The following is a 288,358-nucleotide window of genomic DNA, read 5'->3' as shown; positions in this document are numbered from 1 at the left end:
ATATATAAATAAAATAAAATAAATTTTTAAAAAGGTGAAACATATGGCCAGCCAACCCATTAGTTTTATCTATGTGATGCCAAACAATGCTTCAGTTATCCAGCAGTCATCTTGGTTTTAGAAATTGAGAGTCTCAACTTCCATCCCAGCTCTTCCACTTACTAGCTGTCAGATTTGGGAAATACCAATCACCCATCTCCCTGGCTTCAGTTAGTTTCTATACCTCTAAAATAAGTGTTAGATGGCTTGAAATTCTAACAGCTGTAGCAAAACCAATTCTATAAAATATACAATTTGTTTTGTTGTCATGGAGACAGCCTGCTGCTCAATTAACCTTATCAACCTCCCCAAAGGCCTTATAACCTAAGGGCCAATTCCCCTTCTTCAGATGTTCTGGGGAGGGAATCTGTGTGGGAAATCACAATGCAGCCCATGGGTTTCAGGGCATCTTTAGGTTGGGTCATTCTTGGAACTAGAAGTGCATGTTCTGTAAGTTTGGAGGAGAGATGGATGAATTGCAAATAAGAGTTGTTTTTAAATTGATATTCTTTGAACAAGGATACATGAAAAGGTTTCCAGGGACAATTCGGGCATTGACAGTCTTAAGGAAATTAATTTTCAAATTCTCAAGTTACAGATGAATACAGATGTATTCTTTCTGCCTACAAATATACCTTCTATAATTCCCATTTCTCAACTCTTTATTTTTCCCAGCCACCCTTTTCATGCTTTATAGCTTACTAGGGTGTCTTGCTTTCTAGGTGTGAAAACCTTCTGGGCACTACACAGAGAGAGAGTTCTAGAACACAACTCTCCTAAAGGAGAGTCCCCCAAGTCATATATAAAGGAAATGTCCTCAGAAAACCCTGAAGGTGGAGGTACCTTACTTCGCCTAGGCGACAATTTTCAGACAAAAGCTATTATGCCTAGGTAAGAATCAGGACTCAAGAGAGATGATGATTACACTGTTGCAAGGAAACTTATTTGAGTTTGAAAATGAAGTCAGAGTTTTTCTGACTGGAATAGTCTGATTTGGCTCTTGGTCTAAGGAGGGACAAGGAGCTAAAGCTTCAAGATAGAAAACATATATTAAAGCACATGATAAAATAATAACCTACATTTTTAAAATATTGTATTTGCAAAGCTGTGTTGACATGAATAGTATTTCCTCTTTCCAGTCCTTTCCAGAACATATCTGAGTAAACAAGAAGTCAAAGGGAAAGAGGAACATGAATAAATAATTGACATCCTAAATAGCCTTGATAAAAACCTTTCTGGTATTGTTCCCCCAAATTAAGAGGACTTTAACACTGAGAAACAAATCCTCTGGAAAGGCAATCAGCTTCTACTGTGTTTCTTTCATTAACATAACAGCAAGACCTTTGATTACAGATCAACATTATTTTGGCAAACAACTCAGATAGAATTCAAAGAATTGAGTAACACTGATACCCAAAACTCTTTCCATTCCCATCTATGCATTTATATGAACAAGATTTCTCAAAACCTACATCTATAAAAATGAAAAATAGCAATGCATAATTCCAGAGTACTTCTTTTAAAAGATAGAAACAGGAATATCTATCATGTTAAATGATCCATTTCCATCAACATTTTACTGTAGTATATAATACTTGTAAAAATTTATAGTATGTTTAGGTGTTTTGCTCAATGAAGTACCGCCACTACTGCTAACTATATTATTCAGAAGAAAAATTCTAGACATTGAGTCTTACAGTCTCAAAAAACTTTAGAAACAAATTTTCAAGTCATATACTTATTTTTGTTGCAGAGATATATGATAGGATGATTATAAAAGACTTAAAAGACTTTAGGCCCAAAAGTATATTTTATTAAAACTACATTGAGAAGTGGAGTAGAAACACAAGTTCAAGGAGAAAATGGAGGTTTGTAGAATTCTCAACTGGTAAAGTTTGTTTGTAGCATCATGAAAAATTTTAAATGTGGACTTAAAAATGTGTGTGATATTTAAAATTTTTAAAGATTAGGAATGACCTTTTTTAAAAAAAATAATGTTAAGAGGTATATGAACCGAAATATTTGAAGATCACTCTATTGCTCACTTATTATTGAGTGTTGGCCAGCTTGAGCATATAGACAAGTTATACAAACTTTTACGTTCTAGATAGGACAGCTGAATCCTAGAGAGACTACATGACTTGCCTAAGGACACACAGCAACATAGCAACACAGGCAGGATCCATCAGAGGATCCTTCAGACATACCCTGTCTCTCACCCCAGGGTCTTGAAACATGCAATTTCTCCTTAGACTCTTACCATTGCATTTCCATCCCCCCCCCACCCAAGATTGTGTTAAATGCTTGAAGCGCTTAAAATAGTTGTTGACTGAATGAATGGATAGATGAATAAATGAATGAACCAAGCAAATTACGGATTTTTTTTTTAATTTTTTAAATTTTTATTTATTTATATATATATTTTTTTGGTCAAACGAAAGATCTTATTTAAGGTAAGTGCCTGAGCTTCTTATGGAGAACAATTGTCTTGGGACTTGCAAGACATTTCCATTATCCAGAGAGGGTATCCTGTGAGGCTTCAGACCCTTTTGTGAGTGCTTCATTTTGGACCTGAAGAGACCAAGAATGATGTGCAGAGGTATTCAGGAGGCAACCCATCGCCTCTCCCAGCAGCCCAGACATGTCTCAGCTTTGTCTTCAGCTGGCCAGACCCTGAGGGCTCTCCTTCCACAGGGAGCCCATGCCAGAGCTCTGGGCCTTCTGGAAGCAATGCACACATGTTCAAATGGTCATACTTGTAAACTGTCTTTCCTGACAACAGTTGGGGACCCTGAAACTCTTTCAGGTAAAAGCTCCCAACAAGTTTTAAGCCTATTTCTTCTGAGACTTCCTGGGCTTAAGGCCTAAGGACAATCAGTAAGAATCTGAAAAGGAGGCTGAAAACTCTAGAATTGGAAAAAAAAAAAATCAATGTCCTTAATTATTTGTTTTGCTTTCATTTTCATTCCACTCTTTTATTAATTAATTTTCCTTCCACACAGGTTCCTAGCTTAAATATCTTCACCCAAGTCACCTCATTAGTGATTTGGCTACATCCTAGAACCCAGGCCTCTTTGGGTGTAATTAGCTAGTACCAGAGACCCTGGAAATTGGATCACATCAGAGAAAAGTGTACACTTAGGAATACTGAAATCTGAGAGAGACAGAATCTGCTCCCTTGGCCTGCTGCAGGGCCTTTGCACATACGAATTACTCTGTTCTGAGTGCTCTTCACAACCCATAACTTATTCTGGTCTCATCTTGGAGAATTCAACTCAACGTTACTTATTCTGGACTCACAGACCAAGTCAGGCCCCCATTACTTTCTCTCAGAACAGACTTTACTTCTTCCTCACATCTATCAGGATTGCAATTAAATAGTTAACTAGGTATTTGTTCTTGAGGATCTGCCTCCCTCTTTGGAATATACATTCCAGAAAAACAGACACTATCAATTCTATAGGCTGACCATTGAATTTCAAGCATATTACCCCATTCTACACAGAGTAGATGCTCAATAAATATTTATGGCATAAATGCAATTTACTTCCTTTTCACTTCACCTTTAAAAATATTTTCAAGATCTTATTCTCCCTGTAAGGCCCAAATCAAATATCATCTCCTCACTAAAGCCTTTTTGACAACGATCCAATATTTAAATTAATCACTCACACCTTTATATTTCTGTAGTAGGTTGTATTTAAGCATAATAGCATCTAATTGAGGGATCCCTGGGTGGCGCAGCGGTTTGGCGCCTGCCTTTGGCCCAGGGCTCGATCCTGGAGACCCGGGATCGAATCCCATATCGGGCTCCCGGTGCATGGAGCCTGCTTCTCCCTCTGCCTGTGTCTCTGCCTCTCTCTCTCTCTGTGACTATCATAAATAAAAAAAAAATAGCATCTAATTGAGCAATATGAAATCGCTGTTTTTTTAATAGACCAAAACTGTTGAATATCTGCAATTTCATGTGATTAAGTCTAACAGTTTGTGCTGTCATATCTCTTGCTAATATGTGAATTCCTTGAAAACAAGAGCTATAATTGCTCACCTCCAAAATCTAAAACATCTAACATAGGGCCCAGTACACAGCAGATGCTTAATAAATGTTGGTTATAAGAATGCCTGAGTGATTGACTAATCATTCCTCTGGTTCCATGCTGATTTCCAAAGTGACCTTTATCCCCTGGACTCTTCCAAATATTGGGCACTCCCTGATGACAAAATATCTTTATGAACTTTTATTAATTTTTATGAAAAAATTCTTTTTTTTTTTAATGTTTCCAATTGGACACCTTCACTCAGAGTCAAGGAATTCATTCCCAGCTTACAGAAACCACAGCCATGGAAAGCTGAGATTATTACTTGTTGAGAGAAATAACATCAAGATGGATGAGATCAGTGTAATGACTCAGGTTGTGCCTGCCAAGGGGACTGTGAAATTCCATGAAACACCCCCACCTTCCTCCACCCACCCAGACAGCCAGACCCCTCTAGTGTCCATCCATCCCTTCCATGGACATGTGTTCAAAGGGGAGCTGGAATAATTACACACACTAATGATTTTGCACTGCCTAATTGGTCTTGCCCACCTACCTGTGATGACAGTTAAGGCCTCAACACCTGTTGCTGGCACAGGCTCACTGCAAACAGCTCTAAATCACAGAAGAGATGACAGGTGTTGCTGAACTAGCCCTAGTGTTTTAGTTCTTCAAGAACTTAAAACTAGTTGTCTGGCAACTAAACTTGCCCTAAGGCACTTAACATATTAACCACTCGCTGTTGCTCCAAAGCCTCAGGAGCCTCTTCCATTCAGCTTCAACTTTAGGAAAATTTATTCTTAAAGTTAAGTAATTGCAAAAAAAATTGCAGATAAGGCAGCCCGGGTGGCTCAGGGGTTTAGCGCCGCCTTCAGCCCAGGGCGGGATCCTGGAGACCCGGGATCGAGTCCCACGTCGGGCTCCCTGCATGGAGCCTGCTTCTCCCTGTGCCTGTGTCTTTGCCTCTCTCTCTCTCTATGTCTATTATGAATAAATAAATCTTTTTTAAAAAATTTGCAGATAGATGAGAACCCACAGAAATAAGGAACTGAAATTGTTCTCTTTGTCATTCCTTTAGGCTGAGAAGACGAATAGCTCACAACACAACCAACAATAAAAAGAAGGAAAGTCTGATTGATTCCCTAAGAACCAGAAGAGATTGAAGGCATTTAAGTTCAACCCTTGATTTTTTTCAGCTGGGTACAATAAAAATCACACATTATGTTAGTTGGAGGGTGAAAACTAGGACACTGATCTCTTTGTTGTCACTTTGTCTCCTCTGCAGCTTGGCTGTGATGTTTGAAGATGATTCCATTTGTGTTCCTCTCAGAATTAGTTGCAGTAGTCCTCGGTCTTGGTCTGCTTGAACTGCTACCACAAAATACCACAGATTGGGTGGCTTAAGCAAACAACTTCTCACAGTTTTGGAGGCTTAAGGTTCAAGATCACGGAGCTGGCTGACTCAGGTCCTGGCAAGAGGTCTATTCTTGGCTTGCAGATGACTGCCATCTTGCTGTGTCTTCAAATGGCAGAGAGACAAAGCTCTCTGTGTCTCTTCTTACAAGGGCACTAATCCCATTATAAGGGCCCCACCCTAACGACCCAACCACCCCCAAAATGTTCCATCTCTAATAACATCACATTGAGAATCAAGGCTCCAATATATGAATTTGGAGACAGGGAACACAAATATCTATATATGTGTTACAGTTGAGCTATTGAGATATTTTGTCCATGTTGTCCCAATGTGAGCAATTTCATCCTGGGTCTTTGGAATCACCGATGGTGGGTAAGCATTCATAATCTGAGTGATAATTACCTTATGATCTCAGTCTCCACAGAATTTTCTTCCTAAGATATCATTTAGCATTTTCAGGGAAATTCCAAGGAACATTGAATCTCCCCTCTACCCTCCCACTCTATCTCCATCATCACACGTGGCAGAAACCATCTCTGATTCAGCGTATACTTAGAGTGAATTTCCCCAACTGGTCCAAACTCCTATACTGACAGTGATGAATCACTAAGTAGGAGAAAATGAGAATGAGACCCACAACCGACCCTTCCTGAGTCAGCCTCATCTATCAAGGCTTTGGGCCTTGAGGTTGTTATATCTCTGCCCACTTCTCCCCAGCCCTACCAGAATTATGCATTCGTATGCTAAATTATCATTTAGAATCATTGAGAGCATAACCTGGTTCCTTCCTTCCTTCTTTCCTTCCTTCCTTCTTTCCTTTCTTCTTTCCTTCTTTCCATCTCTTTATCATCCCCATCCTTTTATCCTTTCTTTCATTTTGATCCATTTTTGCTGACTCTCCCCCTGTCTATTTGACTGATGGACAGCAGCCCTTGACAAATGCATATACTCACAAGATAAAGTTTAGCTCCTTAGGTTGACATGCAAGGCTCTGCTTCTGTCCCCAAGCCCATTTATGTTCCTTTCCTTCCTCACACTTTGCTCTCCCCTATACTAAGCCCTATATGAAAATGGTTAAGGACTCAAAGTTCCAGTTAGAGAGGTTACAGCAAATTATTTAACCTTTCTAATCTCACTTTCCTCTTCTATAAAAAGGAGATAATAATACCATCTCTGTGTTAAAAGAAATGCCAGATACTCAGGCCACTGCCTGACACACAGTAAGGACTTTATAAATACTAGTGATTATTATCTCACTAAACAGTGAACACCATGAAGGTATGATCTGTGTCTGCTTTATTTTATTGTTGTTTGGGGGGCATTTACAGCTTTATTGAGGTATAATTGATAAACTGTACATGTTTAAATTATACAACTTGATGATTTTGGGGATATTTGACACCATTGCTGCAGTCAAGATGATAAATGTATTCATCACTTCTAAAAGTTTTCTCATGTTCTTTTGGAACCTCAATCCCCACAGCTATCTCCAGGCAACCACTGAACTGCTTTCTGATCCTATAGATAAGGTTACATCTTCTAGAATGCTTTATAAAAGAAATTATGCAATAAAATATTCTTTTTTATTGGCTTTCTTCATTCAGTATATTTGAGATTCTTCATTTTGCTGTATATGTCAATAGTTCTTCCTTCTTATTGTTAAATACGACTTCATTATATGGATATACTGTTGGACCCTGGCTCACAGGTGCCAACGTGGCCCGGTGGACGCCCCAGAGACTCAGACCCCAGACAGGCAGATGCAATTAGCAAGAGGGTTTATTGAACGTTTGCGCAAACGGGCTCTCCGCCTCCGAGGAGGAAAAGAGCCCCGATTAGCAATTACAGGTATCTTTTAAAAGGCAAAAGGAAAGAAACTGCCTAAAGACAAAAGAACCGCGGGAGTCACATGGCATCCAGGTTGATTTCAGGGAGGGTCAACATGAACCTATTCAGGGACATTCCAATCAGGGTGTGTGTGGGGGGAATGGTTTTCTTATTGTAAACAGAATACTTTTAGTTGCTAAAATTTCAGGAAGACGCCTGGATGGGCTGCCTCTGGATTAGGGCTGGCCCTACTTACAAGGGGGGAGGTTTCTTCAATACCACAATTTATCAATGTCTCTATTAATGAGTATTTTGGGAGTGTTTACATTTTGGAACCATTAGAAATAAAGATGCTATAAGCATCCACATATAAATCCTTGTGTGGACTTATGCTTTCTTATTCTTAGGTAAATGGAATGGCTAGGACATGTGAAAGGTAGATATTTAATTTTTTAAGAAATCACCAAACTATTTCCCAAAATGAATGCATTAGTCAGACTTTTCCAGAGAAACAGAATCAATAGGATGTGGATAGAGAGAGAGATTTATTTTAAGGAGTAGGCTCACATGATTTTAAAGGCTAGCAAGTCTAAAATCTTCAGGGTGGGAGAGCAAGCTAAACACCCAAACAAGAATCAATGTTGTGGTTCAAGTCTGGAGGGCATCTTCTGGCAGAATTTATTCTTGCTCAGGGGAGGTAAGTGTTTTGTTGCAGTCAGATAGCTTAGATACCAGTCAGGTATCTTGAAAAAAGAAACATTTATTTCTCACAGTTCTGGAAGCCAGAAAGTCTGAGATCAGGGTACTATCATGGTCGGGTTCTGGTAAAGACCCTCTTGCAGATGGCCATTTTCTTGCTATATCCCCACTTGTGTGAGACACAAAGTTTTAGGATCTCTTTTACCTCCTATAAAGGCAATAACCCCTTCGTGGATTATTTAAACCTAATTACCTCCCAAAAGCCTCACCTCCTAATGCCATCACAGCAGGGGCTAAAGCTTCAACATAAGCATTTTGGGGGGCTACAAGCATTCAGTCCATAACATCAGGTCTTCATCTAATTGGATGAGGCCCACTCACATTATGGAGGGCAATCTAGTTTAGTCAAAGTTTATGAATGTTCATTTCATCCAGAAACACACAGAAACATCCATGTTTGACCAAATATTTAGGTGCTATGACCCAGCCAAGTTTACACATAACACTACCCATCACAAGTTGTCAACTTGACACTACACATCTCTTGAAGCATAATTAATGTCCAAATGAAGGCAATAGCAAGGCCATACTTCCATCTAACATGATATAAGTAACCTGCAAACAACTGAAAATACACTAACGCTTTCCCCAAAAATGGGATGCAAGATCCTTGGGTGATGTTTACTTTTCTTATTGATACCTCATAGCTTAAATACTAGGATGTAATTTTAATAATACTTAAACATGATCATATAAAGTCAATATGTTTTACCATTACATGATAAGAGGACACAAAAACACACATGCACACATTCACAACAAAATAAGGAAGAAATATTCACAACTCAGTTTCTGCTATTCCCACTGTGAGGTCTGGCCCACAAAGAAGAGTGATCACAGAGCCTTTCACAGATGTCAGGGCTCCCCTCACAAATTTATTTCTCACAGTAGTGGTGAAAGGTGTGTTTTCTGTATCTTCCCAGTGTGGATGAGTAGGTTTTAAATGACAAGTCTACTCTAATATTCCCATCTCCCTAAGCCATTGAATCTCTTTCTCTGCATTAAACCAAGGCAGCTATAGCCTTTCCAATTCATTCACTGTGGGCCACCTTTTGATCCATTTTCAGCCAATCAATCAAACAAATTTAGAGTTTTTCCTAACTCCTTAAGCTGTAACATCAAATGCAGAATCTTGGCTTTGTGAGCCCGCTCCAATGGGAATAATTGAATCCAATTTCCACCATTACTCTACATCCTTAATATCCATTCCCATATGTGTTCTATGAATTTCTATCTGTATAAATTAGAAACCCAAGTAGTTCTTTTGGAGTATAATGTACCTCCTCATAGGTCAAATGTACCTTCACCCTAGGGGCTTGCTGGGACTAGTCTAGTTATAGGTCTAGAAGCAAAGGTTTGGGAAGGGTGGGCCCTGAGAATAATCAACATTGTCTTCCATGGCAACTGCCTCAGGGGAGACCACTACAGTTTCCTCAGACAATGCAAGGTTAATCCCCTCAATGAGTATAATAGAGGCTATTATCATTGGTAAGGAAACTACAACCACTACTAGTGGAAAAACCACTTCCACTGGGGGTGGGCAACCACTTCTACTGTGGATGAAGAGACCTCTACTTACCAGCAAAGAAGACTCATCAGAATTTAGGGGTTCGGATTGCCTGGGTGACTCAGCGATTGAGCATCTGTCTTTGGCCTTGGGAGCCTGCTTCTCCCTCTGCCTGTGTCTCTCATGAATAAATAAATAAAATCTTAAAAAAAAAAAAATAGGGGCTTAATACCCTCACCTTTATCTGCATCTTCCTACATATCCCCATGCTAATTTATAGGATTCCATTTTTTTCCTAATCAATTCTCTAATAGTAGCTCTGAGAGGCTGTGCATTTTACTTGTGTTGAGGGAAAGAAAGAGAGATTTTTTTTTTTAAATAAAAAATTGTCTCACATGATTATGGAGCCTGAGAAGTCCCATGATCTGTAGTCCAAAGCTCAAGAACCAACAGAGACAGTGGTGTTAAGTTCCAGTCCAGGTCCAAAGGCAAGAAAAGACCAATGTCCCAGTTCAAGACAGTCAGGCAGAAAAAGGGAATTCTGTGCTCAGTTTTTTTTTTTTTTCTATCAAGCCTTCAGTGGATTGCATAAAACCTACCCCCACTGGGGAGGACAATAAGCTTTATTCAATCGATAAATTCAACTTTATTCAAAAGTTAATCTCATCCATAAACACTCATCACAGACACATCCAAAATAATGTTTAACCAAATATCTGGGCACCTCATAACCCAGTCAAGTTGACACATAAAATTAACCATCACACCAGAGAAGAGCTGATGTTGCATTTCAAGTCTGAAGTCCATGAGCCTAGAGACCAAGGAAGACACAACGTTGCAGTTCAATTTGGAAAATCATCAGGCTGGAGACTCTGGGAAGAGCTAATGTTGTAGTTCAAGTCCAAAGCCCATCCATCCGGCTGAAAGAATTCCTTCTTGCTCAGGGGAGGTCAGTCTTTTGTTCTAGTCAGGCCTTCTACCAATTGGCAAACCACACATTATGGAGGCCAGTCTTTAAACCCACTGATTTAAATGTCAACTTCATCCAAAATATTCTCACAGAAACATCCAGAATAATATTTAAACAAATATCTGAGAACCATAGCCCAGCAAAGTTAACACATGATATTAACCACTATACTATCATTTGAATTTCCACCAGAAATGTGCGTCAGTTCCAACTGCTCCGTATCTTCACCAGGGTTTGGTGTGATCAATCTTTTGACTCTTAACCATGTCTAGAGGACATAATGTATCTCATTATGATTATACTTGTATTTCTCTCATGTCTCATAATACTGAGTAAATTTTCATTTGCCTATTTATTTTCTTGGTGAAGTGTCTCTTCAAATTTTTGCCCATATGCTATTGGGTTCTTTGCTCTATTATTATGTTGTAACAAATAAGCAAATGTAACAAATATTTACATGCTCTTGATACACTGGATATATATTTTGCAAATATTCCCTCCCTATATATGGCTTGTTTTTACTTTTTCACATAATGACAGTATGTTTCAAAGAGCAAAAGGTAATTCTCATGAAATCTAATTTTGATTAAAATGTATGGTTACTATGTCTTAGTTAAGAAATCTTTGTTAACCCCAAAGTCAACTTGGTGTTTTTTTCTTTAGCTTAAGTTTAAAATTCTTAGCTTTTCCATTCAAGTCTATGATCCATTTTGAGTTAGTGTTTGTACACAGTATGAGGTTAAGATCAAGGATCAATTTTTTCCCACAGATGATGTATCAGTTTTACTGCTGCCATAACAAAATACTATAAACTTCAACCTTATTTATTATCTCACAATTTCCATGGGTCAGAGCCCAGGCATAGCTTGGATTAGTTGGTTCTCTGTTTAGAGGCTCACAACACCAGAATCAAGGACAAGGTTCAAGGGAAGAATCTATCTCCATAATCATTCAGATTGTTGAAAGAATTTAGTTCTAGTAATTGTAGGACTTCAGTCTCTGGGCTTTCTTCTGTTTTGTATTGTTTTGCTGTCCTTGGTTTCCAGAGGTCACCTGAATGTCCTGAGCAATGGTGGCCTTGAAAGCTGGCAGAAGTGGATAAATTTCTTCTTACACTTTGAACCTCTCTGGCCTCCCATTTCTGCCTTCTTCTTCCACCACATCTCTCTTACTCCAGCCAGAGAAATTTCTCTGCTTTTAAGGACTCAACTGACTAGATTGGGCCCATGTGGGCAGTCCTAGATAATCTTAAAGTCTGTAACCTTAATTACTTCTGCAAAATCCCTTTAGCAGTAGTACCTACACTATTGTTTGAATAATAAGAATACAGAAATTGGAAGAGAGATTTTTTTTTGCCTACCACACATGATCATTCCTTCCAGCCCTACCTGTTAAAAATATTAACCTGACTCCATTGAATTACCCTGGCTGGTTGCTTAAATATTACTTAACAACACACATATGGGACCATTTCTGAATCCTCATTTCTGTTCCATTAATCTAATTATCTACCTTTATTCCAGTACTCCGTTATATTGATCACTGGGTTTTATAATGAGTCTTGATTTCACGCAGTGTAAGTCATAAACTTTGGTGTTTCTTCTTTAAAGATGTAGCTATTCTAGGTCTTTGGCATTCCCATAAATTTTAGAATCAGCTTGTTAATTTCCAAATAAGACGACTAGGATTTTCAATGGGATTATATTGAACCTATAGATCAAAATAAGAAGAATTGACATCTTAAAAAGATTGAGTTCTTAAGTTTTGAGTTTTTTGGTTCTCTTTTAATTTCCCATAGTGATGTTTTATTGTTTCAATGTGCAGGCCTTGGACATCTTTGACTATTTTAAAGAATTTTATATTTTTGATGCTATTGTAAATGCTATTGTTTCTTTAACGTCAGTGTCTGATTGTTTGTTGCCAGCATGTGAATATAGATTTAACTTTGCATGTTAACCTAGTATTCTGTCTTACTTAACTCTATTAGTCCTAATAGAATTTTGTAAATTCTTTAGGACTTGCCATGTGTATGATCATGTCATCTATACAGGTTGGCTTCTTCCCACCTTCCCAATATGAATGCCTTTTCATTTTTTTTTCTTATGTTATTGCACTGGCTAGAACCTTCAGTACAATGTTGAATAGTGAGATCAGATATCCTTTCCTATTGTTGATCTTAGAAGGAAAGCATAGAGTCTCTAAGCTATAAGAATTATTTTGGCTTCAGGCTTTTTGTAGATACTCTTTCTCAGATTGAGGAAGTTCTCTTCTATTCCTAGTTTGTTATTTCTATTTCTATTTTTAAATATATTTTTAATTTATTTTTTTAATTTAAATTCAATTTGCCAACATATAGTATAACACTCGGTGCTCATCCTATCAAGTACCCTCCTTAATACCCTTCATCCAATTACCCCATCTCCTCCCAACCTCCCTTCTGCAACCCTTTGTTTGTTTCTCAGAGTTAGGAGTCTCTCATGGTTTGTCTCCCTCTCTAATTTTTGAATTTCTAGCTGAAATTTATATTTAAAAAATCAGGAATAAACATTGGATTTTTCATGATTTTCTGTGTATCATATGGAGATTATCATATGGAGTTTTTTCTGCTTGTTAATATGGTGAATTACATTGTTATTTTCAGAAATAAGGAGCAAACCATATTGATACATGCAATAACTAAAATAAATCTCAAAGGCATTGCATTGAATGAAAGAAGCCAATTTCAAAAGGTTGCATATTGTATAATTCCATTTGCATGACATTCTAAATATTTTTAACAGCTTCTGGTAGAACACTCTGATATCACCAACAGAATAAAATTTGGTGAAAGGGTTTGCCCCTGATTCTGAGTGTTGGAGTAGGGAGGTTGAGTTTTTTGTTTGTGATTTTTTCCCCTTTTTCATTGTTCCTTTTGTTTGTTTCTATATGTTTGCTTTAAATTTTTTCCCATTTCTGTATATATAGTGGTGACTGGTTCTGTAACATTTTCAAAATAGTCCCACTGCAGAAGATCCAAGGAGAGTGTGAAAGTGTCATTCTTCTAATGCCTTGGATTCTGGCCCCGGTTCTGCCTTGGTAATCGGGGGTACCCATTCCACATGTTACTAGCAGCTGCAAGGGGAACGCCAATTGAAGAAAACTTGGCATTAGGAGATGGAAGGCTGGGCATTATCTCTCTGTGCCACCTAGAAAGCTTTACTCATAGGTAAGGAATGTGGCAGCCTGCACTCTGAGGAAATGTACCGCCCAAACATTTTTATGCAGATCATTCAATATATTGCATGGGATTTTCTGAGTATGTCTAAGAAAAACATCTACATTTTCCTGGAAGGCATTAAAATTCTCGCATTTGAAATGTAATCATTTGAGAATCTTGAGGGACTCTGATGATGTGTTATAAAACAGGTTACAGCATCCAGCGCACAAATTGTAGTAAAAAGCCTAATCTGGACTCTGGGAAAGGTTTTATGTGAAGACTTTGATAGTGCTGAACATCACAAAGAGAGCCACATTGGATCTGAAACAGACTTGAGCAATGATGTCAGCAGCAGCAAAATAGATTCTTCAGTGATAGATTTTAGTGAATAGATTTTAGTGCAGCCTGCCAGTCAGTATTGCTGACAATTAAAAAATAAATAAAAGCTTGGTGGAGCACCTGGATGGCTCAGTCAGTTAAACATCTTGGTTTCAGCTCAGGTCATGATCTCAGGGTTGTGGGATCAAGTGCTGCATGGGCTCTGCACTCAGCGCACAGTCCATGGGAGATTCTTTCCTCCTCCCTTTCCCCTTCCTCCTTCATACACACTCATGCATGCACACATTCCCTCTCTCAAATAGATTAATTAATTAAATCTTTTTTGAAAAAATTAAAAGCTTGGTAATCCTTAAGCTTGACAGAAACTCATACTGAGTGTTTCAGCAAATTGCCTTACATTCCCATTTTCTCCTCTTTATCTCGACGCATGGCTGATATGGGCTGCTACTCAGCTGCGATGCTTTGAGAGTTCGGAAATACACAGCCCCAGTGCTACCAGGGGGTTGGAGTTAAGCCTGGAGTGATTTTGGAAGAAGCTGTCCTCTGTCCCTGGATTCAATGACAGGTGTCTCCCTCTCATGTAAAAATGTCAAAAAGTGAAAAGTGGGCTGGTACAACCTGTGAGGAGAAGACAAAGGGATGGGATTGTTGAGAGAGCAAGTTGCACTTCCACCAAATAGTGAGGAAATAGGACTAAGTTTTCTCTTTGGCTGAGAGGTAAGCAGTGAGATATCAGGGCTCAAGGCAAAGGAGGGCTGCTTGCAGGGTGAGGCAGCCCCAGTGGAAAGGAGGTGTAGGTTGCCTGCCACCTCAGAAGAGGCTCAGCATTGGATAACTCCCCACTCAGAAGGCACCAACCCCAAGTATGGACCGCACCAACCATGTGTGCCTCATCATTCTTTCCTCCTGCCCCTTCACCCAAACTCGGGAGGAGCCATCGGCAGCAGGATGTAAGAGAGGAAAAGGTGGAACTAGAAGAGAAAGATAGCTCGATGCCTCCTGCCACAGGTTTCTGAACCAACTGTGGGGAAGGAGAGAAGCTTTGAAATAGATAACAAATTACATTTTGATTTAAGTTGCATGGAAAATCAGACTAAATGGAAGAAACAAAGAGATTTTCCAAGACTTCCTCCAGACTTAGAGAAGGAAAATTGGATAGAGAAGATTTAATGGACAGTGGTGTAGATATAAAATTAAGTTATTCCTGCTGGGAACCTCATGCTGTTCTTCTGCACTCTTGGGCCTGAGCAGGATTTATGAAGGATGTGCTGAGATGATAATTCCCTCAGCTCTCAAGACGACCTTGTGGGGCCTGGAGGAGGCAGAGCTTCAGGGGCTAACATATCTGGATGTCTTTGGCCATTATACAGTTATTACTTTCCACATATGCCATCACCTGAACAGTATTGGAAGCCTTGCCTATTGCTCTTGCAGCAAACTTGTTACAACTGGCAGCAAGTAATTGATTGGCATGACCTAACACAAAGACATTTCCTATCCATCGCCTCGGCAACCATAGAAGGAGTAAATAAATCACTTCTCTTGTTTAACCAAGTGCTTGACCAAGCCACAAGGAATGAGCCTCATATCCTTTAGGTGGAAATGATGTCTTTTTCCACTTGCTATATGTGAAAAATACAGTATGTGCATAATATATTTGATTCTGTAAACTGATGTCAGAATTCTGGAAGATTCTTAAGGCCTCCAGAGGAATGAGTCAAGAAAGGGAATTTGAGGAAGGGGGTCGTGCTAAAAAAAACTGAAGCAGAAGTGATTTGATCAGTCATTGAGCAAAGAGGCTGTCAATCATTTCTGTTCAGCAAATCTGGTCCCAGAATATTAGCTCACAACAAATTAGATACAGGGAAGGAGAACTCAATGGGTGGTCCTAAAGGGAACTCAGGGCTTGAAAGGAGGTGACTGATGCAAGGCAGGCTGACCCCAGACAAAGATGTGACTGTCATAGAGGCCAGACCCAACTGCCATGTTAGGATGATGAACAAAGATCAGAAACTTAAGTTAGAGAAGGGTAGAACCAGCGTTAATTTCTGGCTGGTGTAGATGTCCCAGGCAAACAAAAACTGCACAGAGATAGAACAGGCAGAGAGGAAAAAAATCGAAAGCAAAAGTAGGATCTGGAACCACGGAAGACTCCAAGAGAGAGGTAAAGGGAGAAGCGAGCTTAAAGCCCAGAGGTAGACACAGAGTGTCCCACTCACTTGAGGGACCAGAACAAAGTTGGTCTGTGTGACAGGGTCCTGAAGAGATGCATGCAGCCCTCAGGTGGAAAAGCTCTGCAGAGAAGTTTCCAGGAGGAAGAGAATCATTACCCGTCTTGGCAGCTGGACCAACCCAAACCTGTCATGGGTTAGAAGTTTTTGACTGTCATTAATCCAGGTTATATCAAAGACAGCAAGGTAAGGATGGAGTACATTTAAGCCCTGGCAACCAATAACTAACTGGTAAGTATACTCTATGACATTTGAACTACTTTTGCTCAGTTATTTCTCTGTGTGAATGTGAGTGTGTGTGTGTGTGTGTATGTGTGTGCTTTCCTTTTGAAATGTTAATGGAGGTCTTGCCTAAATTAGGAAGCATCAAAAGAAAAATTTCTCTCTATATATTGATATGGATGAGAGAAGGAATCTCATAAGATTTCTTTAAGAAGCGCTATGAGCACTTTGATATGAAAAGCAATATTCTCAACATACCTGCCTGGCCCCTTTCCACGCATACAAAATTGAAATTGCAACTGATTAAAAAAGTTTGTAGGATTGTTCCTAACAATTTGAAATCCAGAGAAGAGCCAAAGTTCTTAAATATAAGAATGAATCAGATTATTGGCAAAAACTTAATACCCTCATTCTTTCTATTTTTCAGTTTAATAGTCACTGCAATGATAGGTAGCATCTACTCAGTGACACATATTCTTCTAAAACCCCCTTAAATAAATTGTCTCATTTAATTTTCATTTACCTTTCATCACCCTTGAGGGAGGCTCTATTTTGACCCTATTTTGCAGATGAGGAAACTAAAGCCTAAAGAAGGTAATTTGCTCATAGTTGAGAGCTGTCTGAGTTCAGAGGCAACCTTCTTCACCATCTGTGTGGAAGACCCAGATGTGATCTTCACATGCTGCTGAAATAGATCAGCTTCTGGAGAGCAGGGTGATAGTCCAGTTGCTTGAGAGGAGTCTATAGTAAACAGCCAATAACTAACATGATTTTGTACTTTTCAGCCTATGGGTTTTTGTTTGTTCGTTTAGAGAGAGAGCATGCATGCAAGCACAAGGTGGGGAGGGCAGAGGGAGAGTGAGAGAAAGAATTTTAAGCAGGCTTCACACTCAGGGTGGAGCCCAATGGGGGGGGGCTCTATCTCACAACCCAGGAGATCATGACCTGAGTTGACCAAATCAAGAGTTGGACATTCAGCCAACTGAGCCACCCATCAGTCTGTGGTTTTGTCATCATATGGACAGAAGGAATGAGGAGTAATGGGAGGGCAATGTGCTCACAGAGGAAGAGAGTGGGTAGTTTCAGACTTGGTGTAGCCAGTGGACAATTCACCTCCATAGGAAATCGTAGTGGCTTATATTTTTTAAATTTTTTTAAAGATTTTATTTATTTATTTATGAGAGACACAGAGAGAGAGACAGGCAGAGACACAGGCAGAGGGAGAAGCAGGCTCCATGGAGGGAGCCCGACATGGGACTCAATCCTGAGTCTCCAGGATCACGTCCTGGGCCAAAGGCGGTGCTAAACCGCTGAGCTACCTGGGCTGCCTGGCTTATATTTTCTAATCTAAAAATTTGCAAGGTTGAGTTAACGGAACTTGGGTAACTTTGCTATGGACCAATGAACCTGACAGATTGTGACAGATTGCCAAAAATAGGGACTCTTTTTCATGTCCTTCCCAATGGAACCCTAAAATAACGTGTTTCCAGTTCAAGGAAAGGACGAGGTAGGGAGGTAGGATCATACAATGAATGGAGCACTGAGCTAGAAGGCAGGAGAATGGGTTCAGGTCTGTCTTAAAGGAATAATTTTGAACTCCCTGCCTCAATTTCCCTTCTGTAAAAGAAGTCTGTTGGATGATCTCTAAAGTTCTTTTGGCAGCAAAATTCTAAGGCTCTCTAGTACATTTATTGCAATGAACTAGTAAAATAAGTATTTTCTAAGTAGTGAAAGCTTACAGAAAATGACATTTTTCAAGTTCATCTTTTTCCTGCCTATGGGCTCTGGCGCCGCATCTTGCCAGCTGCCGAGGCCGCCTACAAAAAGCTCCAAGCAGAATCCTACCTCCCCAATTAAACAGTAAATGGAACAGCTCCCCTCGGAGGGAGGCGATGGGTAGCTGTCTCCTGGGAGGGAGGGGTTCCCTCCTATGCTTGGAAGAACATTGGGAAAGTGAGCACTTTGATAAGAAAGGGACATTTTGGAGGAATATTTATTGGGAAGCAAATCTCCCTCCGTGCACGAAGTCTTGGCCTCTGCACAAGAGTGTACAGGAATCTGCATATTCTTGCAAATGGGAAATGCAGCCCAAATTTTTCTGTTTCTTGTGTTTGTTTCATCCACAGGCCAGTTACCAGATCTGAAGCCCTCACGATTCCGTTCCATGCAGGCCTGCCTGTCATTTCTATAACCTATTACTCTTCTGTGGAGCTAAGTCCAGCTTGACCCGCTTATGCACAAGTCCTGAAGTTTACAATATGTTGCTTAGCTTTTTGGGCAAAATGAGGCTCTTTATTTTTCTCCCACGTCAGTTGCTCCCAGGATTGAATGTTTTGTATCTGCCTTTTCTCTGCAGCTTCCCTATTCCCTGCTGTTATCTTTGGCTCTGTTGCTATGGGCGGGAGTATTTTTTTGTCCTTGCTTAATAACTGCCTGGCTGCCAGAGGAGCTCATTTCTCATTGTATTGGTGGAGGATTAGCTGAGATGTTTGGGAGATATTTCCTGTATTAAGCAGCAGGGGAGAGCTTGCTGGGCCTAGGCCTTCTTTTGACATAGCGTCATACTTTTTTTTTTTTTTTTTTTTTTACTTTCTCCCTTGGAATGTGCTGAGGCAGTTATTTGCATCCACAGCAAGAACTCCTCCCTGACACTTTGCAAATCTGCATCCCTTTTCCAGGTGCCCTTGTATAAATACTTCTTGGGGAGGCTGCAGTGAACCACAGGCAATCACCACTGTTGAGTTTTTGATATTTGGGGCTAAAGAGTACCCTGCATCATCAACCTACTTTTCAGGCTTAATAACCTTTAAATCTATTTCATACTTCAGATTCTTTGACAATTAACTCAGTGACCATCTACTGGAGCTACTGCCTCACTGACAATTAATTTGAACCAGGTATTCGGTGTTGCCTAGAAGCAATAGGATGTGCAGTTAACAGCTCTGTCTGGACCTCTAAATCTGCCTGCCTGTAGATCATTGGTATTCATGCGCCTGCTTGTGACAATTTCAAAAGACTGAGAAAAACTATCCAGTAAAGTTTCCAAAGGAGGACAAAAGCCTATGAATTTTGGGTTCTAGATTATACTGAGGTAAAGAATAAATGCTCAAAATCTGAACAGAAGTCCATACTAGAAGTTCGTTGGTGTCGGTCGCAGTGGAATTGGTACGGGCTGGCCTCAGAGTAGGAGGCTCTGGGTTTGAAGTCTGAGGTCACCCCTGTAAAGCTCTGGGAACTGGGTGAGTCACTGCATCACTCTTTCCCACAATTTTCTCATCTGTAATATGGGGATAATGGTGACTCACAAAGTTGTTGAGAATTGTGTTTGAATGCCTTGTACACTAAACACATAAGATTCTTAGAAATACATGGTAATGAATGTGAAAACATTTGCAAAGAACTGCATGAGTGCTAATAGCTCTAGAGACCACCATGGAACTCGATAAATCGAGAGACAACAGTGGGACCCAAAAAAGATTAAACTCTTCCAAGTGTTGGGAGAACATTTTCTCCTTGCAGTGAATATTTATCTTTCTTTTTAAATGTAATCTGGATCCCCTTCCTGAATTGGAGGGATCCCTCATTGTAGGAGGCACAGCCCACTTCCCACCAGAGAAGTGCAGCCACTAGGGCAGGGACCTAGGTCCTGGTGATGACACGTTCCTCCTGCCCTACACTTTGCCCTTAAATCCAGTAATCTGAAGACAATCCATTCTGGCGACAGGAGGATGGAGGTAACCGCTACAGCTGATTTCTGGACACAGTCATGGTAAGGAATCCAGAGGTGGCATCTGTTGTTCCCCCAGGTGACTTTTAAGCCCTCAGTAATAATGATGACTTGACTTCTCTGGTGGGCTTTGTCACCTTCGGCTGCCTTACCTCCCAGCCAGATTTTGGAGACAACTCAGAATTTCTTTTAAGCTACCCAATATCCCTTTATGTAAAACTTTATTATAGAAAATTTCAAACATACAGAAAATTGAAGGGAATAGCATAATGAACTCCTGTGTGCCCATCACCTAACTCCACAATTATCAAGATTCTGACAGTCATTTCCTCTGTTCCTGCTCCTCTCCTCACCTCTTTTGTTTTTGAGTTTTGGCTGAAGTGTTTTAAAGTAGATCCAAGATCTATTCTTTTATTCATAAATAGCTCAGTGTGTATTTCTAACTGAGAAGAACTACTTCTTAAATGTAGCCATAATGTCATTTTTCCACTCAACAGGATTAATAGTAATGCTCATTAATAGTAATGCTCATTTAAAAGTAATGCTTTTAAAAGTAATGCTCAGGACACCCCAATATCGATTTCTGCTCAGGTAAGCAAAAAATGCTTTGTTTTTGTCTTTCCCATAAGATATACACTCCCTCCCACCCCCCGCCACTCAGTTCTACCATCTTGGCCCGTGGAAGGGAAGATTCACCATCTGAAGCTACTGAGAAGAATAACTTGCACTCCCCTCCCCACTCGCTCACTCTGTGCAGGAACGTCTTACCTGATGGGCTAGTTTTGAAGAAGGTGCAATCAGGGGCTCAGGTCCTCCTGAACAGCTCTCTGGAGACCCGTCGGCCGGGGGAACCACTGTATTTTGCCCAGCTCTAGCATGCACGGGCTGAGCACGTGTGGCCAGGGCCCAGGCACGCTGCGCAGTGTGCGTCTGAAGGTTTGTCTCTTCCTTGAGGGGAGTGAGGCAGTGACTCTGGGTAAACAGACCTTCTTCCCAACCTGTGGTCTTGGAACCAAGCTCTAGGAACCTGGCTTGACTCGCTCATCGACGTTGCACTCTCTAACTTTATCAGCAATAAAACTGATAGTTTGATTGCCTCCTAAGTTTGATTTTAGCATTGGTCTCTGGTGTTCCCAATTTAGTGGAGAAGAAGAAAAAGATGATATTATTTATAAGCCGTCAACCCTAACATACTTAAATTAATTCAAAAGTCATTACTATCAACCAACCCCAGCACTAAGGACCAGGGACACAAAGATGAAGAGAAGAACATTCCTGTTGCACAGAGCCCACTGACCACAAAGGTGATGATAGGAAATCCATGGGATTCTGGGGCACGGATTCTGAGAAGGGCTCCGCAGACACGGGGACAGCTGGATAAGCAACATTTCATCAGAGAGAGCAGGGGAACACAGGCATCCAGACAGAAGAGCTATGTGCAAAGGCCAAGAGAAAGGAAAAGCACAAAGCACACGTGACAGGAAGAGGTTTGGTGAGTGTCGGAGCACCTGAAGCTAGTGGGGGAGAGGCCAGGGTCAGGTGCTTAAGAGACATATGTGTGCACCCAAGAAACTGGGCTGCCATTTTCAAAGCAAGGGGGTGACATTGAAGTTTTATAAACGGAAGCAATTTTTATTTTTTTTTTTTTTCGGAAGCAATTTTTAAGAGATCTTTTTAGCAGATTTGCAGAGAATGAATGCACGCAAATGAGACACAACTCTGGAAAACACTTAGAAGCCTATTAACAACAATCCAAAAGAAATCCCACAAGACTTGAGTAAAGGGGACAGCAGGCAGATTCAAGAGATGTCAAGGAAGACTGATTTCTATCTTTTTGTTCCAAGAAAGAACTTTTATGTGAATATATAGAGAATACAACAAGATTTCTTTTTAAAGTAGCAGACAACAAAGAGAAAATAATGGTAAGGTAAGAATGTAAAATGAAGGCAGGCATGAGAGTAGCACCGTAAGTGTGTGTGTATATAAAGAGAGGGGAATGGCAAGGGATGGATCACAAATTTGGGTCCAGCTATTTAGGAGTGAAACCAGCAGAGAAGAGTCCTTTACACACACTGCAGTGCTTGTAAGATAAAAGTAGACCAGTTGTTCAGAAGAAAAGCTATTCCTGAATGTAAAGCCAAAGTACATTTCTCCCAAGAGTCCTCAGTATAATGTTAATTAATACTGTCCCCAACAGTATTCTTTAAAAAAAAAAAAAGATTTTATTTATTTATCCATGAGAGACACTCAGAGACAGACAGAGACACAGGCAGAGGGAGAAGCAGGCTCCATGCAGGGAGCCCAATGCGGGACTCGATCCCAGGTCTCCAGGACAATGCTCTGGGCCGAAGGCGGCGCTAAACCTCTGAGCCACCCAGGGATCCCCCCCAACAGTATTCTTATTGTTGAAAGAATATTTCTGATAATATTAAAGATTTTTAAATATCCAACCAAAAGCAATAAACTGAACATGTGTGTTTTTAATGACTGGCTTCTTTCACTTAACGGTTTCAAGGTCGTTTGTGCTGTAGCCTGTATCCGTTCTTCATTCCTTTTTATTGCCAAATAGTATTCCATTGTATTTAAGAGTATTTGGTCTCCTCTGGTCCCAAAAGTCTCCCTGGGGTAGTTCAGTCTTTCAGGGATAGGTTCAATCTTTCAGGTTTCCTCTTCGTGGCTTTGCCTCTCCCAAGGCAGTGTCTAGGTGTATGAGACGCCTAGGACCTCAAGACGTCCATGGATTGGCCCCCCACTGCTCTCACTCTGGGCCCTGGGCCCTCTGGGGGGGGGCAGTAACCAGTAGCATTACTTACCTCCCTAAGCGCTGGGCCCCCTGCTGCCTCTCACTGTGCTGTCCTGCCTGCATCTGTTCTGCTCACTTGACTCAGAGAGAACTGGAGATGTCTGTACGTAACCAACCTTGCGGCCACAGGTGCCCACTCAGAGTCCCCGCCACACCTTCCATCTTTCCACTCTGCTGACCCTGTACTCGCCTGGCACTCAGGCATTTATGGATCTCTCCATGTAATCCAGAAGTATGGGAAGCTCCAGAGCCATACCCCAGCCATGCCACTATGTTCCAGGGCCACTTTTATTCTGCTGCAGCTTCCCCATGCTGGGGTCAGACTAGGACCCTGTCTCTCCTTAGAGCTCAAAGTGAGGCATGGACACAACCTCTACGTTTTACATGTTTTTCTCCACTTCTCTACCACCGCCCCCCTCTGGGGCTTCAGCTTGCCAAGGAAAAGTCAGGATACAGGTCACCAGACTATGTCTGAGACCCTCTTCCCCTTCTCACCCCTCATTAGACCACAAGGGTTGGGCTTTCTTTCTGCTCGTAGAACGAGGGGACTTCCTGGAGGCTATGGATCCTGAAGCCTCTCCAACCTTGACTTACAGTAAATTCAATACTTAGCCCTTAACGGCTGGTTCTTGGTAAGCTATTGGTATTGTAAGGAATTTTTTTTAAAAAAATTTTTCCCCTGGAAAGTCCTACTTTGAAGACTAATTAGGAACTCATAAATCCTGCCTCAATGGTCAAATACTGAATATTGACCTCCTTTTCTCCATTTTCCTATTATAATAGAACTTCCCTCCCCACTACCACTTTAGAGACAGATGCCTGTAGCTGGCTGAATTGGAAGAAATCTTGCAAATGGAGATGTAAAAAAGAAAAGGAAAAATTATTATTTTTATTGCAAACTTCCCTGGGATAGGAGAGGGACCATAGATGAGAATTGAAATCCCCAAGACTCTTTGTTCAATAGGTGGGTTGGTGAATACCCTAAACCAGATAGGAAATATAAGAAGAGGGTTAGGGGAAAACACTGGATCTATCCTGGAGAATTTCGGAGGTAGGGTTCTCAGGCAGCACCTGGAATCATAAGCTCCAGAGAGGCTGGGCTGGGGATAAAGATTTGAGATCCGGTGCCAGGCAGGAGGTAATCAATATGGTGATTAGCGAATGCCTAAGGAGATGTATGCAGGTTACAGTTTAGGCAACGTCAGGCTTTCCTTGTTTGGAGTTTATACAAAAGCTTCCCAAATTGCTTTGCTCCAGGAAGAAGGTGATTTAGCAGTGGAAACAAATCCCATGGGACATTGCGTTAGCCTACCTTGTACCCCAGACACATGTAGACATGGATTTCAACATCTCCCCATTTTGGGAATTGTCCAAATTCAAGGTCCTCAACCCCATGGTTTTACCACATTTTTGTAATCCTCTCTCTCAATTCTTCCAGTTACATACTCTATGATCAAATAACAGGAATTCCTCCAATCCCTGGAAAAGCCCATATCCATGCCCTTACTTTTAATAATTCTCTCTTCTGGGAGGTCGTCTACCCAAAACCTAGTCTGCTAGTCCTGTTCATATAAAACTGCCCTCTCCAGCTGCCACTTCTATGAATATTTCCGACTTTCTACCAATGTTTGTTTAGAACATAACTATGAGCAAAGCATTGTGCTGGGCACTGGGAAGGATGCTATGCTGCTATGGATGGGACACAGTTTCTACCCTCTAAAAGATCCAATCCAGGGGCAGCCCTGGTGGCGCAGCGGTTTAGCGCTGCCTGCAGCCCAGGGCCTGATCCTAGAGACAGGGGATCGAGTCCCACGTCGGGTTCCCTGCATGGAACTTGATTCTCCCTCTGCCTGTGTCTCTGCCTCTCTCTCTCTCTCTGTATCTCTCATGAGTAAATAAAATAAAAATCTTTAAAAAAAAAAAAATCCAATCCAGCAATCTGGGTAACTCACCAGCTCTTTTACTAAGTAATCTGCATTTCTCTAAGACTAACCTACCCATACCCTGCACTCTGTTAAAATTCAGATTCCAAGGCCATTCCCCAAATCCAGTGAACGAAAATGTCCACTGTGAAACTCAGAAACCTGCATTTTTAAACAAGTCCCTCAGTGACTATATGTCATGGGTAGAATGTTTGCCTTCCTTCCTGACAAGGGTAATTTTAAAGATAAAGTTAAGACATATGTGCCCATGCTTTGAAAGTGGCAGGGCGTCATTTCAACGGATTGTGGTAAGTCTTCTTTAACCAAAGTGCATTTCTCATTCCTGTTCAAAAATCGTTTCCCTCTGTCCTTGACTCTAAGCGCATCTCTGTCCCACCCTAGATATGGCATATGTGATTTTAGGGGATTCATGCTGTCTGGGGGATGGAGACCCACATACAAGTGTCAGGTATTACTCATATCTTTACTGTAAACTCCACCCAGAATCTGAAAGCCTGGTTTTACTCCAGGTTCTTACATCACCACCAACTTTGATTAGGAGCCATAAAAAATAGGAAGCATCTGGAGGTCAAAATCAGAGCTGGCCCCGACCATCACTTCACAAGATGGTGAAGTTAGCAAGTTTTATCTCTAGTATCAACGGCCTTTCCTTCTCTGCTTGCTCCTACTCTTCGTTCCCACGTTGACCTTTCTAACCAAGGCACCTTCCCTATTCTGAGCAAGAGCTGATGATCTAATTTTTACTAAGATGTTAGGGACTTAATAGTCCACCTTTACGGGATTTTTTTTTTTTTAAGGGAGATGGACTCTGTGGTAGTGCTCAATCCAAAGAATGAATAACTGATGGTGGACTTGTAGTCAACAATGCTAAGTAAGGGATATTTTTAGTTAGAGGAATATTCTATAGCCCCTCCTATGATGATGCCACACAGGTGACCTACCACGACTTTGGGGGTTTTCCTAGGACCAACCGTGGTAGCTAGGAACATCAGTCATTCACTGTTGGCACTAGGAGGGTATCACCTGATGGGCCAACTACCAGAACTCACTAAAATCCAGAGAAGAGAAAGACCATAACACAGTTACTATGAGCACATCTCAGGCTGTGGCTAATCCGGGCTTGGGAAACTTTCTGGGCTGGCTTAGATCCAAGGCCACAGAGCACTGCAGTTAATCCTCCAGGACTCGGATGGTGTCCAGAATCCTCTCCGGTATGGGCTGATCGCCTGTTTCTAGGCCCAGCCAGCCTCCACCCATATCCTGATGGGACACAGTAGGAGAAAGGCCATGTGGAAAAGGGAGATAGTTTAGTAAAATAGAAGGAATTTTTAGCTGATACTCAGGGAAACCTGGGGTCTAGACCCAGCACTGCTGCTATTAAAGTGGGTCACTGCAGGCAGATGACATCCCAGTGACAGGCCCCATTTCCTCATTGGAAAAGGGAATGTCTTAGATTAGGTGTCTTAGAATTAAGAACCGTGCCAGTTCCAAGAAGTAATTATCCTATGCACCAAAATAAACAGCAGAATTTTACACATTATCCATCATGAATGGGTATAGATGTTATATGGCCAGAAAGTTAACATTTATGCAGCACTTTGTGCCTTTGCTACTCAAAGTTTAGTCCCCGGAATCAGCAGCATGGGCCCCCCTTGAAGCTGGTGTGGGATCCCAGGCTCAACCTGCTGAATCAATCTGCATACTAACAAGATGCCCAAGGGGTTCAGTTGCATCTGAGAGTTTGAGAAGTACACTAACATGTGCAGCACCTGTCGGAGCAACACGGTACCTCAAAGCTCTGATTGGTTCCTCATAACCCCATACTAGCCTGAAGTCATAAGGGCTTCAAGGGCCACCACAAACTGGTCTCTGCCTCCAAGTCCAGCTTCAACTTCACTTTCTCCAGTGCAGCTCTGAGGACCTCTTCTGCTCTGCTGAGCCGGTGACGTGGCAATCAGATGTGAAATTCCCTCTCTCTCAAATATTCTCCATAGAACCATTTCCCTTTGGTTAACTCCTGTTATTCCTTCAACAAATATTTAGGGGGCATTTCCTACGTCAGGCTTCTTCTGGAGACTGTCCTCATGGAGCTTACATTGCAAGCACGCCCAATTCCAGTTTAGGTCATCTCCCCGAGGATGCTTTCCCTGACCCCCAGACAAGGCTAAATCCCTGTGCTCTATTCTCATCATCACCTGCAAACCCCTTTTGTAACAGACTATATTTTCCTCTAGTTGGAGGTTCAAGTCTTCTGTACCTATTGGACTCTAGCCCCAGGAGGGCAGGTCCTAGGCATCCCATTCGCTGCCTGCACCCTCTAATTCCTAACCCACTAACTGACAAGAGAGGGGCTCCACAAATATTCACTGAATAGGGGGAAGTGTTCCAAAGGCAGGGAGGGACCTGGCTGAGATATGAAGAATTAGTGCTGTGACAAAGGGATTCTGATGGTTCTCATCACAGACATGAAAGAACAACCATTATCTGTGGCCCTTATTTCTTTGATCTGAACTTCCAAAGAGATTATCTGTGCCCACAGTATGTACCATTTGGAGGAAGGAAATCTAAATTGGCATCCACAGTGCAGTTGCTATCTGCCCAGATCTGCCTGGGATCCAGGCCTCACTCTCCCTTCCAATGAGCAAAGTGTGGAGACTGTGGGGCGGAATCTGGGCTGTGTGCTGCTGTCTTCAAGCTTGGTGACAAGTATTTCAACTTGTTTCCAGGTGACGGGAGGGCAAAGATGGCCTCAAATGTGTTTGAGACAGGCTATTCCCTGCAAGAGGGAAACAGGCTAAGACAGGAGCAGATGTGCAAAGACAGAAGTTCAGAGATTTTTAAAATCAAATTTTATTTGAAGATAGTGGAATATAAAAGTTTATTCTAAATTGGGTCAGTCAACCAAAAAAAGAGAATGTCCCTTTTCTGCCTCCTATTATGGGCAGCTGCCATGCAAAGAGCCACGGGAACCTAAGGAAATTTGGCCTCGTCATCAGAGACCACAGGGGTTGACTTTCAGAGCCTCTTGGTTTTATTGCTTAGCAGCAAAAGGTAACTGTCAAATAATAGGCCAGTGCTTTTTTCCACATCTTTCTACCCTCCGCTTACCTTTTTTCATGAATTTTCAAGGCAGGTGAGGCAGATGGTGTTGATCCCAGGTTGGCCAAAGAATAGTCTAAGCTCTGAGAGCTTAACTGACCTTCCCCAGGTCACACGAGCTCTCCTGCCTGCCAGTTTACTGTGGTTTCCATTAGCTATTCAGGCCATGGCATGAAATCCGCAATGAGGTCAGTCAGATAGCTCGGTGAGCTTGAGCTCGGAGCAAAATTGGTTACAACTGCAGCTGACATCCAGAGCCTGACATGGCACAGCAGTGACGGCCAGCAAAAGGTCACACGGAGGAAGGGCAGACACGGTGCCTCTTTTGTGTTCAGGAAACCTTCCGATACATTCCTTTTTCAGTAACAACTTCCCTTATGTAAAGAAAGCAAACCCAAGTGTCTGCACATTTGAGTTGTTTTGTATTATTTTAGCTGGTCTTAAGAGTGTTCGTGAGTCAGAAGCAATTTCAGGAAATACTGCCCATATCACCAGCTGGAATCCAGGTTCCTGTTCTCCAGAGCCCTCAGACACAAGTACATGTGTTTGTGCACACACACACACACACACACACACGTGCTCTCACACATGCCTACACGCACTAACAACCTGGCACATTCACACACACTCATTCACATACACTTACACACAAAACTCAAATACACACATACCTTCCCACACACACAAATTCGCACGACTCATACAGTCACAGTCAGACACCCCCAAACACACATATACATGCGCACGCATGATCACGTACACCCACTCACACAAATGTACACTCTCACGTACACACACCACACACATGCAAACATGCACACTTGGCTCTTGCCAAGTCTCCTTGATGCTAACACAAGCATGGCGTTCTCCATTCCAAAAGCACTTGTTGCATGAGAATTAAGACAAGATAATGTCCACGGATTATTTAGGTATTTCCAAATATCCACACACTCTGCTTTGTGGACACCAAAATGTTTGGCTGAGGCAAACTTTTCCCTGCGATTCCCTCTCTCTGGGGATACACAGTTAGTCATTCCTACTCATCTCTTCCCACCAAGGCAGAGCAGTGGGAATGTGAGGGCAATTAACCGTCTCCATGACAGAAGACAGACGTTGGAAAGCCAACCCAATAGACCTGGGTGCTGAAGGGACTTTGCAAAGTGACAACTCAGAAGGAATCGTCCCTCCAGAAAGAGGAATTGTCGTGCTCCCTACCCCCACCCCACTTATCTGCCCTCTTTCTCATACTTTTACAACAAAGGTCCGAAAACCCTTCATACCTTCCAACTGGTCCAGAATGGTACACTGCAGGTCACAACACATTTCCTCAGGGACTTTTAATCCCTGTGGAATCCAGGAAGGCTGGGACACAATGGTGGCTCTCTGTGGGAACAAGGTTCTCTTCTGTAAAATGTGAGAGAATGCACTACTCTTTTGGCTTTTATACAAAGCCAATATTTACTCTTATCTATTTGTGTTTGTCCACTGTTTGTTAATTAGTTGTGTCTACTTCCTTTTGGCATCTATCTGCTCAGTGTGTCTCCCTCAGTAGAAAAGGTGGACATTCTCTGAGCGATGGTGAGTATAAAATTCCCAGAAATTAAGCCTTCACTTAGTGCTTTTTGATGACGGTGGTAATGATGGAAGATTGTAACAATGGGCTTCTATGGTTTATATACATATAAAGGTGATTTTATTTCAGAACAAGGTGTCGTTGATTTGCTTTTGTGCACTTTGTCTCTCAGTGCTAACTCCAACATGAGTAACAAGGTAACACATCAGTGTGAATAGCACAAGAGCTTTTCTTATGATACTTTATACCAAATTTAGCACTAAGATGGCTCACTGGCTAAGTGGGAAGAAAAATTACACCCAGTTCTGTTAAAAGATCACTATCTTCCAAGCATGTGTGAGTACTAGAAGCAGATGCAAAGTTTTCTGATACTCAATGGGAGGAGGTAACCTCACCTGAGGGCAAGGCAATAGGACTGAATAACTGAAAGATGGTTCAATTTGATTTTCATTCAGCACTTTGTAGACCACTTAGCACATATCATGTCATCAATAAACATGTGCAATTAATGAATTAATCCATCTTTCTCTCTGTTGTTGCATATGGGTTTAGTCCTTAAATGTGTCTCTGTGACTTGCCTGTACATGGTAGCCATGTCTTCCCAGGGATAAGTTCCTTAAATAAGTACCATACCCTCACATCTGCTATGATCTCCTTATAATGCTGTTTTTGAGAACATGTGATGAAAATCCCCTCAGAAAAGAAAGGACTTCTTTTTTACCCCTAAACACCATTCTGCTGACCCCAGCTTTCTATCACAGAGAGTTCCAGAGCTATTTTCATTCCCTCCACAATAGTAACTGAGCTCTTTATATGCACTCTAGAGTCTAGACTGTGAGCTACTTAAGACAGAGACCACTTCTTATTTATCTCCTGGCTTTAGTGTTTGAGGACATTTTGAGGACATTCGATGAACAATTGATTAGGAACATATTGTTAAGGAAATCAAGTAGGATGGGAAAGGACTGAACTCGTGTTTCATCAATCTAGTGACATCTATTATAAAACCTCAGGAACTCTGAGGAATAAGCTGCCTTTCCTGGAAATAGGCAGGACAGAAAGATTGCCACTAGCAATGGATCCAGCAGTTATAGGGAAGATGGTTCTCCAATGTTCAATAGAGACAATGTGAGATAGTGGTTAGGAGTATGGACTTTAGGGCCAAACACCTGAGTTTGTATGCTGGCTCCACTCTCATTAGTTTTATAACCTTAGAGAGGCTATGTAATCTCAGTGCGCCTCAATTTTTTTATCTGTTAAGGGAGGTAATAATCATTGGGAAGAATATGTGAGTTCAAGTGAGTTCTTACAGGTAAAGTGCTTAGACCATTATGTGACACACATTGAGTCTGCAAGATAATCACTAGTGTTTTTTTCACTAGGAGTGGGGCAGCAACCACCATGGAGAGAATATTTTCTTAAACCTTTGTAACCAAATCCCATTTCTGGCTCTTTTCAGTTTTCTATCAGGTCTCTCTTCCTCCAGCCGTGGTCTCCCCAGTACATGCTTCACAGCGTTTCCAGGACCACCTTTATAAATACAAATCTGACATATTTTCTTCAAGGACTCTTTATGGATCTTCTCCACAAGAATGTCTTTCAGCTCATAGCACATCACTCAACACCCTGCCTAGTTTAATCTCTGTCATGGCTCCACCTTTATCCTCCATCAATCCTCATCTCTCTCTCATAACAGGCTCAGGGACACTTGGCTTTTTGTGCTTCCCCATACTTGGTGCTGTCTCATGCCTCACACCTACACTGCTCCTACTGTCCCTAGTGTCTTCTTCTCCACTCCTACTTTGCCTTCATCCTACTCGTGTGACTGGCAAGCTCCTATTATTCCTTCAGAGCCCAGTTGAGGTGTCACCTCATTGGTGAATCTGCCTTATACACTGTCAGGAGCTAAATTTTGTTCCCAAACTTCATATGCTGAAATACTAACTCTTAGTACCTCAAAATGTGACTCTGTTTAGACATAGGGCCTCTAAAAAGTTAAAATTTTAACTCAAGTTTTGATTAAGTCAAAATGGAGTCATTAAGATCAGACCTAATCCAATCTGGTGTTCTTATAAGAGAAGAAATTTGGACGTACAGAGAGACACCATGCATGTGTGCACACACAGAGGAAAGACCACGTGAAGATACAGAGTTGTGGCTGTCTGCAAGCCAAGGAAAAAAATCTCAGGAAAAACTTAACCTGCCAACATCTTAATCTCAGACTTCTAGCCCTCAGAACTCAGAGAAAATGAGTTTTCGTTGTCTAAGCCACAGTCTATGGCATTTTGTTATGGCCACATGAGCAAACTAATAGGTTTAGTTTCAGTTTGGTTTTTTAATATATGTGCCATCCATTACACAGGCAGCTCTTGATAGGAGCTAAGGGACAGGGCTCAGAGACACTCTTTATTCTTCACTCCAAATCCCATGTGTCTACTGTAAACATGTGTTAATAGATATTATAGTCAAGAACTTCTCAGTGTTTTTCACCAAAAGACCTGCCAGATGCACGTGAGCATGCATTTATCATTGGTGCCTGGGGATATATTCTCCTCCAAAACTATATTATTTTTATATGTATATAAATGGTACCTTCTACTCTATTGAATGATTTGCTATAAAAATGCTTTAAATTTTAAATCACTGGTCAAAATTCTCTAACTCAAGTCAAACTAGTTCTCTAAGGACATGTGTGTGCCACGGTATCAACTTAGTGCCTCCTGTTTGAGGACATGCTTTTGAGATTTTATGGACAAGTAGTTCCAGTGGGCAGGAAGAATGGAGGGGGTATATGCCAGGAACTGTTTTGGTTTTTTGGTTTTTTGGTGTTTGGGTTTTTTTGTTTTTGTTTTTGTTTCCTTGAGCCAGGAACTGTTTATGCACAACATAAAGTGGAAGGAGTCTAAAAACACCTGGAGACCAAGACTGATGTACAGGACAATACTGAGAGGTTGGGAAACCCGTGATTGGCAAGTACTGTGCTTGGGCATGGTTGCCAGAAAATGAAACATAATCTTTTACAAATGGTGTCATGATACCTATGGATCTGAGGTACATATAAGCAATCTGTGACCAGGCAAAACTACATGTTGACCACTTAGAGTGAATGGCATTGCTAATCTGTAAAATGAATAAATTAATACTCATAGGATTCTCTTAGAGTTAAGTGAAATGCATGTAAAAGGGCTTAGCACATACTAACTATGAAATAAGTAGAAATGATTAATATAAACATCATCATTATTACTCCATGAATATTCATCATTATTAACCCCACAAATACTCAGCAGGGAATTGCCCTACTTGAACTTACTGTGTCCACATATAAAGAAAAGAGAACTTACTATCTTTTAGTATCTTAGATCTTTTAAGATCTTTGGGAAAAAGAGCTTAGTATACTGATCCCTGAATAACATGAACAGTAAATTTCCATCTTGAGCAGAAATGATTTGGGAAAGAGTGAAAGGGAAGAAAAATGGTGAAGACTGCCATCTGTGAAATGGCTTGAAAATTTCCAACACTTAGTTTCACAAATGAAATAAAAAATCCAGGTAATAACCATGGTTTTATGGGCACTTAGTATTTGTCAGGCACTTTGTAAACATTTTCTTGTTCAATCACAAAACCCTATGAGGTAGGCATTACTATCCAAGAACTGTTCAGACCACATCAGAATCACTTCCTTTATCAGCCCTCAGTAATTCACTCAGACTCCACCTTAGCAGCTGGACCTGGGACCCAAGCCCAACAATGGGACCCAAATCCAATAACAACCCAATAATTTCTGCCCCAATTTGGAGCAAAGAACCTCAGGTGGCCCACTTCCTGCATCCTACTTTCTGTCACAATCCATAGAGTAATTTAGCAGAGGATGACTTAAATGACTAGGCTTTGGGTGAGACTCAGCCTGGGGTCCAGTGGCACTCTGCAATTTTGAAATAGATGGGCTACTTCATCTCTGGAAGCCTCAGTTTCCTCACAGCTAAATAAGGATGATAATAAGAGTAACTTCCACAGTTTACTTTTCTGTAGTGACATCAGACTATATAGTTGGCATATAATATGCACTAAGAATCTTTAAGGGTAACTGTTATTATAATCTATGTGTATCCAGAATCACTTCTTCAGCATCGAGCTCTGCAATGAGCTCTCAGATCCAACGAGACAGCATTGCCAAACATCTCTGTGACTGCATGACGGTCACCACAAAGTGAGTCAGAGCTCATTTCCAGGTGGCTCCAGCTAACACCTATTTTAATTGCCTTTAGAGTAGATACCTCCCAGGTTAAAAGAGTTGCCTGAGATCCTACAGAGTCCAGGGCCAGATATTGTTATGAAAGCCAGGTGGTGGATTACACAATTATTTTAAAATCTTGCTCACACTCTCTTTGCCCGTGGCAATATTGAAGCTAGAAATATCACACAAGAGAACAGAAGATATTAACAAGAAGGTGTGAACCTCATGGTGACATTTCCTGTTTGTTTCTAAATTAGGGATTAAAAGCCATGCATCCATTATAGGCTTTCAGAAATTGAGAAATCCCCCTGGATATCCCTGGCACCATTACACAGCTCACTTCGCCCTGTTCCATCATTTACCATGTTATTTCTGGGCGCCTTTCTGTGTTTGTTTCCCCAGGTGCCATCTATCCAGTCAGCACACATGAGGGATCTTCAGAGGAAAGCAGGGCAAACAAAGGAAGAGAGGATGGATCCATGGAACAAATTGACCTGTGCAGAAAGAAAGCCAAACAGAGACATATGGAGTTCATCATGGAAGAAGCAAAACTCCCCAAGCTATATAAGTGTGTGTGAGTGCTGAGGGCATATCTGAAGCAACTGCGTTTCTGTGTGCCTTGCAAATTATTTTGTGGTTTCCACAGACTTCCTTTTGGGTAATGGTGTTTAAGCACCACCTAAGCCCATCCCAGTTTAGCTCTTGGAAAGTGACATGGAGAGACATTTCTGCACACTGGAAGACCATCACTTTATATCAGTTTCACCCAAGAAATGAACACAGGGACAATTCTCATACGCAGATGAATCCCTGCACACTTGGATTGTCTCCACCGCATGGATCAGCCAGAAATTTCAGGGGGAAAAAGCCAAGCTAATAATTGGCAGTATGTAGACAAAACAGTTGATGGAGTTACTGTTTCTCTTTTTAACATTGTGTAAATCAAGTATAGTCTAAAGGCTTTTATTAAGTTGGTTCAAGTCCATTAATACTGTGCCATTGTGCCCTCAAAGAACAGGCTGCAACGAAGGAGCCCCAAGTCAAGCACACGTTCACCTCACGAAGAGGGAGCAGTGGCCCTGTAATTACAAGCATGTGTTGAGGGTGACTGGGAGTGACTGCCGGGCACCTTCCGTCTCCTTCCGTATATACGAATCCATCAAAAGTAATAAGAGAGGGAACACTGGCCAGCGAATGCACCAACACTCAACATTTTTCCTTTGAAGCCAGAACTCCTCTGACCTCAGGAGTCATTGATTTGCTGTCAAGCCACATAGGTGTCACACAAGGGTCAGCAGAGACGACTCCAGGGGAATGTTTTCTTACTTGGTAAATTTATCAAGACCGGGAAACTGAAGCAATCCGAGAGCTCCACGTGGCCTTATGCATTCCCCTTTCACCTGCTTCCCCTTTGAAAGTAAATCTATAGCAGACATTAAATAGGTCTGTGGGTAGGGGGAGGGTTAACCTGGGTTTCATCTCTTGGAACAGGTTTTAAGGACTCCTTAGCTAATAAAAAGGCTAAATTAGGAACCATTTTCCAGTGTAATTACAAAAAGTTCTATCAGGGTTTTGAAGCTAGGTTAGAGGCTCAGGCTGGGATACAGGTAAATATAACACAGCAAAATCTGCCCAGGAAACACACACACACACACACACACACACACACACACACACAGAACAAGTTGAAAGTGATCACATCATGGATTATCAAAGGAATCGCAGGTGAGGCAAGAGCACCAAGATGCAAGCTAGCAGGAACTGCGTCACAGGAAAATGTGTGAGCAGTTGAGTAGGAAATCTCTGTGAATCCAGAACTGAAGCGCCTGAAGAAAATCCGTGGAAGGTTTGGCACTCTAAGTGTTTCCAAACCTCAGATCGTAAATTGTTGTACATAGAAAACTTAAGACATGAAAAATAAGTCAGGAATGACCCAGACTAAGAACTACACACTCACTCTGCTCCCAGACCATATATAAAATTAAGCCCTATGGATTCCATTTAGTAAATCTAGAATCAAGTGCCCAGCACATGCACAAACCTATGTTACTATGGGGAACAATGGAAGAGGAGGTCTCTGACTCTCAGCTGTTTAAAATCATATCTCCATCAGACTACCTAAGTGGCCATCTCAGAATAACAGATGCTGATGGAAAAGTGTTGAACAGGATTAACCTTCTAGTCTCAGAGCATCATTAAATTATTTCTGTAGCCTGAAGGTTTTAACCTTCAATATGAGAAAGTTACTCTTTAAAGGTAATAGTTCTTCCCCACCATCCTACTTGAGGATGTAACATCAAATTTCTGGTGTATGGGAGAGACCTGCCAACCCAGCTCTGAACTGGCATGGACTGCTCATCTGTTTAACGAAGGGGAGGCCCTGATTCCCAAGGAATGTCAATCTCTCAGCTTGAAGGGGGGGATGCTGCAAATTGGAGGAGTCATGTAACATCCTCCAGTAAAGCAACTCTTCCCAAATCATGCTCCACGGATATTTCGAAAAATCAGAATTCCATTATCAAATTTGGGAAACATGGGGTTAAATCAAGTTAAAAGTCTCTCAAGCATATGTTCTGAGTCCTTAATGGACAATTGTTAATCTCCAAGCAGAGAAAGTAACATTTTTCAATCTTATTTAACCATGGAACTTTCTCCTCATAAAAATGATTTCCAAGGACAAGTGCTCCATGGAACACATTTGGGGGAATAGTGTGTTAGGGGCGCATATCCCAGCATATGCTCTCCTGCAGACTTTTTGCATACATACTAAGGGTGGGCTTCAAAATGATTCCAGATGAGCCAGGCCCCTGGCAACCCTGTGCTACCATGAGTTTTCCTTATTATGAAAATGTCCGTGACTAATATTCATTATGTTTCCTCCAAATACTGTTTCTTGCAGTCACAAGATTTACTTTCTACCCAGACCTCTTGTTTGGGTGTGATGAGGAAACAGAGTTTGGTCTCCTGGGATCTGTCCCCAGTTCCATGTCGGCATGTTACTTTATGTCACGTTTAGCTGAGCTGGGAACAGTTGTTGTTTTTTTTTTCCTCTGAGGGGATGATGTGGTCTGGGATGCAGATTCAGTCCTTTGAAGGGCCACTATGCACAGAGAAAAGCATGGCCCCAAGCCCCAGACTTCTGAACCCCCAGTTTTAAAGAGGAGGATGAGTTCCAAGGGAAAGACCACTGGTGACTCAGCCCCTCCTATCGCCACTCCTGGAGCAACTCCAAGGGCATATTCCAGACAGTGGTTCAGCATCTTCTGCGTAGGAGACAGCACATGAGGCTTAGTCAGCCTCCATCCCAAGTCTTCCTGCTGAAATGACAATGGCAATGGGAGGCAGGCACGCTTCTGGCAGAGATCTGTGGCTCCTTCCCAGTTGGCAGCTGTGGTACTTCCATCTTCAGCAAGGTCTTTGCCAATATAAGAAATGCAGAATCAGGTCCCAAAGAGTCAGATGGGTTGACTCCTGGTTTCTATCATGCTCTTGGAAATGTGAAGGCTGGAAACCACAACCCATCTGTTTTTAAGTTTTCTTGTTTAAAACAATACCTTTTCCAAACATTAAGTGAGAAGAAAAGACAGCAACATGAATATTCTATAAGCCAGATATCTGCGAGTGGCTTGAGCTCCTATCCACCTGGAGGCCAGAAAGGGTGATCCACAGGTAAGAGAGGCCATTCCCACTGGAGCCGGGGCAGCTGCATAAACACCCTGAGTTTCTCCACAGAAACTGGTGAAAGGAAATGCATGAAGTCATGCTGGCAAGCCATGTGTCACCCTCAAGTAATTAGGACCCTTGCCCAGCCACCTCCCAGACCCAGCCTAGCACATCCACAGGTGTGTTGTCCTTCTCCAGCTGGCATAACAAGGCCATGCCAGCATTGAGGCCAAAACAGCCCAGGGCCATCCAAGAGTAATATGGCCAGGCCATAGAAGCCAAGCCAGGAAGAGGAGGGAAGGCTCTCCTCTGCAAAATGAAAATAAATTGCAAAATGGCATTGTGTGTGTGGTTGCCCTGGAGAAGAAGGATCTGAAGAGAAGTAAAATTAGAAAGCTGTCAGAGCTCTTCAGTGAGGTTTCTTTCCACAAAGCCAGGTGGTCCCAAGGCACGGGACTAGTGTTAATTGCCACTGGGCTGGGATAAACAGGAGAGCGAACCAGCTGCAAAGCTTGCCCAGGACCCAGACTCTTCTGTGAACTTCCAGGATGCCAGGGAGATGCTTAATGCTTTTTCCTTTTATATTATTATCTTCTTGATGAGGTAGGTCGAAGTTATTAACTCCACTTTATAGATGAAGAAACTCAAGACTGAGAAAAGTATGGAACTTCGTGTTTGCTCCATCCATCACTGGGGGAGCCAGGATTCAAGTCCCTGCTTTTCCAACCACATCATTTGTGTTTTGTTCCTCTCTCAATGGCCTAAACCACAAATGCCTTCAGCTGAGCAACTTGACCTTTCCTGTTTGCAGGGGTCAGTTGGAGGAGGACAGGAATATTTTTCCCAAAAGCTGCTTAGAAGGTAGCATCTTTTGACTCATTCTGTACTTACCACAACTTTTCATCAGTTTAGGCTCAGGGAGGACAAGGAGTATTTAATGGTACAGGAGGCCTGAGGGGGGAGAGGGGAGGTGTGCAATAGGATAGGTGGGAGCAAATGGAATTATTTCATCCCCGCGTGTTTCTGTCCCACCCTCCCCTTCATACCCTGCCCCAGTGACTCTCCAAGTCATATTCCTCCAAACTCCTGAGAAAGGGTTTGTGGGTACACTGTGATAAGGCCAGCCAGAACCTAAACTATATCTACATAGTCAAACCTCTGTATTCAGATCATTTTGGATGGCCAAATGGCCTGGTGCTAATCATTACATGCTTGGAATATTTTTGGTGACTTTTTTGCAAGAGAAAAGCTGTAATTGTTTCTACATCCCATCTTATGTCCTTGGTGGCACCTAGCTGAGATATTGCAGAGCTTGCCAACGTTGCAAATATATCCACAGTCAATCGGCATTTGGTGATATTGAGAGCTGCTGAGGGACAGCGCATGATTACCTTCTATCCCCTTGGAACACGGCTCCAGTTTGTGTTCTATGTGGTTGATGTGCCTCATTTCATGAATTGAAATCCATGGCTCCCTGCTGTAACTCCTTTGTAACTAGCTCTTTATCTCCCAAACCCCTCTCCTTTGCCCTTATCCTTTTGAATCCTTTTTTTTCTGTCTTGTCGTTTCCATCCAGCCCTACTTCTGTCATGTTTACTTTCATTTAGGTACAAATGCTGTTCCTTTATTACTATTGACAGCTAATCGCAGTTAGTTTCACACTACATGGAAAACAGACCAATCATGGTGCACTAATAGAAAGTGGTAGGGTCCTTAGCTTTCAATAGCAAACAACTCAATTCAGTAAAAGTTTATTGGGTGCTCACCAGTCGCCAAGTGCTGGTGGAGGAAACAAGATAAATAAGATACAAATCCTAGCTACAAAGCATTTGAGCATCTATTGGGAGAGAGGCATCCAGTATCTCATTAGAGCTTCCCCATCCCAAGAAGGCTTAATCTTTGCATGACTTATAGACAGTAGGCGTGCAATACATGCTTGGATGAAATATTCTGCCTCCAATTATATTAATTTTAGACCCTGAAAATTTCCTGAAAGATGAGGTGATTAAAAGACATGATTGATTGAACATAGAGAATGAGACAAAGGCCCTTAAATGAAAATAGTTATAAACTTTGGACAAAAATGTTAGACTGACATCTTCAGTATTCCACTTGCTCCAATCCCTCAGACTCAGTCTGTCTGGCTGAGGCTGGAGAGGGAGACATCTTCCCTGGAGAGAAGCAAGGTTGCCTCTGGAGCTAAACCCTAGCCAGGCCATCAGAAGTCCTTTCACCACCCAATACCTGGATGGGATGGACTCGTGTGTGGGGGATTAGAGAGAGGCAAAGCTCATTCAGTTCCTTAAGCCACATACTCCATCCCGTAAGACATACCACATGCCAGGTAAAGGGTAAAGGACACACTGCAGCCCACAAATGATTCATAACCTGGGGTTGAATCTTATTCTGCTCTGCCTCTGACCACTTGACTATTGACCTTGCTGTTTGTTCACCTGTTGCCGTCCTTGACTCCCCACGCATTTGACGCATGGAGCCAATACCACTCCAGCCCCATAATAACTTTGCATCATTCAAGGTGATATTTGGTATTTGATATTTCACACTCTCTTTGATTAATATTCTTCACAATTCAACTCTGTTTCCTAAAACCCACTTACTTTGGTGCTCTCTGCAAATAATAGCCTTTCTTTCCCCCTGAATGACCCAAATAAAACCACCCAAAGACATTCAAGTGAGCATGGGCAAGGCATGTTTACAGACAGCCTCCCACACTTTAGTCAGAGGGAGTTATGGTACAATGTAAACTGCCCAGGCTCTTATATTGGAATTGATAAGTGAATTATCTGAGAGGAAACAGCTCCTTCCTTTGTCTATCTGCTCATTCTTTCCTTGCATCCAGGCTATCTGGGATCGCATTCAGACAACCATACATCTCTCCTTGCATTTTGGTTAAGTCCTGGACAACCTGAGACCATTGGAGGTCAGTTGTGTAAAAGAAAGATGATCAGGAATGCAGAGAAAGATACCCAAAGGTGAGAAAGGAGAGAAAATAAATAGACTGGGAGGAGATAAGCCATAGAAATGCAAAGTAGTCAAGCCTTGGGTGTAGTCAAGGACAGCCAGCTGGGAGAATAAGAAGAAAGAATAATATGGAGCAATTAAGGGAATTAAGAGATAGCTATTGGGGATATGATATCCCCTACTTCTACTGCCTCTCTTAGGTATCTATTTCAGGAACAGGCACACTTAGAAAAGTGGTTATTTTAAAAAGAAATTTAAAAGGGAAACCAGGGACCCAGGGGACTGGAGAGAAGAGCTATTCAGAGATCTTTCTTTCAGGTCACCTGGCACAGGAGAAAGAGAAAGGATTCCTTGAGTCACAATAAAGAACCTGGCGTTTGGTGCAACTTTGTTCATGTTTAGTCCTCAGATATTTAAAAGTCCCAAATGGAAAAAAAAAAAAAAAAACAGTATAGCCATGGTAACCAAAGGCCTCGTTGGACCCTAGAAAAAATTCTATTCCTATGATAGATACATACATCTATTTATGTGAAGCTCAAAGTATAGAAATGAGGACCAGCCTGAGCAACCTGAAACTTGGGTTTTCATTCTAGGCCTGAATGGTCCCCCTTGTGCCTCCTGAGGTACCTCTTAGGGGCTAGTTCTGATGCTAGATGCAGGAGATTCAAGGATGAACAAAATACTCTATTTCTACCTTTGAGAGACTTATCTCTTTTTAGGCTTCCATTTTATCCTGAAGATAAGAGAAGTGGAGAGAAGATATCCAACTCTTTACAAATTCCATTTTTCTAGCCAAGGAAGAACAGCCTAGGTAAAAAATATGGAAGCAGTTTTGCTCTAGTTTCTATTTTCACTTATTAAAAAAAGACTTTCAATTCATGGTCCATGGCTTCAGTTACTTGACATATAGTCATTCTTACCAAATGATGGCTTTTATCTTAAAAAAATAATACATACTAGCCATTGGAAGTTGTATGTGACTTCCAAGCATTCCATAAATCTGAAAGAAAGTCTTATTTTTATTGTATTGTCCTAACTAACATTAATCAGGATGCTTCCTGACCTCCCAAATTTTTGTGGCTGCTCGTTACTATTTATACTCAGTCTTACTCAGTCTAAGTTAGAATACTTCCACTGTTCTCCAAACTAATGTGAACCTTTATTTCAGACAGAGCTTGGTGGTTAAGTTCATATCTCAGGTGTACTGATTTGGAGACCTAGAAAGGACTTACAAAGATTTAAACAGAAGGAGTAAACAAGAGATATATTCAAGGGCAAGATATTTGGAGTGTGGGCAAACAATCCATCTTAACAGTAACCAAAGTAAACCAATATCATTCACATTGAGGAATTGAACTGGTGAGACTCACATCAATTTTCAAACCCATATCGAAGTCTGCAAAGGAGAGAAATAGAGATTTCTAATCTTAGTCTTCATGGCTATAGAACATGTAAAATGTAGAGGACTGAGAATAAAGGGGAAAACAAAAATCACTGATCCAGAAAGGGAGGTGGTTGGAACAGAAGTTAAGAGCATTGGCTTTGTCTTCCAAGAGGCTTGGGTTTGAATACTGCTCTGCCGCGTATTTGACATGTTAATGTTTATGTAGGCAACTTAAAAACTTTTGGAGCCCTATTTTCCTTAATATTTCATGGGATTGTTGTGACTATTAAATGAGACTATGTATATAAAATGCTTGCCCAGTGCCTCACAAGTAGATAGAACCTCAACACATGGTGGTGATTATCTACAAGACCTTTGCTTGATAAAGCATTTTATAATATATTATATGCATTTATATACATGTATATATATGAAATGCATTTAACTGTATTTAAAGTTTTAAAAACCTTTGACACAAAGGTACCAACACTGAACCAATAAAGTCTAGGATCTGTTCTAATTTATAATCTGTTTCTAATTTATAGCAATGGCTTTTCTAAACAGTGAATACAATTTTTAATATACATGTTTAAAGCTGTAACTTTCTCTTTAAGCACTTATTTAGCTGTATCACATAAATTTTTATATGTTGTCTTTTCACTTTCATTCACTTCAAAACATTTTTTAATTTCCCTTGTGATTTCTTCTTTGATCTAGGTTACTTAAAAATGTGTTATTTAATTTTCAGATATCTGGGGATTTCTCAAATTTATGTTGTTGCTTTCTAATTTAGTTTTATTGTGGTTGGAGAACATACTTTGAGTAACTTCAATCCTTTTATAGTTATGGATATTTATTTTAAGGCCTATCATATGGTCTAGTCTAGAAAATGTTTCACATGCACTTGAAAGAATATATTTGCTATTGCTGGATAAAGTATTCTATAAATGTCAGTTAGGTCATGTTGGTTAACAGTGTTTTTCAAATCTTCTATATCTTTACTAATTTTACATAAATTTGCTCTATCAGAATCAAGGGACTTGAAATTTTGAACTATAATTACTAAATAGTCTACATCTCCTTTCAATTTTTCTCAGTTTTTTGCTTTTTGTATTTTAGGGTCCCATTGTTAGGTGCATACACATTTAAAAATCATTATGTCTTCCTAGTGTATTAATCCTTTTATCATTATGAAATTTCCCTGTTTATCTCTACTAATATGTGTTTTCTAAAAGTCTATTTTGTTTGATACTAAATAAGCATAGCCACTTCAGCTCTCTTTGGTTTCCTGTTTGTATAGTATGTCTTTCTTATTCTTTTACTCTTAATCTGGTTGTATATTTAAACTTGAAGTGTGTCTCTTGTAGTTAACACATAGTGGAATTTTTCTTTGTATCAAATCTGATAATTTTAATGTTTTCATTGAAGTATTTAGTCTATTTAATGAACTACTTAATGTCATTAATGATATGATTGTATTATGTCTGTCATTTTGCAATTTATTGTCAATATGGCCCATGTTTTTTTGTTACTCTGTACTTCCTTTACTGTGGTATTTTGGATTAATTCTTCTTAGTATATCATTTAATTCCTCTGTTGATATTGGGAATTTATAGTTATTTTCTTAGCATTTGCTCTAGAGATTAAAATATAAATCTTAATTTATCAATTTAACTCATGTTAATGTAATACTAAATTTCAGCAAGATATAGAACCTCTGTTCCTATATAGCTCTATTTTCTCTCCTCTTTTTTTGCTATTACTGTTACATATATTATATCTATATTAATGTTATAAACTCAACAATATAGTGTTATAATTATTACTTTATACAATCTGATGATTTTTTTAATGGAGAGAAGAAAAAAGAAAATATATATTGATACATTCTTTTATACTTATGCACACATTACCTTTTCTAGTGCTCTTTATTTCTTCCTCCCCCCCCCCCCCAAGTGCTCTTCATTTCTTCCCATGGACTTGCCTCATAGTGTTTTCTTTCATTTCCTATTTCTTATAAGACTGGTTTGCTAAGAATAAGTTCTCTTAGTCTTTTTTTATCTGGGAAATGTTCTTTTTCTTGTAGGTTGCTATTAGTCAGAAAAAATATATATTAATGAACAAAAGTGTCTGTAAAAATTTTAAATCTTATCAAATGCTTTAAATACATACACACAGGGCAGCCCCGGTGGTGCAGCAGTTTAGCGCCGCCTGCAGTCCAGGGTGTGATCCTGGAGAACCGGGATTGAGTCCCACATCCAGCTCTTTGCATGGAGCCTGCTTCTCCCTCTGCCTCTGCCTGTGTCTCTGTCTCCATCTGGGTCTCTCATGAATAAATAAATAAAATCTTTAAAAAAAATACATACATACATACATACACACACACATCTCTTTACAGAATCTCTTTACACTCATAATTCTTTACAGAATCTTTGAACAGTATCTTTTTTTTTTACCTCAACGTAATGTGTAAAGATGTTTCTAGATAAAGCTTTACATGTGAAAAAAGAAAATCCATTGTCTTATACATATACACACACATAAAGACAAACACACTTATTATTTAAGAAGAACAAAAATACATGGTAAGAGTGTGAATTGGATTGGACTGAATTTCTTATAAAGCTTATATAAAAGAACACTACATGAATCTTTGTGTTACCTTAACTTTTAAAGAATAGTTTACTGGAGATAGAATTAGTGATTGACTGCTTTGTTTCATCACTCTGCCTTCTGGTCTCCATTGTTTCAGGTAAGAATTTAGCCATTAATTGGATTATTGCTCCCTCGTTTGGGATGGGTTTTTTATTTCTTGCTGCATTCAAGATTTTCTATTTGTCCTTAGTGTTCAGTAATTTTACAATTTGTGTAGATGGAGATTTTTGTGTTATCTTACTTAGGGTTTTTTGAGCTTTATGGATGTGTAGATTTATGTTTTATATTAATTTTGTGAAATCTTCATTCATTATTTCTTCAAGTATTTTTCCTGCCTCTCTTCTAGATTCTCACTACATATTAGTACATTTTATCTTGTCTCATAGGTTTCTAAGGTTCTGTTTTTATTTCTTCAATATCTTTTCTTCTTTATTCTTTAGGTTGGCTAGTTCCTTTGATCTATCTTCAAGTTCACTGATTCTTTCTTCTGCCATCTTAAATCTACCCATTTAGTTAAGTTTTTATTTCAGCTACTGTGCTTTTAAATTCTAGAATTTTCATTGGTTCCTTTTCTACTTTTCTGTTTCAATACTGAGAATTCTTATTTGAGGATAATTATCATACTTAAACTTTTTAAGTATGTCATAAGCTCCACTTCGGAGTCTTTGTGAGTAAACATAACATTTGGGTTTCCTCAGAGTCAACTTCTATGGATCTTTTTCTCTTGGGTATAAGTCACATTTTCCTATTTCTTTGAATATCCCACAATATTTTTTGAAAACTGATATTTTATATCATATATTGTAACACCTCCGGGTTTTTTCCCCATAAGGTAACTATTGGTTATAGAAATTTACCTAGACTTAATTTGCAGAATCTGTCTCCATGAAATTTGCAGCCCCTGATATCTCTGCTGTTTTTTATTTTTAAATTATTTTATTTTTCTGTCTGACTTCCTATAAGTGCCCTGAGTCTGCATGGCTTACTAGCAAGTCAATGATTCACAAGAGGTTGTGCTCAAGAACTTTGAGCCTATAAGGCTAACACCCTCTACTGATAGATCTGTGTGTGTGTTGAGGTAAGCATTTAAAGTTCAGGCAGCTTTCAAGTCTCCCTGAGCTTTTGCTTTACTCTGGACCTTCCTGGGTGTCCTGTAACCATGAGCATAGCTTCCCATTAGGCCAGAGAGGTAAGGAGAGCTTATCTCACCCGTCCGTCTATGATTCTCTCATTTCTATCATCTCTTCGTTAAGGTTTTGGCTAGTCTTTCACTTGCCATAACTGGGGCTCAAACTCAGTTTAACGAAGCTATGGGAATTCCCCATTCACTTCCTATCACATATGCTACTTTTACTGTTAATGCTGCCAACAATGGGTTTTGACTCTCCAGCCCAAATCAAGTCAGCTTGTTTTAACAGTGAAGCTTCAGGCTTTCTGGTTTTCATAAGGTATCATGCCCTGGTAAGGCTACTTTACTAACCAAGTTTTTGGAGGGGGTATGCAGGAGGAACAGTTACAAGCAAGAAGGCTGAGGATTGTCTGCAGACTTCCACTTTTCTCATCCAAATTTCTAGCAGTTTTTCATGAATAAACACTCTCAATTTCTTGTTTTTTTCTCTGGTGATTTGCAGAGCACTGAAACAGTTGTTTTTGATCAGTTTTTTTTTTTTCCCATTTTATACTGTTTTTTTCAGAAAAAGATTTGTTGGACTCCCCATTTTGCTATAATGGAGTCCTGCCTCTGAATAAAATATTTAAGTCAATTGTTTCAACATGTATCAACAGTGTTGTTGTTTTTTTCCCCCTATTCACCCTGTTTACTTTTCCTCAACAGATTTTTAACATTTTTTTGCCAAAAAAAATAATTTTATGCTTATTTTGCTTTTTCATGGCTTTACTCTAATGATGGGAATAGTCTCTTAAAGATGATTATGAAAGTATTATGACTTATGTTTCCTTTGTCTGTTTCTGACACTTTTCCTTATATCTTTATATTCACATAAAATATACAATGGTGCTGGGATGTCTGGAACTCAGAGGTATTAACCATTTGTTGTTTACTTCTTTTGTCTAAGAAAATCATGAACATAAATGATTATTGTATGCCAAATTTAAGCTGCACACTTTGACATGTGATTTCTTCAGTATTATAGTCTATTAATTAAAGCCCTGTGTATACTGAAATAAATTTCACATGATTTGAAAACAACCTCCACCAAAAATAAAGACATGAAAATTTCTACAACATTATTAACCACTAGAGAAATATAAATACCATAGTGAAATACTACTGAATATCTGCTGGAGTACAAATCTGTGAAGCAACTGGAATTCTCACACATATCTAGTAGGAATTTAAAATGATATGACATGACCACTTTGGAAAATGGTTTGGCAGTATCTTATGGTTAAACATATTATTATCATGTCACCCACTCTTAGGTATATGCCCATAAGAAGTAAAAGCTATGTCCATACAAAAACTACTACAGCAATGTTTATAACATGTTTATTCATAATAATTTCAAACTGATAACAATCCAAAAATTTGTGACTTTTCATTAAGTAGTATTCCATTGTGTGTGTGTGTGTGTGTGTGTGTATCACAATTTGTTTATTCTCTTATTGGCAAACCATTGTACAATTATATGAAGGAGTCTGAAAAACACAATGCAGAGCAAAAAAAAAGCCAGATACAAAAGACTATATACTATGGGATTCTAATTATATGAAATTCTAGAATAATAATTTAAAAAAACCCTATAGTGACAGAATGGATAGCAAGTGTACCTGGGCATGAGGAGAGGAGGATTATCTGCAAAGGAGCATAAAGGAAATTTGAGGGATGAAGAAAATGGAAATGTTGTATATCTTGATTACGGTAGTGGTTATCAGGTCTATATATTTATCAGTAATCATCGAACTATCCCCTTTAATATGGTTGCATTTTAGTATATGTAAACTGTATCTCAATAATTAGGTGCATAAAGTACTCAGTGTAGATGCTAGCACCTGGTAAGCACTTCACAAATGTACTGATGTTTGTGGTGAAATAACATTAGGATGTCAGAGACTCATTCTTCTTCTTGCTTGAAGAACTGGAATTGCAAATTCTCCAGTGTTTTCCCCGTCCGTTGAATATGAAGAACCAGGCTATAGGGGTACTGATTCCACAAGGAAATGGCAGGCAGGTAGAAACTTAACAAGGATTACATTATGGCATATTTTTGTTGTTGCTGCTGCTTTTGCATTTAAAAAAAAATTTGTATTTAAATGTAATTTAGTTAACATACAGTGTATTATTAGTTTCAGGGGTAGAATTTAGTGATTCAATGGTTGCATATAATCCAGTGCCTTCCTTAATGTCCATCACCCAATTACCCAATCCCCCCCCCACCTCCCCTGAAGCAAGCCTCAGTTTGCTCCCTATAGTTAAGTCTCTTACAGTTTGCCTCCCTCCCTGGTTTTATCTTATTTTATTTTTCTTCCCTTCTCGTATGTTCATCCGTTATTTTCTTAAATTCCACGTGTGAGTGAAATCATACGGTATTTGTCTTTCCCTGACTGACTTATTTCACTTAGCATAATACCCTCTAGTTCCAACCACATCATTGCAAATTGCAAGACTTCATTCTTTTTGATGGCTGAGTATTCTTCTTTAACCATTCATCTGTTGATGGATGGACACCTGGGCTTTTTCCATAGTTTGGCTATTGTGGACATTGCTGCTATAAACATTGGGGTGCAGGTATCCTTCCGAATCACTATGTTTGTATCCCTTGGATAAATACATAATAGTACAATTACTGGGCCACAGAGTAGTTCTACTTTAAGCTTTTTGAGGAATCTTCATACTATTTTCCAGAGTAGCTGTACCAGTTTTCATTCCCACCAACAGGTTAAGAGGATTCCCCTTTCTCTGCATCCTCACCAATATCTATCATTTCCTGAGTTGTTAATTTTAGCCATTCTGGTTGGTGTGAGTTGGTAGCTCATTGTGGTTTTGATTTGTATTTCCCTGATACCAAAAAATGTTGAATATTTTTTCATGTATTTTGTTTGTTTAGTTTTGCCCTTGTGTTTTTGCTAAATTGGTGATGTTTCTTAGACATATCTTCAGAAAGAAGATATTATGGTCAGTGGAAAGTATGATAGCTTGGGCTCTAGTCTGTCTCTAGAATCCTGCCCAAATTCATGAACTCTGAGTTTCATTTTTGAAAAAAGTGGATTGAGTTTTATGATCCCTAAGATCTCTTCCAATTTAAAACTTCCAAGTTTCTATGAACACACACATTTGTTGCAAATAATATCTGCAAAAGTAATTCAACTTTCACATTTCTGAATCTCTCTCTTTTAGTGCATTGTATTTCTGGACTCTCTCTGCTATACTCCTTTTTTCTACAATTAAAATTTTAATTATGTCCCACTTCCTCAGAGTGTTGCTAGGCAATAGGAAAGAATTTATTGATCTATTACTACCTAAAAAATCACTTCAAAACTTAGTGGCTTAAAACAACAACATTTATTTTGCTCATGAATCTGCAGCTTTAGGGCTCAGCAGGGACAGCTCATCTCTGTCTCACTTGGCAGCAGCTGGGGCAGCTTAAAGGCTGGAATTCTCTGAAGGATCTTCATTCACATGCCTGGTGCCTAGACTAGGAAGTCTCAGACAGCTGAAGGCTGAAACAGCTAGAGCCCAAGCATCTTTACGTCCATGTTTTTTTTCTCCACATGGCCTTTCCAGCATGGTAGCTTCAGAGTACCTGAATTTCTTACATGTTGGCTCAGGATTCCAAATATGCATACAGAGAGAGAGAGAGAGACAATGAGTTTTAGGCAAAAGCTGTGTTGCCTTCCCTACCCGTTTGAAAAGCCACACAGTGTCAGTTCTGCCTAATTGTGCTCATTTAAAGTGAGTCACTAAGGCTGCCCTATATTCAAGGAAAGGAGAATTAAATTCCACTGTTTGATGGTAAGAGTATTAAAGAATTTAAGGACAAGTTTTAAAATTATGGCCAACTAGTTTGAATTAAGACGTTTATGAGTGATAAATAGCTGAGGAGATTTCCCTTTCATCTTCCATTGGCACATCAAGATCACTACTGTCCTCAGAGGGATGGTGCTTTAGGCATTATGATGGCCCATGGTGGAAGGGAGAACACTTGGAACCCCTAAGTCACAACAAAAAACTATTCCTAGTGCACCCTTCAGAAGTCAACTGGGAGGAATGGTTTGGTAATCTCAGTTCTGCTTGCAGCTGGAAAGGCAAGGCAAGCTGTCGACTATGTTTTACCTCAGTAGAGGGTCAAAGAAACACATATTTCATGCAAACTCTATCAACAAAAAAATATACTGAGTAGCAGATGAAGAGTTTTAAGTGTAGCACCTCATAGAGGGTAAAAACTGCTCATTCTGTGACTAAAACCAAATAAATAGAGGAGATGTCTGGGTAAATACAGCATATTTATGGCATAGATCCAATAGTGACGGTAGATCTTAAAGAAAGAATAGGATTTTTAACTCCTCACCCCATGCCCAGTGAATTTGCAGAACTCCTCAGACTTCTGTGCCAGAGTACTGGAGGGGAGAAAGTCTTCATCCCCCAGCATCTGACACAGTTGCTGTTTTGTTTATCACCAAGGAAAATATTTTTAATTTTAATTTCTAATTAGAAATATTCATGTGATATTTGCATTCTATGACATAGTTATCAGTTTATTTAAAAATAAAATAAATATGATTTTACCCAAAATTTCATAGGTGAAATTGATGCCTGAGAAGTTGATCCATGGTCTAGTCTGAGAGTATTTCTTAAGCCACTTTCAGGTACTGTAAGCTCCATCTGGAAATAAAATTTTAAAGTTTGAGAGAATACGTTTTTATACATTCCAGCCTCACATTGACTATTTAAATTGTAAATCCTTAAGCTTTGTTTACATTCACCAAATAGAAATCAAATACTACATTAAATTATAAGGTTATTAGAATTGTAGACTTCAAAGATCTAAAGAATTCATTACATCATCTCATGTAACCTTTTGTCAGATAAAAATCTGAGTCTGAACATATATAGCAGGTTGCTTAAATTATGCAGCTATCAAATCAAGATAAATAATAAATTATAAATAATAATAATTTAAATAATAAATTATTCTTGGCCATATGTAATTTCCTATGTAAATCCTTGTTTTTGTTTTTATTTGCTGCTTCTATTTTATATACCACTGTTTAAGGTTACCTTTATTTTTCCCCATTTTAAATATTTTAAGAATATATTTTATATATTATATAAATATGTGGGGGGGGTGTTCTAGTTCCAACAATGGTGGAGCAGATTATACTGGACTTATCTCCTTGCCAAAAGCAATGATAAACTGTAAACAATTTATAAAAACCAGTCGTTTGCAGGCTGTAGAGAACAATTGAAGCAGAGAAATGGATCTGATATTACCTTGAAAGTAAGAGAAACTCATTAGGTGAGATTCACACTTAACTTTCATTTAAGAGCTTCATTTTCTGGAAAGATGGGAGGGTAGAGAGCAAGAAATGAAACTTTTGAAAGACAGGAGTAGGTGGGCGGGGAACTGAGTATACTTTTAATATGAGATGAAGAGATATAATCCCTGGACTATGGCAGATTAAATATGATCCCATCCTTCATCAAGAGGCAGAGTCTCCCTTCCGTTTGGGTGAGCTCTGTGCTGTTTTGACCAATAGCATACAAAGGAGTGATGATAATCCAATTTCCAAGTTAAAACGCTTCTCCTCTCTTTCACTTTTCTTCTTTTAGACACTTGCTTCGAGAACCCAGTCACTCAACCATAGGGACAAATTCACATGAAAAGGAACCAAGGCCCCAGGCTGATAGCCTCAGCTGATAACTCCAATTTGCTAAGCCTGTAGCTGATGCATCTTCAAGTGAATAATATAGCCCCAGTCAAGCTGCCCCAACTGATGCCACATGGAGCAGAAATTAGGTATTCAAACTGAGTTTGGCTCAAATTGAAGATTTTTAAACAGAATTTAAAATCTGTTGTTCAAGCCACTAAGTTATAGAGTTATTTTTCTTATACTGCAATAGATAACAGAACAATGGAGAGAACTTAAGCAGATATTTCACACACAGAAAAGATATAAAAATGGCCAATAAGCATAAGAAAAGACTAACAGAATTAGTCATCAGGAAAATAAACAGAAGGGACATCTGAGTGGCTCAGCGGTTGAGCATCTGCCTTTGGCTCAGGGCATGATCCTGGAGTCCTGGGATCGAGTCCTGCATCAGGCTTCCTGCATGGAGCTGCCTCTCCCTATGTCTCTGTCTCTCTCTGTATGTCTCATGAATAAATAAATAAAATCTTTTTGTAAAAAAAGGAAAAGGAAATAAACAGAAAACCACAAAATATATTACTACATACGCATTCATATGTCTAAAATTTAAAATACTGATTCATACCAGCTGCTGAGGATGTGGAAGAACTGGGACTCTCATACTTTGATGAAAGCAAATGGTACAACCAATTTCAAAAATACTTAGGCAAGCTTTTTATATATAGACTTAAACATGTCCTATGACCCAGCAAATTCACTCCTAAATATTTACCCAAGAAAAATGAAAAGATATGTTTACCAAAAATTTGCACAAAAATATTCTTAGCAGCTTTTATCATGATAGCCCAAATGGATATAACCCAACTATCTATGAACTGGAGAATGGACCAACAAAATGTGGTATTATAGAATGGTAAATAAAATTGAATATAATACAAAAGAATAAACTGTTGATAAAAATAATAACATCAATGAACCTTAAAAATATGACATTGGGGGAAAGAGGTCAGACACATAGGGATGCTTACTCTTTTTAAAATACACATACAAGATGTTCAAGGCTAGGCAAAACAAATTCAATAAATACTTGAGCCATAACTCTGTCCCAAGCAGGCTGGTTTCTAGAGCTTGTGACCTAAACCATGATGCTGTATCTATGAATTCATAAAGTTTTTGAAGGAGATATAGAAAATGGTTTAATTGCTTACATTAATGATGAGATCCTGAAGAAGAGATAATAATTAAGAGACAACCGAGGAAGGATAAAACAGGACTCTTAGTTTTGCTCTTTATAAATTTCTATTGTATATAGAGAGAATAAGTATAAAGAAAATCATGTTAAAGCACATCATAACAAAATTGCTAAAACACAAAACTAAAAAAATTAAAGCACAAGAGATAAAATGGTATGTTATGTACAGAGTAATAAAGTCAGGCATGACAGCAGACTTCTTATGGTAAAGTGTGCAAACCAAAAGAAAATGAAGCAACATTTTAAACTACTGAAAGAAGCAACCTATTATCATAGAATTGTATTCCCAAGAAAATTCTCTTTCAGAAGTGAGGGCAAAAGAGAGAGTAAATTAAAAATAGAGAATAAAAGCACAGGGATCCATTAACAGACCTATACCACAAGAAATATTAAGGAGAACTTTTTACACTCTCATTAAAAATCAGAGCTTGTCAGATTGGATTTTTAAAAAGCAACACATAGGGTAGCCTGGGTGGCTCAGCAGTTTTGTGTCTGCCTTCAGCTCAGGGTGTGATCCCAAGGTCCCTGGATCGAGTCCCACATCAGGCTCCCCACAGGGAGCCTGCTTCTCCCTCTGCCAATGTCTCTGCCTCTCTCTCTGTGTGTCTCTCATGAATAAATAAATAAAATCTTTTAAAAAAAAGCAACACATACCTACATTCTGCCTATAAGAAACTCTCTTTGTATAAAGATGTAGAAAAAATAGAGCTAAGAAGATGGAAAAAGAATATCATGCAAAAATAATCAAAGAAATCTGTAGTGGCTATAATTAATATCAGACTTTGTACACTTTAGAACAAGGACTATTATCTAGGATAAAGAAAGACATTACATAATAGTAAAGGGGTCAATTTATCACAAGGGCATAACAATCCTAAATGTACATACACATATACCTAACAACTTTAAGATAAATGAAACAAAAACAATTAGACAACTAGAAAACAGAAGGACAGATCATTCACAGCAATATTAGAAGTTTTAAAATCTTTTTTCTTAGTAATTGATGTACAAATAGACAGAAAATAAACATGTGAACAAAACTATTAACCAGCTTTGACGTAACTGACAGTTATAGAAGACGTCATCCAGCAACAGCAGGATAGAAATTCTTTTCAAATGCACACACAGTATTCGCAAAGAAAGACTGTGTTCTGGGTCTCGGTATATTTAAGGTGATTTAAATCATACAAAGTATATTTTCTAATCATAACAGAATTAAAGTAGAAATCAATACCAGAGCAACTTCTGGAAAATTCCCAAACATTTAGAAAACAACATATGAATTTAAACTTAATCACTAAGAAAATTAGAAAATATTTTTAATCAAAACAAAAACATATAAACATAGGCAAAAAAAAAAACCTATAAAAATGTCTGCAATGTAGCCAAAGCAGTACTTAGAGTAAATTTATAACTTTAAATCCATATGTTTGAAAAAGAAAGGTCTCAAATCACTGAATTTTGTACTTAAATTACAAAAGAAAGGGTAAATAAATATGAAAATTATCAGTAAATCTGATAACAAATTATATGACCCTTTGTCTATTTTGGTCTAATAGTTTATCTTATATTGTTGTTTTCTGCTGCTTTTCTTTTATCATAGCTATAGATTTTTGTTATAAATCATAGCCTTGTTGAAGAAAGCATACTACCATACACAAGAATATATTCAGAAAATTTTTTGAATTTTTATGGTAGAAATTGTGTCAATGAATGACCATATATTAAGCCCCTACCATCTGCCAGCCCTTGCACATATGTTGTTTCATTTAATACCAAGGCTACAGTGGATCCTTAGGGAATTTTGATGATTTAATTTATGATCATCAGAAGCTGCCATTTAAACATCCACATCCTGCAGAATTGGTGGATTTAGTTTATTTTTTCTGTAATGTGTGAATATTAGTTTCCATCACACAAGCACCATGGTGAAAAAAGCCTCTAATAACACTTGGGTTGTATGAGATCAACTTGCTTTCATGAATTATGACATCAAGCAGAATTGGTTTAGAAAACAGCAAACACATTTAGAGAAGTGGTAAGATACAGAGCGCGGATGGAATTTATTTCAATCTATTACTTCCCACAAAACTCAAAGTCAGCCATTACATGATATCACAATAAGTGAAAAGGGGGGACAAAAGTTGTGAAAAGCAAAAGCAAGAGATTATTGCTCCCCTGTTGTCAGCAGTCAGCATTTCTTCTTATCAGTCCCAAGATAATGCATCTCCTTACCTGATGCTTATTTATGTTCATCTGTGGTGAACTTTCTTACTGTTGGACTCCAATTTCCCTTTCTTTGGTTCTGTTTGGGGCACTGTCGCCTGGTTGCAACAGTAACCTCTTGGGGAACAGGTACAGTGTTCATGTAACATTAATAAATGTCACAGATTAACATAGAGGAATTATTTGTTTACTGATAAACTGGCAGAAGATGTCATATAGCCTGAGCTCTTCCCTAAATTAAAGCTAGGTTTAAGAATTATTTTTTCAAAGGTCTATTTTGAATTGTGGGGCTTAATTCCATCTTGAAGGCTATTTGTGGGTCACGCTTCACTTCTTGTGGTTTATGACTTCAACCCAGGCCCTCGATGGGATTATAACCCAACAGTCACAGAGGCTGCTATATATCATCTGTTTATTTTACAACCAAGCACCTACTATACTTTGGTTTTATGTTCAACAAGAACATAAGAGGAAAGGACATGATGGGAGAAGAGGAGCAGGAGAAAAAAATAATTGAACCCAAGCAACAGCTATGTCTACCTGACTTTAAAAATTTGAGATAAAAACTGAAAATCAGGGGCAGTTCAAGATGGCAGCATAAGGAAGATACTGAACTCACATCCTCACACCAAATCTACAGCTACCTCTGAACCAATTCCCTCTGAAAATAACCTGAAAACTAACTAAACAGCTCATCCATAACAAAGGGTAAAAGGGATCCTGGTAAAAGAAGCAGAGATGTTTTCTCACCAAAAATACCACCCCTGGCAGGGCAACCCACAGTCAGGAGGAAACTCACAAATATGGAGCTCTTCTCTGAAGAGAAGGAGGTTTGTGCTCCATGTCAGGCATGTCAAACCTTGAGACCTGCACCAAAGAGATAAGCTCCTGAAACATCCAGGTTTGAAAACCAACAAGGCTGATAACCAGGAGATTCAAAGTGCTAGAGTGAATGAGACTTTTCTTACTCTATGCTCACACACAGACTTGCTCACCCCAGGCTCAGTACAAAAGGAGCAGTCTGAAAAGTGCCTAGACCATGTGTGAAAGAGATTCATTTGCTAATCTTAAACTATCTGACAGAGAGGCAGGAGGCTGTTGGGACCCTCCAGAGATGGAGGCATTGGTGGGAACCAATTTTGGCTCCCTAGCCAGTGCTAGAAAGTGCACACAGTCACAGAGCTCTCTCACTGCCCCACTAAACCCAGTGAGTGCCCCTCCCACCCCATGCTCTGTCACTCCCTCACTGAAACCAGTGGCTGTATCCTGGCCCTGTGCTCTCCTACTGCCTCCCTAAAACTGGCTGGCACAGGCAGCCAAACAGGAGTCAGAGCTGAAGAATACAATAACTGGACTGAACTGAAAAATACACTAGTGTTTCACAGTGGATTAGATGAGGTAGAAGAAAGGATTAGTGATCAGGAAGATGAAGAAATGGAGCTCACCCAAACAGAGTAGCAAAAAGAAAGTATTTTTAAAATTAAAAAAGATATTTCATGCAAATGGAAACCAAAAGAAAACTGGGGTAGCTATACTTCTACTAGATAAAATAGATTTTATTATTTTTTTATAAAATAGATTTTAAATAAAGACTATAATAAAAGACAAAAAAGTTCACTATATACTGATAACAGGATCAATTTAAGAAGATACAGTAGACCATGTTTATCCATGGTTTTGATTTCTATGGTTTAAGTTACCCATGGTCAATCACAGTCTAGAAGCAGATGATCTGCCTTCTGTCATCAATAGTAACCTAATGCTACATCACAATGCCCATGTCAGTCACCTCACTTCATCTATCATACAGGTATTTTATCATCACATCATAAGGGTGAGGTACAGTGCAATAAGGTATTTTGAGAGAGAAACCACATTCACATAACTTTTATTACAGTATATTGTTATAATTGTTTTGTTTAGTATTAGCTATTGTTGTTAATCTCTTACTGTGCCTAATTTATGAATCAAACTGTATTATTGTTAAGTATGTATAGGAAAAAGAAAGGTATATGTAGGGCTTGGTTCTATCCACAGTTTCAGGCACTCATTGGGGGTCTTGGAATATATTTTCCACAGATAAGAGGGGACTACTCTATAATATTTGCAAATATTTATATGCCCAATGTAGGAACACTCAAATATATAGGGCAAATATTAAACCTAGAGGGATAAATTGAGAGCAGTACAATAATAGGGGGGATTTTAATACACATATCAATGGATAGATCATCCACACACACAAAAAAACAAAACAAAAAGGAAACATTGGCCTTATGTGGCACATTAAAACAGGTTGACTTAATAGATACAGACCAAACATTTTATCCAAATTCAGTGGAAAAGGCATTCTTGTTAAGTGTGTATGAAACATTCTCCAGGATATATAACATGTTAGGCTACAAGCAAGTTTCAATAAATTCAAGAAGACTGAAATAAGATCAAGCATCTATTTTGACTATAATGTTATAAAACTAGAAATGAATTACAAGAATAAAACTGAAAAAGTCACAAATATGTGGAAATTAAACAACATGCTACTGAACAACTAAATGGGTCAACAAAGAAATCAAAGAAGAAACCAAAAAATACCTGGAGACAAACAAAAATGGAAGTAAATCACACTAAAATCTATGGGATGCAGCAAAAGTAGTTCTAAGAGGGAAGTTTATAGCAATACTGCCTACCTCAAGAAATTAGAAGAATCTCAAATAATTCAACTCTATACCTAAAGGAACTAGAAGAAAACAAACAAAACACAAAATTAGTATAAGGAAGGAAATAATATAGATCAGAGCAGAAATGAATGAAATAGAGGCTAAATCAATAATAGAAAAATCAATGAAACTAAGAGCTGGATCTTTGAAAAGATAAAAAAAAAAATTGACAAGCCTTAAACTAGAGGGCTCAAATGAATAAAATTACAAAAGAGAGAGGAGAAGTTATAACTGATACCAAAGAAATATGAAGAATCATAAGAAACTACTATGAATAATTACATGCCAACAAATTGGACAACCTAGAAGAAATGTATAAATTCCTAGAAACATACTACCTTCCAAGACTGAATCACAGAGGAATAGAAAATATAAATAGACTGATTATTAGTAAGGACATTGAATCAGTAATTAAAAACCTCCCAACAAATAATAGTTCAGGACCAGACATATTCATTGGTGAATTCTGCCAAACATTCAAAGACTTAATATCTATTTTTTCAAACTGTCCCAAAAAATTAAAGAGGGTTTGCTTCCAAACTCATTTTACAAGGCCAGTGTTATCCTGATACCAAACCAGACAAAGATACCACAGGATAAGAAAATTACAGGCTAATATCCCTGATGAACATAGATGTAAAATTCTTCAACAAAATTTTAGCAAACCAAATTCAGCAATATATTAAGAGGGGGATGCCTGGGTGGCTCAGTGGTTGAGTGTCTGCCTTCTGCTCAGGGCATGACCCCAGGGTTCCAGGATCGAGTCCCACATCAGACTCCCTGCGAGGAGCCTGCCTGCGTCTCTGACTCTGTGTGTCTCTTGTGAATAAATAAATAAAATCTTTTTAAAAACCCAATATTTTAAGAGGATTGCACATCGTTATCATGTGAAATTTATTTCAGGGATGCAAGGATTGATCAGTATCAGCATATCAATCAATATAATATACCACATTAACAAAATTAAAGATAAAAATCACATGATCAGCTCAAATGATGCATCTGACAAAAATTCAGCATTCATATATGATAAAAACACTCAACAACACAAATATAGATGAAATGTACTTCAACATATTATAAAGACCATATATAATAAGCTAACATCATATTCCACAGTAAAAAGCTAAAAGCTTTTCCTCTGAGATCAGAACAAAACAAGGATGTTCACTCTCGCCAGTTTTATTTAATGCTGTGTTGGAAGCATTAGCCAGAGTAATTAGGCAAGATAAAGAAAGAAAAGGCATCTAAATTTGAAAGGAAGTAATCTTTGTTACTATTGCCAGATGACAGGATTTTATATATAGAAAACCCTAAAGAATCCATCAGAAATTGTTAGAACTAATTAACAAATTCAGTAAAATTGCAGAGCACAAAATTCAGTAAAATTGCAGAGTACAAAGTCAATGTGAAAATCCGTTGTGTTTCTATACACTAACAATTAAGTGTCAGAAAGTAAAAATATTCCCATTTACTATTGCATCAAAAATAATGAAATACCTAGGAATAAACCTAACCAAGGAAGGTAAAGAACTGGGCACTGAAAACTGTAAAACATTGATGAAAGAAATTGAAGAAGATACAAATAAATGGAAAGACATTGGAAATACATGAATTAAAAGAATAAATATTGTTGAAATATCCGTATTACCCAAAGTAATCTATAAATTGAGTGCAATCCTTATAAAAAAATGCAATGACATTTCTCAAATAGAACAAATAATCCTAAATTTTGTACAGAAGCACAAAAGATCCTGAGTAGCCAAAGCAATCTTGAAAAAGAAACACAGGGCAGCCCAGGTGGCTCAGCGGTTTGGCGCTGCCTTCAGCCCAGGGTGTGATCCTGGAGACCCGGGATTGAGTCCCATGTCGGCCTCCCTGCATGGAGCCTGCTTCTCCCTCTGCCTGTGTCTCTGCCTCTCTCTCTCTCTCTCTCTCTCTCCTCTCTGTGTATTCTCATGAATAAATAAATAAAATCTTTAAAAAAAGAAAAGAAAAGAAGCACAAAGCTGAAGGCATCATACTCCCTGACTTCAAATTATATTATAAAGCTGGATAATCAAAACAGTATGATATTGGCATAAAAACAGACCTATAAATCAAGGGAACAGGCTAGAGAGCCCGGAAATAGCCCCATGTATATATATGGTCATTAATTTACAAGGGAAGCAAGATTATATTGTGGAGAAACAGTCTTTTCAATAAATGATGCTTAGAAAATTAGACAGCCACAAGTAAAATAAGGAAAGTAAATTATTGTGTTACCCACTACACAAAAGTTATCTCAAAATGGATCGAGGACTTGAATATAAGACCTGAAACCATAAAAACTTATAAGAAAACATAGGGAGTGAGCTCCTTGACATTGGTCTTGACAGATGACTTTTTGAAAGGACTCCAATTTTCTTTTGGAAATCAACAAAATCAAAAATAAACTGGTGGGATTAGGTCAAACTAAAAAGCTTTTGCACAGCAAAGGAAACCATCAACAAAATGAAGTCAGCCTACTGAATGTGAGAAAATATTCACAAATCATATATCTGATAAGGCATTAATATCTAAAATATATAAAGAATTCATGCAACTCAATAACAAACAGTCCAATTTAAAAATGGGTGGAGAAGCTGAATAAATATTTTTTCCAAGAAAGATATACAGATGGCCAAAGGTGCATGAAGAGATGCTCAGCCTCTCTAATCATCCGGGAAATGCAAATCAAAAATACGATGAGATATCATCTCAACCCATCAAAATGCCTAGTATCAAAAAGATAAGAAATAACAAATTTGATAAGCATGAAGAAAAAGGGAACCCTATGAAGAGTTGGTTGATGGGAATATAAACTGGTGCAGCCACTACGGAAAACACTATGGAGGTTTCTCAAAAAATTAAAAATGGAAGTACCACAGGATCCACCAATTCCACTTCTGGGTATTTAGCTGAAGAAAATAAAAAGACTAATTCAAAAAGATATATGCACCCCTATGTTTATCGCAGCATCATTTTTAACAGTCAAGGTATGGAAATAACCTATTTATTGATGGATGAATGGGTGAAGAAGATGGAGTTTATATATATACAACGGAATACCACTCAGCCATAAAAAATTAAATCTTGTCATTTATAACAACATGGATGGACCTTAAGATACTACTACACTCGATCTTAGCCAAAAGCCCGAAATGCAATTGGATGGGCCTTGAGAATATTATGCTAAGTGAGGTCAGTCAGAGAGAGAAAGACAAATATTGTGTGATTGTACTAATATGTGGAATCTGAAAAACATGACAAACAAAGAAAACTCATAGATACAGAGAATAGATTAGTGGTTGCCTGAGGGAAAGGGAATCGGGGAGTGGGCAAAATGGGTGAAGGGGTACAAACTTCCCGTTATAAAATAAATAACTCACGGGAATGTAATGACCAGCATGGTGACTATTGTCAATAATGTTGCATTGCATATTTGAAAGTTGCTAAGAGTAATTCTTAAAAGTTCTCGTCACAAGAAAAAAACTTTTCTAACTGTATGGAGATGATACATATGGTAACTAGACTGATTGCAATGATTTCACAGCATATACAAATATCAAATCATTATGTTGTACACCTGAAATTAATATTATGTCATATGTCAAATATACCTCAATTTAAAAAAAAATCTGTCAGACAGCAGTCCAGACATGTTATCTCCATGTTAATAAACACCTGGAAATATCTATTTTTTTTAAATGTGGAAATAAAATGTTCAGTTGATTGTTTTCTGTCTTTTCAAAAACGAACATGACTGAAACAGAAATCAGAGGGTCCAGCTGAGGGGCAGCCATCCGTCTCTTCCTCTCCTTCTTTTGTCGACTCTGTACCAATAATAAGCTCTCTGGCAGGAGGACGCAAACCGCTGGGTCAGAGATCAGGCGGGGTCATTGCACACCCAGGCCTTGGGTTTCACCCTCTAGTCTCCACAGTGCACTGGGAGGGACACTCCTTGATCCCTCCATGCCGTCACCCGGTTCTGCAGCACAGTTGGCACCGAGCCTTTGCAAACATTCTAATTTGATGCATAATTAATATAACAGTGATTCAAGGCATAGAAGCTTCTGGGACTAATTAGTGACCTGAATCTCCATGGTAGCCTGCATTCCATTCTTATCAGTGCCGGGAAGAGCTGCACTCTTAGAAATAATCAGTCTCCCACTTATTACTATGACACAGCCAAAAGGCAAAGATCATTTTTCCATCCAGTGTGCAAAAATTCCATCGGTGTGTAATCATCTCCCATAGGGACTAAACTTCCCCTGGAAGAGTCTCATGAAATTAGTCCCTCATGAACCTTTAGGTTTCCATATGGGCCTGGGGAGATCTTATTGCAGGTGAAGAAATAAAAATAGTCAGCAAGGGCTCACTGACCATCCACAGAATGGACAGTATTGTTCTGGGTTTTGGAGCTGGTTTGAAGGAAAATAAAAGCCTCGGCTCTCTTTCCAAAGACTTTGCAATGCAATAATGGAACACAGAGCGATGAGAATGAATGACTTGTGTACTGCTATTCCTAATATGCATCTGTGGATGGTTCTGAGTATTCCAGTAAGACACAGAGGACCTGTTCAAAGTCAGAAAGAGTTCACCCAAGGAAGAGAGGTGGGATTATAGTGACCATCAAAACCCGGTCTATCTCCAGCCCACTTGCCCAGGCCCAGCATGATCTAGACCAGGATATGTATCATATGTCAAATCTGCCTGACACTCATTAAATTCATGCATATATGGCCCATGGATGCATTCATGCTGTAATGGCAAAGTTGAATTGCTGTGACAAAGATCCTATGACCCACACATTCTAAAATAGTTGCCATTTTGGGGCACCTCGGTGGCTCGTTGGTTAAGTTTCCAACTCTTGATTTTGACTGAGTTTATAATCTCAGGGTCCTGGGATCCAGCCTGGGCTCCACACTTATCAGGGAGTTTGCTTGTCTCTCTATCCCTCTCCCCACTCATGCTCTCTCTCTCTCTCTCTTTCAAATAAATAAATGAAATCTTAAAAAAAAATATTTAACATCTTGCCCTTTGCCAAAAAGGTGTGCTGACCCCTGGTCTAGACCATCAAAAACTATCCAGCAAGTAGGTGACCTTGGCTTTAGTCTTAATTTTTTAGAATTCTTTATGGGAGAGTAGGTTATGGACAACCGCCCCATGAGCAATCTCTTCAACGTGTATGACTTCCAACTTCTGTTCATGATCATGGAGACGAAGTGCTTATTATTTACCTTCCTGTGTAGGGGCCTTCATATTTCTCAAACTTTTATTTATTTAATCAGCTCTTAAGTGGTACTTACTGTATGTCAAGCACTACTCTAAGTACCTAAATCATCTCATTTCATCTTTACAATCACTCCATAAAGTAGGTATTACTATTACTCCATTTCAAAGATGAGGAAACTAAGGAGCAGAGAGGTTGAATTGCCTCAGGTTATATAACTAGCAAGTAACACAGCCAGGATTTGAATTCAGGCAGCCTTGCTCTTCAGTCTCCCCTTAACTATGGAAATACAAACTTTTGTACCCAGTATCCATGAGAATATAGTGGGATCACCCTTATTAGCTACTTACTACTTGCTAATTTCCCATAAATTCTTTTCAAGCTTTCAATTTAAAATACATATGAATATTGCACTATATTTATCCTATGACTTCCAGTACCCACTAGCACAGTACCTGTATTCCCTGGAATATGGGCACTCTCATTTTGAAAGGTATAGCCTAGTTTATTTTTGGAATAGACATTTGGTTTTGCCATTCCTACACTTATTTATTTGACCAAGTCTACTGGTTTGAACACTTTTTGTTTTCAATCAATAGGCACTTTTTAAAAGAAAATCGTATACAGAATATATCACAGATAGAGGTAATTCAGACAGAAAGCTTCTTTTTTAAATTTTTTTTTATTTATTTATGATAGTCACAGAGAGAGAGAGAGAGAGGCGCAGAGACATAGGCAGAGGGAGAAGCAGGCTCCATGCACCGGGAGCCCGATGTGGGATTCGATCCTAGGTCTCCAGGATCACGCCCTGGGCCAAAGGCAGGTGCCAAACTGCTGCGCCACCCAGGGATCCCGAGAAAGCTTCTAAATATCTTCACTGAGATACTCAAGTTCTTTGAAAAACTCTGTACTCATTCATCCTTCTGGAGCAACCCAGACCAAGTCTGTTCCCTTTCTTACATGACCTTCCTTCAGATGTGCTAAGATGGTGATCGTATATCCTCTAATATCTCATATCTGAGAAAAACAAAGCCAGTTCCCAAGATCATTCCTCATAGGATGAGCTTTCAAAGTCTCCCATGCACCTCAACTGAAATGGGTGCCCAGTACTGGATATAACACTTCAGGATTGGGACTATTACAGAGACTATTATTTATAGAGAATTTAGTGTAAAGCGTTTATTTATCAGATCTGAATATTCTATAAAGGAATTTGTGACAGATGGTATTTTCCAAAGATGGAGGCAACAGTAAGTCTCATACCATTTTCTCTTCTAGAACTTTGCCACCCTCCCAGTAAATGGTAGAGTCTAATTTTCCTTCCCTGGAATCTGGGTGGTTTTATGCCTCACTTGTAGCCAATAGAATGCTGAGGAGATGACTTTGGATAACTTCAGAGGCTAAGTCCTAGATGGCAAAGAGCAGCTTCTACCTTGTGAGTTGGAACACTGTACTAGAACACTGAGCCACCATGCAAGTGATCTGACTGCCCTGAGGCCACCATGCTGTGAGGAAGCACAAACTAGCCATGTAGAAAAACCACATGGAGAGGCCCTAAACCTATATGCAGAGAGAGAAATGCCTGGCCAGACTCCAGCTGTTCTAGTCACACCCCCTCCACTGTTCCAGTTTCAACTACCATCTGATTAAAACCATATGAGTGACCCAAAGCAAGAATCACCCAGCCAACTCCTTCCCAAATTCCTGAGCCACAGAAACCATGACAGATAATAAAATTATTGTTGTTGTTTTCAACCACTAAATTTTGACATGATTTGTTATGCATCGGTAGAGAACCGTAACAGGGTCTTAGTACTGATCTTTAATCTGAAGGGGATGAGGTTTGAAGTCAACTCCTCAGAGAATTCTGGCACTGTTTATCTCTTTTTCTTTAGAGTTAGAATCCTATCTCACCTAATAACCTACAGAGAGATTTTACAAGAGGTGATAGACTGCCGAGACAAAGCTCGAGACTTAAAGTCAATTCGATGGCTTATATCTTTTAAAACATCTATTTTAGTATTGCTCAAATGTTATATCAATAACACCTGCTTATTAGAGATACATATTGCTATACATTGAGTTGTTCTGCCCAAAATTCATATGTTGAAGCCCTAACCCCCGATGTGACTTTATCTGGAAGTAGAGTCTTTAAGATGAAATCAAGTTTAAATGAGGTCAAGAGTGTGGGCCATAATCCAATAGGGACTTATAAGATCTCTCTATTTCTTTCTCTCTCTGTCTCACTTTCAGTGAGGACACAGTGAGAAGATGACCCTCTGTAAGTCAGGAAGAGAGGTCTTACCAGAATTTGACCATGTTGCTACCCTGACCTCAAACTCTCAGTCTCCAGAATTGTGAGAAATAAGTGTAGGTTGTTTAAGCCACCCAGGCTAAGACATTTTGTTCTGGCGGTCTGAGCTGGCTAACATACAAGAGTAATCTATATATTACTTATATATAATGAGATAGGTATATAGACATATACAACTAAACAATAACGATAACTTAAATCCTAAGGGAATTAATTTGCAAAAACCCTGAAAAACAAACAATTTTACCCATATCTGTCATATAAAGTAGTTGTGCCATCTAAACTTTTCATATATGGTAGCCTCCACTCATTTGCGGTTTCAGTCACCTGCAGCCAATCACAATGCAGAAGCAGATAACCCTCCTTCTGAAGTACCACCAGAAGGTCAAAAGTGGCCTAACACAACGTGACAATGCCCATGTCATTCACCTCACTTCATCTCATCATGTGGATATTTTATCATATCACACCATCACATGAAGACGGGCAACTACAGTACAAGATATTTTGAAAGAAGTGAGAGAGAGAGACCACATTCAGATAACTTGTATTACAGCATATGTTCTATTTCATTATTAAGTATTGTTAATTTCTTACTGTGCCTGATTTATAAATTAAATTTTATCATAAAAGTGTATGTGTAGGAAAAAAACATACTATACCTAGGATTCAGTACTATCACAGTTTCAGGAATCTACTGAGGGTCTTGGAACATATCCCCCCTGAAGAAGGGGGGTACTGCTGTATATTTTGGACATGCTTATTGTAAAACCAGTCATGGTATAACTAGCCCTATCATAATTAAAATGGATTGTAAATATAATCCCAGAAGTTTAGGTGGAAACGTAAAGTTTATTCATCTTTGCCTACTAATTAGACCCTCTTTTATCAGAGCCTCCATAGTTAGTATGGTAACAGCCAACCTGGATCCTCCTAGACTACCCAAATCTTTAGTGTTCAATATGCTACTATCACTCAAAGTGGATTAAGGTGCACTGAAATGGGCACTCTGATACATTTTTACAGGCTTGTAAATTGATACAAACTCTTTGGAGGATTTTATTATGTTGCTTGGTATTAAAAAGATTTATATTCCTCAAACTGTGCTTAAGTAATAACCTGACATGCAGAGAAAGGTTCCCGTGCTATGGTGTTCATTGTGGAAATATTTGTCATATGGAAAAATTAGAAACACCATAATTGTGCAACACCATAAATAATAGTAGGGACATGGTTAACTAAATTATTATTCTACAAAGCATAACTATGTAGATGTGTAAAACAAGGCTGGCAGAAACTACATAAATGCCTGTCTGTTTAATGAGTTGAATAATAACAGCAAACTCCTGAATGTTCTACTCTCTCTGGTTATCAGATTTTTACTTGGAAAAAAAAATGACCCAAAGTCAGTTTGGAAAATATGGTCATTGGAGAGTCATGTGGTCATGAAGTCATGAAATCTGGAAGCAAGAACCAGTTTTATTGTTACACAGCTCTAATGGTTAAAGGAATCTGCCTTCTTGTAATTTCCACCCATGCTTACCAGGTCTGACAAGTGAGGCGACCAAAACAAAAACTTTATAAACCATGTCACATGTGTAAGATATTATGATTTTAACAGTTCCCAGATAAAAAAAGGCAGTCATCATATACAAATCACTGTCATGGCTAATATCACAGATATATAAAATTATTTTTTTAAATATTTTCTACATGGGAACTTTAGGGAAGAGATTTCTAGTTGCTCCTCTCCAACCTGCCTTTTTCATCTGGAACATGGAGTTGTGGTTTAGAATTTGAAATACTGTCCAGTATTTCTCACAACTTGAGTCTAAAATATCCTTCCTCATAATTTAAGGCAAATGATTGTGTTTTCTCTCTTTTTTTTTTTTTTTTTTTGCTGAGTGTTTTTCTGGATTTTGTTTTTCACTGTTGACTGATGCTTGTCTTTGAGTTATGACAGGTGAAAGCCAAGTGTACATATTGCCAAATGAAGTGTAGTCAGGAACAGCCAGTCTACTGGCGAGTAGAAAAGGCTTGTTCCTTGGGACCACATGATGTCATGGGACTATTAGCAGAGTGATTCACATGTATTTAGTGTGGGAGCTGGAGCTAAAGGAAGACTGGAAGGATGGAATATGAGGCTGCTTGTCCATACTGGAAACTATAGACTTAGTGTGTGCTTCAGTTTTGTGATGCTTTTTTACATGATTCAATGATGGTATATGCTTTGGACACTAAAGCTTTCAGGCTTTTATGGTACATCTACTCTCAAAGTTATATATTATAATGAAAATGCCTTAGTATTTATCCTGGTGAGTATAAAATGGAACCAATACAAAGGCACACATTTAGGGTGCAATGATCAATTAGAGTCAACTATAATGAAGGTGTCTGGTTGAGTGACAGTTCATGAGAAGAAAAGTTGAAAGTTTTAGTTGGCCAAACTTTGAGAAAAATTTCTGTGGAAAATGCATTCTTTATATCCTGATAGGATCACACAGATGTATGAATTTGCCAAAACTCAGCAAACGTACAATTAAGACTGAGAACTCACTCTACATAAAAAAAAAAAATACTGTTAACAAATATTAGACTCCCGTTAATATGCATGCTGAAGTACTTAGGAGGAATTATACTTACATCTTAAATTTGCAAAAAATAAAATGGATTGATGGTGGACACAGGAATGGATACACATCTGATAAAACAAATTCATAAAATGTTGGTGGTAGGATCTGGATGATGGTTTTGTGAGTGGTATTCCTGAGCTGGCTCAGAGGGGCTCACAAGAGCTGATTTTGCACATACCTTCCCCAACTCATGTTGGAAGCTTGATATTGGCCATGGTGGAATGTCTATGCCACAGAAATCAGCAAACCATACAAATTAGAGCTTTTTAATTTTTTTTTTCACCAAGAGAGAGAGCTTACCAACACACCACTGAATGTGTGGGTTGTTCATAATAAACTTCCTTCAACTTTGCTGTAGGCTTGAAAATTTTCGTAATAAAATATTGGCAAAACAATATGACTCAGTGTGCTTTTCATTGATGAAAAAATAGATTAATAGTTTTTAGACTTTTGCTTCCAAGAAGAATTTAGTAGGCCTTCTTCCACTGCAACAGCTAGGGAAAATAAAGACTTATTACAAAATCATATTTTTAAAAACAGTGTGGAGAACCATAGAGGCAAAGACGACCAGAAGAAGGAAATTCCAGAGGGGAAGAGCACACAGAAAATGAGCTGAAGTTACCTACAGTTTTCTTCCTGTGGGGGCCCTGGGGTGGGGCATTTGCTGAGGCCCTGCCTGAGGATTGGGCTTAGTATGCTGAGGGGAAGATACATCAGGAGAGTTCCCACCCGACTGCCCCCCACCCCTGTAGCCTGGTAAACCAGAACAGAATTTAAAGGAGTCCCAGTCCCATGGCTGAGTTTTCCCCACAGAACAATTTCTGCATTTGGGCTGGCACAGGAGCCTGGGGGGTTGAATCATCAAGGAAGAGTGAACTCTCTCCCAGCCTCAAAGTTTATTAGTGGGAAGAGCTTACAACCATACCCAATGTTTGACAGATTTTGAATCTCGATGATGTGGAGGCTAAAGACTTCAACTTTCAGGTCAGAGATGACAGAGACACAACAGGATCTCAATCCAAAGCCAAAAAGGACTTTGCCCAGAAAGGGCTAAGTCCAGGAATACAGTGTAATCTCCCTCAGTCTTACATTTTGTAGGAGACAAAACCCCACTGGAGGCAGTAAACAGCAACAAACATGCACCCTGAGACATATGCAATTAGGTTGAACAAAGTCTAACTGCAAACAGCCATGGCCCACTTTACTTTCTCAAGGCATTGAGGTGATCAGCCCTTTATGCTGTCTGTCCAGCTGAGGAAGAGCAAACCCTTTCTGAGGGAAAATAATATTATCAGTCTGCATGGTTCTTTTATATGTTATGTCTGGCAAACAACCATAAGCAATGAGAGAAGTAGGAGAATGAGACCAATAATCAAGAAAAGAAAATTGACACTAAAGCAGATCCACAAAATATGAATATCCAGAGTTTAGAGATAGCAGAGAAGGACCTTAAAAATAACTACTGTAATTTTTTAAATAGAGAAACTAGTAGACAGAAAGATAGATGAAAGATGAAGAATTTCCACACATGATAGGGATCTATTTAAAAATAGAAGTGGACCTTCTATTTTTTTAAACTACAGACTTTTTTTTTAAAGATTTTATTTACTTATTAGAGACACACAGAGAGAGACAGGCAGAGGGAGAAGCAGACTCCACGCAGGGTGCCCGATGTGGGACTCGGTCCTGGATCTCCAGGATCATGCCCTGGGCTGAAGGTGGCGCTAAACTGCTGAGCCACCTGGGCTGCCCCACAGAAGTAGACATTCTAGAACTGCAGTATCTGAAAGCAAGAACCCATTAGATGTATTTAACAGTAGATAAGATATAGCTGAAGTTAAGCTAGTAAACTAGAAGACATGTGAATAGAAAAAAACAAACAAACAAACTGAAGGGGCAGATGGAAGAAAGGATAAACAGAGTATCAGAGACTTGCAGAATGAAAAGAGTCTAACATATGTGCAATTGGTATCCCAGAAGGCAAGTGAAGAATTAGGAAGAAATATTTAAAGTCCAAGTCCTTACAGATTCCAGTGGAAGATGTATTATACTTGGATATTCATATCCCGGGCATCACATTTACTGATTATCTGTGACACTGAGTGAATCTCATATCTTCTCTAATCTTCCTTTTCCCTCATCGATAAAACTGAATCAACATTATTAATTACAATATTATTAATTCATAGTATTATCTATAGATGATAAAACTATATAAGGTAATGTGAAAAAAAAACTTTAAATTATTGTTATTGTCTTCATTACTCCTTCCTCACTCAGTGGGCTGGTGTGTAATCTCTAGTGCTAGCACACACCAGACTAACACTGGCAATTGACTAAAACGAAATTGGATTTCACTTAGGTTGTATCTCTCTTCATTCTAAAATATTTCTACTTTTATCACATACATCCTCATATTTTTCCAATTTATGTAACAAGCAGTATCTATTCCAGAGATCACTGAAATAGGACTTCCCTTCTGAGATTATTTCCTGGGACTGAAGTTCTTGGGTGGAGGGAGAACATGAGAGGCAGAATGGGAAATACGCCTCTAATTTGAATTAGGGAGGGTTGAATTCATCTAAATTCTTTAGTTACTTAGTCTCTAGTCACATTAGAACTGGAGTGAAAGCCCAGAATCATATCAGGAAGGGTGGACCCTTAAGACTCACCAAAATAACATGTAATTGTGAGCATATATATATATTTATAGGCACATATATTTTTTAAAAGCTCTAATGGAACACAAGCTTAGGAAACATGATTTCAGATGGAAGGTTTGCTACCATGGAAACCCAAACTTCCAGTTTTCTGATTCTGAGCTACTCGATAGAATTCTAAGCCACAGTCTCCAAATTAGTTTATGGTCTTCTGTCACTTTTGTTGCAGTTTTTACAAAGAAGTAAAGAAAATAAGATAATGGAAGCTGAAAATCGAGCAGAGGGAAATATAAGAATAGGGAAAAGAAAAGAGTGTAGAAAAATATGAAAGCAGCAGGGTATTAGTCAGCTCAGGCTGCCATAACAAATACCACAGACTGGTGGCTAAAACAACAGAAATGTATTCTCTCACAGTTCTGGTGGATGGAAGTCCAAGATCAAGGTGCCAGCAGGGTTGGTTTCTTCTAACATCTCTCTCCTGGGCTTGTAGATGACTGTCTACTTGTTGTGTCCTCTCGTGGCTTCTCTCTGTGCACCCGCATACCTGGTGTCTCTTAGTCTTCTAATGACACCAGTTCTGTTGAATTGGGGCCCCAAATACAGTTATATTTGGGATGAGGGCTTCAACATATGGATATTTAGGGGACACAATTCCATTCATAACAAGCAGGGGAAAAAAAAGGATCAGTATTAACTAATGGCTTCATAACTAAAAAATGCTTTGCCTTGTCCACACCAGCACCAGCAGATCAAAAAGCTATAGACTTTTATTTCTTTTCTTTATTGAGGGTTTGGGGATGGGGTGACAGTCTACTTCATTTGTTAGCTTAGATGTGTCAGTTTGGAGTTCTGAGTCTTTCCTATCATCACCTCTCTGATGATATGCTCTCTGTTGTTTTCTTCAAACATCCTATCTTCTAAGAAATTGAGGCTTCTTAGTCATTCCGGGTATGTCTCCAAGATTAAGCTACCCAACTTCCAGTGACCCAAATTGTTGGAGAGGAGCCACAGAGCACCTACCTTGGAAAATCAAGTTCCCAAAGGGGTGGGATGCTGTGTGCCTCTGGCTTGACTTCTCTACCCAAGACAAACCTCACCCTTTCCTGCCAATGTATATGAAATAGTACATTGATCCAAGTCAATTCAGAAAATATTTATTGTATGGGAGGCTGTGGATACTGGGATAAAAACATCTCATGTGCTGTCCTCAGGGGCTCACAGTCAAATAAAGACAAACAATGAGGCGGAATTAAACATATCTCAATAGTCCAAGGAGCAGCACCAGTGAAAAACTCACAGATGAAAGTGATTCATTCTGCCTGGGAGAATCAGGGAATATTTCATGGAGAAGTAAGGTTTGGGAAGGACCTGGAATAATGCACAGGAATTTGGCAGGTGGAAAAATCATGGAGCGTAGGATGTAGGGGATGGAGTGTGAAGAAGGCAGGTCATTCCACTCAGATAAAAAAGCATTAGCAAAGTCATGAGGGCACAAAAATAATTTTAATTTAGAAAAATGCTAAATCTGGTGCCGCTAGAGTGGTGGTTCTCAAACTCAGAGTTCATCAGATCACCCGGGGTTTGTGTGTGTGTGGGGGGCTGGTTAAAATATTGATTGCTGCCCTGTCCCCTCCCTCAGGAGTTTCTGACTCAGTAGGTCTGGGGTGGAGCCCAAGAATTTGTGTTTCTAACAGGTTTCCAGGTGATGTTGACATACAGTTGATCCAGGGGCTGTGCTTTGAGAACAACTGGACTAAGAATAGTGAAGGAGGCAGTGGCAGATTAAGGTAGATGGTGGGTTCTATTCTTTAGACAATGGAGGGTCATTATGTTACTCAGACAACCATTTGAAGGATGAATTGTAAGCCTAGGGGGAAACTTGACAGCTGCCTAGGGATGGAGGCAAGTTCTGAAGCTGTTTCATGTTTTTATTTTTGTTTTTTAAGATTTATCTAAGAGAGAGAGCATGTGGGGGTTGGAGGTGGAGGAAGAGGGAGAGAGAGAGAGAGAGAGAGAGAGAGAATCTTTTTCTTTCTTTTTTCTTTCTTTTTTTTTTTTTTTTGGAGAAAAGGTGGGAGAGAGAGAATCTCAAGCAGACTCTACGCTGAGCATGGAATCTAATGCAGGGCTCAGTCATACAACACTGGGATCATGACCTGAGATGAAATCAAGAGTCAGACGTCCAACTGACTGAGCCACCCAGATGCCCCTGAAGCTGTTTTAATTGTCCAGCTGAGAAATAATAAATAATGAGGGCCTACCTTGGAATTTTCTCATCAGAATGGATAGAAAATTAAAGATGCAAATGACATTCCAAAGCAGAATCGAATATGGAAGGAGAAGAGGAGAAGGCAAAGAACAAAAATTACCGTTTCTTTTTAGGAGAATGGACAGATTTTAAAACATTCCAAAGAAAAAGCACAGGAAGAGGAGCAGGAGGGAAAAAATAGTTCTGGTCCTTAAGATGGGTTTCAGGTAGCCAAGCTGGGGAGTTGGAAACAGGCTGGAGCTCTACAGAGACACAGGGCTGAAGACAAAAGTTAGCACAAAAGAAAATATGCCTAAAGCAGAACCCACAAAGTGCCTACTAAGAGGCCAGAAGAGGAAGGGGAACCACTGAAGAGGACTAAGGGGGAGCCAAGGGCGAAAGCTTCTGAGAAGCTCGGTGGAGACAGAAGAGGAAGCAAGTCAGCAGAAGAGGCGGTGGAGCTAGTTAGAGAGGGGTTGAGAAGCACTTTGGCAGCCGGTGCCTTGGAAGCTCTGTTTACTCGTTCTTTGAAAAATATTTGTTGAATGCCAAAAATATACCATATGTTGTGCTGAACGCTGGGAGCACAGTGGGGAGCAAGACAGCAGTCTGCCACCGTGGAGCTTGCTTGATGGGGTTGGAGCCAAGGTGTTTTTACAAGTAGAAGCATCCTGGAATCTATCACTACATGTGCAAAAGGAAAAGTTCAGGAGGGAGTAGGGGGTGAGATGGCCACACTGTGGAAACGGCACTTAAGCTTGGGCTAGACAGATGAGCTGGGCAAAAAGAGGCAAGAAAATAATGTGTATGAAGCCCTGAGACAGGAGATACGCATTGTGTCCCAAGAAACTGAACGGAAACCAGGTGACAGGGACATAGAGAGTGAGTGGGAAAGCAGTTTGAGATGAGGCTGCACAAGGTGGGCAGGACCTAAAAGTGCCAGGCTTTGCTCAAAACCTTGTTAGGATTCCCCTACTGCAGAAATGTCTTCAGCATGGGTTTGGAGCTCTTCAATACCACTACCTTGCTGCTTTACACTAACGCCAGCTTGCTTTTAAACAAAACCGAAAATTCGAGATTGATAATTCACCTCCTTCACCGAATTTGGCTCTGGATTGCCTTTGGATTTCTCTAGCATTCATAGCTAGCCTCACAGGACTAAGGCTTGCCATGATTGAAGATATATATAAAAATATATTTATGTGCCTGAGGCTCAGAAAGCAATTTCCAAAGAGAATTTCTAAAGCTGTTTTGAGCATTATATAGCCTCTTGAGATGATGGATTCTTTCCAAACACATAACAGAGCTCTATACATCCTAATGAAAGTTCACAGCAATAATATTGCTTTTTGTCCTCTGCTTGCATGCCTAGCACTTCTGGGGTCTGAGGGCACATAAAGCCATGTCAGGCCGGAGCTTTTGCTCTCATTAAGCTCGAGGTCTCCCTGAAAAATCAATCTTGCCAGAGGGAAGAGCTTGGCAGTTCCTCTATCCTATTATTAACATTTTTCTGCAACTGGATTCACAGTCTTACCTGGAGGGACAAGTGTAACGTAGTAATAAGGTGCTTGGGAGCCAAACAGACCAGGGTTTGAGTCCCATCTCTGCCCCTGGACAGCTGTGTGACCTTGGGCAAACTGCTTTACCTCTCTGAAGCTCGCTGTTCCCTTCTGCAATGGTAATAATACCTACTTCATCATGAGGCTGTGAAGACTAAGTAAGCTATGTCTATGAAGCACTTAATATTTTACCTGGAACAAAAAAGTGGAGCTGTCATTACTACCCTGACAGACCAAATTAGGCAGAGGACACTGGTGATGGGCTCAGGCCCAGCCTGCTCCCTGCCCCCAACCAGAAGAAGAGTATGGCTCCTGCCCCTTCCATACCCACCCCCTGCCCCCTCTCTGCTCATGGCTCTGCCAGATGTGGGATGACTCTTGTTCCCCTGCCACCTGCCACTTTCATAGACACTGCTTCTCTGTGCCATTTTACGAGGCAATCAGGCATTCACAGGCTGCCCCCAGGTCAGTCAACTACTCATACAGAATTCCACTCTTGCTCCTTTCCTCACAAACCACAGACTTTTACTGCTTCACCTCAACCTGCCTGCCCCCTCAGACCTTTTCACACCCCAGGAGTGTCAGAATTTAAGGCCGCTCCTGGGTCTTCCATAGTCACGTTTGCCTTCCTTCCATCCCACCTGGCAACTTGGCAAGGTCTGAGCGGGTAATGTTTCAGGAAACCTTTAGAGAGGTAAACTCCAGGTTCCCACTGATACATCAAAAGAGGCCAAAAGAACGTGCTGAGTTGGGGGGTCCCTGCAGCCCCGTCAGGGGTGGAGAGGAGCTGCGAGGTACTATACAAGTGTTTCCATTCAGAATGAATCACCTGCTCCTAAGTTGGCAACCCTTGGCCCCGGGAACAGCTTGCCAAATGGAAAACCAAGGGGAATGTTCATGATGTATGTTTGTATCCCCAGCACTGTGACTTAAATACCACCTCCCTCCATACTCCTCCTTTTCCATACTGTGAACAGATGCGTGCACTGTCCCAACACCCAGCCTACCTGGGAATCTGACCATGAGGCAGGGGGATCCCTAGGGACACCAGCCCCCTGAGCTACTCTGGGCCCTTGGGGAAAGGGTACTTGGGAGAAGGTGGGGAATTACACGGTTTCAGAAAAAGAGATGACACACAGGCCATTCCCAAAGAGGTAGACCCATGACTGTCATGCAAATATAGAATGAATACACGTCATAGAGTTTATCCAATTCATTAATTAATGAGGGAAAGACATTAAAACTGCTACAAATGGGGATCCCTGGGTGGCTCAGTGGTTTAGTGCCTGCCTTCAGCCCAGGGCGTGGTCCTGGAGTCCCGGGATCAAGTCCCACATCAGGCTCCCTGCATGGAGTCTGCTTCTCCCTCTGCCTATGTCTCTGCCTCTCTATCTCTCTCTCTCTCTCACGAATAAATAAATAAAATCTTTTAAAAAAACTGCTACAAATGACAATTTGAAAATTTTAAATTTTATAGGCAATTTAAAATAGAAGTTAATGTAAGATCACTATGTTAAAATCAACTGGTTAATGTCTCACAAGGTCAAAAACCACAACCTTTGGGGTCCTTCTCCTCCCTCCTCTAGGAAAGAAATTATTTTTTGCCCATTGCCAAATTTTGAGTGATTTTTCTCCAGCATGCTCCAACCTACCCTCCAACCTACCGTCTCTTGTCCTTTCACGTGGCCCAGATCTCTGTTCTGTCCAAACAGTTTGAGACCCAGTTTAATCCTTTACTCTTTCCAGTCCAAGCTGGACTAATAGCTAATTCAGCAACTCCATATGGATTCATCTCTTTATTTATGGGAGGCCTGCATGGCAGGAACTGGGAGATACTGCAACGTCCACTGTGGACGTGATGTCTCTTAACAGCAAGCACCAGAGGGGCTCCAACTGCCCCACGTCATGGGTTGATCTACTGACTAGGATTTTGTTGAAGCCCAATCCACCAAGACTTGAGAGGCCATGTTTTAGTCTGGGTTCTGGGCATAAAGGAGAAACAGCCTGAAATATCAAGGCAGAACTAGGAAAAATGGCCATAGAAAACCACAGAGAAATTCATCAAAATGGGACACATAAGTTATGTGTATTTCATTTCATGCTAATAATCGTGTTACTTTGATCTCATTTTTAAAAATTAACTTAAAAAAGGAGATCACATGGAACATCATTCGTCTTATTTACACATTCAGCTGTTTACCATGCATCTATCTATGAGCCTGTACTGTACACAGTGGTGCATACAACAGAGTACCTGCCCTTCTAAAGCTTATGGTGAAGTGACTCCAGAAAATACTAATCTTCCCTTACATATTTCTTACCTTCTCAAAGGGTTTTCATGTAAAAAGCCTTCAAGCTTAAAATCCTTTCAGCCATTCCTCTGGAATACATCCTGCCTATAACCAACTCCTCCTGCACCCTGCCTGGGCCTAAGCCCTTCTCAATGGCGTTCCTGCATTTCTTATCATCTCTCCATGTCTATTCTTTTCAATATAGGCAGAGCATCTTTTAAAAACATGAGTCATATCAAGTGTCTCCATAGCTTAAAACCTCATCCACCACCTGCAAGGCCCTTGTCATCTGGTGCCTACCTTCTTCCTCATACTCACCTCTCTGTTCCTGGAATGGCACCAAACTTGCTTCTGGCTCAGGGCCTTTGCACATGCTGTTCTCTATCCTAATTCTTCTCTGACAGGCTACCTTTATCCTTCAAACCTTGGTTCAAATATAACCCTTAGAGAAATCTCTCTTCACCTCCAGTCTCGGTAATGCACCCCCGCCCCAGGTCGCTCTATCGTATCTCCCAAGGAGTCATTACAGTAATTACCTTATTCTTTATTTATTGATTACCTGTCTCTCTACCCTCAATTGCAAGGTCCTTGAAAGAGGGGTTGTGTCTGTCTTGTTTACTGTTGAATACCCAGCACCTAAAGTAACACTTGGCCCACAGGGTGCACTGAATGCCTGAGATCATATGGTTTCCTATGAATATTTGGAATAAAAAAATGAAGATGTGATGTTCTTTTTTTTTTAATCAAAAATCCAAGTGTCAAAGTTTTTACTCAAGGAAAAACTGGACCATTAAAAACACAGAAACAGAGTTTAGTAAGTTTAGAATTAGACAGTAAGCTTTGTGAAAGGAGCTCCCATTGCTCCTGCTAACGATACACACCAGGGCTTAGAGTAGAGCTTGGCACAGAGCTGGTCCTCAGTATTTATGGAGGTTGGTGCATTTCTGGGTGGTAGGACCAGTCCAAGCAGAGTGGGGCCAGGCAAGCTATTCTCTCCAAGCTGACAGGGAAGCCTGGGCTGGACGGGAACTTGCCTGGCACACATCCCTTCTAGAAAGGATTCTTGGGAAACCGGAGGTCATCCCTGCTCAGTCAACAGCTGAATTTGAGAATGATTTTGATTGCTCTCCTCCTAAGTCCCTCTCATTGTGAAGCTCCTTGAGTGTAGATTCAGGAGTTTATCATCCTAGCATTTTTCTTTGTCTGTTTCTAACCTATAATTCCTCATTTAGAAAAATGGGGGCTCTGGAATAGATCTTTAAATTCCCTTCAGAGCCAACATTTGATGGTTTTAAGTGAAAATGTGTTCCACCTGGATCCAAGGGGTATTCAGGTCAAGCCTTTAAAGAAAACAATCCAAGCTTAACTGGAAGGACATCCAGAGTTGGTTATAGAAGCTCCTTCACAGCAGGTGTCCCAGGTAATGAGGCCCTCACTCACCTGACCCCAATGTAGTACAGAACAGCATGAGATGATTATGAAGCCCATATCCTGTCCCCTCCAGGGCTTGGCATTTAGGTTCCTGGAACTTCTCCACTCTAAGCAGAGATACTATTAAAGAATGTTTTAAATTGAGGAATGAGAAACATTCTCCACATGAGTTTTTAAAGTCCACATGTGAGACTGGTGTTCTTAAGCTCAGAGTCACCTGGGGGTGCTTGTTAACAGTATAGTCTCCGGCTCACTTCCAGCACTCTGACTTGGTGAATCTGCACTTACAGAGTTTCCAGTTGATTCTGGTGCAGATTTGTAGTGGTAAACTACCCACATCCAGCGTGACCTGGTGTGAAGGACACGGCCTTACACGGGCTCGGGGCCCTTCCCTGCCCAGCTTCCTGTGGCTGCGTGAGATGCATAGGGTCCCAGCAGCCTCTTCACAGGCCAGCCCCAGGCCAGCAGGCTCATCACTCCCTTCAGTCACCTGAAGGGCCTGTTTGCACAATGCCAAAGAGCTGGATACTTCAAGAAGAAAAGGCTACTGATGTCCAGACATACAGGCTAAGTAAACCCAACCTCTGATAGAAACAAGTTCTTTGTAGATCAGTGAACACTTGAGTAGATTATCTTAAGGTTATCAAAATTCTAGAAAATAACATGTGATTTTCTTTTCTTTTGGCCATCTCTTGCTCCCCTGTTAAGGTGACTAGAGGAACTTGAATAGCAAGCTTGATTCTGCATGAATGGTATTTTCTTCAGTCTGAAAATGCTCTGTTCCTCTACTCCTGCTTTCTAGATATGATGGCAGGGAACATCAAGCTCTTTTTACAAAGTCTCTCATCCATCATCACATACAGACCTATAAAACTAAGATTCATAGGGCATTTGTCCCCAAAGTTGGAGCATTTGACAAATATAGAGTCATTGGAGTCACATTTCCCAATGGCAGTCATCCTCTTTCACACTGTGCAGATAACCAACAACCTATAGTAATATTGAAACCCTCTACTCTGAGTAGGAGCCTGGGGGAAGGGAAGCAGCTGGGACTCACACAGGATTATTCACTATGGGTCAGAGAAATGGACCCACCCACAGAAACAACCAAGTGGTCCCTCCCAGACCTCAACCCCATGCCCCTCCCAGAACTCTACCCACACCCAGACCCAGCACCCTACCCACAGGGATCTGTCTGGGGCAGATAGGAGAAAGCAGCTCTCACAGAACTTCTGTGCAGTTTTGAGTCCACTACAGAGCCCATGAAGAAAAGAATCAAAGACTCCGGGCTGTTATCTTCATTCTGTGCCTTCACCTCCTCTCTGCTGTTGTGGTTTCACCTCCAGCCCATAAAAAATAAAAAGCTGGAGAATGAGAGAGAGAGCAAGGAGGCTCCTTCCTGTCGTCATCCTTCCCACACAGGCACCACAGAGTACTTCTGGGTAGCAGCCAGCAGCAGCATCTAGCATTGAGATTGAATTGACTCAAGGAGACTTGGAAAAACAAAGATCCAACCAAAAAGTACTGAGGCTCGTTACTCTTATGTCCAGACATCAGTGCCTACCCAAACTGCAAACCCGAGGTCGTGCCCATTTCAGACTTTGGAGAAAGAGCAAGGAAGACATGATACCACTATAACCAGTGGCCAGTGGCAGGCAAGGGAGACTCCAGAGCCAGCAAGTTCTGACCTCAGGGGTATTTCTGAGAGCAATAAAGGCAACGGCTCTGTTGGATCACAAAGAAGAGGCTAGCAAACTTCTCCCATGTAAGCAGTAGAAGCATTATTGGCAAGGTAATCCTTTACTTGCTGAGTTCCAGAAGCCTTTACTACACATCATCGAGCCAAAATAACTAGAATTCTAAAGTCAGAAAGGACCCAACAGGTGTGAGGACCCAAAGGGGATATGCTCCCCGGGAAGAGAGAACACAAAAGCAAGAATGGGGGCGATGGCACCCTGGAAGTGTAGACCCCCCTGGAAAGTCGCCAGCTCCTACTCAGCCTTGCAGCTAGCCGCCTGTTACCATGCAAGAAACTGGTGCCAGGTTTGTCAGAGCTAATGATTTTTCAACATAAGCCCCAAATTCCGATTTTTATGTGAAATTTCCCAATTTTAAGATGTTGGCAACCAAGTCAATGTTATTTAAAATGCAACACAATATCTGCCAAACAAAACCCATGTGGATCTGGGGGAAGGGCAGGTTCAGGCTGTGGGCCTCCAGCTAATAACTTCTGAGATTATATATATATATATATATATATATATATATATATATATAAATTATTTCATAGCCAATAATGGTAATAGCTAAGAAAAAAATTGGGTGCTTCACACGCATTATTCCATTTAGTCTTCACAGTTGAGAAAGTTAAGTTTATGGAGAACAGGTAACTTCTCCGAGGTTGTATAGCTACGTGCTTACCTACATACGTAGGGGAGCCAGGATTCAAATCCAGGTCGGTCTGACATCAAGTGCTAAACTCTTCACCATTAAGTGATACTGCAATTCCAGAAGCAAATAATAGTTGCCCTTAAACCCACTTATCCCAAGGCTTCTTTTGAATGGGCCACTGAACAAGACAAGCAGCTGGGTTTTGTGCACATGGAGGCTTGAGGAGCCTTCAGCGGGCCCCACTGGCCCCTCTCAGAGCTGTTCTCCAGTTCACCTGGGCCTCCCATAGTTCTTACCATACTCTACATCGGACGGCCAACTTCCTAAAAGTAGAGGCTTCATCTTCCCTTTCTTTTTTGCCTCTTCCTGGGCGTGGTATGCAGTCAGCTGGGCCCCATCAACCCAACCGTAGGTAAGGGAGGTGGGGTGGTTCCTACAGCACACAGCAGAAGAGCTCCTTCCCTAGAAACACAACCCTGCAAATTAGCTCAGGTACCAGCTCAGGTACCAGGCAAGCCGCTCAGAAAGCGAGAGAAATGGGTCTCACACTTGGGGTTCCCCAGGTAGTAGCCTGGTGCTCTAGGGATATCAGTGGTAGCTGCCCCAAGGAAGTGAATGTCCTCTATAGGCACATTCTCGACATTGTCTGCCATGAAAGAAAACCAAGATTCCAGGTGTGATCGGATGCTAGGGGGCATAGAGGTGAACCCAGGACTGGGGTGCTGGTGCTCACCTGCAGGTTCTGACCGTGGCGGGCATGTCACGCAGCAGGACGCCTGGACCTCTATTCTCTGTACTGACCGCAGACCCTCTTTGCTCCACGGCCCGTGAGTCCTTTCCAGAAAACAGGACAAACCCCTGTCCTGACTCTTCTGCCATTGCAGCTAAATTTTCAACTGTCCTTATGGGCTGCTTAGCCGCCGAAGAGACGCCTCATGGGAGCACAGAAGACAGGCAGGCCTGTCAGCTCACAAGCCTGCTCATACCAACATGCCTTTCCCCGCTTGCCCAAGACACAAGGCCTCCCCAGTGACTGTGCCTTGCAGGAAAATTCTCACTGTCCCTAAGGCAGCCCAAATTCTTTAAGCATGTATGTCACCTCCAACTCCTTCTACAGCCCTCACCTGCCTCAGAGGCCATAATCATTCAAGGAAAAATAAAGTAAAATTTCCCAACACCCTCCTCCTCCTCCCCACGGACCCGCTTTGTGCACACGTGCAGCTGGAAAGCAGCTCCTGGCTCTCAACCACCAAGGCTTTCCATTCCAGTTAAACTGTGATGTTGCCATGGAAACAACCAGTGAGGTGTTTCTCTGGCTGTGACCCAGGCTGAGGACCCAAGGCCCATATTGCAGACACCCTCATGGGCTGGCATCCCAGGAGCCCTATGCCACCCCCCTGCAATCCAGGGCAACCCCCAGACCTCTGTGGGGCTGTTGGTGTGTGTGTGTTGGTGTGTGTAGGTGCACGGGCTCACATGTTTGTTTTCTTTTCAGCCCAGCCCCTCTCAGCACACAAAAGGCACATTCTTGGGGGGGGGGGAAGAAAGAAAGAAAAAAAGAAAGAAAGAAAAGAAAAAGAAAAAATGTATTTTTTTTTCTGCATTCCAGCTGCCTGAGCTAAGCGGAGGAATGAATGGTTTGGGAAAAATCTCACACAGGAATAAATTTACAAGGGACAGCTGAGCGGATAAATTCAGTCCCCAAAGAGGGGCATTACGAGGCCTTTTGGCAGGAGACGTGCCCCTTGTGCAAAGCTGTCTAAAAAGAAAAACAGAGCAAGAGAGGGGAGCTTTCAAACCCACCCCAAAATAAACTTTTCAGAAATCCTTTTAACTCCCTCTAGCTGTTAGCATTTCAAGACAGGAGGAGGCCCATTAACAAAGGCCAATCAGTCCGTTCTTGGTGGCCCCCCTCTGTCCCTGGGCTTGTCTGGGATGCGGCTCTCGCTCCTCCCTGGCCCAGGTAAAGGGTTCAGGCTTACCCCAGTTTTCTGGCTCGACTTGTCCACGTTCAATGACAAAAGTGGAGTTTGACCTAGTAAGAGTCTGGCAAGCAGCTAGGGATGTCTCCTGAGGCAGCCCCCTCGGCTGAAAAGTGGGCCAGACAGAATGGGGCAGACTGGACGGGCTGGGGCTGGGAGCTGGATGTAGGCCCCGCCGAGCGGGAAGAGGGGAGCGCTAGGAGAGGATGGCTCAGTGATGGGGGGAGGGCGGCTGCCCCCAGGGCTGGAAGATGCTGTGTCCAAACGTGATGCTTGTTCCTTGAGTGACCGTAGTTGTTTTCTCCAAAGATTGGGTAAGAGGCCAGAATCATTTTTTGGACATTTCCCCCAAAAAAGGGTGTCGAATACTTGCCTCTCCCGTGCTTCTTTATCACTTCCTTGACTCAGCACAGCTAGCGGCTGGTTACTAGAGTCAGGAAATCCCCCTTGGTTACTCTGAGATCTGAAAACTCAGCAAACCCATGTCCTCTCCCTTTTCTCTGGAAACCAAATCCTAGAACTTTTACAGCTGGCAATGAGCTTCTTGTTCCTTGTCGTAGCTTTTCCCAGGCTCCTTCACCCGCAGGAGAGCCTGAGACTCGGAACCGGGCCTTACGGGCTCCTCTGGGAAAGCCGAGCTGCTGGCCGTCCCCAAACATGTCCACGTGCCTGCCTCGAGCGGAGCAGAGCTCAAGGTACGTTGCCCCTTCTCCATGGTGTCCTCACTCCTGAAGTCATCGTGGGGCAGGGCCTGGGAAGCATTTACAGTACTGTCCTGCTCTGTGTGTGCACCCGGAGATGTAGAAAGATGTATCTACACACGCAGTGATTATCCCTGCCCCCAGTGGGCCCCGAATCCTGATTAGACAATAATCACCAGTTGCTGTGTGCTGGCTATGTGCCAGGCCCTGAGCTCTTTACTAAGTTTTTACTGTGATGACTACTTTATTTGCATTCAGTACCCAGGCTGTCCCCGCTGGCCCCAAGTGGAGTTCCTATGAAACCTTTCATGAGCTGAAATGGCCTCCAGTGAAGAAGCAATACTGTCCCGTAAAAGTGAAAATGCTCTTCAGATTCCTTTCAGTTTGCAAAAAACAGGTACCTGTGCAGGTTTTCTGTAAAAAGCGAAGCGGCATGGGATGAGCTTTTGGGTAGCAGGGAGATGGATGGTGTTCGAATGCTCTGAAGAATCCAACTGGAAGTGAATCCTGGTTTGGCCTCTTAGCTCTACGTCTTTGTGCGTTAACCTCCGAATCCATTCACAAAGGTTTCCTCATTTGTGAAGCAGATAAGAGTATCTATTTTGCACGACGATTGTAAGAATTCAGCGAAACCATGTTTGCAAAGTTCTCAGCTCAGCGACAAGCATGCAGTGCTCGAAATGCTATTGATCAAACAGTGCTCAAAGGGCCTGACTGAGATTCTGGGTTGGTGAACACATAGTGAACATTTCAGGGCATAGAAGCCCTGGCTCCTCCCCCATATCTTGTCTCATGCATCCCTTCCACCTGGATATTCGTGAATTCCAGAAACACTTCCTTTATCCTCAATGGGGGAAACCAGCTACCCTTCATGTGAAAATCCTGCCAGGTTCTCAGCCAAAACAGCAACAGTCCATGGTCATTGCTTAATCCTCGCATGTTAAACAAGGACCAGAATGTGTCCTACTACAAGAGGGAAATGACGAGAGGCGCTGCACATGGCCCTGCACCTCTTCAAAGGAAGAATGCTTCACCAGTATCTTACTTTTGTCCATGTCTTTTGAATCATATGTAAATAGAAACTGGGTGAGGTCTACAGGAAAACAAAAGCTGGGAGTCGGAATTCAAAATCCACTATCCCCAAGGGCACGAATGGTGCTGCTTCTCCAGCCAAGAAAGAAAACCGTGTCCCTAAAGAAGTCGTTGCCCATGTGGCCAAGGAGGGACCTAAAGCCAAGGCTGCTGCTCCTCCGAATGGTGGCAGGTCTAAGACGCTGCCTGAACACCTGGCCAGGAAGACTGAGGCCCCCAGGGGCCCTAGGAAGGCTGGCATACCCACCAAGTCCTCCTCATCCAAACTGGCCAGTAGGAAGGCAGGGACTGAGAGCTAGAGCTGGGGTGGAGACACTGAGGTTCTGCCTGAGTTTTTATTCCCCAACAAACCGTCACTCTATTTCATTGTAAACTATTTATCAATAAAGCCTTTTTTTTTTCCCCTCACAAATTGGTGTGGGTGGAGGCTGAGAAAAAAAAAATTCAGTCTTTTTTAGCAATTAAATATTTTGCCTTAATAAGGAAAGAAAAAGAGGCACCAGAAGAAAAAGTGGCTCAGTGGGTTAAGCATCTGCCTTCAGCTCAGGTCATGATCCTAGAGTCCTGTGATAGAGCCCCCGTATCAGGCTCCCTGCTCGGTGGAGAGTCTGCTTCTTCCTTTCCATCTGCTTCTCTCCGCACCCACTTATGCTCTCTCTCTCTCTCTTTCTTGCTCTATCTCCCTCTATCTCAAATAAAAAAAATAAAATCTTTAAAAAAATAAGGAAAGAAAAAAACAAGAATATTTTAATGAGTAAAAACATACTTATATACATACTCATACTAATATTTGCAAAAGTAAATTGGAAGAAGAGTCCAGACACTGATGAAAATGGTTACCTAAAGAAAGTGGGTTGAAGAAGTTATGGATAAGAGTGAAATCTTCTGAGTGTATGTTTTGCAATATTTTATATTTCAATTAAGCAGATGTTTTACATATAAAAACCACAGTTAAAGCAAACAGGAAAAGAAAACAAGTCATAAAATCAGACATAGAAAGTATAAAATAATCCAACTGCATAGCATATTAAATGATCAAAGAAATGAACAATTAGTAGTTTTATGTTACTACAATATTGACAATGCAATTCAAAGATGTTTTATAAAAATTGTAGGAAAAAGTACTAATGCTTGAGAAATAAAGTTCTCACTGAAGAGATACAACTATAGAATGAAAGAGGCCAAGAGAAAACTAACATTAAATATGAAAAGGAAAAAGTGGCATTAATATTTTGAGTAATAATGGAGGGTCCAAACGGCCGCCCCTGATGTGACCATCAGCGCCTGCCAATGGTGTCGGCTAGGACTGCCGTGTGAGAAGATAACATCTCTGCGTCGCCAGCCCTTCCCAGCTAGTAACCTTCAAAAATAGCTGCCCTCTTCCCCCAGCTGGAAAGGAATTTGGGAGAAGCCAAGAAAATGAGTGACTTCTTGGCTGCTTAAAACCTGTAGCTTTGTCCTGCAGGGACCAGCTGTGGTTCTGAGATGTTTCCTTCTGGTGGCATTTATATGACCCATGTGCGTCCCCTTTTTCTATCTTCTACTGGCTCCCTTAAGAGGCAAGAAATTATAGTGAAACCAAGAAAACACATACGAAACCCAACTTTGCCTCTTTTGAAAGTTGCCTCTTTTGAGCTTGTGTCTTTGGTTAAGTCATCCCTGCTTTCTTTCTGAGCCTCAGTTTCCTAATCTGTAAAACTGGTATACAATAATGTCCATCTTGCTAGATAGTAAAATTTAGAGATGATGTGTATAACACACTTAGTATATATAGTCAATAAAGGGTTAGTATTGTCAGTATTTTTATTAACATACGAAAATGCCTCATGAGTTGCAAAATTTCATATAAATGTCAAGTATCATTAGTTATGCTTCAGTTTTATCAGAGATCATACATGACGCCTCCGGTACTGTGTAAAGAAATCACACAGAACTTAGCTCCGCCTCAGTGTGACAGCAAGTACGACACGCGGGCAGGATCCACAGCCTGCAGAAGAAAGCCAGCCAGCGGATATCTGAGTTCACCGTATGCCTTGTCCTTTAGGGGCATAGGCTGGGGTATAGTTATCTTTGGGATGGAGATGCAGGAATAGTCTTAAGTGTGTTCCCTTCTTGCAATGAATAGCAGTTACTAAAACCTTTTGGAGGAGCACAAACACAGGCCATTCAGTGTTAGGTAGAAAAGGTAGAGGTGGAGGCCGGGATTGTTTTTGGTGTTCTGTGACCACACCACAGGCTACAATATGTTTTTAATAAACAATCACTAATAAATGGACAAGAACTGCCTTATGAAGCCTAAATCAAATGCATGTTTGAGAGAATGAAGCACTATTGAAGAGGGAATTCACTGATATGTTCTTGTTGTAAGCTCTTACTTTTGAAATGTCAGGGATCCATTCTGTCCAGGAGATCTTGGCTTTCAGAGGAACTCAAAAATCCAAGCAAGAGATTCATCTATCTAAAGTGAAAATGATGGCCTTTCTGAAGGGTGTGGGCAATGGTCACAAGAACGATGACAGCCAGCTAGAAATCTCATTTTCACTAGGGCCAAAGGAAAAGGACATCCTGGGGAGGTTCTGCATCCAAACCAAACATTGTAATCATTAAGGTCTATCATAAGCTTCCAGTCATTTGCCAGGACAACCCTGTGCAATTTACAAACATCACCTTGTTTAATTTTGGTGACAATTCTCAGAAGGAGTTAGTATTAGTGTCACTTACTAATGGTGCTGAGAGAGATTCAGAAACATGCTTAACAGTGCACAGCTAGCATGTGGTAGAATGAGGATTCCAACCAGGTCTGGCTGCCTGGCCCCAGAGCTGACACCCCCGGCTGACTGGCTATTCCTAGGACATCACCCTATAGTGTCCATTCTTATTTTTAGGGTGTGTCCTCCAACACCTGTCTCAACTTCTTCCTCAGTAACAGAACCCCACAAAAATTAGGTGGGCGTGTTGCTACTCAGAGCAAAGACACATTTCCCAGTCTCTCAGCAGCTACATGGGGCCATATGACTAAGTATTGGGCAGCAGGATAGAAGTTTGAAGCAATGTGTTCAATTTCTGGGAAGTGTCCTTAAAAGGAAGGGATGTGGGCCCTTCCCCTCCCCTTTGCTCTCTTTCCTTTTCCAGCTGCTTAGAATGCAGATGTGATGACAAAAGTTGGAGCCATCATCTTGGGCCACAAAATGGAAACTGTTCATTGAAGATGGCAGAGGAGTAGCATAGGAGTGTGGTCACTGACAATTAAGGAGCCATAGTAACAACCCTGGTGTGGCTCTCTAGCAGTCAGTGTGTGGGTCGGATAAACCTTAATATACTGATTTTGGATTTTCTGCCTCTCAACTGGATAGAATCCTATCTATGACACTGGGAAACCCCCAGTCTTCCCCCATCTCTTCCTACTTAAAATCATTGTTCTTCTCCAAATTATCTTCTTTTCCTCCCATACATTTCCTCCAAATGGATTCCAATTACTCATGTATCCTATCAAACAGATCACCAAAAGCGACAGAAAGACAGCCTGGGATCTCTGGAGAAGGCAGGTGTGAGCTGGAGCCAAGGACCGGGCACTTAGAGGCAATGTTCTTGGGTTCGGTCAGCAGAGAGAGAGTAGTTCAAACTCAGTTATTCCTGCTCACTTAGCCTCCCTGCCCATTTATGAGGCAAAGCATGAATCTTGCCAACAAAATCTTTCCAAGAAAATAAATTCAAGTCATCCTGCTTCTCTGATTTCTCTCCTGCCATCATTTCCAGGAAGATGTACATGATGTGGTTGTCATGAAACATCTGTCTATAATCTCACCCTCAAGTGCCAGGTTCCAGGCAGGACAAGGCCAGACTAGACTGGACTTTCCCCTTCTGTGTGTGTCATTCTTGTTTATCTTCCAGGACAAGTCTGTCTGAGTATGGCTCCAAAGACAAAAGATTCTTACATCTCCCATGGGAGTGGTTCAAAGAGTTCCAGCATGGATGAGACCTAAAAGTTCCCTAAATCACTGAATCTTAAAGCTACAGAAACTATAGTGGTTACTTGGTTGAAAAAAGATGACGATCTTACAGTTGAAGGAAGCCACCTTGTCCAGGCCAAATAGTTTGTTATTAGAGAATTGAGACCACTAATAATAATAACAACAACAACGAGAAACATTTAATCAGCTCTTGCTATGTGCCAAACTCTTTGCCAAGCATTTAACATGGACTATATAATTTAATTCTCACAATAACCCAGTGAAATAGTTACCCAAACCAGAAGCTCAGAAAAACTAAATAAGTTGCCTGATTTTATAAGATGATAGGACTTTGAGTTAGGATTCAAACCCAAGTGTGTTTATTGCTTGAGCCTGAACTCTGCTCTTTTTATAGCCTCATTCTATCAATTCATTACTTGTTAGAGCGAGACAATGTCACCATCTCCTTCTTCACAATTAAGCCAATCCAGACACCATGTAGTCTCACCGATTGTTGTCATCAAGATTATTCACACACGGTACTGTCCTTGGGACACCCAAAGACCTTGACACAATCCCTCTGTGGAAGTCGAAATCTACATCTGAAGGAAGAGTGGGCTTCACATCTATTCACAGGCACCAACCTAAGCAACCATTTTCAAGGTTCAGTCAAAAGCCTAATGCCAGGATCTTCCCATCCTTTCGCCCCTCACTGGTTTATTCAGTCCTTCGAGAGGTAGTTATTCTGTCAAATAAGACTGTGTTCAGCATTAGGGATAAAGAATCAAACTAAACAGATCTCGTGCCTGACTTTACGGGACATTTCCGTGGGAAAGATAAACAATAAATGAATAATTTCATAAACACTTAGTGGCAATTGTGATAAGTGCCACAAAGGAAAAGTCCACGAGTGTATAAAAACAGCATACTTGGCAAGGAAATGGAATGTGAGAAGGTTCTGAGATGGACAGAAACTTGGTAAATTACAGAACCTGGAAGAAGCCAGGGTGCTGAAGACATGACCAGGAGCCAAACCATTTAAGACCTAAGAAGCCATGTTAGAATATTGGACTTGATCCTAGGAGTCAGGATGAGCCACAGGAGAGTTTTACACAGGCAAATAACGAAGTCTGGTTTGCACTTATAAATAATCACTTTAGCTGCTAAGTGCAGAAGACATTGATTGGAATGGAGGCAGAGAAGCCTCTCAGGCTGCCACAGTCACCCAAGTGAGGGGTGGTGAGTTTGCCCAAATGAGGGAGCACAAGGGATAGACAAGTAGATGCATTTAGGGTAGTAGATAAACTCGACAGGCCCTACGTGTGGGAGTGAAGAGCTCAAAAGAGTAGCCTTATCTAAAAGACATAGATTTTAGAGCTGTCATCTTGCAGATAGTCATTGAAGCCATAGAGGTGGGTGAGATCTCCCCAAGGGAAGTAACGGGAGAAGAAAAAGTGGTCTTAGGATCAAAACCTGAGAAATTCTACAATTCAAAATCAAGCAGAAGGAAAAGATCCATCTAAGGAGACAGAGAGAATAAATGGCCAGAGAACCAGGAAGCCATCCAGGGGTGTGTGGTGTCACAGAAGGCAACAGAATGTTCCAAGAAGGAGGGAATAGTCAGTGGTGTGAACATGCCATAGTGAACAAGAAAGATGAAAAATCTTTTTGAGGGCATCTGGGTGGTTTAGTTGGTTAAGCATCTGCCTTTGGCTCAGGTTGTGATCCCAGAGTCCTGGCATCAAGCCCCATGTTGGGCTTCCTGCTCAGTGGGGACTCTGCTTCTCCCTCTCCTCCTGCCCGTTCTCTCTCTCTCTCATTCATTCTCTCTCTCAAATAAATAAATAGAATCCTTTTTTTTTAAAAAAAAAAAAAGAAAAATCTTTCTTCGTCTTTGAAGCTTGCAGGTTGGTGACTACATAGAAGTGCTGGGAAGATGGCATGACAGGGAAGGGCCTGGAAATTCCTCCCCAATTCTTGCCCCATGCATCTCCTCAAATTATTTTGGCTGTTGCTCTATCCTTTTATAATAAACTAGTAAGCCAAGCACTGGTCTAGAGACTTCTACTCGAAGCAAAAGTCCAAAAGCCAATATGTCAGTACTATTTAGAAATATGGCTATTATAGATCACCTTAAAATCTATGACAGCAGTGCTCCCAAAATATTGCTACTAAGAGTTATTTAGGGATTGGTTAAGAAGGATGAATCAGAAGGAAAAGAAGATGTGTTCCTATAAAGGTGGTTGAGTATGTCCCAGAGCCCAAAAAGCTAAAGGGTAAATTTTGAATCAGATGAGGATGATAATAGCAATTACTTGAGGAACATTAGTTCTTTAAAAAGAAATGTAAGACAGTATGTGTAGAAAGTTTCAAGATTCAAAAAAATAAAAGCATTGTAAACTAGTTTATAGTTAAAATATCTTTTTAGTTAAAATATTTTTAAGTATTTCTGTTAATTGAAGACTTTGAAGGAGACTTAGAGAAACTATTGTATAAGAATTTATATTTTGGGGGCACCTGGGTGGCTCAGTGGTTGGGCGTCTGCCTTTGGCTTGGGTTGTGGTCCTGTGGGGAGCCTGCTTCTCCCACTGCCTATGTCTCTGCTTCTTTCTCTGTGTCTCTCATGAATAAATTTAAATTTTTTCTAAATCTTTAAAAAAAAGGATTTATATTTTTGAATATTGTGCTTGAACATGACTTAATCACTAGAGAAACTTCCCAGCTCAAAGACATATATAATAGCGTTGCTTCTTATACATTGCTGCTTTATGATCAAAGATATATACTGTGTCAGTATTTTAATGTGATTACATTTAGCAAAATTTGAGGATAAAAGCTTATAAATATTAACCTCTTTATAATTTTAATAGTTTCCAGAAATTCTTGATTTCCTGAAGGTTAAAGTATCTATGAGAGCAGTGTCTAAAATCAGTGGGTTTTTTTTACTAAGTATGTGTTCTTTCCAATGCTTATGATAGTATCAGCCATGGAGACTGAATAATTAGTCCAAAAATGTGAATTAAACAGCCCCCAAAAAAGATAATAATGATGCCCATTGAGTAGAGCACATGTTACTGACTTTAGCAAAAGCCATTTTAATAAATTGGTAAGGATCGAAGCCAAGTTGGAATGCAATCCAGAGTGAATCGGAGGGAAGGGTGTGGAGATGACCATTCTACAGACCCTTTTTCATTTTAGAGTTAGCCTGGATTAGCTCTGGCTCACAATCCTTTCAGGGTTACTCTAATTCTCGCCTCTCTCCCATAGGAGGAAGATGTTAGCAGATTGGAACCAAAACACTCTGGCTCTAGTCCAGCCCCAAGATTAAGATAATGACTGAAGAAGTAAAAAAGCCCTAAGTCTAAGTTTGTATGAACTGGGTCAATATTTTTTAGAAACTTGTAATATTAAATTATCTTGTAAATGTTATATGTCGGCTTGGGGAATGGTAATTTTCTAACAAGCTAGGACTTGACTACAGGATAATAAACATTATTTGATGCTAACAGAGTTGGGACAAGGGAGTGTGAAGGAAATCAAGGTGTGACTAGTGGGATCAAAAAGGTGAATAGAAGAAGGACTTGCCAAAGACAAGAAGTGATTGAGTAGGAATAACATAGTCAAGGCTAGAGACTAAGAATTGGGTTAGCTGATGACACTTGACCAGATAAAGTCACCCAAGGTGGAATCCAGGGGTGTGAAAAACACACCTAAATGTTAGGTGGCAGGGCACCTGGGTAGCTCAGTTGGTTAAGTGTCCAACTCTTGATTTTGGCTCAGATCATGATCTCAGGGTTGTGAGACTGAGCCCCACGTTGGGCTCTGCGCTCACTGCAGAGTCTGCTTGAGATCCTATCCTTCTCTCTCTGTCCCTCCCCCTGTTCATTCTCTCTCTCTCTAAAATAAACTTAATCAATTAATTAAATGTTATTGGCTAGAGTGGGAGAAGTTACCACTGCCTCCAGGGGCTGGGCTTTTGACTGTATTAACTCAGCCTTGATATTTCTTCCACCCACCCTATGAAGTATCATTAGTCTCATTTTACATAAGACAACTTGCCTTAGGTCACATAGCCAGGGAGTGGCAGACCAGGACACACTACCTTACTCTGTAATGTGTGAGCCCAGCAAACCTCCCTCTCCTCCCGGTGTGACGTACCATCACTTATAGGTGGAGGATTCTTTGTTCCCGGCCTTCTACTCTAGTTTCTTAATCCTACTGCTATCCATGGTTAGGGGTCAGGGGCACAAAGCAATCTTCACACGGTTACTGCAAAACTCACTCTGCCCGGCTCCTGCATCTGATGTAGCAAGACAGCAGAAAATTCTTCAGGTTGGCTGTCCTGATGAAAAATCTCTCTCCATTATCTTAAAATCATCTCTCTGTGGGAACTGAACACACAGCTATAGCAACTCTGAAGGCAAACCAGGACTACCAGTTGATTAGCTCCTGAAATTAGATCCTGGAAACCCATCCCTCCTCCCCACTTTGTGTGGCTGACAGCATCATTTTGTCCTGGATTTTGAACAACCCCACGTAGTGCAGTCTGTAGCCATGCAGAAGACCCAGGAAGGATAGCAGATATTCATCACAAGTGCTTGCAAAACATTGCCGACTGAGCAATTTTTGTCCTCATTCGCTGTTCCAGATACACAGGATAGCTCCCAGGCTCTGACTGCAAACAGCTGACTCAGCACATCCTGAAAGAACACAAAGTCACCTCAAACGGTGTGTGCGTGTGCATCTGAAAGTATACATCGTTGCGTGTGCATGCGTCTAAGAGAGGACTTAGACGTTCCAACCGTTGAAAGCTTATTCCATCCGATCTGACCCTTTTAGGCACATGTTGGAGCTTTAGAGAGAAGTTAAGCAGGATGCAAATAAGATCATTCCCTTGAGTGTCAGGCAACGTGAAGCATGATGTTTGGGGACCAGTTCAGTTTGTTTGTATCTTTACTTCAACTGAAGCTCTCCCGTTTCCACGTGACCCAGGGATGAAGTGCGGAGCCCCTCTGGGGCCTGCTGGAGCTATTTTCCCAGTTGCTAAGCAATATCAGTCCCACTTCTTGCCTGGTGAGCTCATGCCTGTGCTGTGGCAGTGACTGTGGGTGATCTGGGATTAGCTTTACAACAACCAGAAAAAGTGTGTGGGGGGGGGGTGTGCATGTGCAAACAGAACACATGAGCACTGACAAAGTGATGAAGGATGTCTCTGATGGGAGGCCGAGAGCCACGAGGAGCAGTAAAAACAAGGAGTGCCATTCTCAGGATCTACTCTCTGCCAGGTATTAGGCTAGGCACATGAGTTCACTGAAAGAGGGAGGACACAAACAGGGGAGGCGGCCACACGAGAACAGATTCCTGCCATTCACTGTTGTATTTGCCTCACGTGGTGCCTGGCACATGCTAAGAGCTGAGAAATTATTATTCAAATAAATGAGTGAGTCACAGTATTTAAGAGCAGGAAAGAGCCACCATTGAATCCAATTCTGTCATCTACTCTACGAGACAATCTTTTGGAGGAAATCCATATAAACACCATCGGTCTATCCCTCGTACACATCTGACTCACATTTACAAGGCCCACACAGGAAAGTTGCAAATAGGGGAGGCTCTGGCCCTCTGCTCCCCACTGCAGAGGACCCAAACAACCCCTGGCAATCAAGAAGAGAAGGTGGGAACCATGCCTGATTGCAAAGACTTGCCCTGGCCCTTCATTCCCACTCTTACCACCCGCCGGCCCAAGCCCTGAGACCTCGGGTGTGGGCTGCTTCAGCAGGATCCTAGCCATTCCCCCTGCCTTCTTTCTCCTACTGTTTCTCTTCCAGACCATTCTGATAACACAGCAGCAATGGTCTCTCTTTCTGGCAACTAGTTCCTTCCCAAGAGCCTGCCCTGGTCTCTCCCAGGCCCTACCAAGCAGCCGTCCTTCTCCTGCAGGCTCATCCCCACCAGCTGGGTTTATCCAATCTCCTCTCTCACAGAGCACCAACTCTGTATTCTGCTCCTGCCAGACCAGGGCTCTGTGCACGCACCACACACATCTTAGCCAGACCCAGCGTTGAGCCCTTTACAAATGCCCCCCACTCTTCTCTTTGTCAAACTGCAACCATTACTTCTGTGTAAGTCCTCCTCCTCCAGGAAGCCATCCTTCTCCATTTTCTCCCAACCTGGTCATCTTATTTTCATCTGGATTTCCAGAGACTTTTTTTTTAACTGTGGTAAAATAAATAACATAAAATTTATCATTTTAACCACTTTTAAGTATACAGTTTGACAGCATTAATATATACACGTTCCAGAATCCTTCCTAAAACTGAAACTCCACACCTATTAAATAATAATTCCCCATTTCTCCCTCTCCCTAGCTTCTGACAACTACCATTTCTGACTTATAAATTTGACTATTCTGGGTACCTCACATAGGTAGACTCATACGATATTTGTCATTTTGTGTCTGGCTCATTTCACTTACCATAATCTCTTTAAAATTTGTTCATGTTGTATGACATTTCAGATTTTCTTTGCTTTTAAAGGACAAATAATATTCCATTATATTTTGTTTATCTTTTCATCTGCCAATGGATATTTGGATTGTTTCCACATGTTTGTATTTTGGCTAATATAAACAGTGCTACTATAAACATTGGTGTACAAATATCTGTTTGAGTTCTTGTTTTCAATTCTTTTGGGTATATCCCCAGGAGTGAAGATGCTGGATCATTTAGTAATGCAATGTTTAATTTTTTAAGGATTTATCATACTGCTTTCCAAAAAACTGAGCCATTTTACATTCTCATCAGCAAAGCACAGTGTGCCAATTTCTCTACATCCTTACTACACTTGTTATTTTCTGTTTTTGTTCTGTTTTTATAATAGATATTCTAATAGATGGAAGTGTATGTTATGTGGTTTTAATTTGCAATTTCCTATAGCTAGAGATGATGAGGTCTTTTCATGTGCTTTTTGGTTATATCTTCCTTGGAGAAATAGCTATGCAAGCTTTAACCATTTTTAAATTGGGTTGTTTTGTTGTTGTTGAGTTACAGGCCAATTCACCTATTTTTTCTTTTGTTGCCTTTGCTTTTCATATCATCAAAAAAAATCATTGCTAAATCTACTATCATGAAGCCTTATTCCTACATATTCTTCTAAGAGCTTTATAATTTTAGCTCTTACACAATTTTTAAAATCCATTTTGAGTTAAATTTTTGCATATAACATTAAGTAAGGCTCTGATTTCATTCTTTTGCTGTGGATATGCAGATTCCCCAATAACATTTGTTGAAAAAAATCATCCTTTCCTCTTTGATCTTGGTGCTACTGTATAGAATCACTTGACCTTATTCCCAAGAGTTTATATCTGGGATCTCTATTCTATCCTATTGGTTTATAGCTCTGTCCTTATGGCAATACTGTATTTTTCTGATTACTATAGCTTTGTAGTAAGTTTTGAAATCAGGTAGAGTGAGATCTTCAACTGTTTGTTTTCATGGTGTCTGTTTTTGGGTGTTTTGTTTTTGTGGGGTTTTGTTTTGCCATTTGTGTCCCTTGAGATTATATATGAATTTTGGGAGGGATTTTTTTCCTATTTCTGCAAAAAAAATTGATATTTTGATAGGAATTGCATTTAATATGTAGATCACTTTGGGTAGTAACTTGGAAGTTTTAAAAATACTTTCTTGAGGTTATTTATTATTTTTGTGTATTAACGTCTTCTTTAGCCAACTAAATGATAGATTTCTGATCATAATAACTGTGTCTTCTGTCTTTTCTATCTCTCATTGTTTTTAGAACAATAGTGAAGACACTAAGCTATAGACAAAAGGATGAATTATTATCTTTCTAATTAGATTTCTTTAATTGGGAAAACTAGGAGCTATTAACACTATCCCCAGATTTTCTTCTGGCTTTGAATTTTTCTATTGAATGACCTGGAGTTGACCAAGAAAATAACAGGGCCACCAATCCCTGTCATAAATAGAAGGCACACATTCCCTTCCTGGATCACCACTGAAAGCTGATACACTGACTGCAGGACACACTAGAGAAGCCAACACCTCTTCCTTCCCTGATATTTCCAGTTAGTGTTACTATTTGGGTATGACTATTCATAAGAAATCCCAACAGAGGTCCACCTGGGTGGCTCAGTTGGTTAAGAGCCCCACTTGATTTTGGCTCAGATCATGATCTCAGGGTCATGAGATCTAACCCTACATTGGGCTCTGCTCTGGGCACTGAGCTTGCTTAAGATTCTCTCTCCCTCTCCCTCTGCCCCTTCTACCACTTTCCAACCCCCACCCCTGGCTCTCTCTTAAAAAAAAAAAAGGAACCCAAACAGAAGGTGATTTTCAGACTGGGCAAGCCTCTGTTGATGTTACAGTTGTCATGTTGTGGGGGTAATATAATTTAATTAATACCATTCATTCAGAGCTTGCTATATGTCAAATATTAAGCAATTAGTATGTTTTACATGCATTAACTTAATGCTCAGAGACAATCAGGCTAAGAGTTTTGCAAGGAAAAAGGTTTGGTATCTAATTCTCAAGTGGGAGACCCTAAGGAAAGAAGTTTAGGTAGAGAGAATCCAGTGCATTGTAGCACACAGTGAGTAAAATGCTAGTTGTATACAAAATGGAGGTAATCACACATTAGAAGAGTATTTTCAGCTTGCATTTACTTTTGAGTTTGGGTTCTATCTGTAATAGGACCATAGTGCTGACCTCTGAAGAACCAACAATGAAGTCCTTCTAAACAGAGCTCTGCAGAATTGAAAATGCACAACACAAGCAAAGGACAAAACTTGGTCTCAGCAAATCGGCCCACCAGAAAGGCCAGGCTTGGTTCCAAGAGTCAAGGCAAGAAAATCTTCCTATACCATGGCTCACTCTATGAGCTGAGCCCTCCAGGACCAATGGAAATTTCTGGCCACTGGAAGGTAGTGTTGACAAGTAATTACTAAGCCTATATAGTCTGTGGTAACTGTTGGGTTGTCCACAAGAATCATGTGGTGCCAGATGTTGCTATTGCACTGAGTGATGTGTCAGATGTGTCAGGCACTAGGACTGTGCTGATTTGTTGCCACAGCAACCGACAACTGAGATTAAACAGTAGTTTCCCTTGAAATTAGTTGGCATCATATAGACCAAACAGTTGACTGGTTGAGTACATTTTTAGTTTTCCATGATGTTTTGGTTCTTGTATGACCCAGTGCTGAGATCCTAATCAAGCACGGATGAAGAACCTGGGCAGCAAGCTGTTGCAGCCTATAAAACCTGAGCTTCCTGAGACCTCTCTGTGTTTTCTAGCATATCTTCATTCAGCGAGTCACCTATTCCTCTCAGAATTCCCCACTCCTCACCAGCATTTCCCGGTTAATACAGTCTGCCAGGCCTTTATGTATCCTCCCATCAGCCCTGAAAACACTATGCATTCCTTTAATTTTATCTGATCCCCATATAAATTAAGGCAGGTGGCCCACAGACAGATGCTCATCTGATCATAGACCAAACCCCAAAGTCCAACCAGTCAAGGGGCCAAGTATAGCAAAGAGCCTCAGAGTGGATAGAAAATAAGTTTATTCAATCCAATTTCAATACTGCAAAGTAACTTGTATTCAACACACTAGTAACATCGATCTCTAGTGTCATTTTCAATAACTGAGGCAAATATTTACATGCGTCAGGTCTTATTTGAACTGCTTATTTGTCTTTGTGGTATGTGTCATAATCCTTCAATGGCTTCTTCCTGCCAAGAATACAAAGTGCAAGCTACTTACATCAGCAGTCAAGGGCCTTCAAAGTACTTCCTGGCCTACACTCTCCAGTCTAGCTTGGCTCATTTCCTTACAGCATACCAGCGCATTTCTGCCTCTGTATCTTTGCTTATCATACTTTCTGCCACTGTAGTGGCCCCTATGCCTCACCACCACCAAGTTCCTGGCAACTGCCAAGTCCAGGATCAAGTTAAAGTAACTGAAAGGATTAGAAGTTAAAGTTCAAGAAATTTCCCAGAACCAAAGTTAAAGAATAGAAACTAAGAGAGGAAAGGTAAGAAGTTAGAAGATGAATCCAGACAAATCTATATCCAATTTCCAGTAGAGGGAAGATATAAAATCAAAAGGAGGGGATCCCTGGGTGGCGCAGCGGTTTGGCGCCTGACTTTGGCCCAGGGTGCGATCCTGGAGACCCGGGATCGAGTCCCACATCGGGCTCCCGGTGCATGGAGCCTGCTTCTCCCTCTGCCTATGTCTCTGCCTCTCTCTCTCTCTCTGTGTGACTATCATAAATAAATAAAAATTTAAAAATAAATAAATAAAAATAAAATCAAAAGGAGGAAGTAATTTAAAAAAATCATACAAGAAATTTTCCCCAAACAAAAACGAGTTCCTAGATTGAAGGAGCCCACCAAGTTATAGAAAAATAATATCCACATACAGATATGTTACTATAAAATTTCAGAATAGGCAAATGAATGAGAAAATGCTAAAAGCTTCCAGAGAAAGAGAGAGAGAAAAAAAAAGAATCAGGAATCATAATTGCATTGGACTTTCCAAGAACAATAATAGAAACTAAAATACTGTAGAACAATGCCTTCTACATTGTTCTAAATAATTCTAAATAATTCTAAATAATTTCTGCACATTCTAAAATAATGTGCAGAAAGTTTTTCCAAATAGAATGCAAAAGCCAGCCAAACTTTTAGTCAAGTGTGAGAGTAGAATAAAGACATTTTTAAAAATGTATCTCCCGTGTACTCTTTATCTCCCATGTACCCTTCTCAAGAAGCTACTGCTCCATCAAATATAGTGGGGGAGGGGGAAAATAAAGCAAGAAAGAGGAAGATGCAGTATTCAGAAAATAAGGAATTTAAATCAGAGGAGAGCATGAGAGTAAGATAGTGGAGGGAATCCCAGGGAAAGCTGCACAGCAGGCCTGCAGATGAACCTGTGCAGTCTGAGCAAGGTGGGGAAGGGCAGCCACTGAGGAGCCTGAAAGGGGGTTGGAGGTAGACCAATAATCTGCTTGATCCTTCTGACTCTGCTGAGAGGAGCTTTATGATTCTGTAAGATATTGAGGAAAAATTTTGTAAGATTCATAGAAAACTTGAAAAATCACTGTGGGAAAAAAGATGTATAAAACAAAGAAATGTAATTATATTTTGTGGCTCAACATTAATAATGTTTATATAACCATAACCATGTAAAAATGTAGTATTGGCCTAAGCAAAATTGTGACATAATTGTGGAATGTAGAAAGGGAAATGCTGTGTATATTGCAAGGGCAGAGAACTAAACTATGCTAACTATGTGCACTAAGTATTGTGAGAGACCTAAAATTTTCATCTCCCATGTAGGAGGCCAATACATGATGTCTTAAGCAAAATAAAGATCCAACAATAAAGAGAAAATTACTTAGAAACATAAAAGTAAAGCACAATGAAAAAGCCAAGAGTTGCAAATGACATACACTCTCAGGGGTAGGACTTTGTTATATTCACGTATTACTTGAATTAAAAAAATTAATAAGGCAAGAACAAGAGGGAAAAACAAATGGCATAGTAAGAATAGATCTTCAGGCCATGAAGCCTTAGAGATAAAGAAGTAGAGAGACTTTAGCATTCATTAGTCAGTGAAGCTTCACATGAAAATGGAGCAGATATAGGTGTGATGGACCAGGTGGGCTTTGACATCAAGTGAACAGTGACCACAGCAAAGACCATAAAGTCCCACATACTTGTGAGGGGGTCTAAGAAATACCTGCCTAGAAATGATGTGCCACTCAGTACAGGTGACCCAAAGCTTTTTCTACCTGGCCAGGGGACAGCATGTATCATAAAATCAGAAAGGTGGCACATTAGAGTAGAGAAGCAAACACAGACAAAGTCCTCTGAATATGTCCATTATCTTCCATCTGGCAAAATGTGTTCACAACATCCCATTAAACCCCCAGTGAAGGGAGATTCTCAAGCTTTACAATCCCAGTGGCTACTGGAAATACTTTCAGCCACATTGAAGGTCATTGCCTACTAGCAGACTGTCCTTAATTTAATGAATGTGAAAACTTTTTGTAAAAAACTTTCATGGATTTACTCTGGCTAAAGTCTACATCCAAAATCTCCCCTTAAGATTTCATGTTTGTCCCCTGCAAATTTACTTACAAAGGAGTTTTTCAAAGCAAGACCATAGACACCCAGTGTTGTTCACACCTCCACATTGTTCCTAAAGCCTAGAATTCCTTCTCTCTTGCCACTTTCATCTGGCTCACTGGGCCCATTATTAAGATTTCTCAGGCACTCTTCCTGGAAGAAGGCTTCCTGGGCCTCTTTCTGTATTGTGCTCCCCATCCAAGGTGGATAAGATGGTTTTCCTCTGCGCTTCCAGAATGTGTTGTGTATAGCTCTACTTTAAACTGAGTCCACTAAAACAGAATTATCCCATGGCCACCTGTCTCCTCCAGCGGATGGGAGGATCATCTGTGTATGTCACCTGTCTCCCCTATAGGACTGTAAATCTCTGAGGTATGTAGCCATATTTGATTATTCCTGGGTTTCTAAAGCACTGGCACCAAGTTGGACCAGTGTAGAAAGTGGCAGTCACAGGTGGCAGTAAGTTAAGACCCGAAGACTGAGTGTTGCTCCCTATTGAATAAGATCAAACGTGGATACAAATGGTTTGGCAAGCAAAGGCCTGGCTAGATTTAAATCTTTATCTACCCTACCACATGAGTGGTAGGGTAGATAAAGACCACTCATGCCTTTGTGCAGGGTATGAGCTACACAACGTCATGCAATGTCAGTGCTTACCAGTTGTGTGACCTTGGTTACATACTCTCGATGTCAGCTTTCTCTTCAGTTAAGTGCAGAGAACAGTAAACCTCAACTGGTTAGGTCGTTCGGATAATCTTATCCAATCTCACTCAAAACTAATCTTATCAGAAGTATTGCATGAAAAATACTTTGCTAAGTGCCTGGCACAGAGTAAGAGCTTCATAACTAGTAGAAGTTACCGGGATTATTGTTTATAACAAGAGAGCAAGGAGCCATTGAGGGCTTTTAAGCAAAATAATGACATTTTTGTGCTTGACAAAGGTTGTTCCAGCAGCTGCATGGTGAATGGACTGAAGGGGAACAAGACAGAGGCAGAGAAAGGAGTTGGGAGCCTATTTCCAATGGCCTGATGAGAGATAATGGGCCCCAGTCAAAGTAGAGCAGACATGAGGGCTAGAGCGGCAGAAACATGCTTTCTGCACATCCTTTGGCGTTCTTTCCCCTGCTCTGCAGTCCTGCCTCCCTGCCGAGCCTCCCCCAGAAATCATCAGGAACCTGTGCAGAGAGCCCTGCTCTGAGGACTAATGCCAAAGCAATTAAGCATGTAACAATGCATTAAAATAGAAGGGCTGGTCGGAGAAGAGGAAAAACACTGTAACCCTCCTCAGGGGACCCAGAAGGCCCTAACATGCATCCATAATCCCCCGGAAACTTCTGCAATCCAAATGTCCAAAAGAGAAGGTTTAAATGAGAACGAAACCCCATACAATGCACACGTGCTCACAGACACACGTATATGTTTTTGAGATAGGTGCCAGACTAAGGGAGCCCAGGCCAGCTGAGGAATGCTTTCCAGACCCCTGGTACCAGAACTCTCATCCACTGGAGTGCAGGCGGGGAGTGGGATGTGGAGAAGCAGAGGAGGGGCTCTATGCCTGACGGCCTCTCTCTAGATACTGAGCTCACGGATTCATTCCAGATTAGAAACACATGCGCTATCAGGCAAGGCAGGAACCAGAAATCAACAATGTATAAAAATATTTCCTTCCACAGACACTTTTCCCTCCACGCTCTTGCCCCTCCTCCCAAATCTCCCTTCACTTCTTTATTGGCAATAGGGCTTGCTAGGGAGGGACAGGCTCTGGTGCCCCATAAATAATAATATGAGTGGAGGCTTTACATATGGTTTGTGTCTCTACTTCTGAGTCATTCTGAATGCACCTGAAATTGTAACAGCCAAGGGAGAGATTTCCAATGGCACATAAAGCCTGCTTTGAGAAATGTGTAAAGAAGGCTTCTCTTTCTTCTTATTTCAGTGTTTTGTTTTTTCTACTAGTGCCATATGGTGGTGGCACCATCTCAACACTTACAGTCAGAACTTGGAGGGAAATCCACCTCCAAAAGCATGTACCAGAGCAGAAAGTATCTTTTGAGCAAGGGCTCTTCAACCCAGAGCCCACAGATGGTGTCAAGGGAGGCATGAGCATCCTCACTCTCTAAAATGTGGCCTCGTGATGGTTTGCATCTGTGTGCACACATGGATTTCTCTAGGGAGAAAGTCCACATATTGTTGTCAAATTCTCAACAGAATCCATCACCAAGAATGTTTAGAATTACTAACTTAGCTGTTAACCAGCCCAGTGACCCCCATTCTCATCTGAGGTTTGAATCCCCTACTTATTGTTTCATTCATGCACTAATCCAATTTATGCTTGAACACCTCCAGTGATGAAAACCTGACATAATTGCCTAATAATTGAGAACACAGGCATTGGAGCTGGTCCTCCAAAGCAGGTATTCAAAGCCTGGTGCTGCCACTTTAACTGTGACTTCGTGCTGGGTGGTTAGCCTAGCTTATCCTCATGTTCACCATCTATACGTATGGATTATAAGATCTCTTAGGTATTTTGAGATTAAATGAGGTAATGTATGCACAACTTTTGAGCACGGCACATGGGAACGTCATAAGCGTGCAACTAGTGTCACTGCTATTGCTGTCATCCTCAACTTTATCATTATTATTATAGCGACAACTCATTACTCCTCTGGGGAAAAAAATTATAATCTTTTCCTTTTCTCTTCCTTAACAAAATTCTTCCTTATGTGCAAGCAAAATAGTCTTCCCTGCAGCTTCGGGTGATTGATCTTCCTTGACACTTGATCATGCAGAACATGAGAAAGAGCTCAAATGCAGTCTGGCCCATCACTCAATAGTAGCATTCCAGGAAAGCTTGCATTCTAAAATAACGCATTATAATAATAATCATTCAATGAGAAAGAGAATATTAAAGCTAGAGAGCTTTAGACTCAAGATAACAAAGTAGAATGCTTTGTTTCGTGAAGATATTTTGAAATAAAGGTTCTTTATAGCTTTACATGGAGAGTTTTAAAACTCAAACATCATGGAGCAAATCTAGTGCCTGGCTGAACTTACCCTGTATGCAAAATATCTTTCCCTGGTTTTCCTGTCATTACCAGCACTATAATCAATACAGAATTTCTTAGAGACTCTTCTAAGCCCTTATCTCCCACAGGTATATGATAGACAAAGTCTCTCATCAGCATGTGACACTAACAGCTTAGGTCCACCTAGAGCAGAGCTAGTTCCTGATCCCGATGCACTGGTATTCCTGATTCTACAATCTCCATGACAGCCAGGATAATGGCAGAAATAACTGCTCTCCTTTGAGTTCCCAGCATCTACCAGAGTGTCTGGCTCCTCTTAGAAACTTAAAACATATTGTTGAATGAATAAATAGTAAATAAATGAATGAGAGAATGAATGAAAAACGAATCAATTTATAAGCTAAGAAGCTTGCACAAAGTAAATTACATTCCTTCACCAATCCACTATGTCGTATCCAATTTGCATCATAAAAATTCATGTTTTCATAGCTTTTATAATTAAAGTGCAATTAAGACAGATTTTATGTTTTCTCACTCCTGAAATGACTTCCTTTCTTAGATAAATACCCACAGATCTTTAAATCATTCCTTATGTTGTATGCTTTGTATGCTTTTATATCCTTTCAGCCATCCTCAATTCTTCTTTTCAGACATTGAAGACTGATTATTCCTCCACCCTAGAGATGTCGGGATCCTTAACTTGGGTCCTTGCCAGCTATCTAGCTTTTGCCCGATGCCCTTCGCCCTGGGGAGCAACAGCAGCTTCTGAGTTTGAGGCTTCATTACAATCCCTTGGGAGTTGGAAGTGTAAAGGAAAATAGACATTTAAGGTCACTGAGCTCAGTTCTTTACATTTAAAGGATCTTTAAGAGTAGGTATACATGGCTGTGTAGTAGCAGAAATGAAACTTTTCCATGTAACCAAATCATGATTCAGAAGAAAAATTTTGATTCTTTAATCATGGTGGGTGCTTAAGATAATAAGACCAGAGCAAACTTGCCACCCTCCTTCTGGGCGGGTAACTGGTGAAGTCCTAGAAACCAGTCTCTTAACATCCTCTTACAGTACCTACCATGTTCTAGGTACTATACCAGGCCAAAAGAGCCCTGCTGTCAATGAGATAATGAGAAACAAATATTGAGACAATCAGAAAACAGTAGAGTGGCACAAATAAACAACAGGAAAAAGATTGCATGAATATAATCTATTTAAAACTTCAGTCTCAATGGCAAGCAAAGACATTGACTAAAACTTCAGTGAGATGCCCCCCTTTTTAGTAGTTAAAACTACAAAGACTTATAAAGAAAAAGAAGTCCCAAAGCCAATGAGCATGCAGAGTCAGGCATTCCCCATACAGTGCTGATGGAAGGAAAAGTGGATCAGTGGAGCCTTTCCAGAGAGCAATTTGGCAATTATTTGCAAAAACTTTAAGGTGCACACTTAAGATACACATGGGATTCTCATTTGTAGAAAATATATCCTCAGGAAATTATCAGGGACATACACAAAAGATATATGTGTAAAATATTCATTGTAGCATAATTCATAATAAAAAGTAGGAAAACTAAATATCTAATGTTGGGGAATTTTTTTAAACTGCAATCTATCTATCTGATTGAATACTATGCCTAGGATACTTCTGTCAAAAATGAATTTTAACCAGGAAAATGTTTGCAGTTTATTGGTAAGTGGAAAAACAGAAGAAAAAAACTGCAAAGTGGACCACACTCAACAGTATACAAAACTTCTGAACTAGTTAACTCCTAGTTTCTTTTCTTCTTTTCTTTTTTAAAAGATTTTTATTTATTTATGAGAAAGAGAGAGAGAGAGAGAGAGAGGCAGAGACACAGGCAGAGGGAGAAGCAGGCTCCATGCAGGGAGCCCGATGTGAGACTCAATCTCGGGACTCCAGGTTCACACTCTGGGCCGAAGGCAGGAGCTAAACCACTGAGCCACCCAGGGATCCCCCTAGTTTCTTTTAGATCTTAACTCATTCATCTTGATCTCTGGAGCAAGTCTGTTCTCTTTGTCTTATGCTTCACAGCTCCATTTGCCCCTCCTTCTTCATAGTGTCACCTACATAAGTCAAGTTCCATCTAGCATTTATTTGTGTGACTCTTTGGTTAAGGTCTGACTGTCCAATTAGACTGCAGCTGAATGAGAGTAGAGCCTGTGCCTGGCACATAGGATATATTTTTGAAAGAATGATGTACAATACCATTATTGTATACAAACCTGTATGTACATATACACATAGAAAGGGGACTAGAATAGTATTTCCACTATTCATATTTTGATAATAGAATTTCTAAGATGGTGGGATTGGAAGAATTTTCTTCCAAGTCTGCCAACTTAAGTATGTACTTCAGCCATTTAAAAAAAAACGTTATGGGAAAAATAAGTCTGAGAAATTAATGTGGTGAGTGGCATCTGTCTACAGATGATATTCCTTGAGCACTGAGACATAGCTGCATCACTGGACATAGGCAAGCAGGAGTGGGGCAAGGAGCAGGGATTGTCTTGATAGCATCTATCAGGGAAGAGATTGTGGAGGAGAAACAAGGGAACTCCTATAGCTGAGAGAGACAGAGAAGACAAAGGTCAGGGGATCGAGGGGCAGGAGGGAACAACATATGCTGCCATTTCTGGTTGCTAAGGGAAAGGAATTAGGTCAGAAATGGTAGAGACATGTGATTGGAGAGGTAGATAATGGAAAGACACATATATCAGTTTGGAGCCTGTATCAAAGGAGAAGTCATGGGGTAAGGAACACGTACTTGGTTTAGGTTTAAAAAGATCAGTCTGATGACTCTGCAGAGAGTGAACAGGTGAGAGAGAGAGAGATCTAGAAAGGCAGTGTCAGTGTTAAGGCTGTTTCTCTCATATGGGCAGATGAGATGAGGATCTAAAATAAAGATGTGGCTATACGGATGAACTAGAAAGGAATGTTCAAGAACTACTGAGAAAAGAAAAACAGGAAAGATTGATAACTGAATCAGAGGAAGAAAGCATGAAAGACATCAGACTTCTGTCTGAGTGACTATATGGCTGTGCCAACAAATGAGGGTTCTAGGTATATTTCAGAAGAGGAAGAAGAGGGCATTCATTTTGAATATGCTGAATGTGAAACTTAGAAGAAAAGTTTGGGCTGGAAATTCAGACTTGAGGGTCTTCTACATATAAGTGATGATTAAAACTTTGCCAGTGGGTAAAATCACCCCAGAGAGTATTAGGGTAAGAAGAGAAGCTGGTCAAGCATGAGAACCTACAAAAAACCAATAGTCAGGGGGGAGGCAGAAGAAAAGGAACTCTGAAGGAAAGAGAAGGCGTGTTCAGATATATGGAGCAAAAGCCAAGGAAGTAGGGATTTTGGAAAAGAAAGTAATAGAGATGAGCCAACGCAGCAGAGTTCTAGTAAAATTAGTGCTGGACAAAGTATTTCCTGCAGGGTTGCAATTGGGAAGGCAAAGAGCGACCAGAGTGAGAGCAATTCCTGTAGAATGTACATAGAAGTCAGGCTTTGGGGTTTAAAGGACAAATGGATCGTGCAGAGTGAGAATCTGTGAATGCATACAACTTTTCCAAAATTTAATGAAAAGGAAAGAAGGAAAAGATGAGAATGAACAATGCCTGGGATTTCAGGACACAGAACTGCAAACCGTACTGGGCAAGCCATTGCAGGGAAGCCTAGAACTGAAGACTTCTAGTGCCTCAAACTAGGGCAAAGAACTTAGTATGTATTGTTCCCTATTTTACTCTCATACCTGCCCCATGAGGAGGACACCATTATTACCATTATTGTACAAATGAGACTAAGGTTTTGAAAGGTTGAGAATTCATGCAAAGCCTCACACACTGAGGAAATAATCAGTGAATAGAAACTACTCCTCAGAGATATTTGTTCAAAGGAAGAAAACAGGGACAATGACATACAAAGAAGACAATGTAATGAGCAAGGTTTCCAGGACGAGGACACCTACACGTGCTTACAGGTAAAAAAGGGGCAGCAGGAGAGAAGCAGGTGACTCACTGGAGAAGGTTCTGCTGGATGGAGACACCCTACATATACCTTGAAAGCATGAGATGAAGAGTGATGTGGGGGGACTGAGGTGGCTCAGTTGGTTAAGTATCCAACTCTTGATTTCAGCTCAGGTCATGATCTCAGGGTTGTGAGATGGGCTCTGTGTTGGGCTCTGTGCTCAGTGGGGAGTCTGCTTGAGATTCTCTCCTTCTCCTCCCCTCACTCTGTGCACTATCTCTCTTTCTCTCTCTCTGAAAGAAAGAAAGAAAGAAAGAAAGAAAGAAAGAAAGAAAGAAAGAAAGAAAGAAATCTTTTTGAAAAGGGGAGGAAGAAAGATTTGCTGGGAACTGGGCTGGGAGAGGACAGAATGAAGTGGGGAATGGGCCTCAAGTCAAAGCTGGGGAAGGGGGGAGTGTTGAAAATAAAAGAATCTCTTTCTCCAGTAATGAATGAAGTCCCAAAGGAGTTGAGAGTGCAAGGGGCAAGGACACAATCCATGCGTTAGCCTGTGGTGAACAAGGAGTGTTTCATCTATGTGTCTCTGCAAATAGGAAGAAACACGGAGTATAGTTTTAAGCCCATGCAAAAGGATCATGTAGTTCCTGAAACATGCTAGCTAGAGCTTTCATGACTGTATAAGAGAGTTCAGTCAGGGCAGAAAATATTCAAGTGGCAATCAGGCACTAAAGGAAGATAATGAATAGCGTGCTATTCAGTTCTATGAGTCCCAGTGGGAAGTGTCTAACTTACCTATTCTCAAAGGCTTTTCTGACCCAGACCCTTCTCTACCTCAAGTTTCTTGAATTAATCCATATTTGTCATGGTTTTCTCAACACTTAGCATCCTACTCCCTTTGACCACAGCCCTCTGTTTATTGATGGTGATTTTTCAGGTAGAATTGATACGATTTTTTTTATGTGAGTATGACCAGCACCGTGAATAATAATGTACCATTTCCCGTACTCTGGACACTAACTAATCCTGCTTATAATGCAACCTAAAAATCCACCCTTTATTTTATTTATTATTTCACAATGTCACCTTACTTTAAGTGCAGCCAACCAAAGTACAAGCCTTTTTCAGACCAGCTCTTTACCACCTTGTCTTTATATAATTTTTTTGTTAACCTCAAGTCAGGACTTGACATTTTACCCGGTTGAATTTCATCTTATTGATTTTGGCCCATAACTCAAATCTTTTGATATTATTTTGAAATGCCTCCCAGTTCTGGCCATGTCATATTCAACATTTTTATCAGCTGATTATAGGAAGACATAAAAGATATACATATCAAGCTTGTGGGTAACACAGGAAGTCCTACGTCCCCAGAGGCCTCCCTTTGGAATGGCTCTAAAGCATTAATCAGCACATAAAAGAGCAAGAGAATGCCTCCCTTACTAAAACACAATACAAAACTTGCCAAGCTTTTTAGAGGAACGCTCCAGAAATGTGTCTGGCTAAAGGCACACACTTCCCTAACTCTTCAGTTCAGAGCACTAAGGGTCAGACAGACCCACACTGGGGTCCCAGCTGTGGGATAGTTACTGTTTTACTAAGCCTCAATTTTCTTACTTAAAAATGGAAGTCATAAAAGCAAGCACCTAATAATTTATGGCTGTGGCTACCTAATAACCATTGCCTATCCAAGACATTCTCATATCCACACATCCGGAATACACAGCGATTCGCTCAATCTAGAGAGACCCTTTCCCGCGCATAGGGAGACACCTTCACCTTGTGATGGATCTAAAGTCTAATAGTGCTTCTTCAATACAGTGATCAAAATATAACTGTAAGCATTAGCATACTCATGGTAACAGGAAGTTCCTTTCTTGTGTACTCCTTGGCTGATGTTCAACCATATAATGGTGTTCAACTATTGTAAATTCATTTGCTGGTAGTTTTATGTATTCAGTAAATACTTACTTTTTCTCTTTCTTTCTTTTTTTTTTTTTTATAAGGGCTCCCCTCTTATCAGGATCAGGAACAGGCAAAACTAGTAGTAGTTAGAGGGTAGGCTCTTGCCAGACTACCTTGGTTCAAATCACAGCTCTGCCACTTACTAGCTGGGTGACCTTGCAGGGATCATGTTTTCTGCGTCTGGATTTCTTCATTTGTAAACTGTGGTTACTAATAATTGGCTTGTCATGATGTTTGTGCGTAGACATATATAAAGATCTTGAAGTAGTGACTGGCACATTTATTTCTTGACACACATCTCTACTTAAGTCTATTCTCTTTACCTAAAACCTGAACCTTCCTCCTTTCTTCTAATCTGTGTTTCCACTTTCCAGCCAACTCCAGAAGTCAGCATCAAGAAGTCTCCCTTTCTTAATTCCCTCCTCACAGGTCATTCCTTTATCATCTTCAACCTCCCATTTATTTATTTTTTTTAACATTTTTAAAAATTTATTTATGATAGTCACAGAGAGAGAGAGAGAGGCAGAGACACAGGCAGAGGGAGAAGCAGGCTCCATGCACCGGGAGCCCGCTGTGGGACTCGATCCTGGGTCTCCAGGATCGCGCCCTGGGCCAAAGGTAGGCGCCAAACCGCTGCGCCACCCAGGGATCCCTCAACCTCCCATTTAAATCTAAGGGTCATTACCATATTTAAACTATTTACCAGCACCGTGAATAATAATGACCTTTGCTTATAAAATAAATCATTAATTTAAGTAATTTTTCAAAGAGAAAAATAAAGGACTTGCTACCACAATAAATATATGTACTGTTTGTCTACATCTAATTTTCAAAGCCTAAGTGTAAACATATGTTTTAAAGTACTATAGTTAATAATACTGTATTACGTATTTGAAAGTTGCTAAGAGAGTGTATATTAAAAGTTCTCATCACAAGAAAAGAAGTGTAACAATGTGTGGTGATGAATGTTAACTACACTTAACCGTGGTGGTCATTTCACAATATATACAAATAGCAAACCATTATGTTGTACACCTGAAACGAAATATAATGTGCATTAATTATATCCCAATATTAAATAATTAATATTAAATATTAATATGTTAGACTCACGTATATGACAAGTGAGAAGTGATGGAGATAACAGAACTCTCTCACATAAGCACAGCTGGCCATGTTGCAAAGACCTTGGTTGCTAGTAATCATAAAGGAGAATTAGACAAATGCAGGGATGATTTATAATTCATTGTTTCTTGGAAAATACAAATTTAAAAGTGTTTGCTCATATTATAACATTATAGCTCTCTTTTAAGTGATAGTAAATCTTTTTTTTGAGTTTTTTTATTGTGATAAAATAAACAACATAAGTTTTGCCAATTTCACCATTTCCAAATGTACAATTTAGTGTCATTGGTCCATTCACACCATCACTGCTATCCATTTCCAGGACTTCATCATCTCAAACAATAACTACTATTCTCCACTTTGTCTCTATGAATTTGCCCATTCTAGATACTCATGTAAGTGAAAACATAATATCTGTCCTAATAGCTATGGGTTTCTCATACATATTCTTCATCTTGAGAAATTGTTTTTTTATATTTCAATTTTATTAAATATTTTTTATTATGAAAGGGTATTGAATATTAACAGATTTTTTTACATCAATTGAGGTGATTGTTTCTTTTTTTTCATCCTATTAATGTGTGTTTCATCCTCACCTTGCCACATTGTATAATCCTTTTCCTGTGCTGCTGAATTTTGTTTGCTAATATTTTGTTGAGGATTCTTACAAAAATAGTCATGAGAGATATTGGTCCATTATTATTTTCTTTTATTGTATGCCCTTTGTCTGGCTTTGATATCAGGGTAATGCTGTTCTCATAGAATGATTCAGGAAGTGAATCACATCAGGAAGGGGAATCTTCCCCTTCAGTTTTTGGAAGAGCTTGAGAAGGATTGGTGGTGATTCTTCTTTAAACGTTTGGTGGAATTGGGACACCTGGGTGGCTCAGCAGTTGAGCATCTGCCTTCAGCTCAGGTTGTGATCCCAGGGTCCTGGGATTGAGTCCTGCATCAGGCTTCCTGCAGGGAGCCTGCTTTTCCCTCTGCCTGTGGCTCTCCTCCTCTCTCTCTCTCTCTCTCTGTGTCTCTCATGAAAAACAAATAAAATCTTAAAAATAAAAATAAAAAATAAAATGTTTGGTAGAATTAACCAGTGCAGCCATCTGGTCCCGGGCTTTTCTCTGTTATGGGTTTTGATTACTAATTCAATCCTCTTGGTAGCAGTATTCTTAGTAATTATATTTTGTATTTCTTCATGAATCAATTTTGGTAGATTGTGTGTTTCTAGGAATTTGTCCATTTCATCTAGATTAATTTGTTGGTGTACATGCTCAGTATTCTCTCATAATCTTTTTTATTTCTATAAAATTAATGGTAATATTCCCAGATGTTCGTTTCTTACCTCAGTAACTAAAGTCTTCTCTCTTTTTTCCTTAGTCAATGTAGCTAAAGGTTTGTTGATTTTGTTGATCTTGAAAAAATCTTATTGACCTTTGTTGATCTTGAAAAGAAGGCTTGGTTTCATTAAATTTCTCTACTTTTTTACTAGTTCTATGTTATTTATCTTCATTCTAATAATCAAAAGATACTTTGTATTATTTAAGCTTTTTCAATTAATTAAGACTTATTTTTCTACCTAACATATTATCTGTCCTGGAGAATGTTCCATATATACTTGAGAAGAAATGAGTAATCTACTATTATTGGGTGATGTGTGCTATAGATGTTTGTAAGGTCTAATTGGTTTATAGTGCTGTTCAATCCCTTTATTTTTTATTGATCTGTATAGTTGTTCTTTTCATTATTAAAAGTGGGATATTGATGTCTCCAACTATTATTGTAGAACTATCTTTTCCTCCCTTCAATTCTGTCTTTGTTTGCTTCATTTATTTTGGGGCTCTGATGTTTGGTGCATATGTGTTTATAATGGCTAGATTTTCTTGATAAACTAATGCTTTTATTAATATCCAATGCCCTTTTTAACCACCTGTAATAGTTTTTTATTTAAAATCTTTTTGGTCTAGGGATGCCTGAATGGCCCAGCGGTTTGGTGCCTGCCTTCAGCCCAGGGCGTGATCCTGGAGACCCAGGACTGAGTCCCCACATCAGGCTCCTCTCATGGAGCTTGCTTCTTCCTCTGCCTGTGTCTCTGCCTCTCTCTCTCTCTCTCTCTCTCTCTCTCTCTCTCTGTCTCTGTGTGTGTCTCTCATGAGTAAATAAATAAAATCTTCAAAAAAATAAAAAAAAAATCTCTTTGATCTAATATTGGAGCACACGAGCTCCTTGTTAGCAAGGCTCCTTTTTCCCCCATTCTTTTACTTTCAATGTATTTGTATCTTTAGATCTAAAGTGAATCTCTTGGAGACAACATATATTTAGATTAATTTTTAAATCAATTGTGCTGATCTATGTCTTTATGTGGGGGGTGGGGTAATCTATTGATAAAGTAATTACTGATAAGGAAGGTCTTACTCCTGATATTTTGCTATTTGTTCTGTTTCTCATTTGCTCCATCACTGCTTTCTGTTGTGTTTAGTTGATTTTTTTGTAGTGACACATTTTGATTCCTTTCTCATTTCCTTTTGTGAATATTCTGTAGGTATTTTCCTTGTGGTTACTATGGAGATTACATACAATATCTTAAAGTTGTAACGATCTAATTTGGATTGATACCAACTTAATTTTAATCACTCTATATCTTTAATCCTATATAGCTAAGTCTGCTCCTCACTTTGTTATTAACATTACAAATTACATCTTTAAACATTGCCCAATAACATAAATTTATAATTCCTTTTTATATACTTGTCTTTCAAATGTTGTAGAAAATGAAAAGGATTTATAAACCAAAATTATAAAACTGACTTTTATGCTTGTCTATGCATTTAAATTTACAGGAGATTTTTATTTCTTTATACAGCTTCAAATTGTGATCTAGAATCCTTTTATTTCAACTTGAAGAACTCCTTTTAGCATTTTTTTGTAGGGCAGGTCGAGTTATAATAAACTCCCTCAGCTTTTGTTTATCTAGGAATGTCTTAATTTACCTTTCATTTTTGGAGGATAGTTTTGCAAGATACAGAATTCTTGACTGACAGTATTTTTTTCGTTCAACACTTTAAATAAATCATCCCACTGTCTTCTGGCCTCCAGAGTTTCTGATGAGAATTTGGTTAATAATGTCACTGAGAATACCTTGCACATGATGACTTGTTTATCTCCTACTGCTTCCAAGATACTCCTTTGTCTTGTAATTTCAACAAGTTGATTATAATGTGTCTCAATGTAGATCTCTGAGTTTATCCCACTTGGAGTTAATTGAACTTGGATTTGTAGACTGACGTTTTTGGCCAAATTTGAGAAGTTTTCAGCCATTAATTCTTCAAATAATCTTTTCTCCTTTCTCTCTTTTCTCCATCTGGAACTCCTTTAACACATTTGTTGGTCTGCTTGGTGGTATCCACAATCCCTTAGGCTATATTCATCTTTCTTTTTTTTTTATTTATGCTAATAATAATTTTAACCATCCTATCTTCTTCATTGTTTCTTTTCAATCTACTGTTGAAACCCCGTGTGTGTGTGTGTGTGTGTGTGTGTGTGTGTGTGTGTAATCCCAGCTATGGTGTGTATAATCTAGTTCCAGAATTTCTGTTTGGTTCCCTTATATAATTTTTAGATATATTTTTTAATATTCTTACTGTGTTTTTTACATTACTATCTGATTTCCTTAATGTTTGTTCATGTTTCAGCTCTTTGGCTCTTTGAGTATATATGATAGCCAGTCTTTTTATCATGGGTATGTATTTGTTTTTTCAGTTCACTGTAAGCTACTTAAAAGTGACTATATTATATATCCATACTTAATAGAATTCTACATCACATAATGGGACAAAACTAGCTCCCCAACATTTATTGTACTTAATCTGTGATAGTAAACAAAGTATTTTCTAAATGGTACATACATGTTCATCTTTCTCATTTAGTGTTTCCTCTGTGCCAAGATTTGAGATCACCAAACCCAAACTAACCAAAACTCACATTTGTTTTTGACCCCATCCCAGCATTGTTTTGGCACTACCACTGGCGATTTCAAGCTGCCCTGCTCTGGGCTTATTTCTGCATTCCATCTTGACTAGCTGGAAAGACAGATTAGGAAAAAATCAGTTCAATTAACAAGATCATTTACTCTAGGACACTCAAACTTCCTCCATTTCCTAGTAGTCCAGCTTCCAAGCACAGTAAATTCAGCTTAGGGGAAGAAAGTAACACCATCAATGCAGCCATCCCTTGTAATTCTTAATTTATAGCTCTTTATATGTGTGCATTTGTGCATACGTACCTATGTATTTTTAAACAATAACTCATGATTGATTTGGCCAATTCTAGTGATAGGAAATGAAATGGTTAGCCGCCCCCATCATCCCTATGTATGTTTGTAACCAACTGAAAAAGGAAAATAAAAATACCAACTTCATTACTGAAATAGGTATTGGAAAACATGGCTTAGATATGCTGAAACAATGAGCTTCCTAACACTGAACTCTGAAATTCTTTACTACCCAGCCATGGATGTTCTCAATGAGATATGCCTCACCTGCAGTGGCAGGATCTACTCTCCAGAAGCAGAGCATAATAGAAGTGCTTTGGCAAATACAAGAAGAGGGGGGAGAGACTGAGATATACATGTCCAGCTTACCAGTCAGAATAATCACTTTTCATTTAAAAACAACTTAATTTACAAATCTTCTGGGATTTTTAACGTCTTTTTTTTTTTTTTTTAACACAGATAATCTGGACAAGAAGGGAGCTTTCCCAGCTGAATGGACCAGAGGCTGCATTCTGGAAATATGAAAGGTTGCAGCCTAACTTCTCAAAGGAAGAGAAGAAGTAGGTGCCCTTCCTTCCCAAAAGCAGCAAGGAAGAAAACTGCAGTCTGGCACAAAGCACTGCTCCTCCCGTTCCACTGCTGCCTTAGTAACAGTTTCTGACAACAATATGTGGATGGAATGTGCACTCATGTTAAATTACTGCTCTTGCCTGGTATAAAAGGCATTTCTCTTATGTGAGTTACTGAGAAATAAGTGAATCAGGTAGTATTGTATGATGGCTCAGGAGCTAAATTGCTAGGAATGTGTACCAGCTATGCACTCTTGAGCCAATTACATAAACTCTTGGTGCCTTAATTTCCTCATCAGTAATAAAGTGAATTATAATAGTGCCTATTACAGGTTTGTTTTGAAGCTTAAATAAGTTCATATATCTAAACTATTTAGAATAGTATCTCCAAGTACTCCATAATTGTTACCTATTTTCAATTATCTTCACCAAGGAGAAAGTGGCAAGATGTGGACTATCTGAAATGGGTTTGTTGGGACACCTGGGTGGTTCAGTGGTTGAGCATCTGCCTTTGGCTCAGGTCATGATCCTGGGGTCCTGGGATCAAGTCCCACATCGGGCTTCCCACAGGAAGCCTGTTTCTCCCTCTGCTTGTGTCTCTGCCTTCTCTCTGTGTCTCTCTGAATGAAAAATAAAATTAAAAAAGAAAAGAAATGGGTTTTTATACAGAAACCCACCCACTTAAACTTATATTCCTCATTTTACAACACTAACCTCCTCTGTTTGGAGAACCTGGGGGTTGAACTGGGTAGTCAACTCCAATATATCAGGAAAAATTCGCAATAACACCACTGAGATTTGACAGTAGAAAGAGAGACATGATTTTGACAGCACTCTGTTATGTGCACACGGGCAGTTCTAATTCTCACTTTCTCTCCTTTTTAAACAGCTGTCTCCACACCTAGTCACCCAGGCCATGGCTCACCTTGCCCCATATGTGAGGGGAGGGTAGATAGAGTTTACAAGCTTCTATTTTTTTTTTTAAGATTTTGTGTACTTATTTGAAAGAGAGCATGAGTGGGATGTGGGGCAGAAGGAAAAGCAGACCCCCTCACTGAGCAGGGAGCCCGATGTGGGGCTGAACCCCAGGATCATGACCTGAGCCTAAAGCAGATGCTTAACTGACTGAGCCACCCAGACACCCTGTGCTTACAAACTTCTAAAGCCAAGGGCTTTTCTCCCCACCAGCAGTCCCATTAACCCAGAAAGGAATGAAGGCCTAAGGATGAGATGTCACTGAGACAGGGAAAGAACTTCCTGCCCTGAATGTTTATGCTGAAATGTTGGCATGAACTGTGTCAAGGGCAGCTTGAGGGGGCCAGGGAGGACATTAGAGCTGAGGGATCAGGGGACCGATGCAGGCCATAGCCAAAGCAGGGCCTGGTGGCCATGGGTCAGAAGCCAGAGGAGTTCAATGGAGCTAAGTGGTCCACTGGGGAAGTGTCAGCTACAGGGCACAAGGAGTTAGCAGGGGGGTCATCAGCTTCTGCAATCTTTCAGAAGGGGTTCTAGCGGAGAAACTAAGGGTAGCATCTGAATTAATCAATAGTCTGTCACAGAAGCTCAGAAGTGAGGACCCTACTTGGGAGTTTGAAGGTAGGTTAATGCAGTAATCTAGTCAACAAAGAGTTGGGGGCATTCCCAGAGGACCCCAGATACTCTGGTACTGGATAGGAAACTGAGACCAGGCCCTGCCATCCTAAGAGTTTGCCTTATTTGAGGAGACAGTGAATTTACATATAGTTGGAATATATAGAGTTTATTATGATTACACAGTGGCTGTTACCCTTTATTAAAAGTTGACATTGTGCTAAGACATTCCTATTTACCACTTCATTTAATAAGGTGTACTATTATCCTTCACACACACTAAGATGTAAACTTTACTACATCTTAGGCCAAGGGGCTTGGCCTGTCCCATTCCCTACTATGTACCCATGGCAAAAAACAGCATGTACCAGTCCAGAAAAAGTGCTTAATCAATATTTTCTGAATACTTATCTGTTTTCAGATGAGGACACTGAAGTTTAGAAAGGTTAACTGACCTTCCCAAAGTTACATAGGTTACAAGCAAAAAGTCAAAATCCAAACTCAGGTCTGGCTGATTCCTAGGTCTGTTTGCTTTTCCATTTTTCTATTCTGTGTATAATGGAAAGAATGCTGGCTTGGCAGTCAGGATGCCCAGCTTCTAGTGCCAGTTCTACCTCTAATTGTATGACCTTGTGCAAATGACTTCACTTATCTGAGCTTCAATTTTACCCACTGCAGATTAAAGGAGTCAGAGCAACTAATGTCTGATATTCCTTCCAGCCCTCTAGTTCTGTAACTTCCATGGACCAAGGGAGACCTGTGGACTTAGTCTGAGTCACAGTAGAGTGCTCTTAGGGAAGCAAGGACATGGAAAGGTCAGTTGATGGGTGGCCTGACCAAAAACTTGGAAAATATGGGGCAAGAAGCTCCACAGTAAATGGAAGGCCAATAGGAGTCTAGCTTGCTCTTCCACTAGGAAGGTATTTAGTTTCCTCACCCTCATGGGGGGAGTGCCTGCTGTGGCTCTACCCCAGGGTGGTAGACATTAAGCAGCTCACCATTGGCAGAGCCTTGTGACCAATTGAGGTATGATCTCTGATGACTGTAGCTAGTTAACATTTGGGGATTATAAGATTCTGAATTCAGAATACTAATTTTGGACATATTCACAAAACCCTTTTAATTAAAATTTTGTTTTCAACTTACATTTTAAAAACTCTTGCTCAGTAAGTTTCATCCATTTGAAACACAAGTGGCCCAGAAGACTGAACTTTGAAACAACCATGCAGTTGCTTTGAATTATGTGTAATGTTAGAGATGCCTAGTATCAGATTTAACAAGATTTTATGGCCTCAGCTTTAATACCATTATTAAGAATAATTTGTGTATGTTTGTACAGGCTTACTCCCAACGGATCATATCATTTTCTTCCCAGGAACTCCAAGGCAGCTCACACGCAGTCTTTGACATCTTTCCTTCTGTTCTGTGGCTGCCTTTGTTTAGTGAGGAAGATAAAGGCTGAATGACAGAAGAGTGGTGACCCTTGCTCTTTGAGGGTCAGGGGCCCTTTCCAGAATCTGGTGAATCATGGGGATCATCTCCACTTCTACCCTCCCATTCCCAAATGCATATGTGCATTTACAAAATGTTACATTCCACTTCAAGTGGAATTTAGGACCCCCTAAAGCCCATGATAGAAGTCACTGATGCTAATTTAGAACTTGGATCATTTCAATACATGGTGCTGAGAATAATGGGACATCCCTTTGCAAAAAAAAGAAAACACTGGGACCTCTGGGTGGCTCAGTGGTTGAGCATCTGCCTTTGGCTCAGGGCGTGATCCGAGGTCCAGGGATCCAGTCCCATATCAGGCTCCCCACTAGAAGCCTGCTTCTCCTTCTGCCTATGTCTCTGCCTCTCTGTGCATGTCTCTCATGAATAAATAAATAAAATTAAAAAAAAAAAAGATAACGCTAACCTTCACACCTGACACCTCATATAAACATTAACTCAAACTGCCTCATAGTCGCAAAGTAAGTCCTAAAGCTAAGATTTTCTAGAAAACATAAGAGAAAATCTTTGTGACCATGGGTTAGGCAAAGACTTCTTAGATGTGACACAAAAAGTATGAAGTATAAAATTAAAAAGTGACAAACTGGACTTCATCAAAACTAAAAACTTGTGCTCTTTGGAAGATATTGTTAGGAAAATAAAAAGATAAGCCACAAACTGGGAGAAAATATTTTCAAAACACCTATCTCTGTCCTCCTCTGAAGAAACTTGCCCAGAAGTCCTGCCCAACAGCGTTTACTTGCCTTTCATTGGTAACCTTTAGCTATATAGTCAACTGGGAAATGTAGCTTTTCTGGCAGGTTATGCAGCCCTACTGAAATAACACTGGATTCTGTGGCCAAGGCAGAGGAGGGGAATGCACACTGGGTGGGCAGCCAGGAGCATGCCATACCTACAATGCAAACTTTTGAATGAAAACAGAATCTCAACAGGTGGTAACCAAGCACTTTCCACAAGTTGGGCCTGTCCTCAGGCTTGGAGAATCCTGTCTCTGGTTTGGAGCTCAGTCTATAGGGTAGGCCTAACACACAGGAAGGCATGAGGGAAGACTCAGACCAACCTGGAATGTGAGCACTGTGGGGGATGGGGCTGCACAAAGAGGGAAGAGATAGTTCCCGGTGGGTGGAGCTGTCTGCATAGCTTGTGGAAGAAGCAGTCCTAAACTTGGCTTCAACAGCAAGTAATTTCAGAAAACAGGGGAAGGGAAAGGCCTTGGACTCAAGACGTAGGAACAAGCAGCTGGGGACTGCCTTCAAGAACTCAAAAGGTGATAGGCCTGACATCAGCAAGAGGGCTGTGTTGAGATGTGGAAATTCAAACTGGTCTGAGTCAGGCTGAGGTAAATCCGAAAATCCAGAGAAATTTGGGCTTGATGACAAGGTGGATGGATCCTCATTCTAGAACCAAGGGGTGACAATGAAAGTTGATTTATTCAGATCTGCTGCTCCTGCTCCAAACAGGCCCCTGGTCATTGTCCTTCTCCTTTAGGGGATACACACTCATTCTTTGCGGGGGAGGGAACTCCTTCTTGCTGCACCAACCAACCACAAGCGTTGGCAATTGACCCGCATCACTCCTTACCCCAGAACCATAGGGCAGTTCCAGGATCTTCCACCGCACAGCTCCAAAAATGTATCACCAAGTGATCAGAGTTGGCATCCTGGGCACTTCCTTTTGGTGGGGCTGATGACTAAATCCTTCCCTTCGCCCCCTACCTCCCCCACCCCACCTCTGTCTCTAGTGCCTTCCACTGACCCTCTACCACCAACAACATTTCAACCTCTATTCTTCATGCTGCGTCTGTCTTTCTTGTCACTGTTTGATATTCATATAAACCTGATTTCCCGTGGAAAGCAACGTTGGATGTGAACCAGAACCCAGTGTGACATGGCCATGACCAGATCCTGCAAGAACGACCGTGGGAAGATCAGTCTTCCTCAGTACAGAGGATTGCCAGCAGCTGGGGAGGAGAGTGGACAGAGGCCTCAGAAGAAAGGGGAGAGGTTGTGATTCTGCCCCAAGGATGCCGACGAGAGCAGGTGGCAGTGTGAACCAGGGTAGGAATGGACATGGGAGGTGTAGAGTCAGAAGCTCACCAGGCAAAGTGAGAGGACTCAGTGAGACAACAAGGAGCCTGTGAGTCCAGTGTGGAGAGCCCTGGTCATCTATCAATGCCACTTCTCCACCAAACAACTGGCAAAGAATTTTAGGGGCATGTTGAGGAATATGAAGCTCTGTTCGTCCTGGAGTCTTTTGCAGATCTTTTATAGCTTTAGCTCACTTCCACAAGCAAAGAAAAAGAAAATGGAAAGGACACCTAGTTGATGACTGATGTAGCTGCACTTGTGTGAACATCAGGGGATAAACAGGGTGGTTTTGAAAGCTTTTAAAGCTCCTTTCCCCTCCTAACAGGAATCAGAGGGGAGACTCGGCCTCATGTTCTTTCACATGCATGTATCTGTCCCGGAGTCACCATGGTGACGCTGTGTATGTTTGCACGGCTGGAAGCATACAGAGATGGAAAATGAAGCCAGCATGGACCAGAGCAGGGAGCCCAGCAGGAATTTCCCTCTGATGCTCTGTAGGCAATAAGTTAACAGAAAGCCAACATGCCCTTCTGAGATTTGTCATCAAACCTGCTATTTCCAACAGTTCAAGGGAAAAGAATCACAAACTACAACAGTTATTCCCAGGAATGTTCATGGAAACCCATCTTCCCCACATAGAATTTTAACAGGTAGGGGTTTCATAGTGAGAATTCCATAGGCCCTGAAAGCCGAGATACCAGCACACAGATATGGAAAGGCATAGGTGCCAAGCCTCAGGTTGGTTGGTTGGGGCTGCCAGTCACCTGTAGTGGGTGACAGCATGCAAGTCAGGAGGATGTCTGTGATGTCTGTGCAACATGAACTTGTATATCTGTGAGAGATCCCTTTTTCTAGACGAGTCTCGTCACTCAGCACTGATTCTTCCACAGAAGAGAACCTCAGTGATCTTGGCAATTCCTTAGCCTTTTGATCATTTCTTTGTCTGCTGGATCACCTTTCAACATCTCCTTAAATCGAGGGAAGCATATGCCAGATAACATGGAGAGTGTGAGCCAGCATTTAGCCCAATGGTAGACTGATGTCCCTATAGCTGGAACTTATTTTTAGGTAGATGACATAGCATATTTATAATGGCCGGCATTTGCTCCACTGTCAGTCATGCATTAGGTGCTCAGGGATATTTGTCAAACAGATGATTAAAGGTTTAATAGGTAAGTGGAATAGTGCTAAGGAAATATGGAAAATGATACCCACTTTCGTGAACTTTGTTTTCATGGGGTACAGAGACACTATTGAATAGGACAGGGTGCTAAACTAATCCACCCTTCCTTACATACATTCATTCCTTCACAAACTTATGGAGCATAAGTTCAAAATTTACTTGGATATGAATTGGTAGATTTCAGTTGACCAGTAAACTATTTCTTTCCCACAGTGAAGGCCTAAGATTTGGGCAGATGGCAAAGTAGAATGAGGAGAGACAGACTTGTAGCAAGCTAAAAAATAATTTAAAATATACAAAACATCACTAGCAAGCTTCTCGTATACACGGTAAAAACAACTTCCTAAGTCATCAGTATTGCTCCAAATAAAAAATGCAGAGAAATGTATTTTACAGCATGCAAATATTGTCTGAAATAGCACCTAAATGCTTTCCTGAATTTATTGCTGTTCGATTCTGCTAAAAAATGGAGAATTTAAAGTCCAGAAAGAGGCTGTTTGGACCGTGGCTAACCTCACAACTGGAGGCACTGTAGACCAGTTGATCCTTGTCCACTCTGGAGTCCTGGAGCCACTGGTGAATCTGCTTACCATCCAAGACACCAAAATTGTTATCATCATCCTTGATGTTATCTCTTTTATCCTCCAGGTAGCAGAGAAGCTTTCAGAGAAGGAAAATCTGTGTCTTCTGATAGAAGAAATTGGTGGCATTGATAAAATTGAGGCTTTGCAACTTCATGAGAATCCTCAGGTTGCCCTGACTGCCTTGAACATTATCGAGAATCATTTTTGTGAGGGAGAAGAAAGTGGTGCAATATTACCAGCCCTGGACCAAGATAATGAATTCTTAAACCGCTTAACAAAAAAACACCAAGGCCCCACGACTTCTAAACAAAGGACCAAACCTCAATGGGTAACTTCTTTGAGAACCTTCTATGAGTTGGCTTGGCACAGGTGTAAAGCTTTTTAAACTAAATGTTAATAAAATTTTCAACACATTAAAAAAATAAGTAATAAGGTCATTTGGTCATTCAATGAACATTTATAAACTTGAACAGTGGTTCTCAGAAATCAGGGCGATTTTGTCCCCCAGGTACGTTGATAATATCTGAAGACACTTTAGATTGTTTTGACTTGAGGAAGAGTGCTATTGGCATCTAGGCAAGGCCAGGGATGCTACTAAACATCGTACAATACACAAAACAGACCCCAATGAGAAAGAAGCATCTGGCCAAAAAACATTGAGAAACCTAAGAGGAAGACAGAAACTCACCATAGCACATTGTGAGATTTCTATCCAAGTTCCGGGGAGTCAGAGAAGGCTTATCAGATAAAGTGATAGGTACATTGAAAAACATAAAGAAGAATTAGAAGTGAACTTTATTAGGAAACAGGATCCTAAGCAGAAGAAACTACTTAGGCAAAAGCCTAAAGATAAGCATTTAAACTGCAAATAAAGTAGACATTTTCTTAACCAGCCTTCCCTTAAATTAACTTATTTGTAAAACAAATTACTGCCCACTGCACACAGAGCATGCATGGCTGGTGAGCCTGTATACTCCACCAGATGAGTTATGTGTTTATCAAGGGTCAGTTGTATTTGTTCCCAAAGCTGTTTATACGGTTTTAATGTATTTTAATTATATGATTTAATTAGATACCGTGTAACCTCATGAAAATAATTGCAAAAAGAAAGTTATTGTTTTTATTCTAAGTAGGGTTGCTTGAAAAGATTTCGTACAGATGAGTCCTAAAAAGAAAATACTATCAAGTTAGATGTGGATGAAACTTTAATCATTTGGTGGAGAAAAAATGTCTTTAAAGTATAAAAGAATTATACACTCATATTGTTTTGCAAGCATCAAGTCTATGATCCATTTTTTAAAAAAGTTTAACTGGAAATCATAAATAATCCATTATTGGTGTGGTTTATGCAAGAAAGATGACTCTCAACACCAATCAACTTACTCACACTCCAAGAAAAGTTCTTGGCCCTATTTCAAAACATGACTGAACAAACGCACATTTATGTGTTTTCAGTTAAAATAAAATACCCATCACATATCATTTTTTATGATTCTCTGTTTTACCCAACTTTTTTTTCTTTTTTTATAAATTTTATCAGGTAAGACAGCTTCCACCATATCTGGGCATAACTGGAGCACAGAACAAGCAGAGGACGTGGCAATAGATAAGGAACAAAAGGTAAACTTGGGTCAGATGAAGAGTCTTTTGAGCCATGATGTGTTTGGACCTTTGTAAGAAATAGAAACCACAAAAACTTTTTAACAAGGGAGTTACTTGACCACATGAAGTGCTTTAGAAAGATACCATCCTGGCTCCAGCATGGAGCATAGATTGGCAGCAAGCAAGTCTGAAAGCCAGAAGTTCCATTAGGAGGGCTCTGTAGTGATTAGGGTATCCTGTGATTATTGAATAAAGGAGTAGCACTGGGGATGTAGAGACAGAAATGGATTCAAGGGATATTTAGAAATTTGTATCCTAATTAATTGAACATAGCCTATAAGAGAAAGCCTACTATAGAAAACCACACTCAGGTTTGGGGCTTGGATACCTGAGTTGTTGGTAATGATAATCATTTGGTGGAGAAATTTGTAAAACAAATTACTGCCCACTGCACACAGAGCATGCATGGCTGGTGAGCCTGTATATTCCACCAGATGAGTTATATGTTTATCAAGGGTCAGTTGTATTTGTTCCCAAAGCTGTTTATACAGTTTTAATGTATTTTAATTATATAATTTAATTAGATACCGTGTAACCTCATGAAAATAATTGCAAAAAGAAAGTTACTGTTGAGATAGAAAACAAAATAAAAGAATTCGGCCAGGATGGGAGAATGGTGAGCTCAATTTTGGACATGTCGAGCCACATAATCCTATGGGACAGCTAAGTAAAGATGTTGAGTATGTAACCGGGTTCATGGGTGTGGTGTTCAAAAGAAAGTATTGAATTGAATACTTAGATTTGTGAGTAATCAGCATATAGAAAGAATTTGAAATCATAAGAGTAAATGAAATTGCCTGGCTAGGAAAATAGTTGGCCTAAGAGAAGAAATGTAAAATATTCTTATGCATCAATGAGAAAAAGATCCAATGAAAGAATGTGCAAAATAAGAAAAAAATACTTCACAGAAGAGAAAAAGTATAAAACAAATAAATACCTGAAATTCAACTGCCTTACTAATCAAAGAAATACAATTAATGCCAAGTGAGATAGTTTTTGTGCCACTAAAGGGCAAAAATTAATGCCTGACGATGCCAAGTGTTGGAAAGGATAAGGATTTGGGGAAGGTCATACTCCACTACAGGTACACACACAACACAAAGGACTCTTGGAAACAATGTTGAATGGAAAAGAAAAAATTCTGAAGACTTCAATATGCACGTTATTTTAACAAAACTTCAAAAAAAGAGGAAAACTGAACAAAATATCATTTACGTATTTATACATTTGGAATAAAGCAAAACAAAAAAATCCAAAGAATCATAAAGAGAATTCAGGATAGTGTTTCTCTCTGGTGGGAGAGGAGAAGCAGGACAGGGGAGTGAGGAAAGAGCCCAGAGGCAGATAAAAGGTGTAGAATGTATCATTCTCTCATTGAGCACAGGTTCCTGGGTATTTACTATATTACTGTAATTTATAAGTACATATAAGTTATGAATATTCTTCTGTATGAATCAAATAGCATATTAAAGCTAATAAAATGGAAAAGCGGGACTTAGAAATACAATTTACGTCCCAATTGAGGCAGAATTGTAGCTTCAAGACTGCACTGATTTTTTCCCCCCTTATTAGAATTGCTTTTATTGAATTGTGTTTTAGGATTTTAACTTCCTTCACCCATAGGTACACATTTGTGGTCTAATCCTAGGACACATACCACGGAGTATGCATTTTGGGGTGATGAAATTATTCAAGGCCTTGTTTTACTAATATCTTCCCATCACCCTAACTCATTCAATTATTTATTTTCATTACTTCATATTACATGTATTGCATTTGTGTAACCCACCTCATATTCTTTGTGGAATGAGGCAGGATACAAATAATCAAAACTAAAATACTCTATCCCACAGAGGAAAAAAACAACTTGAATCCTGTCATATTTTTTCCCATTTATGGCAGAAAATGCAGAAAAGTGGGCAGTTCCTTTCCTCTGATGGCAGGCTGCTGCAAAAGAGTCAACCAGGGCTTCTGACAGCTAGGAAGTAGCCAGAAAAGCCACTTATAAACTGTGTCAGAGACAGAATTGGTGGCCCACTGAACCCTAGAGCTCTGGCTTCTCAGTCAGGTCTGGAGGAAAATAAGATATAGCTCTGAGGATACCAGAGAGCCTGTACCATGAGTTGGCCTGAGCACCTGAGCCAAACAGCTCCATCAGCTTTCTGCTCACCATGTACATGGTTCCCAGTCCTCCAGACCAGGGGGAAAGGGACCCCATATAGTAGCACCATCACCTATGACTCACTGGTGCCCAGAAAAGCAAAATGTGTATTTGTGCCTGTTCCACAGCAGGTCAGCCCACTCATCCAAAGATGCCATATCCATGAGATACAATCCAACTGCCAGGAAACTGTTGCGTCCTTCTTGCATTGTGCCCCTTTTTTTGGCCATAGGAAGGATTTTCTGTACCTTCTGAGATGGTCAGAATCACTGGTTCCTGATTCTACATTAAAATAATGAGACTTGGGATCCCTGGGTGGCGCAGTGGTTTGGCACCTGCCTTTGGCCCAGGGCGCGATCCTGGAGACCCGGGATTGAATCCCACGTCGGGCTCCCGGTGCATGGAGCCTGCTTCTCCCTCTCTTTGTGTCTCTGCCTCTGTGTGTGTGTGTGTGTGTGTGTGTGTGTGACTATCATAAATAAAAATTTAAAAAAATTTATAACCATGTCTTAAAAAAAATAAAATAATGAGACTTATAGAAATGATAGGCCAACTCCGGATTCAGTAGTCCTGGCTCCCCACCCAGTCTAAGGGGGCTCCAGAAAATAAACTAAGCATGGAAACCCAATCATGGGGCAACAGAATGTATTTTGAGCTGTAAGAAGAGGACTAGGAGAAGCTTCCCCACCTTTGTTTCCCCATGGTCCATAGATGACTGTGACCACACATCTCCTTAATAAGTCCCATTCACTGTTTCCCTTAAGATGTCTGCCACTATATTAAGAGCCACAATAAGAAGGAGGACAAGGAGAAGGAGGAAAAGAAAGAGCAGGAGGAAAAAAAGGAGGAACTATATATCCTCACATAAGAGATATGGCTATGGAATCAATCTGTTCTGCAGCAATTGTGCTTTGACAATATATCAAAATCACATTGTTGTGGGGGCTTGTTCAGACCCTCACCCTCCCTGTATGAGGCCCAGGGCTTTTTTAATGGAGAAGAAGGGAGAAGAGTTTGCCTCCTCCAGGCCTTTTCAGATCTCAATACAGTCAACATTCTTTACCACCCTCTCTACCCATGATCCCTTATTTCTTGAACCAGTTCTACACAGGACAAGCCTTTATGAAATCTGTGCTTGGAGGCACCTACAACTTGGTCTCTAGAAAGACAGCAAGTAGAGAATGGTTTTCTAAAGGTACCCAATTCATTTTGAACACACAAGAAAGTCATTTTGTCTACGTAATACCTCAACAATTTTCCAGAACTTACTGAATGGCATCTTGAAGGGCCCCTGTTCTGAAATTTTGTGGATGATATCCTCATCTGATAGTATTTTTAAAAATCTGTTTTTAGAAGGACTCAACCATTAAAAGCAACATACCCTTTGAGCCAGATCCAAAGTCAGAAGTCATGGGGTAGAGTTCTTGGACTTTGGCATGTCTATCTGAGAATCTAGACATTATAGGATGGCATGTTACAAGTCTATAGTGACAAATTCAGTGCAGCATTCAATCAAACTGTAGCATCTGGTCTACCAAAGAAATGGTCATAAGATTCTGCTTCCCACCTGAGAAATGTCTCAGAGCCAATTAGGGCCTTAAGTGTGGGTAAGCCCAGCAAACAGGTAGTCTCTTTCACCCAGAAAAAGAGATCTTGTGTGAAGGAGAAACCATGTTCATAGAGGAACACCTTTAATGGCTTTCTCCCTGCCTAAGCCCCTGGTTCTCAGCTCCAGCAATATTATGACCCTTGTACTCACTGGCCAAGGAGGTTCCTCCAGACTCTTCCTCCCACCTTTGCTCTTACTGATGGAGAACAACTTCAATTGCTAAGTCAAATAGTAGAAAGGTAATAGCATCTGTGAAAAATTTTATTGAAAGCTTCGGTTTCCTCCTACTGGCACATGCCCAGTTACTTCCTCTCTGCCTGAAGCCTTCTCATGGGCAGCCTGCCTGGCTTTCTCACTTGGCTTCTGGCCAAGACACCTCCTCCCAGATCACATGGAGGGGTTCCCATGCCTGACCCTGGCTGCTGGCACACCATAGCCCAGACCCCTGCTCTTGGAGCTGTTTAATAAAGTTAAGAAATGTTATATAAAGGTAAACATTTTTGTTATTATTATCCTACATGGAGAAAACTGCTTAACTATGCACGAACAGCTGATTGATTTCTGATCTCACTTATATATTACATTTGCAGAACAAAAGCTTTTCTCTAGGTCAGCATCACCAAAGGTTATTTCATGGGACACTTGCCTGACAAAATGCTCCTAAAAAAAAAAAAAAGAGGGATTCTGTGGTTTGAATATACATATCCATCTGCATGGTCTGTATGCCTCCCACAGTTTCACATGATTATTCATATCTAACCTCTCACAAAGCCATTTTTACTGGGTTTTACCTTTTTCCCATAACATCCATGAACATCTCTAAGAACAAGAGTTCTGGGGAATACATCTTGGAGAATGCTGTCTGAAGCTGATCTTTGATCTAAGATCGCAAGGTAGGAAAATTCAAATGTCCTCTATTTTAGAAAACGAGTATGATGCATCAATATGATAATTTGCATACAGTTTCAAGATCTATAAAAGCAAGCTTTAGTTTTTAGGGTTTCTGTATACGTTACAAGCATATTGTTAGAACCCTACCTGGCAGGCAAACATACTTTACACTGTATGCCACAGAACATTCCTTCAACCTATCTGTCTTTGGAGGACTTTATGAGACCCTTCCACAACTTCAGGGAACAGAGTGGTCAAAGGACTTCTTTATGAACATCGTTACACTGCTTTTTTTTTTTCCTTTTACTAGTTGAGTTTTTTCACAATCACACACTAATTCAAATTTAAACCACAATGAGATCATTAGATGTCTATCAAAATGGCCAAAACAAAGTATGTGGCAATATTAAATACTTGTGAGGAGGAAGAGAGGCAAAATTACTCATACACTGCTGGTGAAATATAAAATGGTGCAGCCACTAGGAAAACAGCTTGGCAGTTCCTGTCAAGTAAAACTAAATATGCAATATGTACAACCCAACAATTGTACTCTTGGGCATTTATCCCAGAAAAGTGAAAAATTATGTTCATATAAAAACCTGCGCATGAATGTTTGTAACAGCTTTATTTCTAATAGTCCACAATTGGACCTGGCCCAGAAGTCCTTCAGCAGGTAAATGGCTAAACAAACTATGGCATGTCCATACTGAGAAATACTACTCAGTAATTAAAAGGAATGAGCTATTTTTATTACACAACAATAAGAGTGAATCTTTTATTTTTTTTAAGATTCTATTATTTATTCATGAGAGAGAGAGAGGCAGAGACACAGGCAGAGGGAAAAGCAGGCTCCCTGCAAGAAGCCCGATGCAGAACTCGATCCCAGGACCCCAGGATCACGCCCTGAGCTAAAGGCAGACATTCAACCACTGAGCCACCCAGGCATCCCAATTTGGGTGAATCTTAAGAGAATTATGAAGAGGGAAAAAAGCTGTCACCCCTAAATTACATGTAGTATGATTCCATATATGTAACATTGTTGAAATGACAAAATTATAGAAAGAGATTAATGACTATCATAGGTTAGGGACAGGATGGGAGAGTAGGAGGAAAGTGGTGTGGATATAAAAGGGAAAAACAAAGGGTTCCTATGGTTAAGAACTATTATGGATCTGGACTGTGATGATGGACACAAGAACCTATATGTGTGATAAAATGGCATAGAATTAAATACACACACACACACACACACACAAGTACATTTAAAACTGGGAAAACCTGAATTGGTGGATTTTATCAATGTCAGTTTCCTGATTGTGATATACTACAGCTTTGCAAGATGTTACCACCGGAGAAAAAGGGTAAAGTATACATAGGATCTCTCCGTATTTCTTCTTACAACTGCATGTGAACCTACCTACAATTATGTCAACTTGAAAGTAGAGACTATGTAAGAAGTTTAAATGTACAAACACATTTTTTGTGCCTCTAGTGTAGGCAAGGTGCTATGTCATAACATATACTCTTCTGTCTCTTCTGGAAATGAATAATATTAATAATAATGAAGGGATTCATGTTAGACAGGCACACTTCTCCCAATTAGAGTTTTTAGATAGTAATGTTAATGACTAGAGGCTCTGCAATCCCTTCTGAAGACAGGACACAAATTTACACAGGATTTATTATTTTTCCATAAGCCCTTCTGCAAACTACTGGACCTCCATCCCTTCTGCCTCACAATACCCATCAATATTATTCTTTTTGTTTTTTAGTATTATTCTTTATCACACATTGTTCATAACTCCATTATCTTGTCTGTGCCCAAATAAAGTGAGATCTGTGAGAGAAGGATTTTGCTGTATTGTTGAACACCAAGTGGCATGACACAAACATGATCAAAACTTAATTTTTTAAATAAAACGTCTTAAAAGTGGTACAGAATTCTTTCTTTGAAATACTTTCATTTGATATCTTCATGGGGAGATGAATAAGATGACCTCACTGGGTCCCTTGCAATAAAAGGGCCAGGGATCCTCTTTGTTCCCAGTTGTTTCCGGTAAAAGAGACTTTACAATACTCTTCCCTAATTAGGGAACAGCTTCTCAACAAACACTTAGCTACTCTTGTTTTTTCAAAGCTTTATTTGGGTCTAATTGACATCTAATAAACCACACTGATTTAAAATGTAAAAATTTCATGACTTCTACATAATCAAAGCTAAGGAGATATATATGTGTGTATGTATATTTAAATAAACATAATATGTATTATATATTATATGAACATTTGCTTATTTATATTATGTGGAAATGATGGATGGAGATAGATGATAGATAGATAGATAGATAGATAGATAGATAGATAGATAGATAGATATAGATAGAATGGATATGCATATATATATCACCCCAAAAGTTTCCTCAGCTCCACCTTGGCATTCCATCCCTTGGCAACTAATCTGCCTTCTGTCACCATCAATTACTTTATATTTTTCACAACTTTATATAGATGGCATCCTATGGTATACACTCTCTTGCGCGTGACTTCTTCTGCTCATTGTAACTATTTTGAGATTCATTTATGTTGTTGTGTATATCAGTAGTTCATTACTTCCTTATTGATGACTATTATTCCATCCTATGAACATAGCACAACTTATCTATTCACCTGTTAATGGACATTTGAGTTGTTTCCAATTTTAAGCTATTACAAAGTTGTTATGACCATTCAAGTGAAAGCTTTCGTATAGACAGATGCTTTCATTTCTCTTAAGTGAATGCTAGGATAATAATGGCAAGGTCATATAGTACTTGTGTGTTTCACTTTTTAAGAAACTGCCAAACTTTCCAAAAGGGATGCATGTTTTACATTCCCACGAATAGTGGATGAAAGATATAGGTCCTCCTTATCCTTACTTGCACGTGGTATGTGGTCAGGCTTTTTAATTTTAGCCATTCTGATAGGACTGCAGTTGTACCCCATTGTGGTTTTAATTTGTATTTTAATTTCCCTAATATAAATAATGTTGAACATCTTATCACATGTGTTTCTGCCATCTGTACCTTCTTTGGTGAAGCATCTATTTAAATATTTTGCTTATTTTTTAATTAGGTTGTGTGTTATCTTAATGTAGAGGTTTTATGTATATAAATAATTACATGTATAAATAACACATATTTATATGCATATATAAAATATAAAAATGAATATTACTTATTATATATAAATATAGATACTATATACTTATATTTATATATCTATGTAAATACAGAAATGTAAAAATATAAATAATTACATATATAATTCATGATACATTCATATATTATATTTATCTGATATATATATCAGATACATATTTTTTTCCTTGTGGATGTCCTGTTTTTTCATTCTCTTTAGGAGATCAGGGATTCTTAATTTTAGTAGAGTGTCATTTAACAATTATTCTTTCATGGATCCTCCTTTTGGTGTTGTAGATAAGAAATCTGTGCCTAACTGAAGTTTATGAAGATTTTTCTTCTAAATTTTTTTCTAGATGTTTCATAGTTTTAGGTTTTAAGTTCCATTCTATGATCCATTTTGAGTTAACTTTTGGAGATTGTGCAAAGTAATGTGGAAAACAAAGAAAAAAGAAAAATTAAATTTCTTTACTGTTTACAGCTCATTGACAAGTCCTTGCAACAGGCAGAGTGACATTCCTCTAGGAACTCAGCTGCCTCATTGTTAATACTTTGCTAAGGGCAAGAGGCAATCTTAGCCTGTCCCCCCAGGATCATGTAAGTCTACTCTGACATATAGAAATTCCTTTGGAAATCCCTTTATTTCTACCTCTCAAGATACATACATCCTCCAAACAAATGGCCCATTGATGATACATCTAAAAAGTCTCATGACCTAGTTTTGACTAAACAGTAATAAATGACTTTTTCCTGATAATAGCTAGCTCCCTCAGAATCCTGGAAACCTTGTTTCCAAAATACCATGAAGGCTTGTGCTATCCCTAACACTCTCCCAACATGAAAGTATTTATTAGTAACCTCTCACAACCCCAGTGTGGATCTTTCTTCCCATGGCTCCTGTCCCTGCGTTTTAATAAAAACACCTTTTTGTACCTAAGACATCTCAAGAATGCTTTCTTAGCCGTCAACTCTGAATCCCAACATTTCCTACATCACAAAGTATAGAAAAAAAAAATCTCCTTTTTTTTTTTAATGTGGATATCTCATCATCCCATCACCACTTGTTAAAAAGATAATACTTTCTTCAATGAATTGCCTTTGTACCTTTGCCAAAAAAATCAATGGACAACTTCTGGTTCCCAGTCCCACATGCAAGGAGCTTTGAAGTTATCACCCTTGTCTAGTCAACAAGGAAAAAAAGCTGAACAAACTGAAAATCAACAGCTCTTTTTTGATCAGAGAATTGAGGTCAAAGGACAAACTACTGTGCTGAATACTGGAATGACAGGTGGATACAGAGAAATAGAGCTTAAGGAGCAAAAGCCCCACTTGGAGCCTGGTCAGAGCACTGAAAGGATAATTAACTCATTGCTGAAGACCAAACTGTGGATTAGCTTGAGAGATAAAAACTCTTGAGGCCCAGTGTTAGGGGAGTCCCACACTTCTCATGGGTCTTACCTCCAAGAGCCTCACCATGTGCTCACAATGAACATCAAAGAAAAATCTCCTCGTGCTTCCAACAGGAGGAGAAATCAATTTGAAATATGCCCAGAGTTATCTCTCTTTAACAGAGCTCTCTCTCTCTAGAGGAACTATTCTATCAGAACCTCAACAGCTGGGGTTTGTTCCCCTGACTGACCTGAAGAAGTGATGTACTCAACAGCAGCCCATCTGGCTGTTGATGTGGGTAAAGGGAAATGCTCCGCTCCAGCCTCTCTCACCTTCCTGTCATACCTCAGGGGAAAAGGGAAAGTTGAGAAACAGTTGCGAAGGTGACAGCCCAGAGATACAGGCTCACTAAAAGACTGGCACATAATCATGGGATTATAGAATGCTTCTCTACCCCTCCAACCCCCCAATACCAACGTTATCAGTAGTCTCCTGAGTAATAATGGGATTTCAGCTAAAACAGCTGTGGACTTCATTAAAATTTAGAATTTTAGCTCTGCAAAAGATTTTGTTAAGAAAAATGAAAAGATAAGACACAGGCTGGGAGAAAAGGTTTGCAAAACACATACCTGATAAATGACTTGTTTTCAAAATATACAAAGAACTCTTAAAACTCAACTTTCAAAACTCAACAATAAGAAAACGAACCAAATCAAAAATGGACACAAGATCTAACCAGACAGCTCACCAAAAAAGATATACAGATAGCAAAAATACATATGAAAAGATGTTCAGCATGTCATTAGCCAACTACAAATTAAAACAACAATGAGATACCACCACACCCTGTTGGAATGCTGAACGCCCAAAACACTGACATCAAATGCTAACAATAGATTCGGAGCAACAGGAACATTCATTCATTGTTGGTGGGAATGCAGAAAACCGTACAGTCACGTTGGAAGACAGTTTGGCAATTTCTTACAAAACTATATATACTGTTTCCTTATGATCCAGTAGCCACATGCCTTGGTATTTACTCAAAGACACTGAAAGGAAGTCTATACAAAAATCTGCACACAAATGTTTATAGTGGCTTTATTCATAATCTCTAAAAACTAGAAGAAACCAAAATGTCCTTCAGTATGTTGAATGGATAAACAAACCATGGCACATCCACACAATGTGATATTTAGGCAGCACTGCAAAGAAATGAACTATCAAGCAAGCTGGGAAGAGACATGGAGGAAACTTAAATACAAATTTAAGTGAAAGAAGGCAATCTGAAAAGGCTATATACTGTATGATTCCAATTAAGGACATTCTGAGAAAGGCAAAATTACAGAGATAGCAAAGAGATGGTGGTTGCTAGAGGTTCAGGAGGAGATGAGGAGGGATAAACAGGTAGAGCCCAGAACACTACCTATTGGAGCAGTTAAACTACTCTGTATAACATTGTAATTGTGGGGCAGCCCGGGTGGCTCAGCGGTTTAGCGCCGCCTTCAGGCCTTCAGCCCAGGGCTTGATCCTGAAGACCCAGGATGGAGTCCCACATCGGGCTCCATGCATGGAGCCTGCTTCTCCTTCTGCCGGTGTCTCTGCCTCTCTGTCTCTCTCATGAATAAATAAATAAAATGTTAAAAAAAATTGTAATTGTGGATATATGACATTTTGCATTTTTCAAAATCCATAAAAATAAAAAGAGTGAACTCTAATATAAACTATGGGTTTTAGTAAATAGTAATATATCAGTATTGGTTTACCAATGATAACAAATTAACCACACTGATGTAAGATGTATATCAGTTCATAATTTTTTCTTATTATATCTTTACCTAGTTTTGGTATCAGACTAATAGTGACCTCATAATAGTAGTTATTAAGTATGCTCTTTTCAGGTTTTTGAAAGAGTTTGTCCAAATTGTAATTTATTTCTTTAAATGTTTGAATGAAGTTATCCAAAAAGCCATCTGGCCCTGTTAGTGCTCTTTTTGGGAGATTTTAAACAATAAACTCAATTTTTAAAATAGATATAGAGTCATTCAAGTTATTTTTCTTGAGTGCACTTTGGTAATTTTTATGTTTCAGGGCATTTGTTCTTTTCATCCAAGTTGTCTCATTTGTTGACATAAAATTGTTCATAATATTGTTCTACTATCCTTTTATTATATACAGGACCTGGTGTGTGGTCATTTCTCTCATTCCTGATATTGATAACTTGCATATTCTTTCTTTTTAATTTCCTAACAATTCTAACTCTACTTTTTTCAATTTTATTGATCATTTCAAAAAAAAACAATTTTTGGTTTTATTGTTTTTTTCCTATATTTTTCTGAGTTTTATTTCATTGATTTCCACTCTGATCTTTATTATTTCCTTCCTTTTGGTTTAATTTGCTCTTCTTTTTCTAGTTTTTCAGGATAGAAGTTGTTCTCATTGATTTGAAATCTTTCTTTTCCAGTATAAGTGTTTATTACTATAACTACCCCTCAAAGTATTGCCATAGCTACATCCACAAGTTTTGGTATTTTGTGTTTTATTTTTATTCAGTTTAAATTACTTTTTAATTTTGAATTTGATTTCCTTTTTGACCCATTGCTTACTTAGAAGTATGTTATTTTGTTTCCAAATATTTTGGTATTTTCTAGACATCTTTCCATCATTTATTTCCAACTTAATTCACTTGTAGCCAGAGAACATACTTTGAATTGAATCCTTTTTAATGTATTGATATTATTTTATGGCCAAAAAGGTGTTATATCTTGGTCAATAGTCTATGCTCTTTTGAAAAGGAGTATATTCTTCTCCTATTGTATGGAGTGTTCTAGAATTATAAATTTTGAGATCAGGTTGATTGATAGTCTTTTCAAGTACTCTTGATCATTAATTGTTTTCCGTCCACTTGCTCTGTCAATTTTTGACAGAAGGATGTTAAAATCTCTACCATGTTTGTGCATTTTTTCTAGAAGTTCTATATCAGTTTTTACTTTGTGTATTTTGAAGCTCCATTGTTAGGTGCATTAACATTTAGATTTGTGATGTCCTCTTGAATCGTCCCTCTATTGTTATGAAATGACCCAATTTATACCCAAAAGTATTCTTTACTTTGAAACCTTAGTTAATTGTAGTTAATTAAGTCAGTAGTGGTTAATAGTAATAGAGCACTCCAGCTTTTGATCAATGTTATCAGGGTATATCTTTTTCCATTCTTCACTTGTAATGTTTGGGTTTTTACATGTAACTTGGGTTTCTTCTAGGAAACAAAGTTGTGTCTTATTTTTTATGCAATCAGATATCCTCTGCCTTTTAATTAGGGTGGTTAGACCATTTCCATTTAATGTGATTAATTATATGATTGTATTTAAATTTATTTGTTTTCCACATGTTCCACATTATAATGTGTCTTTTCCTCTGGCTGCTTTAACATCTTCTTTTTATTACTGGTTTTAAGCAGTATGATTATGCTCTATGTCATTTTATTCATTTTGCTTATGCTTAAGTTTGTTCTAAGATCTGTATATTTATTATTTTCATCAATTTTGAAAAAATTTTGCCATCATTTATTCAATTTTTTAATGTATGTCCCATCTATCCTTTTTGAAGGGCTCCGTTACAAAGCTAACTTCGTGGCCACTTGAATCATCCCACAGCTCACTGATGGTCTATTCTTTCTTTTTCCCAGCATTTCTAATTTCCACATTTCATTTGATAGTTCCTATCTTTATGCCCTTATGTTTCTAATCTTTCCTTCTGTGGTACACAATCTTTAATCCCATCTAGCATATGTTATATTTCAGACATTGCAGTATTCACTTCTAGAAGCTTGATTGGAGTCTTTTTTTATATTTTTCCTGTCTCTACGTAACCTGTTCTATCTTTTCTCTACCTTTTTGCATGTAAAATACAGCCACAATTACTATTTTGACGTCTTTTCCTAATAATTATATCATATATGTCATTTCTGTGTCACTTCTGATTGATTCTTTTTTTCCTCATTATGGGTTCCATATCCTGTTTCTTAGCACATTTAGTAATTTTTGAAAGGATGCTAGACATTTTTATTTTTATCTTGTCATGTGCTGGCCTCTTTTATACTTATATATATTCATAAGTTTGACTCTAGAACATAGTTAAGTTACTTAAAGACAATTTGATCCTTTCAGAACTTGCTTTAAACTTCGTTAGGTGGAAACCAGAGTTCCATTTAGTCTAAGCATAATTTTCCTCACTAGTGTGGCAAGACACTTCTCAGAAATCTAAATGATGCTTTTTTTTTTTTAAGATTTTATTTATTTATTCATGAGAGACCCACAGAGAGAGGCAGAGACACAGGCAAAGGGAGAAGCAGGCTCCAAGCAGGGAACCTGATGTGGGACTCGATCCCAGAACTCTGGGATCACGCCCTGAGCTGAAGGTAGATGCTCAACCACTGAGCCACCCAGGTGTCCCATAAATGATGCCTTTTAACTCAGATTTTCCACTGTGGCATTGGGGAACTAGCAATAAACCCCAAATAATATTTAGTTCTAATTTCCTTGGATAATTTCCTCATATGCATAGCCTGATCAACACTCAACTAAATACATGAAGAATACTCTCCGGAATTCTCTTTGTGTGCAGGTCTCTCATGTATGGAATCCTAGCTGTCTTGACTTTCCTGGATTCCCAGCTCCATCTTCTTAACTCAGGGAAACAACTGGGCTCTGTCTGGGTTCTTCTTACCTACATTGTTATCTAAAACCTTTCCCAGATAGTAAGCTGAAACAATAGTAGGACTCCCTTCATTTGTTTTTATGTCTTACTGATCAATGTCCTTTGTTGCTTGATGTTTAAAGCTTATGTTTTTCTTAGAGTGATATCTTTAGCTAACATGTCAGCTAAAGAGGGAACCAGCAGGTTGGCAAATTTCACTGTCTAGTATAGATTCCTCTTTTACCTTCACTCATGCCATGAAACCTGAGTCAATGAATATCTGTGTTCATCTCCTCAATACTACTTGATATTGAGGATCCAAAGAATTTCACCTATATAGGAAAAGTATGAAATCCCCTAATTTCCTTGTAGGTTATGAGATTACCCTCTCAAGAAAGAATGAGGAGTTCTAACAGTACCTGGACTACTTTTACTTAATATTTTCTCCTAAATAAACCATATATTTTCATAGGGCAAAAATTATCTATCTTCAAAAACTATTTAGGTTCAGCATCTATTTCGGTGTCTGGTATATTAGAGGAGCTTAGAAAATACTGGATGGATGAACAAATCTAAGTGTTAACCAGAAAATTCTCAAACTCTCTAAAAAATTTAGACAATGAAAATAGCAGAGACAAAAAATGAAACTCAGGTCCAGCCTTATAGTTCCAGCCCATTAACTCCCTTTGTTAGTTGGGCTTTAGGAAGCAGAACTAGATGAAAAGATGGTCCTTCACACCACTTAGGGCCCCTTCCCAGCACATTGCTGCATTTCTCTGCCAAACCCTAAAGCCTCAAGGCTCCTCTTAGCTCAGTAACATCTGTGTATTTTCTTAAATCCATTTCCAGATTTGATAAATATAAAAGGCAGAGCAGAGTTGAGCAGCTCAAGGAAGCAAGTAAGGGGATAATGGGTCCCTGTGCCTAGAAATCTGGCACCATAGGATTGTGTTAAATTAGGTGCAAAGAAGCCATCTGGTCAATTTAGTTTTAATCCCATCAAGTTTGTTGAAAAATATTTGCCAGTAGATCAGAAGTGAAGGGAGAATTTTAAAATAGTATAATTAGATATGATGCCAGAAAGTCTTGTCACAAGCCATCCAAGAGCAAGTAAGGAAAATAAAGAAGAAATTGCAAATACAATTAAATAAATACACCACAATAAATGATAATAAACTCAAGCAGGCTTTGGCCTCAGCCCCTGCATTCTTCTAGGCGGTTCACCGCACTCTGTGTGCTAGGTTGCTTGGCAGGCTGAGCTTAGTTGGGCTGGGTTCAGTAGTGCTCAGGAATGTGAGTGGGAAGAGATTGCCAGGCATTGCTGCCCTGGCAGGTTGTCACAGAGAGGCTAGTAGGTGTGGGACTGATAGATACCAGGCAGAGCTTTGTTCTCTGGGTACCCTGTATTGCCCCAGGTGTACCTGGCCCCGGGGACGCACTTACTCACCACTACCTCCCCCTCAGGAGAAAAAAGACAGGCTACAGAAAGCACTTCCAGGGTCAAGTTTGTCTGCTAAATTTTTCTGTATTTAATGACCACCATTCAGCAAATATGTTGCACACACTAATCCCTGAGAACCCATTCAACAAAAGCTTATGTGGATGCCAGATTCTTGCATTTAAATGGGGCTGTGCCAGGAAGCACTGAAGATCCTTAATTCAAGTGCTGGGATCACTTTAAGATCTCATACCAGACTTTCAGGATCAAACCTCCAAAGACAGGAACCAAAGAGGATCACCTATATTTCTCTAAAAGTAAATTCAGGAAGAAGCTACCAATTAAATGGGAAGTTACTATCTTTTCTCTACTTTACTGGTTCTGCATCTTGCTAGATGTATGCAGGTACAACATTCTCTGCAGAACTTGTATCTATCAGGTGATGTTATGTGATGTAGCTAAAAAGAGCACGAGTCTTGGAGTCCAAAGGCATGTGTTTGTTCAGATCTATCACTTACTGACTGCAAATATAAGCAAGTCAGCAAAGTCAATAAGCATCAACGAATGGTTCATATATAAGATGGGATACCATTTCCTACCTTTTTAAGTTATAAACTAACACACAGATGTTAGATGTATTATTCTTAAAGGCTCTTGGAAACTTGCTGGAAGTTTTCAAAGAAGGATATCTAACAACTGGTGTACTCTTGGCTAAGAGTCAGGAGAATGGGTTCTGTTTCCTAATTCTGGGTGATTTTTGCTTCATTTATGTCAGTCCCTGTTGCCTCATTTTGCAAAATTAATGACTGAGACTAGATGCTCTAAAGGTCTTTTTCAACACCAGCATCCTGATGCATATAAATAAATCATCTTGGGAAGACTGACTTATAACTCCAAGGATTATGTGCCCTGCTCAGAATCTCCATGTTCTCGATCAGGGGTTGATAAAGTATGACCTTCCAAGCCATATCCAGCCTGACACTGTTGTTGTCGCTTTTTAATAAAGCTATTAGAACACAGCCATGCTCATTCACTTATTATTGTCTATCGCTATTCTGTGCTACAAGAGCCAAGAGTTGAGTAACTATGACAGAAATCTTATGAAAGCAAAGCCTACAATATTGGCTATCTCACCCTTTACAGAAAGTTTGCCATCCCTTGTTTTCAGTGATTGCTGTATGGTTTCAACAAAAATATTAAACCAAAGCTTGCTAGCATTCTTTTCTTCAAAGACATAATATGACAATCTGAAATATGTTTATGCTTTTATTTTAAATTATTATAGACTCCTTGAGTTGTTAAACATAACATAATAAAATAACAATAATAAGTCTTCTCAATCTGGGGAGAAAAAGAACATTTATACCTTGGTATTACATTCGTTGGATAGAAAGCTTAAATAGACAGGGCTTTGGGGTAATAAAAAATAAGACCTTTGTTATGTTCACAAGAGAAATAAAATTTCTCTTCTAATTTCTCTTGTAAACCAGTGAAAAGAGGGCAGCATTCATATCTGGAAGACAATTAATCCTCATACTCAAATACAAATGTCAGAGTGGAAACTTCTCAACATTGTCTAGTCAACCCTACCTCCATTCAAAGAAGGATCAGAGCACATTTTTCTCCCACGCCCCCTAGTTTCCACCCCCAGATCCAGCAAAATCAAGAGACAGTGAACTCAGAACTCAACAGAAAGAAGGAAAGGAGGAAAAACAGTGAATTCTTAAAACATTTACAGCTCTGGAATTTGCAAAGCACAGGAACAGACCAGAGAACTAGGACTTTATGTGTGATAAGTCCTCGGGAAGTGCTACACGCCCCATCCCCGCCCCAGTACAGGAATACTGGACCCCCTATACTCACCCAACACAAAGAATCTGGAACAAGAAGGTACTGAGAAGTAACAGGAAGAGGGGGAAAGATAGGAATGAAGGCACAGTCTGCCAGGTGACCCCCTTTGCACAGTGCAAAATAACAAAGTAACTAAATCAGGTGTGACTATCTTCTATCCTGCTTCTCCTATGCCCACGGGATAGTGTTGCCTTCCATATTAGTTATCTATTGCTATATAATAAGTCATCCTATTTATTAGCTCACAGATCTATGCATAATTAAGTTGGATTCAGGTGAGTGGTTCTCTTCGCTGTTTCTCCACAGTCATGCAAATACAATCAGTTGGAAGGTCAGTTGGGAGCTGGTCCAAGATGACATCATTCCCCTTTCTGGTGGTTTGTACTAGCTATTGACTAAGCTACATGTCTCAGCATGCTATATCGTGGAGGAAAGGTTTCCAGTAGATAGTTTGTACTAGCTATTGACTAAGCTACATGTCTCAGCATGCTATATCGTGGAGGAAAGGTTTCCAGTAGATAGAGAAGGCAAGTCCCCATGCACCACCACTCTTTAAGCTTCAGCTAGCATCACATTTGCAAAAGTCATATTAGCCAAAGCAGATTGCTTGGCCAAGTCCAGATTCAGGCAGTAAAGACCAACCTTCTGCCTCATGATGGAACAGCAAACTCACAGCGCACAAACTATGCATGTAGGGATGGAAGAGTTTTTGTGGCCATTTTTCACAATCCTAATTTTGAGTTCAAAGAGGATGAACTTGAGATTGGAGTATATCATGTACTTGTGATTTGTTAAGCTATGAGGCATCAGAGGAAGTGTTTGGAGTGAGTCTAATAAACTTGGGATCAAAGCTTAGCTTCATTGCTTATTGTGTGACATCGGACATACTATTTAATCCCTCTGAGTCTATTTCCTCACCCCCAAAATGGAGAACATTTTATCTATTGCACAGAGTGAAATGCCTAGACAGTACATGACATCTCTGAGATATTCAGTTTCTACCCTCCGATATCTGTGCCTGTGTGAATGAATGTGTTTCATGGCCAGCAACTATAATTGAGAGAGAGTACATGAGGCTTTGGCTTTTCTGAGCACTGAAGTTTAGTGTCTGGCAAATAACAACACAATAATCCCCAAAATATAGCTTCTCACATCAAAACCACATGCCACATGGAACTGTTTGGACTGCGAGGGCCTGAAGGTTTGGGGGCCCTCCAGAGCTCAGTCTCTCCAAGAGGCTATGACTCACATAGCCCCAGGGAGGAGGGGAAAGGGTAACCAGGCAAGGGGGCATTAACCCAATCACACCCTGCTTTCTTCATTATCCAGTTCTACAAATTGGGTGGCCAAGAACCCATGACCAAAAGGAAAGGAGTTTCGTAAAGGGAGGGACTTGATTTTGTATAGATTCTGTTGAAGAACTAGAGCACAGACATTCCGTTCAAGAGCCATCAGAAGAAGGGACGATGATATGAAACCCTTAGTTTCAGGGGTACTTGAAGGGCTTATGATTGCCAAAGGTGAATTTACCAGAAAATTGGAAGTCAAAGCCTCAGCATTTGGGAAGGTAGGTTTTAGGACCTGTCCTTATGGATATGCAGCTGTGACTTTCCCAAGGACTGGACCCAGGCAGGGTCTGCTGTGGCTTATAGCAACCAGTGTTGAGAATCCCAAGACTATTCTAAGGCCAGAGTATAAGTGCCCTTGCTGGCAGGAGACACGCTCATAATTTTAAGTGCTTTGGAGACATTTATGTAATGCTCTGACTGGTTCTTAGGTGCAAAACTAGGGCCTTGAAATGACATTTTTGTGATAGGGGCAGTGTGCTTATTGTACCAATAACCAAAATCTAATGGGGGATATCAGGAACAACTGTTTCTCAGTAAGTGCATCAGAGGTGCTCTTTATAATGTTCTCCAAAATGTTGGATATTTGCATAGAAAAAAAAAATCAGTAGCCCAAATTATTAAATTGGGTTCCTAGGTTTCTCAGTTTTAGCCTTAATCATTCCCTATCACAGAAAACCCTCAGTCCAGGCAAATCAGGATGGTTGGAATCCTAAAGTAATCCTAGGCATTACTCATAGTGACCAATATGGTCATCCATCCAAGGTCAAATTTAGTCTTGGACATTCAATGAGTTGCTATAATGGTCTCTTGTAGGGATACATTAACCAATAAAATAAAGGGTACCTTCTTCTCTGTCCATATTAGTCCTTACAGGTATATTAGTCAGGGTTCTTCAGAGAAACAGAACAAATAAGATATGTGTAGATAGATAGATAGATAGATAGATAGATAGATATTTATTTTATGGAATTGGCTCACATGGTTGTAAAGAGTGGCAAGTCCATAATCTGCAGGATTGATCAGCAGTCTGGAGTCCCAGAGAAGAGAGATATTTCAGTCTTGAGTCACTAAGAAGCAGAATTCCTTCTTACTTGGGGGACCTCAGTCTATTTTCTCTTACAGCCTTCAATTGATTGCATGAGGCCCACCCACATTATAGAAGTTAGTCTGCTTTACTCAAAATCTACTGATTTAAATGTTAATCTCATCTTAAAAAAGTACCTTCACAAAAATATTCAGACTGGTTGGTGTTTGACCAACCAAGTTGACACTTAAAATTCACCCTCACACCTAGTCAGATACCAGTCAAGATACAGTTCCATACCATGCCTGATAGTGACTTGGATTCTAGAAGAAAGTCCTAGGAAGGATATCCTCCAAGAACTAGAGGATCTTCTTAGAGGATTTGCTAACACCATGTGCACACCAACTACTCTGGCTGGAAAACTGGAGGGCTCTGACAGGGCCTCTTCAAGACTGGGAGAACACCAAGGCTGGAACTCAAGTCTTGGCCAGACCCATTCTCAGTTTGCTTTATGGTGTTTTGAAGCCACAGCAACACTGGAATGAGAGCACTGATATCTCATCTCCTCCCTAAACTGTGGGTGGAATTGGAAAGCAGCAACCCTGGCCTCTCTAAAAGTTCTGGATGTGCTAGAGTTCCCTGGCTCTGGCTACAGATATGACAAGAAGAGAGGAAAGCAATGTTTGTCAAACAAGCGTACAGAGCTTAGAACATGGCTGGAACATCTTCCTTTTAGCTAGAATATAAAAGTATGGCTTATAGTCACAATTAGAATAGATAATTATAGCACCCTTGATTGTAGACAATTCATGATCTTGAAATATTTTATCTGTAATACTCTCCCAACCATAGAATCTCAGCGTTGGAAGGACCTTAAAGTTCATCTTGTCATTGTATCCAGCTGTAACATTTATTACAAATAAACTGCAATGAGCCAGAGGCAGCATCATTACTTGATTGGCTCTGATTTTCTCATTGTGTATTAAGAACAACCCAAGTGAAAGGAATTTGAATTCTTCTAAGAATTCAAATTGCTCCTGCCTATCATGGCATTTATTTTTCTTCAGTATTCTCTTGTGGTCTTCCTTACTTGTCCATAATTTTCCTGGGTTCCCATTAATAGCACAGACCCAGAGCTTGTGGAGGAGAAGAAGGGTGGAGGATATGAATGGCCAAGAATAAGAAAGGCAGAGCATAAAGTCAAGGCAGAGACAAGAAACAATTGGGAAGATAAGGGCAAAAATAATGTTGAGCAGGGTGAATTAAGGTGGCACAGACTTTGCAAGTAGATAGATACCCAGGACCTATGACAAAAAGAGATAATATTGGAAAAGAAGGGAGACAACAGACAAGGCCCAAGAATGAAGGGGATGAGGTAAAAATCAATTATGAGGCAGAGGAAGATACCTGATGTAGCAGAGCTTAGGCTGGGGATGGGTTATACAAAAGAACTAAGTTCTAGTTGGTAGTGGCAGCACTGGACCCATTAGATGACCCATTAAATAACAAAGGGGTTGGCATTTTGACCATGGACAAAAGTAAAGCTAGTTCTATTCTCTCTGCTTACCCCCTAGACAGACTGCCCCAGTTCCTAAAAACTGCCATGGCCTTACCCCAGAGCACTGGAGTTTATTGTCTTCTTCCTTTCAGACAATAAGGCGAAAATTTTCCCAGTTTTAACAAACTTTCCATCTTCTCCCAACAGATATTCCCTGGCTACACCACCCAGGGGACACAATGTCTCCCCATGTTAAGTCTCCTATACTTAAGATATTCCTCAGATAAATGAAACCATATACACAGATCTTCCCAAAACATGTTCTGACATTTATTCATATCAGCAAACAAGCCACAGAAATTCTCCAAACCCTCTGAAACACATGCTAACCTAGCATTTCCCCCAGAAGACACAAAACTTATTCATGCTGACATAAACACACACACACACTCGTTTTCCTGAACATTGCAAAACTAAGCAGCTGATCAACCTAAGTGGAGATATATTTTAGAGATGCTCCTGATAGCCCACAAGGGAGTCAATGCTGTGGCCTATGATGGTGTTGACCAGGTTGTATACTGAGTGTACAGTATGTCAAAAGGAAAAATCATTTCCAAGAACAATGATGGAAGTAGCCCAAATATGTGCTTGGAGAAAACCAAGTGAATTTGGGGTTTGATCCAAGTAAAATATCAAAAGGATGAATCAGAAAAATATATATGTGGGGCTTTGAAAAGTTATTTTTCTTTGTACAGTTAAAATGGCAGAGTTTCAATTTGAGTTTCAAGTGCACGAAAGATGTGTCAAACGATCCAGTTTGTAGCTTGTGACCAGCCTGGAGGGGAAATGATAAAACATTGTTTTGATTATGGACCTAAGATTGTTTCAATAAACACAGCCTGGAGATCACGTTAATATCAATTTTTTTAAAGTGTCTTTCTCTTCTTACTGAGCTTTTAAAGAGAGTTTTTGTTTTTGATGGAGTCTTTGAAGGTTTCTGTCTTCAGCCTCAAAGCCTACCACATCATCCCCACTGTTTTCTGACGTCCTTTAGTCACATCTTTGCACAATTCCTTTGAGATGAGCTGAAGTCTGAAGCTTTTATAATACTAAGCAGTAAATCTCAATGTCAGGGTCAGTCCCAGGCCATGAGACATTATATAACAACCTGCAAAACTGACTCGATGTGCTTTTGACTTTGGGGGGATGTCAGTGAAAGAACATGGGATTAGGAGTTAAAAGTCCTGATTTTTAGTCCTGGCTCTGCTACTTCTAAGCTTTGTCTCCTTCCACTTTTTCATTCAGCAAATACTGTTAAGTATCTAAAATATGCCACACAGAGTGGAAGGAACTAAATAGAGAAATAGAAGCAGAGTCCAGGAGTTTATAGTTGGGGGTTGGGTAATGCAAACAATAAAATATAGTACAGTGTGGGTAAGTACAACAATGGAAACACATGCAAGGTAGAAAGATTGCACACACACAAAAAAAGTAAATTCCTCTGCTGAGGAAGAAGAGGGTAGGCTTCCACTAGGAGGTGACATATGAATTAGGTTTCAAGAGATGGATGTGTCCAATCAGGTAAATAAGGAATGAATGGAGGATATTCTTGGTTGAAGATAGAGCAAGCACAAAAATCCAGAGATGGTACAGAATGAGTGTGTTTGAAAAGCTATATGCATTCTACATAATTGAAGCACAAAGTGTATGGGATGACTAGGAGGAAAGGACTGCAATAGGAAGTACGGGTAAAGGGTAAGCAGAAGCCATTGTAATGATCTTAGACTTTTTGATCTAATAACAACAGTGGCAAATAGTTACGGAGCATTTTGAGGTGTCCAACACTCTACAAACACTGTATAACCATCATCTCACTTAATTTTTATAACAATTCTAGTAAGAAGGTACTATTATTTCCCTCCATTTAATAGATGAGGAAACTGGTCCTTGAAAAACTTATGTAACCTGTACAAAATAGAGACAGTAAAAGGAGAAGTTAGGACCAAACCCTAGTTGGTCCAACTGCAGAATCAGTTCCCTAAGGCTGCAATCCCTCACATACATAATAAGCTTATTGGACTTAGCAAATGAAGATCACAATGACTTTTGCCAGGTCACTTTTGATAGCATTTATAAGGGTAGAAACTACATTTTAGCAGGTTGAGAAACAGACAATCTCAAGGAAGAACTTTAAGAAGTTCAAGCCCAAGTCTTTTGATCTCAATTTGTCATTTTCTCCAACATAAAGTAGTGGATAAAATGAACAGAAGGTTGAGCCAAGCATAGGAATTCAAAAAAAGAATGCTCAGATTCTAGAGTAGATTGATTTACCCGAGGGGAAGAAAGTTTGCCTGGCTGAAAAAAGAAGAGAGTGATGACTATGGTGTATAAAATGGGAGTGACACAAAATGTTACACTGCTCAGAGATGGAGAATCACATCCAATGGAGCCTACAGAGAAAGACACACATTTGAGTGAGAAAGAGAAGTAAGGGTAGAGGGAAAAGATAATTCCAGAATGGCCAGTTGAGCAAACCACAAAAGCAGGAAAATACAACGTATGTTTAAAGCAGTGAAGCTAGATCATGTTTGCTGGAGCACAAAGTTTGAGTATGAAATTAGTGCAAATCAACACTAGTTGGGACCAGGTTACGGAAGACTGATCCAAAGCATCTGGCTTTTATTAAGGACATAGAAGAGCATCACTAGAGATTTCTGTGCAGACAGTGATGTGACCAAAGATCTGCTCCAGAGCAACTCATTTGGATTTCTGACTCTGGGGGTATAAAGAGCTCTATCAATGCAGCCAATGCAGTAGCCCAGGTGTGGGTGACAAGGTCTGAGTTAGAATGGTGGCAGACAAACAAATAAAAGGGACATCCCAAGAAATATTGTGAAAGAAGAATCAACAGGACCCTGCAACTGGTGAGATGAAGCTATTAGTAATAACATAAAGGGTTCAAAGACTTCAAGGATGGTTGTAGCATTAACAGAAATACCAAAGTCAGGAGAAGGATGTGTGTAGTTTTCTTTCCATTGCCTTTTATCTTTTTTTTTTCCGCTCCCGCCGCCCCTGCCGCCCGCCGCCCCTCCATTGCCTTTTATAATTGTACAAATAAAAGTATTTGATGAAGCCTGAAAACACAGTTAAGGGAAAAGAATCGAAAAGTCTATAATCTCACTGTTATCATTCCCTTTTGATATACCTTCTAAAGTTTTTTCCTTCCCTACATATATATAGTTCTAATATTTCCATCATAAATTGGGGTCATTCCATTTTACAACTTCTTTTTCCCCTTAGTAACATATAGTGAACATCTCTCCAAATTAGTAATTGTAGTTCAGCATTGTTGTGCTGATTATATAGAATTCTATCTTATGGTTCATAACAATTTACTCTATCTGTTCCCTGATGCTAAGAATTCTGCATGATTCCAATTTTAGCTAAAATTAACATCCTTAATGCTGAAGATCTCTGTACAAATTTAATAATTTCTCTAGTATAAATTCCTAAAGGTAAAATTTGAGGTCAAAGGAAATGTAAGATTTTTTTAAAGGCTTTTGAACTACATTGATAAATCATCTTCCAGAAAGAACAAACTATTTACATTCCCATTAGCAGCATAGGAGAGTGAAAAGAGAGGGTTTTTACTGTAGAGGAAATATGAGCAGTTTCAGATATGTAGATTTTTAAATGCCTATAGGATACATCAGTGGAAATGGCAAATAAATAGTTGGGAAGGAAGGAACTAGATTGTAAAAGAAAAATCCTGCTTCCTATCCCTATTCTTTCTCTTCAGCACCATTTCTTCCCAGCTCTTAAGCCTCTGAAAGCCTCTGAAACAGTAAACTCGTCTAGCACCCAGATTTTGTGGTTTCTAAATACCATTTTTCATGAAAAAGATTCAGAGTTCTTTAGAAGAGTGACTATCCCTAAGACTGAATAGAAAAAGTAACAGAGGAGCCTGAAATAGCTTTTTGTGCCAGAACATAAAGGCAGTTTTCAAAGAATGATGGTCATGTTGAAAGGACACAAAAGCCAGGCTGACAATTTAGTACCAAAACAAATAATGATAATAAATAATATTAGATTAAAGTCCATCAAATAAAATAGGAAGCCATAAGTTCATACTGACATAAAATTAATGAATAAATTGAAAGTTTGATGATTAACAGTGTATTTACAGAGTCTCAAAGCAACCTTCCATAAATATTCATGAATTACAAAGAGGAAAGAAGTAACTTTACAGTGGAGGAGTCTGAGAGACACAGAATTGATCAAGTGATCAAAAGTAACATCATCAGTAATGGGACAAATTTAAATCATATGCCTCTCAACCCTGTAGTAGGAGGAATGCAACATCACTTCTGGAATATTCCAACAAAGATGTATAACTGAAGTCTAATTGTGAGGAAATCTTAGTAAACCAAAAGTGAGAGGTATTCTACAAAATAATTGGACTTGTTATCAAGATTGTGGAGTCAAGGAATGATGGAGAAACTACTCCAGACTGAGGGAGATTAAAAGATGTGACTTGATTCTAGACTAGATCCTGCTGCATAAAAGAATTTATTGGGACAATAAGTAAAATTCAAATGGGGTCTGAGAGTTAGATGGCAATAATGTTGATATCCTGGTTCTGATTATTGTATTTTGATATGAATAAGGGAATCCTTTTTTGTTTGTAGAAAATACACATTAAAGTATTCAGAGCTGATTATGCATCATGTCATCAATTTACTCTCATATAATCCAGGTGAAAAAAGGGTTCTTTTTAATGTTCTTGCAACTTTTCTGCATACTTGAGAAAGTGAAATGGAGGGATAGAGTGAAAGAGAAAGATGGCGAGGCAGACCAGGACTAGGATCACCCGTATGAACTTGGTAGCACGTAGATCCTGGTCTAAGCCATGCTGTGGAGTCCAGAAACTGCCTGGGTCCTCCTGCTCAGTCTCTAAACTAATCCTAATGAAGACTGGGATGTATGCACTAAGAGCCTAATTCTACAGTGGGGTCTTGGTTCCCCTCTGAAGACCTACACCCTAATCTCCAGAATTTTCACCCATTGGCAACAGTGGGTGAGACACCTCAAACCAAAAACTTAGCAGCCACCTGACTCTAAGTATCTTAATCATCTGAAAATACAGGCTGCCCCACCCCACCCACCATACCCCCCTTGAATGTCTGTGCAGGTCCAGAAGAAGCTTGAATATGCCAAAGCTTTTATCTCATTCTTTGCTGAGGCCTCAGCTGCCTTCCCAGAGAAGCCTCCATTCCCAGACTGAAATGAAACAAATGGATGATACCTCTGAAGTAGAAGTAGGAAATGTACATGGAGGAAGAAGAGGATGAACAAGGAAAGTGTCGGGAGGGGTGATGGGGCAACAGCATGCTGTGCAAAGCAAGGGAGGAGTTCCAGAGAGGACAGGGTTCAGCAAGCTATGGAAGTACAAAGTCTTTAGATGTGACCTTTGGGAGGTAACTGGTGGCAGGCATCTTCCATAGAGTCTGGGGCAGAAGTCAACCATGACAGATGTTGGGTGGGATGTAAAGGCATTTTTCAAAGAAGGACAGAGGTGAGAGAAAGTTGCTTAAGACAAAAAAATAAAATCAAAGATTTGAGGGACATGGGGAATCCCCATCATGCTAGGTGGGCTTACCAAAAATAACAATGGACTGAAAATAATAGTATGTGAAAGAGTGGTCAGGGGATAGAATTAAGAGGACAGGTAAAAACTTTATCTTAGAAAGCAGAGACTGTCTGAGACCCAAAAGGCAGAGAAGTGAAGAATAGGTAAAGATAGTGATTTTGAGGCAGGAAAAGTGTGGTGACCAGTTGAGAGAGTGTAAGACTGGGCACTACAGGCCAACTGACCTCTGAGAATTCAATGTCAGGGTTCCAGCTGGGTGATCAAAATGGATGCTGTGATTAATGATCCCACTATCCTGGGGGTGGGCCAAGGAAAGGCACAGTGCCTTGTTTACATTTCCACCACTAGTGTGTGCAGCACAGTCTCTGAGGGGGTAATTACCAGAAATGAGGTCACTGATGAAGGGAATCCTACCAGAGAAGATGAGAATGTAGAGAAAGTGATCAAAGGAAATACTGGAAACCCAGGAGAAAATCTTGTCCATGTGACCAGAAAACATAGCCAACAATATTTACACATTACATATTTACATTAATGCTTAAAAAGCATTACTTTTAATAGCATAATGGGAAACAACCAATATGCACCGGCAAGGGGATGGCAACAAAATGTGACACAGTCATATAATGGAATACTATTCAGCAGCAAATATGAGTTAACTATGGCTAAATGCATCAATTCAAATGAATCTGAAAAAGGTACGGCACAAATAATTACTCTGTGTGATACTATTCATACAAAGTCGATTCACACAAAATTATAAAATATATTCATAAATGTGCTTTCAAACTGTAATGAAAAACAAGAGAACAAAAAAACATAAAAGTCCTTGTAGGGAGGATCTAACCATCAGTGAGGGCGTGGGGGTGCTTCATTATTTTGGCAAACATTCTACTTCCTAAGTTGGGCAAACGGATCCAGAAGTATTTACTTTATTATCTTGTATACCCTACATACATTATATTTTATTTTTGTATGCATGAAATATTTTATGAAAAAAATAAACACAAGCATTTAAAAGGGGGAGAGTTCCCAAGGATTGTCATATGAGATCCTGAAGACCAGGTTACTTACTGCTTAGGGATCTAAAGGGATCTAAAAATTCTGGTGTCCAATTCCCAACATGTAAAATGACCTCACAAAATTGGAAAGCTATCTTTCAAGTTGCAAGATTTCAGGTAGAACTCAGAGTTCTCCCTGCAGCAAACAGAAAGGTGCATGTAATAAACTTGCAGAGAAAACAGTCTCTTGAGAAGAGAGTCAGTCCTCTAAGCAATAATCTCAAAGTGACACCAGGAGGGAAGGAACACAGCAGCCCCACCTGTCTGAAGGTGAAGCTTGAGAAATCCCACAAAGGAAATCCTCCGTGGGGACTATCCAGGTTCCCACTCAGGTGAGGAAGGAGGAAGGGTTCCTCCTTAACAAATCTGGGGACATAGATTTGCTCACTGTAGAGTCATGGAATGCTTGGCCTTGAAAAGAAGGGGCGTCAGCTATACTGCTTGGGTTTTGTAAAGACCTCACACCATTCCAGGGGCAATATGGAGATTTGCTTAAATCCTACATGCTTACTTTTCCAAATGAATTCACACAGGACTGAAACTTCTCTCTTTTCCCTGCTCTGTCTCCAATGCTGAACTCACTGCAAAAGGTAAGTCAGCCAGGTGCAAAGGAAGGTGCAGCGAGCATGCTCAAAATCATGAGGAAACTGACCACGGAGCGCCGGAATTGAATCAAAGACACGGCTTACAACAAGCTCTTGAGAAGTCACCCCCTAAGCTGCCAGGCCCCACGCTTCACCTTTGCCCCCACTTCTTTTCATTGCCAAGATCATCAGCTCCAGCAGTGAAGGGCTATCTGACAGTATGGCACAGTTGGAGGCCCCAGGATGGGGCTGAAATTCACTGAAGACACTAGACTACAAATAAATAATAAAACATGAGAGAAAGGTCAGGCTCTAGGAAAGCACTCCTCATAAATCCTCTTGATCCTGATTGCTCCATCTAGAAACAGATTAAGTGCAAAATACTGATTTTAAGTGGAGTCCAGCCAAAAGTTATACAGTGTGAGGGCTTTCTGGAAGGACCATGTGCTTTGAAAGAACTCGGGTTAGGAAGTACAGTGCCGGCAAAAGATCCTAGAGGGGCAGGGGAGGCAATTTCATCAACCAAGTAGACTATTCCAAATCTATCTGTAAAAGGGTATCCTTTCTGTTGCAGAGTGGGTGCTAAATCTGATGGTGCAGATGGTATAGTCATTGGAGGGTACTGTGATATCATAGGTTTGCTGTAATGGGTGGAGGTTTGTGTTTTGTTTTGTTTTGTTTCAAGACAGTGTATTCTGTGAGATGAAGGGGACAACAATTTAGGGTCACAAAATACAAAGTAGTTTAAAGTTTGAAGGCAGAAAGAATTATGCATTACTTTGGCCATTTCCCTGAGCCACTCAGTCTGTTTCTCTTCTCTGTGAAATGGGATCAGGGGATCAATGTCAAAGGATATTGTGAGGATTAATTGAGATGATTTATATAAAGACCTTAGCATGATGCCTAGAACATATTCATTGCTCCATAAATGTCGGTTATCCATCATCACCAGGGTCATGATCACCATCATCATTCGCTGCGGTCAACAATACAGTCTGTAGTGTACTGGGGGCAAAGAAGTTGACACAGGCCATGAAAGGACTTATTCATTTGATGGAACTCGGTAAGTTTATGGAAAGCTAATAAGGTTACCTAGAAACCAGTAGTAAGAAGAAGGGCTCTAGGGCCTGAATAGTGACTTACAGATATCTGCTCTTGGATAGCAGGACAAAAATGGACTGACAGACCAGCCCCTGGGTGCTGAGGAGAATATGAAGTCGCTATGAGATCAGTCATTCATTCTTCCATCCAATAAATATCTGTAAGCACCTACTCTCTGCTCCAAATACCAAGCTCTGTTCTTGGTCATACGGGTGTAGTGCTGAACGAGCAAACAGCCCTTATCCCCGCGAGCTTACTGAGAAAGAGCCAGGAGCTGAGGGAGGCAGGCCAAGACCTAAAAATGTGCCAACAACCAGGGGTAGAGTATGGTTATCATGGGATATGCAGGCACCTGTTAAAGCTCTCTGCTCTTTCAACGAAGTCCTTTGGATGGGAAATCCAAGAGCAGGATGGATGGAAAAGTAAAGAAAGACTTTAGAGCCAGTCAGACTAGGTTTGAGTCTTGATTTAGCCTTGCTGTGTGCCTAAGGTCTCTGAGCAGTTCCCTTGATTTTCAAGAAATACAGTAATAGTTTCCTTCCAGAGTATTGTGAGGATTAAAAATGAGATGTCAAAGACTTAGCTTCATGATTAACAGATACTATGCGTTCAATAAAGTAAAACTACCATTTTACTTACGCAACTTGTCATTATTTCCTCATTTATTTCTTTTAATTTCTAGTAATGTTCCTTTGAAAATATCAGCCTGTCTCAGCTGGGAAACAGGAAGGCACAGACATTTGCCCACGAGTGCAGGGAGCCACGTGTGGTGAGAGAGCATGTGCCGACAGTGAGGCTCGAGGCAGACCCCCCGGAGGAAAATTTCAGCCTTGGATGAGGTTGTATTTTGGTGAAGAGAGGACTCCTCTCGGGTCCCAGGAACCAGGCTGGGCAGGACAAGAGGTGAGAAGCACAGACACACCATGATAAAGTGTACACTAGTACAGTCTTCACAGGGGACTTGCACACACAATGTCCCACTTGATTCTCCAATCAGCTTGAGAGGAAGCTCTTTTGTGTCCTATTACACTGCTTGCATACAAGAATCATTACCTTTATTCTTGCTGCTGTTGTTGCTTAGTACTTTGCTGCTCATGTTGTCAGTTTCTTTTTTTAATTGTTGCAAAATACACATAAAATGTATCATTTGAACCATTTTTAAATACAGTCACGTTGTTGTGCAATCATTGCCTCTTTTGAGTCTCAATGTCCCATGTCTGGTGGAAGCTAGACCCCGGTGTCAGCACTCTTGCTGCCCCGTGCATGCTAACTCCTAGCCCCGGGGATGATGCTGCATTCTGCTCTGCAACTTTGTGGTGTGTTTCTCTCTGCATAACAGAAAGTGGTTTGGGCATGAAGGTAAGTGGGGGCTGCTATGCTCCTTACCTTTCATCTGGTGCACAGTCTGTGTGAAATTTAACATCTTTCACCTGCTTCTGACACACATTTACCAGGATATGACTCAAATCGAGCTCCACTTGGCTAACATCTGCCTTTCCAGTCCTGCCTGACTCGGCAGGGAAGCTAGTATCTGGCAGAGGAAGCATTGTTGGGTTGCTGTTCCTGGCGAAGGAAAGCAGGATTTGCTGCCTAACATAGCAAGGGACGAGGCAGGGCCTCTAGTTCTTTTCCCAAGGCCTCTGCTAACGCTCTGTGGGGTTTTCAGGAAGTCACTTTGTGCTTAGCTATCTGTCAGGAATAAGAATAACAAAATCATTTTCTGTATAGTTCTTCTGTGGTGACTCATGCAATCAAAAATACTTTCAGGTCCTCCAGATTCAAGATGTTTGAGAATGGTTAACCCTATTTTAGAAAAATGATCTGATTTTTAATTATATGATATCATTTGTGTGGATTTAGTGCTTAGTAGGTGCCAGCCACTGTGCTAGGAATCCATGTCCCTGGATGACCCAAAAGATGGTTCTAGGGCCAGGCTTTATCAAGATAGATGAGAGATGGTGAGCTCTCTGGGACTCTTACCAAGCACCATCCCCACTAAGTTCCTCAAGGGCCAGTTAGACAGGGATGCTCTCAGGACAAACAGATCCCTTAATATTGCCCCAGACTTCAGCCTCGAAAGCTGGACTAGCCCATACAGGAAGTTCCCTAAGTCCTTTTGCTACTCTTGTTTAAGGCTGGGGTCTGGAGAAAATGATGGGCCTCCCTTCTATGCTCTCTTCCCCTAGTGCAGAATCATGGCTCCTCAGCCTGTTGGCCCCAACAGTGGGAGATGCAATGGGAAGCAGAAAGAGGCAAGGGGCAGAGACCAAGCTACTATGAGATGTCACCCTTCACTCCTCTCACCAATACTTTCCTTCTGACCCCAGGGGCTCTATTCTACCCTCACTTGTGTTGGAAGCCTCCTCCTCCCCTGGGACTAGGAGGCGGTGCCCATCTCTGTTTTGAATTTGTAACTCCAAATCTGCTATACCTATGACCACAAGATGCCTAGAGGATTATGGGAAGAAATTTGGGTCTCCCCACATCTAGGAAACTTTAAGAAGGGGGCCTTAGAAACACATCCTTATGGTTCTTTTCCCTGTAGTTTCTCAGTGGTGAGCTGGGGTGTTAGCAAAGAACAGGTGAGACATTTTTTCATTTTGTCTTGATTGCAAGACAAATGTTTTCAGTTCAGGGATAAGAATTTATCAAGGTCTATAAGTTGTACACTAAATGCTCACAGATTATACAACGTCAGCTCAGAGAAGAGATATCAGGTCTAACTTTCTTCTCATCACATCAGTAAATGGAAATAAAGCCACTGGATTCCACTCATTCCTGACCTTGGATATTATCTATCTCTGGTTTCTTTGGCAAATTCTATCCTGATTTTCATACCTAAATCAAGTACCCAAGTCTCATCCTGCTAAATATCTAATGAAACAATGGGTTTTTCTCTTTCATCTCAGACCCTTTGCCTTGTTTGAGAGTTCTCTCGGGATCATTCACCATGTGATTAAGTCAATCTCATGACAGCATAGAGCCCTAAGCCTTTGTACTGCTCACCAGTTATCTGCACAGATAGTCACAACTCAGAGAATATCCCTCACTACTAAAGAAGACCATTCTGCTTGGTCCACTCATTATCTTATTATTAGATCATAAAGGATCCAATATGTCTGAATAGTAGCAATCATAAGAAAAACTTAAGAATTTAATCTTAAAGGTTAACATGGAAGTGAAGCTGCCCCCCAAAAATAAATAAATAAATAACAGATTCTTAGGATATGGAACATAGAACATAGAAGTTATATCAGCTGTGCCACCGTCTCCTTCTTAGCCTACCTGGAAAAGGCCTTTATTCAGTTTTGGACTTATCCTCCAAGAGAATTAGGTGGTTGCTTTTTTTTTTTTTTAAGATTTATTTATTTATTTAAGAGAGTGAGAGAGCACAGGAGGGGCAGAGGAAGAGAAATTTCACTGAGCTTGGAGCCTGATATTGGGCTTGATTTCAGGACCCTGAGATTAAGATCCTGAGATCATGAGCTGAACCGAAACCAAGAATTGGACACTTAATCAACTGTGCCACCCAAGGGCCCCAAGAGTTGTTGATAATACGTAGGAATTACCTGAATAGTTCAGTTGGTTAAGCAACTGACGCTTGATCTCAGCTCAGGTCTTGATCTCAGGGTCATGGGTTTTGATCCCTGAAAAAAGAAAAAGAATACATAGAAATCATTGAAAAAACAAGACATGTAGCCTTAATTTAAAAAGTAGATAATTTCTTGAGGTGGCTACTGGGGCAAAAGCCATGAAAGAGATCTTAAAGATTTATCTTATGAATGAGAGCAGAAATGGAACTTAGGGGTAGATACCACATTTCTGCCCTATAACAGAAAAGTTTCTAACAGAATTGTCTGAAAATTGAACTGGTTGTTCTTTGTCTCTGACAGTATTTAAAAGTCATTAGATGACCACTTGGTATAAAGACCACTTTCATGTTGGGAGGTAGGCCTAACTAAATGACATCTAAACTCCATACTAACTCATAGGGTTTTTTTTTTCCCCCTCATCTTATGGATAAATGGAGAGAGTTGTCCTGGCTTACTCATAAAGCAGTTCCTCCAGGAGGAAGCAACATTTTCAAGATGGCAGCTCTAGGAAAACAAAGTTTCTTGGGATCACTAGTGGAGATTGGCTAGAGGCAGAGGAAGAAAAATTGAGATGGATCTACTAACAGAAGAGGGAAGAAGACACATTCCAGCGGAGGAAATCATGAGGCATGCAGATGGAATGTGTAGTTCCCAAGAGTTTGAGTGAGTTTTGATGGTCTGGAGAGGAACTTTATGAGGGAACTTTCTCCAATAAAACAAAAAGACAAACCTCATGGAGGAATTTACTGCTCATAAACCAAATCCTGAGAATCTAACCATGGAGAGCTGGAATCAACCTGAACTGCTATTCCATGTCATTGGGCACTTGCTAGCTATTTTTGCCTCTGAATAAGAGTGATTGGTAGACTCCCTGAAGCATCCTTCTGTCTACCTCTAGGACTCCTTTCTTCCCTTACCTTCTATATTTATTTTCTCTATGCCCAGAAACCAAATGAGAACTGAGGAGCAGACCACCATAGAAAACCAAGACTCTGAAGACTGTCATTTGCCTGGGCTTTGCATGACCTGTTCCAATGGCTGACCCATCTTACTCTGACTAACCCAACTTACTCACCAAAAGGAGTCCTCTTGCAAAGTTGTGATGTGGCTTAGGAATTGGTCCTTCCTTGGGGCACCTGGGTGGCTGTCAGGAGAGCATCTGACTCTTGGATTCTGCTCAGGTAGTGATCTCAGAGTCATGATATTGAGCCCAGCATCTGTCTCCATGCTCAGTGGGGAGTCTGCTTCTTTCCCTTTCTCTCACCCTCTCCTGCCTCTCCCCCTACTTGTGCTCTCTCTCTCCTCTCTCTAAAATAAATAAATCTTTTTTAAACGATTGGTCCTTCCTCCATTGATGATAAACCAGTAACTCTACTCTTAGTCTATTTCTTACATTATAGTTTGAGAATGGATGCTCACAATACGCTCAATTCATTATTTCATATCTTAGAATCATAAAACAAGAGTCAAAGAGTTAAAGTAGTTAAAAGAGTGCTGGGCTTGGAAGTACACTGCCTGGATTTGAAATCTCTTTCATTTGCTAACTGCTGACTTTGAACGAGATACTTAACTTTTCTGGGCCTCAGTTTCTTCATCTGTAAAAAGAAAACAATAACTGTACCTACTTCATAAGACAGTTGTGAAGCTTAAATGATGTAATAATAGTACACTATTCAGCATGATGCTTGGCATTCAGGAAGTGCTAAAAATTTGTGATCTACTATTACATTGTTTTAGAACTTGAGAGATAATGGTCAACACCTACCCTGCTCAGAGTGCTTGATTGCAGATGAGTAGCTAATCTGTTCCCATTGTTGAGTTAAGGCTTTCGTGGGCCCCTGTTTTTAACCTCATCCATATCTTAATTTATATGAGAGTAAAAATCTATTATTATTATTATTATTATTATTATTATTCCCTGATATTATAAGAGAAATCCATCTTCATTTCATGTTGATTTTATCTGGTATTATTTTTTACAAAAGGCTTTAGCTTGCCCCTTCTCACCTCTTTCACGTAAGTGCAAAAAGGCAGACTCAAAAGCTAGAAATGAAATTTGGGTTTCTGCAGGTGAGGACCTGGGAAGACCCACACTTAGTGACAGAGCAGGACAAAAAATCGGTCCTGTTCTTCTTACATTATTCCAATAAATTTGTTTATTAAGTGTATTCTTAAAGGTATATAAGGGATTATTTGTTAAGTGAATGCACATTTCTCCTATACACATAAATGTGTGTTTTACACGTTTGATACTGTCTTTAATAACACAGATATACAAAGCCATACATATGCAAGTGTGTATTTCTTTAAAGATTTATTTATTTATTCATGAGAGACACACAGAGAGAGGTAGAGACATAGGCAGAGGGAGAAGCAGGCCTCTGGCAGGAGCCTGATGCGGGACTCGATCCTGGATCCCAGGATCATGACCTGAGCCGAAGGCAGCCGCCCAACCGCTGAGCCACCCGGGTGTCCACAGCAAGTGTGTATTATTGACTGAGTACAATCCTTACTATGAACATTCCCATAAAACCTGCCACAGCAGTCTCCGGCCAACTCTCTCAACTGCATGGCTTAGAGACAGAAGTGAACCCATGGGTCTTCCCCACCATTAGGTCAGAACAAGTCCACCAATAACTGCAAGATCTGCTGTTTCCTTCTTATGGTCTGGCTTAGCTCCAGGCCTCGCTGTAGGAGACGAGGCAAGGGAGATTCCTAACCTTGTACAGAGCTATGCAGAGGGCTGAGGGGCCAAGGCTTAGCTTTTCCGTCCAAAGAAGGATCCTATTTCAAAAGGTAAAGCAGGCTTTCTTACCTAATATCTGCAACTTTTCTCAAGCCCTATCTCCCCCCTAAAATTGCCAAGGAGTCTCAGACAAGCTCCTGAAGTTTTAATCATTCATTTATTAAACAAGTCTCCACTGAGAACCTAGCAGTTATCAGGCACTAGGGATGCACTGGGGAGTAAAACCAATCCAGGCCAGAGTGAGGAGACAATAGGAGCATCTGGAGATAGTCCAGGCAAAAATGTGAAAAGAGGAAATGTCTTAGTTATTGTTTTCCAGGCTTTCCCCTTCCCAGATCACTCCCCCTCACCCTTGCTTCCTTTGCATTGTAAGCTTTACCCTCAAGCTTCTCTTGGTCTTTTATCTCTTCCTTCATGAAAACCTGATTCCTGGGGAAATAATTTGATTATTTATTTATTTATTCAACAACTATATGTTGATCACCTACTAGACAGCACCTGCCATGTATTGCAGTAGGTAAGCTATCAGTCACTGAAAGCTTCTCTTAGGAGTGTTTGCATTTCAAGTCTTTATAAAAATTATTTCATACTTTGTTTACTGAGCTATAATTTACATACCATAAAATTCATCCCTTACAAATACACAATTCAGTGGTTGTTTGTATATTCACAAAATTGTACAACCATAACCATTATCTAATTCCAGAATATTTTCAGCACCCCAGAAAGAAAACCCATATCCATTAGCAGTCATTTCTCAATCTCTCCTTCCCATATCCCTAACAAGCACTCAATAACTTTCTTTCTCTATGGAGTTGCCTATTCTAGACATCTCATTAAATGAAATCATATCATCCATGATCTTTTGTTCATTCCTTTTGATGGCTGAATAATATTTTATTATACAGATATATTTTGTTTATCTGTTCATCATTTTTTGAACATCTGAGTTGTTCCCATTTTTTGCTATTAAGAATAATGCTAGTATGGACATTTGTGTACATTTTTTTGTGAACACGTGTTCTCAGTTCTCTTGGCTTTATACATAGGAGTACAATTGCTGGATTATATGGCAATTCTGTGTTTCACTTTTTGAGAGAATGACAATGTTTTCCAAAGTCATTGTACCAGTTTATATTCCTACCAAAAATATATGAAAGTTCCACGTTCTCCACATCTTCACCAACACCTGTGATGGCCCATTATTTTTATTAAGACTATCCAGTGGGTTTCAAGTGATACGTCATTGCGGTTTTAATTTCCATTCCCTAAATAACTAATAATGTCGAGTATCTTTTCCTGTGCTTATTGACCATTTATGCATCTTCTTTGGAGAAATATCTATTCAAATCCTTTGCCCATTTTTATTGAGCTAATTTTCTTTTTATTGTTAAGTTGAGAATTTAGTTTTCTTTTCATTCTGGGTACTAGATCCCTATCAGATACACGATTTACAGATATATTCTTCCATTCTGTTGGTTGTCTTTTTCACATTCTTTATTGTGACTTTTGAAGCACAAAAGTTCATGATTCTGATGAAGTCCAATTTTTTTTTCTTGGTTGTGCTTTTGGTTTTCTATGTAAGGAATCATTGTCTAATTCAAAATCACAGGAATTTATGTCTATGTTTTTCTCCAGGAGTTTTATGGTTTTAGCACTTATATTTATTTTTTTAAGATTTTGTTTATTTAACAGAGAGAGAGAGAGCACAGCAGAGGGAGAGGGAGAAGCAAACTCCATCCCCACCCACCCCTCACAGCTGGGAGCCCAATGTAGGATGCTTTAACTGGCTGAAGCACCCAGGTGCCCCAGTTTCAATACTTACATTTAGGTCTAAGATCCAGTGTTAGCTAATTTTTGTATATGATGCAAAGTAGACATCCAAATTCATTCTTTTTTATGCAGATATCCTGTTGCCTCAGCACAATTTGTTAAAAAGACTATTCATTCTCCACTCAATTGGTCTTCACACTCTTGTTGAATGAAAATCAATCAACTGGTAGACCCTGGGTCCTATTCCTTTAATCTGTATGTCTTTCCTTATGCCAGTACCACAGAGTCTTCATCACTGTAACTTTGTAGTAAGTTTTGAAATTGAGAAGTGTGAACACTTTGTCTTTATTCTTTTCCAAGATTGCCTGGGCTATTCTGAGTCCCTTGCATTTACATGCAAATTTTAGGAACAACTTGTCAATTTTTACAAAAAAAAGAAAAGGACAACTGAAATTTTGAAAAGGATTGCATTGAATCTGTAGATCAATTTGGGAAGTATTGCCATTTTAGCAATAGTATGTCTTGAATCCACAAATGTAAGATGTCTTTCCATTTATTTAGGTATTGTTTAATTTTTTTCAATAGTATTCTGTAGTTTTCAAGGTACAAGTCTTTCACTTCTTTTATTAAATTTATTCCTCAGTATTTTATTCTTTTTGATGCTACTATAAATTGTATTGTCTTCTTAACTTTATCTTTGGATCATTCATTGCTAGTGTATAAAAATATAATAGATTTCTGTATTTTGATCTTATAGCCTCACCTTGCTGAATTTGTCTATGAGCTCCAACAGTTTTTTGTGCATATTTTAGGATTATGTATATACAACAAGATCATGATATCTACAAATAGCAATAGCCTTGCTTTTTTCTTCCCAATATGGATACCTTTTCAAGTCTTATTTCTTATTATGCAATAGAGCATTTTATTCCTCTATAAACTAATTTCAGGCATCAGAATGTATGCTTCATTTAGGGCAAGAATTTGTTTTGTTCCCTGCTATAGACCTAGCAGCTACACTCATTCCCAGTACTTAAGAAGTAGTCAATAAATATGTGTTGAATAAATTAAACAAGAAATAGATGGGACAGTTTATTCCAGGGCTTTTCCCCACACCCTGAAATCACACCAGCAGGGTGTGGCTTATTCTATTACTATACATAAGTGAATATATATTCACTTATACTGCCTACCCAGTGCCTAGTAATTAATTAGCACTCAAAAGTTATTTGTTTAATTAGCAAACCACATTACGTAAATAATATAAACCCTGGCATATAGGAGTGTATGAGTAAGACCATATGGTCTCATCTGGTATAAGAAACATCATCTGTTGTACATGTTGTTATGCCATCAATTTCACCTTCGTGTATGGTAAATAACGTCCTCTAAGATCACAGGGACAGTAAAACTCTATCACTGAAGTTCCAACAATTCTACAGTGGTTTTTAAAACTGGTGCTCACAAAATGATACTATTATGTAATTCTCTTCTTATTTATATCATTTCAACAGCAATTCAGATAGTTGGCTGGGGCAGGGCAAGGGGATGGCAAACCACCTAGGCTGTCTGCCGCACTCCAATTTGCTGGCCTTCCTGCTTTGCTTCTTCCACTTTGACTCTCGCCCAGGAAATACTTTAGGTGTATCTGGAAACACAATGAAAATACTTGGCATAGACACCATGTGAAATATCAGTGAGGCCCAGACAAGTCCAGGATACAGTGGGTGGGAATATTAGGGGGGCTTTGCCTTATGCTCCTACCCACTTTCTATTCTTTTAAGGAGATCTTCATTGTTCCTATTGTCCCACTCGACAATCCCAGGCTCTCTATATGTTACAGACTGAAGTCTATACTCACCAAATATGCATTTAATTCTCTTTTACTCAGGCAATTATTATATAAATAATTGCATTGCTATTGGAAACATATTTTAAGATTTTAATGACCATGAAGGAGATTTATAGCTATTACAGACTTGCTAATCCTCAATAAATATGTTTTTAATCAGGTTAACATTTTATATACAATAACTATCCTATTAATTTGGGGGTGGATTTTGTAGCCTTGACAGAAAGCACTGCAGTTGATTTGTTTTCCTCGGGGCTCTTTAAGTTACCCTTTAAGTTTGGAGATTAAAACAGGCAGATTTTCCACCCTCCAAAAATCAAGACTTAGGAATAAGATTGAATATAGCAGTGACGAGAAAGAGCTGGCAGCTTAGAGTTGTCAGGAGATGTCTGGACTAAGAATCAAGAGATCAAGATCTAAGTCTGCTTCTACTACTAATTAGCTCTGTGGCTCTGGCCAAGTCACTTAACCTTTCTTAGGCACAGTTTCCTCATTTGTCAAATGGGGATAATCACACCTAGTCTGGCCACACATTTTTGTGGTGGGGAATCTGATACGTGAATGTATGAAAAAAATGCTATAAAATATTCCTAAAAGTGTGGGGTCTAGGGAATCCAGTCTTAGGTCTGTGCTTATTAGCAGAACCACCTTGGACACATCATCTAACCCTCTGGCTTTCAGTTTCTTCATTTGTACAATATAAACTAAAGTAGTAGTAGTGGTAGTAGTGGTGGTGGTAGTAGTAGTAGTAGTAGTAGTAGTAGTAGTAGTAGAGTAGCAGTAATGCCTACTTTTCAAGGATTTGCCAACTTTAGTGAAATGATACATATGAGCCTTTGCACAAGACCTAGCACATAATAAGCACCAGAAAAAACTGTTCCTTTCTCACTGTCCATCCATCAGGAATATACACACTTTCCTAAGATGAAATACACTTGAGAAACTTCAGAGTCATCCCATTTTCTGACAGAGAGAAACAGGCAAGCTATGGTAAAGGCACCACTACCATTTACACTTTCCTGAATCCCAAGGTTCATTCCCTTGCCATTGCACCCTTTCCAACACTCCTGATCTCTCTACACCTTCCCAGTCTTCAAACCTCACAGCAAACCTTGAGACAAACCACCTCACCAAGCTCCTCAGACTGAGCAAGAAAGTACAAAGAGTATAGGCACAGAAACACAGCCCCGGTGAAAGGCTGACATGGTGATGAATAAACAGCACAAGCAGCACTCCAGACTTTATTATGCTTTTAGTTCTCTTGACTGAACAGAGCCCCTGCCCATGCATCACTCCCTCTCTTACCTCCCAACACACACATTCCTCTAGGGACAAGCAGAAGAGAGATTAGCTACATAAACCAGGCAAGCTTGTAAAACAGCTAAAGAATTAAATACTCGAGAAAGTTTTGGCCAAGCTGCTGACCCATTTCCCGCCCTGCAAAGCCCAGGGAAAGAGAGGGAGGTAGAAAGAAAAATAAAGAACCAGGGGGAAACAAAACCAAATTATTAAGTTCTTTTCATTAAATAAATAAACTCCATCTGACAGGCCCTCCCCTGGAGTCCTGGGGTGCCATCAGTCCTGGGAAATGACTTGAGAAAAAAAAATACAACAAAGACTCCTTGGTCTCAACTGAAGCGAGAGAGGCCATTCCCTTCACTCCAGCCGAATTCACATCAGAATTGGAATCTGGAGAAAGGGAGGATGAGCAGCAAGTTGGTACTGGTGAGAGCATGAACGTGGGACCCAGTACATTTCACTTTGCCCTGTCACATCCACTTCTAAAGTGGTAACGCCCAGGCCTATATGTCAAGCCTCCTGCTGGCCTTTCCTCCTAAAAGAGCTGTATCCCACTCAGACACAGCATCTCTTCCCTCACCTCATTCTCTACCCATACCTACTCATCCTTCTGCATTCCTTAATCTAGTGCCATCCCTCCAACATTAATGACCAACACATAAAGCTAAAAATATCCATCATCCTCCTCTCTTCCTTCTTCCTCATCCTCCAGATCCATTTTGTTACCAACTGCTGTCCATTCTACTTAGACATATCTCCCAAAACATGCCAACCTTCTGCAAATATGGTATCACCAGATTAATTCAGGACTACATCAGGATTTAAGTATCAGTCTTCTTATTAATGTCTCTAATATCAACCTTTCATCCTCCATGTCATCTGTCATAATATCATACGTGTTCTTGTACCAAAGAAAAACATCAAATCAGATCATTTCCTGATGAAAGACTTCCACCAACTTAATGTCACACTAGCAGGGCACTTCTGGCCCTTTGCAATATGACCCCTACCTTCTTCTATGGCTGTAATTCCCACCAGTCCTTGCCAAGGACCCTCAAGCCACAATGTACTCTATCATTGCCAAGCATCCTTTTCCATGATTCTCCCCCGCCTGGAATGTCCATGCTTCATATCTGCCCAGTGACCCCTTCCCCATCTTTTAAGACCTAGTTCTAAAGATATCTCTGCCATGATATCTTCCCTGGATTACCAGACCAAGTTAACCCCTTCCTCCCCACTCTGCTCATGTCACTTATTCTATCATGGGTAGTAATTCTCTATTTCTAATTCTTCCCCAATAGAATGTGAGTTCCTCAAGTTTATTCCTCATGTTTAATTCATATTTGCTTCAGCGTGTGGCCTTTATAGGCATTTAAAAATGTTTTACTAAATGAACAAAAGGACAAATTAATGAGGAATTAGCAAGTCAGTAATGTAGACTTGGGTAAATGACTACCCTCTGTGGGTCTCAATTTCATCATCTGTGCAATGAGGAGGTTGAGTGAATACACTGTAGAAATCCCTTCTAGCTCTGACATTATATGATTTTATGAGTTTTAGCTAAGAGATACTGGATGACTGGACTTTTCTGTGTGAGAACTGAAGCAGAGAATTGTAAATACATAAAGCAGTCAAGAGCCTTCTGTAAACACAGAGGCGCAGGGGCACTCGAGAGCAGACAGGTTTACGCAGAGGTAAGCCAGATGTTTTAATTAAGAGCACAGCAATGTACAGTATCCAAACATTATATTATAACTTGCAATCTGATATGCCCACACAAATCCAACTCCAATCCTTCAGAGGAAAAAGTATTGAAGGGGCCAGGAAGAAATAGAAACCGCCTAAAAGCAGGTGGGAAGGTAGGCAATAAGAGCCAGTGTGGGTGAGCAACCATGGAGTTTCTCCAACACAAAAGCCTTCCTTCCCCACCCTTATCTTCCAGGACACCCCAATACAAACAGAAGCCTTCCACTTTAGCCAGACTCTACGCACTCACTCCCAGAAGCCAATGCCCATGCTCCTTGTTTGTTCTATTTTTCTTGCCTGGAAAGCTTCTGCAGCCCCTCTCTGTCCTTGTGTCCAAATGCTACACAATCTTGGTGTCCACTCTTTAACCACTCAACCCAAAATGATCTTTTTCTCCTTTCTTAAACTCCTCTAACAGTTTGACTATTTGGCTTGACCAGTCTTGTTACTGATATCTAGCTCAACACAGTGCCTGACAAGTAGTAGATAGTCAGTAAAAATTTTTCTGGATTAATGAATGAGTATAGTAGGAGCTAAGTGGAACCTGTACAGATGAAACTCCCTGCCTCAAGGGGGAATTCTGAGTGTAGTGAAGAAATCAAATCAGTTTAACAGCTGTTAAGAGAAGTAGTCACAGGAATATACCAAACCACAGTGTTGGTTTTTTAGTTTTGTTTGGTTTTGGGATTTGGGAAGGAAGCTTTCCTATGCGCTTATGTCCTTTCTGCAAATACTCTGCAAGCTCTTTGTGGAGAGAAATCCAATTTCTCTTCTTCTTCTTCTTTCTTTTCAAGACATCCACCACAATGTCTTGTACATAAACCCAAAGTACATATTTATCAGTTGATTTTTGTGGATAAATTCAGGATTACTTAACAGAGAAAAACTACAGAAAAAGTGAATGGAGCAAAATGCTTCTTAGAAAAGGCCTCACCTGAACCAGCATGCTTTGGAGCTTGGTTAAGACTCAAATGTGAGGCTATAAGGAATAGAATGAAAGAAAGAAACTTCAAGGAAAGAGGCAAATGAAAGAATGTGGCTCCAAAAAGCAAATGGGAAAGGGAAGTGGGGGGAGGATGAATAATAGTTTCAAATAAACACTGGGGTCTAGTTAAGAATGGAAACAATTAGTGTTGATGGTGTCGGGTCACATAGTACTAGACATATAATGCATTTTGTTTCAGACAAAGTCGTTTTTCTATGTGTGACTGTAATGGGAACCAAAGCAAGTTTTGTCAGAAAATATTCATTCGGTCACTAGAAGAGAGGGAAGCCTTCAGAGGAAAGGAACCTAATCATTTCCTTCTTTTAATGATGTAAAAGCTGTGTTTGTGTGTGTGTGTGTAGCGAGAGATGTTTGAGAATGAGACAAACTGAAACAAGTAATTTAGTTCCTATTGCTTGATTCAGAAATGTTGAAAAGGCAAGAGGGAAGGAACAAAGGAAAAAAGGGAAGAAAGAAAGAAGGTCTACCTTCCAGTCTGGCTGCAAGTCCGGTACTGGTCATGTCTTCTGTTTCTCCTCACTTCCTTTCCAAAGCTCTGCTCTTAGTAGACACTCAGCAAAGGTACTACCCAACTTGCCACATGGAAATTTATGAAAAACATAATAATGTTTTATACTCTATAAAATCTAAAGGAAGAATCTCAGAATCTTAAGAACCATTGAATTAATGGCCTTCCTTTAATTTTCTTCACACTGTAGGAAACAATATGCTTTGTTTCAATGAGATTACCTTGTCATATGTCTTGACAAGCTTGGCATTAGGAAAAGCACCATATCACCAGCATGGATTAATGCTCTCTTCCTGTGAAACACTTGAGATGTTTTTCTTTAGATGGAAAACAATACTATTCTATCCTTACTACTGTCTAGGACATGAGCAGAGGTGTCCTTATAAGGATGAGAAATAAGGCAAATAAGAGAGGCCAACATTTTCTTTCTGCCAAAACTTTTAAACTCAGGAGGATTGACTAAAGTGAACTTCAAAGGCAGATAAAGGAAAGGAAGTCAGAAAAAGTTTAGTTATATATGGAAGAAGGAAGGGAGCCACTTTGCTTTGGTAATGGTGGAAGCACTGCACCTGGCTAAAAATGGATGCTTATTGTGTATTTGTTGGACGGATGGATGGATGGAAGAACAGATGGATGGGTGGAGGGTGGAGTGTGGACAGGTGGATGCCTGGAGGGTAGGGGGGTGGACAAGTGGATGGATGGGAAGATGAGTAGGAGGTGAATGGGTTGGCAGGAGGATGGATAAGTGGACGGATAGAAGGGTGGAGAGGTGGCTGGCTGGAGGGGAGAGTGGATGGATGGATATGAGGAATGGATAGGGTGATGGATAGATGATCTCTGGGAATTATACCTCTATGTCCTAGATGGGTCACCTTCCTAAATCATTGCCTGGCCTACTGGTCATAGGGATAATACTAAAGGAATTATTTCAAATAGCTGCTTACACTGTGAGACAAGGAAGTACTTCAACTACCTTTAGTTGTTTATTTTTAATGAGTATGGATATATACATCTAGTGCCATAAAATATTTATTACCTGTGACTCAGTAACCCCATTTCTGAGAATTTATCCTAAAATGTTTTTCTCAAAAGAAGAAAAAGAATTTATTTACATAAAGATGGTTTTGAAGCATGCTCTATAAATTTAACGATTACAGCAACCTACAAATATTAAATCATTTCAATATGATAGACTATTAGATAGCCTTAAAATAACAATAAAAATTATGATACGACATGGAAAAATATTCATGGTAAGGGAAAATTCAATATTATATGCATGTGTATAAGAAATATGAATAAATTTTATAATAATATATTTAATAGTAATTACAGTTTTATGCATAACTGCAATTGCAATTACATAGAGGTATAGTTGCATGTCAAGAGCCTGGAAAGAATCACCAAAAGGACAACAGTATCTATGTTAAGATGATAGAATTCTAGATGAATAATATTTTTCAGTTCAAAAATTATAAAAAGTAGACTTGAAGTATTTCATTTCCTTTAGCATAAGTATAATAATATTATCAAAAGAAATGAAAATAAGGAAAAACATTTTTAAATGATTATCAATGTTGCCCCAACTAAGGCCCTAGTTGGCTCAGCATTTCAGAAAATGTCAGTGAGCTATGGGGCAGAGCCTAATGGAAGCGAGGAAGAAACACACAGCAGAGGACAATTTTCATGGAAGGGAAACCTAGAAACATATAAGAACATCTCTGAGAATAAAAGGCTCTTATCCTCCCCTGCAAATTCTCTCACCTTGATCGTCTCTTCCCTTTCCTGTGGTCTCCATGACCGTGTCCTGTCAATTCCCCAGACCACAGCTGGCAGCCCTTCCCAACATTTTCAACATTACGCTCTCACATCCTCCATTACTCTATCTCTACGGCCTCCAACATGTTAGCCTAAAAATATACTGAGCATATTCGTTTTCTCTTGATGTACAACAAAATTATCACAAACCTAGTCTTTTAACACTACACTTCCATTATCTCAGTCTGCATCTGTCAGGGCATAATGTAGGTCTCACCAGGCTGCACTCAAGGCATCATCTGGGCTGCATATTTATCTGGAGCCTCAACTAGGGGAGAATCTAACTGCAAGGTCATTTAGATCATTGGCAGAGTTTGCTTCCTCAAAGACACAAGACAGGAACTCCACTTCTCACCAGCTGTCATCCAGAGGCTGCCTCCAGGCCCCAGGGGCCACCAGCAGCTTGCTGCCACATGCCCCCCTACACACACACACACACACACACACACACACATACACTCAGAAGCAATCTGTGTCAGCTCCTTTCAGACCAGCAGCAGAGTCGCTCACTCTAGTTGGCCTCCCACCCTGAGTCTCCCTTACCATAACCATGACTTCACTAAGACGGGTACTTCCCCAAGCTTCTTGTACCTCTGTCTTAGCTTCACTGACACATTTCCAAAGGCAGCTATTCCCTCCCATTCAAGAAGCCCCAAGGATTTCCTTTTAGTTCCTCCCTCTTTGCAAGTTCCTCTCATCTCAGGGTCTTCTCTGCCCCTGCTCCCTGCTCCCCAGTGTCTCCCATTCCTCTTTCACCTGATTAACTCCTACTTGGTCTTAGATTCAGTGGCTTGCCTTGATCTCCAAACTATGAGATCATTATGTAATAAAATAACTTCTTAGCATTTATGGGTTTAGTATTTATTTCCTCTATTCAGTTGCAGCTCTACAAAAGAGAGAACAAAGTGTCTCTATCTCTGTCTTATTTTCTCCCTGCTGTGTCCCTAGTGCTTACTTAGGTTACAGTAGGCATTCAGTGCATACATGGAGAATGAATAAATTGTAAACAACATACCAGAACCTTCTACCCATGACTTACCAAGGCTACCACCCAACTGGATCTTCTTTTGATCTTCCCTGGAACTTCCAGGGTGTCATCAGTGTCTTTCTAATGGTAAAGTCCAATTGTCTATCCCTCCTCCATACCCTCCTTTACCCGGCTGCAGCTCCTAGCACACTGACACCTGTGGCTCTCCTTCCCTTGGCTTTGTAGCTCTGAACTCTCCTAGCTCCTTCCCTAGCTGTCTAATTACCCCTTCTGTGTTGCCCCCTGTGATTGTTTTCCTCTTAGAATTTCTGCTTCTCCCACATCCATAGATATAACAAACAAAAAAAAATGCCCAAGTTCTGAGCTCTCTTTCTAACCCCACCTGCATGTCTAGCTGGTAGTTGGATCTTCTCACTCACCAGCACCTCAAACTCAATTTGTCAAAAGTCTCACTCCCTTCCTCTTTGGTTCCTCATCTTTCTTGTAGTGTTAATGTCATCAATATCACCGAGGTTCAAAACCTCAGAGTCACCTTCAGCTGCTCTCAGTCCCTCTCTGAATTGTCTCCTGCACCCAATCCTTCCCATGTAACTCCCAGACATGACTCCCATTCTCATAGACCCTAAGGATCACTTACCAGTTGTCTTTCTAAAACACAGTTCTCTCTAGCAAATGATACTCCATAGTGACCATCCTTTGCCTAAAAACAATTCAAACTCCCTACATGACCTTATGTGACTCCACTGCCTGGCTCCCAAGTGCCTTTGTCATCTTATCTTTGCCTTCACATGTGTTCTTGTCTGGTTAACCAGGAGAGTCACTATTTCCACAATTGCTCTCCTCTGGCCTTTGTGCATGGAGTTATTCCCTGCTTGGAATGCCCTTCTCTCATCCCTGCTTATAAAAAAACAAAAATAAAACAAAAAATAAAAAGACCTGCTGCCCCTCAAAGGCAATTCAAATCTAATTTCCTCCATGAAGACTGTAGATCCAGAATCTGTTATTTCCTATGTGTTCCAGCTACAGCCCTATGCCACTTTTTGAGTACCTAGTACAGTTTTTATAGTAATTTCTTGGGCATGTCTAATCTCCACTACTAGACCATGTGCTCCTTGGAGGTCCTGGTCATCTTCATCTCAGCTGTGTCTCCCATGTTGAGCAGAGGGCCTGGCCCATAACCAACTTGCTATAAAATGTTATTTTGAAAGACCAAGGTTGGCCTGGTGCAAGGCTTCCTTTGCCTAAGTTCTTGAGAGCTGCTCCTATTAGGTTGGAATGATTCAGATTTGCCTCTACCAAGGCTCTACCTCCAAAACTACAAACAGGAAATCCACAGGGAGGAAAAGCTGTGGTTAATAGAAAAGCAAACTCTCAACCCAAACCACCAGCTGCCTTGTTAAAATTAACAAGCAGCAAAGTGAAACATGTGGCTTAGGAGTAGGGTTTCTTATTGTTGTTATTACACACACACACACACACACACACACACACTCAGAGTAATACAGAGTACAACTTTCCCAGGAGTAAGCTGGCTTTCACGAGTGGCTGGATGAACAAATGGAAGCTGAGAGCTGAGTTTGGAGCATAGAATCAGTGGATGTTCTTTAAAATCCAAAATAGTAGAATGAAGTGTTACTGTATAAACTGACCATGCCAGACAGTGTTAAAGCCCCTAGAATAAAACCAAGCCTCACTGTCAAGCCCACTCAGAGATGGCACAGCTTAGACAAGTCACATTGTGTCTTCTTCTTTCCTTCGTTGGTATATGTTCAAATCCTATATTGGTTAAGAATGGGTGCTGTGGATTCACAACGTCCTATGCTGGCATCACGGGTCTGTCATTTCCAGGGGCTGTGTCTATGTCTCAGGGCACATGGAGTAGAATAATAGTACTTGACTCATAGGGTTCTTAGCCTTAAATGAAATAATATATGTAAAGCACACTGTAGAGAGCATACCTAAACCCTCAATTTATATATACTACAGTAAAAATCTTAATGTGTCCATTATGTGCCGTCCACTGCTGAGTGAAATTCAAATTACTATATGGACCTTACCTGTTGAAATTTGCTCTGGTCCCATAAAGGGGAAAGGGTGGAAGGCTGTGGCACAAATGGGACAAGCATGGGAGGACCAAGCACAACACCGCGAACTATCGAGGGCCTGAGGCTGCCTTAGCACAGGCTGCTCCTGCCTTTTCCTTACCTACTTTGCTTCCTTGGAAACTCCAAATGGCTCAGTCCCAAGGCAAGCCCTATCTGTCAAAGCAACATTGGCCCGAGAAGGAATTGTTGCCAAATTCCTGTGCTATAGCACTCAAAATTGAAAATAGAACAATTCTCAGCAGCTTGGGCCTGTGAACACTTTTCAAAATGCATTCAGCAAGCAAAATTCCATTTCCCAGTGGTGTTTGCACAGGCCCCTGACACATCCCCAGGACTTCTTTTTACCCTCTTCCTCACCATCCTGTCTTGTTTCTTGTGGACATCTTTGGCCTTCAGTCAAAAATCAGTGCTGTGCTATGAATATTTAACAAGTAGCTCTCCAGAGAGCAGGGAGGGAGCCTGGGTTTGTAGCATACGCCATTTCCCATGGTGTGAATATTCTTGCCATGGAGTTGGGAAGAATCCACCCAACTGGGTCTTGGAGCCTAGCATGAGCCAGCTCCAGCACACTGGAACCCTCAAAATCTCCCTCTACCTCTGTAGGCCTGTCTCCAGAGGAGACACTGTTATTGCCTCAATCTTCCTACTACCTTCATTTCTTTCAGGCCTTTGAAAGTGAATCTTCCCTTGAAACGTGAGTCCTAATGTCAAGGAATGTAAGTTGTTCAAATGCTAAAAGTGTCCAGGGCTGCCATATGGACACAGTTCTGCTGGGCACGACTGACAATGACTTTAATGTAAATGATGGCCTGGCAATGTGTGCAATGAGTGGCCTAGAAGTGTCTTCAATGAAGTCATAAGGCCTTTTCTATCCTGGATTAGGAACAGAACAAAAATGGCAAGGCTTCCTAATATCCCCAATTCCCAGGCAAATTCTCAGCCTCAGCAACTTCTCCAGCACCTGAGAACTTGAAGCATCCCCTAAGCAAAATGACTGAACACAGCACCTGCCTAGAGGCCTCAGCAGGTCATAACTTTACTCTGTTCTTCCAAGAGGCAGTTAGACATTCACTGTGTGAGCTGCCTCCCTCCCCACCTAATTAAATCACTTCATTATTAATTCATCCAACAAACATTTAGAAAGAATCTCCTGGTTTCTAGACATTGAGATAAACACCGAAAATGAACTGGACAAAACAAGAAATTCACAATCTAGAAGGTGGCACAGCCAAGCAAGTCAACAATTGCCTGTAGCATTTACAGAGATATGTGCACCCCAAAAAAAGCGACATCACTCTAGGTGAATTTATACTTGCCAACAGCTAACGTGTATTGAGTGCTTGCTATGGCCCATGCCTTTGCTGAGAATTTCCTCAACATTATTTAATCATTACAGCAACCATATATATATATAATGCAGACATTATTATCCCTCACTATGTATGAAGATTTGGAGACATTAAAAACCTCCCCAAGGTCACATGGGTAGGAAGTGTAGAGGTGGGTCTGGCTGCACAGCACTTGCTCTTAAGTTCTGGGCTACACCAAATCCCTAAATCTCTTGGAAATAGGAGCAGTGGCTGATCTCTGGGTCAGCTGCATTCTCTGGGGGCTGCTCAGCTGTAGACTAGCCAAACAGAACCCAGAGGAAGAGGCAGCCTGACTGTCTAAGGACCACGTGGTCCCATATGTGGGGCAGACTGCAAGTCATCAGGCCTCAGCAAGTTACCCCACCCCCTAGAGCCCACCCCAGATCTTCCTAGGAAATTCTGACTTCAAGGTCTTAAATAGTAGTTGAGCACTATTTCTGGAAGGACACATGATAACCAGCCGAAGTCTTGTTTTCTTATTTTTAATAGGTTCTCATTTTTAAAACAGAACCTGAAGAAGTCAGTAGCATAGAGACAAGATTTGAAATCAAGGGGAGGAGGGCAAAAATTTTACTCCTAGAAAATTCTTCTTGATTGCTAAGCTGGATCCTCTGAGATGAGTCAAAGGTAGAATTTGGGGATAAAATGCCCTCGGGAAAATCTCAGGGGACTCCAAGTAACCTGGTTCCAAGGATGGATAATAGTCTTTCAGTCTAGCCAGCTCTAGATCCAGCTAGGTTTTCTTATTCCCAGTTTGGTCAATCCTCCCACTTGCTTCTCTTCCTGGATGTGTAGAGATCTTGGAGAAGGCATCCAATCTCGTTCCCCTTGGGTAAGAGAAGAGTCAAGAAGTAAGGGAGGATCTCTCAACATTCTCTGAGGTCAGAAAACATGCCCTTATCCATTGCAAGCTTTGGAAAGTAACAGCACTAATTTCCCTGTGCTTTGGTTTCCACAGCCAATCTAAAGAAATCTAGGCAAAGGATCCAGGGCCTGAAGTAAACAAATAATAAAAAAAATTATTAAGAGGAGAGTTTGTGTGTCAGAGCAATTGAAAAAATCAGGACATAAAACAGCGTCTTCAATGTCTATCTGACTGCACAAAGTAACAGAAGGCGTAGGACCTCCTTTTCCATTCCTTCTCTGAATTTCAGGTATGCTGGAAATCCTGTCCCAATTCAAACATCGGGGAAGTCTAAGAGGGTTCCTTTTCTGAGCACAAAGAGATGGGAACTAAATGCTTGTGACTCAAAGAAAATGTGGTCAGGGTTGAGAAAATTCAGGGTGGATGTGTGCAGTAGAGAAGTTTTGAAAATTCTTCATGCTGGTGATGCTTCTGATTAAATGGTGCCCACACCACAACATCCGACCATTCCTGTGGTCCACAGGCTGTGGTTTCTTGGACAAGGCCATCAAGCTCTGAGCCAACCGGACTGTGGGAGCAAGTTCCTTCTGGCAGTAGGTTTGCAGGCTGCACGGTCCCTGAGCTCCGCAGCCAAAAGCCATGTGGGGACATGGCAAATCCAAACCTCTCGGCCCCTACCTGGAAGCCACAGCTCACATCTGGAACTCAAGGAAGTTTGCCATTGGACCTCTGGCCTTCTTCCTTCTGGCCAGCTCTGATCTCTGTTGCTGGGAGGTGCTCAAAGAAGGTCTCTGGTTTGCAGATAAAGGACTTTCTTTGGATTTTGTAGTGTCTTGAAATGGTGCTCTCTCAGGTCAAATAACAAAACAAACTTTTTTCAAGAAAGGGGGGAACACTGAGGTGGGGGCCGCATAAAAAGACACCATCAGGCCTCCTGCTTCCCCTGTCACCTTGCAGCCAATGAATGGAAAAGCTGGGCTAGCCCAGGCTGACTTGGATGGAGGGTGCCTGTCAAGTTCATGCCCAGGCTTTGCTGGAACATCCCCAGCTGGGACACCCGCCTGTCTGGGCTGCCCTCCTTTTGACCCTGTTTGTCTTTCTTCCTCCAAAGAGCCCTGGACAAGGAAGAGATAGTTAGAAATCACTTCTTTCCCAAGCTTAGAAGCTGATAAAGTTAGGGAAGTGAGGAAAAGGAAGGGAGATATTTGTGTCTCTCGCCATGACCCCAGTTGGTCTCTAAATGTAGTTGCAAAAGATATTCTGAGAGGACATCCCAATTGTTCTGAAATGCCACATTCACCAGCCCAGAGCCTGAGCCAATTTTATCAACCCAACATCTGGAGAAAGCTCTAGTCCAGAACTTTCTCCCCTTCTTAGGGGAGGGAATCTGGGGACATAGGAGTCCCTGTCCCTCACAGAGGCTCAGTTGAAGCCTGCACACAATTTTCTCACGGGAAGAACATCTTTCTCCATTTAGAACCCAGGGCCCCAGCTTCCAGATCTGCCCTCTCCACGTTTCTGTATGCTATTCTCATTTATTTTTAATATCATTTCAATTTTTTTTTTCCATCAACTACAATCTGAAATTCATGGCAAGGTCATTCCCCAGGAGGCAGCACTAGGAATCCAGCAGTAGTGATGGAAGGGTGCCTAACCCCAACTTGGGGTTCCAGAGCAAGTGGTGTTTGAATTTAAATTTATTTCTCTCTAGGATTTAGCATAGAGGGGTCTTGAGCAAGCCTCCCAGGATTCTAAAACTAGAACATGGCAGGTGAGACTGACAGAGCAATATAGGGGGATCCAGAACTACTGTTAAAAACCCTGGAAGCATTGGTATAAAGCCTCTCCAACAACCACAAAACAGATATAAGAATCATCAGACCAGAGTGAGCCATCACCTGCTTATAAGACTGTCAACAGGGCACCTCTTAGACCCTTAGTTTCTCCATCTGTACAGTAAGAGATTGGACTACAGTATCTTTAACACCTCTTCCAGCTTTGAAATTTGCTGTTTCTAACCCTAACTTAGAGCCCTGAGGCCTTTTCATTTATTTGTCCCCATCGGAGCTCAAGATTAAGAGTTACCAAGAGCAGGAACTCCACTTTTATCATGTTCCATGTGAATGTTATATGTGCTATAGGCAAATATGTATGCTATATATTAATATATACTTCAAGATGTTTCATCTCTATAGGCTCTTATCTCACACTTACCCACAGGGCCCAGTGCTAGGTCTTATGGAGACACAGCAATGAGAGAACAGGAAATCTCTCTTTCGGGGGATTCAATCCCGTGAAAGAGACCGGATCATTCATGAGCTACTGACAAAGGACAAACTATTCTCTGTGCTATACAGGAGAGATCAAGAAGGTCCAGAGGAAACAGGCCTCAGAAAGACAGACAAACGAATTAGGGAAGAGGCAGGATATAATCACAGTCCCAATCTATGGGTGTGGTTTGGACATGAGGAAAGGACAGTGGGGACAGAGAGCAGTGAGAGCAAAGGCACTCGCGAGTGCCAGGAATGTTGCATGAAATCTGGGTGAGGATTGGGAGCAGGACACGGAGAATGACATGAGGTTGGGAAGGCAAGCAGGGCAGAGGATGGAAGGTCTCGGGAGCTCGGGAGGATAAATTACTTCATATGATAGTGATGTTGGCTTCTGTGCTACTTCCACACTTGAAGGAACCTGTTCACAGCCCTTCCCATCTGCCTCCCCTAATAGGACTCCAAGCCATCCATACCCCAGGATGGAATGAGCCCAGCTTTCTAGCTCTGAACTCAATGTGGCCTCAACACCAAGAAGTGGCTGGATCCAATCAAAGCATCATCCAACACACACTTCTCATTTAACATGAAACTCTAAGAACAAGGAAAGCCAAAGAAAATGACACTCCAGAACTTTCCTCCATGGGGACAATGAGCCCACTCAAGAGTAGTCACTGTATAACAGTGAAAAGCTAACAAAACCAGTAGGGACTAGTGCTTAAGTGAAGGCTGAGCCCCTCTCTGGGCCTCAGATTCAGGGTGTGCTGGACAATAGCTCCTGACTTCATTTTGGCACATCACAGACACAGTACTGAGGCCCTCCAGCTCCCAACCCCAACCCCAAGCTACAGATCAGGTTCCAACTGAGGCAGCTCCAGCCCAGGCCCTGAGGAAGAACAGCCACGGGGCGGCTGGTCAGAAGCTACTTCCACGGGGGCCTCTCCCACGCGCACCGAGCACAGTTATCTCCAAGAGTGATTAGGAAGTAAAACAGCTCCCTTCCCCATTAGCTGCAAACTGGCCCATTTGGGCCATGAGACATCACAGGTCCAGGAAACCCAGGGCTCAGCTGACAGCTCAATTAGAGTGGAGAATCTCCCCCACCCTCTACCTCCTGCTTCTGCCTTTATTGGTTTTGGCAGCAGAGCTGGGGGGGCCTTGAGGTCGAACTTGTTGAAAGTGCAAGGGAGAGAAAATTGTTCTCATCTGAATAAATAGAGTCAGCTGTTGCCAGAGGGTGAAATCTGCCCATGGTGAGCTCCCCTAGATAAGCCACCGCAGCGTTGGGCTGCATGGGCACTTGAACTGGGGCTCACACTATCTGGGTTATTCTGGATAACACTGCCAAGTAAGATGCTACATGGCTCATCCATGTGGCTTTGGAATGGCCCTCGGGGGAGTAAGAGGCAGGGGTGGGGAAGGTTGGGTACAAGGAGGGAGATCCTGGGCCATGCTTGTGTTGTGGGTGTTCAGCACACACCAGCCCTTCTTCCATGTCAGTGACAGAGGGGGATGTGGAGAGTGGGCACCTGCCACCGTAGAACCCTAGTTCACAGGTAGCATCCTCGAGCCCTTAAGGATGATGCAGTGAACCGGTGCCCTGGATGCTCCCCAGTGACCTAACTCCTGGGAACACATCCACACTGCTTTGAGGACATCACCCAACCAGGCCAAACAACCTGCCTGCCCCAGAAACTCAGAAAACTTTTCCATTCCAAAAGTTGCAACAAATGGGCTCAGGAAAGGGAAGTGAAAGGACAGAGGTGATGGGAGGAATGGGGAGTGAAGAGGGTTAAGTTGAAGAAGAAAAAAGGAAAAAGGACTATGTGGTGGGCTAGAAAGAGCTTTGGAACTGAGTCTGGAGAGGGGTTCCAGTCCCTGCTCCTTGCTGAACTAGCTGGCTGACTTCAGACGAGCCCCTGGTCTAAGGAGGATGCTGGACTGCGTGTTATCCGACGTCCCTTCAGACTCTCGACTGATACGCAGTGAAACCCAAAACCAGGACCCAGTGCCTCTCTTCTCTGTACCGCCAACTCTGCCCCGTCATGAAGAAGAACATCGATCTGGCCACGACTTCCTGGCATCTGCTCCCAACACAGCCTCCCGGCCCGCTCTACTCCAGGGACTACGAGAAAGCTCCTCATTCGAAGACCCAGAGACGCTGCCGCACATGGTAAGCGGGATAAGCCAAATCATATGGAAAATGCTTTTTCTGCTCTAGTGGAAAAGTATGCAAGGAAATGAAAACTCAGACAGCAGCGTTTCTGTTTCAAAGGGGCCGAGAAAACCAAACAGGGCAGGCCACTGACAGCAGGAGAAGCATCCCTTGCACTGAGACATCTTCCAGAAAGAAAGAGGCCACCTGATAGAGTGCTGTTTGCTGATATTTTTCCCATCGGGGCCAGCTTTATGCCATAATAGCAATTCCTTACGTTTACTTGGTGTTTGACAGTTTCCAAGGCACAGCACATTTTTGACTTCAGTCAATCCACACAGCCTCTGAGTAAGGGAAGTGGCATCAGCCTCCCCATACAGATGAGAAAACCAAGGCATGCAGATTAAGGGATGTCCTGGGCTTGCACCAGAATATGCACTCATCTCCCCACAAGGGTCATCTTCGGGGGGGGGGGGTAGAGGGCAGGCAAAATCAGAGGAGAGGGTTATGACAAGTGCGAAGGACCAGAGAAAAGGAGTCTTGGGTCCCATTTCAGGGTGCGTTTTATATCCCTGTTTCTCAATATCCCCTCCCTCTTCTCCCAACTCCCCAAAATGCATCAAAAGTGTCAGTGCTTCCCAGTCAGGATATGCTGCTATAGGCTAACAAAACTTTCATAGAGCAATGAGAAGGGACCATAGGAATCATCCCATCAGCCTTGTCATTTTACAAATGGGGAGACTGAAGGCCAGAGAGGTGACATAACTTGCCCAGGGTCACATAGCTAGCTCGTAGCAGAGCCCAGATTAGAACCTGCGATTCCTGCCCCCTAATGACACCAGAGCAGTTGGAATGCCTGGCCAAAGGGAAGGACCTGGGAAGGAACCGGCACGTTCCAACCACAGCTGGACCCTCTGTGTCTTTCCCTCGTCTCCCGAAGTCGTATCCCTGGGCCCATGTGCTCCACATCAAAGTGGGAGGCTGAGCCAGCCAGCCTTCCTCTCAGATGGAATGATCCCAACATTCATGTCCGAGGCACTAATTCCAATTGGAAACCTCCTGCCAATCCAAACAGAACAGGCTGATCAGAAAGCTTTTGTTTTTTTCGCATTGTTTACAGAGCCACACTCTGGAGGCCTGAGCCCATCTGACAGAAATCCAGGGCTGGTGCCAGGGAAGAGCTTCCTCCCAGGGCTGTGACAGGCTGCCTACAACCAGAGAGTTCTCTCCTCTACCTCTCTGGAGCCTCATTCCTTCCTTCCTTCCTTCATTCAATGGTCACACATTGAACCCACTCTTTGCCAGCCCTTACACTAGGAGCAAGATTCGCACGTATGGATAAGGTAGAAAAATCACCTTCGAGGAGTCTTCATTCTAGCTGAGAAGTAAACCACATCTACATCTTCTGGGCAAACTCCAGAGTCTAAGGGAATTGATTTCAGGGTTATGAAACCCCAAGTGATGGCATTCCAGCCTGGCAGGTCAATCAGACCCGGAAATGCCAACTCAGTGACCTGAGGCTATAAATTTATTAAGGACAAGGAATATGTCCACTCATGGGGGAAGAATTTATGGAGGAGGCAGGTCTCAAACAGATCTTGAGAAAGAAAAAGGATTTAGATAGATGGAGCCCTCTGGGTAGGGAAAAGCAAGGAAACTAGTGTCTGGGTACACGTTACGTTTCACTTTTATTCAGCAAGCTACGCGAGCTATCTCATTCAATCCACCCACAGTCCATTCCTATTCTATAGATGATGAAACTGAGTCACCGAAATTAAGTGATCTATCTATCCATGATTATAGTTCAACTCTAGGCCTGTGTGACTCCAAAACTTATGCTCTTTTCACTGCAATGTGCCTGGGAAGGAGCTAAGAGAAGCTCTGGTGCTGGTTATTGCTAAACTGTTCAAAAAAGCAAAAGATAGCCAAGTTGAAGAATCTGCAAAAGTTCTGCTGTTTAAACAATTGTTTGTTCATAATATTTTTAGTGCCCATAAAGCCCTGCTACTCTTACCACCATCACCATCCCCATCATCATCATTCTGATGGGACTAGGATAAGTTGTAGTTCCATTTAATTCTTTTAACAACTCAGAGAGTTTAATCCTACTATTACTGTCCCCATATTACAGGTGAGAAAAATCAGACACAGAAGAAAACCCACCCAAATAACCCAACTATTGGGTGACAGCCTAGATGCCAGGCCCCCATGGGGAGGCAAACACATTGCTTGCTGGCTGGCTTGTAGTCTGGCTCCCCATGGTCTCAAACACATTGCTTGATCTTTGAAGGAGGCTGACCTTGCAGATGTCACAAAGACAAAACAAAAGGCAGATTTTACAAGTAGGAAAGCTATTGATTTGACTGGGCCACCAAAGGTCCTGAAGTGGTCATTGTGGAGGGAAAAGACACTCCAAGTAGCCTTCAGCTTGAGATGATGTTTGAAGGGAATAGTTCAGGAGTTGCTAGATGGTAGAAGGTAAAGCCTAAGGGCTATGGGAACACTGGCATGGAGGATCCTGCAGGCAGCCAAAGGAAAGAACAGGTAACCACAAGGCCATGCCTCTTGCAGATCCAGCCCCATCCTGAACTTCCTCAAGCATCCCAAAGGCAGCTTGGTCCCTACAGAGTTCTTTTGTCCCTACAAGTGATGGATGCCAGACACCATATCCTTCACAGGAGGAAATGTATCTTGGAATATGATCTCTCGTTAGAGTACATGTTGCTGCTTTTATAGGTCGTGAGTGGAATCCCACAGACCCTTGTCTTCCTTCCCTCCCCCTCTTGCTTCATCCTTTCCCGGCTCAGTGTTCCTTCATAAATCAGCAGCCCAACAGAGCCAAGTTCTGCTTCCCACTTTTTAAGTCTGAGGGCATTTATTCCTGCTGATAAACTGGATTTAGACAGCTTCGCAAACCCCCGACTGTGGCCAAGATTATGAAGGTGAAATATTCATTGAGCTCTGTCCTGTCAGGGAGAAGAATGTACAGTACAGGCTCAAACTGGCATATTTCCACGTGTTACTGTCCAAGGGAGAATTACTTTTGTCAGGGACTGGAGCTGTGTTTGGGGGTTGGCTAAAGATATAAATCAGGATTATTACATTGGTGCTTCCACCAAACTCCCAGAAAAGGGAGGCAATACTGCAGGCCCCATTGCAGCCTGTGGGTTCACCATAACAAATAAGGCCCTTTGATCAAACTCAGTCATCATCCCAGGCAGCACATGACCAGATCCAGACTACAAAAATGGCCATGCTCTTCACCACTTCTGCAAAGACTCTGGGGCATGGCTGGCATCCCTCGTGCCTTTGTGCAAACAGGGAGGGCCAAGGGGTCATGGGCCAGAGTGCCGGCCATCCCACAGCATCTGCTCTTTCTTTCCCTTTGCAGGATCCTGGCCAAATCTTGCTATGGAGTCTGTGTGAGACACCAGGAAATGGGGCTTGTCAGCGGGATGTGCAAGACTGAAAAATAAAACTGGTGTGTTTCATGAGGGCAGGAACGGAAAGAAAGCCAGGAACACCTTCCTCCCATCAGACATGGTGCACTGCATGTAGATACCTAGCAAAGTTTGGGCAGGAGCACAGAAGCCTGCCTGACACCACTCTGAGGACCCCAGTGTTGGAGAGAAGCAAAGTGAGGGCCCTGGAGTCTGGGATTCCCAAGCCCATACACCCCTAACGCCTGTGGTCTCAGACAGCAGGGAGAAAGCCTCCATGATTGATGGAGGGCAGGTGGAGACCCCAAGAGAAGCCTTGGTACCTCCCATGTCATGCATATTTACCTTGGCATCCACTGCACATTCAGCTTAGTGGCACAGCTTATGTCACAGGAAGCTGAGAGGAATATCACCCCCAAGAGTAAGATGCAGGAAAGTTCACCTGACATGAGCAGTTGTCAAACAAAGTAAGAGGAAGTGGGGTGGGGGGAACCCAGAGTCATGCATACTGCGGTGGAGTCAAATCCCACCTCTGCCATTAGCCAGCTGTGAGGCCCTCAGCGTCTCACCTGCCCCCTCTGACAGTCAGGCCCCTTACCTGGAGAACGGGACCCCCGACAACCTACCAGGTCATGTTATGAAGTGAACAATACAATCAATGCGGTCAGGGGAGCACCTAGCACACTCAGACCATCAGCAAGTGACTTCTCACAGCTGAGTGGAAGGAAAACAAGCCCCTTCCCACCCCCGGCCCGGGTACTCTGCTTGGTTGGTGGACTTGCTGACCATCACAACTTTTGATTTTAGTTTCTCTTTGTAAAACTTTAATGGCGTCTCTCCCTCAAAAGAGAGACAGGTCCTCAAAAGCTAACAAGGCCTCAGAAGCTAACACACTCCAGACTGGCCTGGCAATCCCCAGCTCAGCCTGGAGCCTGGCTTCCCCTCTGATGCTTCTCCTCCCGGCCCTCACTCTGCCCTCAGTGCAACCAATCTCCTTGCCATCCCTGGGCCCACCCTTCCACCTAAGCTCCCTGCTCCTACCAGTCCCTTAGAAAAAGGGATGGGAATGAATACTCTTCTCTGCCTCCTAGAGCTTATTTTACATTGGAAAAGTAACGTATTACCATATGCAAATGGTATAAAATTCAGAGCATAAGAATTTATTACACAATATGCAATAAGTCTGCTGTGCTTCGTAATTACTTTCCAGATAGTACCTATGTTTTACATACTCTTCTAGATAGATGGTAATTTCACAGTTATTGAAAATGTTTTAACAGTCTCCTACCCTAGACATTCAATCTAGTTCCCCAGAAGTGACCATGGTTGAAAGATTTTTGTGTATCCTTCTGGAAACTCTCTGTGTATAAACACTCCAACTCAATTGTTATGCAAATGAGAGTATCCTATATATACACCATTCTTGGCCTTTGTGTTTTGCTTAATATTATATTTTGAAGATTGTTTTAATGGCAACACATACAGAGCTACCTTATTCTCTTTAAGCATGGGCTTCCATTGCTTGTATGTCCTAGAATTCATAACCTGATCTCCAGTGATGAACACTTGGGTTGTTTTTGGTCTTTTGCTGCTACTGCCACCATTGTTATATTGGTCTCTTGTTCATGTATATCTGCCCACGTATGTCAGAGCATTTGGAGCACCCAGTCTGAGAATTTTGAATTCTGAGAGTGTTAAATTGCTTTTCCAATAAATTATAACCATTTACTCTCTCAGAAGTGGGCTGGTGCTTGTTTCTCCACCTCACCAGCATTTGCTACCATGATACCGTATATCAAAGTAATGTACACAAAAGTCTCACACACTGTGAAGCTCCACATGCTATATTCAGAATGGCACCCCAATTGCCACCCTCTTCCATGGACCCTTTCCTGACTTCTTACCCCCCAACCCAATGGGGCTGCTTGCCTCCTCTGATCCCCTACAGCACCCCATCTTCTCCTTCCTTGCAGCTCATGTATACACTTCGGTGTACTGACTGCAGTTCTATACATACTAGTCTTCTATCTATCAGACAGGAGACTCAACTAGTTTGCTCATCTTTTACCTCCTGCAGCAAACTTTATAGTCCTTGCACAAAATGAAGACTTGCAGAGTTAAGCTTAGATCCTACCAACCCAAGTTTCTTGAGCTCTGACAACTTGGCCATTGTGGGCAGGGGAGGGTCTGGGGTTATTGGGCAACATCAAGATTCCTTCCATAGCACCCTGCAGAATGCTATTGGTGTCCCCATAGTTTTTTATGAAAGGAGGACCATTTTAATTTTTTAATTGGGCCCAGAATGTGCTTTCCTGGATACGTGAGCCCCAGTAGGAGTAAGACATTTCATTATGGTCATGTGCTTAGCAGCAGGTGGCTTTATGTGGGGGAGGAAGAAACAAAGAGAGTGAATGCTGATCTTCCTTTACTCCATGCTGCTCCACAGGCAATGTGAGCAGACCTCAAAAGGGAGTGAAAAGCCAACTCCTGCCCACTTCCCCAGCTACCAAGGCCCAGGACTAACCTGTCCTAAGCCTTCAAGAGCTTCCATACTGGAAGCTATGCCACAGTAGGAGCACCAGATTTGGAGTCTCACCGCACAACTCTTTAAGCCATTCCTATGCTTGTCTCCTCTTCTTTAGAGTAGGGACCACATTCCTCATTGGCTTATGAGGACAGAGGTAATAAGTAGCTCTTCAGAGCTTTGAAAAGGTTTTCACAAACAAGTTTCACTGACGAAAATAAAAATAACACTGTGCCCACTTCCTTAGCCAACTTGACCCTCACGCCGCACTGCTTATCTATCTTCCTGAGCCGGGGAAGGGGAAGCCAGCATGGAATTTCTCTCCTCTTATTTCATAAATAGATCCAGAGGTGGCAAGCATTGGGGGCCAACTGCACATGTATGCCCTGTGTCCCTCCCATGCCTTCTCAGGTCCCCAGTGGGGCCAACACATTGCCCAGCTTCGGAGTTGGAAGGATGGCAGCTACCTGGCTAGCGGAGGAGGGGAAGGCCCACCTTCAGCTCCATCAGCCTCCCCAACAGCAAGGAGAGACCGGGGTGGTGACAGGCACCAAGGCCAGGGTGATTGTCAAACAAGAATGCTTAACCCCATCCTGCCTATGCCTGTTTTCCTGGAGTGGTCAGGACATGAGAGCAGTCAGGCCTGTGCCTCCTGTCAGTCCATAAGGAAACGTCCACAGCCCTCCTAACACAGTCTCCATTTCCGTCTGCACCCCACCCAAGTTCCCCAGCCCGGTAGCCACTCTTCTGGGAGGAGTCAGGATGCCCAAGAGAAGAAGCAATGCAGTCCAGAAATCGGGAGCCATGAGGTCGCCATTACAAACACTGCTGCACTAGATAGGCTTCCAGGTCATTTCCCTTCATTTTCTTTGTCCTCTACTCTCCTCTAACTCTTCACAATTTTCTCCCTCTCAAACTTGCTGCCACTTCCTTTGATATACTCATTCTTCTCAGTATCTCTTCATGTCTTTGTGTTTTTCCTCTTTCTCCCTCCCTCGGCCCATCTTCCTCTGCCCCACCTCAACCTCTTTCTCTCCCTCTCCTCCCACCTTCTCTCCATCTCTTTCTCCCCACTGTGCAACCCCTCACTCCCCCCCACCTCTCCCACTCCCCCACCTCCCCCACTCCTCATCCCCCCACCACCTCCATCATTTTAGATTTTCTGAGCATTGGGAATAACTGTGTGCTAGAGCTAAGGCGAGGCCTCGTAAACTGTCATATGGGGAAATTCAACTTCCTGCTAGGGGGTTGCCATTTATTAAAAAGGTAGTTGGAGTGAATGTGTTTCATTCATTAGTCCAGGGGATTCAGAGCACATGTCCAACTGACTGCAGGCTTCTGAATATCTCCTGCCCAGTAGCTTTCCACTCCCTCTGCCTCCTACTCCCTCTTCTGCAAAGAGAAATATTATAAATACTTTCTTCCTTATTTTGCAGAAACCCATCATATCCTTTACCTCCAAACCCTACTCACAATTCTTCAATTCCTGTTCTTAGAGCATAGTAACTCAGGGAGACCTGCGCAAGGAGAGAAAGCTCTGTGTCAGACCAGAGTGACTTTACAGTGATAGGATGTATTCAACTAGACGGCAAAAGACAAGTTGTCAAAGAGAACCAAGCATCAAATGGAAAGAGAAGTGGGGAGCAGGGGACGGTTGGCCTAGGTGACCTTTTAACTTTTAAGACCCTTCTGAGGTTTCTATGTTAAAAAAAAGTTGCAAGGCCCTTCACTTGGTGTTGCTACCAACTCTCAGAGCTGAAATTCAGATCCCCATGGTCCCTAGAGAAAGAGCCACATCTAAATTAAAATTTTCCCTCCCTGACCCCTTCCTCCCAAACACCTCTACTTTTTCTGGTTAATCAGGCTCTCTTTATTCCTGTGAAATGCCCATGGGATATGAGAGGGGACAGTGCTTTGGGCCTTTTTCTTCATTCTTTATCTTTCTTCTGTTACAGAACTTTCAGATCTATTATCTCATTCTTCTCAAGAAACTGACTGTGTAATTTGAAGGTGAGGAGCTTCCAACCCTGAAATGAGGACAAATCCCTCAGAGATGGAGCTAGAAGGTTTACTGCCAAGACAAAGAGGCCAGCCAGAGATGCTGAGCTGGGCAGTTGGCACAGTGCAAGTGAGGCAGGGATTATGGATTAAAGAGGAAGACAGTTTAGAGCAAATTGCTGGAGCAGGGTGGTCAGGGGGTTCTGCTTGAGTTGCTGTGTATAGATGACCTGAGGCCCCAAATAAAACGTCCAAAGGGATCCCTTGCCTTTTGTTAAGTAGAAAATAAATCTTTCACCATCCCTCCTCTTGTGACCCCCCTGCCCTACAAGGCAGAGCTTCCTGAAGCAGCATTTATTGTCAGGAAGAGGAAGGGAGCATCTCAAGTGGAGTGACTCCCTTCCTTTCCATTGCCACCAGTGCTTCCTCAACACAGACCAGAGTCATAGGGGTGCTTACTCTTGGCAGGCTCAGTAACCAATCCTCAGCAAGCTCTACTTCCTTATGGTGATACAATGTTAGGCTGAAGCAAAACATCCCAATACCATTTACTCTTCTGGTAAAGGTTTATAGTCAAATTCCTTTGCATTAGCAGTTTCTGTTGATTTCATTGGGATCTTAAAGACGTCTAGGGCAGTAAAAATGCCTCTGTTTTGATGGAAGAGGCAACAGAAGTAAGAATCAAACAAAAGGCAGTATTGATAAGGATAAAAGCACGAATTTTGGAGTCAGAGAGACCCAAGTCCAAGTCTCTTTTACTTTGCTGTGAGATTGAGGACATATTTCTTTTACATCTAGACGCGATTATGATAAGGGTAATAGTAACAAGAGCCTCATGGCATGGTGATGATGATTCCATGAGACACCACATTTGAAGCACTTAACACAACTCAACATAGAGTCAGTGGTCAACAAACGAGCACTTGAAAAACAATAAGTAGTAGTTCAATAGAAAGAAAGCTGTTGTCTATCTGTTCCTGGTGTCAGTGCTGGGTGGGAAAAATAGTGAAAGGGACTATAAGGGAAAGAGGGAAACTGAGTGGGGAAACAAGCAGAGAGGAAGACAAACCATGAGGGACTCCTAACTCTGGGAAACAAAGGGTTGCAGAAGGGGAGGTGGGTGAGGGGATGGGGTGACTGGGTGCCGGGCACTAAGGAGGGCATGTGATGGGTTGAGCACTAGGTGTTATACTATATGTTGGCAAATTAAGTCTAAATAAAATATTTTAAAAAAATAAAATAACATCAGTAAACTAAAAAAAAAAAAAGAATCTGCACTTCATGGCAATGGGCAGACATCAGAATAAAAATGCTTTTGTTAAAAGGAAAAAAAAAAAAAGAATAAAGAAAAGAGCCTGCCAAACTAGCCTGCTGATCCCATGAAAGGGATAAGAGATCCACAGAGCAGAGCTGCCCCAACCGGGTCCAGCCTGGAACAGCTAACCTAGAGAAGCGTGAGCTTAATAAACGCTCATTGTTGTAGGAGATGTCTGTGAGTTTTCTTATGCGTTATTACTAAAGAAATAATTCAATGATGTAGAAATTGATAAGACTGGCATAAAAATGGGGTTTTGCCTTAACAAAAAGCTAAGATACATGGCATTGAAACTGGACAGTAGGGGGAGAACTAGAAAAATGACAACTTGTATTATCCAGTGGTGGGATGTACATTCAGCCATAGCTGGGGAGATAGCAAGTTTACCCAATGCACTTGGGCAGAATGTTGAAAACACAAGTGGACTTGCTGTGCTATATATAATAAGATCCTATAAAAAAGAAACAAACTTAGAGAATAATTGATCACTTTGCACTCAGAATTCATAAGGAATATAAATAACACAATTTCTTATCTCCTGTCCCTCTATGCATTGAAAATTCTCAAATTAAAACATAGCCGAGACTAAATTAAGTTAAAGCATAGACCAAATACAGGAAGCTGCCAATATAGCATGATAAGCTCAAGATAAAGACCTCTTTAAGGGTGTAACATCCTCTCTTAGGACCTCTAGAAGAATTAAGATAACACTGGTAGAGACCCCGACCTGGACAAAAGAAATTCTAGGGAGTCTCAGGCATCTTAAAGACATGATCCCTATGGAAACTATGGAAATGCACTTTCTGTGCGTCCCACTGCAGGAGCACAATTAAGAAGCCCAGCTACCAGATTCAGAAAGCCATTTCTACTTCCATTCTGAGGCCACACTCCTGATGGGCTGTTCCCACCCAGTGATGGAGCACAGTGGGGATCCTAAGCAGGCCTGCACCTAGAAGACATGACACTTCTGACAAGCTACTTCAGCTGAACTTACAACCATGATGAACTCTCTTAGAACTTTACTGCAGACTAAGATGCCTCCACCCAACCTTCCTTCTTTTCCTCTTACCTTCATCTGGGGACAGAACTATATTACGGGCTGGCTGTCTCCCAGCTTTCCCCAGCTCCCTCCTCATTTTCTTTCATCTTACCTTGATGTATGCTTCTCCGAGGACACTTTTCTAACACAGTGGCCCTAGGAGTGGTCTAAGAAGCAAAGCATGAGGATTTGGGACTGGATGCCCACCCTCATCATCCTTGTTGGTAGATAAAGCAGAGTCTCTCACATGAGATAGTGGTTCATGTTGCTAAAGATTCATCAGTGGTACTCCTGGGAATGTCCCAGTGAAGAGAAATATATGGGAAGGGACGCCTGGGTGGCTCAGTTAGTTAAGCATCTGGCTCTTAATTTTGGCTCAGGTCATGACCTCAGGGTTGTGAAATCCAGCCCTGTGTCAGGCTCCCGGTTGTGTGTGGAGTCTGCTTAAGAGTCTGTCTCTGCCCCTCCCTATCTCCAAAAAAATAAAAAAATTTAAAATATAGGCAGCACAATGTCTAAAAAGACTCAGAGCTGGCTAGTTACTGCTAAATTATAGAGATGCCCTGCAAAGGGACAGAGACTGAGGACCATTAAAAATGGCTAAGTGTGGGATCCCTGGGTGGCGCAGAGGTTTGGCGCCTGCCTTTGGCCCAGGGCGCGATCCTGGAGACCTGGGATCGAATCCCACGTCGGGCTCCGGGTGCATGGAGCCTGCTTCTCCCTCTGCCTATGTCTCTGCCTCTCTCTCTCTCTCTCTGTGACTATCATAAATAAATAAATAAAAAAAAAAGAATTTAAAAAAAAATGGCTAAGTGTGAGAGCTAGGGGGCCTCTAGGGCAGTCCCACTGAGGCCCTCATCTCCCACAATGGAATAACAAACACAGATAAATCTCAATGTTTAGCTGTTAGAGTCACAGAGCTCCAGAAACATTTGGATACTCAGCCAATCTCTTGTACATAAGAGAGAGCTCTACTGGGCAAAATCTGGGACCCCAAAATATGGTAAACTTCCTGATGAAAAGTGTTGACTCTTCAGGCTTCCCTTCCTCCCCAGAGCCTCTAGGCTTGCTAAGGTGCCCCACCCTTCCCTATTAAAAGCTAGCACTTCAGTGGTGGATGTTGCTGCAAGGCCCTCTCCCCATAGGACAATAGGTTTTCCCCAAGAAGCTGACCCCATGCTTCTCCTTGGTTTCTAAGCCAATAACTAGAGTTAAATTCCAGAACAACCCAACTAGGGACATGCTATGCCCAATAGGGGAGTAAGAAAGACTATAAACTGAAAGAATTGCAAAAATTAGCATATGCGTAGCAGCAGAAGCTCCCAAGAGGAGCACTCTTGGGATTGTGTTTGAAGACACTTGATCAAAGCAGCCAGAATGTAAGACTGGGTGAGCAAACATTAATTGGCTTCAGGCCACTTTCTCTCATTAATGGACTTAACACCCTAGGAAGAACCCTAGGGGATAGGGCAAACAACTGCTGGGATGGCTCTTAAGACCGTGGCCATGCAGAGAATTGAAATGCTTGAGTTGCCCTAGAAGACAGTAGAGGGAGGTGTGAGAAGGCTGAGGAAAGTGGGTGAGCTGGAGTAGATAGAGTAGGTGAGGCCAGAAGACCTTCCACAAGAAGACCCTCTTCCACCAGGCACTGAGAAGACTGGCAGGGGCCAGGGTGTCCAGATTTAGCAAATGAACTACAGGATTCCCAGTTAAATTAGATGGTAGAAAGAAAAAAAAAAAACAGTCACAAAACTGGGTTTATTAATATTCATAGGAATAAGAGAGCTTAAAAAAAAAACAGAGTCAATAAGGGTGCTGCTTAATATCTATAGTCCAAAAAAGGCACAATCCAAAAAGGAGCAGAAGGCTAAAGGCAGACAGTCAGCTCAAATAAAAAACATGATCCCGGGACACCTGGGTGGCTCAGTGGTTGAGCATCTGCCTTTGGCTTCGGGCATGATCCCGGGGTCCTGGGATCGAGTCCTACATCAGGATACCTGCAGGGAGTCTGCTTCTCCCTCTGCCTGGGTCTCTGCCTTAGTCTGTGTCTCTAATGAATAAATAAATTTTAAAAACCTTAAAAAAAAAAAAAAAGATCCCTTGTTCAGTTTCCAGACCTCCCTGGACAAACGACTAGATTCCTAGTTGGAAAGACCCTACAACACCATGGCAAATACATAACACCTCATTCTCCAGGGGGTCCATACAGCCATTTACTCAGGTGACTATATGTCAGGGAAAGGGAAACAACCAGAATTTTCCAGGACAATTGAATGTAGTGCCTAACCTGACATCAATATCCAGAGACCCAGAGCAGTATTATGGCTTCTCTGTTAGAACTAAGATCTCTGGAGCCAGGTAATAAATGCAGTCCTGGGAACCCCTGGGCGGCTCAGACATTGGGTGCCTGCCTTCGGCTCAGGGCAGATCCTGGAGACCCAGGATCGGGTCCCACATCGGGCTCCCGGTGCATGGAGCCTGCTTCTTCCTCTGCCTGTGTCTCTGCCTTTCTCTCTGTATCTCTCATGAATAAATAAATAAAATATTTTTTAAAAATAAAAATAAAATAAAAATATAAAATAAAAATAAAATAAAATAATAAAATAATAAAATAAAATAAATAAAATAAAATAAAATAAAATAAAAGTAGTCCTGGTTAAACTTCAGCTCACAGAAGGCCCATCAGGTGCACAGACTCAACTCACACAATTCTCAGGGATATACTTGGAACTGATAAACATGGCAGCAGGTAACCACCACACTGGATTCCTGGCTTATGGCATAAGAGCTATCATAGTATGAAAGTCTAGTTGGACACCTTAAAAGTTTTTTTTAAATGAAACCAGTCATACTAGTCTATGGGTCACTCATTTATTTTATAAAATATTTTATTTATTTATATGAAAGATAGTATGAACAGGGTGGCGGGCAAATATCTTCTCCCATTCTGTTACTGGGTAACATGAGAGACTGCCAGCTTTGAGGGGGTCTAGAGCAGAAAAGGCATCTGCAGTAGCACCCCGTGGTGTTGGTAGGGTCAATGTTGTTAAAAGATGCAGCATAATAGATACTGTGGTGAACCTCAGTGGGAAAATGACAATGCAGGCCCTTCAGGCTTCTGAAGCAAGGCTGTGCCATCTGCAGCAGGAATTTATAAATTATTTGGGTTCAGTACTTAGCATATTGCTGGGTCCTGGTAGAGACAGAACGCTTGACCGTTGGACACCAAGTGACACACTTGGAGCTGCTCATTATAGGCTGTGCTCCATCATCAGACTCACCATGTCATAAAGCTGATGTGCCTGCCAACAATCCACCCAAAATGGAAAGGGTATTTCTGGGACTGAGCTTGAGCAAGACCAGAGGGCATGAGTTGCTGCATGAGCCTGTGATTCCAAATTGCCCATTAGTACTAATACTCCACCCCTCCACCTGCAGCACTCTCTGTATGACTATGTGACTTCCCATAAATCCAACTCAAGGAAAGAAAAACCTTCAGTCATTGCAATAGGCTGAAAATGGATCCTCAAATATATGTAGATCATAATCCCTGAAACCTGTGACTTCTACCTTTTTGACCCCAGCTTTATTGAGGCACAGTTGTCAGATAAAACTGTAATATATTTAAAGTATATAACATGATGATTTGATATCAGTATATATTGTAAAATGATTCCCACAACCAAGTTAATGAACACATCTATCACCGCACCTGATGGGGGTGGGGTGAAAACACTTAAAATCTATTCTTTTAGCAAATTTCAAGTGTATATAACACAATATTTTTTTAAGATTTATTTATTTGAGAGAGAGAAAGAACACAAGCAGGGTGAGGAGTAGAGGGAGACGGGGAGAGAGAATCCTTAAGCAGACTCCCCACTGTGCATGGTGCCTGACCTGGGGCTTGATCCCAGGACCCTAAAATCATGACCCAAGCCAAAATCAAGAGTCAATGCTCAATTGATTGAGCCACCTAGGCGCCCCTGTAATATATTATTACCTATAGTCATCCTTATACATTAGATTTCCAGAACTTACTCATAAGTGGAAGTCTATGTCCTTTGACCAACCTCTCCCCATTTCCCTCACCTCCCACCCTCTGGCAATCACCATTCTGTGAATGTTACCTTATATGGCAAAAGATACATTGCAGATATGATGAAGTTAAGGATCCTGAGATGGAAGGATTATCCTGGATCGTATCCTAAACACAATCACAACTGTCTTTATAAAAGGGAGGGATATGAAGAAAGTAATGGAACCACTGAACCAAGATGTTCTGCTGCTGGCTTGGGAGATGGAGAAAGGGGTCACAGGCCAAAAAATGGAAAGAATGCAGTTTTAGAAGTTGGAAAAGGCCAGGAAACAAATTCTCCCCTGGAGCCTCCAAAAGAAACATATCACTGCCAGCACCTTGATTTTAGGCTGGTAAGGCTCATCTCAGACTTCTGACTGCCAGAACAATAAAAGAACAAAATCATGTTGGTTTAAGCCACTAAATTTGTGGTGATATATTAAAACATCAAGAGGAAACCAGTGCAATATGCTTCTCAGTTGCCCTTGGATCCCAAGGGCCATGTTGTAAGGAAGCCCAGGCCACGCAGGGAGGCTACATGTTGAGGTTCCAGCTGACAGCTCCACTAAGAATCAATGGCGGACATGTGAGAAAGTCACACCTCAGGTGATTCCAGCGCTGGGCTTCCAGGCTTCTAGATGTCTAGTTCTAGACAACTTGCTCTGCTGTGCCCTATCCAAGTTTTTGACCCTTAGAAACCAGATTTAACTACAATTCTTGTTTTGAACCAATCATATTTGGTTTTGGTTAGCGTTGGAGCTACTTGTTACACAGCACTATGTAACTAACACATATTAAATAAGACCTAATCTAGGGTGCCTGGGTGGCTCAGTTGGTTAAGCATTTGCCTTCAGTTTAGGTCATAAGTCCAGGGTACTGGGTTCCCTACTCAGCAGAGAGTCTGCTTCTTCCTCTCCCTCTGCCCCTCCCTCCTGCTCGTGCTCTCTCTCTCTCTCTCAAATAAATAAAATCTTTTATAAATAAATAAACAACAAATAAATAAATAAAATAAAGACATAACCTGAGATCACATAAAACCTTGGAAATAACCTAAATGCTCCTTCAAAATGGCAGCTAAGTGAATTCTGATTCTCCATATTTTGGGATATTATACAGACAATAATTTTTTATTAATTTAAATATTTTTATTTACTTATTCATGAGAGACACAGAGAGTGAGAGGCAGAGACATAGGCAGAAGGAGAAGCAGGCTCCATACAGGGAACCCGACGTGGGCCTCGATCCCAGAACTCCAGAATCATGCCCTGAGCTGAAGGCAGATGCTCAACTGCTGAGACACCCAAGCATCCCAATAATAACATTTTTGATAAATGGTTCGTGAGGGTGAAATTTCTGTTTTTAGCACATCTTGGGGGAAATAGCTATATACTAACTTTTTAAAAAGTCAACAACATAACATAAATGAGTGCTTATTTCCCTACATCCTTCATGAACCCAATTCTTTCTTCTTTCCCATTTTAATTGATAAAATGACCCTTTGTTTTTCACTTTGTATTTTTTTATCACTGTGAGGTTAAGATTTATCCAAATGTATACAAGCTTTGTATATTTCTTCTTTTGTGAATTGAGTATTCATGACTTTTTCCATCTCTGTTGCAGCATTGTTTTTCTTACTGATTTACAAAAGTTTCTCCATGTGCCAGATATCATCCCTTTGTATGCATATAATAAAGTTTTCCCACTTAAATTTTTTTTCTCTCAGTTTTGTCATTTGCTTTCTCATTTTATTTCTTGTATTCCTCTTGTCTTTTAAGTAAGCCCAAATGTTGTGAGCACCTAAGGTTTGGTATGTGCTATGGAAGGTGCAAAGGAAGCAGAATGTGCAGTCTTTCCCACTGAGGCATTAGGATGTAATCGGGGGTGCCAGTCCTACACACATGAATCACCAAGTGAGGAAATCTCTCGGCCAACATGTAACCTATTTATCTAAAAGTGGAATTTCATAATCACACATATTTAAGAAATATTAGAATAAACGAAGTTCAAAGTATTTCTTTACCAAGTACAGCTCAGAACCTTTGGTATGCTGAAATGTGTTAGCCTTTCAGGCAGGTGGGGAGTAGTGGGGGACACTGTAATGACCACAAGTATGTGCCACTTGAGGTTGGGATGGGCTTCCTGAGGGAAGATGAACTGCCTACTGTGAACTTGTTAAACATACACACACACACACACACACACACACACACACACAGATATTATAGGGAAGGGACCGGGGCAAGGTGGAACAAGCCAAGACTAACACAGATTTAATGGGGAATCTTCAGAAAACTGATTAGAACAGGACATAAAATGAAAGGACAGGACTATCCCATTCATCTTGTTCTCCCTGCCTGTATTTCTTCATGCATTCTGCCCAAATTCTCTACAGGAGAGGTGATCTGGGCCTATTTCTCTGGCCCATGTGGTCTGTATCCTGGAATTTGTCAGCCCTTAAACCCTTTGCTATGAGGAGATACCCAAACAGACAAGGGTTCCTGAGGGAGGAGGCTCTGGGAAAGATTTCCTTGACAGACTTAGCTCTGTGCTCCTTCCCTTCCCTTCCATGCAGGTTCAGCCACTGAGTTCTCTGGCACCAATTCTTCTCAAATATTTGCAGAATGCTCTCCCACGCCCTTCAGTTGGTGCTGAGGTCAAGCCGGCAAGTTCTGCTCATTTAGGTTTTACCCATAAATCATTCTCTCCCTTCCCCTTCAATGCTTCAGTGGTTCTTCCCGCCCATGCCTGTGGAGAATTCTGAAAGCTTACTGCCTCCCTCTAGTCTCCAGGGAAGGACCTGTTCCCACCATGGGCCTCTGAGAAAACCAGGCTGCAAAGCCCTTCTCTTGGAGCTCTGCTACCATTTCTCTACATCCAAACCAGAGCAGCTGATTGAGCTCACCAGATGCCCTGATGTCACCCTCTTGGCTCCAGAAATGTTCAACCCCAGATACAGGACACAGGAATGGGCCTTATCATTAGGCATAGGGTGGGGATTCAGGATGCCTGGGTTGCATTCCTGGCTCAGCTTGCAGTTTGCACAAGTCACTGACTCTTTCCTGCTGGGACATGACTTTCCTAACCACACACTGCCCAGTCCTCAGGCTTCTTATAATAAAGTCTACATGGGCATCCATCCATGGTGTCCCGACGACACAAGGCAGCATGATGAGTGAGGTAACCTCCAGGATGACCTCGAGCATGGCAATTCCCGCCACGTGGTCATCTCTTTCCTGATAATCACATTTCTTTGAGATTGATTTTCCTTGATGCCAGAAGGAAACAACTCTGAGAGAACAGCATGAATTGCATACCAAGTCCTAAATCTGAACTGGTCTCACCCAGAGCTAATCTCAATCCACACCTACTCTTTGCCAGACACTTGATAAATTTCTTGCTAAAACTATGCAAAGTAGATATTGTACCTACATTACAAACGAAGAACAAAATCCAGAGAAATTCAGTAATTTACCCCAAATCACACACTAGGAACTAGTGGAGCAAGGGTTCCAGAGCACTTCTCTACAACCCCTGACCTCAAAGGGTACAAGAGGCAACCAGAGGACATTTACAATAGTTCTCCAAGTTCTTTGACTTGGAGTATTTGGCCATAGTTCCCTAACCTGCTTTCTGGACCTCCTTCTACTCTATTTTTACTTTGTATTATTAGAAGATAGAAACAAAAGTAAAATAAACCATTTTGAAGTCTCCTCTGTGCCTAGAACATTATGTTTGGCCTAGATGCATAACAGAATGCTTTTCCATATGGCTAGAACCCATCTACTAGTCGGTCTGTGTATCTGATCTATTCACTGTGATTTGTTCAAGTCCAGTTGGTAAGACTAAACCTTTGGAATAAAAACTGTCACAATAGCCAAGAAGAGGAGAAGGACAAACCATAATTATTAAAGGTATCCAAAGATCAGGATGGGGTAGGAATCGATGAGAGATGAGATGAAGGGGAAGGAAAGCATAGACTCTGCCCTTCAACTGCCTCAGGCTTCTAAAGCTGTGGTTTCTGGGTCTCCCTCTGAAAGCCTTCAGCACCCATCCTGATTCTGATAGTTGACACAAGGGCCCTTCCACTCTTTCCTGGGTGGGGGCAGCAGTCCGAGCTTAGAGCCACCCCAGCCTGCCCTCAGGGCCAATGCTGTTCATCACCCCTGCAGGCCCCTAGCTGTGAATGCACAACAGTGCCTTTGTTGCCATCACACAGGGATCTTTTATTCTCCCTAAGACCCAGGAGCTTCTGTGTGCACAGGGCCCGCCTCCTCCCTTCTCAAGACACTTTGATCCTTCTCCCATTTGAAATCTTGCTGGCTTTTCAACACCCTCCCAGACAATCAGGGTTTTTCTTTCTTTTTTTTTTTCTTTTCAATGACCAAGCTGTTCTCCTTATTTCTCCTCTAACAACTGACCAAGAAGAGTTCAAGGGGGCAGATCCCAAGAAAACAACAGAAACATCACACTCAGTTGGTCACTGGCTGGGGTGAATATGGAACACCTTCCACAGGCTCCAAAATGCTTATTGAAAGGAAGAATGAATACATGTGTGAAGGGCGAAGGGCAGTTGACAGCAAAAGCTGGGAGAAAAGTATAAGGTGGTTTCTTCTATGGACAAGTGGTCAAGTCTGGACTTCAGAGTAGTCATTGTCTTCATCCTCTCTCATTGCCTGACTCTCCCATAGCCTCTCTCTCTCACATTCATCCTTTCTTCTTCATTTTCTCTCCTACCATCTCAGTTCATATTATCTCATGGCTGTTCTAGGTCTGGGGCCTCTTTAACTGGTCTCTCCACTTAATCCCTTACATCCATCCTGCATATCACCATCAGCTCAATCTGTTTGAGGTACCACTCTATGTGTTACCTCCCAGTTCAGAGGTTTCCCATACAAACATATTGTGTCTCATGCAAGGTCCTCAGTGATCACTCTATTATCACTTTCTCAGAGTCAGCAGGGTACAGTAAAAAATGTACTGGGTGAGAAGTCATGGGCCAGGACCCTAATCCCCAGTCTGCTCTTTGTAGGTGTATAAACTTGGGCAAGCCACTTTAACTTTCTGGACCTAATATTCTCAACTGTAAAATGAGGTGACTGAACTTGATGACCTTTGAAGTATCTCCCAGTTCTAAGATTTTGTGACCCCAGGAAACTTACCACTTCTGCCAAATTGTTGCTAAATCACAAATATTCCTCTTGCTGTTCTAACTTGGCTCTTCTGAACATCTTTCTCCTTCTTAGAATGGCTTTCCTCTCCTTCCATCTAAACCATATACATCCTTCATGGCCCTCCTATAGGCCCACAACTTTTAGAAGCTTCCCTGGCCCATCAATAATGAGATCTCTCCTTCTTCTGTCTCAGCTCCCATCACACAGATGTTGCCTATCACACATGCCTGGAAGTATTGTTATCACTCCATGGTTACACACCTTGTTTGTCTGACTACACACTAAGTGCCATGCTGTAAGGTAGGATGTCTTATACTTTCCATACCCTTATACCCAGAAGGCATCCCACAAATAGGTGACAATCTCCGATGCATTGGACCAGGCATCTGAAAAGTTGGGCTCTAGTCTCCAATGATCTTAGGCACTCCATCTATGTGGATCTCATTTGTAAAATGGGTGCTTTGGATCAGGATATTAACTCATCTCTAAGATTCCTCCAGAGCTGACCATTCTGTGATTTTTTTTTTTTTTTATAATGTCCAACCCTTCTTGGAGTCTCACTTTTCCTTAGATCTTTCCCAAGCCCTTTGTCTGGCTCTTAGGCTTAGCAATAGAAGTAGGAGCTTTCAAATAAAGTATCTCAGTCTCTCACCTAACAATCTCTGGAATAAAATATTCACCTGTAGTAAATGGCCACACATGGATTTCCAGATTTTCTCAGCTAGCTAGATTATTCCTCAGAAGCAGATTCTGTTTCCCCAGGAAAGACTAGCTATTTGGTGTTGGAAGACTTTTCACTGTATTCCTTACTGTTAAAGCTGCTTGCAGCCACTTACAACATTAATACCAGTATCCTAATGATGAGGGTTGAATAAAGTCTCAGAATATTCCCCTTTATACATGGGCTCTTACACAGTACCCAGTATTCAGTTCCTGCTGGTATTTATAGAAACACAATTATTTCTATAGTTATTTGTTTTAATTAAAACCAGAAAAATGCTGGGGAGCTTTAAAAACCAAAGACTTGTATCTTTATCCAGAAAATGGAAGAAAAATCCAACCATTAAAATGATCGATTTCACCTGCTAGTGGCACTGTCGCAGTAATCTAAGAACTATAAATTTGTTCTCATTCCCTGCTTGATACCATATATTCATACACACACCTCACCTCACCATACTCAATAACATCTTCATTATGTCATTTTAGGCAAGACATTGCAATTTGTCAAGGTTTCATAGACATTAGTAAAAAGTGCAATGAGGGGAAGGCAGTGGAATGTAAGAGATATTTTTCAATGCTAAATGCCCAGTTCTGTGCTAAGTCATCTGCCCCTAGTCTTCCCTCCCCAGGCAATAATAACAGCTATCATTTATTGACTGCTTAAGGAGAGCCAGAACTCTTAAGGTGGGGATTGTTATCATTTATCTCTGGAGATGGGAACTGAGGTTCAGAGAGAGCTGAGAGTCCAATCTCACAGAATAAGCAACAGGGCCAAGAGTCAAATCCAGCTCTCTGTGGCTCCAAACCCATGGTTGTAACCACTTTGAAACACAGCCATACTCATATCTTTTTGGCCTCACAGGGTGTCCCAATCCATTTCACTGGCTCAGATAAGTACAGATGGCTAGGTCACCCTGAGTTTGCCTTAAGTAGTTTCTTAGCTATTCCTGGGAACTTAACAGGAAACTTTAGCCAAGGTTTCTCAAGGCCACTTAGGAACATGAAGTTTGATTTTTTTTTTTTTTTTATTGATTTGGGAGAAAGGATCATTTTCCATCACTAACACCTACCTATTCCCAATTCCCTGCCTGGTCTCCATAATGAAAAGGAAACAGTGCTGGTTATCTAGAGTGGGATGAGAAACTGAACCCAAACCAGCAGGTTTAAATACCTTCTGTCTGTTCAGCATCCTGTGAAGTGATAAGAGAAGGCGTGGCTGGGAGGGGGAAGGTGAATCTTCTCACCAAATGTTCTTTTGTCTGCAGGATGAATGTGGCTATTAATGTTGAACAGCTTTCCTCTTCCAGAAAACAATGGAGCTCCACTGAATCACTGACTTCCTTTCAGGCATCTCCTTTTGACTGTCTGACCCAACCCCATAATTGAGACTCAAGCTGTTGTCCCTGGCTCAGCAACTGGTACTCATGCCAGTTGAGAGAATGGATCTGGTCCCACTGCCTGTGGCTATACACAGTGCTCTGAGCTAATCCTTTCATGAAGAAATTAGAACACAGAAAAACTTCAGGAAAAATCTCTTGGTACAAAATGGACAGTTCTACCTTTTAGTTCCCACTTTAATCCCCACCTGACCAAGGTGGTCCCAAATTGAGATTTAAGACCAGAGCAGAAGTCTTCATTTAGGCCCCCCATGACATGGGCTCCAAGGATTTTTTATCAGAGTTCTTAGTTTGATGAGAGTTATCCATGCTGATAGGCAAGTGACACTATTATTCGTACTCAACTATTGTTCCTTGGTTGTGTAGGGCCTAAGGAATCTCAGAAGGCTTGTTGGGAATGTGATTAGTCAGGCAGGATTTAGGCATTCTGGGTAGGTACCTTCCTTGCCACCATTTTATCAATGTGCCATTACAACCTTACTCAGCATTCAAAACAATTGTGCAGAAAAATGTAGTTTTTAGATGCCTAAGCCAAAACAATTTTCAGAAAAGTGAAGAAATTTTAGGAATACCTTAATCAGCTTATTTCACTCATATTTTCCTGTTTTTGATGCATGTATGAAAATGATTTATGACTTTCTAAAGCCTACATCTAAAAAAGCCTAAAAGAACATTTTTTAATGGAATAAAATAAAAATTCTAAATAGTGGGGGAGAGAGGGAGCATAATTCACAAAGTGAAAATAATCAAAATAATCCCCACCTTAAGAGTCCTGGCTCTCAAAGTCCTAAATCACATAGCTAGTCAATAAGAAAGCCAAGACAGGAATCAAAGACCCTTTTCCTCAGTCCCAAGATCTTTTTGTTGTGGATTCAGTCTACTGTGGGCTGACACCGGGTCTTCACATCAGGTGTCACTCAAATGCAGTCATCTGCTTGAAGCTCTGTTGGAAGCTTACCCACTCTGTTGGCTCCAACCCTCAGCAAAGAGACAATGAATTTCTACAGACACATCCTACTTCCAGGGTAAAGAGTTCTCCTTCTTCCCTGTCAGGCAATCACTCAGGGTGACTGAAAAGATATCATTCAGCTGGCCTGTGCACCACAGAGGAACTGGCTCAACCATTACAGCCTGTGGGCTTAAGCTCCAATCCTCTTCCCTAAGAAGCTGTGAGTCCGAAGCCACACTGGGACTTGGTGGGGAAGCAGCTCTCACCTGGGCAAACAGAAAAGAAGGCAAGGAAAGGTAGGAGGCAGAAAGTACTAATTTTTAGAACTGTTTGAATGCCTCCTAGAGACGGAAGAAAGCCCAAGGGTTTCTAGGACAGGTGGAAGGAGTACTAGGATTTCCTTTCTTTCCTTCTAGGTTCTTTGGCTGGTCTAATAATTGAATTGACATAAGACAAATTAACAAGAAAAACAAACTTAATTGTATTCTTATGGGAACCCCACGAAGACATGACAGGCTTTCTCTAACAGTCAGATAGTTGAGGTTTATGTGTCCTCCTGAGCTAAGCAGAAGGTAGGGGTCTGGGACTTCAAATGAGAGGAAGACAATACACAAGATGAAAAAAGAAAATGTTTGGTGAACAAATGTATGCTATGCCCTGTGGAGAAATCCTTTTTATATAAAACACACACGCAACAACAACCACACACACACAAACAAGTTATCTTTGGTAATAGCTTTTTTCCTGAAATAGGCTTCCTATCTAGATTCTTTTAGGTATTCAAGGGGAGGCAAAAAGCCCTTTTGATTCTGCTAAACTTGGCTGTCTTCAACAAAAAATAGCCCACATGCCAAAGCAGCACATTCTGGGAAGGCCTGCCCTGAACCCCATCAGTTCCCTCCTCTGAAACTTCCCTGGATGTTTCATATATTAAAAACTGAGCTAGTAGGTTGCTCCTTTATTTCATTGAATTAATCTTGTAATCTTGAAATTAGGTCACTGCACTTAAACAGTAAGGTCTCATTTTAGGAGGTGGTGATCAGCTAGGATCCCAAAGTTAGGCCTATATTGTGCAAGAAATCAGGTACTTAATGTATTTCCCAGGAAACAAAAGGAAAACAATGGTCAATGATTGGAACAAATTGTAAACCAGTTTCTGAGTTCTGAGGGTAGCTAGTCAAGATTTCTAGATGTCAAGTTCAAAGCATCTTCAGATGGAGTGAAGGCAAGTGGTGGCCACATAGCCATAGGAGTGAAGATGGTCTATATATGAACTGTTGTGGTGATTTCTCTGTGGTTTATATTAGGTTGTCCAGGTATAGCTTGCATGGCTTTGGAAAAGGGCAGTTTTAGTTCTTACTGATTCTAAGTCAGAAGGGTAGAGAACAATTAGAAATGCTAGTTTGGATAATTATAGCCAAATACTGGAAGAAAGTAGAATTCAGGATCTAGGTCCATTTACAGGTAGAAAATGAAGCCTCAAAGACAATTAACAGACTAGAATGTAATTTCCATGAGTGTGTATTACAGTTTCTACAGAAATACAATTTTTCTCTCTATAATTCATTCCCATTTTTATTAAAGAGAACCATAGTTAAGTATTTAGTTTAGAAATTATCCATTTCAATCAACTTACTTGACCATTTACATAAGTGCAGCAAGAATAATGACTAACTATATAGTCTTTTTTATTTGCTTTGCTGGAGCTTTATATAAGAAATCTCAGATTGGACTTTTAACAGCTTCTCGGGGCTAAGCAGCCAAGTCAAAGACTTGCATTGGACTTTACCTATAATACCTATAGATTTGGGTGAATTTCTCTCTTATTGAGGTCCTCAAAGTCCTGAGGTTCCTGGGCCTGCCCGGACGTATCCTTCCTTACTCACCTTATAAAGGCTACTGGGAACTCTGTAAGCAAGATACCAGACTGGATTTTCAAGGGACTGGTTCAATTAAGTCAACTTTAGTTCCTTAAAGCTGTCTGTTCTTATCTGAGTCTGTGTGTTTCTCTCTCAAATATGACATCTCAGTCAAATCCTTGGTGATATAACCAATGTTTCTAACTGTATCCTGTTACAAGGACCACAAGCTGAATACGTGTAAATAACTATATTGCCATGAAAATAAGAATACTCACTAAGAGTTTACGAATTCTGGAGGATCAAGCAAAGAGAAAAAGATAAATGTTTCATCTTTGTTCACAAAAGTAAGAAAAAAAGAAAAAAAAAATTTGTAGACTGACCCAACCAGGTGGAAGCAGGTGGCACAGGGAGTGAACAAATTCACCTGAGGCAGAACAAAGTAGAGAGACATTTATCGAATGCACCGCAAGGGAACAGCAAGCAGGACAGAAGAGAATGTCTGACACAGGACAGTGGTAGGGAACTATAGTTAAGGATGGGGGATGAGGAGGTATGGAAACACATGGATTATTATTATTTTTTTTTTTTTGGTACTGTGCATAATTCCAAGTAGCCCACTTGTCAGCTAGGACATACGGATATTTGGAGGTGGGTGGCCTAATGAGCTTGTTTGCATTCAGACCTGTGGTTACTGTGGGCTCTTTTACCTTACTCAGGTTCCCATTGCTCAAGCCTGTTGCCTAAAAGAAAGATTTCCTTCAATCTAGAAAAAAACAAATCATTTTTTATTTTTTTTATTTTTTATTTTTGTATAAAACATTTAATTTATTGGTCTTTTGGGGGGGATTTGATGTATCTCCAGTGTATTACAACTGAGCCATTAATCTTGTTGCTTCATCAACATTAACTGGTTCATTTTCATGACACTGCTGAGGAATCAGCTGTTTCTGCAGAGGTTCAGGGGAAAGGCCTTTTGAGAAATTTGCAAGTTCCTTTTGTATATCTACAAAAGCTTTATTCACTCTGTTAACTTTTTCATCATTCACAATGTTTATCTTCTTAGGATTAATGGTAACTGGTTTTGCTTTGTTTTTAGACTTAAAGTTTTTTTGGCTGGCTATATGAAATACACTCCTGGACTTCTGTCCTCTTAGTTTGTTCTTGGCCATTGTCTCTCACCACACCTTCAATACCCTCGTGCAGCAACTCACGACCCAGGCGACACCATCTGCACCACAAATCATTTTTTAAACATCAGCAGTCTTTCAAACAAAAAAGTCATAAAAAACTATAATCCTCCTTCTCAATTCAGTCCCGTGTTATCAATATTTGTTCTACTTGAATTCAGTTTTTCCATCAGTTCTAGAAATTCTTACCCAGTTCAGTTTTTTTTTATTTTAAAGTTAGCAGAAACTTGTATTCTAGAATACTTTTCATGAGTCCTCTTGAAGCACTTTTGCAAACACATTCACAAAAGTTTCAGAGTGAAACAATAACAATCTGTAAGTGATCAAAGACCTAAAAATGGCCATAATTAAAGACATGATGAGAGTTTATTACAATCAATTGGCAAGGAGATTTGTTTATTTCTGTGAAACATAACATTTTAAGATAATAGCTAGAATTACGATTAATAACATATTTCTAGGAATTTCATACAATTTATAGAATACTTATATACCTATACAACATGAAGAAGGCTTAGTATTACTTCTTGTTTGATAAAACCTTCATGCAATTTAACATATCAAATACTATTTTAACATCTTCCCTTTTTTTTTGTTGTTTGTTTTAAATAAGGAGAGAGAACAAATCTTTTGCAATTTTCCAGGGTACCTGTATAAAATTACAAAGTTAGCTCAAGGCCAAAACACTTCACTGGAATTTAATTTGAGGGAAATTTGTCAAAAATATCAGAGATTTTTAACCTTTGTTCAAATAGGATCATAGGTCGCTGTGAAACAATACTTAGCTATCCATTTAACCATAGTAAAAAAGATTTCACAAGCGAATACAAAAAATTAAATGGTTGTCTAAAAAATTGTTATAATAGAGAAGACTTAGCCTTCTTAAGTAATCAAAGATCTGACAAAGACACAGAGGGAATTATTTAGACAAGACACAAAATCTTTGTCTTCGACTTATATTACATTAAAGGGGAACGAAAAACATTTTATAATCTCTTATCAAGAGCACACTAATAATTAAAGAAACTATCTTTTTAATAGAGAGAAAATTAAATTCTAATTTTTGTAGCAGCTTATTCTTGACATTCAAACTTAATTATTAAAAAAGTGTAAAAAAAAAGTTTTAAAAATGTTTATGGGACACCTGGTTGGCTCGGTGGTTGAGTGTCTGCCTTCGGCTCAGGGCCTAATCACAGGATCTGAGATCAAGTCCCACATCAGGCTTCCTGTGAGGAGCCTTCTCCCTCTGCTTATGTCTCTGCCTCTCTCTCTATGTCTCTCATGAATAAATAAATAAATCTTAAAAAATAATAATAATAAAAAGTTTTTTAAATGTTTAAAAATTTATTTAGATTTATTCTAATCTTAGCCAGCTTGACCACACATTAAAATTCCTTTCCGAAGAATCCTTTTCCACAAACCTTCTACAACTTTCTTTTTTACATTCAGATTTTGTCCTGTTTTTCCTCTTGCTCATTTTGAAATAACTAGCCTTTCTGTAGGAAAATATTACTTTTTCCTCAATAAAAATGCATTTCCATTCCTTATACCTTCTGTCACTGAAAACACATCTTTCTTTCCTTGTGTTTGGAGAAGTGTCCCTTGTTTCTAGCACCTATAATTACATATATTAGAATTTTAACCCTTAAGAACCTTGATTTTTAGGAGAATTTAAAAACAAATGATTATGAACTGTCTTTAACATTAGCATTCTGGGGCTTGGTAAATTCATGAGCACTTTTTATAATTTCTAAAAAGATATGTTTTCCCATAGTAAATTTTTCAGTATAGCACAGACTGTTTTTACTAATGGACCCAAATATCTCCAGTTCCTCTGTAAAAGAAAGTTTATGTTTAGTAATTAATGTTTTAGTATTTTATCTTATTTGGAAATGATCTAGATAATCAATAAAATTCTACCGATTAATTTACCTTAGGAAAACTTTTTTTGATAGTCACACAGAGAGAGAGAGAGAGGCAGAGACACAGGCAGAGGGAGAAGCTGGCTCCATGCACCGGGAGCCCGATGTGGGATTTGATCCCAGGGCTCCAGGATCGCGCCCTGGACCAAAGGCAGGCGCTAAACCGCTGCACCACCCAGGGATCCCACCTTAGGAAAACTCTTCTCTGTGGGAGTCACCAAAGAGAATTGGATAACTATTTTCGAATACACATCCATAAGACAATTATAAAGTTCACCTAAAATTTATTTCATTTACATCTATTTAATTCACTTGTTCTTAACAATCATACTTAGATCACTCTTGAAAATCTCAGGATTTTCTTTCATTTTAAAATTTCAGCCATGAATCAGGTATATATGAATATAAAACTCACTAGTTCATAAGTACTGGTTGGAGTAAAGTTACATTTATGTGCTCAGATGGCTGAAGCTTTTTACTACATGTGGTGAAGACTTTAAGATTTGTACTGTGTTGTTTGTATTTGTATTGTTCTTGACAGGTGATATTTAGGAGGCCATGATCTAGAATCTGGGCAAGAGAGACTATTTAGCATTTGTATTTTTAAAAGACCTCTTCCTCCCCAACTCCCCCCCCCCCTTTTTTTTTTTCAGTCTGGGCAGAGTTTTAATTACCTCAGGAGGTGTTTACATTTCAAAGACATGGTAAGATTTACATCTTTAAAGAACAGAGAAAGAATGCATACCTTGGGCCTAGAGATTAGGCTGGAGTGCTCTGTGTAAATCTTGTAGCAAAAGGGAAGCTAAAACAGGCAGTGGAGTGTGTAAGAATTTTCTGGGAAAGGTGGAGGAATTTGGGAAGTTATGGGAATTTGCTGAGATGGGGCCAGACTTTAAAAAGAAGAATTTACATTGGATGTGGACTTTAATTTTGTTCTAAATTTAATTTCTGCTTTTTCACCTAGTTAAGGGAGCCCCCAAGGCTAGCCGTTATACTTCTTTGTATCCACTTTTTAATTTGGTCTTTCCATAGATACCAATAAAATGATGTTTAAAATGAATGCTCTCTAAAAAAAAATTTTTTTTTTCACATATAGGAGCCTTCTCAATGCAAAAGACCCATTCCCTGACTATTGACAAGTAGAGTTTATTAACCTCAGTAGTAACTCAAACCCATAAGCCTTTTTATGGCTTAACCAAGAGCACAAGAGGTGTCCCACAAGAAAGTGCAAGAGATGCAGCCCTCACAAGATCTGGAAAGTTCGCTCTCAAAGTTAACCTAAGAAACTGAAGGCTTTTGTTGTCACCGATGACAAGAACTGTGTAGAGAAAACAGTCTCTTGGGAATGTGGGATGCCTTTGAAATCACTTAAAAACATAAAACTGAACAAAAATCAAATGCTTCAGTGAAGCTTGATTTTAAAGTAATCTTTTTCCTCTCTTCCACAAACCTCTGCTCCTCCCTTCTTAGCCTTTTGTTTCAAGAACCCAACCCGGTTCCACCCTAAAGACTTGACAAAGGAAGCTGGTGGTAGCACATACACAATTCCTGTCAAAATCAGCTAGAACCTATATTTCCCTATAAAGCCCCCCAGTCCCTTCCTCCAGGAGGACTTGCAGGTTTTGAAGGCCAAAACCTGTTGCAGCCTCCTTTGCCTGCCTAAGCAATAAAGCTATTGTTTCTCTGCATCCCAAACTCTATCTTCAAGTTAAATTTTGGCCCCGAAGCGCGGAGGCACCACAGACCTGCTAATCTGTGACACCAGGCAGCCACTACAGGAACAGGGCTTTCCCACCATTAACAAGACAACAAAGGTTGAGACAACAAAGGCCCTTATGGATGGGACCCCTCAAGACAAACTCCCCCGAGAGCCGGCACAGCTGAACAACATTTAAAAATGCTGTTTGTGACTTCACATCTCAGAACCCCTGACCACTTGCCTGGCCACCAGATGCACACCAGTATGGACACTCCCAGATGGCAGAGACCAGAGACAATATTCTCACTGGTCACAGAGCCAAGTTCTCAGGACATAGAACAAGGCAAAAGGAAAAACTCAGATGGTTTTTACACAGGGAACCCACAACAGAGTCCATCTAAACAGATGCCCTTCTGGTGAGAACCCTGAACTCACCAGTCTGTGAGGCTGGCTCAAACAACAGACTTCTAGGATCTATGCCTGCTTTCTACCCTGTGGTTTTTCTCCTGACAAATGTCACAAAAGACAAAGACAAAAGAAAACAATGATCATTTCTGAGATGAACGGATCAGTAGAAATCAAGAGTACTCCTAATGAATCTTTACCAGAGTCCCTATATCCAAGTAACTAGCTCACACAAATATTTTCGGCCAATCTAAATTTAGAAAAAGGAAAGGCTTATCACCTCTTTCACCTCCAACAGACCCCGCAGACAGGGATCCAGGAGGCTGACATGGTAAGAATTCTTACCTTCTGCTAGCTTCTGTCAGAGGTCCCAGGATCCCTCCCCTGTAGCAGCCCTGAAGTGAGCACTGGCCAGCCCCTGGACACCCCTATGTTAGGCACCAAAACAGTAGAAGACAAAAACTGTTCTTTCTTCCTTTCCCAATTTTTTTGGCTGATTTAATAATTAACTTGGCATAAAACATTAACAAGGGAAAAACAACTCTAATTATGTGCCTATGGGAGCCCCACAAAGATGAGAGGCTCTATCCCTTGGCAGGTAACTGAAGCTTATATGCCATCCCAAGTAGAAGGGAAATAGTGGTCTGGGTCTGCAAAGGGAAGGAAGACAATTTACAGGAAAAAGGGAAGAGCAAATGTTTGGTAAACAAATGTTTGCCATATCATACGGAGAAGTCTTCTCATGTGGTGGGGGGGAAACAAGGTTACCTTTGGTAATAGCTCTCTTCCTAGCACAGACTTCCTATTTAAATTCTTTTAGACAGTTAAAGGGGAGGTAAAAGCTATTGAGTCTGCTTGGCCTTGATTGTCTTCAGCTCAAAATAATCCACATGCCAAAGTGACACATTCTGGGGCCACCTGAACCTCATCACCTTCAGCTGGGGTTGGGATTTGAATCATACAAACCTCTCAGGACCCTTGGAACATTGGCCCAAGACTGTGGCTGTAACGAGTCTTATAGCTTGCCCTTAATTTGCTGCTGTCATGAAAATCCTTGGAAATCTTAAATCTTAATCTTGGTGGTTTAAGGAACATGAGGGGAAGGAGAACAGATATTGCTTTTGAGCCTTGCAACTGTCTGGAAAGACTAGGTTTACACTAGAAAGTTTTTGTCATCAAGGTGCAGAGGCAAGGAGACTACCCCATTGTTCAGAGAGCCAGGTAATAAACCCTTCAAAACCCAGAAAAGTAGCAGAGTGGAAGGATCCTGAACTTTGGATCCTAAAATCTAGTCCGAGCTCTATCATTTAGTAGCGATTTGGCCTCAAGAAACTTCAAACACCATGAACTCAGCTTCCTCATTTGAATACAGGGATAAAAATAAATACTTTGAAGGGGTGTTGGAGGACAAATAAAATAATGTACATAAAGTCCTTGGCTCATACCAGGTGCTCCCAAAATATTTGCTCTTTCTCTTAAACCTCGAGGACTCCACCAGTGTTATGTTTTAAAACATCCTTTTAAACAATAGAACCCTTTGTAAAATTGTCAGGTGTTCCACCTTAGAAGCTGTGAGATTTGCAAGATGTAATTGGATATCATTTTAATAACTGTATGAATTGTGTGGTCCTACTGGTCAGGAAGACTATGGAAAGAAGATGGAATTCCATTAATGTCGACAGTCATTGGAGCTAGATGGAAAAGAAATCAATACATCCTAGACAAAGGAAAGCAAAATTGAGTCATGTAGCAACTTCATGTAGAAGTTGCAGGCTTCTCTGAGTGGTCTGGACAGGGCTTAGTGGAATAAACGAGTGTAAGCAGGAGTGATAACCCTTGTAAGTAGCTGTGTGGCCACACCAGTTTGTGCAGCCCTGTATGCAAGCCGGACCACCTGTAGCAGGATGAAGTCCTGCTGTGGGCTATAAATAGGGCAGGCAAGAATCTAGGCTACAATCCTAAAATCTCTGAATTCTTCCCAAATTGCTTAGGATCACATTATTATTTCCTTAGTGGATAAGCATCTTTCAACTCTGGAAAAATTGAGAATTAAGAATAGAAACATTTATGAGAATCACACTTAGCACATTAATATCTATGTATTAAGAATAAACCTTTGCCTATTTGGTAGTATAAAAATTGAGTATTATTTGAGTACCAATTTTTTGGTACTCAAAAGAAGTTGTTTGCCCTATTATAAAATATACCTGAACTAAAAATCCCAATTTGAAATGTCTGAGTAATTTCGACTTGTATATTTCAGTGTAATCTTTCTAAGGTTATATACGATATTGGAATAGTTAAGAGTACTTCAAGAATCACCGTCTGTCTAAGTTTATTTTATTAAAATTTAAAAGCATTACTTAGAAGTTGAGAAAGCTTATTTTGTTAAGATATTGAAGGACTTCAAATGAGATTAAAATATTCAATTCATAAACGGTGTTTAAAAAGGTTAGAGTTATGTAAGTCTATAAATAGGTCTAATTATTAATCAAAGTCTCCCTTAAAAGTAATTGACAGTTACTAAACTTATAAATAGAATAATAAGATTTGTAAATCGACCTTTAAGGAAAAACTAAGTCTTTGAATTTATAATTTTAATAAGTTAAATGTTAACTTTAGAAACCAAAGATACCTCTGAATATATTTTCTCTGCATGAAATATTTGCTGTTCTTGAGAGTAAAAAAAAAAAAATCTCCCATAAGAGGAAAAAAAGAAATCCTAATAAATCAGAATAAATAAAACAGATACTCCAACTGAAAATGGAGTAGGGCCCGAGCCTGAATCCAGCTTATTGGTCTACTTTTGGCTTCTCTCATTGCCAAACTGTGCACATCCCACCACCATAGCCACCCTCTCCCCATCCACATTTGGCTTGCATGTTCCCTGTGGAGAGAGAAGCTGAGCAGCACAGGGCAGGTCAAGGGTGGAGACACACCAAGAAATGTAAAGATCATCAGTTTTGAATTCATGCAAACCTGAGACTGAGTAGCAGTCTCTGAGGACTTAGAAAAAGTATCTAAATTCTCTGACATTCAGTTTCCTCTTTTCTAAAGTGGAATTTTTTTAAATGCCTATGCCAAGGGTCATTAAGAAAAGTATATGCAATCCTGTATTTTCTTAACTTTCACCACTAGCCACTGGGGGTATGATTGTGAACAAGACACAACCCTGCCCTCAAGAATAGCTAAAGTGATGATTTTATTTATGATTAGTGCTCAGCCAAGGGCTGCTACATCTACAGCTCATCGTCACATGGAGGGAATCAACACTGCCACTGAGGTCAGAAAGATCTGAGTTAGAGCCCAGCAATGCCACTTACTAGCTATATAACTATGGCCTCTGAGCCTGTTTCCTCTTCTGCAAATGTGGACAACTGACTGTAATACAGAGTAGTTGAGGGAATCAAACAAGATGGTGTGTGTGTGTGTGTGTGTGTGTGTGTGTGTGTGTGTGTAACCTCTGGCACAGTGCCCAGCATATATAGGAGATTCTCACTGTATCGTATATCCTACATGCATATGACCAGTTTCTCCTGGCCCCATTGTACTGCACAGAAACCTCAAAGTACAGGGCTAACCCCAAGTCAATGTCTTGTTGACCTCCAGAGATATAGAGAATTTTGGAATTGATACTAGCCAGGAAGCCTGGCATTCTCTCCTGTACCCATGGCCCTGACTGACCCTGAAGAACCAAGTCGTTAGGCTGGAACAGATAGCCCAACATCTGGTTCCATTCAATTTCTCTCCATTTCGCCTCCTTAGAAGTTCATATAAAAAGCTGCATCCATACCTGCCCACTGCTAACCCCAGCTGTTTTTCTTCCAAAATTTCCTAGTGGAGATATTGGCTGTGATCTTCACATTGCATTCATTTTTCTGGGCACCTACATAACTTCACACACCAAATTTAAAGGCCTTCTCTTGGCCTAATAGTGATAGGTCTTTAGGAGTGGTGTGAAGGCTGGTCAGTCTAGAATTCACATTGAACCCTCAGCAAGATGCTCCTAGTACCAGCAAGATACTCCCCCAGCAAAAGTACTTCTTTTTAGAGCTTCCATTCCTGGACACAAGCTTCTCACCCAAGTAGCAAAGTTTTGAACCCAGGGACTGCTGGAACAAAATTCTCAGTAGTCCTCTTTGCCAGAAACATCTTGCCATGCTTCCCTGGTAGGAGGTGTAGGGAAGGAACACTTTTCCTTTTTCTTTTTCCCTTCTAGGTTCTTTAGCTGGCCTGATAATTAAATTGACATAAGACAGATTAACAGGAGAAAAACAAATAAATTTGATTTTCTACAAACAGGAACCCTGAAGCTATTAGGCTAAATGACAGACAAGCTCCTAAGCCAAGGAGAAGAGGGAAGGGATCTTGGTTTCCAAAGGGAAGTAAGACAATCCACAGGAAGATGGGAATAGCAAACATTTGGTAAAAAAAAAAAAAAAAAATGTGTGTATTGTGCCATGAACTGATAATGGAACACAGAGAGGAGTTCAAACAAACAGGCCCCTCCAAACTCCTCCTAGCCTATCACATCTAGCCCAGACTCCTGGTGGTTATCTCTGGTGATAGCCCTCTCTGAGACCAGAACCCCCAACTAAATTCTTTTAGGCAGTTAAGAGAAAGGTAAAAAGCTCTTCCTGAGTCTTTCAGGCCTTGATTTTCTTCAGCTTGAAATAATCTACATGCCAGAGTGGCACATTGTGAGGTGGCCTACCTTCAATGCCATCAAAAGCAAACCCCCAAATCATGGAGCTACTTGGACTGTCGCCACCCCCCTTGGGTTTCCATTCTTTCCTCTCCTATTTTCCCCCCACTTATACACAAAAGGAATGATCCAATCATATTTCCAGAAAGGCTACCCTGATACCTGAACCCTCTAAGCCAAGATACTATTCCTTCTGTCCAGGGAGAGAGAGAGAGAGAGAGAGAGAGAGAGAGATTACCATGGATGTTTGCTTTGCTGTCTGCTTCCAATCACCCTTCTGGTAATGATACCTGGAATTTCCTCTGAGGAAACCCCACTCCACTCTCTGTCCAGATGCTTGGGTGAAGCTGCCAGGGTGAGCCTGGAGAAGGAGAGTCTTCTTCAGTCTGGGATTCTGTAGCAAAATACTATAGATTGAGTGGCTTAAGCAACAAGAACTTATTTCTTACAGTCTGGAGGCTGGGAAGTCCAAGATCAAGGTACCAACTGGTTTGGCTCCCCATGAGGACTCTCCTCTTGGCTTGCAGATGGCTGCCTTCTCACTACATTCTTACATGGCAGAAAGAGGAAGCTCTCTCATCTCCTCTGATAAAGGTGCTAACCTCATCACGAAGGCCCTATCCTCATGGGCACAGCTAAACTTAACTGAATCCCAAAGGCCCCTATCTCCAAATATCATCACACTGGAGGTTGAAATTTCAGCATATGAACTGAGGGTGGAGGGAGACAACTCAGACCATAGCAGAGAGCCTCACACCGCCCCCACTCCAGAGCCTGGTTCAGAGCCAAAGACCATAATCAGAGCCAATGAGGCCAAGCCTTCGCTCCTTCTCAGGACAACTGAAACCTGGGACAATGAGGTCTGAGCTGTAGGCAGGCATCTGGACATCCTACAGAGGACAGAAAAGCTGACAGAAAGAGAGAACAGGTCCTAATGACATCTGGCCTGAAGCCAGACCTACCTACCCTTCTCTATGCTTTAAATTTTGTGAGGCAAAATAATCCCTCTTGGCTTAGGCAATTTAGGTTAAGCTTTTATGACTTGCAATCAGAGAAGTCCTAACTTTTGCACATCTATACCAATTCCCTCAGTGGTGCGCTAAAGAGAACTTCGTGAGGACCAGTTGTTAAAGTTTCAGGAATTGTGCAAACTAGGTGTTACACATGGCCATCACTCATAATTAAGTCATGCAAACACTTAGGAACAATCAATAAAATACTCAAAACCCATCACTTCCTAATAAGTTCACAGTTACTTGTGCTTTGAGTTTATTTCCATCCACTTTATGTGCATGGTGGAAAAACTGTCGAGAGGTGTGCTGCTGCGCACCTCTTCCCAGGTCCACATTCCGTGGGGTCACTCTGGTAGACTGACATTAACAGGGCAGAAAGATTTGGGGACCACCATAATTGACAAACACTGCAAATTGAGGCCTGACTTAATGGTTTGTTGGATGCCTGGACTTAAGGAAATAGTGCACAGCGTGTCGATGACGTAAACTAAGTTGAAAGTGCTTCATGTCTGTAGCTGTTAAATTGTGACCAGAACAAAAACTTGAGGGATATTCCTCCAGTATTTGAAAAGTATTATTTGATTGAGCTAAGAAGATTTGCAGCCACCGCCACAGCCTGGCAGCGCTGTCCTAGTCTTCAAAAGTCCAAAGGAACAGGACACAGACAGCCTTGTGCACAGAGGACTCAGAGCTCAGGGTGATTTGCTCTAAGCCAAATACTACAGAAGAGACAGCAGTAAAAGACATTGCATCTGTCATCAAGAAGTGTAGAATTTAATTGTAAAGACAAGCCCAGCACCCAGAAAATACAGTAGAGTCTCTAAGTCAGGGATGACAAATATCTGTTACGCACGCTGCCTCCTCCCTGTCCACACCTACGTGAATAAGTGCCGGCGCTCTGCCCTGAGCCAGGATGTGACTCCAGCATCCTGCCCAAGAGAGCAGTCCAGGCAGCCACGGCAGTGCTCACCGGGGGGGGGGGGGGGCGTTACACAGGAGCACCAACCATGGGACAGCCCGGGGTAGAACAGGGGAGAACCAAGCTGGAACTGCAATACTTAGAACGGCTTCATGGAAAAGAAACTTGAAAGGGGTCTTGGAGGATGGGTAAGGAACTTGTTAGAAATGCAAAGTCCCAGGCCTCACCCCAGGTCTGCTGAATTAGAAACTCTCACAGTGGCCCCAGGACTCTTGTTTTAACAAGCCCTCCAGGTGGTTCTAGCATCCTGACAGGAGAGAACCACTGGACTAGGCCCCGGCTTCCTCTCCAGCTGCTGTCTTCCACATGTCACTCAGGTCGAGCTACAACAGCACCAGGCAGTAGGTGGGCGAGCTAGAACATTGATCCTCCTTACATGGCTGAGAAGAGCACTTCAAAGACATTGCAGGGCTCACCCAGGCCCACGCTGCTGATGTGCAGCGGGGCCTGGGCTAGGGCCAGGTCTCCAGATGCCAGAGCAGTGTTATTGCCATCAGCCCTAAGGTACGAGCACGATGGCGTGATTCCCTCCAGCCCCCAGCCTCCTAATTTCCTCTCTCACCTTCCCGAGGAGTTGGCCAGCTTCCTGGCAACAGGCTGTGAAGAAAAGCCCTGTGGGGTGATGACAGCTGCCTGACAGAAGGAAGGCGATAGGGCCTGGTGCGCGGCCCCCACCATGCTCATACCTGCAAGGATTGAAAGTGAACTTCAAAGCCAGCACCACCCAGCCGGGCCCCGGCATCCAAAAGCCTCAACTCATCAGATGCCATGGCCCAGGGCTGGCCAACGGCAAGAATGTGGAAACGCAGCCTCCAATGAACCCCAGGAACGGAGCCATGAAAGCTGGTCCAGGATGCAGCTCTTTGTGCCAAGCCCTCGCAGGCAGAAATGATCAGGTTTAAGGAGGAACTATCCCCAATCCAAGGCCGAGCTGATAGGTCAGCCTGGGGGGAATGGAAAGGCCATGGTCTCTGGAGTCCCACATCCCTGGGCTTAAAACCAGTTCTGCTGTTTACAAGCCCTGCAGACCAGACTCCTTACCGTCTCTGAGGAATCCCTCCCAACGCAGATCAGGAACACTAATACCCACAGTTTGTGTGAAGGAAGCGAAATAACATATGCAAAAGTGCTGGCAAAGCCTTTGGCCCTTTCCTTCTCTCGGTCTTCCCTTTGGGAGTCTTCTTTCTCCATCTCCATGGATCCTGAGAAGGGCATGCCAAGTCGCTAATGAACCAGGCTGAAGGGGAACAGCTCTGCCTAGAGCAGAAGACAACCTCTAAAAGTACCTTATAGCAATTAGATCATAAATCTGTCTTATGCTGAAACTGTATTTGTGGGCTGCGAGCTCTGTTAAGAGTGTATCCTACTGCTTTATCCAGCATTCAGCACTCACTACGCACACTAATGATTACTTTGAAACTTACGCAATATTGGGCATGAAGAAATTAATCGGGGATTCTCCAGAATTCTCCAATCTTCTGAGATGAATCAATAATCCTCAGTAATCAGTAATTCTCTGGCAACTATAGCCACAGGCCAAATCCAGCCAAGCACTTTTTTGGTAAATAAAGTTTTATTGGAGCACAGCCATGCTCATTTATCCACATCTTATCTGTGGCCGCTTTCACACTACAAAGGCGAGGTTGGACTGCGAGGGCTAAGATATGGACTAGCTGGCCCTTTATGGAAAATTACCAACTGTTGCTCCAAAAGAAAGCATAGATAAGTTGAACTGTTACAGTTCAAGCTCTCCAGGAAGTAGGAGGAAGAGTTTAGGGTTCAGGATGTGAAATAGGGAATGCTTCTGGGATCCACACTTCTGGAAGGGAGAGAAGGGAAGCAGTGTGGGCACAGGGAGATGCAGGTCCAGCAGCCTCAGCTGATTCCACTGGGAATGTTGGAGCAAATAACCCCTCAGAGTTATTGGCCCCCCTGAATGGGCCCAAATAGCTGCACTTTTATCCTCTGCCTTGATAGGTCATTAGAAGTGGGCAATCCCTTGGAATGTGTGCCCTTGAGTGAGGCAGCTCCCAAAGGGGCTGACTGCTGGAGACTGTTTCCCGACATCCCTCCCAGAACCGAGGGCAACAAATCCTCCTTCCAAAGGGACCTTGGCAGTGCATCGCCATGCCCAGCACAGCCACAGCCATCCAGGCTTTCTTTCTTTCTTTTCTTTTTTTTTTTTTTTTAACATAGAATGCTTCATGAATTTACAGGTCATCTTCGTACAGGGGCCACACTCAGCCTCTCTAGATCATTCTAATTGTAGTAAATGTGCTGTTGAAGCGAGCACCACCTGAGCTTTCTAAGGTTTTCCTCCATCACCTTCCAGAAGTGCCCCTGCCTCTACACCAGGTGGTCAGCCGTCTTCTGAACCCCCTATGGAAATGGCAGGTGTCATCAGTGGGACACAAAGTCAAAGTGGATGCAAGGTGTTCAGAATAACAACTAAAATATCACCTTAAATTTATTTCCAATAATACTCTTGAAAAATTTTATGTCCATAAGCTTTATTGGAAATCATAGAGAAACAGCCTACGACTCTACAAATGTCACTCTCAGGAAAAGTGGACGTTCTATTTCTATCAGAGTCACATGGAGATTTTTTGATAGATTGGTGAGATCTAAGATATATGATGTATATAAGATATAAAATGTTTTATAGGGATCCCTGGGTGGCGCAGCGGTTTAGCACCTGCCTTTGGCCCAGGGCGCGATCCTGGAGACCCGGGATCGAATCCCACGTCGGGCTCCTGGTGCATGGAGTCTGCTTCTCCCTCTGCCTGTGTCTCTGCCCCCCCTCTGTGTGACTATCATAAATAAATAAAAATTAAAAAAAATAAATAAATAAAAAGATTTAAAAAAATAAATAAAATGTTTTATATAAAAGAGATAAAATGAGAGAGAAGGTACAAAATGTCACTGCTCATTAGGGCAATAGCACAAGAGTAAGAGATCTGCAGTATACAAACCTAGGTTCAATTCCCCACCTGCCACTTACTCTGGACAATTCCTTTACCCGCCCCTCCCCCAATGTTTTTGCTCATCTATAAAACAGGACTGTGATATTCTACCCACTTCACAGTGTTGTCACAGAATCAGAAGAAACAATCTATGTGAAACAGTGATGAAATCTAGAAAATTCTCAAAAAATATTTTTTGTCTATGTCTTCTGTAACACCTCCTTCATTCCTGTCTTATTCTACTCAGATATTTGTTTTAGTTTTTTTTTTTTTTTTAATTCTTCTTTGGTCTTACGAAGTATATCCCACCCATGTTGTCCCACCATGATTTCCTGAGCAAAAGTCGCCAGGTATACTACAGTAAAATCTAGGGCTCACCTACATTCTTTCCGTGTCTCAGTTGGCACACCTGTTCTGTCAATGAGTCATTATCCTCTCTGCATTTCTTCTCTCTTTCAGACTCTTTCTTCACTCCATGAATGCATATAGTAATATAGGTCACTTGTTTCTTGGGTTGCATTAGCCAAGGGGAAAAGAGCACCATAATAATAGGATAATCCGCATTACTCAGATTCTGCCAACTTCTATTTAATCTATCAAAATATCCATTTACCAGGTAAAGTCCCTCATAACTGGGAGTTCTTAGAAAGTGCTTGCCCACTGCCATATTGCCCAGGCCTCTCCGCTACTATGGGGCCCCTTCACTTCTGCTCTAAGTTTGTAAAGCTCCATGAATGTGTTCTGGCTCTGCTCTTGGATGCCTGATGCTCCTTCGGAGCAACGTCACCAACAGGGCTGGAGGTCAGTGATGATGCAGCCCAGTCTGAGGAGAATCACTCCCCGCGACCTGTTGCCAAAACAGGACTGTCTGCTCCTCCTCGGTCTCTTAAGACTTTTATCCCAGCCCTCTTTCAATTGCATTTCCTTCATTGTCTCTTTCAGCTGCAGTCCCCCTTCCCTCTCCTTAGAAGTCAGGGGGCAGGTGCTTGTAGTGGGGCGGGAATGGCCCTGGACAGCTGTCTGAGTTTCAAACTCCATCCACTTCAGAGAACCAACCTCCTCCCAGATACCTGTGGCGCCATCACTGGGCCAAGCATGCTCACCTGGTTTCCAGCTTCCCTCACAAGAACCCTGGTTCCTTGCTGCCACATATGCCCATCTGATCAACAAATATTTGTTAAGCAAATACACAGGCAGGCCCAGTGTCAGACTGTGTATAACTGAGACCCTAAGGGAGCATGTCTTTATACTTCTAGGGCCTCTTCCTTTACTTAGGCTTTCAACAAGTGTATTTGGCAGCTACTGTAAAAGAGACTTTAAGCCCTGTGTAGTAAAAGGTGAATAGGACACAGTAGCTGTTACCTTCACTGGGCTTATAATCTAGTAGCAGATATAGGAAGTTCACAAACAGCCATGATACAAAGCAAAACACAGTAAGTGCTACAGTCAGTGTTTCTGGTGTTCAGAAAAAGAAAACTGCATTTATTAAGCACTTTCATTGCTCAGGCATCTCTAAGTCCCAGAGAGAGGAGGAGGGAAGGATAATAGTGTATATGTGTGAGTATATTTATAACATGCATATTACAAATACATAATAGTGCATATATTTTTTTCCATTTGAAGTTTATTACCCCCATTTTACAGGTGAGCATCTCCATCTCAAAGTAACTCAGTAACTTGCTCAGAAAGGGATCTTTGTCAATGGCAACATTTGGAAAGTTTTAACAAAAGAAGTATCATCTCAGCTTAACGGTTTGGTGGAATTTTAATTTATATGTGTGATTCTTAGTACAAAAGTAATACATTTTAATTGTAGACATTTTAAAAATATAGAAAAGCACAAACATACAAGTTAAAAAAAAACCATAAAGCCTACCACCTCAATATAAAAACACCATCAACATTTGGGTGCATATCCTTATAAACACTTTTCTACTGATTGGTGTATCTAAAGGAACACACTGTTTAGTCACCTGTGTTTTTATAAATGACCTTTCATTTAATCTTTACAATCTTATTCGTCCGTGAAAAGTAAGCAGTGTTATCAATCCCATTTTATAAAAATAGCTTGAGGGACAGAGAGTTTAGCTTGTCCAAGTCACGTGACAAAGCCAAAATGCACATTCTGAATGTCTTTCTCCAGAGTCCATGCTCAGCTTCCTCCAGCTGCCTCCCAGCCCCTGAGCTGCACCATGGAGATGGTAGGACATGGAAAGGGAAGGTAGGAATCACTGGGAGGGATTGGTCTTAAAGAAATACATGCAACCTGATTCCAGACTCCAGACCCCAGTCACACTCCACCCCACAGACAAGGAAATGTAACCCTGTAGACAACAGACAAAGAAGGAACAGTGGGCACAGTTCGTCTTGGGACCATTGGGATCCTTGATTGGGATTTGGTGATTGCTTCTATCTAGGGCATAAAGAAAGGGGAGAAATTTTTAAATGACTAATTTTTCCACCCTGGGTAGTTGGAAGAAGGCTGATCTCACAAATAATACCAGTCCCATAACCTGTTCGACACTACATGTAACCTCTACTAGGCAAAAACTATTCCCTCTGTTTAGACTCACCCCTAACTTCAACAGGACTCTATGCACCATGTGATCCAGTGAGGTCTCATCAAATCTATAATCCAGGTCACTAAGGAGACCTAGCACTGGCTGAAAATCTCATGGGAGCCAGCACGGGGGCTGGAGCACTTCATTTGTGCAAGCCTGGGCTTACCCACACTGTGCTTTCCCACAGTGGCTTGTCTGATCTGAAACAGGCACCAGGCTAAAATGTGGTCAAGCAGAATGGTCCCCTCCCCACTCCACACCAAGTGGACTTCAGTTCTGCCCTAGCAGGGATGGGAACAACGAGTCTTTGCCAAAAGAAAAGAAGAAATCAAAACATAAAATGTACTTCTTCCCTGGGCTGCATGTTCCTGGCTTGACTTATATCACTTACATAACAGTGATATTATTTTTTAGAACAGCACAGAGAGTTTCAGGCAAGGCCAGAAATGCCAGCCTGCGATTTGGTCCCCTAGAGTTCTGACACCAAAAGAAAGAGAAAGACATGGCTGTGTGGGAGTCAGGAATGTCTATTCTGATTCCAGCCTTCAGACCCTAGCCTCACCCTGCCCCACAGACAAGGAAATGCAACTCCGTAGACAAGGGTAGAAGAGGGACTTTGAGGCAAAGAAGCAACAGTGGGCACATTTCTTCTTGGGACTGTTGGGATCCTTGAACCCTTTTCAGGTCTGGCTGATAGTTCATCTTTGATGGAGAAAACAGTGATTCACTGGACAAAGAATTCTGCTTCAACTACTAGCTGAATACACAGCACCCAACTCCACCATCCACATCCCCCAACCCCAAGATAACTTATTCTATTTATTTTTTTCTCTCAGGTTTTCTAAACCTTGCCACTTTCCAGAAATTCACCCTCAGGAAGCTAATTTTTATATAAATGTGAATTTGTTTTCTTTCTTTCTCTATTTTTTTTTAATCAAAGCTGCTCTCCATTTCCGGATGACATTTGATGACCTGCATCAGTAGAAAACATTAGCTTTGCCCTCTTTGACTCTAAAAACTTGGCAACAGAGTCAAATTCTCTCCAGGTCTCTCTAGTGTGAAACTTCCTGTAATCCTTTTCCCTAACACATACCACAAATCACTCACACAGATGCTTCAGAAAGAAGGCCAGGCCCTTAGAAATATCCTACAGAGAGCTTCTTCAGTCCTGTTTCTTCTAAATTCTTTTCAGTTTCTGAACCCCCTTTGCTCTTTCCTCTACATGGTAGCGCATTGAATCAAACCAGCATGTCCTCTACCGTGTACTAAGACAGATAGTGCCCAATAAATATGGATGGAAAGAGCAATTGTGAATGAATCCCTTCCCATCTTTTCCTGTTTCATTCCTTTTCTTCGTATATCCTTGTTGCTGACTATGGGCTTCCACCTGAGATCTATACGTGCTCACTGAGACTGAGCAACTTGACCCTTACCCATACCAGCGTCTAACACGTCTTTTATCAAAAATGTCTTAACAAACTTCATCGCACCCATACCAATGAAAGCTCATTTTCCTTTTTCATTCAATAGTAAATAATTATTGGCCACCTACTCTGTTCTGGGCATCACTCTAACAAAACAGATAAGAGTCCCAAATACCAAGGAGCTTACATTCTAGTAGCAAGAGACCAACAACAGCAAATAGATAAACCAATAAACAATATACTCAGAAGAAAAATAAAGCCGAGTCAAGGGACAGAGTGATGGAGGTTGGCTAGGCCTTCTCCAAACCTTCATAAAAATAGTCACTTGTCCCCATATATATCAAATGCCTAATCCTCTCACTCCTTTGGCCTCAGGCATGGATGCATTGAGATAGCAGATCCACAACATCTGTTTCGGCCAACCAGCCCTCAAATGAGAAGAGTAACAATGTCCACTTTGTAAGGATTGAACGAAGTAGGTAATCCTTGTAAAGTGCTTAACGTAGTGTCTGGTACACAAAGCATACTAAATAAAGGGCAGCCAGAAAAAAATGGGAAGGAGCAGGAGCCACCTTTGGCAAAGGCCATCTCATTTGCGCTAATTTTAGCTTACTCTCCATATTATTTGTGCTTCCTTCAGGCAGCCCATAGCTTTATGAGCAATTGACCCTTGAACTGAGAAGCTGCTCCAGATAAAGACCTTAGCTGGAAGTGACATGATAAATAAATAGCACGGGTTAGAGAGGAATGCAGGCCGAACTTGACAGTAGCTGGCATGTCTCACTTTTCTCCCTGGAGCTTCTTTTCACCCGCTGGAACACCCTAGTCTTCTGACATACAGGCAAACCTGGAAGTGAGGGAGATAATACTTTGACCAATGGGAACAGTAGCCAATAGATAAGCTACTCTCCTTCTGGTCTTAAGACAGAAGAATCTGAAGCTCCTTCTCTAGTTTCTCAGAGGCTTTCCGAGGAACACAGGACTTCAATCACCCATGGCAGCAACCAGCTCCATGATACCTACTACCATCTTTCCCTGTTCAGTCTCATGGTCCCAACCCAACTCCTGATCATTAGAATCACTTCCCAAAATAATTATCTTTACAGGACCCTCATATGGGGAAGAACTCAGGCTGAGACAGGCATACTATCCATGAGGTGATCTTTCCTTTCAGGTTCTACCTCCTAATATTAGATACGTCTAGTGTTTATATGAAATTATCTGAGAGGTAGTCTTTTCCTCATAGCTTCTTCAAGTTAGAAGGTCTCCATTATCAGATTAACCCACAGTTTCTCTACCAAGGATCTCTTAAACTGCTCTTTCAGTGTGTATTTGGCTCCAGATTGGCCAAACTGATCATTACTGGTTTTTAATATGTAAGAAAACCCCAGATTCATATCACTTGGTACAGAAATCCTCTTTGGTCCAAAATGTTTGGACCATTGCCTCTTTTATAGAACACAAGATCTTAAGTTGTTTCAAATTGGAAAACTCATTTGGAGGGTGGCAACAAACTTCTGTATTTTAGGGTGCAGCCTATCCCTTAACTCTGGAAGCAACATCTTGATGAACATTTGATGAATATATATACCCACACATATGCATATGCTTCAGACTGAGATGTAAAATATTCTGTTTGGGCATATAAATGGAGTATAACTAGCAAAACTATTTATCTGCAGCATGAGATTTTTTTTTTCCTAAATCGAGATTTAAACTGTCTTATAACTAAACTTTTTTATTTGCCCTTGGGAAGAAGCAAAGAGACAACAGCTTGGAAAAGCAACAAGATGGCAAGTAGTGACCAGCAGAAGTGGAGCGCTGCCCCAGAGCCAGAGACTATCAGACTGCCCGGCTGGAATGGGAGGGTTAGGGAAGCAGCTTCCTTAAGGTTCCAAAAAATTACTTGAGGATGAAATCCTAATGAAATACTGAATTTCTCGGTGACAATAGAATAGAGACCTAGACTCTTGTTATGTGGGCATTAACACCTTCTAAATGTGGAAAGACCCACTAATATCTTGATTACCCATTATCCTCAGCACTCTTACAGCCCTTTCTTTTCCCTCCTCATGAGGACAAGAGAAATCAAGGTTCTACTAACTCAGAACCATGTCTTAAGCTTTACAAGTATTTGGTAAGAATTTATGGAGTGAATGGATGAAATAAACCAACCTCTCTCAACAAACATAAAACTATCTAAATATTAAGTAAGAAAGTATAAAAAGGAGAAACAGGGAGTTTTTGTCAACTACTACTCAATCTCCTTTCTAGCATTTCTCAGTGGGCTCCTGTAACCATTAGTTCCTTGGTATGCAAGCAAATGATGGCGTGTGGAGAGAGAATACGTTAAATAGTTTAGAAATACTGGTTAAATAAAGTAAAAAGGGCTTTGCTATTGTTAGGTTTTTTTAAAGTATAGGAATTCTCAGCTTTTAAAGCACTAACACATACTATGAGAGTATATATCATGTTCCGTTTCTACCTAGATGTTTGACCCTTGAACAACACAGGTTTAAACTGCATGGATCCACTTAAATGCAGATTTTTTTTTCAGTAAACGCAGTACAATACTGCAAATGTATCTTCTCTTCCTTATGACTTTCTTGATAACATGTTCTTTTCTTAAAAAAAAACCATTCTTTTCTCAGGCTTACTTCATTGTGAGAATAGTATATGATACATAAAACATACAAATTATGTGTTAATCTACCCTTTGTGTTATCAGTAAGGCTGATAGTAGTCAAGAGGAGGCTATTAGAAGTTAAGTCTTTAGGGAATCGAAAGCTATATGTAGATTTTAGACCACACAGGTCAGCACCCCTAACCCTGCATTTTTCAAGAGTTGACTATATTTAATCATAACCTTTTTTTGGGGAAAACATCTTACAAGATAGTTTTCTTGGGTATACAGTTCCCTGAACACACTTGGGGAAACCTTGGTTCGGCATCACCCAGATTTCTCTTTGGCTTTTGATTCATGTTTTTTCCGGGCCACCACATAGCCCTCAGACATAGACCATTCTGTACTCATTCTGCTTACAAAGCTCCTTATGTAAGTGTAAATCACTGAGTGTTCCCAAATATCCTTACTTCTGCACCCCAACTTTGAAGTTTAATTTAGGCCTGGTCCACCAGGAGGAAGGTCTTCTCAGACATCTTAATTACTAAGAGTCTTACAGAATCCCTTAATTTTAAACCATAGCCTATAAAACAAGTCATCTACCCATTCATGCATCAAAAATATGTACAAAGAACTTTTTATGCACAAAGCACTTTGGGGATAAATAGTTACATGACACAGATCCTACCCTAAGGTAGGTTTAATTTGATAATAACTGTAACTTTAAATTAAAAGGCTTGGGATGAAGTTAACCTGATATTGTGGTCTTGGGCAATTACTTAACATTTCTATTTGTTCCACATCTGTAAAATAGAGATAATTATATCTACTTTCCCTCTTTGTCATGTTGATCAAATACAATAAGTACTCAAAAATATCTAGCATAGTGCACATTCTGGCACTAGAAACTGTAATAGCATTAATAGTGAGAGAACGCCTTGGAATCTATACAGCAGCCTTACCCAGAAACAGGCCTTGTCCTCATCTGCTTCATTGAAACCTCCAAAAGCTGCCCAAATCACTGAGCAAGGAGCATACACTGGGGAAATGCCACCACCTATACCAGTATACACCCTCCGTCTCCATGTATTGTTTGCTAGCTGAGGCAATAGTGAACCAAAGAGGAAGTTGCCTTAGCCAAGCCTGGCTGGTTGGTCTCTCTAATCCCCTAGCCTGGCCCAGCCTTTGTGGTCTGGCCTGGTTTTCACAGTTATTTTCAACAAATTTTCACAGAATTAGTAGGGCATTTTTTGTCTTTATCTACTTTTGACAAGTGAGTAAACGTAGGCTCTGAAAAAATAAATGCCTTGGCCAAGATCACCCTGCAAAGCTAAGATGACTCTATTTCATGAGGTCACCAGCATATAAATAACAAGAGAAAAGGTGGAAGGTTAAGAGGCTATTGTATTAATCCAGGCAAGGGGTGAGCCATTGCTACCATGGAATGGAGAAGAAAGAAAATAATGAAAAGGTAAAGTCAACGTTTTTGACAGCAGGGAAACCTGGGAATCCTACAGTGTCTGTTAATTTCCCGCCATTCCTCCAACTACCTCCTTCCTTGTCCCCAAAAGAAAAGCACATTCTGGCTAACAAATATGCACACAGAGATATCCATGCTTGATTCAGTCTTCCACCACCAAATAGGAATGTTATGTTGATTTTTACACAATCCCTGCCCTCAGAGAGTTAAAAATCAGAAGGGGAAATGAGAGAGATCACATAAAGAGCATAAAGCCAAAGGCTCTGTCACACACAATCTGGCTACCTGGACTCCACGGTTGGTTCTGCCATTAAATTACTATGTGACCTTGGAGGAATCGCAGAGCTTCCATTGGATCACATGGTCTTCACTCATCACTCATCCATTCATATATTCAACAAGTATTTTTTGTTTGCTTACTAGGTGCCAATACAACAGTAGGTACTAGGACTACAAATGTCCCTGAACCCAAGGAAGTTAGAGGCAAACACCCAGATAATTCCAACTCTATATCAGACTCCTCTCCCTTACCCCCACGACCAGTCAGTCACTGGTCACTCCTACCCATTTTACCTCCAGAACATATCTGGAATCCACTCATGTTTCAGCCCCTCTCCGCTACCATCCTAGTGGAATCCAGGACTCATGAACTCAGGTTTGATTGATTCCATCACACAGCAGAAGCCTGATGAGCCAGAGAAGGGCTCAGCTGTGGTTAGCCACCCTTCCTCAGAGCCCTGCCTACTCCAAGAGTAAGACCAAGTCTTCTGGGCAACCAGCACCTTGCGCGCAAAGGCAAGGAGGCCAAGAGCTTTAAGAAGGACATCCTTCAATGCTTGAACATGATATCTGCATTCCAAAGAAACCACAGATTATTAAAAAATCACATTATGCACATAATTGTTTCAAAGGGAGGGGAAGTGAAAAGCCAGAGAGTTTAAGTACCACAATAACAAAGTTATGTTTCCTGCAGGAATTTTAATAATAAAAGTGTTTTTAATAGATTTAAGTGTTTAGCTATAAAACCACTACATCATTATGTAAATCCAGTCTTTGATGATTCTGGCTTTTCTGCTCAAGAGGAATAGCTGTTCTTTTTTTCTATCATATCATAGCTTTTTATCATTCTTTTGAATGGAAAACAAAACAACGAACCTCTCAAACAAAGCACATCGTCTTCCCACATACAAACCCAGTTCCCCAGCACAAAAGAAAACTTGCCTCAGTTTCCTGGTCTGTAAAATGAGGCCAGTTAATAGGACCAACTTTAAAGAGTTATAAAAAGGGTTGCATTGGTTTGTGTTTGTAACGTGTTTGGGGCAGTGTCCAGCATACAGTGTATGCTGTAGAAGTGGTGCTAAATTAAATTAATTACTAGATAGATAAATCATATATCCAATTCCTGTTATGAAAATACTTGATTTGGGAGAACTAGGTCAAAAACAAAAAAATAAAATAAAAGGGAAAGGGTAGGAAATGAGTCTATTAATATAAGCTATACAAAAAAGGTGGTCAGAATGTGATCCCCTCTGGACATAAACTATATCAGACCAAATACACATATTCCTAAATGTGTTATGTACGTGTATACATATATCTACATACACCTACATGTATCCGTAGTTTAACTCCTAACTGTCCTACTTAAAAACCAGAGTCTGAATCAGAGGCAAAAATGAGAAATTAATTAATTGCGCCCTACTTCTCTCTATAATAACACACAAGAGGTTACAAACCTCAAATTGGGTTCAGTCCCAGAATTTGGTCAGTAAATTGAAAACAATAAGAACATAAAATGACTGAGATTCTCCATCTGCAGAAATAAACCACTCAGGAGATGGTTGTAAATGTGCTGTTGATGGGAGTAGGGCTTCTCCCCATTTTCCGTCGAAAAGAACAGGATGCCTCACAAATTTAATTAAGGACACTACAGTCTCCCCCAAGGTCCAATCAGAGTGACCCCAGGGTGCCTCTCCCAGGAAAACACGTTCGAATGTGGTTTATGGTAACCTATTCAGTTGAATTGCAATGAATCTGAGGTAATGTTGTGTTGTCATAACAGAAGGTGGGGGTCCAGAGGAGTCGGGAAACTGAAAGCAAAGCAGTGAAGCTCTGAGTGTCTCCACCACAGCCCAGGGCTCTGTTTCTAGATCATCAGTCCTGTAGGATTGAAGCATCCCTCCAAGACGGCCAGTGACCTTTGATTTAATTAAGATCTTCAAGGAAAATGAAAACTGTCCTTCAGTGTCTTCAGTAGTGGGCCTTGCAAAGATAAATTCCCTCCCTTGGTTCCATAACTAGAACCACCATTGCTGTAAATTTAAAATTTTAATTGGTAAAAGAGTCAATTCTGTAGACAGGCTGCGTGAGTTTGAATCCTAGGTCTAGCCTTTAATGCTTGGAAGACATTGAACAAACCATTTAGCATCTCTCCGTCCTCAGTTCCTCACTGACAAGGGGGATACTAAGTACCTGCCTCATGGGCTGTTGGGGGAGATCGCAATAGAATAATCCAGAGAACATGCTTTCTATTTTGTGCCCCATAAATGCTAGCAAGCTTTATTATTGGTTATTGAATTCTTCCTGTTGGCCTGTTTATATCCTAACTGATCATCATCCTTCTGTTTGAACACCTCTGGGTAAACCACTGAAATCAAATCTTATTTTTTTTGCTTGTTTTTATTTAAATTCCACTTAGTGTAATATTAGCTTCAGGTGTACAATATAGTGATTCAACAATTCCACACATCACCCAGTGTTCTTCATGACAAGAGCACTCCTTAATCCCCATCACCTACTTAACCCATCCCTCCATGGGCCTCCCTTCTGATGACCATCAATTTGTTCTCTATAGTTAAGAGTCTGTTTCTTGATTTGCCTCTCATGCTCTTTTTTTCCCCTCTGCTCATTTGTTTTGTTTCTTAAATTCCACATAGGAGTGAAATCATATGGTATTTGTCTTTCTCTGGCTGACTTATTTCACTTAGCATAATACTCTAGCTCCATCCATGTCATTGAAAATGGCAAAAATTCATTCATTCTTTTTTTATAGCTGAGGAATATTCCTTTGCATGTCCCACATCTTCCTTATCCACTCATCAGTCAATGGACACTTGGGCTGCTTCCATAATTTGATTATTGTAGATAATGCTGATATAAATATCTATACATATATCCTTTGAAATTAGTATTTTTTTGTATTCTCTAGGTAAATACCTACTAGTGCAATTGCTGGATCACAGGGTAGTTTTAGGTTTTACTTTTCGAGACTTCGTACTACTTTCAGAGTAGCTATATCAGTTTGCAACCACACTAACAGCACAGAAGTGTTCCCTTTTCTCCACATCCTCACCAACCCCTGTTGTTTCTTGTGTTGTTGATTTTAGCCTTCCTGATGGGTATGAGGTGGTATCTCTTTTTATTTTTTATTTTTATTTTTTTAATAATAAATTTATTTTTTATTGGTGTTCAATTTGCCAACATACAGAATAACACCCAGTGCTCATCCCGTCAAGTGCCCACCTCAGTGCCCACCACCCAGTCACCCCCACCCCCTGCCCTCCTCCCTTTCCACCACCCCTAGTTCGTTTCCCAGAGTTAGGAGTCTTCCATGTTCTGTCTCCCTTTCTGATATTTCCCACTTATTTGTAATTCTGATTGTAGTTCCCGGATGATCAGTGACGTTGAGCATCTTTCCACGTGTTGTCTGTTGGCCATCTGTGTGTCTTCTTTGGAAAAATGTCTGTTCGAGTCTTCTGCCCATTTTTAATTGTATTATTCATTTTTGGGGTGTGGAGTTTTATCAGTTTTTTATATATGTTGGATGTGAACCCTATCAGATATATCATTTGCAAATATCTTCTCCTATTCTGTAAGTTTCCTTTTAGTTTTGTTGTTTCTTTTGCTGTGCAGAAGCTTTTTATGAAATCAAATTTTCTATCTAAAAAGTTAATCAAGTGCTTTAATCTCCAGTGGCCTTAAGAGGATACTTCTTTATAATTGTTAGTAACGATGTTAATATTGCTAACATTAATGTTAAGAATGATCTTGTATGCACAGGAATAAGTGATACTTTTTAAATAAATACATTGCTGTATAAAATATTTAATGTTATAGAACTATCCTCAATTGCTTCCCAGGAACCTAGACCCAATCAATGTTTTCCTATATTAGAAATGGTTGGAACCAAAGAGGTAAACTCTCTGACTCTTATTTTACAGTTAAGAAAACTGGATGAGAAAAAATAGGCTTTCTTTTCTTTTTCCAAATCATGGTCATTGGCTCATTGCCCTGTGCCCTCCAAGTTCACAAATCATTGACAACATAGCAGAACTGTGAAGAGAACTGCTGAGCCATGGACATGAATTCAGAACACTCAAGCTTGAACCCACTTCTATGTGAGTGACTGTCGGCAGGCTGTTAACCTCTTCCCCATTCCCCATTCCCCATTCCCATTCCTACAGGTAAAAAATAGGGTAACGTTGGCTATTTCTGCTGCTCCAGGTTGTTGGGAAGATGTGATAAAATGAAACGTGAAGATTTTTTATGAAGCCTGGAATGCCATGTAAACAGAATTGTTTTGGTGTGGACTTCAGAGCAACATTTTACAGTCTACTAATCCCCAAGAAGTCCTAAAACTGAATGGTGTTACATTAGTGGTGGAAATGGGAAGAGTGATAGGAAGGGACAGACACCACAGGCCCAGAGTGTCTTAGAAAGCTTGCTGAAGGAAAAAACAATGGATTTATACATTTGTCTACTTTCCTTATCTTCGGTGTCCCCCAACCATTCTTAACACATTCAAGAAAGAGAAGCTGAGAACGAGGGCTCAAGCTTTGCTTAGAAAAACAGGTGATAAATCATAAGGTAATCGAATCTGTAGCAAGGAATGGGAAACACATGGTGGGTTGTTCTAATTATTCGATACGTTGCACGGCATTGGGGTGTTATTTCCAATGTTTTACGTTTGACTTGTCCCAGGCCACTCTCTCACCATAGCAACTCAAGTTTACCGGAAAGTGGAAAAGTCTGCATTTGAGAGAGTTAAAGGAGTTTGATACAGTTCAGCTAACCACAATTAATTTTTAAAAAGAAGCAGCAGCCAAGTATTTCCCTCTCTGCAAACATCCTTTGGGAGATATTCTCTCCCTTTCTCCTTATATGCCTCATTCTCCCTCCCCTCCATGTCCCCTCCCTCTCTCTCCACCTCCCTGAGAGTGTCTTTCCCGTGTTTGTTTCTCATCAACTGAAGACAGAGAGAGGGCAAGAGAACCAGGTGTACATATGTTCTGTGCAAATATCTGGTTCTATAAACACCATGAGGATTTATCAGGTGTGTTCTTTTCATCTCCAACAGCAGCTCAATAAAAATTTTTGAATGGATGGATGAATGAGGCTCCTCCCTCCTTTTGCTATCCACTGTGTATTTTAATATGATATTCCTATTTCAGAGGCAGTAGGAGACAGTACCCCAGCTCATAAACCTACCAGGAATCAATGATACCCTTTTTGAGTAAACACATTACTGTATAAAATAAAATGTTTAATGTCACAGAACTATCCACAACTGCCTCTCAGGGACCCAGCCCCAGTCAATGTTTTCCTACAGTGAAACCACTTAGGGAATGTTACAGCTGGTTGGGACTTGAGAGGTAAACTCTCTTTCTGACGCTCTCATTTTACAGTTGAGAAAACAGAGAAGGGAGAAAATTGGTTTTCTTCTTTTTTCTGATTCTTTTCTGAGAATCTGATGGCCAGGGGTCCAGTTCAACCTTGCCAACCCGCCCCCACATTCTGTATGGCCTTCATGTTAATCACTCCCATCTCCCTATGCTTTATTTTCTGTTCCCAAAAACATGGGTTTCCAGCAAGAAATTCTTTAAAGACTCTTCATAGTTGTCACCTTAGAGTATTTTACCAAATGACCTGCAGAAAAACATCCATCCCTTCATGGAAGAATGGGCCAGGCCTGTGCTGCTGGTCTTTTCTGACTTCAAACATGGGCCACCCTAGAAGAGAAGGCAAGAAGTGTCCAATCTGTCCGTCTGTACCTCTTACTCATGCTCACACTGACTGAGCCAGGAAGGTAAAACTGGAAACCGGGCCAACTTTGAATAATTGGAGGACCAGATCTCAGCCTGACTGCCCCCATCTGGGCTGGCTGTGCCTACTAATTCAATTCCTGTCACAGTTAAATGACCTGTCAGCTCAGTTAGCTCTTGTAGGCAAAATTGTGAGCTTTCATAGACAAGAGATTCAAGAGGTCTCCCGTCCTTTCCCGCCTCCATGAAGGGCCTTGCCTCAACTACCCTAGAAAAGTGATTACATTCTGCACTTAACCATCATCAAAGGACATTTCAAAACATCTCCAGGCATTCTGCCATCTTTGGGGAGGCCCTGCCTCATGCCATCGTCAGAAACTCAAATTTAACGGGGATTCTCTATGATACACATCAAGAAGCTGCTCAGGTAAGAAAGCTTAGGCTATCCCCACAGTGCTCTGGAAACTCACTGGTTTGCAGAGCAGATCTTAGGCTTTGGGCTCTCCTCGTGGGCCATGGCAGCTTCTCAGATGGAGCAGGGTGACATGAACTTGAAAATGTGGTTGATTTCAAGCCCCTCCTTGGGCATCTCTTCCACAACCATTAGCAGCTGAGCCATTTAAGAAGTCGGGGTAGCCAGGACACAGGTGCCCCAGTGTGGCATCAGCCCTAGACCCATGCTCTCTCAGGGTACTGAACTGGATGGGGAGGACTTTTCCTCTATCTGGCCTATGTCCATGAACTCCAAAAATTTTGGAGTGATTGCTTTAGACTAGCCAAGTTAATGTTTAAAGAACTCATAAATAAATAAATAGGTACTCTCTGGAGGAAAACTGCCAAAAGCCTCTCAGACCTTCCTGCTTTCTAAAAGCCCTTTCAAAATGGGCATCAGCTGGCAGGTCATTAAGAAAAGTGAAATGTGCTCATTCTGCAAAGCTCTCTTTTTCCCTCAATGCTCCTTTGTCCCTACAGGTTTCAACACACTCCATTTGACATTCTCAATTCCTTTGATAAGAAGTTCTTAGAAGTTTATGGCAACTCAGATCTCCCTATTCTGGCAGCAGGTCTATAGGAATTCTAGTAACTAGTTGAGCAAACTTGAACAAGTAGTTTCACTTCTCTGAGTCTCCATTTTCTTGTTTGAAAATGATTTGCTATCTGTAGGACCTTCAGATCCATGACTCTGCCAGAGGCATCAGTCACATGGAAAGAAAGTGGCTCTGGGATCACACAGGACCAGGTTGGGGTTCTGAACCCCCCACTCTGTGTTTGACTTGGGCCAAATACTTCACTCTGCTAGGGCTCTGTTTCCACATTTGTACAGGAATAGATGAATTAATGTGTGTAATTAATCTATACAAACTCAATGTAAAAAAGCAAATATTTTGTTTTGTGGATTTTTTGGTAAATTGTTCAAGCCCTGTGGCACATTGACAGAAAGCCTAGTGTCTCTCTTACAGTTATTTTGTCCATGAGTTTTCCAGGAACTCCAAGCTTCACTCAATCCAAAGGTACCCTGTCCTCAACCAAATGGCTCATCTCTTTCACAGGATGTTGCTCTGATGACTCACCCTACACAGATCAACAGTCTGTGCTTGCTCCTGGAGCCAGGATGGATTTTGCAGTCAGTATTACTTAGGGAACACCCTAAGGTACCAGCATTATAGACCTTTGTTCACATTCCATCCTCAGGCATAGCTCCCCAATTTGCAATCCACAGGCAGGAGTATGAGGTACAAGGGGCACACCACACACACACACACACACACACAAACACACAAACAGAGTTTGCCCACAAGCCTGAGCCTTTGTCTTGAGTTTGGGTGACTGGTCCCAGTTGGAGGCTGGGCCCTTCCTTTTCAAGAAAGCCCTGGGATTAGATTTTTTTCCATAGTGATCCACTTGCTTCACATCCCTCACACCAGCCTGTTCTTCCGCTCTCCCTACTGGGCAAATGCATATCCCAGGGGAAGACAGCATTTGCAAAACCATTTTTCAAAAAATGTACTCGCATCCTTATCTCATTACAGCACATGCTTACTTAAGTGCCTTGAATTTGTATAACTGGGAATGTGTTCCCTGAGGTTCCAAGGTCTGCTCTGCTCTCTCCTTCCCCAGCTAAATAAAGGAGTTGAAATAATTTTAAATGTCCCCTTAATAGGCAGCCTGTTGGGTCTCTTCCTTATCCACAACCTTAATGTGTTGCTGTAATATAACACACCTGATAGCACCTGACACAAAGTAGTTTAAAAAGTGTTAGTGCATCCCAATCCAGTAAGAACCACACCCAAAGCAAATATTCCCTTTCCTGTAGGGAGAGTGACCCATTGTAAAAGTTTAGAATGCAGACCTCGTTATTTCCCTACCAGTTGTAACATCATAGTTATTTATTCCCTACTAAGCCAGAGGTAGGCAAATATTTTCTGTAAAGGGCCAGAAAATATTTCAGGCTCTGCAGCCCATTTACATCTTCATCATATATTCTTTTTGCTTTCTTTTATAATGCTTTAAAAGTGTGAAAACAATTCTTAGCTCTAGGCTGTGAAACAGGGTCGCTGCAAGTTGCAGGTGCTACAGTTTCCCTCTCCCTTGTCTAAACCAATGACTTCATAAATCTAAGTGTTAATCAGCCTCACCTGGGAATTGGGGTGGGGGACATTCCTTTTAAAAGTAGATTCCTGGGTCCTAACCCAAACCCACTCAGTCAGAATCTTTGAAGTAAAATCTTAAGCTCTCTGACAATTAGGATGAAACCAATCTACTGGCTGACCACAGAGGCAGGTCTGAAAGACCTTACCAGAAACACATTTGCTCCTCTCCAGCCTCTGTTCCACCTTCATCCTCCATGGATTGCCTTTTACCTGCTCAAATGTTATTGTGGAGTAACTTCCATTATGTTCTATCATCCATCTCCCCTCTTATTCCTGTCTATCTGCTTACAAATTAACCATGTGCACTTTATTTTTTATCAGTTCTTTCTAATAATACTTGACAGTTTTATTTATAGCCCTTTCCCTACAAAGCTTGCTGGCAGGACAATGATCCCCCAAAGTGCTGTCTTCACGGCATCTTAGCTAACACTGTAATTCCTCCCCCGGCCAACCCTTTCAGCTGAGCATGGACCAGCTTCTGCCCCAGCCATGGCCGCCTTTGGGCTGAACAGTTTTCAGATCTCTGAGCCAGGCCTGAACTTTGCTTCAGGAGAATGAATATCCAGTTCTTCAGAAGTTTTCCATGATTACACTTCTGGCTTTCTGGTTCCTCAGGGTCATGGTACATAACAGACAACTTACCCACAAGAGACAAAGTTCAACCTCTGGAATTCTAGAAAAAGGTTTATGCACAGCGTGTAGCAAAAGCAAAGCCAAAAATAAAGGCAACTGGGAATGAAAGCCAAATTTTCAGGCTTTACAAAGTCAGCACAGAATTTTGAAATAATTGGCCATCAGTCCTAGATACAAACTGGATCAAAATGATGCTGAGGTCACTTGGGCAGAGCCCATAACCTTAGTGTAGGTGTAAGTGGGATGGGGATTTTCATGGAACTGCTGCTGTCAGCATCAGAATTTTCTCCTGGAACATAATATACCAGTCAGCTCAACATTTATGGTCTCCAGAACTTTGTCAACAGAAAGAAGCCTTAATCAAGAGTCCAAAAGCCAGTTCTATCTCAGTTTATTCTTGACTCAGAATGGGAGAGAAGTCAAGGGTAAGTTACTGGGGGGACAGCCATAGACAGTAGGCACAGTATTATAAAATAGCTGAGGACATTTGAGAGAAGATACACATCTCTGAACAAAACAATAAAATAAGGATTGGCCTATTGGCCTGGATCTCCCCAGGTCTTCCAGCAGACTTAATTAGAAGTTAAATAATCTCCTTTTACGTCTGTTGTGTATAAGAATTTGAATCTGTTGGGAGTTGTGATACAATGTGTTTTTTACTCAAGTGAGGGGATATTAAAGAAGAGGTAAGGAGTGGGGGACATCAGGAAAAGTGAGCAGAAAGTTTTGAAAGTCAAATAAAGTTTTTAAAGCACTGAATAAATCCAAACAACAATAACCCTAAAAGATATCGTAGGAAAATATCTAGGGAACTTTGGATTTAGGGAGGACTTTTTAGATACAGCATCAAAGGCACAGTCCATGAAGAAGAGAACTGATAAGTTAAACATCATTACAATTAAAATTTTCTACTTATGAAAGACACTGTTAAGAGAATGAGAAAACAAGACACAGACAGACAATATCTTTGCAAAAGACGTATCTGATAAAGGACTGTTATGTAAAATATACAATGAACTCTTAAAACTCAACAATAAGAAAATGAACAGCCTGATTAAAACATAGCCAAAAGACCTGGACAGACACCTCATCAAGGAAGATACGCAGATGGCAAATAAGCATGGCATTAGGAAATTGAAAATTACAACAATGAGATACCACCACATGCCTATTAAAACAACCAAAACCCAGACAACACCAAACGCTGGCGAGGATAAGGAGCAACAGAAACTCTCACTTATTGCTGAAGAATGCGAAATGGTGTGGCCACTATAGAAGATAGTTTGGCAACTTCTTTTTCTTTTGGTTTTATGGAGATATAATTGACACACAAACTGTCTAAGTTTAAATGTACAGCACAGTCACTTGACTTATGTATATTGTAAAATGATTGCTGACCACAATAAATGTAGTTAACATCCATCATCACATATTGATACAAAGAAAAAAGTGGGTTTTGTGATAAGAACTTTGAGCATCTACTCTCTTAGCAACTTTTAAATACACCATTCAGTAGTGTTGGCTATAATGTCATGCTTTATATTACATTCCTTGTGTTTATTTATGTTAACAACTGCAAGTTTGTGCATTTTGGCCACCTTCACTCAGTTTCCCCACTCCCTACCCTTGGCAGTTTGTTATAAAACTAAACATACTCTTACCATACCAATATTCCAGTGACCATGCTCCTCGGTACTTACCCAAAAGAGGTGAAAACTTATGTCCACATAAAACATGCACATAAACACGTTTAAAGCCACTTTTCTCATAATTGCAAAAACTTGGAAAAAATTGAATTGGCTTTCAGTAAATGAGTATATACATAAGCTATGGTACATCCAAACAAAGGAATACTATTCAGTGCTAAAAAGAAATGAGCTACAAAGCCATGAAAACATATGGAGGAAATTTAAATTCGTATCACTAAGTGAAAAAAAGCCAAACTGAAAGGGATACATATTGTAAGATTCCAACTATAAGACATTCTGGAAAAGGTCAAACTACAGAGGTAATAAAAAGATCAGTGGTTGCAGGGTAGGAGAGTAGGAGGGAGAGAAGGAGGGGTGAATGGGTGGAGCTGAAATCATTAAGAGGATTCTTTAGGGTGACAAAACAATTCTGTATGATACTATAATGATAAATCCATTTGTCATTTGTCATTCATCAAAACCCACAGAATCTACAATGCCGAGAATAAATCCTAATGTAAACTACAGACTTTGAGCAATAATGACGTGTCAATGTAAGTTCATCGGTTGTAACAAATGCACCACTCTGGTCCACGATATTGGTAGCAGTGGAGGCTCTGTGCAGGTGTGGGCAAGGGATATATGGGAAGTCTCTGTGCATTCTGTTCAATTCTGCTGTGAACCTCACACTGCTCTGAAAAATAGTCTGTTTATAGGGTGCAGAGCAGCTTGCAATAACACTAAAGAATTGGATTGGATTTTTTTGCACTCAGAATGAGTTTAGGTCCCAAAACAATGATAGATTCTAGCTGGATAAAGAGGTGAAACAACCTAAAACGTCACCTAGAACCATACCATCACTGATGCTATGTAAATATTTATAGAATGAATGAATGACCTCACTTATGCCACCCTTATCTGGACCTGAGGCATAGACGGCAACCATCATTCCAGATGGCTTCAGATATCTGTGTTCATTTTGCTGTATTGTCTTTCTCCCCTCCTAGAATGTAAGCTTCATCAGATCTTGTCTGCTTGCTTACTGCTCATCTCCAGGGCCTAGAACTATTCGTGGCACATCGTAAGTTTTTGATAAATATTGGGAGGAAAGAAGGGAGGGAGAAAGGGAAGAAGGAGAGAAGGAGGGAAGGAAGGAATGGACGAACAAAGGAACGAAGGAAGGAAGGACCTACCATTTGCTCACCGCTCAACAAGGCTGTGAATAATACAAAAGAAAACCAAAGCACTCCCCTTGTCCCTAAGAATCTCAGTCTTGTGAGAAATGACAAAAATATACTAAAACAAACTGAGTGAATAATAGAAGCAATTCGCTATGCTGAATATAATCAAAAGCTAACTATATTTGAACACAGACAAGTGTTATGGGAACCAGAAAAGAAAGAGAACTACATGGAAACCGGATATAGTTATAAAGACTCAGCTGCATATATTTCTCTGGTCCTACAGAGCATGTCCCCCTATAAAGAGTCAAGACACACTGTATCATGTTCTCTGAATTGGTTCTGCGGAAATTTGCCCAAATCTTTCTGAAAAGCACATTACCCACAGCTTCAGGGGTGTCCAATGACCTAAAAATCCCTGAGCTCCTTTTTCTCATTATTGCTGTTTCTTCCATTGACCTATATAAATCCAGTCTCCCCAGTTACCCCTCTCCCAACCCTCTCTCCTTCTAGAAGAGGAGGAGCAGGGTGCTAAGTCACTCCTGTGCTTTCTTTTACTCCATTATTGATATTTTCCTCACCTTTTTGTCCTCCATCTCTTCTGCTCAATCTCAACAACCCTTCTTTACGTATCTCTTGACCTGCCTTTAATCTTTTCTTTCTCTCCAGCAGTGGCCACTCCATCTTCTTTGCCTTCCTCACTTCTGGATCTTTCTACACAGATGCTTGCATTTATAGCTCACCTCATTGCCCCATTTTTAATAACTAAGAAGCATCCCCGCCAAAAGCATTTTGTTACAGTTAAAAAAAAAAAGAGGTACATTCCATCATCTGCCTGCATCATCCATGCAAGGTGAAGGAAGCACCTAGTAAATCATTCTTCCACATTCTCATGTGGCCAAACCAATAGAGGTGGCTGGCCCAACATTATCTGCTGTCCTGCTCTCTGCTGCGCTGCATTTCCTGTTCCCCCAGCCCTCCTACTCATCAGCCTATAAACTGAAGTAAGAATTTTAACTCAGCGCTACTTTTCTGGAGAAAAGGTGACTAGAGATCCCTAATGGAATGGCACATGTGAAGAAATGTTCTCCTGACACCCAAAATCATACGCCCAGTTCGGACCTAGAGATGGAGTTATATGCAGCAGGTGGAAAAGCTGGATCTCACCTATCCTCAAACCTATCCTCAAACTGAACGGAGCCACCCTTCTCAAGAGGGATCTACCATTTCTGCCCCCATGAGCCAGTGATAGAAAGGTCCCACATCTGTCCTCCACAAATTAAATGTGCCAATAAGTGCCACTAATAAGAAGGAGTCAAGAAAGAAGGCATCAATCAATCCACATTCCAGGACAGAAGGACGGTAAGATAAAAGGTAAAACACAAGTAGATTAAATTAGGAAAAGTCAAAACACATGAAATGCCTATAGCTTTAGCTTGTCTACGAGACTCTCTATGGGAAAAGTAATGCACTTGTTGGAGAGGCAGCTGGTATTCATTACAGCCAAAAGGAGTTTAAAAATAAATACAGCCCCCCTTATGCCCACCCCAAATTCAGTGCACATTCAATTCTAATGGAATGGACACCCAGACTTAAAAGTCAAACAGTTTGAAACCCATACCATGGAGAATTGTTGCTGTCCTTGTTGCTCAGATGGTTTATTCCTTTGGAGGCCACTAACCAAAACAATGACAGCTTTCATGTCAAATTCCAGGAAATAAAAGATAGACAATAATGAGAGATGTTTTTCCCCCCAAATACAAACAAATGAATTAGCACTGAGGAGCTGAAGGGAAGCGGAACAAATTAGACCAGAAGCTTCTACCAACCTGCCTGCCCCACCGCACAGCCCTTGGGAACATTCTCCAATCTGAGTTCAGGAGTGGTCTGGGTTTGGGGACAGATATGTAACAAAAGACGCAGGCCCACCCAGGAGATACTGGAGCCTGCTGAGAGCACTACAAACTCTGGCATGGGGCCAAGCCCTGCCTCTCTTCCCCCAACTATGGAAAGGAAGGGAAATGGCCAACCCCACATTGCAGACAAGACCCCCGCCCCCCAGACAAGAATGGGTTTTGTACAGTAATAATGCCTGGCACTGTGCCTCCAGAAGCTTAGGCTGGTAACAACATTTTAAAATCATTAATTTCTCAAACCCACTCGCCATTACCATATCAGAGCATCTCAATCAGTTACAGCCTGGTATGTTCATTGCACAGTAAATATTTGTTGTTAGAATTCATTAACTGTGTGAAAGAGGCCCCAGGCCAGGATCATTATACCACCAGCCCTTTACTTTCCCACAGAGAAAAATTCTATCCCTAAACAACAGTCTTTACCTCCACTGCCAACCAAACATGGAATAAGTCATTGTATAGACGTGATCACTGACAACCTGAGGTGTTCAAAGACTTCCCTAGAGCAACAAGCAACAATTAGGTTAGCCATGAAGTCTCCTTAGGTGGTTTTCATTTAAGAAAATCTTATAGTTAGATTCAAACATTTTAAATCTCATTACTTACTAGTCCCCACCTAGAACCAAATACTTTCTTCAACTTCTGCCTTATATAATCCCACCACTTTCTGATGAATCTCCTCCCCATGCCTTATCCCAGGTCATTCAGGAAACCCCAATTTCCACATATAAATAGAATGATGAGCAAGGACAAGGAGGCCAGCTGACCTGGGTGGCCCCAGCAATTCATGGGCTAAAAGGATGCCATTCCCTGCCTGCAGAATGTGTGCCGTGTCGGGGTCATTGAAGGAGCCAGAGCGGGAGTCAATAGTAAGATAGTAGATCACTGGACCTCATGTTAGAAAGTGAACTTTGATGGCACAGTGATAACCTGAAGTCTTTCCACGTCACATATAAACCAAGACAAGTTTCCTTGGGATTTGCTGGAGCAGCTACTAGGTTCGTACCTGGAGTTTTATGTTCAGCTCATCTTCTTTGTCTTTCAATCAGGGCAAGTGCCCCTTTCACAGTGAGCTTCATCATGGACCATTCCCAGTCATCTAATAATCATAAACAGCCTGGCCTAGCACCACCCATGCTTCTCAAGGGGCTGCAGCTCTACTACTTCATTAGAAATGCAACTCTGCATTCTAAAATACTTTGTGCATGTGGTCTGCTTACAGTTGTTCTGCTTTAGCTAAACTCACAGAAGATACCTAGGGGCAAATGAGATGTTATTTCATCTGCAAAGATTCCACACATAATCTTTTAGGCACATACCTGTTGTCTGGGGTATTGATTTCCATTCTGTGTCCCTGAAATCCTAAACTGACGTGAAAATATCTCAGAAGACCAAGGAGGCCAAGCTGGTAGGGCTCTACTTATTCTTCAACCAGATTTATTCTGATTTTACCTATTTTGTCTATTTTATTACATATTATATATGTATATTATATATTACAATATTATATAATGTGTATATAATACCGTATATGATAAAATTATATATACATATAAAATCAGATGATTTCATGTAGAAAAATCCATTGCTAAATAAAATGCTTGAAAACCATGATTTAACCAAAGTACAATCTACTTATATCAGTGACTATAGTTTCTAAAGCTCTATCAGGCTGTTGTGATATGAACAGCCAACAGTGTAGGACTTTTTTTTTTTTTAAGATTTATTTATTCATGAGAGAGAGAGGCAGAGACACAGGTAGAGGGAGAAGCAGACTCCATGCAGGGAGCCTGACGTGGGACTCGATCCCAGGTCTCCAGGATCACGCCCTGGGCTGAAGGTGGCACTAAACCACTGAGCCACCCGGGCTGCCCCAATGTGGGACTTCTTTGATTGAAGCAGCCCTGGGGAGCCTAAAGACTCCCACTTAGGATCATCTTCCCTCCCTGCCTTACGATCTCTCTCTTTCTCTTTCCTTGGAGAATAGTTTTGCAACTGTTGAACCCGATGATCTATGTGATTCCTCCACATTCAATGATCAAAAGACTCCTATATTCCAATAACTTTAGATGGAATGGATGAAAGGAATGATGATTTCACTGCCTGGGGATCTAAAGTTAAAAGATTCTAAATTATATTTCAAACCATCACCTAAGAAAGGAATTATTTAGGCAAGCAAGATGTTAGGATATGTTGAAATCAGATTTCATTGCACAATTGCATAGATGAGCTTTAAGTTGGGTTTTCTGACTTTTTGGTTTTGTTTTCCTTGTGGCCACCCAGCTGCTCAGAGGCCAAGCAAGATTTTTTGGTTTAAGATTGCAACAAGCCAGATATTATAGCAGAGGAGTGACGATGGTAGAAATAGACCACCAGATGATCTTCAAGCTCTTCCTTTGCCAGCTTGTCATCCCAAACTCTGTTACTTTCAATATCCAAAGAAAATCATTTGTTCCAAAATAAGAAGAAATTTAATCAGCCGCCTTAACATTGTCATTCAACATTTGGACCTTATTTCTTGTTACAATGCCACCACCATTTACATTCTTAAGATTTAAAAATCCCAAGCCATGGTCATTTATAATGACAACAATTTTCTCTTACCCTGCCCCCCCCAAAAAAAAAGCATTTTTAACAAACACTTCTTTTCCCCCAAAGAGTTATGTAAAGCATTTCCAATTGTCTTGATAAATGTTACCTAAATATTAAAATATTTGGGCTTTGATTTCCATGTGTGTATGTATGTGTTTTAATTTAAGTAATGTACAGATTGCAAGTAAGTAGAGCCCTTGGTTAAAGACATTTGCTTCACTTTTCTCTTTATTATCTGGTTCATTTTACTTATATCTTAAATAGAAGATACATGGAATACACCCAAGGAGTTTCTAAGTTGCCAAAAGCTGAAGATACAGAATAGTAGGCAAAGAACAATTTCAAATGAAACACACCTGGTAACTTCTACAGAGGCTTCCCAGACCACTATTTGAGGACCCCACCCCATGCCAATGTTCCTTAAGGATTCCTTCATTAAAAATTCTCTGATCCAACTCAATATTTAAAAATGGGTAAGAAAAGGAAATAAGTGTTCAAAGAACAAAACAAGGATCAAAAAGCCATACTCATTACTAGTTCATTAAAGCAACCATCCTATTTATTTTTTCCTCCCATAACTCAGTGTTCCATAACTGCAAAATGGAGAAAGTATGGAGCAAATGGGTAATGATGTTGGCAAAATGTGTTCCTTTCTCTTAATGGTTTTGTTATGCCTCTTACAAAGTCCCCACCCCCACCCCAATACTAAAACACATGGGCAGAGTTAGACACACAGTAAGAGGACAGTAAAGCACAACGTCAGCAGAGGCAGGGTGAGTTGGGGTCAGAAGATAGGATGGGACAGGAAGCAGAAATCTCAGAATTCTAGGCAAGAGTAATGGGATGGCTCTCATTGGTTTGCCCAAGCCCCATTTGTGCCACTTTGATTGGACACAGTTAAAAAGTGAGAAAGAAAATACCAAAAAAAAAAAAAAAAAAAAAAAAAGATAAAGAAAAAGAAAAAGAGCAGCTTTTCCAAAAGGTGGGCCAGGATCTGGTCCTCTGGTAGGGGAGGAGGCCCACAGCCCAGGAGGCATGTCTTAGAACCAGCTGAGCCCAGTCTTCTGAGGCAGCTCCTTCCCACGGAGCTCAACGTGCTTTCTGCACCTTGAACCCATTTGAGGGACTTTTTTTTTTTTTTGAGGAGATTTGGCAAATTATTATATAAAAAGAACCAAAGAGGAAAAGAGGGAAAAAATCATTTCCTCAGCATAAAAAAAAAAAAATTATCCCTTTAATTTAGCCAAAGAATTTTCAAACTCTGCCCAGCCATAAAATCAGTTCTCATGCCACCCACATTTCACATGCCTCCCCAATTCTTACTGCAACTATTCTACTCCCTCAGCTCATCCCACCCACCCTCCCCTACCCAGCACTATGCCTCATTCACCATCTCCCACCTCAAACCCAAGCATCCATCTGAAGCAAATGTGTGGACCTAACAAACACTGCCTCTCACAGGCTCCTATTTAGGGGTTAGCTGTAGGAGATGGTGGTTCTGCCCAGTAAAGAGCCAGAGCTGATTGGACCCAAAGTGGGTAATCAAGGCGCTATGAGAAATGACCCTGAGTGTGGCTGGGTAGAAGATAAATTGCACATATTCATTTATCTCTTATAAATCCTCCCTGAGGGGTTTAGGCAACATTCATTTCATTCTCTCTTATCCCTGGGGTGAGCTGTGAGTCTGCATATAATGCTCCATTCACACACATTTGGATTGCCTTTTTTATCCTCTGCCTAAGCCTTTTTCTTTGGAAGAGCAAGTGCCAGAAGATAAACTTCTGAAACAAGTCAGATTCTGAAAGCAACATTCCCACCAGCCCTAGAGAGCTTTCACACAGATCAGTGTCCTGGCATGGGCCTATTCAGTCTACAGAAGGAAGTGTGATAATGAAGGAATGTGGCTTTCAGTCCCTGTCCCCAGGGAAGGAGAGACAGGAAGAGAAAGGAGGAAAAGCAGAGTTAAGGGTCATGTAGAACTACTAGTTGATAATACCACCTACCGGTGACAGTAGAGTTACAGAGTTTCACATGGTAATGGGGCTTTGAACTCTGGGCTCTGTGTAACCAAGTCTTGGGCTGAAAGTTAAGTTCTAGTCCTGGTCTTCAAGTGACCAGGAATGTCTTCCATAATGCCGATACCCTAGTAACTAAGGACCCACAGCCTCCCCCAAGTTCTACTCCTCCAGTTGGACTAAACTTAAGAGCGTGATCTGTTAAAATGGGAAGGGGGATATTACCCTTTCTCTCTTAGCCCCTGTGAGACAAGCTTGATTCCGTAAAGTCCTGGATGTGAGGGTCTTAACTTATGACGTTTGGAGAAATTTAGGCCACTCAAGAAATTATTTCCTAATATTTGAAACAGCCATAGCTTCTGCTGGTGAAAGGTCTACAGGGTTTCCTAAAGACACTGTGGTCATGAAGGCTTTCACAAGGTTCCTAGACCTAATGAACAGATAACATGAAGAGAAAGAAACTTTCAAGGGCAACAGAAAAATGTGGATAATAAACTATGTGTTGACTTCATTCTAACATACCACATCTTTAGCCATCCACATGGAAACTTTTTCTGGAGAACTGGTAAGGTACAATGGCAAGGGAAAGAGTTTTACCTCTTCTTCTTTCTTTCATTCTCCAGTGTCAGGATTAGGAAGTAACAAATTAAAGTTAGGGAGCAAGAAGGAGAAGAAAGCAAAGCAAAAGTTCTGTACTGACCCCTCCCTGGGTCATCCCAGTACTCTAACAAATTACAGGCTGGCCCTTTGAAACAAGATGAACTTTCTCAGTCCACATTAGGGTGAGAGCCAAATTTTCTCATTGTAAATCAGGATAAGTGTCATCAGAATTCCAAAGAGGCTCAAAACTCACATCTCCATGCAGATCCCCCAACCATCCCCTCTGATTTTAGGAAGTAAATCCACAGACAGATAGATTCCAAAACAACCCAAATTGGATACATCAAAGGAGGAAGGAAGGAAGGAAGGAAGGAAGGAAGGAAGGAAGGAAGGAAGAAGGGAGAGAGGGATGAAGGCAGGAAGGGAGGAGGGAAGATGGAAAGGGAGGGAGGGAAAGAAGAAGGAAGGAAGGGAGGGAGAGAGAGAGAAAAAGAGAAGGAAGGAAGAAGGGAAAAGGGAGAAAGAAGGGCTCTGGGTTTTTTAACTTGTGTCTAAACAATGAAAGTGTGATTTATACCATTTGTCAAAGCAGGGAAACAGCTTTGACATCTAAAACCTCATCTAAAAGCTGAAAAATTCAGAGGCTAAGTGGTCCTGTTCCTCTTACTAACCCCTGATGTACACAGTATAAGATAAGAAGAGGCTGTTGGCAGAAAAAACTCAGAGAAAGACAGAGTCCTATTTATAGTTCAGCAGTTGTATCCCTTTCACTCAATGAAAAATGGCATCCAATTATCAGGAAAGGAACTGGAAGAGACCAATCAAGAATCCCTGGGTGGCGCAGCGGTTTAGCGCCTGCATTTGGCCCAGGGCGCGATCCTGGAGACCCAGGATCAAATCCCACGTCGGGCTCCCGGTGCATGGAGCCTGCTTCTCCCTCTGCCTGTGTCTCTGCCCCTCTCTCTCATTCTGTGTGACTATCATAAATAAATAAAAAATAAATAAACATTGTTTTAAAAAAAAAAAAAGAATTCAAGACATGGAAGCTTCCACACGTGACCAAGAAAACTCCTTAGCCCCTCAGACCTCAGAATTACTATGAAGGCAGAGGAGAGCGGCTTTGGAGAACAAATGCCTTTGAGCGTCAGGCCTGGAAGATCAAAGAATATGGTAGATATTTGTTATTTGGGGCCACCCAGAATCCAAATACTCTCAAACTAGGGGAAGAAATCTCAAGTTAGGTGGAAGATAGGCCTCCTTCTTATGGAAGCCAAAGCAGCTACATGGTTCCTCTTCGCCCTTCCCTGACAGCTAGAGAAAGGACATGTGACCTAAGTGTGGCCAATCAGAAGCTTCCACACAGAATTTAAAAGTCCAGGGTCAGTTAGAGATTATCAGGAGGCTGTTCTTGCGATGGCACGTTTTAGGGGCAGTAGTGTCCAAAAGTGTGATATCGGAAGCAGCCCCCTAAGTCCACGGCTTCCGTGGTGGGACTTTGGCAGAGTTTTGCCTTTCTTGCTGTGTGCCCCAAACTGATTTCACTAGCCTTCCGTAGATTTCAAGAACTACCATACTACTTAGCCATAAAGAACGATAAGATCCTGCCTTTGGCAACAACATGGACAGACCTAAGAAGGTATTATGCTAAGTGAAATAAGTCAGAAAGAGAAAGACAAATACCATATGATTTCACTCATATGTGGAATCTAAAAAACAAAACAAATGAATCAACAGACAAATAAACAAAAAGCAGAATCCAACCTATAAATACAAAGAACAAGCTGGTGGTTGCCAGAGGGAAGGAGTGTGGGAGGGTGGGCACAAGGGGTGGGGGAGGATGGGCACAATGGGAGCCACAGGCTTCCAGTCATAGAATGACTAAGTCATGGGAATAAAAGGCAAAACATTGGGAGTATAGTCAATGGTGACAGATGGTAGCTGTACGTGTAGTGAGCATAGCATATTGAGTCGCTGTTGTACACTTGAAACTGACGTCACATTGTGAGTCATATACTCATTAAAACAAACAGCTACCTGATATTGTTCCAATAAATTTATTTTCTGCCTAGATTAGTCAGGTTGTCTTCTTCTCATTATGACCAAGAACCTCACTAATGCCGAATTATAACAGGAAATACATCGGAAAAGACTCCCCTGTTGGCTTTGAGGTGCCCGTCTAAGCCCGTCTAAGCCCATCAAGTGCCCTTTTCCCTGGGGATGTTCATCATGTCCTCTCTGGGCAGTAAGCAGGTAACTGAGAAAACTCTTATATTTGTATTGGCTTCATACATCTCCTGGGACTGTGCTCCTAACACACAACTCAAGTTCTGCCCTCTGGGAGAGGACATGCTCACACTCACTGCACACTCATGGATGACCTTGTGTCATTTGGTGTCCTCTTTTCTTATTCCTTTTATTCCAATGCTGTTTTCAGCAAATATCTGGGAGATGTAAGTATACTCACAGGGAAGGGCCTGAGAAAGGGAGTGGAAGGGAAAGCCTTCTACCAGTTTTCACCATGGCCGTCTGGCCAAGGCCTCTCCACTCCAAACCATTTGCTGTGCCCCATGCATAATTTTGTTGTTTCTCTCCTCAAGACCTTGTTCAGGAGAGAAATCTCCCTCTAAATTCTTTTTTTTCTCTCTCTTTTTGTCCAAATTCCTGTTCAAAATCCCCTTTTTCCATGGAACCTGGCTCCAGAAATCAGGAGCTGCATAGGTCTCTAGATGCATCATGATGCATGGTGCATTTTTTTCTCCTTTACCAGGAATTTCTCACCTGCTCTCCATGGACCCAAACCCAAAAATCTCCACCTGACTAGCTCAAGTATCACCAACTCCAGGAAGTATTTGCTGACCCCTCCAAGGTGTATTAGAAGCTTCTTCACTCCCCAAACACCCAAGCATACTTTCCATAGTGGCACTTACCACATGTGTCCTACCCTACTTATGTGTCTGTCTTTCTGGGCAGATCTTGAGCCTTTTGGCAGCTGACACTTTGTCTTACTCATCTTCTAATTTTTTTTTAATTTTTATTTATTTATGATAGTCACAGATCGAGAGAGAGAGAGAGAGAGGCAGAGACACAGGCAGAGGGAGAAGCAGGCTCCATGCACCGGGAGCCCGATGTGGGATTCGATCCTGGGTCTCCAGGATCGCGCCCTGGGCCAAAGGCAGGCACCAAACCACTGCGCCACCCAGGGATCCCCTTACTCATCTTCTTACACCAATACTTGGTGTGGTACTTGGCATGTAGTATGTATTCAATAAATGTTTGTTGAATGAATGAATGAGGGAGGGAGGGAGTACTGGGATCCAGCCCCAAATCTGAACTTACTCTGCCCCTGACGCCTCCTGTATCAAAAAAGTAAATGCAGAATGTTCACAAAGGTCACTTCTAGCCCCAATATCTTGGGAATCATTAAAGTTTTCCCTCATGAATCCTGTGAGCAACAGTAATAGTCATAGCTAATATTTACTGAACAGTCAGCAGGCCAGCCACATTGCCCAGCACCGTGTAGGGTCATCTCATTCGAGCCTAGCCAAAGCCTAAGCACGCTTCTGGTATGTTCTTGTAGGATCTGTACAGTAACCAAGTGCCTGGAGAAACACAGCAAAAACTGGGAGACTGGCGTCCCTCTGCCTGCAAACCTCCCCTTCAGCTGGACAGACGGGCCAGAGAGCAGGGCTCACAGGACGCTAAACCCAGGTGACTAAGAGAGGGCTGAACACATGTATGGAGCAACTAGAAAAGGAGACAGCCAAGGAACGGGAAAAGAAGGAGGCCAAGCAATTGGATGTGGTTTTCTTGGCAGAAGAGGAACAAGCCAGGGGAGAAATTGGAAGGTCACAATTGTTAAACGCTTCCCTGTGAATCCTCAAAACCCCATGAGCAAAGCACTGTTATTCTTTACTGAGAGGAAGACTAAGGCCTACAGAAGTCAAGGAAACCATCAGGGCCCTGCTAAATGGAAGCAGAATCCAAAAACTCAGGTCTGTTTGATCGTCGAGGTGGGCTCATTCTTACCCAAGATGGTAAAGGTTTGACCTTAGGGAACCGTCTCCAGAGCAAATGCTCAGAGCTCTGTCTTAGAGGTTCCTTCCAGCCTGTTCTCCCAAAGGAAGCAATTAAAACCCCACAACCAGTCACAGCACAGCTGGCAATTTCCAAGGGGCTTCTAATGTTATCTAGGCTAACCTACCAAGGTGGATTACCATGAAGGCAAAGAGAAGAGCTTAACTTTGGAATCTAAGAACTTGAATGCCAGGCTCCCATTAACTCTTTGTTTGCTGGTGATCTTGGGGCTTTGGAAACTGTAAAGCATTAAACAAATACTAGATACTGTCATTATGGATGCTCTGAGAACCCTGGCCTTACTCTACAGTCAGGTACGATCTAGCCCTGGATGTTGGTCCCTTCAAGCATACCAACGCCTTCAAAACAGGACAGCACGTCTCAGCTAAGCCTGATACAACCTCTCCAAGGCTCCCTGGTCTGTTTATTTGTCCTACGCATCTGTTTAGTTAGAGAAACACAGCAAAAACTGAGAGACTGGCGTCCCTCTGCCTGCAAACCTCCCCTTCAGCAGGACAGATGGGCCAGAGAGCAGGGCTCACAGGACGCCGAACAAGATGCAGATGGCCAGCTGACCCAGGCAGGCAGCTCCACGTGCCGGGGGTTGAGCAATGTCAGAGACAGCTCCTTCAACGCCCCCTCACCATTGCTGTGCTGACCCCTCTGGCAAAGAGCTGATGGCTGGGATGGGCATGACGGCTGGGAAATAAACCAGCCCCAATCCTCCCCCACCACCCCCCTTCCCACACTGGCTTGATGCAGCACTGTTGTCATCAGAAGCGCCTGGAGCCTGGACTACAGACAGCCAATAGGGACCCTGCATGGATCTGGGGGGCCTTGACACTGCCGTCTATGACGTGGAGTAAGAGGGCTTGGGCTGGGTAGTCCAGATGTGCTCCGGCCTCCTGTACCTAGGCTGGGCAGACCTGAATGAGGTGCTTGGCTCTCACTAACTCCCATACCCTGGGAAGTTTGGATTCTTTACTTGGAATACCTTCCGCCCTGCACTCCCCACCCCCCAACACAGACACAGACACAATCTCCGAACAGCACTCTTGCCAAGACAACTTGTTCTCTGAGAAGCCTGTCCAATTCCCAGGGGCAAAGTTAAATATTCTCATTTCTAACCTCCTATTGCACCCTGTACGGACCTCTACTGAGAGGCTGCATGGTGGGGTAATTAAGAAATAGACCCTAGAGGAAGACTGCCTGGGTTCAAGCCCAGCTATGCCACGAACTGGCATAAAGTTGCTGCAGGGATTGTTAAGTAGGGGTGAAGGGCAAAGGCAGAGTACTTGTAGGTGTATCTATACCATGATACACATCTGTATCCAAATGCACCGTATCCAAAGTGTATGTGTATATACATATATACGTGATATGTGTGTATATATATATACACTACATGGTATGCATGTATATATGTACACACACACAATAGCACGCATGTATGTGCATACATATATATGTATGTTTATACTTTTGATTTGCTATATATAGTTATATGATTTATATCATAATATATTGTATATATTAATAATAATAAATATAATAAAATATAATAATAAATTATATTATATGCCAATAAATTAATATATTATTATTAGTTTATTATTAATAATGTCAGCTAGCGTATTATATCCTAATACATCCATGATATACTATTCGTATTCTCCAGGACGAAGAATATGACATCATAGCATCATCTATTTATCAGTCTGAGCAGGGACCATGACCTCGATTTGACCTCATCCGTAAGCCAGGGTTTGGAACATAGTAGGTACTCAAGAACCAACTGATGAATGAATAGAAAACAAAACACTGTGGTTGCCTACCCCAACATATATACTATCAACTGAAGCTAAAAAAATCCAACTCACCACCCACTCCTCCAGAATCTTTTTAATTTCCCAGCAGAATCTCAAGTGGAACGTTCCAGTGGAGGCCTGGCTTTAATTTTAAGAGATAAAGAGAGCCAAGTGCTAGAGAAATGCGTTATCCCAGTTTTCAAGCCCATTTCTCCTTAATCCCCCAAGACTCCCACTCCTGCCTTCCCTCCCCAGCCCCTCCCAGGCTACACCCCGTGCCGTCCTGTCCTCCACCCCTGGGCGGCCCTCCTTTCCCACACAGTTGTGACACCACCGCCTGCTCTCAGGGATACAGAGGAAACCGGCTACCTCAGAGGCCAGGCAGGCTGGTGCCATTCCCACAGCCATCATCCATGGCCTTCAACACCAACCAGCTCTGCTGGAAGCAGCCCAAATGCCTCCAACGCGGAGAGTGACATCCAAACCAGAGCCTCCCGTGGCCTGCAAGGCTAGAAAGACCACACACAGCAGGACGTGCACACCCCCACCCTAGGGCCTCACTCCCCACCCAGGCCTCACACAGACACCCACCTCACACTCTGTGCTACACACAAAAGCCCCTCTCGGGGGTATCCTGCTGCCTCTACCCCTAGACAAAAACAACGCCATTAAGTACACAGCTCACTTGACCCTGTCTCTTCCCTGAGTCTGCAGAACCTCCTGTCCATCTGACATCACAATCAAATGCATTACAGTAGGGCAGAAAGGAGAGCAGGAGCCCTAAGCAGAAATGTCACCTTCAGGGGCACCAGAGTGGTGAGGGCCGTCGAGCGTCCACTCTTGGCTTCAGCTCAGGTCGTGACCTCACAGTCATAAGTTGGAGCCTGGAGTCAGGTTCCAGGCTCAGCAAGGAGTCAGCTTGTGATTCTCTCCCTTGCTTTCTGCCCACCCTCTCAAAATAAATAAATAAAATCTTTGTTTAAAAATCACTTTCAGTCGTATAACCTCATAGAAAGACATGAAATTTAAATGAGCACTGAATGTCAGGTCCAACCCACGTTAGGCACTTTCTAAGAGTGAAAAAATCACTAGTACCCCTTTCTTTTGTTGTTGTTGTTGTTTGTTTGTTTGGCAAGAAGAATGAGGTTTTCAATAGCAGTAATCTGACAGTGTACCTTGGGAAGCTTCCACGGTCTCTCTTCCCACCCTTGCGTTGCCTCAGAGCAGCTCCTCCTTGGTTTATCTTACAGGCTTCTAAGTAAACTTTAGTTTGAAGAAAGAATACAATAGCTAAAAACTGATGTTCATGCAGCTCCTGTATCTCACTTCTTTAGTATATCCAACTGTAGGGGTTCAACCTGGATGAAGTTTCAGTGCCACCTCTTCCCCTACCCTCCAACCCTCTCTATGCGCGCGTGCACACACACACACACACACACACACACACACCACCCCTCCCCAGCCAATGCTTATTTGTTCTTGGCTAGGAAAGGGCTACTTGTATAGATAGCAGGCTTAAATGGCAAAGAAGGCCAAGGTGGCCAGCAGTCTTTGCTCCGGGACCAATAGTTCCTCTGGGAAGCATGACTGTACTTCCTGCATCAGGTTCCTACCTCAGCTGCAATGCAGCCTTCTGCAGCCTCCTCAGACCCTGAGGTCACTTCTTCCTTTGGGTTCCTACAAGCCCAGAACTCCATGTTGGGAAATGAGGCCGGAGGGTAGAACAGATGCAAACTTGAGGATATTATTGGGAAATAAAGGAATCTGTGGAGTAAACACTCCACTGTTTTCAAGTCTGTGTTCCCACAAAAACTCAGTGCTAGGGAAGAGGATGCATCTGACCTTCTGTAAGTTGTCATCAAATACCACCGCATGCATGACCCAGCACTTGTAGTCAGACGGGATAAAAAAGAAAGACTTCCTGTCTACCAGCATCCAACCATCTCCCTGGAGACATAAGACCACGTCTGCCCTCGGGAAGGCACGCGCCAACCCGAAGCAGCGCGTAATCAATGCCAAGGGAAGGAAGGAACTCAAGGGGACAGACAAAGAACCCAGGAAGTCTCCATGGAGAGACGGGACTCCAGTAGGGTCTTAAGCGCTCAGGCCAGAGAAAAGGGTGGATGGAAAGCATTTCAGAAGACAGAGAATAACCTGGGGGAGGCGAGAGTGGAAATGAGCAGGAAGTGTGTGGAGGATGCTCAGTAGAACGGCAGAGCCACATCTGGGCCGGGCTAAGAAGCGCCAGCATCAAGAGCGGCTACTGTGTAGGTTATTTATGTCAGGCACCTTGTTGATGGATTTATATAAATCATGTCTCACTATTCCTAGTCGTCCTGGGAGGTAAGTAGTGTGGTCTCAGTTTTATAGAGGAGGAGGGTGAGCTCAGAGAGCTTAAGTCACTTGCCCAAGGCCCCATCCCCACCTCCTTTCCTCAAAGACTGAGCTTTCTCTTCTTGAGTCAACGGGTTCTTTGGCCCCAACCTTCGTAGTTTCTACAACAGCTGGAGGAGTGTTTGCTCCTACTCAATCCGGAAAGCTTGTGAGGGCAGATTTGATGCTAAAATTCCTCTTAATTGTTTCCCCACAGCACATACCACCTTTAACAAAGCTAGTGATTTCTTCATTCATTCCATTCACTATAGTGAATACAGTAAACTGGTGACCTGAAAGAAATAGATGTTTAAAGTCTTGAATTTCAATTAACCACTGACTTAATCAAACCAAAGCTCTCCAAGAAAGTGTCAGGTGGAGCTCTGTCTGGCTCAGTACAGCTCTACTGAACTGAAACTGAATTAAATAAATGGCCCTGAGCTGCACACAGGAGATGGGAACCTATCCATGTGCAAGGCATCTGCAGAGCCTTCGTTTGATCTAATCTGAATGCCAATCTACGTGGGGATTACTGTTCTCCCCCTGTGAAGAACCTCTCTGGCTCAGAGAAGCTAAGTAATTGATGTAAAATCACACAGCTAGGATGGAGCTCAGATGCAAACCTGGGATTTTGTCTGGTTTCAGGGCCTGGGTGGCTGCCACTAGAAAACATCATACTTCATATAAGGCCTACATCCCCAAGCTGCCAAAGTGGGGAGGAGGACGAGAAAATATCCAGAGAGAGCAACTGCTCTCAGCTCATCCCCCTTCAGAGAAGCCACTGGCCATACTCCACCTCTTGGGGGGACCTTCCCAAAACATCCATGCTCTGAGGGCTTTAGGCACCACAGACAGGCAGGGGAAATGTGAGCCCTCCTGGAAAGAGCCTTGTCCCCTGCAGTTCAGAAGATTACTCGAGACACCTCAGGTACCCACAGTACCCACCCCCTCTAGGCATTGCCCTCACCCACAGCAACATGCTCAGAAAATGGCAGGGGACAGAAGAGCCTGAGACCTTGGGCAGCACAGTCCATAAGCATTAAGGAAAAGCTGAGCTTGCTGGCAGGCATGAACCACGGGGAGCTTGGCTGTGCTTCCCTTAGCAGCTCAAACCCCAGCCCTGGATGCTGGGCCCTGGGAGGCGTAGGAAGAACAGCAACGCATGGCAGATATTTTCCTGAAATTCCTGGGAAGCACTGGGACAGGGGGAAGTTTCGTGTGCTTTTCTCCCCAGTTCTGGTTACAGCGCTCAATGTGGCAGCCCAGTCACCCACCCCCAAGTCAACAGCAGCATGGGTGGTGGGGGTAGGCAGTGAGAGGCTGCAGGGAACCCCGGCAGGTCCGCTCGCTCTGCTCTCAGCTCACCACCTCCTCGTCCGCAAGTGCAAACTTGGGGCTGAGCTAAAGGCCAAGGAACCGTGTAAAATTTGTCATCCACGCATCCCAAATTTGTGTCCTCTTTCGAGCACAAGGAGGCATCATTAATAATTATGCTGGGACAACAGATGTAAACCATAACTGGGGCAACGGGAGCATTTGGCCCCCTGGTTATAGGGCTCAGGGCAGTCTGTGTGTGGGGCTAGCTACACAGGGACTTTGCGTTTTAAGGGAAATCAGTTGATTTCAATTGCAGGCAGAGTTTTCCCAAAGATTATTAGAACCCCTGAGATTTTCAGCTCCTTCTCCTCTCTGGTGTAAAGGTTTGTAGTCAGGGAAAGCAGGTAGGAGGGAATTAAAGACACTGACTAGAAACTAAAAAATAGATTGTGGCACTTGTCCTCTTCCCTTCGTTTCCCCTTCCCTGGATGGTTCCGAGTTAGCATTGACTGAAAAGTGGGACTTGCAGCAGTTTAGTTCAGAGGCAAATGTAGACCAGAGGCCATTGCTCATGAGGGCTGTCAAAGAGGAGCCCTGGAATACCAGCTTGTCCTTCACTCTGCATCCAACTCTTCCCCTGAACATTGGCCCTGCCCTCCATCGGGGCCCCCAGGCCATCACCAGGGTCTTGGCTTGCCTGCCACCTCCTGCTTTGTGGAGCCATTAGGCAACTCAGCTTCTCAAATTGATTGACTGTATCTCCAACTCTGCCCAGGACCTCTCACATCACATGAGGACTCATTCCTATAAGAAATCTCTGCTCCAAGCAAACCAAGAACAGACTCTTAACTGTAAAGAACAAACCGGTGGTTATTGGAGGGGAAGTGGGTAGGGAGATGGGCTCAATGGGTGACAGGGATTAAGAAGGGCCCTTGTGATGAGCATTGGATGTTGCATATAAGTGATGAATCGCTAAATTCTACACCTGAAACTAATATTACACTGTATATTAACTAACTGGAATTTAGATAAAAAATTGGAGAAAAAAGAAAAAAATCTTTTCTCCCATAAGTCATAGTGGATCTGGTTAAACCCCATGTGACACATATCTCAAGAGAGATGTCTTTAAACATCTGAGCAGATGCAGGCAAATAATGTGCAAAGGCATCCTGGCCTGCTGCTATCCACACACACACCAGTGACTCCAAGGAGGGCTCAATGAAGAGAACCGAGAGGTAGAGGCAATGGAGCCCAGCCTCGGGAACCACGGATGACTAGGACCAAATTCCAGTTCTGCCAACTAATAACTACCTTGGGCAAGTGGGTAACTCCTGTATCTCCATTTTCTCCTCTGTACTTTCTCTCGCTCTGCTCCACCAAAAGGCAGACACACAGAACTGGACATTACTGCCCCCTCTGTCCCCATACTTCACCTCTGTGACTCTCCGCACTGGCCCCAAAACCCACATCCAAGGAGCGGTGGTGGGGAAGAAGAATTAGCAAAGCCAAACTAGGCTGGGTAGGAAGAGGAGGCAGTGAGAAGCACAGGCAAGGAGGAGGCACAAGGGAGTGTCTGTGAGGAGAGAGGTGTCCTCAGGTGGCCTTCCTCAAGCTGCCTGGCTGGGTGGCTTTCAAGGGATGGATTTCAGAGCAGAGTGTCACTTTTCAAGATGTCCATCTCATACAGGGCCAGCATCTGTGCGCCGTTGTGGTTTTGGTGAACTGACTCACTGTCCACCCCCCTCGCCCTTACTGGTCCCTGCTTCTCCGGCACTGCTGAAAGATGAGTGGCCAGGCTGCCCAGATGTCATCTCTTCTCCTCCACGTGAGCACTGACACCTCAGATCAATGCATCTTTTTTTCAGAACTCAGCCTGAACTGCACCCTGCGTTTTGCTAAATAGGGACAGTCTCTGCGGGCCTCCTAAGAGCTGATGATCTGAACATTCAGACACGCAGCAGAGCTTCCGAGGCTGTTCGGGAGCTTGGCAAATGGGATCCTCAGCAGGTCTGCTGGTTTGGCAGTGAAGAAGCAGGACCTCCATTCGTTCCGGACCCGAGTAGGTAGGGGATAGGGAGAAGATGTCCAAAGGTAGAGTCCTCAATGAGCAGATTCAGGAAGTCGATGTTGGGGTCCCTCGGTGTCCCCAGAAGGTAGTCCTTTCATCAGATGCTTCAATCTCTGCAACACAAGACTCTTCCTGCACCACTCACTGAGAGACCACACTCATGAACAGATGCCCAGAGAGCAACGGCAGTTGTGGCCACACGTGTGCCCACAAACCAAGCTCGACAGGCTCTCTCTCTCTCTTTTTTTTTTTAAGATTTTATTTATTTATTTATTCATGAGAGACACAGAGAGAAAGAGAGGTAGACATAGGCAGAGGAAGAAGCAGGCTCCATGCAGGAAGCCCGATGTGGGACTTGATCCCGGGACTCCGGGGATCAATGAGCAGACGCTCAACCACTGAGCCATCCAGGCATCCCTAGACAGGCTCTCTACCAGATTCTGGTATTTAGGTTCTGAGACTGATCTGAGGATGATTAAAGAAATAAAGGGATTTGCCTCATGCCTACTTTGAAACTTGAGAGATCTACACTCCACAACAACTTGGTACTTGGCAAGCTGAGTGCCTGCAATCTGTTTAGGACTCAGCATCTGAAAGTTTTCTTACCTAACCTTTCATTGGCCCAGCCTAAAGCCAATCAACCCTCTGCTTCAGCCCTGGAACCTGGCACACTCTAACCCTTCAGAGAGATGCCCCATTCCAGGATTGGTCAAAACCAGTGGTTGTCAAAGTGGGGCTCCCAGGCCAATAGCATCAGTATTACCTGGGAACCTGTTAGAAATGCAAGTTATTGGCCCTCACTCCCAATCCACTGAAATCAGAAATTCTGCAGGTAGGCCCAACAATCTGTGTTTTCAAAGCCATCCAGGCTTAAGGAACCACTGATCTAGGCTTATGATCTTCTCTCCCTGTGTCAGAGCCAGAATAAGAGGGCAGGTTCTAGAGGCAAGGAGGCCAGGTAGAGTCCCAGGACCCTGCCACACCCAGAGGCAATGGCTGGAGGTAAGCAGCCATTACCTGGAGGTAAGGTCCTTTTGCTCTCTGATGGTCTAATAGGGAGCCTGGCTTTCCCCAGGCAGCAGAAGTCCAGGAGTCTGTCCCTCCATGAGCCTAATCTCTCCCCAGATGAGTCTGACCATATGTCACTGCAAACATCGCAGCTTGCTCTACCACAAAGCAGATGTTCCTAAGAGCTCAGCCGTTTGGACAGAGTTAATGGGCAGCCACAAATCATCAGCTGGAGCCAAGAGGAGGCTGCAGGGGAGATGAGGCCACTTGGCTTGAGCTCCAGCATGAGAACTAGGTGTGTGCCTCATTTGAGCCAATATGCAGGGCATCAGCCAAATGGGAAGGTCAGGCAGGGCTCCTCCCTGTGCCAGCTCAGAGCTCAGACTGCCCTGACTCTCACTACTGGAGAGATCTCGAGCCAGGAAGGATGGGATCCCAACCAGGGTCATATCCAGCTGCTTCAGTGGGCAGTATAGAAAGGGCACCATGCCTACTCCTTTCGTCCCCCTTCTTTCCTCTCCCCACATGGTCCTCCACAAAGTGCCTCACCAAAAGCATGAGTTAAGAAGAAAGCTGGGCAGGGAAGGGAGTCTAGACAAAAGATAAGCCTAAGAAGTTCCAGGATATGGGGGAGAAGCCAAGGGAGGCAGCAACTTGGAGGGGAGCCTTCTCCAAACTTCCCATCAATCTTCCCAATTGCAATCTCCCTCAGCTCTGAGCTGAGCCTGATACCAGACACCTCACTGTCCTCTGTGCTGAGGCTCCCCCGGGGCAGAGCCACCAGTGCTGAGCCCTGGTCATTATCCCACCAATCATGCTGAAGGCTGTGAGCCATGCCAGCACACCAGAACTCATGCCCTCCTCTCTTCATGTCCATATTCTTCTCCACCCATGCCCATGGTGGATGGCCACTTAGATCTGGGTCTCCATCTGTGAGAGCCCCCTACTGTATCTGGAGCTCAACACTGGAAACCAGCACTACTCATTTGGGACCATTTATCTAAAAGTGGGGGTGGGGGGTTGAAGAATAAGGTAAACTTCCAAGAGGGGCATGTAGGACAACCATTACCCAGTCATTTGTCAGGAGGACAAGGGGAAGAAATCAGTCAGGATTTGGCAGAGAGGGAGTGTAACTAAAATTAAAAAGATTTAAATTCTGGGTCTATTAAATGTGTAAAAGGATGCTAAAACTAAAGTTTGTGAAGAAGAATCCTCATCATAAAGACTAGTACCATCATGAATGTGAGATCGATCGGGATGTGTGGACCTCACACAGTTAATGTTCCAGAAGAAATTGCACCACTCTGGGAGCCTTGGGCAGATCAATGCTATAGAAAGAGAATAGAAAAGATAATATAAATAAAATAAATAATAAAATAAAATAAAATAAAATAAGAAAATAAAATAAAATAAGAAAAGAAAGAAGAGAAAAAGAAAAAAAAGAAAAGAAAAGAAAAGAAAGAGAATAGAGGATTAGGAACCCTCAATAGAGGGTTGTGAGAAAAGGTGGAAGAAAAAGTTCCATGGAGAGAGCTGAGGATGAGCTGTCTCACCCCTATGCCATTTGCGGTACCTTTCAACCTCAAGGCTAGTGAGATGAGGTTTCTAGGGGATTCCTCAGAAAACAGTCAGTGTTTCCTGCTACTACAAGAAGATAAGAGATCTCATGTGTGAGTCACTCCTAAGAAAGTAAAGATGCTGTGGCTTAGGTAGATAGAGCTACATGATCTATTCCTGGAGAATGTTCCACGTATGCTTAAGAAGAATGCGTGTTTTACGGCTGTTGCATGGAATGTTCTGTATGTTAGGTCCATCTTCTCTAACAAGTAGTTTAAATCTGATGTTTCCTTATTGATTTTATCTCTATCCATTGTTTTTTTTTGTTTGTTTGTTTATTGGGGTTGTTTTAGTTTTTGTTTAAATTCCAGTTAGATGAAAAAAAATAAATAAAAAATAAAAATAAATTCCAATTAGATGGTACATAGTGTAATATTAGTTTCCAGTGTACAATTTAGTTTGCTTCAACACTTCCATACAACACTGGTACTCATCACAAGTACCCTCCTTGCTCCCCATCACCTATTTAACCCATTCCTCCATGTACTTCCCTCTGATAACCATTAGTTTGTTCTCTATAGTTAAGAGTGTTTCTTGATTTGCCTCTCTCTCTTTTTTTTCCCCCTTTGCTTGTTTGTTTTTTAAATTCCACATAGGAAGGGCATCTGGGTGGCTCAGTGGTTGAGTATCTGCCTTTGGCTCTGGTTGTGATACTGGGGTCCTGGGATCGAGTCCCACATTGAGCTCCCCGCAGGGAGCCTGCTTCTCCTTCCCCCTATGTCTCTGCTTCTCTCTGTGTCTCTCACGAATAAATAAATAAAATCTTTTTTAAAAATTCCACATAGGAGTGAAATCATATGATATTTGTCTTTCTCTGAATGATTTATTTCACTTAGCGTAACACTTTCTGATTCCATCCATGTCATTGAAAATGGCAAGATTTCATTCTTTTTTATGGCTGAGGAATATTACTGTGTGTGTGTATGTATGTGTGTGTGCGTGTATGCGCGCGCGCGCCCCACATCTTCCTTATCTACTCATCAGTCAATGGACACTTGGGCTGCTTCCATAATTTTATTATTGTAGATAATCCTGCTACAAATATCCATGCATGTATCCTCTGAAATTAGTATTTTTGTATTCTCTAGGTATATACCTACTAGTGCAACTGCTGGATCACAGGGTAGTTTTATGTTTTACTTTTTGAGGAGACTCCATACTGCTTCCAGAGTGGCTACACCAGTTTGCATTCCTACCAACGGCACAAAAGGGTTCCCTTTTCTCCACATCCTCACCAAGCCTATTGTTTCTTGGGTTGTTGATTTTAGCTGTTCTGATGGGTGTGAGGTGATAGTTCATTGTAGTTCTGAACTGTATTTCCCTAATGATCAGTGACATTGAGCATCTTTTCTTGTGTCTGTTGGCCATCTGTGTGTCTTCTTTGGAAAAATGTATATTCATGTCTTCTGCCCATTTTTATTTGGATTATTCATTCTTGGGGTGTTGAGTTTTAGAAGTTCTTTATATGTTTTAGATAGTAACCTTTTATCTGATATATCTTTTGCAAATATCTTCTCCCATTCTGTAGGCTGCCTTTCAGTTTTGTTGACTATTTCCTTTGCTGTGCAGAAGCTTTCTATTTTGATAAAGTCTAATAGTTTATTTTTGCTTTTGTTTCCCTTGCCTCAGGAGACATATCTACAAAGAAGTTGCTACAAGCCGATCTCACAGTGGTTACTGCCTGTGTTCTCCTCTACAGTGTGTAGGGTTTCAGGTCTCACATTTAGGTATTTAATGCATTTTGAATTTATTTTTGCATGCGGTGTGAGAAAGTGGTCCAGTTTCATTATTTTGCATGTGGCTGTCCAGTTTTCCCAACACCATTTGTTGAAGAGACATCTTTTTCCCATTGGATATTCTTTCCTGTCTTATCAAAGATTAATTGGCCATGTAGTTGTGGGTTCATTTCTGGGTTTTCTGTTTTGTTCTGTCGATCTATGTGTCTGTCGATTTTTGTGCCAGTATCATACTAGTGTCATCACTATAGCTTTGTAATACAACTTCAAGTCTGGAATTGTGATGCATCCAGCTTTGCTTTTCTTTTTCAAGATTGCTTTAGCTTTTCAGGGTATTCTGTGGTTCCAATACAACTTTTAGGATTCTTAGTTCTAGCTCTGTGAAAAATACTGTTGATATTTTGATAGAGATTGCATTAAATGTGTGCATTGCTTTGGGCAGTATAGAAATTTTAATACCATTTGTTCTTCCAATCCATGAGGATAGAATGTCTTTCCATTTCTTTGTGTGGAAGATCTATCCATTGTTGAAAGTGGGGTATTGAAGCCCCTCCTATAATATGTTTCTCCCTTCGTATCTGTTAATATTTGCTCTATTTAAGTGTTCCAATGTTTGATGCATAAATACTTGTAATTTTTATGTTCACTTGAAGAATTGATCCCTTTATCATTATATAATGACTTTCTTTGACTCTTTTGACAGTTTTTTATTTAAAGTCTATTTGTATAAGTATAGCTATCCCTGTTCTCTTGTGTTTTCCATTTGTATGGAACATCCCTTCGCTTTCAGTCTATATGTGCCCTTAAAGCTGAAGTGAGTCTCCTGTAGGCAGAATATAGTTGGCTCATTTTTTTAATCCATTCAGCTACTCTGGGTCTTTTCATTGGAGAATTAATCCATTTACATTTATTTTTTTTTCATTTTTTCTTTTTTTTATTTATAAATTAATTTTTATTGGTGTTCAATTTACCAACATACAGAATAACACCCAGTGCTCATCCCGTCAAGTGTACCCCTCAGTGCCCGTCACCCATTCACCCCCACCCCCCACCCTCCTCCCCCTCCACCACCCCTAGTTCATTTCCCAGAGTTAGAAGTCTTTATGTTCTGTCTCCCTTTCTGATATTTCTCACACATTTCTTCTCCCTTCCCTTATATTCCCTTTCGCTATTATTCATATTCCCCAAATGAATGAGAACATACACTGTTTGTCCTTCTCCGGTTACTGTGGCCAAGTTCAAAAAGGGTGTTGCCTGAGTTCTTCTCTGGGATTTTGATGGAATCTTGTCTCACATTTAGATCTTTCATCCATTTTGAGTTTATCTTTGTGTATGGTGCATGAGAGTGGTCCAGTTTCATTCTTCTGCATGTGGATGTCCAATTTTCCCAGCACCATTTATTGAAGAGACTGTCTTTCTTCTAGTGGATCGTCTTTCCTCCTTTATTGTATATTAGTTGAGCATAAAGTTCAGGGTCCACTTCTGGGTTCTCTGTTCTGTTCCATTGATCTATATGTCTGTTTTTGTGCCAGTACCACACTGTCTTGATGAACACAGCTTTGTAGTACAACCTGAAATCTGGCATTGTGATGCCCCCAGATATGGTTTTCTTTTTTTAAAATTCCCCTGGCTGTTTGGGGTCTTTTCTGATTCCACACAAATCTTAAAATAATTTGTTCTAAGTCTCTGAAGAAAGTCCATGGTATTTTGATAGGGATTGCATTATACGTGTAAATTGCCCTGGGTAACATTGACATTTTCACAATATTAATTCTGCCAATCCATGAGCATGGAATATTTTTCCATCTCTTTGTGTCTTCCTCAATTTCTTTCAGAAGTGTTCTGTAGTTTTTAGGGTATATTTTGAGAACCATTTGAATGGTAAATGGTTCTCCAACCTTTTATTTTCAGGTTGTAGGTGTCCTTCTGTCTAAAATGAGTCTCTTGTAGACAGCAAATAGATGGGTCCTGTTTTTTTATCCAGTCTGAAACTCTGCGCCTTTTGATGGGGTCATTAAGCCCATTCACGTTCAGAGTTACTTGAACTTCTTCTTAAAGGGGAGTTTTAAGAGTCCCCCTTAAAATTTCTTGTAGAGCTGGTTTGGAGGTCACATATTCTTTCAGTTCCTGCCTGTCTTGGAAGCTCTTTATCTCTCCTTCCATTTTGAATGAGAGCCTTGCTGGATAAAGTATTCTTGGTTGCATGTTCTTCTCATTTAGGACCCTGAATATATCCTGCCAGCCCTTTCTGGCCTGCCAGGTCTCTGTGGAGAGGTCTGCTGTTACCCTAATATTCCTCCCCATGAAAGTCAGGGACTTCTTGTCTCTTGCTGCTTTAAGGATCTTCTCTTTATCTTTGGAATTTGCAAGCTTCACTATTAGATGTCGAGGTGTTGAACGGTTTTTATTGATTTTAGGGGGGGATCTCTCTATTTCCTGGATCTGAATGCCTGTTTCCCTTCCCAGATTGGGAAAGTTTTCAGCTAGGATTTGTTCAAATACATATTCTGGCCCTCTGTCCCTTTCGGCTCCCTCGGGAACCCCAATTAAACGTAGGTTTTTCTTCCTCAGACTGTCATTTATTTGCCTTAATCTGTCTTCATGGTCCCTTAATTGTCTGTCTCTTTTTTCCTCAGTTTCCCTCTTTGCCATCAACTTGTCTTCTATGTCACTCACTCGTTCTTCCACCACGTTAACCCTCGTCGTTAGGACTTCTAGTTTGGATTGCATCTCATTCAATTGATTTTTAATTTCTGCCTGATTGGATCTAAATTCTGCAGTCATGAAGTCTCGTGAGGCCTTAATGCTTTTTTCTAGAGCCACCAGTAGCTGTATAATGGTGCTTCTGAATTGGCTTTCTGACATTGAAGTGTAATCCAGATTTTGTAACTCTGTGGGAAAGAGGGCTGTTTCTGATTCTTTCTTTTGAAGTGAGGTTTTCCTTCTAGTCATTTTGCTCAGTGCAGAGTGGCCAAAAACAAGTTGTATTGGAACACGGGGGAGTATCACTGGTCCGTCTAGCTGGTCTTCTGGGGGAGGGGCCTGCTGTGCTGATTTTCAGGTGTTAGCACTTGGGGGAGCTGCTCTGCCCCTGCCTGCTGCAGGGCTCAGCGGGGGTTGTTTACCCCGTGGGACCCAGGGAGGAACAGCAGCAGTTGCTATGGCAACTCTGGAAGACTGGATTCAGCCTCCGCAGGAACTACGGGGCTCGGGGCTCGGCTCTCCGTCTGCAGGGCCTGGAGGCTCCGGGGCGGGGCCGCTGATGTGCTCAGCTCGGGGCAGGAGCGTCCTTGCTGTCCTGGGCCCTCCCGGCCTCTGCCTGTCCCGGGGGGAGGCCGGATCCTGGGCTGTGTCCCGGCGCCCTGTGCTCCGGGGCCTGCGCTGTGGAATTCGCGCTCCCGCCCTGCAGCTCCCTCCCTGGAGCCGCTCCCGAGCCCCTCCGAGCTGCTCCGGTCGGTCCCTCCGTGCGCGCTGCAGCCCTTAGGGAGCTCGGAGCACTCTCCTGCGCTCGCAGGTGTCTGTTAGTGTCCCTGGGAGCCCGAGGGCATCCCCGCCCTCCTGGGTCCTGCTCTAACTCCCTGCGGGCCCCTTTCCCCCGGGAAGGTTGGTGCAGCTCCTGCTCCTCCGGGACGGGGCTCTCCTGTCCTGGGGACACTCGCCCCGGCCTCAGCCCGGCTCCTCGCGGGGCCCCTCCCCCTTGGAGGCCTTTTGTTTCTTTATTTCTTTTTCCCCGTCTTCCTACCTTGATAGAAGCGCGGACTCTTCTCACTGTAGCATTCCAGCTGGTCTCTCTTTACATCTCAGGCCGAATTCGTAGATTTTCAGGATGGTTTGAAGGTTATCTAGGTAACTTGGTGGGGACAGGTGATTTGGGGACCCTGCTCTTCCGCCATCTTGCCTCTCCCTCTCCATTTACATTTAAAGTAATTTTTTATTTTTATGGACTTATTACTACCATGTTATGCATTGTTTTCTGACTGTTTTATAGTTCCTCTGTTCCTATCTTCCTATCTTGCTCTCTTCTTTTGTGGCCTAATGATTTTCTGTGATGATATGCTTTGATTCCTTTCTCTTTATCTTTTGTGTATCTACTATAGGTTTTCGTTTTGTAGTTACCATAACATTTATATAAAACATCTGTATTTTAAGCCCATAAAAACTATTTACCTTTACCACTGAGTTTTATATTTTTACATGTTTTCATGTTACTAACTAGCATCCTTTTGTTTCAACTTAAAGAAATCTCTTCAACATTTATTGTAAGGCCAAGCTAGTGGCAATGAACTCTGTCCACTTTTGTTTATCTGGGAAACTCTTTACCTTTCTTTCAATTCTGAAGGACAATTTTGCCAGGTAGAGTATTCTTGATTGGCAATCTTTTTCTGTCAGGACTTTAAATATATCATAGCACTTCTTTCTGGCCTGCAAAGTTTCTACCAAACACACACACACACACACACACACACACAAAACCTGCCCATAGCATTATGGGGGTTCTATTGTGTACCACGTTAACTTCTCTCCTGCTGCTTTTATTCTTTTTTGTGTCATTTAAAGATTTTAGTGTGACTCTCTGTAGTTAATCCTCTTTAGTATTCTTTAGGCTTCCTGGATCCTCTAGATATCTGTTTTCTTTCCAAAGCTTAAGGAAGCTTTCAGCCATTATTTCTTTGAATAAGATTTCTGCTTCTCTCCCCTCCTCCTCCTCCTCCTAGGATATCTATAATGTATACATGCATTTTCTTGATAGTGTCCTTAAGTCCCTTAAGCTATCTTCACTCTTCTTTGTTCTTTTTTCTTTTTGCTCCTCTGATTGGATGATATTCATTGCACTGTCTTCTAGTTCATTGATCTTTCTTCCATTCAATCCATTGTGTTATGAACACTTCCATTGAATTTTTCAGTAGAATTATTGTATTCTTAATCTCCATGATTTCGGTTTGGGACATTTCAGTATTTTTTATCTCTTTTGAAATTCTCAGTTTGTTCATTCATTATTCTCCTGACTTCAGTGAGCATCTTTATTACCATTAAATTGTACTCTACAGAAAGCAAATCACTTATCTCCATTTCATTAAGGTCAGTTGATTTTCTTCTTTTGTCTGAAACATATTCCCCTGTTTCTTCATTGTCCTTGACTCTCTTAGTTTTTGTCCATTAGCTAAAATGGCCACCTTTCTCAGTCTTGCCAGATTAGTCTCATGTGGGAGATGAACCTCATCAATCACTCATACCTGAGCTCTTGGTTGCCTCCAAACCTTTGTGAGTGCCCAACCTACTATCTCTGTTCTTAGTCCTAGTAGATGTGCAAGTGTGAGAAATGCCCATAGGCCCATTCAGATTCCCAGGGCACTATTAATTATCTGCCCCTTCAGATCTGCAGTGTGGATTCATTAGAAACCCAACTTCCAGGCAGCAGCTGGGAAGCAAAACCAGGGTGTTAGATGTTCTTCCTCTATGAGGAAGAAGTTGGGAACTGGGTGTTTTTGCCTACTCACTCTGTGCTGAGCCAGAGGGAATAGTCACTGAGAATGTTTATGTAACCAAATAGAACCACCTCTTTGTTTTGTGTGGTCCCAGGGGATTTTTTTTTTAATATCAAGCCCCATTGACTCTCAGAGCTAGGTGATTTGGGATCCAGTCCCTTGGATAGCAGCTATACTAGTTGAAGTGCTGGATATGCTGACAAGCTCCCTCCAGAGACAATCTGGAGACTTGTTTTTATTGTTGGAGTGAGCTGAGGGGAGACTGTGAGGAATTTACACACATTCTGGCTCCCAGGAGGATCCTAGTTTATGGTATGTCTCAGCCTTTTTTATGTAACATTTAACATTGTATTTTCTCAGGCAGCCCCAGGTGTTTCTGAATTTCTTTCAGAGGTAATTGATCCATGTGTGGTTGTCTGCTCAGTCTATCTGTGGGAAAAAATCAGGAGCCTCCTACATTACCAAACTGGTGACATCAGAGGTAGTTGCATGGAAATCAAATCTCTTCCCCATAGATTGTCAGGGCAAGTGTGCAATATCTCTCCCAAGTATAAAGATATTAGCTTGAGAGAGAAAGAGGCAAATTAGGGCTGTCTTGTAAATGCTGTCAAGAAGTTTCACCTAATTGAAAGAGGGGCCCTGGCCTCAAGAAGATAGAGATCAATTCAGGGGTCCGTAGGAGTTGAAAGCAACCACCTACATGAGGCTTTAAGTCTGAAAACATAGGCAAATAGAAATAACAAATATTACCTTACAGTACATAGCATGTTCAGTGACATCACATGATACCCTCAGTGTGATGAGGTACCCTCCCCCATTTGCAGGTGCATTGTGCAAAATTTCAGTGGATATTTTCCATTTTCATCTGTTACTTTATGCTGATTTTTTGCTTCAAATTATTTATGGTTTTGATTTTCATTGAATAAATCTATGCTTTTTGCCTACCCCAAAGGAATAATTGGAAAGATTCAATATTTTAAGAAAAAGAAAATAATATTGTCTAGGTTTCCTTTTTTATGGTCTCTGTAGATTAAAAACACAGCTACAGGGTCAAAGGGTCTGCAGAGGGAGTGGTGCTGGGAATGTAGAAGAACCCACCAAAGTGCCCACAAGTAAAGAGTGCTCTACACACCACAAGCACTGAGCCACTTTGGGATATTTCCGGTCAACAAGGACCTTTCCTATGTCTTCTTACTGCTTTTTTCACCACTCTTCCCCACCCTCCCATCCACTGTGGGAACAGAAACCAACCAGGAGTTGAGGGAGGAAGATAAAAAGAAAGGGCTGGAAAAATAAAGAACCAAGCAAATACCTTACTTCCCTCCCACTGCCATCTACAGGGGGAATCCTACCTGAAGCTCACTTGAGCCAAGAGTGTAGGAGACTTAACATTAAATCCAGTTCAAAATGATTACTGTCTTTGCTTAGATATTGCAGTTTCTGAATTGATGCTGTTATAGACTTCATGTGTTGGTAAGATATACCTGCTAAGCATTTCCTTCTAAGGCAATGGAAGATTACACCAGCTGAATAATTTTTAAGAGAAAATTAAAAGTTGTATTCTGATCATGTCATGAGTTGTGAATTTTTATAGAGTATTTGTTATATTGTGGCCATTTTCCTTGTAATATCTAATATAATCCTCACAACAGTGACCCTATGAGTCTGAATGTTATCTTCACTTCACAGCTGAGGAAGTTGAAACTAAAAGAGGTTAAGAAATTTTTCCAAAGATACCCAAGTACAAGTGGAGAAGCTGAAACTGATCTAACATGTCTCCAATTCCAAAGCCCTTGCCTTTGATCATTTCAAGTTAGACGCATTCTTTCTGCCTGTAGGTTCATCATAGTTTCTAAAATGTAGGTGTGGGAATCAGGGAGCCCCTACATGTTTGTTTGCATATCACTAAATTCCTTAGACCTCTAAATTTTGAACCCTCTTTGATAACCAGCCGTTACCGTCCCTGCAGTCCAAGCTGCTTCCCCAGTAGAAGCAGGCCCCACACAGGCAACAGCATTAAAAGTGAGCTTTCAGTTCCAGCCAGGAACAGAGATGTGACGTATGAAGGGTGTTCCTTTTTTTTCTTCACCACATACTTTGGAGTTACAACTGCACTTTAAAGAGAATGTCAGATTGGTGGAGTTGGTTAAGGTCCAAGATAAATGTTAGATGTTTGTTTTTAAACCAGGCCTCCTGAGCTAAAAAAACCAGTAAGCTTATGACAGGGAAAAATCTCCTTTTACGGGCATTTACAGGCACAATGACAGAGCTCCTCAGACTGAGGAAGATTTTCTTTTCTTTTTTTATTAAGATTTTATTTATTTATTCATGAAGGATACAGAGAGAGAAAGGCAGAGACATAGGCAGAGGGAGAAGCAGGCTCCAGGCAGGGACTCGATCCTGAGACCGCGGATCACACCCTGAGCCAGGGGCAGGTGCTCAACCGTTGAGCCACCCAGGCATCCCAAGATTTTCTTTTCTAGTCTAGAGACTCAGTGGTACAAAGTTAGGTATGAGTTCAAAGGATCTGATCAAACTTTAAAGAAAATCCAAGTTCTTATGAAGCACACAGACAGGATGAACCCCCTGTAAAGGAGAGGACTTGCCTTAGTTTAGAAACCAGAAAAAGGAAAGAGATGACCCTGAAGCCCTGGCCTAATCCTTGACTGTAAGAACTGTTCCCCAGTACCCTCCTGGGTCAGGGGAGTCCCAAAAGGCACCAACAACCACATAAATTAAGATTCTAGCCAAACCACATAACTCTTACAGTCAACAACCCATCAATAAGCCAATAACCTGCCAGGCCTCCCAGACAGAAGAACTTGGCAATTAGCATTTCAGTAGGATCTTTGAAATCAGGTGCAGGTTCAGAACCCAGCCCTGCACTCACCATCTGTGTGACCTTTGGTAAACTGCTTGCCAAGCCCCAGTTTTCTGATCTGTAAATTCAGGGTTATACCAATGCCCATACAAAGGGTGACTGGGAGGGTTAAATGACATGATATTTGTAAAACAGCTTCCATAGTTCCTGGCTTTAAATCTTCCCCCCCCCCTCCCTGGTTTTAAATCTTAATGTTAAGTGTTAAATACATTTTCACTAATAAAGTATAAAAAATTAAATTTAAAAAATTATAAAAGCTACTTTTCCCCGGGATCCCAGTCTGCAGTTTAGAAAATTGTGATGACTTTTGTGAGGCTCAGAAGGAGGGTTAAATTTTCCATTTGTGTGAAGAGGAGTAGATAAAGTTTTCCCTATGCCTTCCATCATGTACAACTAAAAGCCTTGGACAGAATATATAAAACAAACATAAAAAGACTCTGACAGGTAGAAGGCAGACAAGATAGGAACCTAGGGAACCAGAAACAACAGAGTGGTGAGTTCCCTGGGCTTATTTTTTGCCTAACATATACCAGACTTGGAGCTAAAGATAGTGGCAAACAGATCAGAAGACAGACAAACTCCCAACAAAAGCCTTTTCTCTCTTTGGCCAAAGAACCAGGAAAAAGAAGCCAAGCAAGACACAAAACTTGCAGACAATCACTGCTTTACTCCAGCCAGATGTCACAGAAAAAAGCTGTAGCCCCACCCTAACTCTGCCAGCATAGGCTCAATGGGGAGTTACTTTTCACCATCTCATTTGGCTGTAGAAAGACACCCTCAATGTCTCTGCATGGATTGTTACAAAGGTCAATAAGAGAGCCAGGAGCTTTACCCTCCACTGGGAAGTAACAAATACCTTCCCTCAAGGTGTAAGTGGAGACCAATGGGGAACTAGACTTCATGTCCACATGGAAATAAGGAAGTGTCCCTCAATCCTGTGTCAGAGGAAATTTAGTGGAAGGTCAGGAATCACTGTCACCCATCTGTAATGTAACCAACACATCTCCCTTCCCTAGTGTCAATGGAAGCCACATGGGAAATAGGAATTAGGTACTCCTACACCTGTCAGTCAGGAGATTTCAGTGAAGACCTAGTAAGGAGCCAGAAACCCCACCCCCTAGTCCAGCAGTAATGAAGAGTCTCACTTAGATATCATTGGAGGTTAAGTGAGGGGCCCAGATATCTATTCTCACCTGACAAAGCAAGGTGTCCTTCCTCTGCTAGAACAGTGACTTAAAAAATAAAAGCTAAAATAGAAGGGTTGGTTTTTTTTTTTAAGATTTTTATTTATTTATTCATGAGCGACACAGAGAGAGAGGCAGAAACTTAGGCAGAGAGAAGCAGGCTCCCTACAGGGAGCCTGATGTGGGACTCAATCCCAGGACCCCAGAATCATGACCTGAACCAAAGGCAGACATTCAGCCACTGAGCCACCCAGGTGCACCCCCCCCCTTTTTAAAAGATTTTAAAATAGAAAGTTTAAACAATAACCAGAATCTCATAACACTCAAAATGTGCAAATTTCAACTGAAAAATCCCTCAATATACCAAGAACCAAGAAAATAATTTGAATGAAAAAAGACAATAAACATATACACCAATATAATAGAGATTGTAGTATTATCTGACAAAGACTTTAAACAGCCATCATAAAAATGATTTCATTTATAAGCATGCTTGAGACAAGTGAAAAAAAAGTCTCAGCAAAAGAAAGAAAAAGAACCAAATGGAAATTTTAGAACTGAAAAATACAATAACTCAAATAAACAATTAGTGGGCACAATAGCATAATAAAGAGGACAAAGAAAAGAATTAGTGAACCTGAAAATAAGACAATTAAAAATACCCAATATTAACAACAGAGAAAAAAATAAACTGAAAAAATATGAACAGAGCTTCAGGGACATGTGAGATTGTAACAACAAAAATTTAACATTGAAGTCATCAGAATCCTGAAAAGAGAGGAGAAAGAGTCAGTGCTGAAAGTATACTTGGAGAAATAATACCTGAAAATTTCTCAAATTTAGTAAAAATTTGAAAAAAATATAGAGACTCAAGAACCTGAGCAAAGACCCAAAGAAACCCACACCAACACACAACATAGAAAAACTTCTGAAAACTAAAACTGAGGAAAAACTTCTACAAGACAGAAGTGAAGCCTGGGTGGGGGGTGGGGGTGGCAATTGAAATGACAGTGGATTTCTCACCGGAACATGAATGGCATGAGAAGGTGGCAAAATAAATTTCAAGTGCTAAACGAAAATAATTATCCCAGAAATGGACCTTCAACTCTATGGTCAACTAATCATTGACAAAGCAGGAAAGAATATCTAATGGAAAAAGTCTCTTCAACAAATGGTCTTGTGAAAATTGGACAGCCACATGCAGAAAAATGAAACTGGACCGTTTTCTTATATCATACACAAAAATAAACTCAAAATGGAAGAAAGACCTAAATGTGAGAACAGGAATCCATAAAAATCCTAGAGGAGGACAACAGGTAGCAACCTCTCTGACCGTTTTGCAAAACACCTCAGGTAGAAATTTTCTGCAAAACACCTCTCCAAAGGCAAGGAAAACAAGAGCAAAAATGAACTATCAGGACTTCATCAAGATAAAAAGCTTTTTGCACAGCAAAGAAAACAGTCAACAAAACCAAAAGACAACCTACAGAATGGGAGAAGCTGTTTGCAAATGTGTTATCAGATAAAGAGCTAGTATACAAAATCTGCAAAGAATCTATCAAATCAACGCCCAAAAAACCCCAAAAAATCCAGTCAAGAAATGGGCAGAAGACATGAACAAGAAGGAACTAGAGGGTATTATGCTAAGCTAAATAAGTCAACCAGAGAAAGAAAAATACCATATGATTTCATTCATATGTGGAATTTAAGAAACAAAACAGGATCATAGGGGAAGGGAAGAAAAAATAAAATAAGACAAAATCAGAGAAGGAGACAAACCGTAAGAGAAGCTGAACTCTAGAAAACAAACTGAGTATTGCTGGAGGGGAGGTCGGGGTTGGGGGGGGGAATGTGATAACTGAGTGATGGGCATTAAGAAGGGCATGTGATGTAATGAGCCCTGGGTGTTGTATGCAACTGGTGAATCACTGACCTCTAAATAATATACTATATGTTAATTAACTGAATTTAAATTAATTAAAATTATATTTAAATTAATAAAAAAGAAAAGAATGTCAACCCAGAATTCCTTATGTAGCAAAACTACCCTTCTGAAAAGAAAAGACATACCATGCTCATGATTGGAAGACTCAATATAGTGAGCATGTTAATTCTCCTCTAATTTATCTACAGATTAACATAATTCATATCAAATGCCATCAAGGATTTTTGTAGCTATAGACAAGCTTATTTTAAAATTTATATGGAAAGGCAAAAGAACTAGAATACTTAGAAGAAATTTTGGGAAAGAAAAATCAACAAGGGGACGACATTATATAGACACAGCAATAAAGACTGAGTATTGTCAGAGGGAAAAATACATAGACAAGTGGAACAGAATAGAGAACCAGATCCACACAAATATGTCCAGCTAATTACCGAAAAAGTTGCAAAAACAATTCGTGGAAGAAAAGATAACCTTTTCAACTAATGGACCTGGAATAACTGGACACCCAGAGGCAACAAAATGAACTTCAATCCAAATCTCACACCTTATAAAAATTCACTCAGAATGGATCATGGACTTAAAATATAAAAGTACCAACAACCAAGTGTTGCATAGTGACAGGTGGTAACTACATTTATTGTGGTGAGCACTTCATAATGTGTAAAATTGTTGATGTAGTATGTAGTATACCTGAAACTAGTATATTTAACATCAAATAAACTTTAATTTAAAAATAAATAAACAAAAATACGAACATTTGTTTAATCAAAAACAATTCACTCAGACTGGATCGTGGACTTCAGTATAAAAACCTATAAAACTTATTCTGAAAAAATAGGAAAGAAATCTTTGGGATCTAGGGCTACACAAAGAATTCCCAAACTTGACACAAAAATTGCAATCCACAAAAGGAAAAATGATAAATTGTATTTCATCAAAATTAAAAACATTTGCTCTGCAAAAGACCTTATCAAGAGTTCTACAGACTGGGAGAAAATATTTTCAAATCACATATCTGGCAGAGGACTAGTATCTAAAATATAAAATGAACACTCATAATTCAGTCAAAAAATAATCCAATTAAAAAATGGGCAAAAGACATGAAAAGACATATGCAAGGAGGATATAAGGATGACAAATAAGCACATGAAAAAAAGTTCAACGTGATTAACCATTAACAGAAATGCAAATTAAAGCCATGAGACATCAGTACATACCTACCAGAACAGCTAAAATTTTTTAAAGTGATAAGGAGAAACAAGATCATTCACACATTACTGGTGGGAATAGAAGATGGTACGGCCACTTGGGAAAACAGTTTGGCAGTTTCTTTTTTTTTTTTTTTAAAGTCAGTTTGTTTTCTTTTTTTTTCTTTTTTTTTTAACTTTTATTTATTTATGATAGTCACACAGAGAGAGAGAGAGAGAGAGAGGCAGAGACACAGGCAGAGGGAGAAGCAGGCTCCATGCACCAGGAGCCCGACGTGGGATTCGATCCTGGGTCTCCAGGATCACGCCCTGGGCCAAAGGCAGGCGCTAAACCACTGCGCCACCCAGGGATCCCCCAGTTTGGCAGTTTCATAAAGAAGTAAGAGTGCAACTACCATTTGATCCAGCAATTGCACTCCTGGGCATTTGTCCTATAGAAATTAAGACATTTTCACACACACACAAAAAAACTAAACATGAACGTTTACAGTAGCTTTATTCATTATAGCCCAAAACTTGAACCAGCCCAGATAACTTTCAACAGATGAATGGTTAAACAAATGTGGCACATCCATACTATGGACTACTACTCAGAAGTGAACAGTAACAAAGTATGGATGCGCAACACCCTGGATGAATCCCCAGAGAATTATGCTGACTGATAAAAAGCCAAGCATGACTTCAGGTTTTCGGTCTGGCATGTAAGGAGCTTAGAAGTCATACTCTATCCTAACAACAAGTAAAAAGCTTAAAGACATGAAAAATCAGCAACTCTTCTAAGAATAATGAGTTCACAGAACGAATTGCTGCTTTCAAAATTTGAGGAACAGACAAGTACAGAGAATTACAACTTAGGAGAGCAGAAACTCACGAGCAAAAAAACTCTGTGGGAACCAGTACTGAGGCAGGAATATCTAAACTGTAATTCCAAATTGCTAGAAGCTCTTTGTGAACAAGTGTAAGAGCCAACAACTCCAGGACAACTCCCATGCCCTTGTGAGTTTTACCCCCAGGTTGTCACAGTGAATGGTAGAGAAAAATCCCCTTGTGCTTCCAGCAGAGGCAGGAGAAAAGGACCCATTTTGAAGTCCACGAGAGCATTCTTAAGAAAACCTGTCCTCAAAGGTAACTATTTTACTAGAGCCTAAACTATGGAGGGTTTGGGGTATTTTTTAGCTTAATCCACATGAAGGAAGAAAAATACTCAACTCCAAATCACTCTAGCCTTCCATGTAGAAGGGAAGTACCCAACCCAAGTTCCTTCTAGATATCTTACCACCTAAGGGAGTGAAAACAACTGAGAAACATGTGTAAAGTTCACATTCCAGGGGCATAGACTCACTAGAAAACAGAGAGTTCTAATCATATGACTATAGAAAGCTTTGCTCCCCCCATACTTTACCACATTAGTAAAGGCCTATTTACTACAGTTCCTTTTACCCAGTACATCATGTTCAGCTATCAAGAAAAAAATCATAAGGCATGCTAAAAGGCAAAAAACAGTATGAAAAAATAAGGCAAACATCAGAACCAAACTCAAACATGACAGGGGTATTAGAACTACTGGGAATTTAAAACAACTACAGTGGTTCCCCTTATCCATGGGGGACACATTCCAAAATTCCCAATGGGTTCCTGAAATTACAGATACTATTGAATGCTATATATACTGTTTTTCCTATATATACATACTTATGATAAAGCTTAATTTATAAATTAGGCACAGTAAGAGAAAACAATAACTAATAATAAGATAGAACAATTATTAAAAATATACTGTAATAAAAGTTATGTGAATGTGCTCTCTCAAAATATTTTATTGTACTCTAACTTATGCTTCTACTTCTTGTGATGATGTGAGATGATAAAATGCCTACATAATGACATGAAGTGAGATGAATGACGTAGGCATTGTGACATAGTGTCAGGCTACCATTGACCTTCTGACAATACATCAGAAGGAGGAGCATCTGCTTCCAGACCACAGTTGACCTTGAGTAACTAAAACCACAGTTATCCTCGAGTGGATAAGGGTGGGGGAGGGGACTACTATATGATTAATAAGTTAAGACCACTTAACTAAAATAGACAGCATGCATAAACAGATGGGCAATGTAAACAGAGAGATGGAAATTCTAAGGAAAAACCAAAAAGTAATGCAATAAATCAAAAACACTGTAACAGAAATGAAGAATGTCTTCAATGAAGTCAGTAGCAGACTAGATATGGCTAAGGAAAAAAAAAATCTCTGAGCTTGAGGATATCTCAATAGAAATTTCCAAAACCGAAAAGAAAAAAGAAAAAACACTGAAAAAAAAAAAAACAGAATATCCAAGAACTGTAGGACAACTGCAAAAGTGTAACATACATATAATAGAAATACCAAGAGGAAAATAAAGGAACAGAAGAAATATTTAAGGCAACAATAGTAACTCAGAATTCCCCCCCCCGCCCAATTAATGATGCCAAACACCAGAACTATAAAGCCCAGAGAATACCAACTAGCATAATTATAAAAATAAACAAACAAAAGACACTTAGGCATATCACATTCAAAGTGCATAAAATTAAAATAAGTTAAATAAATAATAAAAGTAAATAAAATTAAAATAAAGATAAGACCAACATATAGAAGACAATAACATATATTATAAATATTAATCCAACTATGTCAATAGTCACTTTAAATGTCAATGGTCTAAATATATCAATTAAAAGACAGATTGTTACAGTGAATCAAAAAACAAAATCCAAAAAAATTTTAATTAAATTAAAAAAAATCCAACTATATGTTGCCTACAAGAAACCCACTTTAAATATAAAGACCATATATACTTAAAGTAAATGAATTTTAAAAATCATGCTGATTTAAAAATCAGAAGAAAGTGAGAGTAGCTATATTAATTTTAGACAGATTGGACTTGAGAGCAATAAAAGTAATAAGGGATTAAGAGGGCCATTACAGAAGGAAAACTGCCAAACTCATTCTATGAGGACAACACGACCTTGATCCCAAAACCAGAAAACGACTCCACCAAAAAGAATTACAGATCAGTATCTCTGATGAACATGGATGCAAAAATTCTTACCAAAATACTAGCTAATAGGACCCAACAGTACATTAAAAGGATTATTCAGCATGATCAAATGGGATTTATGCCTGTGCTGCAAGGGTGGCTCAACATCCACAAGTCAATCAGTGTGATACACCACATTAATAAAAGAAAGAACAAGAACCATATGATCCTCTCAACAGATGCAGAAAAAGCATTTGACAAAATACAGCATTCTTTCTGATAAAACTCTCTGCAGTGTAAGGGAAAGAAGGAACATAGCTCAATACCATAAAAGTCGGGATCCCTGGGTGGCGCAGCGGTTTAGCGCCTGCCTTTGGCCCAGGGCGCGATCCTGGAGACCCGGGATCGAATCCCACGTCGGGCTCCTGGTGCATGGAGCCTGTTTCTCCCTCTGCCTGTGTCTCTGCCTCTCTCTCATCTCTCTCTGTGTGACTATCATAAATAAAAATAAATTTAAAAAAAATACCATAAAAGTCATATATGAAAAACCCATAGCAAATATCATCCTCAATGGGGAAAAACTGAGAGCTTTTCCCCTTAGATCAGGAACACAACAGGAATGTCCATTCTCACCCCTATTGTTCAACATAATACTGGAAGTCTTAGCCTCAGCAATCAGACAACAAAAATAAATAAAAGACTTTCAAATTGGCAAAGAAGTCAAATGCTCACTCTTTGCAGATGACATGATATTCTCTGTAGAAAACCTAAAAGACTCCACCCCAAAATTGTTAGAACTGATATAGGAATTCAGCCAAATGCAAGATATAAAATCAATGCCCAGATGTCATTTGCATTTCTATTCACTAACAATGAAGCAGAAGACAGAGAAATCAAGAAATCGAATCCCAATCACAATTGCACCAGAAACCATAGATACCTAGGAATAAACCTAACCGGAGAAGTAAAGGATCTGTACACTGAAAACTATAGAACATCTTATGAAAAAAATTGAGAAAGTCACAAAGAAATGGAAAAACATTCCATGCTCATGGATTGGAAGGACAAATATTTTTAAAATGTCTGTGTTACCTAAAGCAATCTACACATTCAGTGCAAAATACCATCAACATTTTTCATAGAACTGGAACAAACAATCCTAAAATGTATATGGAACAAGGAAAGACCCTGAATAGCCAAAGTAATGCTGAAAAAGAAAACCAAAACTAGAAGCATCACAATACCTGACTTCAAGCTATATTGTTACAAAGCTGTGATCAAGACAGTATGGTACTGGCACAAAAACAGACACATAGATCAATGGAACAGAATAGAGAATCCAGAAATGGACCTTCAATTCTATGGTCAACTCATCTTCAACAAAGCAGGAAAGAATATCCACTGGATAAAGACAGTCTCTTCAACAAATGGTGTTGCAAAAATTGGAAAGTCACATGCAGAAGAATGAAACTGGACCATTTTCCTACATCATACACAAAAATAAAATTGGATAAAAGACCTAAATGTGAGAACAGGAATCCACCAAAATCCTAGAGGAGAACAACAGGTAGCAAACTCGTTGACCTTGGTTGCAGCAATTTTTTGCAAGACACGTCTCCAAAGGCAAGAGAAACAAAAGCAAAAATGAACTATCAGGACTTCATCAAGATAAAAAGCTCTTTGCACAGCAAAGGAAACAGTCAACAAAACCAAAAGACAATGTACAGAATGGGAGAAGCTATTTGCAAATGTCTTATCAGATAAAGGGCTAGTATACAAAATCTATAAAGAACTTATCAAATAAAAAAAATCCATTTAAAAAAATGAGGAGAATACATGTACAGACAGACATTTCTTCAAAGAAGACATACAAATGGCCAACAGACACATGAAAAAATGATCCACATCACTTGGCATCAGGGAAATACAAATCTAAACCACAATGAGATGTCACCTCCCACAGGTCAGAATGGCTACAATTATCAACTCAGAAAACAACAAATGTTGGCAAGGATGTAAAGAAAGGGGAGCCCACTTACACCGCTAGTGGTAATGAAAGCTCATGTAGCCACTCTGGAAAACAGTATGGAGGTTCCTCAAAAAGTTAAAAATATAACTACCCTGTGACACAGCAATTGCAATAGTAGGTATTTATCCAAATGATACAAACATAGTGATCCAAGGGGCATCTGCACCCCAATGTTTATAGCAGCAATGCCCATATTAACCAATGGATTGAGCCCAGACATCCACTAACAGATGAATGGATAAAGATGTGAGACAGACAGACAGACAGATAGATAGATAATGGAATATTGCTCAGCCATCAAAAATGAAATCTTGTCATTTACAATGACATGAATAGAACTAGAGGGTATTACGCTGAGTGAAATAAGTCAACCAGAGAAAGACAAATACCATATGATTTCACTCATATGTGGAATTTAAGAAACAAGGATTATAGGGGAAGGGAGGAAAAATTAAAATAAGACAAAATCAGAGAGGGAGACAAACTATAAGAGAGGCTGAACTCTAGAAAACTAACTGAGGGTTGCGGGACGGGAGGTGTGTGCAGAGAAGGGATAAATGAGTCATGGGTATTAAGGAGGGCACTTGAAGTAATAAGCACTGGGTGTTGTATGCAACTGATGAATCACTAAATTTTACCTCTGAAACTAATAATATGTTAATTAAATTGAAATTAAGTTAAAAAAATTAAAAGAGGGCCATTACATATATATAGGAGTTAATTCTCCAAGACATAACAATCTTTAAGGTGTATGAACCTACAAACATAGTGTCAAACCATGTGAGGCAAAAACTGATAGAACTGAAAGGAGAAATAGAATCCACTATTATAATTGGAGATTTCAATATCCCTCTATCAGAAACTGACAGATCCAGAAGACAAGAAATCAGTAGGGACAAAGTTGAACTTAAACACACCATCAATAAACTGAAAACAATTGACATCTATAGACTACTTCGTCCAACAATGGAACACAGATTTTTCTCAAGAACACAGATTCTTATCTAGTTCATGTGGAATAGTCACCACGAGAGATCACACTCTGTGCCATAAAACAAACTGTAACAAATTTAAAAGAATAGGAATCAAGCACTATCTGCTCTCAGACCACAATAGAATTAAACTAGAAATGTGTAACAAAAAGATGGCTGGAAAACTCCAAATTATTTGGAGATTAAACAAAGCATTTCTAAGTTATACATGAATCAAAGAAGAAATCTCAAGATAATTTTTTAGACATTTTGAATGAAATGAAAATTTGTGGGATACAGGGAAAACCATGCTTAGAGAGAAATTCATAGAATTGAATGCACATATTAGAAAAAAAGATTTAAAATCATAAATCAAAACTGTACTTTAGGAAACTAGAAAAAGGAAAGCAAATAAACCTAAAATAAACAGATGAAAGCAGAGATCAATGAAATTAGTAAGAGGAAATTAATAGAGAAAATCAATAAAGCCAAAAGCTGGTTCTGTGAAAAGAGCAGTGAAATTGATAAGCCTCTAGCCAGGCTAACTAAGAAAAAAAGGGGAGGCCTGGGTGGCTCAGTCGGTTAAGCATCTGCCTTCAGCTCCGGTCATGATCTCAGGATCCTGGATCAAGCCCCATATGGGACTCCCTGCTGAGCTTCTTTCTCTCGCTCCTGCTTGTGCTCACGTGCTCTCTCTGTCTCTCTGTCTCTCTCTGTCTCTCTCTCTCTCTCTCTCTCAGTCTCTCTCAAATAAATAAAATCTTTAAAGAAAAAAGAAAAAAAAGGAGAGGACACACAAATGAATGGGGGACATCACTACAGATCTAATAATCAATAAAAGGACAATAAAGGAATATAACGAGCAACTCTATGCCCACAACTTCAATAACCTAAATGAAATGGACCAAATTCCCTGAGTGACAAAATCTGTCAAAATTCACACAAGAATAAATGGACAATCTAAGTAGGGTTATATCTATTAAAGAAATTGTTATCAATAATTATCTCTCAAAAGAGAAAGCACCAAACCTAGATGTGTTCACTGGTTAATTCTACCAAAGGAAGAAATTATATCAATTCTCTGGAATCTCTTCCAAAAGATAGAACCAGAGGTAATAGTAGCTCATTCCATGACATTAGCTTTACCCTAATACCAACACCAAAGATATTATAAGAAAACTGAAAATCAATATCTCTCATTAACTTAGATGCAAAAATCCTCAATAAAATATTAGCACATAGGGCAGCCCCAGTGGCTCAGCGGTTTAGTACCACCGTCAGCCCTGGGGTGTGATCCTAGAAACCCAGGATCAAGTCCCATATCAGGCTCCCTGCATGGAGCCTGCTTCTCCCTCTGCCTGTGTCTCTGCCTCTCTCTCTCTCTCTCTCTCTCTCTCTCTCTCTCTCTGTGTGTTTGTATCTCATGAATAAATAAAATCTTTAAAAAATATATTAGCAAATATAATCCAACAATGTATAAAAAGACTTACACACCACAATTAAGCAGTATTTATCTCAGATATGCAAGCCTGGTTCAATATCTGAAATCAATTAAAAATAATCCATCACATCAACAGACATATCTGATAAATGACTAATATCCAAAATATGCAAAGAACCCTTAAAACTCAACAATAATAAATTGAACAACCCAATTTTAAAATGGACAAAAGACCCAAACAGACATCTCACCAAAGAAGATATACAGACGGAAAATAAACATATGAAAAGACGCTCCACATCATATGTCATTAGGGAAATGTAAATTAAAACAATGACATACCGCTACATGCCTGTTAGACTGACCAAAATCGAAAACACAGACAACACCAAATGCTGGTGAGGATGTGGAGCAACAAGAGCTCTCATTCACTGCTGATGGGAATGCACAAGTATACAGCCACTTTGGAAGACAATCTGGCAGTTTCTTTCAAAACTAAACATGCTTTACCATATGAACCAGTGTTACACTCCTTGGTATTTACCAAATAAGTCAAAAACTAGGCCCACACAATAGCAGCTTTATTCATAATTGCCAAAGCTGGGAAGCAACTAAGATGTCCTTCAGTAGGTGAATGAATATATAAACTGGTACATGCAGACACTGGATATTAGTCAGCATTGAAAAGAATGAGCTATCGACCCATGAAAACATATAAAGGAGACTTAAATGCATATTACTAAGTGAAAAAAGCTAATCTGAAAATGTTACATGTTATAGGATTCCAACCATATGACATTATGGAAAAGGAGAACTATGGGGACAATAAAAAGATCAGTGGTTGCTAAGAGCTAGTGGGGAGGGAGCGGGGAATGAATAGATGGAGCCCAGAGGATTTCAGAGCAGTGAAACTGTTCTGTGTGTTATCGTTATAATGGTGTATCCATGTTGTTATACTTTTTGTCAAAACCCATAGAATATACAATACCCTAATGTAAGCTATGGACTTTATATGATAATGATGTTTTAATGCAGACTCATTGATTGTAACAAAGGTACCACTCTAGTGTGGAATTTTGATGGTGAGGGAGATTGGGGATATATGGGAAATCTCTGCACCTTCTGCTCAGATTTGCTGTAAACCTAATACTGCTCTTTGAAAGGCCTTTTTTTTTTAAACTACATTCTCCAATTTATTATAAATACAGCTCTAACTTGTTGCAAAAATATTAATGGCAAAAAAATTATTGGTTTGGTTTTCTTTTTTTATTGAAGTATAGTTGACACACAAAAAGTCTATTTTTCTAAAAATCTATCTCAATTTTTTTAATACTGCTACCAGACAACCCAGCAGTTGCACCTCTTAGCGTTTATCCCAGAGAAATAAAGACATGTCACACAAAAACCTATACACAGATGTCTATAGCGGTGTTTTTCATTATAGGCAAGAAACTTGAAACAGCCCAGATGCCCTTCAGTGGGTGAAGGTTAAACTGCTGAGCCACACCATGGAAGGTTACTCTGTAAGCAAAAGTAATAAGCTCTTGATAAGTGGAATAATACATGGGACAAGGAAACTGAAAGGTTACATATTGTGTGATTCCATCTGTATATAGAAATTGGAGACAGGTTAGTGGTTGCCAGTGGTGAAGGAGGCGAGGGAGTGAGAGGGAAGTCACTATAAAAGAGCAACGTGGCTCCAAAGAGCAACATGAAGATAGCGCTGATAGAAATGTTCTGTGTCACTCTCAATATCCTGGTTGTGACATTATACTCTAGCTTTGCAAGATGTTACCTTTGGGGAACCTGAGTAAAGAATATCTGGGCTCTCTGTATAATTTCTTATAATTGCATGTAAATCTATAGAGTTATTCCAAATTTTAATTCAAAACATCACAAAAGGAGAGCTGGAGAGATCCAGAAATGGAACCAACATACAGCACCCTAAAGTCATGGTGGCAGGGAAACGCAAAATGCCATGTGGAGGTGTTATGAACCACAAGCCACCGATGCTATGTCACCTTCCCTTCCCCTGTCCAAAGAACCGTATGAAGCGTGTTCTCCCTCAAGGCTGTGAGAAGCTTTGGGGGGACAGGTGGATGGTACAAACAATTGCTTTTAAAGGAGGCAGACAAAGAATATGTTCTATGTCAATTCAGAGGAAGGGCAGACATCTGTGGGCTATAGGCACCAGTGTGCCAAGGTGTCTAATGTGAGGTCAGCTTTTTTCCACCAGCTATGGAAGTGGGGAAAGGGGATGGAGAGGACGGGAAATGAACTTGACACCCTGGTGGAACCATGGATCCCAGACAGAGTGGCTTCCTGGGGCATGCCCGGCCCAGCACCAGCTGTCTCTAAACCCCACCTTCTTCTTCAACCCTTCCTTAAATTGTCTTCCATACTTCAGTGGTGGAAGCCATTTCTACCCTAAGTTAGCTCAAAATAATGTTTTGTCCTTTGCAAATAAAAAAAGTACTGGCCCAGATATCAAAGCTTGGGCCTGGCATGTAAACACCATTAACTAAATGGTTGTCACTAAGAACATACTGAATCTGGCCTTCAGTTGCCCTCAAGCCACAGGACCAGCTTCAAGACAGGGCGGCAGTGGTACGATTACGACCGTAGTCACTTCTGCATGATGCAAAGAAATCGCCTTCCTCTTTCTGTACTGATTTCATCCTCTATAAAACAGGAATTGTAGCAAGTATAAGGTTCATATATCGATGCCCATAAGTTCCCTCCCCTTCAAGAATCCATTTGAACGCCAACTATGTACACGCACAAAATCTGTCCTCACTCATCTTCACATACCTTCTCCCTCCTCTCAACTCCTATGAACTTTATTTGAAACACGCTCATAACTTTTTATTTTGTGTTATAATTAGATAAACATTCTGATAGCCCCTATTAAGTTATAAATTCCCTAAGGAATTTGTTTGTTGTATCTTTGATATGATGCAGATAAAGTGGGCAGTGAATATTTGTTGAAAGAATTCATCAAGGACAAATTGAGACAATATGCTCAAGATATGAGGAAGCCTTTTTCAAAGTATAAACCATAGATTACAAAATGTAAATGCACTGCATATATATATATATATATATATATATATATATAGTCAATTTACACAGCTGCTTTGGGCTGGGGGGTCAGTGGGGGCTGGTTATATATGTATATATATACAGATAGATAGATAGATAGAGATAGATAGTCTGGTTATTCCTCCCCAACCACTTACTAATTGTGTGGTCTGGACCTAGTACCTTAACGTCCTTGGGCCTCTCACAAAGCCAGGCTCTATGGACAAGGATCATGGGGAAGGTGCAGTTGCATTCTGTTTGCTTTGTTTTTAATTTCTACCACTCCTGATTGCAAAGTAACGAAAATGAAATTTGGATACAATAAAACCCCTGTTCCCTAGGCATATAAAGATAAAAGTGAGAAATCGGAAATCATATAGAGGAAATGGGGGAAGATAAGTTCAACAGAACCACAGGTGACTATAGGTCACTGCAATTAGGCTCTACATTTAGTGCTAAGCTTCCTGGTAGCCAAGGCAAAAAGCAAAACACAATAATGTTCTTAGTTTGCTCTGTCAGGAAAAAAAAAATCACACAGATAACAGGAAAGACAAACCCTTTCCCGGAGCAGCCTTTTGCAAGAATTATGGTGTAATTCCTTTTAAAAGTCTGATGAATAACATTGTGGGTGACATCTTCAGCTGCCCCCTCCCTGAACCACAAGGTTGCAGGAGAGCCTCAAATCCAGAGAGGCCCTGCTTCTGGGAGAGGATCGGCAAGGGCTCCAGTAAAGAACCAGCCCCCACTGACCCCCCAGCCCAAAGCAGCTGTGTAAATTGACCAGTCACATCATTATTTAATACTGTCTGATTGGGTGTAGGAAAATGCCTGCCTAAAACAACTATTTTCCATTTGGCATAAGGTTGGGCTGTTCACTCCGACAATTATTTGCCATTGGATTAACTCTCTAATAAAACAGATCATGTCTCCTGAGTGTAAAGCAAACGCCATGATAATAGCACTGGTTTCCTGTTTACTGTGGCAGAAAAGGCGTGGGCCAAATGCATCTAGAAAGTCATCAATTGTTTGCAAGTTAAAGGAAAGAAAGTTGCAAAAAGAGAGAGAGCTAGGAAAGTGGGAGGCTGAGGACCCAGCCACACAGCCAGGGCTTTTTGAATCTGGGTGATGGTGTACCTGGACTCCCCTTGTTCTATTCTCTCTGCTTTTATGTGTTTGAAAACACCCATATTTTTTCTTTAAAAAAAAAATTAAGCCTAAGAGCATTGCAACTGATACTGCAAGATCCTGGCTATGAAAAGTGATTTGAACAGGATGGTAAAGCAGGACCCAGGGGTTACCAACTATTTGCTGCCGCCATGTGACTCATCAGCTCCAGGAGGCTCCCAGCAGCTTTCTTGAGCTTACACACTGGCCTTGTCTCAGTCCTGGCTGAAGGCACCCGAGGACCCAGTGGACTTTGAATGCTTCTAGAAGCATCTCAAACAATGAGCCGTTTGTTCCCATCTGTGGCTAGGCCTTGGAGAGCTGGTCTCAACTCCCCTCAATGCTTGCAACAACCAACTCCGACCCTCCATGGAGGTTGGGAGGGGGAAGTGGGGCACTAGCCCTGCCTGGAGGGGGTAGGGAGAGTGTGGTGTTAGCCCCAGGGGCTGGTGGCTGTGGGATAGGAAGAAGAAGAAAGGAGCAGAAACCCGATGAGGGGAGGGATAACTTTCCTGTCAACTCAAGACCTCTCCACCTGCAGGCCTGCGGAAGCTTCGGAATCTAGAGGAGTGGCCCACAGAGAAGGAGCGTGGAGCAGCAGAGCCAGAAACAGCAGAGGCTTCAAGGGCTGGAGGTAAATGGTTGCGACCTGGGGGCTTTGGCAGCACTTGTTAGTAAACTGTTGTGACCTGGAGTGAGAAGTGGGTGAACTCCGGGCAGCCTCCTCTTGCAGAGCCTGAAGCAGAGCCCGGAGTCTGGGTTCTCTGATATAATAATCTCAGGCCTACAGATTAGCCCAAGGAGGGAGTGTGGCAGGCAGCTACGAGGGCAGGCAACTAAGAGGGAAGTTCTGATCTGACCCCTCTGAACTCAGCAACCCTTGCTCCCGAGCAGCAGCCAGCTTCGCTCATCCTCCCTTTGAAGAAAGCAGAAAAAGAAAGTGCTTTGATTTTCCTAAAACAAACACTATGTTGAGTAAAGAGATAAGCCCAGCCTTGGGTTGGCTCAGGCTCCCCTGTGCAAGGGAAGTCACACTTCATATTTCCAACATGAAAGCCCAAGAAGGGCTGGGCTTAGTGCAGGCTGAAAGCTGGAGAGGCCACCGGCCCCACTTTTCTTCTGCAGAGAGAGGGCTATTAGGCCAAGGGGGAGTCTGCTGTATCCAGCAATGGTGGTAACTGAGGGCACATTTCTCTGGCCGCTGGGCCTGAAGATCCAGAGCCAACAAGATCCATCAAGGAAAGGGCCAGCTCTCTCCAACAGGGACCTTAGTGGCTAGTGGTCAAGGAGGGGCCACCTCCCAACCCTGGGGGGTTGGAAAAGTGACCTTGTTGGGAGAGGGACATTTTCCATGGAGAATTTGCCTGAGTTCTCAAGAAGGGAGAGACAGGGAGCAACATTTGTGGCCCCAGGGCAACAGGAGGACTCCCCGCCCTTCCATACCTAAGTGCTCCCAACTGCTCTCTGCATTCACAGCTCCATGCGTTCTTGGGGTGATAGTAAGAACAGCCAGGCACCCAGTGTTCTAAGTGCTTTTCACATGTTATCTCACTTAGCCTCAGTTAATTTGTTCACTCAGCAAACCTAGCAGGGAGGTACTATCATCATCTCCATTTACAGATAAGGACACCAAAGCACAGGGAGCAGCAACAATTGCCAAGGTCACACCTAGTTCACAAGGAGCGAACTGGGCTTAGAACCTGGATCTTTGGTTCTGGAGCCTGAGCTCAATTATTATACCTCAGTTCTCTCTCACCACCACCACCAGCTGC

At 41.0% G+C, this 288,358-nt stretch overlaps 1 protein-coding gene, 1 long non-coding RNA gene and 1 other non-coding gene across 3 annotated transcripts; all 3 read right to left on the bottom strand.

Moving 5' to 3' along the window:
* Positions 1-49,119: 49,119 nt before the first annotated feature.
* LOC129497373 (uncharacterized) lies at positions 49,120-209,549 on the bottom strand. Its single transcript, XR_008661919.1, has 3 exons — positions 209,456-209,549; positions 156,880-156,957; positions 49,120-50,452 (listed from the first exon to the last, which is right to left on the bottom strand). It is a non-coding gene; the product is annotated as an uncharacterized LOC129497373 (long non-coding RNA).
* Positions 204,708-205,120, bottom strand: LOC129497372 (ribosomal biogenesis factor-like). The gene has a single exon (XM_055306212.1). It carries the CDS (start codon positions 205,064-205,066, stop codon positions 204,764-204,766), a length of 303 nt encoding a protein of 100 aa, XP_055162187.1. The 5' UTR covers positions 205,067-205,120; the 3' UTR covers positions 204,708-204,763.
* An 8,444-nt stretch (positions 209,550-217,993) lies between the features above and the next one.
* Positions 217,994-218,100, bottom strand: LOC129497968 (U6 spliceosomal RNA). The gene has a single exon (XR_008662017.1). It is a non-coding gene; the product is annotated as a U6 spliceosomal RNA (small nuclear RNA).
* Positions 218,101-288,358: the final 70,258 nt, after the last annotated feature.

Source organism: Nyctereutes procyonoides, unplaced genomic scaffold (assembly GCF_905146905.1).
Source record: "Nyctereutes procyonoides isolate TBG_1078 unplaced genomic scaffold, NYPRO_anot_genome, whole genome shotgun sequence".
Classification (NCBI taxonomy): Eukaryota; Metazoa; Chordata; class Mammalia; order Carnivora; family Canidae; genus Nyctereutes; species Nyctereutes procyonoides.
The sequence above is the reverse complement of the archived record's forward strand: the minus strand, read 5'-3'. Positions and strand labels throughout refer to the sequence as shown.

What these genes read in the sequence shown, in the direction of transcription:
- LOC129497372 (XM_055306212.1), bottom strand. Translation starts at nt 205,066, where the DNA reads ATGGCCAAGAACAAACTAAGAGGACAGAAGTCCAGGAGTGTATTTCAT.